Source organism: Sebastes fasciatus, chromosome 8 (assembly GCF_043250625.1).
Source record: "Sebastes fasciatus isolate fSebFas1 chromosome 8, fSebFas1.pri, whole genome shotgun sequence".
In the NCBI taxonomy this organism is placed as follows: Eukaryota; Metazoa; Chordata; class Actinopteri; order Perciformes; family Sebastidae; genus Sebastes; species Sebastes fasciatus.
The window spans coordinates 6100342-6388699 of NC_133802.1; the positions used below are offsets into that span (position 1 = coordinate 6100342).

The 288358-nt window shown below is 41.1% G+C and overlaps 8 protein-coding genes and 1 long non-coding RNA gene across 22 annotated transcripts; 4 read left to right on the forward strand and 5 right to left on the reverse strand.

The window, feature by feature from the left end:
* Positions 1–1229: 1229 nt before the first annotated feature.
* LOC141772209 (paired box protein Pax-7-like) lies at positions 1230–70622 on the reverse strand. Of its 11 annotated transcripts, none has more exons than XM_074642981.1 (10): positions 70086–70622; positions 69081–69316; positions 68634–68778; positions 68251–68379; positions 35868–36067; positions 28070–28235; positions 26127–26326; positions 6189–6456; positions 4182–4242; positions 1230–2361 (listed from the first exon to the last, which is right to left on the reverse strand). In XM_074642981.1, the coding sequence occupies exons 1-9, from the start codon at positions 70207–70209 to the stop codon at positions 4226–4228; spliced, it is 1485 nt and encodes a 494-aa protein (XP_074499082.1). In that variant the 5' UTR covers positions 70210–70622; the 3' UTR covers positions 1230–2361; positions 4182–4225. The 11 variants fall into 11 exon arrangements, with proteins under 11 accessions (XP_074499082.1, XP_074499081.1, XP_074499080.1 ...); XM_074642980.1 differs by lacking the exon at positions 4182–4242 and having other exon boundaries at positions 70125–70193; positions 70536–70606; XM_074642979.1 differs by lacking the exon at positions 4182–4242 and having other exon boundaries at positions 68649–68775; positions 70125–70622.
* A 26278-nt stretch (positions 70623–96900) lies between these two features.
* Positions 96901–115642, reverse strand: mfn2 (mitofusin 2). The gene is made up of 18 exons (XM_074642965.1): positions 115287–115642; positions 113155–113336; positions 111814–111949; positions 110769–110931; positions 110496–110620; positions 108867–108975; positions 108220–108327; positions 106281–106434; positions 105475–105542; positions 105153–105274; positions 104585–104711; positions 104234–104338; positions 103342–103444; positions 101630–101850; positions 101179–101334; positions 100566–100762; positions 100296–100430; positions 96901–99522 (listed from the first exon to the last, which is right to left on the reverse strand). Exons 2-18 carry the CDS (start codon positions 113330–113332, stop codon positions 99453–99455), a joined length of 2277 nt encoding a protein of 758 aa, XP_074499066.1. The 5' UTR covers positions 113333–113336; positions 115287–115642; the 3' UTR covers positions 96901–99452.
* A 2773-nt stretch (positions 115643–118415) lies between these two features.
* On the forward strand, positions 118416–127830 carry sars1 (seryl-tRNA synthetase 1). The gene is made up of 11 exons (XM_074642982.1): positions 118416–118614; positions 119878–119948; positions 120115–120195; positions 121060–121218; positions 121418–121561; positions 121719–121874; positions 122995–123216; positions 123397–123526; positions 124736–124893; positions 125064–125193; positions 126866–127830. Exons 1-11 carry the CDS (start codon positions 118479–118481, stop codon positions 127015–127017), a joined length of 1539 nt encoding a protein of 512 aa, XP_074499083.1. The 5' UTR covers positions 118416–118478; the 3' UTR covers positions 127018–127830.
* Positions 127831–128746: 916 nt separating this feature from the next.
* Positions 128747–133156, forward strand: LOC141772213 (PTB domain-containing engulfment adapter protein 1). The gene is made up of 7 exons (XM_074642985.1): positions 128747–128972; positions 129055–129135; positions 129396–129467; positions 130758–130856; positions 130975–131112; positions 131244–131348; positions 131512–133156. Exons 2-7 carry the CDS (start codon positions 129091–129093, stop codon positions 131578–131580), a joined length of 528 nt encoding a protein of 175 aa, XP_074499086.1. The 5' UTR covers positions 128747–128972; positions 129055–129090; the 3' UTR covers positions 131581–133156.
* Positions 133157–134355: 1199 nt separating this feature from the next.
* On the forward strand, positions 134356–144083 carry tmem106c (transmembrane protein 106C). The gene is made up of 8 exons (XM_074642983.1): positions 134356–134516; positions 134776–135072; positions 136561–136624; positions 136841–137000; positions 138720–138860; positions 140021–140070; positions 140213–140266; positions 142166–144083. Exons 2-8 carry the CDS (start codon positions 134856–134858, stop codon positions 142332–142334), a joined length of 855 nt encoding a protein of 284 aa, XP_074499084.1. The 5' UTR covers positions 134356–134516; positions 134776–134855; the 3' UTR covers positions 142335–144083.
* An 835-nt stretch (positions 144084–144918) lies between these two features.
* Positions 144919–213217, reverse strand: tns2a (tensin 2a). 3 transcript variants are annotated; one of them, XM_074642966.1, is made up of 28 exons: positions 212464–213217; positions 190703–190808; positions 190101–190138; positions 169855–169893; positions 169409–169447; positions 168219–168268; positions 167528–167711; positions 167315–167365; positions 167069–167191; positions 164998–165062; positions 164367–164450; positions 162566–162678; positions 161759–161819; positions 160578–160653; positions 160105–160234; positions 157693–157758; positions 156842–156958; positions 155058–156635; positions 154603–154768; positions 152318–153552; positions 152075–152206; positions 151823–151918; positions 150624–150701; positions 150218–150295; positions 149939–150107; positions 149040–149108; positions 148718–148747; positions 144919–147695 (listed from the first exon to the last, which is right to left on the reverse strand). In XM_074642966.1, exons 1-28 carry the CDS (start codon positions 212590–212592, stop codon positions 147557–147559), a joined length of 5241 nt encoding a protein of 1746 aa, XP_074499067.1. In that variant the 5' UTR covers positions 212593–213217; the 3' UTR covers positions 144919–147556. The 3 variants fall into 3 exon arrangements, with proteins under 3 accessions (XP_074499067.1, XP_074499069.1, XP_074499068.1); XM_074642968.1 differs by lacking the exon at positions 212464–213217 and adding an exon at positions 201080–201233; XM_074642967.1 differs by lacking the exon at positions 148718–148747.
* A 29503-nt stretch (positions 213218–242720) lies between these two features.
* On the reverse strand, positions 242721–249290 carry LOC141772215 (keratin, type I cytoskeletal 18-like). 2 transcript variants are annotated; one of them, XR_012594874.1, is made up of 9 exons: positions 248796–249290; positions 247600–247682; positions 247357–247513; positions 246993–247154; positions 245945–246070; positions 245564–245787; positions 245030–245144; positions 243977–244368; positions 242721–243364 (listed from the first exon to the last, which is right to left on the reverse strand). XR_012594874.1 is itself a non-coding variant. In XM_074642987.1 (7 exons), the coding sequence occupies exons 1-7, from the start codon at positions 249222–249224 to the stop codon at positions 245015–245017; spliced, it is 1311 nt and encodes a 436-aa protein (XP_074499088.1). In that variant the 5' UTR covers positions 249225–249289; the 3' UTR covers positions 244979–245014. The 2 variants fall into 2 exon arrangements, 1 of the variants encoding a protein (XP_074499088.1); XM_074642987.1 differs by lacking the exons at positions 242721–243364; positions 243977–244368 and having other exon boundaries at positions 244979–245144; positions 248796–249289.
* LOC141772217 (uncharacterized) lies at positions 242827–251564 on the forward strand. Its single transcript, XR_012594875.1, has 2 exons — positions 242827–242966; positions 248808–251564. It is a non-coding gene; the product is annotated as an uncharacterized LOC141772217 (long non-coding RNA).
* On the reverse strand, positions 251335–258660 carry krt18a.1 (keratin 18a, tandem duplicate 1). The gene is made up of 7 exons (XM_074642988.1): positions 258125–258660; positions 255977–256059; positions 255408–255564; positions 252727–252891; positions 252499–252624; positions 252076–252296; positions 251335–251949 (listed from the first exon to the last, which is right to left on the reverse strand). Exons 1-7 carry the CDS (start codon positions 258551–258553, stop codon positions 251835–251837), a joined length of 1296 nt encoding a protein of 431 aa, XP_074499089.1. The 5' UTR covers positions 258554–258660; the 3' UTR covers positions 251335–251834.
* Positions 258661–288358: the final 29698 nt, after the last annotated feature.

Here is a 288358-nt window from a genome sequence, read left to right on the forward strand (position 1 = left end):
CTCTCTTGATTTGCACACCTAGGTAACCCAATTACATGTATACGTATGTATGTATAACTATCGCTTAGTAAATGACAAACTGAACCGTATTGGTAGGAGGAGAGTTAGTTAGCTGTTAGCTGTTGCCAACCGCTGGGCGGTATTTTTTTGGGGGGGGGGGATTTTTGGGTGAATTTTGTCAATTAATTTTCCTAATTTAATGGTCTACCTCCGAAGAACAAGAGCCGTTCAGCTGCTGCTCAGTGAACAGAAAACGAGAAAGCGTGGAAAAACTGTGTAGAGCCAGCGTATTTTCAAATTCTAACTCTGTGTGTTCTACAACGAGTTAACAAGCAATTAAGCCCGTCTTAGAAGGTGTAAGGTTTTTTAAATGTTTTTGTTTAAAAGCTTTAAAGAGCTTGTTGGCCGTGTGTTTGGTTAATAGAGCTAACAGCGAATGGAACTAAACACACAGAACGACTGACAGTTTCTGTTCAGAGGAAGTGTTAAACAGTCAATGTGATGCGTTACACAGTTAACTGCAGTTTAGCTGCACAGAGCCGGTGCAGACAGCTGCATAGATTCAAATGAGAGCGCATCTGTTGAGAAGTGCGAGTGAAAAACGCGTCCGATACACTTGCGGTCTAGACGTGGGGGCAATTGTGGTTCAATTGAATCATCATTCATCACAGCAGCGGTCGTTGCAGACACACCTGGCGGAGATCTTGACTCTACTGAGTCTACTGACTCACCAAAAGCCATGTCTTATGTTAAGATTACGTCAGGACAGTTGATGTTGGTCATAGTACACCCCAGTGGTTGTTTTCATAGATAAATGCAAGAAGTAAACATTAAATGAACTAGAATAAAAAAGAAATGAAAATGAAGAAAAGAACTGTAATGTTTAGTACCAAGCTGCCTGGAGAAATGTCCGGCTGTACTACCAAGGGGAAATTGATAGTCACACTGAATGTCAGCTGCTCAGTCAGGAGCTTGTTTGACCTCCAACTATTGCCAAAGCTCTTCAGGAGGCCTTGTTGTTGATAAGAGGGACTGCATCTCTTCAGGAATAGCTGAATTAGTCCATATCAGTCTGCTACAGAGGTGTTTATCTCCCTCACATACTTACACACACATGCACACATGGGTTCCTGAAGGCTGACACGTTTCTTTTTTTCTTTTTAAGCTGCCAATATCTTGTGCTGTATCTATAAAGTTGACCAGTTCCACATAAAAAATATGATCTAGAGTTGCCCCGGCATTTTATTCAAGGTGAAAAAAAAAAATGTTTAAAACTCAGCCAGGACCAAATCGTCTATTTGGGTTGCAATATTTTAAAGACAGCAGCTCAAAATCTTTTTTTTTTTTTTTGCTGACCTTCAGTGGTTTAAATTCTCACCACCCATCTGTGACGCAGTGTGCGGTCAGAAGTACAACACACTTGAATTTGAGGTAGAATTCATGAGCCATAATCAAATCACATGTGCAGTTGTCTGACATCACAACCAGAAATATATGTCAATAAACGAAACTCAAAATTAGCGATCATGGCGGTGACTTAGCGGTGTAACCGGACTGTGCACCCCTTAAGGTGCGTTCAGACTGAATGCGAGGAGTTTTTTTGACGTGAACAATTGTATTTAATGTCAATTCAACGACACAATGGATGCAAATTGGATGTGAATTCACTCTGGGTGCCGTGGTGGATTGACACAAAAATGGGTGCTTGGCATTCAGTCTGAAAGCACCGTTACAGGATCACTATAATGCATCATTTTGTTGTTTACTGACCCAAAGAAAGAGCTGTTTTTTTGTGAAATATATTTTAAATAGCAGGTCACAGGTTACACCCAGTCTAAAATGACGGTTCACATAGTAATTGTTTATATCACTAGTTTATAGTTAGCCAGTAAAGTTAGATTCCACCAATGCTGTGTACAAAATGTAGTGCAATATAAACAACAAATAAAAAAAACAGTGAAAATCCTTTTTTTGTGGATTTGTTTGGTCCCATGGGGGTATGTTTAAAGCTTGGACAGCTGCATCATTCAATCGTTAAATCCTGGAGAAACACTAAAATGGAATAAAGTATAAAAAAGCTAAACATCAGCCCAATGTACTGTATAGTCAATGTATGACACACACACACACACACACACACACACACACACACATATGGTCTCTGGGAGATTTGTATTGGATGGCAGCAGGAGATGCGGGTTGTGCTGGTGACCAGGTGTCGTGTTGCATGCATGTCAGGTGAGTACTAGTAGGCCTGGCCAGTCTCAACCTGCAGCAGTCCCAGTACAGCTGAGTGGTCGGCCAGCTTCATCCTGCGCTGACTGGACAGGCTGACGTTCTTTGCCAGGTAATCCACAGCTGCTGGAGAAGATCGGAGACAGGAGACACAGTTAATGATGTGTGTATATATATATATATACCTGTGGATTTGTCTGTTGTTCTATCTCTTCATTGAAGCTATATGTTGTTTACACTGAGTGAAATATTTGTATTGATTCTTCTCCCGGTATCATTGCATAGGAAATGAAAATGAGGAAGAACATGGAACTGTAAGACAGTGGCATCTGAGTTATTACCTCTGCCAAGGCCGAAGGCCTGGGAAGGAGGTTATGTTTTCACCGGCGTTGGTTTGTTTGTTGGTTTGTCTGTTTGTTTGTCTGTTAGCAGGATTACTCCAAAATGTTTTGGAGGGGTGGGGTGTGGCACAATGAACAATTCATTCGATTTTGTAGGAGATCTGGATCATGATCCGGCTTCGGGAATTTTTTTTTAATAACTCTGCTCAGACTGTGCATTAACACCACAGGCTTTAGGACATGCGCAGTGTAACTGATGATGCGTTCATGACGCGTCACCTTGCCTCTTTCCTTCTGCCTACAGAGGGACAGACAGAGAGCCGGGGGTGGAGGCTGTAGATTCTGCGTTTTTTCCCATTAAGCTCGGTGAAATTACAGTTGAGTTCGACCAAAGCACACTTGGTGATTGTTGGAAAGACTAATGAGGATGGTTTAGGTGAGTTTTATTTTGTGTCTGTCCAGTTTGAATGAAGTCTTTTACGATGTTCCGCTGCTTACAGCTGACAACATAAACAAAATACACATGGATGATGGCGCAAGCTGCACGGAGAGGGGGGGCAATCGTACTCGGGCAGCTTGGCGCAGGTCTGCAATCTCTGAGGATAAATGAATAAATAAAGTAGCAGGTTTTAATGGTGGATTATAATTATTATTTACAAATGTTTCTTAACCTTTTTCTGTCTAAAATAAATAGAAATTCCATTTATAATGAAATTAAATTAAATTATGAAAGGCAAACTCTATGTAGAAACAAAGGGCTGGCAGCAGCAGCCCAGGAGCAGCAGAAACGCAGTTCAGCGAGGCAGCCGCCGAGCGCTGCTGACGTTCCCTGTGTGGCCCGAGCATAACTTGTTTTGTGTAGAGGATCACAATCGTTATTTTCAATCACTTAAGCCTCAGAAACTCTGTATCCTACATTTCCCATAATGCAACCAATAGCATCTTTTCATGGTAAACACCCACATCTTTAAAATTCCTCACCTCCAATTTGTAATGCAGGCTTTCAGTTATAAAGTCTCTGAGCCCCACTCAGATAACCCTGATGACATTACTATGGTGTCATCAGGATTATTTTCTCAGACTGGACGGAGCTCCTCCAGAGCCACAGGAGACATTATACAACTGTTTTCAGAGTATAGAGCTCATGATGGCTGGTGAACTGATCTTTATAATGTAAACTTAAAGTGCAATGTCCCTGAAATGATTTGAACCTTTGTTCAGCTAACTTGCAGTTTCCACTGATTTCCATCCACAGTTCTGATCTTCTGATCCTAGTCGTTGTAGAATGACGCTTGTATAGGGTCATCACCTACCAGTAATAGTCCCATTTATGGACGTCACAACTAGCTCCACTCACATGTATGCTGCCGTCAAATGGAGTGTGTTTTCAATACCATACTTGGCATTCAACTGGTTAAACTCCCAACTGACACAAAACAATGACTGGCCCTGCTAAAAAGATTAGAGGCTCTTGCATTTTTTAAATTTGTTCATGTATGACAGAATACACACAGGTATACAATAATATGTGATATTAAATGACTGAATCATCCTACAGACCAACAGACTAAGTGTTATAGATAAGACCGATGTGTTAGTCCTTACCAAAATACTTTCTGACATCCCTCTCCTGTCTGTAGCACCGGGTCTTAATGAAGAAATAAATCTTTGAAAAAGGGTCACAAATATATAGTAGTTGTTTTATATAAAGTCTCAGTAATTTCCAAAAACAGGAAAAAATTCACATTTCATGTGTGTGTGTGTGTGTGTATGTGGTCATGGTAATGAAGGAACATTGGTGTATTTTTTATATTTTTTGGACAACAATGGAGCTCTCTGGCACAGAGGAAGCAGATGTATCAGGCTTTGATACACACCAATACTTGTTGGTAGATATATTCATCGTTGGTTTGGCGCTGCACGAGATTTGTTGAAGGACAAATATTGAATACCACCATACTTGAACACGCATTGTACTGCTGCAGAATTGTTTGGTTTACGTCCAATCATATTGACTGACAAGATAACACCGTGTTTGACAGACAGACAAAAGGAGCCAACGGTTTGGCTCTGCAGACAGAAAGACAGAGAGGCAGGTAGACACAAGAAGAACTGTGTTTTCTTGCAAAGCTGGCATTAATGCTCAGCGTATTTTTCTGTCTGTGTGGTGGATGTTTTGCCCCACCCTGGTTCAGCTGTTGATAACTTCTCTTTTATAGGGCAGGAGAGAGGAGGGCTGACAGCAGATGTGATGTGACACGGTGTGTTTGGGTGTGCACGAGTGTGCGTCGTGGCTATCGGGGGGGAGATAAGTAAGGCATGTCAGTTAGGATGCTAGCGTGCACAGAAAGGAAGCTGTCACTCTGTGCTGAGGAATGAGAGAACCAAGAGCACCTATGGGTGGGCAGGTCTGTCTGCCAAGATGCCAGTCACCCAGACAGCAAGTGGGGGAGCGGTGTGTGTGTGTGTGTGTGTGTGTGCGTGTGTATGTGCGTGTGTTTCACAAGGGTTTAGTGAGGCCCTCTAAAGGAAGCTGTTTTTCCTGTCAACCAGCTTTATACCTTAAATCCCTGTTGAGCAGTCACACTGAGAGTCCTCTTGCCTCCAAGATTGAGCCTATCTGATAACACACACTAACACACATGCACAAACACAGGTGCGCACACACACACACACTCACATGCCTCAGCTATTTTGACAGTATGTACTTTAATCTGTCAGGAGCTCCCTGCATTAGAACAAGAGAAGAGTCAAATGTCTGAAGTAAACTGCTAAATCTGTCTGCAGGAGGGAGAGGTGGGAGTGGAGGGCCACAGCCCAACCACCAACGTCACATCACAGAGGATGAGAGAGAGAGAGAGACTTTCTGCTGCAACGTTAGCGATCATATTGGTTATATCTGATATATATATACATTTTATATACATTTATATATATACATTTTAAGAAAATGCTTCACCGCCAGAAAAATTGAAAGAAAGGAACACTGATCTCAGATCTGCTGTTTTCCTACAGTACGTTCATATTTTAACCAACGGATGTTGCTGAAACTTTCAAACCATTCTATCTAACCGAGCCACCACACTGTAACTATAGTTTAAAAAACATCTTAAAAATAACTCCCAAGACTCTGTCACAAATGTCGCAAAAACTCTGACTCCAGCTCGGGGCGTCTATTAAAATAAGATAAAATTAACAAATGTGTTTTTGGGCAGAATGTGTCACATCGGCACCTGAAAAACAGGCACAAAAGTTGGAGTAAATCTGGCCCCAGAGCTGTTTTTATTAACCAAGGTGCAGGGTGCAAAGCGGTGTGTCATTCCCAGTGCATCGAAGATCTGCTAGCACACTTGGTATTTGGTATTTTTCGTGCGACAGCGCATGCGGGATGCACTTGTTGATATAGGGTGGGATGAGGAACAAACCACTGTCCGTGAATAAATGTGGATTTTTTAAAAATAAATTTAGTTAAACTACATTTAACCAACTAATCATTTACTAATTGATATAATTGTGCTAGAGTTAGTGATAGAGAGTTTTAAAACACATGTTCTATATATGAAAATGTTGCTTTTGTTTGTTTAGTCTGAACTAGCAGGACTCAGGACTCACTCTGGCCGTACTGACTGTACTGGTAGCCGGCGGCAGCCACAGCCGGGTCCATGCTGTAGCTGGTGGTGCTGTATGTGGGAGGGCAGTAGGACTGGGATGATGAAAGGCTGTCCACCGTCTTAATGGAGGCCTCGGCCGAACGCTGGCTGCAGCTGGCTGAGATGGTGTTGGATGGAGAGGAGTCTAAGGCACTGTGGAGCGGTGAGATGGAGAAGTCGTGTTGTTGCTGCGAGGAAACGCCGCTGGGGTTACTTAGGATGCTCATCACCTGAAAAACACAGAAGAGAAGATTGCTGTCAGACAGGCTTCCTCTGTCTAACACTGGTACAGAGCAAGATATCCCAAAATCTGCTCTGAATAGTCATGACAATACATTTTTCATCATTTTTTAATGACCACCTGAGCTTTCCTTTACTCACAAAATGTTGATATTGCTCTGAGAATAGACATTGTCCCCAGAGGATGAACCCTTTTGAATGTATGATCACATGAATTTTTCTGTGTGCTACCCTCAGGGCAAACTTAACATTTTGCCACCCATCGGATCAAGCTTTAACAATAGTTAAATGGTCATTATGTTGTTAATACTGTGGGCTGTTGGGATAATATCAGCCAATTTCTAAGGTCAAGGGGTGGGGCAAGAAGCAGGGGCAGTCACATGATCATATAGGTTGGACACCAACCAACAGGTCAGACAAACGTATTTAGAATAGAAAATAAAGGTGAACAGTAAAATGATAATCCAAACTCTCAGTTGTCCGTAAAAGTGTCCGTTAACATCCACAACAGTTTTACAGTTTCCTGCTTGACCTACTGTGCTTAGTGCAGTCGTGTGCTCACAGTTTTCCTGTGAGTGCTTCTTTTTTGTGATATCATTGTGTTCCAAGATCTTAGCAGTTACTTTTTTTTATTTTTTATTTTTTTATTTTAACCTTTATTTAACCAGGTAGTACTCATTGACATTAAGAATCTCTTTTGCAAGAGGGACCTGGCCAAGACAGCAGCATTTAAACGTACATTAAAGTTTCAGACGCCACAAAATAAAACAAATGCAAAATAAATACATGGCATAATATCATACAAAACACATTCAAATCAAGTGTTTTTGAGTTTGTTGAGTACAATTTTACCATAACTGAAAAAATAATGACAAAACTACAACAATAAAAACCCAAGAATCATCAAACAAATGACTTAAAATGGTTTTGGAGTTGAGTTACAGGAGACTCGACGGGCTGCTATGAGAACCCGTTATCACTCCTAACTCGTCAAATACCACCGTTTGGTAAGCGGCCCCTCGGCATCGGAAACCGACGCACGGAGGTACCCTTTAGCAACAATATGTGACAAACAGGGCTTTCAACCAACTCCAATATAGACCCACCCACGGCGAAACAAACAAAAAAAAGTTTTTAAAAAAGTAAAGCTTTTTTTGAACATTAAAGCATATCAGCATGTTCTAGAAGAAACCCAAAACACAAGTATGCACCTGAAAATAAGGACAATAGGTCCTCCTAAATGATAAGTGATTCACTGTGCTCATGTTGAGTCTAATTTCTTTCCCCGCAAGTCATAAATAAGGAGCTTTTTTAGTTATGCATTGACAATAGGCTTGTGGGTACTGAATGAAGCGTATACATTGTATATATAAATATATATGTCGCACTTTCTCGGTGCGTTTACTGCTGCCGCAGATGTGTTTACATGACAGTATCATGACAGGGATTGCCTAACACCTTGCAGTTTGTTCTGCAGAACAAAGTCTGTGACTTTAATGGCCTTCAGAATGAAGGTTATGATAGTGTAACCCTAGTTCTACAAGCACAGGCGGAGCTCTCTACTGGACACTATGGGTAATACTCTCCTCCAATCACAAGCACGCATTCACCCACTGAATTTTGCATAAACATAGCCAGCCAATCAGGACGTGGCGATCCAAATGCGTGCTGACCCCCCGCTGTTAGACATCCCACACCCTCTTAAGCGAGCGGCGCAGGAGTGACAGCATCCCCTGGCTAAGGATGGGACACTGCAGCCTACCTACTTCTTTATAACCTAGGCCGCCACAGCGGAGAAGTAGAGGGCCGTAGCCACCTCAGATAGTTCGCAACTGATCTGGGTAAAGCCATGGTCTAACCCTGCAGGGGTCAAGACTGCACACCACATTGGGTCATCAAGGAGCATAAGAGCGTGCACAGACCCTGAAAAGGAGCCCGACATGTCCAAGAGATAGATCCGTATGAACAGGCAAAGCATCGACCATGGCGCTGCCGTACGTATGTCTACGACACCCCACAGAACAAGGCCTCTGCTGACGCAACGTTGCGTATAGAGTGTGCATGGACCACAGTGGGGAGGGTCTCTTCCCGCCTGTCTATAAGCTTAAGAGATGCACTCAAAAAAACATTTCACCAGACACTTTTGGAAAGGGCCACACAATCACCGAAGCACACAAACAGTATACCAAAGGGGGGGCCGTGCATTCAACATAACATGTCAACACACGAACAGAACAAAGCAGATGACAGTGGAAGCTATACTGAAAACTGCAAATTGGGGCAGACTACAAGCTAACCATGATCTGTTTTGCGTGTGTGGGTGGGTGGGCGGCACGGCGGTGCAGCGGTTAGCACTGTCCCAGGTCACAGCAAGAGGGTCGCAGGTTCCAATCCGGCTTGGGGCCCTTCTGTGTGGAGTTTGCATGTTCTCCCCGTGTTAGCGTGGGTTTTCTCCGGGTTCTCCGGTTTCCTCCCACAGTCCAAAGACATGCAGGTTAGGTTAACTGTTGACTCTAAATTGCCCCTAGGTGTGAATGTGAGCGTGAATGGTCATCTGTCTCTATGTGTCAGTCCTGCGATAGGCTGGCGACCTGTCCAGGGTGTACCCCGCCTTCGACCAATGTCAGCTGGGATCGGCTCCAGCTGTTTGCTGATATCCAGTACATGATTCATCTGGAAATGCTAATAGAGTGATTCATTCTTTCAACTTCTAAGAAGCAGCTAGGAGCAATAAATGAGAGAGTGTGAAGTGTAAATAAATACAATGTGCATCCTTTCAGATAAATCAATATTTCAGACAAAGAGTTTGCCTTTTATAGAATTTGAATGTCCTCAGCTGTTCTAATGAAGCCTTGTTTTGTTTGTGCCCGTGTCAGAGGAAACCCTCTTCTTTGTTGGTTTCTTAGCTCAGTCTGCTTCTGCGGCTGCAGCCTAATGATACAGTAGCAGCGCTACTTACAGATGCTATAGCCAGGAGCTAATGCTAGGGCTTCTTAAACATTCCCAGCAAGCATTTCACCGAGACAATATCCACAAGGTGCCCAGTGGTATCAAAATATTTGCACAGCAGCACACATTTTCTCACCTTGAATAAGTGCAGCGTGTCAGTGCAGAAATCCACATTGAGGTTTTACAACCTGGATAATATTTTATAGTTTTAGTCATCATACCTTTGGATATTATACTACATCGTAGCTGAAATCTGGGGACTCACAGTCACAGGTTTGAACAGTTTAAGCAGAATATTTTAAATCTACCATTATGATGTTAGTTTTTTTTGAGTTGATACCATTTGTTACAGATTTGATGCCAAATTTAACCATTTTTTACCACTCGATAATTGATAAAAAATGATCAATAATCCCTCCAAAATACCACATCAAGACACCAAGACCTCGAGGAACACCATAGAAAAAGCCATGCTGTGATTTGGTTTCAGAAACTTTTGACATTTGGAGATTTCTGCAAGAATTGCATTTTTCAGTGATTGGATGGCGAGCACTTCTGTTGTGTAAACTGCTCAGAAACCCCCTTATTGTAAAGCTAGCTAGGAAAGCCATCCATCCTCTGAATGCTCTAGGTCACTAGTTTGTGGCTGTAAAGTTTCATGAGGCTGTGATTATCCTAGAGGTCACCACAGGTCATTTTATAAAAAATGAAAAAAAAACTAGCTTGAAATCCACAAAACCAGCCTGAAGATGAAGAACATCTGAAACGATTGTGTTATTGTGTGACTTCCGTTCTGCGAGGTAAAATTACAGTTTTTCTCAATGGAGTCTGGTGGTTTTGGTGAGAGCATAGATGGATACAACAGATTCAGTTCCCTGTCAGAAAGGGCTGTCTGACGACAAGGTAAAGCGGTGAAAATATTCCAAATATAGCGTACACTTAAACTGATATTGATTTTTTTTAGGTGGGCCTTCCTTTTAGGTGGCTAAAATGTGTTCTGCTGCCGGCCCCGCTTACAGCAGAACATTGCTTTGGATCCGTGCGGTAACTCCCGTCTGCTTCTTCAAGCTGAGGGCGTGCCGTCTGTCATCTACTGTAGATAATACACCGACTATAGATAAGTACCTTATACAACCCCGCTTCAACATCGACACCTGAACTGTCCCTTTAAAACAGAACTTAAATTTTACACCTCCAGGTGACTTCAGGTGTGAGTCTCTCTTATTAACTGTGATAATATGCAGTACATTCCCGATTTAGGGCACATCTTATAATGTAATGGGGGTTATAACTGAGAGAAAATGTTGGTTAAATTGCAGGTTGTCAGATTGTTTGGTTTGCTTGCCCTCTTGCCAGATCTCGGCAATTAAACTGGTGAGTAAAGTACTGTTGGGTTGTAACTAATGATTGCCAAAGCTTAGAAAACAGACCCATCTTCATTGATGAGTATATATTTCAGCTGTGGTGCAGACCATCCTGTCAGTTGTTGTATATCTGCATCCACGTGCACCTGACCGACTGTACACCAACAGGTAATCACACAAAGATCTGAGCTTTTTTTAGATGCTGAATGAAATTGAGATATTCGGTCAAGACAGAATATAGATTTGCTGTATTATGAGTCAAGGTTACTCAAAGGTATGAACTCATAGGTAACAAACTCAGATACAGATGGTGGATAAGGTGATAAGCCTCCATCTCAAACAGTTCCGGGAGTCTTTGACAGATGAAGAGATGAGAGAACAGAGGTGTCCAGATGTGCTATAAGGTTATCTCTGTGCCACACAATACCATCTCCTGCATTCAGATCTTCAGTTCCTCAGCCTCTCGCTCCACTACTTTGAAACGCTATCCCCGACATCAGCTCATTCATTTATTCATTCAGCATTCGGCTGGGTGCTCGGTTCTGAGCTGAGTTTCAAAATACTGAGCTGAAAGGTAATTTAGGGATTTTGGGATGCTACAACAAAATCAGTATGTGGAAGGCTAAAGGTATGTGTGCTTCAAACGAAAGTGCTTATTGGATTATCAAACACTGTCTGAAACCCCCTCCCTTCACGCCTGTCCTGTTACAATTTTTGTAACTTTCCAAAACAGACAATCTTGCCCACTTTACGCAGATCGGTCAGGTGTGTGGCGGCGTTGGAAGCAGGCAACGTTTAAACTTTTCTCTCAAGATCCAATTTTTCATTCTCCACACATCTACTTCCGTGACTTTTTGTAGAAAACGAGTGCAACACCGTGAACGCCCCTCAAGGAAAGACTGAAAGTGCACTTTGTTCCCCCTCTCTTTGCCAGCAGGCTGTTTGCTGCGCCACCTTTGAGTATATGGCCATTCACAACAGTGAGTTCATACCAGTAGTTTGTGGGTGAAATCGTTTCAGGTATGTACAAATATATATATGCATTTATGTGAGCCGATAAGAAACAAGAAATATAAGTGCAGTGATGATGATGATGTTTAAGGTAATTTAGAAATGTGACATATTTACCAGAGAGCCGTGACAAGTTGATTTTTACACTGTAAACGTCCCACTCACTACATCTCATGGTCACTATTCTTTAATACAATTGAATTTGGTCCTTGTGACTGAAATGTTGTCTCTTTAAACAAACAATACAGAGGTGATAAGCGTCTACGGGAATTAACTTTTTTCTATGGAACACTAGCCTATTCTTTAATAACCAAATCTAAGGTCTGCAGTCCATGTTGTTGAACATAAATGACCATTAGCCCGGTTTCCATTCACATATTATTATACGCATTTTAAAATATTCCATTAGAAAAGCTGTATGGAAATGGCGAAATTTGATAAAACTTCTTTTGGTTTTGTCGAAAAAGAGTTGCTGCACTAAATGGGACACCGAAACGTCTAAATTAATTAAATAAATTCTGACGCAGCGAACATTTTACTCATATGACCGATCAGCTGTTTCTGCTGTTGGTGTCTTCCTGGATATTCCCGTAGCATCTTCTCCTCCAGACAACATGAAACATGGCCAAAGCTTGTTGGAGAACAATTAAAAAGTTGTCCAATTGAAGCAAATTTCTGAAGACCTCTCTCCATTTTTCTATCATACATGGGCCAAGGCGACTTGTTTTGTTTCCGTTTCTCATCCTCTTACTGGATTACAGCCATGCATGGCCTACAGTGAAACTATGCTGCAGCCTAAAATTTGCTTGACAATTGAATAACAGATAGTGAGACCAGATAGTGAGATGGTCAAGAGAGAAAGAACAGACAATCGAGGATAACCTCATTCTTAATGTTAACTTCCACTACACTACATAACTGTATAACATTTGAATTTCAAGCACATGTTGCTTTATAATGATTTACCTCACAGTGTCACAGGGTTGAGCTTCTGCAGTGGGTGGATACAGCGGCTGGGATTAAGGCTGATGTTGGCATGTCGCTGATGTCACACAGGATCTATCACTATCTATTCCACGGGATCATAAGTCAGAGAGTAATTGCACACTGAGCATGTCGATGTTGAATGCAGAATATCTGATGCAATCTGAGGTTATTATGAGATCTGCTTTTGCTATTTTACTATAAACAGATGTGTTTTTTGTCTGAAGCCGTAATCCTGAAAATCCCAACGCCATCAGTGATGAAAGAAGAAATCAAATTCAATGTCATGACGAAGAAATATATAAATAGGAGATGCAACAACAAACAAATGCATTCAGAACCTGATTGAACTAAAAGACAGATACCATATCTTGTACCTTATCTGAGGAAATAAGATAAACCCAGAGACAAATGAGAGTGACCTTGGTGTATGTCTGTGATGTTATCGCAAGTGGTAAATACTACCATGAAATATGGAATGTTTAGCCACGGTCTTTGAACATGTTATAGTACTCACTAATGCTGACATTTCAGCCTTGGGTACATTCGTAAAACTTGAAATTCACATCAAACATGAATTAGAACATTATTTCTGGAACAGCAAATCATTCAAGGAAATTGAAATGATGCAGTTGACTCAAATTCAAGGTCCACGTTATGGAGCTTTAGGACACATCAAACAGTCAAGTGTCACCGTCGTTCTCAACTTTTACACCCGTAGTCCCGATGGGGCTCAGAATAATGAAAAGTTGGATTTTGAGTTGAGATTTCTTCTTGTAAACAGGATAAATTTGTCAAATTCTAAATTGTCAAATAGTGGTCGGGGCTTTTATTTAGTCCAACTACGCAGAGAACCGGGCCTTCAGTTGAAATAGGCCTTTATACGTAGGTATATTTGATCATTTGTTAGTAACACTTCTTCCTGTTTTCTGTTCCTGCTCTTGTTTTGATTTGCTCTTGGTCCAAACTCCAAACTTCTCCATGTTTCCCTGATGTATTCAGTATAATGTACATTTTAACAGCACTAATTCCATCAGTACAACTACAGAGTCCTGTAATACCACTCTGCTACTCGTACTTTCTTTTATTTAACTAATTTTCATTCACTCATTTATTTCAATGCTTTATACTTTTTTTTTGTTGGTCAATTTTAAGCTACTGTCAATAAAATCAACATTTGCTGCCCAGATAATTCACATTAAAAGCAATGCAATAGCTCACAGGACATAATCCCTCCTTTTCCTGGTAGGCTTTTATGTGAAACATCAACGGGTAGTGTTAAGATCCACTGATGGTACTTTAACCTCTTTTACCCGACGGACCCAAATGGTTTCTAAAAGACGAGGCCTTAACGCTACTAAAACAACACTCCAAGTGTATTTTGTCGAAACAATGATTGTTTGGCAATGATTTCAATATTTTAGTTACAAAATCAAAGCACGAGAAATTGTATTTTTACTTTATAATATTTTGACCATTTTTATATTGAATGTACTTACTTGACTTTGGATTATTTTTTGTTATCTTATTTGTGTTGTTATTGATCTTATTTGTTATTATCTGAGTTTTACTTAATCATTTTTCATTATCATAATAAAACTACTCCATTTGGAGTCAAAATTATACAATTTAGTTGACTTTTTATTGATTTTATACTGTGCACAATGGTAGAATATGATGATGCACAGGATAAATGTCATGACCAAAGGCTCCACTGTGTGTACATAGCCTCCTGTAGTGGATATCAGTAGTATTTTATAGCCAGATTCCCTTTCAAGAGGTAGAAAACCTATTTGGCACACTTTGGGTATCCAAGTGGCCAAATGGGAGAGTCTGCCTGGTCCTATCCTTATTATAGCGTTATAGAGTCTATGTGCTTTGTGTTATTTATATCTGCTTTGGCACAGTTGTATTCAAGGAGTTGCTGAATGAATTCAGTGGCATCTCTGTGCATGGCATCATTATATAATTGCTATAATGGTGTTATTCACTGTCTAATCTAGAAAACACTTTAGGCGAGGATAAAAATGTACATTTTTCCTTTGGTTCATCACAATTTACTCAGGCATAGTAACAGTCATGATGTTACTGGCACTGGAGATGAATTCTCTGAGGTCTTACCTATCCATAGAGACTAAGATCATGCATATAGACCTGGTAGTTGTGGAGCTATTCTTGGTTTATTTTGGGTGTGTCTGTCTAGGCGAACTACACCTTCCAGCACCCTATAGGGCTTAAGAGGTTAATACTAATAGGAAAAACTTAGAAATGACTGGGGCTAATGAGGGAATGAGAACAGTAACTCTATTAAAAAGAGAAACTCACAGCAGGAGAGTGATGAATGTGACATGACTCTGTTGACATATGGAGTTATGAGTGTGTCACCACAGTAATTATAATGTTTTACCAAATTTGATCAGCTAACAAATTAATCAATTTAAAAGGCTATCTATCATAATATAACTAAATCCATTTGCGCTTCAGTGATGCATTTTAAAACTCAAAGTAAAAAAAAATAAATAAATAAAATAAGATTGACTAAAAAAGTATTCAATTTTAATGTGATTAATTTAATTAAATGAAGTTCAACTCACAGAGCATTAGAGGAGTTCTGATTGGCCAGGCTCAGGGCAATAACAAAAAGTTGGCCAATCAGAGCTCCTGCTTCTTCTCCTGGGTTGGACTTCTATCAATGTTTAGGCAGCTTACACATCTTTAAATTTAAGAAAGCTGTCTTTACATGAAGTGTTCATGAAATTGAAACAGTAAATGTTAAAGCAGGAAACAAATGAACTATGAAACGGCAGACACGTGTTGAATTAACCCCCTGTGACCCGTAGGATGGCGGTGATCCCAACTGGCTTTAATGTCTTTCAGAGGCTTTAGTAGGTTCAGCTTTAGGGCTAGGGTGAAGACCTAAACCTAAGGAATCCATTGGTACCAACCATGGTATGCTACCATGTCAAGAAGGGAGCTAAGTAACGCTCCAAAGTTGGGCTAAATTTTGGCGAGGAAAAACTGGCATGGCCATTTTCAAAGGGGTCCCTTGACCTCTGACCTCAAGATATGTGAATGAAAATTGGTTCTATGGGTACCCACGAGTCTCCCCTTCACAGACATGCCTACTTTTTGACAATGACATAGTTTTGGGCAAAAAACATGCAGTGTTTTTCATTCAGTATAAATGTGTTATTTTCGCCTATACTAAAATGGTGTGTTTGAATATTTCTACAGTCTTGGAATTACATAGATCGGGTATCACTGCAAAGCTGAGGCTCTTGTGGATCCAATGACACTGTATAAAATGACATGTGGTGACCTCTAGACCTCTAAATAATTAATGAATGAATTAATGTTTATTTCTGATTTATGACTAGAACAACTTGATACACAGTGCTGAGCAGCATCTTAATCCTCAGGTTCTCAGCTTTCAGATGATGTACACCACTTCTATGTGACATCTACTGTTGACCTGCTATCTCCCCCTAAAGACCCCCTGTATCCCCCTAATAATGACAAAAAACGGTCTACTGTGGGCCTCAGAAGGTTAAAACCATTTTTAAAATGTATTTTGCAATTCAATTTTTTAATTATTTGAGTTGTAAAATATGTTATTTAAATTGTAATAGCTTTCTTTTAATTGGTCAATTTATTGTCTGATTATAATTAAATATGGTAAGAGTTTATAATTATTCCAGTGGCAGCCTCCAGATTCCATATTGTTGTACTGATGGAATTAGTGCAGTGGAAATGTATCATTACATCTATTACATCTATTACATAGTGTAAGTGCCCCTCAGTCTTTTTGACCTTGGCTTTTATTAGACCTTTATTTGAATATTACAGTCAAATTAACTAAATAACAAAGGAAGTCTTTGTCTCGTTTTTGTGTTGTTGTTTTTTTGTTTTATTATTTTTTTTAATTGTTATTTTGCAGATATTGATATTCAGTTCTTAAAATGAACAGACTCAACCATTGTTGAAAAATGTTTCACTGAATGCCTCAAATTCAGTAACTGCTCATACACAATTTTCCAGGTTACCATTACATACACATGTGGGCTTTTTTCCTAATGTGGAGTGTGGAACAGTGTGCATCTAAACGCTCCCACTCTTGCAAGGCCTTGCACTGAGCCTATTTACACCGCCTCCCTCTCACCAACATCACCCACTGCATTTTCCTCCGGCACCACCTTTACCACTATCCCAAACTAACTGGTAACCTTTAATGATTGGGCTTGAGTCAGAAGGATGGAAGCAGACAGAAGCTGTTTGCTCAAACAGCGGGAAGCTGGCCTACTGAGGGATGTCAGGTCAAACGGAAGCTGACAGTGTTAATATCAGCTCCTCCTCACCCATAATGACATGTAAATAAACAGAGAGATGGCTCTCAGCTGGAGGCTGACAGGCAGAGTGCTGCCGCAAACGGCAGACAGCTGGGTCCTGAATGCATCGCGGAGAGACCTACAGTAACGTGCCTGCATCTGTTTGTTGGGGAGGGAATACTTGCTTTGCAATATCTTTACCTCGCAGAAGCAAGGTATAATATACAACAATATCATTAGAGCTGTAAAATGGGCATTATGGTCCTGCACCAGCGCAGGAAACAGAGCCTCGTGGTACCGGCTTTGTTCAGTTTGGTGCAGCTTACTTGGCAGGCTTATAAAAGGCTGTGAAGAGATGCCATTGGTTGGTTTGAGAGATGTGCTTATTGGTTGCCATTACTGCACATCACAGGACATTTGGGTGAGATATTGTCTGTTTATTTTTATCTCCAAAGAATGATTCCTAATGGTTTTGCTGTGGAGGAGAAATCCTGATGGTTTGGTTTGGCGTCCTTTCCTCTGATGCCTTAAAGCCCCCCTTCAGTCTATTTTGTCATTTCTATGATATTTCATATTTATTTGAGTCATTTCCAGACTAAGTTGATTAACCACACTGTTTTTCACACAATTCTTTTTTTGATAAATAACTTAATTTTGTGCTGAAAGTTTGAAAAAGAAGGTTGTTGGTAAACTGGAAATATGATGCATGACTATAGTAGAAGCTGCGGGTCAGACGTCATCCTCCAAGCTCATGCTTGTTTGAGTCTGAGCTGTTTATCCGTCTGTCAGTTTGTCATTCTAGTTAGTTAGCTAGTTAGCTGTAGTTACCTAGCCCAACTTGTTGCATTAGCTAACTGAGGGTTTCATTTTATTTTTTAGTTTCCTCCACCTTAGTTTATTGTGTTTATTTTCTCAATGGCATTTGTGTCCCACCGGCAGAATTAACACAACAAATGGACTGTCTCTCTCACTCGTTCTCTTCTGTACCGTCTCCTCCTGCTGGAGATAAATTAACGGAAAACAGCCGGTGCCGTTTTGGCGGTTTGCTGGCCTCGAAAAACCAGAGAAAAGTCACATTAGAGAAGTAAACGAATCTCAGTGCAGCCCAGTGCGGTGTCGGTGCTGGAGCTGAGGTGAGAGCAGCCGTTGCTGGTGGACGGTGCTCCTCCACAACGTCCCGAAACTGCATTTCAAACGGCGGACCTCTGCAACATGTCTATCCGTCCTTCGGTGCGCTGTTGCCGGCGTGCAACGGTGCAGCTCCTCGGTGCAGCAGCAGCCAGACGGCCGCCTCGCCAGAAGGAGACGGTGAAGAAGAGAGCGAGTGAGAGAGAGTCGGTGTGTTGCGCTAATTCTTGTCTCATTTGTGGTCTGATGAACAGTAAATTCATCGAAGCTGGTTTCATCTAAACTGGGTTGAAAAACGAGGCAATCTGAGAAAGTGGCTGCATGTCCGCGACACTACACGCAGCATCGTGGCTGCTAAGTTAATACCCCCGGACGGTGAACTGGAGACAGTGAACGCAGCACCGTGGCTGCTACAGTAGCTCTCCTGACAGTGAACTGGAAACAGTGAACGCAGCACCGTGGCTGCAACAGTAGCTCTCCTGACAGTGAACTGGGGACTCAGTTGTCTGTTGTGCTCCTACACTGCAGCTGGCGCACCGCTGCCTGCATGGCACAAATCTTGTCGGTTAACGGTTAATAATCGGTTAACGAGGGTCGGTTATTGGTTAAGATTTTTTTTTAAAAATTAGCATCCCTATAGTCTAAATCTATGAAGCCAATTGCAGCTCTTTACCATTTCAGCTGAATTTCTTCTTCATGTGAACGCATCAGTGGTTTTCAACGCAGGGCGGGACACTATGTCAGAGATGTGAAGGTATCTGAAAATAATGCACACCCTTGGGCCAATCAGAATCAAGTATTCACTGTGGTCATGGTACAAGTGTTTGTAAAAAGTGATCACATAAATAAAACAGTAGCTGTGAGTTTCAGGTTGCGGTGCGCTGCAGCCAGTCAACGCCTACATTTCATCCAAACCACAGGAACTAAAGGGGCTTAACACTTTTCTACCCACTCAGTCAGTCAGACAGCACCCTGGGCTCTGTTTAGTTTCCACCGAGGGAGGAGGAGAGGAGAGAGAACACTCTGAGTGATAAATAAAGAAAAAAATATATATCCTAAAAACATTCCATCAGTGGGTATGATTTAAATTCCTCTGCTTCTCTGGCAGCTTTCTTGAGTAGGTCTTGTCTCTTATTTATTTATTTGCTATAAAGCTCCTTGCCTTTGCTTCTTGCCAAACTGAAGCAGCATCTGTTTTTCAGGCGATTTCTAATTAACATCTACCACCCCCCCTCCCCCACTCCTTACCCCCCCCCCCCCCCCACTCTATTCCTCATTATGGGAATGATGTAAATATATGTGCTCATCCTTTTTGATTTGTTGATGGGAGCGTGCCAGTTGACAGCGTGCCCAGTCAAAGGGCTTAGTACTGCAAATTTTAATAGCAGCTGAGACTAATATTAGGCACCGCACTCATTGACATTCAGGTGCCGACAGCCGTGTCAACACACTGTGAACTGGGGGGCTGCAGGAGAGGACGGGCACAGGTATGGTGGGGGGGTGGGGGGGTGCTTAGATTTGTTTTCTTGGATATATACTTCAACGTATTTCCTCATTGACTTTTTTTTAAAATAGGTTCTTGTTAATGTTAATGGCAGTGTATGTGATAGTGGTGCAGTGTGCGGGGGGTAGTGGTGGTGGTGGTGGGGCGGGAGGAGGGGGGGGGGGGGGGGGGGTGGTGTATAAGAGGCCCCCCACATCCCCCCCACCCCACCTCCTTATCTCAGGCCGACAGTTGTCAGGAATCACGGGCAGAGGCCTGAGTTAGCGAGGCAGGCAGGCAGGCCTGGGGATATGGATCAAAGCTAGAGAACCAAAGCAGCTCTGATCCCCCAACACTGAAACCCACTCTGTTCTATCCTTACTCGCCCGCTCTCTCTCTCTCTCTCTCTCTCTCTCTCTCTCTCTCTCTCTCACACCCCGACATCAAATAGCGAGCCAGAGAACTCCACCATTCCAAAGCAGGCTAAATCTTCCTCTCACAACAAACGGGAGAGGAAATGAGAACTCAAGAGGAGAAATGTGTTCCTTCTTTACTCGTGTGATGTGTTGATGTGTTGGGGTCACTGTGGGAAGTAATAGTTTCATCTTCAGTGGCAAATCACTAAGTTGTCTGACCTGACAAAAACGGATTAGTGGTCCAGCGCCACTGACTGTCTGACTGAAGGAGAAAAAAAAAAAAGAAAAAAAAAACGGCTCACCACTTAGAGGGCTCTAAAGCAAAATAGATTTATGGGAATTTGTCAAAAAGTGTGTTTAAAAAAAAAAATCTTTATTTTTGCAGGCTTTCTTAGAGGAGAGGACGGGGTGGGGTGGGGTGGGGGGGTGGGGGGCTTGTAACAACTCCGATGGTTCTATTTGCACATGCGGTGCCATCACAGGGATGGAATTTCATACTGTCATTTTGTCTTTCTGTCAATAAGACTTGGAATTGGCTGCACACTCCATCTCCACATGAAAGTCGGCCTCTAATTCTTTCCCATTCAATTTGAGAGGAGGAGGCGCAGAAATGGCGCGTGTGAATTACATTCCAAATGCAATATGGCTGTTTCAAATTGAATTATTGCCTGTCAGACGTACGGCATACGGTCTTCCTGTAATTTTGAAGTGGGATCTTAGGAAATTCATCCTACATTGTTATCTCATGTAAATGCCTGGGAGCGTGATGAAAGGGTCAACGGCAGTGAACCCCATAATGGAAAAGCTTCAGCTGAGACTCGGAGCTGTTCAGAATAGACTGGAGAGGACAATAAACACAGAATGCATGCAGCATTGACTGCAGATGCATTTCATGTCAAGAATGAATACTATTTCAATCAAATGGATTTACTGGAGCTGTTTTTGATTTAAATTTGACGGGATTCCTTCCACAGTCAACTTACATGTCGGTGCTCTGTCCTAGCATACAACAGTGGACGGTAAAAGCAGTCTTGCCTTAAGCTCATAAATATACCCGAATGCCGTATAGTAGGATGGAGCCATTTAAAATTCAGATTTTACTATTTAAAACAAATCAAACAGTAGGAAATTAGAAAAAACATATGAAGAATTATAATGTGAAGATCGTATCTATTCATAAAAGGTAGCTCACAGCATCGGCTTCATTTAGAGCAGCTATACATTTTAATTCTCTTTTTGTCCCCTTTCCACACTGTGTGACAGCCTCATGTATAAATAAACTGGCATGTGCTTGTTCCGCTGCATCATTTCAGCTACTGTATATGATGATTGAACTGACTTATATATATTCATATTATAATACATAGAAATATTGCAACCCAAGACGACATATCATTAACCTCTTAAGCCCAATAGGGGTGCTGGAAGGTGTGGTTCACCTAGACAGACATGCCCAAAATAAATCAAGAATAGCTCCACAACTACCAGGTCTATATGCATGATCTTGCTCTCTATGGATAGGTAAGACCTCAGAGAATTCATCCACAGTGTAAGTAACATTGTGATTGTCACCATGCCTGAGTAAATTGTGATGAACCAAAGCAAAGATTTCCATTTTTATCCTCGCCTGAAATGTTTTCTAGATTAGACAGTGGATAACACCATTATAGCAATGATGCCATGCACAGAGATGCCACTGAATCATTCAGCAACTCCTTAACTGTGCCAAAGCAGATATAAATAACACAAAGCACATAGATTCTACAAAGGTTTTAGTAAGTATAGGACCAGGTGGACTCTTCATTTGGCCACTTGGATACCCAAAGTGTGCCAAATGGGTTTTCTACCTCTTGAAAGGGAATCTGGCTATAAAACACTACTGATTTCAACTACAGGAGGCTATGTGCACACAATGGAGCCTTTGGCCATGACATTTACCCTGTGCATCATCACATTCTACCATTATGCACACTATGAAATCAATAAAAAACAACTAAATTGTATAATTTTGACTCCAAGTGGAGTAGTTTTATTATAATGAAATATGATCAAGTGAAACTCAGGTAATAACAAATAAGATCAATAACAATGTAAATAAGATGACAAAAAAAGAATCCAAGGTCAAGTATGTACATTCAATATGTAAACGGTCAAAAATATTCTAAAACAAAAATGTAATTTCTTGTATGTTGATTTTGTAACTAAATTATTGAAATCATTGCAAAACAAACATTGTTAGGACAAAATACACTTGGAGAGTTGTTTTAGTAGCGTTAAAGCCTCGTCTTTTAGAAACTATTTGGAAAAAAGACCACCACAGAATGTATGCCATGACATCATGGCATGTTAGCCGAATTATGTTTGGGACCAATCAATAAGTTGACTACAACAACCTGTACAGCTGCCTCTATCTCATCCACATTAATCAACATTTTTCTCGGGGGCACTGGCACAGAATTCTGATTGGCCAGGGAGTGTGCATTTTTATATTAAATGAGTTTATTTTATTTATTTATATCAGTAATATGTATGTAATATATTGTATTATATGTAGGAGTGCTTGGGGTGTTTGTGACTAATTGCGTCTTCTTCAGCCAGTGATGTGTATTGATATGAGCCAGTCGTCTATTCTGCCACAGAGAACAATCCCCCCTGAGCACACAAAGTCTCATTTGGAATGGTTATTGTTCAAGAGACCAAGACAGGATAACACAGGGAATCCCTCCCTCCCTCCCTCCTCCCTCTAGTGTGGACACACAAACACATTGACACAGAATTTCTGCTGCCAACTCTTTGTGAATGAGACAAGCTGTGTTAACATCTAGCAATGGGTGATTTAAAGTGAAGATCCATGGCACTGCAGTCAGACATTATCATTTCAAGCAAAAAAAAGAACGCTGTCGGCAGACAAGGACATCAATATTGGATGATTCTATAAAAGCCCTGGATTATGCTCAATGACAATGTATTTTTTTCTACATCCAAAAGGATCACTTTCTAATATCTTTGCATGGCAACTACAGTTTGATTAAGGTTTCGGCAAAGATCACGGTTATAGTTAATAAAAAGACAAACATTAATTGGAGGTTTGTGACAGGACATTAATTCCAGTGTCCTGCATGGAAGTGAGATGTGCTACATGTCCATCTACCTCAATGAACCACCCTCATTTTGTACCATATAGGACATAAATCGTCCATCGATCCATCCATTATCTGTAACCGCTTATCCCATTCGGGGTCGCGGGGGGGCTGGAGCCGATCCCAGCTGACATTGGATGTAGGCGGGGTACACCCTGGACAGATCGCCAGACTTTCACAGGGCTGACACAATTAGAGTCAACAATGAACCTAACCTGCATGTCTTTGGACTGTGGGAGGAAGCCGGAGAACCCGGAGAAAACCCTTGTTAACACAGGGAGAACATGCAAACTCCACACAGAAGGGTCCCAAGCCGGACAGTGCTAACCGCTGCACCACTGTGCAACCCTGCGTAAATCGTGAGGTGCAGAATTGTCCGATAATTATTTCCACATACACTTTGAAAACAATGAAGGAAAACTAATCAAATGCACAACAGAATAGGAAAGTTTTCAGTCTGCTTTTTAAACAATGTTAAAACAGCAGTAGGCGAGATTGGAGCAAATATGATTAAAAAATGTACTGCCTAAAATCTGTAAATTGATCCATTGAATAGGCTACCGATGGAAATGGAATACCACGAATAACAGAAAGTCAATTGCCATCACTACAGTATGTTCGAAGGGCTCTATCACCCAGGTTTATGTGGTCCAGTGACAATCTAATTTGAGTCAAAGGATCTAGTTCCTCACACAGCATATACTGTACAGCCATTTGCACCAAACCAAATGACACGCGTGAACAGAAGGACGACAGGATATAGTACTTGGATATCAGCTACAATTCATTAGAGCGGCCTGCATTGACAGCAACATCTGTTAATTACAAAATGAAAGACGCTGTCTGAAATTAATGATCAGTCATTAGTCGGTGAGATTATTTCTTTTCTACTTTTTCCCCCTGAAGAGTGGAAAGGATTTTCTCTCCAAATGAACATCTTTGTGGTTGAAAGTTCAAGCCAGAATCCATTAGGAGCCATGGAGTTGAACAATGTAGTTAATAGCACAGACTCAGGAATGAAATAAATGAATTGTAAAATATTGTACTAATTCACCCGGAGGGGTTAAGCAGTCAGCAGTTACTAATTAAAATTCAGTTTGATCTTCTTAATGACTTGAAAACACAGTACCTTCAAATGCTATTAATAATACTATTATTGCGGTCATACATGTTCACACAAACATAGTACAAATACAGTAATCAACTGAGAGAGATCATCAACACAGGTGAGGTAGGTATATACTGTAGGTGATACCCAATACAGGTTGGAAAGGGATGATGGAGCAGGATAACAGCATTACATGTCGCACAAATACTGTACTACTATTGTGAATCTATGCGTCACACCAACTTTGTGCTCACCACCTCCGTTGTAGAAATTCGAAACGAGGACTCATCAAGTATTGTTCTCTGACATCATCTATAAGTACAGTGACATCATGTCTAACACAGAAATTGGTCGACAGGTTGTAAGGCTTGAGTAAATGGCCACACGGCCCTATGGTGCACTGAGGGGTTCTCGCGGGTACGTTGCTTTTCCTTTAAGGGGCGTTTTCACACCTGTAGTTGGTTTGCTCTGGTCTGAATCAGGGACCACATGCTACATCGTAGCAATTTTCACTCAAGGGAAACGATACAGTTGGAGAATGAGGCGACTGGAAAATAATGTATTGACGCACTGGAGTCGCCAAAGGCGCATATCAAGACGTATGGAGGACGGAGAAGGCGTGCATTAACCCTCATAAACTGTGACATGAAGATCGGCCGAAAATATCTCCGAAGATCCATCAGGTATGCCCATGGTCTTTAACACAGCCTGATGTTACACCTGTTTAATACTGATGTGAATAGCAAGGGCAAACGTAGGCTCTTTTGTAGTAACATTGTCTGGTGTCTGGTGGACATGCACAGCGCTGCTTGCTACCGGAGCTGGTTTAATCCAAAAAGTCGCAATGCTTTCTCCAGTTGGGTCGGATCGAGGTCGGATTATGTTCTCACCACAAACGAAGAGTACCGAACCGTACCGCAGTTCGTTTGGAAGCGAACCGAGACCACCCCTTCAAGGAGGTCTCGGTTCGCTTGTTTTGGTACTGCACCCGAGGGCGATTGCTGTGTTCACACCTGTCCAAACGAACCGCACCAAGAGGGTAAACGCTCCAGGGTTCGATTCAACTGAACTAAACAAGGAGGGTGTGAATACGCCCTAACTCTATGAATCTCCCAGGTCAGTAATTCCAGTCATGAGGCCCAACATCTTACAAATCTTACTAATTAATTAACAGTAGAAGTAACAACTTTTTTCATTACTTTCCGTAATGACGCCCAACGAATCTAATGTTAAATACATGTGTAGGAACATCATGATTTAACGAGCAACGATTCTTCACTTTGGAGCAATTAACTGGCCATAAATGGCAACCAGAAGTCCAGTCCTCAGCTACGCCACAAAATTCACACATCCTCAACACTTCAACACCTCAAAAAACAGGGGATTTGGGGAGGTACCAGTGTCTGGATACAACGTGTGAATAAGATAAGTTTGGAGTTACCAAAAAAGTGTATTCTTCCTCTTTTTGTGGAGGCTAGCCACCTCTCCCCACCTCCAGCCCATGTGCAAAAGCTAACACATCCCAGGCCACTGAACACACAGAGATGACGCTGATATGGATCGTCCCATCCAACTCCCATCAAGACAGCAAACAAGCCGACCCAGCAAAATGTCAGCGTAAGAGAGCATTACTTGGAATAGAGTAATGACAGCCCAACACTGGTGAGGTTGATGTTTAGTTCTGTCTATCTTCACTAAGCTAAAGTTACACATTCTCATGCATAAATGTTACCGTAGTCCGGCAGGTCTTACCTGTGGGGAGAGTCCGTTGCTGACAGGGTTGACATGGTTGCTCGGTGCTGCAGAGGTCATAAAGGAGTCGGAGTAGCTGGAGAAGCCGTGGCGGTTGGAGGCCAGACCGTAGGCGGAGCCGCTGTCAGTGCTGGACAGACCGCTCTGGTGCATGGTGGACGGAGGCAATGGCTGGGGACGGTGAAGTGTACCACCAACGTCTGAAGGGCAAAACACAACAGCACATAGCTGAGCACGTGAAGATACACCATCTAAAACCTTCCTTCCCCGGTTCTGCTGCTGTATGCAATCACACAGATCTATTTCTTCAAGTGCTCAAGCAATAGGACAGCAGTTTCCCCCTGCTACTAGTATATGTGCTACACAGGACTAAACACCTCCTGGATATGTCTAGCAGCAGCAGCAGGTGACAGCATAGCTTTCAGGTGAGCAGTGTGGCAGAGGACCGATGGCTTATGAGAAGAGTACAACATGTAAGTGTACACCAGACTTGATTCGACTGCCTGAACTAGATCACATGCTCTGCTTCATTTAGGGTGCTTTCCCACCTATTCTTTTTGGTTCAGGTAAACAAACCTGGGTGCGTTTTCCCTGCTAAGCTGGACATACGCTGTACGATTTTAGAAATGTTGTTGTGTAATTCCTACTCATACTGTACGATTAGATCGTTTGAGATGTAAAGCCAAAGCTCACGATTTATGTGCTCACACTGTACGGTCTGATTGTCAGCCACGACCTGAGTGCTCACACTGGACATGCAAAATAGAATAAAAAAACAGCCCGTCGGTCGCTGACAGACGTTCTGGTTGGCAGGAAGACGTGGACATTATGGCTTGTCCATTTTGCAGAGAGGATTGGAGGTAAGCTAGCTACGTTTTACTAGCTATATCAATTGTAGCCTACATTGTTATCTTGATAGCTACGCTCTGATAAGTGTAAAAAGAGTAAAAAAAAGACACTGGCGTTGGGGAGTCACTCCGCTTCAACTGTGCGAGAGCCTGCGGAAGGCCGACCAAAATTTCTAACATGTCAGAAATTCATCCAACTGTCCGACGGCTGGTCACAAGTCTCCTCTTTACAGACATGCCCACTTTATGATAATCACATGAAGTTTGGGGCAAGTCATCGTCGAGTCAGCACACTGACACACTGACAGCTGTTGTTGCCTGTTGGGCTGCAGTTTGCCATGTTATGATTTGAGCATATTGTCTATACTAAATGCAGTACCTGTGAGGGTTTCTGGACCATGTTTGTCATTTTATTGAGTTGTTAATTGATTTCCAATAATAGATATATACATACAATTGCATAAAGCAAGCATATTTGCCCACTCCATAAGAGTTTTAAATGCTTGACAAATCTCCCTTTAAGGTACATTTTTAACAGATAAAAAACGTTGATTAATTTGCGATTGATCGCGATTAACTATGGACGATCATGCGATTAATCGCGATTAAATATTGCAATCGATTGACAGCCCTAATTAAGAAAATTATTTTTTGTATTACAAGTCTGAAATTGTATGTTTAAATATGCAAATGAGGCATTATGTTAATGATAACTTTTGGTGAATTTAGGATAAATGTGTATTTTGGATGTTTTCTTTCCACTAGTCTGAAAGAAGACATGTTATGGAACCAAAATAGCCCAAAATCAAAAAATTGACCGGTGCATGAAAAACAATGTTTTTGCCTTGGGTGTCTCGTCTTAAACAGTGTTCACCACCACCATCATCATCAAATTACCAAATGAGGATTTTTTTCTTTTGGAATAATGCTGTTTATCCCCACAGTAGAGCTCCACACCCCCGGGAGAATCTATGACAAGCTGCACTGAGGCTGCTGTGGAGGCTGGTGTTGGAACAACACCTCACCAACACACTGCATCACCATCAAGTGTCACCCATCTGTATATGACCAGTGTGAAAGTGTTTCCTTCTCTACCTTGGGACAGAGTGTTGGTTTGGTAGCTGGACTCTGGCAGCTGGTACGTAGGAAGCGTTGGCATCCCTGTGGGATTAAATCCACCCGGCAACAGGTGGTTGAAAGCTGCTAGCTGATTGGCTCCCGCTTGTTTTCGCCACCTGGCCCTTCGATTGCTGAACCAAACCTGGGAGAGAAAACAGAGCAAAACCCCAAATGAATCACTTTCATTAGTCATTTATCTCAGAGTCAGAGCGGGCTTTCCTGTTTCATTTTAACTAACTACAAATGAACTAGCAGCTCAAGTTACGTCACATTGTCACAGTAGTCATTTAAGCTGCTTCTATGGGACGTATTTGTTTTGTAAGTAAGTATTGTGAAATTTTGACTGAAGGTTAGCGAACAGTTTAATGCACCTGGAAGTGTTCATCACACCTGTGGTGCTAAACGTACACCCAGCCCCACCGATGGCCGGATGTGGTTGAATATACTCAGTAGTGTGCTCTGTTGCACCCTACCACACCCAACAGTGGTGTCACGGTGTACTGACACACTCTGAAATATACATCACTGCAGTGAGGTGAGAGCTTAAAGTAATAATCTCAAAGATTTTCATTTAAATAAATATCAGTGAGCTTGACACTGACCACTGATTGTTCATCAAAAATATGTTTACAAAGCAAGACAACGGCCATTTTGGTCATTTTTTTGCCATTTTCAAATATTGCAGGGAGTAATGAACAGTCAGGAGCAGCAACAGTGAGCTGTTAGTTGAAGAGCTGCAGGCGACAGGCTGCACACTGAGGTAACCGACTACTTTCACTTTCGCTGTTCACAGACTCATGCCGAGTGCAGCATTAAAATCAGATCACCGTTACTCACAGAATGATGGATAAAGTCCATTTATTGCCAGACTTAAAACAACGCCAATAGTTTGTTTTGCTGCCCCCTATTCTGGGACTTGTGCTGTAGTATTAAACATTTGCTGTTGCCACCAGTAAATAGGTTGTCACCAAATCAGCCATGACTGAAATCTTAAGGATTGCCACTTTAAACCACTGGAGGTCAGCAAAAAATAGATTTTCAGCTGTGTTTAAGTTGCTTTAATCCTCATTATTACTTGTTTTAGTTTTACTACATCAGAAAAGCTCAAATAAGGAGTTATGAAATGCTAGCAAATTGTAAAAGCAAAGCAAAAGAGGTGATTGATCTTTGGCATGGAGGAGAAAGTAAATGTCTTTAGAGTTTGTGTGCACTGTGAGAGTGTGTGGTTAATCGTGCATTGTTCCTCATACTCCGTCAGACTCCAGACAATACCTCATTAGGATGGATAAAGGTCAAAAAGGAGGCGTCAACATCCCACAGCTACAGTAAACTGACTAATTGATCAAAGCAACTAACACATTTACAATATTATAGTTTTACTTTTGGTATAGAGGCTTTATAATCCCTTTTGTGAAAACACAAATCCAGTTTAGTATCTTCTTGATTTCATTTTACAAAAGACCAAAAGAAAATATAGCAGGTTTCGGTCGGCCAAATATAAGACCCCTTCAGAGCTTGATAAGATTTAAACCAGCAACTTCACTGCTGAGATTTTGCAGTTAAAGTAAGAATCCCATTCATATTGCTGGACTTTACAGCATACAATGCATGTCCAATACCAGCCTTTAGTAGTGTCTCCTTTATGTAGTGAGTCATAAGTGGATAAGGGTGTTGATGTGTAAGTGGTGTACGGTATGAGTGTAGTGTATCTGACTTTCAGGCAGGGACCAGCATTCAAGTCCCATTTAAGATGACCAATTTATGTTGGCTTATTTATGTATGGCATAATTAAAAAAAAAAGAAAACTTGAACATTGGGCAAAAAGTCCATAATAACCTCAGCATATATCAGCATATTGTAATTCAAGTGTTCAGAGAGAAAACTAGACTTCTGCACCTCCTCATGGCTCGATTTCAGGCTTTAAAAAATGTAGCCTGTGACGAAAGACTTTGGCCAATCACAGGTCATTTCAGAGACAGAGAGAGCGTTACTATTGGCTGTGCTCTGGCTGGTGGGCGGTGCTTGGTATTTCTTCGACAGATCTCAACATGGCTGCCGGGTCACAAACTTTCTCATTTTACAGCTAAACAGTACACTACAAGATGATTCTGAAAACATTTAATGTCAGAAATAGGCATTACAGTAACAGAATATTGTTTCATTTTTGATCAGCACTGCCTAGCTGGACCGTTTGGTCGGAGTTTGCGAGTGATTGACTCATGGCTCTCATAGACGGCAGCTGGACGGCAGCTTTAAGCATGGCTTCTGTTTGAGTTGTTACAGCGAGGGCAACCTAACTGAAGGTAAACCTACAGTAGGAGTGCAGGAGATGTAATACAGACTCAAGTGGAACCAGCAGTAGTTGAAGTAGTGCTGTATGGTTTTACAGTAGAGAGATGAGCAGAGAAGAGCTGACTACCTGGTCACCTGACCTTTGCGTCTAAAATCCCAGCTGACCACCAGTATGATGCACAAAAATCACAGACAGTCTCCAAACATTTGCTAGAGTGCAGGTCTCAAGCAATAACGGAAATAAACTAAATCATACTACAGCGGTGTAGTGTAATTTCTTAAGGGTTTAAAAAGAAAAGGAAGAATGTCAAACATGAGGACATGTCAAACGCACACACACACACACACACCAGTAAAGTGAGCCAAATCAGGCCGATTGTGAAATGACAAAGGGGTGTGTATTGCCACAAGCTATGCTGTCTTCTTTTTCAACTCAGCAGGGCACTAATTTCCAAGTTCTTAATTAAAGCCAACTAAAACACAGAAGCTCAGGGCAGGTATCAGCCTGTCGCTCTGCAGAAAAGACACTCACGGAGCCCGGATCTATCTCCTCCTCCCACACACTGTCCCACATTATAGGACACACAGCTAACTGAATTTTTATCATTTGCATCATTTGAATCAGACCATACGATATCACTCACATGAGTTAATACATGCACGCACACACACCTACACACACACCTACACACACACACACACACACACACATTGCTACACACACATGCAGAGCAGTAGCAGGAATCTATGTATTGCCTCCAGCTTTCCACCAGCCCATTTTCTCCAGGAATCCTCCTTTTTTCATTTGGAGCAAATGGAAACATGCCTTTCAAGTGGAGACGATCATTTGGACTCCTATTTCTGTAGAGGAGACTCAAATAATTAGAACAGGTGTTGTCGCCCTGAGGTACTATACTGCAAGAGAAGCAGAAGAAGTAGAGTCTGAGAGAGATCAACTCAACAGTCCAAAGACATGAGAGAATGAGAGAGAAACAGAATATCACCTCTCGTCCAGTCACCTCCTCCTGACCACAGCTACACAAAACTAAATAAAAAGTCTATGATGTTACAGTAAAATCCTCATTCATTCCTTTTTATCTTTGTTTTGTTTTTTTTACTTTTTGATAGAGCCTGTTTACAGTGTTCACAATTCTTTCCTAAGTAAAAGCGGCTCTCCATCCCTCTATTTACCAATTTTTACAAAACCATTATGTCTTCATTTCTCCGCCTCCCCATTGCTCCTTTTGTTAGGTATGTTGACAGGAGAACAGAATCCCTCAAATATCTGCCTCCTACAGAGGAGACAACTGCTTCACCTGGCACTAACATCAGCATCATACATCACAACAACTAGGGGTGGGAAAAAAATCGACTCACATACTGTATGTATAGCGGGGTTTTTTTGGCTTTTTTACAATTTTGAAATAAATTTTTTAATGCCAGAATCGATATATTGCTTCATTTGAGTCATTTGATATGTAGCACAATTAAAAATAAAGAATTTGCCAACTGAGTCTATCAAAAGTAAAAATGTAAATACTGTAATACAGACGGGGAACAAATGGAAAGAAAACACGTGAATAAATGAGTGTAGAAACGTACTGAATACAGATGCTTCCATACAGGTCCCGATGGCTCACTTGGTGGTTTGATGAGGATAACAATGAAACCAACCAGTCACAATATGAAATGAAATGGTGAAGAATACACTGGTGAGCTCGTTTAATGCTACTGACTACTAATGCACTTTGTTCCATGTTGTCCTTTTTTCCCCTGACCACCATCAGGTACACTCTCTCCTCCTCTTTCGAGGAGTTCTGATGCATAGAAGCACCTGCGGTGTGACCAAAGCTTGTTTATTGTTTGTTACACTTTAAAAACACGAGAGTGCTGCAGATGAATGACGCAAGATGATGACACGTCTTTGCTTGCATCAGTTTTTTTTTGTTTTATGTTTTTTTTTTTTTATATTAACATCAAAGAGCTACTTTCATCATCATCTGACATGCTTCCAAATTGAAATGGTGCAGTTTGACACTGACTTTATTAGAACTATCCCACACAGTGTGAGATTTTTGTTCATGCGTCCTTAAAGTGGCAGTAGGCAGTATATTTTTGGCATCATTGGGCAAAAATTCCATAATAATCTTTCAGTATATTGTAATTCTGAGAGAAAACTAGACTTCTGCACCTCCTCATGGCTCTGTTTTCAGGCTTTACAAAATTGTGATGGAAGACTTTGGCCAATCACAGGTCATTTCAGGGAGAGAGAGCGTTCCTATTGGCTGTGCTCTGGCTGGCGGGCGGTGCTTGGTATTTCCTCAACAGATCTCAACATGGCTGCTGGGTCACAAACTTTCTCATTTTACAGCTAAACAGTACACTACAAGATGATTCTGAAAATGCGAGAAATAGGCATTAACGTAACATAATATTGATTAATGTTTAATCAGCGCTGCGTAGTTTCACCGTTTGGTCGGAGTTAGCGAGTGATTGACAGCCGGCTCTCATAGACGGCAGCTGGACGGCACACTCAAGATCAGCTCTGATTGTTTGTTTTCCTCCGGTCTGTGAAATCCTGCAGATGCTGTTAGGAGCACCGGAGGACACAGAGGAACATGATTTTTTCAGATTACCTGTCTCATGTACTACTATCTGGATATAGTGACCATTTCTAAAAAATGACTCAAGGCTCAAGGTCCACTCTGGAGCTTCCCACCAAATTGGTCTTCGTCAGCAGATTGAGTTTGCTTAGTTGCCATGGAACTATAGATGTTTAAACTGTACGCTACCAAGCAATCAATGACAGTCCATCGTTGACAGTGGACAAGTCAACATCGATGAGGACCATGTGATACGGTCAAAAGCTCCACAACAATTGAGGAAGTGGATCTTGAGTTAAGGCTGGCCCACACTAAAAGATTTTTCAAATGTGAGAGATCCCACACATAACGACATGTTATGTTATATGTTATATATAAAAAAAAAAACGGAATTATCGCAAAATCTTTAGCGATCAAACGTGACTTTAGTGTAAACTAGAAGTGCAATCAGAGAGCGCAGACCTCCGCTAAGAAAGGTTTCATGTACGGATCGCCACCAAAATCGAATAGATTGTTCATTGTGCCACACCTCACCCCTCCAAAAGATTTCATTCAAATCCTTCATGGACTTTTGGAGTTATCCTCCAAACGGACAAACCAACAAACAAACCAACAAACCAACGCCGGTGAAAACATAACCTCCTTCCTAAGCCTTCGGCCTTGGCGGAGGTAACAAACATGGCGGACGACAGGCAGGAAGAATTGGCGATGTTAGTTTTTGCACTACATTTTACTGAAAATTCCCGAAGGATGGATGGATAAAATCATGGAGACACGTTAAATAAACACTCGCGTTGTTGCCACAAATCAACAAGTTGGTCCTCCATTTCTGAGGTCCATCTTACTACTACTTTATGCTTCGTGTTTTGCATTAGCTCGTGCGTTAGCCGCGGCTGCAATGACGGCGGTTGTTGTCCTTCTTTCTTCAATCAGCTTGGTTTTCAATTGGCTATCGTTCTTTCCTACGTGACTGTATCATCGGCTGTCCTCTGGGTTCCCCCACACACAAATGTTTACGATTTGAGATCGGTGCGGCCAGGATAGACTTCCGAGCCGATTGGGGATGCAAGAAAACACTCTGAACAAACCTCACACCACAGGAATATCTGGAAAGATAATCTTTAGAACCATTAAAAAAATCAGGGCTTTGTCAGGAGGGGGGGAATCGGGCCCAAATCAGGTTGATTCTCGTGTAGCGTTTGCCCCGCATTAAGATTGTTTTGTCAACTGTACATTAACTGTTCCTCTTTGAAAATCTGGTTGAAACCTGTGTCAGTGAATGTAGGATGACCAGTGTCTGCAAGTACAGTAGAGGTACGTAGATAGTTCTGAGGTCTGCAGGTATAAGAGCTAAGTGACAGAGTGTAGACTGGTCTCCATGTCCGTACTGGTTTCTCGCTCTCAGTTTTCCCGGGTCTTGATTGATCCATGTTGCTGTTGTGGCTTAAAGCTCCCGTGAGACAGCATAGACCCTTCAGTGAGCTGCTGTGAATTTTACATGAGTGGTGGGCTTGAAAGTGGTGGGAAATACAGATTCCAGCCAAGATGTCAGAGAGTGAGACATGGATGAGGAATGCAGCCCCCACCCCACTGCTGAACACCTAACAGCTGCTGTTAGAGCTCTACAGTATTTTCTCCAGCACTACTGGGACACTGGGGAGCTGTCAAAACCCAGACCAAAGACAGGTTTCTTAGCTGAGATGGGAACAGCTGGCAGAGTCTCCAGCATTATACTGTATGTATGGTGTGAGTAATGGTTGAACTCAGTGGGTAAATATGTAATTTGGTCTGTTAAATATCACGATAATGTGACATCTTGTACAACAATACAAATCAATCCAATAATACCGAAACAGCTTGTTTATCAGAGCAGAAAAGACAGCAGAGTAAAAGTAAAAATGAAAAGCAGTGCATCTCCTCACTGCTGAACACCTGGAAACAAAGATGAAGATGCTCAGCAGGATCTGTGGCCCCAACTGCGTGAATTTTAGAACTATATTTTTGTTTTGAGTAACACAAACTATCGAACTATCTCTTAACAAGACTGCATGGTTAGGTATGGATAGATGGATGGATGGATGGATGGATGCATTCAAACGGCCCCGATGGAGCTGACCATGGATGTATAAAGAGAACGGAGCTGACGTGAGAGCTAGAGAAGGACTTGGAGAAGTTAGCAGAAGTATACACGTGTGCCTACGTCCGGTTTTCAAAATACGTTTTCAACAAAGGGAACTGTATATACAAAATACATATATTATAGAAATAAAATTGATTGGATTATATTCACCAGAAGTATAAAACATAATATGTCCATTATAAATTAAATAGAAAATACCACTAATTTGTCAGGGAAACGTCTTTATACTTAGATTTTTGGGTTGCTGGGAAAAGAAATAATAAATAATTCCTGACAATGACTGATATATCTGACTTCAGGACATCTCTGACTACATACATGCTGAAAATCAAACACCTTCACTGTATTAATTTGGATATTTTCCAAAGTAAAAGTCCCTAGAAGTGTATGATTCAACTTTTCCCCATGGTCTAGCATTAAAAGAGTTAACAAAATAAATAAATATAAGTCATAATATCGAATCGCAATACTTAAAAATCGCAATACTTATCGAATTGGCACCCAGGTATCGTGATATTATAGAATCGGGAGATAGGTGTATCGCACCAGCCCTAATATTAACCCCACCACCATCTGCCAGCAAACTGGTTTATTGTAAATACTACCTGAAAATGTGAAGTAGTACATACTGTATACTGTATATACTGTATGTATATATATATATATACATATATATATATATATATGGATGGATGGTTGGATGGATGGATGGATGGACAGTTGGATGTTAGTGTATTACCTGGACCCTGGCCTCAGTGAGTTTGGTCCTCTGGGCCAGCTCCTCCCTGGTGTAGATATCCGGGTAGTGAGTTCTTTCGAAAGCCTTTTCCAGCTCATCCAGCTGCTCCGCCGTAAACGTGGTCCGACTCCTGCGCTGCTTCCTCTTCAGGGGGAGGTCAGGCTCCGACTCCACGTCTGACACTTCATCCATCCGACTGCCTGGAAGAAACACATGGAAGGGACACATTAGAAATCATTCACATCAGCATGTTTTAATAATGGAATGAAAGCAATGACTAAGATGTACAATCTAACTGTCCTAAATTAGCTCCATGGTTGGTATAGGAGATGGAATGCTAACTATGACCTCCTGTTTCAAAGTCAACATTTTGCACATTTGCAACAGTACAACAACATCACCCTACTTCCCATAAAGATACTCACAATTAGCTGAGTAAATCAAAAGACTCATCATTTTAAATAGTAAAGAGATGCTAATTGGCCTTTCCTATTGATTTCAGTAATACTAGATATTATTGATCAAACTGTTTGTCAAACCTTTGATATTAAATAACTTTTATTTTGGATTGTTAATGAACAAACAGAAACTAAATGAGCCATTATTCCAGCCCATTCTGTGTTTGGGACATGTACTGTATATGAGCTGCATTTTATTTATAAGATCTGTTCTTCTAAATGAGGCCATTGTAGGTACAGTATGTGTATTGCTATATGGCTCAAAACTGCTAGTGGCAAACATTTAAACGTTCAATTGAGACATGTCATGAGATGCGTGCATTCACATTTAGAATATAATAATATGCAGTATGTTTAATTATTCAACTTTGCACGTAAAATTTAGGCTAGCGGTGTCTGACGTCTGATTCATGCCGTCCGTTGGATTGTAAACTCGGAATAATCAAAAACAACAAATGAAGGCATTTGTCAAAACTGAAAGTAGGTCCAGAACAAACAAATCAACACAAACAAATAACTTGACAATATTATATTTGACCAGCATTTATTAAAAGCCAAAAGAGACACTTTGCCAAACATCTACAGTACGGAGCAACTACACTATATACAGTATGTGTGAGGTGAACTCAAGTGACGAGTATAAAGGATTACATGCTTTGGCATTTCTCTGTGTTATATTTAGATATATATTAGTGTTCACTCTGGAGGTTTTTCATTTGTTTTCCACAACTACAGTATTATTCATTTCTTATCATTCTGTTTTATGGTGGTTTGATAAAGTACTGAAAAAAGCAACATTGATTTGAAGCACGAGACGGGACTTGTTAACTTTTTCGATGAGCTTAACAGTTCCTTATTGACCTTGGAGAATCTCAACTCAAGATGCATTTGCTCCTTTGTTGTGTGGTTTTTAAACTATATGTTCAATCGAACATGGCAACAGAGCAAACTCAGTCTGGCTGAGTGAACGTGATCCCGGCAGCAGTTACAATGCCCCCAAAATATATCTGACGAAGTTAATAAGTAGTGTGAACACATTTTGTCGGGGACATCCCCTGCAAAGTCTACCAGCTCTTCAGATGGTAGTCCACCCATTGAAAAGCCAGTGATGACTGTGTGACCCAGATTAGATTTCTCACCATCACTAATGGGGCAACACAATGTCCATTCCCAGAGAGGTGCTCTCCAAATCCACACCTTACTCTAACCTGACCACCTCTTCTCCTGGATATCCAAGAATCTAAGCCAGGACACAATGAGTGTAGACGGCTGAATAGTCACTGACCAGGGACGATGTGAATTCTAAAGACCTATTTAATTACATCTCACAACATCTGTATCATTTCCGTAGGTGTCTAGTTGCCTTGTAGTTTTATTGTCTGGCGATAAAAAAAAAATAGTGGTTCACTGGTTCAGTGGCAGTAAAAGGCATGTTCACAACTTCCTACAAACACAGAGAGGCAGGCAGATGACAAATGGTGCTTCAAACAGCACGACCTCCACTGATTTCTCTGTGTGGTTATTTTTTATGACAATACAGTTTTCTTGTGCTTGGTAAGTACAATTCTAAATCAAAACCTGCATATCCCAGAATCCCCCAGGGCAAGGTGCTGAGGGTTAGAGTGGAATGGAGGGGTACTAATCTCTCCAGACCACCTTGGTGATGTGTGTAGCACCATTCTTCCACCGCGGGCCTCGGGGCAGCCCAGACAAACACACTGGCAGGCTGAAAATAGTGCCAGGATGTTTATTGTGCAGCTGATTTCACTCACACAAAATGTGTCCGTGCTGGCTGTTCAGAAGGAGCCATTGGAAGATTATCTGACACATGCAGATATCCATTTCAAATGAGGCGGCCTGCTGCTTACCAGGATTGGAGAGCAGATATAATGACATGTAATGCTCTACTGTATGTTAGAGGACTATGGCATGACATCACAGTTCAGGTGACAACAGATCACATGAGAGGTGGCTTTTTAAACGTCCACAATATATGAAAGAAAGCTGAAATCTGAACATAATGAACCTGTGACAAATAACACTGAGGAATCTTTACATGTTCTGACATGAAAGAGGAAAATGTTTGTATGAGAGAATATCACAAAACAGGTTTCTAAGCATATATTGTGTTATGTAATTCCTCTGCGTCTGTGTACTTGAAAGAGAGGAGGCAAACCCAATAACACTTGTGAATATGCAAAAATAAATACAACAATACGAGCATGTTGCTCAAAAGCAACTTTATTGGACTTCCGATGACGCCGTGATAGTGGTAGCTCGCTTAGAAACCCTCTTTAAACCAGCCATATTTTAAAAAAATGTTGAGGCATACACTACTATTCAAGTGTTAATGACTTGCTGAACATAATGAGCCGGTATAAAATAAATTAACACGCAGGAAAGGGAAAGAGCAACATTCAAAAGCAGACGGAGAAACCACCCCAACACCACCCTCTTGACGGCGGCAAGTCTGACGAGGAAGAATCGCTAATTCTCTCCGAGATTTACAAGTTGAGAAAAGAAACAAAAGAGGCCTCAGAAGATACTAAACAGATGCTAACAACGGTGGAGGATATCATGAAAGATTTAACTACTCAAATTGAAAAGCTGGAGGGGAAATTAAAGGAAATGGAGGACAGAGTATAAGCTCAACAGAAGACTCAAGAGGGCTATCAAGCACCTGCTACACAGAGAGGCTTGAAGCTAGCGGAGAAATGCTTGGACTTGGAAAATAAAGCAAGACGTGATAACCTGCAGATCTATGAGTTGTAGAGGGAAAAGGAAAAAAAATGGCATGCTAAAGTTTGTGACTGAACTCTTAAGGAAATTCCTAGAACTGCCAGAAGCACATAGATCATAGTGGACAAAACCGAGAGAGGAGCAAGCCCCACAAGATCCATCACAGTCAGATTCTTGGACTATTACATGAAAGATGTCGTGTTGCAACAGGCTCGGAAACAATGGCAGATAACATGCAAGGGTGACCAGGGTGTATTTTGACCAAAATTACTCTCCTAAAATCCAGAGAAAAGACAAGGAGGAACAACGTGTGATTAAACAATTGTGGGAGAAAAACATCCGAGCCAAGTCTCCATTCCCGGTCGCAGATCAGGATTTTTCTGGACTCCAGGCTTTTAAGACACTGACCGAGGCAGCGCCTATACACTAAGGAAGATAGGTATCTCCATCAGAACGGATTCCAGAGAGAAGCTGAACAGAGAACTGCTACAGGATCACTGGTCAGTGGTCAACAGTGGTGACAGGGGGCAGAGAGGGATGTTAACTCTGTCAGAATCGTTGTGCTTTCCTTGGCACCGCAGGAGAAGGACTATAGACAGGTTTGAAACGAATACAGAAAAGAGGGTCTAATGGAAAATGATAACAAACAGCTATTGTCATTATTGGGCAGATAAGGAAAAAATAATATTTAGATTTTTGTTGTTTTGAAAAAATGCCATGTTTAACAACATATCGGGGATGGTTTCATATTTTATTTTTCAAAGTATTTTTGCAAAATTCTAGTGTTCACTCATTTGTTTGTTCTGCAATGTTCACAGCAACGCAGTGATACAAATCCCATGCAAGAAACAAAAATGGTACATATGGAAAATCTTAGACTACACAATGTCCGCTAATAACTGATTTAAAGATAGTAAGCTATAATGTTCATGGGCTACATTACCCAATAAAGAGGAGAACAATTCTTAGCCAACTCAAAAAGTTTGGATATAGAGTGGCATCGATGCAGGAAACTCCTTAAACCACAGATAACGACAGAGAGATAATACCATTTTTTTCTAGGTTAAATCTACCCTTCCTTTCCCAAGAAGAAGTGGTAAATATGACATGTATAAAACAGCAGCAAATATAGGAGGTTAACAAAAAAATTAAAAAACAATAAGTCCCCGGGGTTTCAGGTTTCTCCTGATGGGTTTCCGGGAGAATTATACTATATTATATACTGTAAGTGCTATAGGGAGGAGCTCTCCCCGATTCTGGCCAAGGGATATAATTATGCCCTACCAGAAGGACACCCACCAAAATCATGGGCAGAGGACATAATCTCTGTCATTCATAAGGAAGGGAAAGACCCCACTAAATGTGAAGGAAATAGGCCGATAACTCTTCTATGTCATGACCAAAAGGTACTTAGTGCTATACTAACAAAGATAATCCAAAAGGTTGTAACACAGTTCATACACCCTGATCAAACAGGGTTCATAACAGATAGACAGGGAGCCAATGACATCAGGCGTGTCTTTAACATTATGCTAAGTGCTAAAAAAAACATCAGACATCTATGATACTTAGTCTAGATGCGCAAAAGGCTTTCAACAGAGTAAACTGAGCCTATCTCCAACATACATTAAATAAAATGGGATTTCACCCAGAATTCATAGATTGGGTTAAAGTGTTTTATTCAAACCCATGATCAATAGTGAGGGTGAATGGATGTTCTCAGTTTTTCAGGTTAAAACAGGGAGTTAGGCAGGGGGACAGTCCCTTGCTCTTCGACATTATGCTTAGAGCCACTTAATGAAACCATCAGGCAACAGATTCATATAAAGAACATAAAAGACGGTAAAGGGGTGGAACATAAGATGTCCTTATTTGCAGATGACGTCATGCTGTATGTGAGCGAGCAAATTCAAAATCAGAAGCAATGATCCTGGCACAACTAGATAATCAGGCCAGGTTTCATTGGTCCAGGGAGAACTTCAGATACCTAGGTGTTGTCATCACTCCCTCCACCTCAAAACTCTATGAAGCCAACTATAGAAATTTACTGAAGGAGAGAAAGGGAAATATGCTCAGAAGGGAGATTCTCCCCTTCACTAATTGGTAGAACTGAAATGTAAATGGCCTTGCGTTTATACAGCGCTTTTCTAGTCTTCCGACCACTCAAGGCTGCCATGCAAGGTGCCAATCTGCCCATCAGGATGTAATCTAAATACTCATTCACACACACCCGGAGCAATTTGGGGTTAAGTCTCTTGCTCAAGGACACTTCAACATGTGACCGGAAGAGCCGGGGATCGCATTGCCGACCCTCCAAATGGTGGACAACCTGCCACTACCGCCCAAACTGTCTGAATGAATGCTTTGCCCAGACTGCTTTTTCTATTTCAATCTCCCATAGGAGTCCCTATGGTAGCATTTAAAGCTCTTGACAAATTTATATCAATATTTCTATGGCAAAATAAAAAAAACTAGAATTAGACCCAAAATTGTGCTACTACCAAAGCAAAAAGGCAGCCTTGATTTGCCCAACATCAAATATTTAGTAGGGTCCAAAACGTCACTTCCGTGACCACCATAATTTTTTTTTATAAAAGGTCCATAAAAGTCAAATCAATCATCAAAACATCTTAGCCAGAGAATGGTCATGGAATTGAGGTTTTATACCCTACTGACTCTGGTAGAGCGGGTGCCCCATGTACCAAGGCTGAGTCCTAACCACAGCGGCCCGAGGTTCGAATTCGACCTGTGGCCCCTTTGCTGCATGTCATCCCCCCTCTCCCTCCCCCTTTCAGTACTATCGATAAAGACGTAAAAAAAAAAGCTAAAAAATAAATAAATAAATAATCTAAAAAAAGGAAAAAGTGTATAAAGGTCCCCACCTGTGATTTTGGGCTACGCCTAAAATCCCACAATGCCACCCATGTCTAACAATTCAATCAAAATATTACCGCGAATTATCCAGAATACACCAATGCAACACTGCAAGCACTATTTTTTAGTAAAACAAAAAGAAAAATATGGTGGTAAAATGAAAAAGCATGTAAATGACAGCTCTATGGCTTCTTGATTTGATGCATTTTAAAATGTGAGAGTCTGCATACTGTTTTTTTTGTAATTTGCACTGTAAGTGTATAATTCACCGGGCGTCATCTCACAATCTGACAGACTGAGACCAAGATTTGTACATGCATCTCACACAGTGTGACATACAATGAACTTGCAAGATTCCCTCTTATCGAGCACAGAGGCTTTAGCTTCTGATGAATCAGGTGTGTAACATCAGTTTGGACGGTAAAGAGGTCGTCAGTAGAGCAGCAGTTTGCAAAAATGTGCAGGTCTATATTTGACGTAAACGTATTTGACGTGGATATTTTTCCACAGTTTGTTTGTTTGTATGAGTGCGTTCATTGTGTGCAGAAGTTGGTCATGTGCTGGTGAAGAACGAAAGAAAAGGCCCATCAAACTGGCTTAGACAACTACAGGGTTGGCTCTGTAGTTAATTAAACAAGGAATTATGGGATTAGTGCGAGGCTCCCATTACAGGCCACTGGAAGAGTCTCAGGGAGAATATCTTTTTGTATTCCCCCCTAGCTGCCCCCCTTGAAAGCTCCCGCTAGAGAATTCTCAACGGATTACATGTGGCCGCAGGACATGCTGCTGCATTAATTAAATCAATTCTTTCACCATTTACTCCCTGCAAAGATTTGTTTTCTTAAAAAACCAAGGTAAAAACATATACATGCACATCTTTAACGAAAGCCTCCATATACAGTATATGTCTTGTTTGTTGCTGGTGGAGGGATGTGTGTGTGTCTGTTGGGGTGGGGGGGGGGCTGCAAAGCAATTTGGCACTAACTCAGCGTGACAACACTTGAGGCCGCTGCAGTGGGCTGGGATCACTTTCCAAAAGGCACCTCGGAGTCCTCGGGGTGCTGCTGCGACAGAATGGACTCTATTTGTTTTCCCTCCACAAGCTGCTGGATTTAGGGGAGGAGAGGAGCAGAGGTGGGTGAGAGGGAGGGATGGGAGTGAAAATGAGGCTTCCTCGTCTCACAGTATTTCTGTCTCTGAGTCTTCCTCTCTGTCTTCGTCGGCCCACACTGTGTGGATTTGGCATCCGAGCCAGAAAAACGTCCGTAAGGCTCGTTAGGGTGTTTCTTGTTTACCTATTTCTTTCTTCTATATGCACTCACACTTACTTAATAATACAGTTGTATTTACTTTTGGTTCTTTTTTGCATTCAGGACTTTGAGTTGTGCATTTGTCCTACTTTAGTATTGTTTGAGTCAATATATTTTTGAATTCTAAATAAAATCCGTTTTTAAAAAAAATAAATCACAGCAGCCTTCTATTGGATGATCTCATGATACAAAACGTATCAAAATGATCATTTGTTTTGAAAATGATTTACCACCGGCTATTTTGTGGCGTGAGGCTTTGGAGGACGTCATGAAAATGTCATGTGAAATGGGAGAGCTGTGTTAAATGAAGAGTTTGAGAGCATTAAAACTGAGCTTTTCTAACAGGTACTATGGCAACTTACCACGCACATACATATTGAGATACAATGAGATATAGATTGTGGCGCTCACAGCGCTAAAAATGAGGAAATTCAACAGAAATATGTCTTTCCAGAGACAATATCTACAATAGTTACTCTGAATAATCCAAAGACCTCACTGTGAAATTTTTTTTTATCAGAACTATTTCCTATGCAAAATAATCTATTATTATTATTATAATAATAAAGTGTTTAAATTGTATATGGAGGCACCTCAAAAACACAGTCAGCTGTTTTACCACTATCAATAATTAGGTAACATCTGATCATAGAATAAGCAGATGAGAATGAACACATGCCTGTGTTTTGGCAATAAAATTTAATTTGCACTTGAATAATATGCATTTTGCCTTTTCAAGTTTGTCTTGACAGAGAAGAGACTTTATTAAAACTGGGTCACCTGAGAGCAGACTTGAAAAGCAGAGCTGAGAACGAAGCTCACAATAATTGGACATGCAAATGGCACGGTGTCGCCGGCAGTGTCGGGGCAGCCGCGCTGACAACCTGAACAGCATTGGTGGGTTTGGTAATGCATGCTTGCAGCAGCTCCACGCTCATTTTTGATGGCAGCACAATAAGGATCCCCAGGATGGAGGAGAATAAAGTTTGACAGGCCGGTGGATCAGGAGGGTCAGCTCCTCTCTCCAGCTGATAATGGAAAGCAGAGATTATGGTAATGAGACAGAAGCCTAGAGCCGATAGAGGGACTAAACCTGGACTTCATCTTTGTCTCCGCCAGATCCCTCGATTGGCATGCTGTCTTATCGGGAGAATGGGAGCACGGTGCAGCTCCTCACACGTGCACACACATACACACAAACATACACAAACACACTCGCAGGGTTTGCGATTGTGCGGCGGTATAAATAACAGCCTGGTTTTGTTACAGAGAGAATACGATTAGTATAGAAACACATCCATGCTTTTATTTTTTTATCAGATCACTGGCATCATATGCAGCAACTACACACACACACACACACACACACACACACACACACACACACACACACACACACACACACACACACACACACACACACTCTCTCTCTCTCTCTCTCTCTCTCTCTCTCTCTCTCTCTCTCTCTCTCTCTCTCTCTCTCTCTCTCTCTCTCCCTCTAAAAAACAAATCTAATTAAACAATTATGGTCCAATACCATCCAAAGCCAGTTATTCATTGTTGCGGAAAATGGGACATTCTGATTACTTAATAATGATAGCTGTAATTCCACAGTTCTGTTCTAGGGAGAGTGATTTATCACCACATTAATACCCAATTATGTTTTTTCAGAATATGTAAAAAGATAAAGATAACATAAGTGTGTGCCGTGTCCCCCTGAGTCTATGGCTTTCACATTTTGCTTTTTATGTGGCTTTTCCTGTCCTGAAGAATCAATCTAAAATGTAATCATCTTGAAACAAAGTGTTTTTCTTTGGTTGTGATCACATAAGTCTGTTATTACTGAATGCAACATCTCCCAATGGGACCGTTCTGACACCAGGAAGCGAACGCAGGAAACTGGTTAGCATTGGTGGTAATGGTTGAAGTTTCTCAAGCCATAAGTACACTGTGTAAATTAATGACCTAGAAACCTATAGGTGCAAATTGTATTATTATTATACCCTTCGGATGGGGAAATATTTTGTAGATTTGTTTATTGTGTTATGGCTTGGAAACAGGGCTGTAGCCAGGATTCTGAAACTGAGTTCAGTGTAAGATCCCGCAATTTTGAACACACATCAGAAATGAAGGCTCTAATTTAGTTTTTTTTATTCTATTTATTTATTTAATTATTGACTAACTGCATTTATTTCCTGTGTATTTTATTTCCCATCGAGGTTTAAATTATGTTTCAACGCCATCTCTACACTGCCTGGAATTCAAATTCTAACTTCTGATGATCCAATAGTATAACGACATTGGTATCACGTGGTATCTTTGTGATCAAGTTGCTAATTAGTGTGAAAAAAATGGATAAAAGCCTGAGTTTGACACTGGTGTCTCCATCAGGCTACAGAATATGTGAATATTTACCGTGGCAACTTAGTGACAACTGACATTAGCACATATTAGCTATCTTAGCATCCGAACAACAATAACTCATAAAATTAAAATTTGGCATATTTAACCTTTTAAACCTGAGGGCGCTGGAAGGTGTGGTTCGCCTAGACAGACAAACCAAAGATAAATCAAGAGTAGCTCCACAACTACCAGGTCTATATGCATGATCTTGGTCTGTATGGATAGGTAAGACCTCAGAGAATTCATCCCCAGTGTCAGTAACATTGTGACTGTTACTATGCCTGAGTGAATTGTGATGTACCAAAGAAAAAATATTCATTTCTATTCTTGCCTTAAATGTTTTCTAGATTAGACAGTGGATAACATCATTATAGCAATGATGCCATGCACAGAGATGCCACTGAATTCATTCAGCAACTCCTTAACTACAATTGTGCCAGGACAGGGAACTTCATCAAGCTGCTCAATAGACAGATAGATGACACAAGTTCTGTGCTGACTGACAATACTGGAGAATACCGACAATACTGTTCCCCACTTTGACGCAGACATGGGGACAAAGACTGACAGAGCTCTGGAGAGCTGCATGCAACTAATTATGGGTCATTTTGAAAGTCATATTAGTTCCAGTATAATTACACTCAGGATTTGCTTTCAGTTGAGCTCCATAGGCTCTGTCCACCAGTCCAGCAGACTACATGGGCTCAACAACTGATGAAGTTATTAGTGCAAAACCATTTCTTTCAAAATGGTGTGTCGATGCTTCACTTTTGTCCACAGCTGTTATGTTTGTGTATGTGAGATGAAAGAAGGAGAAAGTGGCAGTAAAAGTCTTTTCTAGTGTACTGTCTCTGATAACGATCTCCTGCTCTGCTATCTGCTCAGCCTTAGGGCAGGATTTAACCCACCTGCCTGCTCTCCTCACTGCCGACACTGTACGTCTTCACACCGTGACTATAGCTACAACACACCTCCCTTCAACATGACAGACTGTCAAGTGAAATCACTTTTATTTATATTGCCCAGAATCACAGACTAGAAACTCACCAATGTGATACACAAGATTTTTTAGAATAAAAACGTCGGTATAACATTTCAAGTTATTATAATCTTCAAACTAAAAACTGTTGAACTGATTCTGTGTAGTACAGCATTCTCCAACAGAGGAACAGAACAAAACATTTATGTAGGAAATGTAATTGTTGCTTGGATTTTGTTCACTGCCATAATTTTTTTCCAGTCCAGGAAGTTTTACACTCTTGCAGCACACAGAAGTGGAAGGAGATGGGCATATACGGGCATACAAAAAGTGAGACCGTAGATGGGTTTTTGCACCGTGTGCGGTTAGCTTGAGTCAAGAGATTTTACTCATTACGTTTTGTTAAGTCAACGACAGTCAGCGTCCTGTTGCTTTGCGCTCGAGCTCGTGCTCGCAATACCGACACACACACAAGACTGAACGTGATTGACAGGCATCATGTTGATTAACGTTAGTTAAAACCACAATATCGTTATACTGTATATTTAACACGCTTGACAGTAATGTAACCAAATGAAGGTCCCTCCATGAATCGTAGGCCCGGCCGATGTTGATCTTGCTTCCTGCTTCGGCCTCTCAACCGTGGTTAGAAGGCGCAGGGGAGACACCGTAGATTTTGGTCTCCTGGGCCGGAGTCGATAACGTTACTCGCTCCAGAGCCCCATCACTTCACTGAACGGCAGGGAAACAAGACACATTTCTGCACAAACCACAACTTCCACTGTACATCCGTTTCTAACTGAATGAGCACGAATGACTTCACATCCATTGGACTTTCCCGGAAAAATAGGCCCGGGTTCTAAAAGCAGTCTACCGGCTGATAGAGGAAACCCGGAGAGTCACGGAAGGTCTCATCTTTTAGGTTAGGTTACAACCTGTTCACACATTGGCAATAAAAAAATTATTTATGTGTAAAAAGTTACATAAAGTCCCTTTAATTAACAAGCTAGCTGTTTCCTTCCAACATGTTTGCCATCCTTTCCAAAGACCACATCTAGGGGTACACTCTCCCAGCAGCGCTAACATCACAATGTCCACTTCTGGGCTCTTGCCTGTTCTCAGCAGCTGAGGGGCTTTGGGCTTGAGGCATGTGAATAGATGGAGACAGACTGAAGTGGAGAGGTACCGGCTGTGGCTCTTTTAGCCGTCTTGTCTTGGCTGTGAAGGCTCTTTGGACACCTCATTCTGGTCAGCTGCCTCAGTGACAAAGTGGGCTCACCTTAAACAACAGAGGCCCGGGAGCCTCCCAGCGCCTTTCAGGGCCAATAGAGGCAGCACCTCAGGGGGCTGCTGGCCATGAAAGACCACGAGCAGCCCGCCGCGCTCTGCAGGACCTCGGTAAACACTTCCAGACTGAGTCACTAAAGCTGAGCAGCCAAGCAAAGTGCCGCCTGCATATTTAAGAGTTAAAGAGGTCAAATGGTGCCGAGGCATGACATGGAACAGATAGATGGGGGGAGGTTGTTGGAACACGAGCCTGACATTTTTTTATTTAGTTACTGCTGCATTTTAACATATTATTCACATTCCTGACCACATTGCCACCACAGCATTTATCAGCAAGTCTAAATGAAGCTCAGGATGACAGTCATCATCTTTTAGTGTAATTGCACCTGCCATGGCCGTACATTTCTCCAAACCTTTATGTGTTTTTTAGCATAAATTCACTATGCAAATCATCCATTTAAGAACATTTACGTCACCTATTGAAAGGGGAATTTAACTCAAATGTTCTACAAAACTCATTTCTATGGATCAACTGAACTCGGTTGCTCCTGAAGGGTTTTTATTCAATGAATATGTATCCTGTAACACAGCTTACTGTAATATCAGCGACAGGTTTATTTCATTTTTGCTGCGATGGCATATTTTCATTTGACTTGGGTGGATTTGTATGCCTTTACCAACAATACAGGGCCTTGAATTAAAGGCCTGAACATTTGGCTAATTGAGGCCAAAGCCAAAGTTTTAAAAATGTATTCAAAGAACACAAAAGAAAGTAAAATAAAATCTGCCAGTTGGCACCGGGAGCCGCTCCGTCAACAAAGGCCTCGAATTCGAGCCCAAGTGAGCAAAACTGAGCTGAAGCCGAGACCAGCGCTGCAACGCTAACGCTGCCGCTGCCTCTGCCTCTGCCTCTGCACACGCTCCCATTCACACAGTTCAGCATTGTTCCTGCCTTTGTTCCAATACATCTCCAACACAATGGTATTTAGTCACAACAAATGCAGCAAAAGTGTATAGTAAGCAGCAGGAGTGGAGTGTGTGCAACGTAGGCAGTTTCACAATGATGAGTAAAATATTTGCCAAAAGATTTAGGAAGTCTGCACACTCTCTGTGCTGAAAAAAAAACTGAATGGAAAAATCCCAACTTTTGTTGTTCACTATGAAAAAATACTTGACTGCAGCCACAAACATATGGTCTCACAGAAAGCTATAGGATCTGTCACAGGCGAGCTGTGTGCTCTTAGTGAACGCTACATAGAACTGGCACTGAACTCAATCCAGCCCACACAAAGATGCTGGCTTTATCAGGGCATTATGTCTTAGCAAACTGCTATTAATGCAAAGTCTTTATCTCCTTTCCTCCCCAGGCACTGGCATGCATGTGTCTTTATTTAGTAGATAAAAAAAAATAGCCATAAACAAAAATTGCCGACTGTCAATTTAAACACTGATAAAGATTAGAGCTGGGAGCAAATATAATAATAAGAGGCACTCTTAAGATATATTCGACACAGCAAAGCCCTCAGTGGACAGCTGCAGGCTTAAAGAAAGCAATTGCAGAAAGTTTTAAAGAGCAATAGAATAATCTTATTATGGAAGAAAGTAGATTAACAATCAGAGCAGCGCAAAGAAAATGAAGTGATTTGTAGCTTGTTGACTCTCTTCACAGATTCTGGTTCAAAAGCTTTGAAATGCACTCTGGTGCGTTTGTAAGAGATGGAGGGATAGGTGAGCTTTTCACCTGAGGCTCGTCACTCCAGAGGGGAAAAAACTGATGTCACTTTTCATGCCAGAGGCTGACCCTCTTATACAGTATGTGTAATACACTGTGCATTATGTGGTCATAAATCAGTCTATGTAAAAACATAAGAGGAAACTGTAAATTCCAGGTGCTATTTCAAATGATTCTAATTGACAGTGAAAGCTATACCATACATTCAGACATTACAGGAGCTGAAACACATTGCAAAGTAGGAAATATCACTGACGTTTAGAATTAGAAGCATTTTGTTTAATATACGGTTGTGATTGATCAACAGTATAAGACGCAGCTCTATTTCTTTGAGCCACAAGCAGTAATGCTAGGTTATATTTTACCAACATCTGTCACAGATATGCAATACTTCTGGCGGGGCAATCCTTTGTTTGGGTGACTTGAGGCTCAGTGCTATCATGTTTTGTTTTTATTTGTTTGTGTTTTGATGTAATTTAATGTGAGCCTTTCATACGTATACTGTATGTTTTATTCATATTGTTTGTGAACCCCTAACCAAAGACAATTTTATATCATTATGTGATAGACAAGAAAGTCTTGAATGTCACCTCATGATTTTCTTTTATACTTTATGGACAATTAAAGCATAAGATAAGATACGATATTCCTTTATTAGTCCCACAGTGGGGAAATTTGCAATATCTAGAACAAAACCATTATGTGGTAATAGATTTGTCTATATCGCCAACCCTTACAGCGCACCAATCCAGAAAAATTTGAATATGGTTGTCAATAAAGGAGAACGTTATAAAGGATAAGCTGACTTCTCTACTCAGTCTGTGGTTCTCACCTCTACATGTAAGCCCATTGGGTTTCTACTGAAGATGTAAATCTTTAAAACACCTCACAAATATATAGTTTCACTTCTAACAAAAACAAAAGGGGGGGATCAAGATCATTTCCTAAAACAGCTGGTCGCTGCAGTTTTTAGCAAACGTTACTCAAACAATAGGAAATTGTGCATTTGTTGGGAACTATTCTCAGCGGTGGATGAATCCACATTTGGTTCTCTAGTGAGTATTTGGAGCAGCAGGATGATGAATGTGGGATTGAGTCAAAATAAACTAAAGTGTGTGTTTTCATGGTAATTAAGAACATGTCACCAAGTGCAACAGTGTGGCTCATTGATGTGTTTTAATAGTTTTTGGACAACAATGGAGCACAGAGCAGGAAAATATATCAGGCATCATTCAATCATTCGTTGCATATGATTTTTTTCATGTTGACAATAAGAATAATATAGAATATCACCAGACGTGTCCTTTAAGTTGTGATTTGTTGATAGTTTCAGCCACAAATGTCTGCAGGTTGGTATTTCATGTTAGAAGTGAGTCTTTCAGACTGAATGGTGGATTGAAGTGTGGAGAAAAATAAGTAAATGGAGTTACGCTGGGGTGAAAGGGTTTAAACGGAATATCAGCGCACTGTAACTTGAGGTCAACAATCATCCAACACACTGAGACCTTGGACCTGTTGATCCAACTGCAGAAAATTTCATAGATATTCACTGTCAGCCATTTTTGCTGTCAACAACTCAGTTATCTCTGCCTACCAAGGGATGTGGAGATCACTCAATTGCTCTGGAATGGTAAATGGTAACTGGTGGTGACTGTATTTATATAGCGCCTTTCTGGTCTTACGACCACTCAAAGCGCTTTATACTACATGTCAATATTCACCCATTCACACATGCATTCATACACTGATGGCGAGGCTGCCATGGAAGGCGTCACCTGCTCATCAGGATCCAAACTAATCATTCACAAACACACACACCAATGGCACAGCCTTCAGGAACAGTTAGGGGTTCAGTATCTTGCCCGAGAATGGAGGAGGATCAAACCGCCGATCTTCCGATTAGTGGACGACCTGCTCTACCTATTGAGGCATAGCCGGTGTTCTGATGACTCCCCTGACCTTTATAGCATAAGCAACGAGCAAACATGTCTAACTGTACAGAAGAAATGCCAAAATCTAATGAGCAGATAGTCATGACTGAGCACATTCATGCTTCCAGGAGGATGAAGCCTAACTCTGTTTCCAAAATGCCACCAACAAGCCAAAATGTCCCTGTGCATATGTTTTTGATATCTGACGAGATGCAAAAGTTCAATCGAATTTACTTAATCTTAATCTTAAAAAGCCCACTCTTGTTCAAGAGGTTTTAGTCAAGTTATCGTACTTGTACACCTCCAAAACACATTATCTAATGATATAGTTACTGTAGATGGCATTGCCCTGGCCTCTAGCGCCACCGTAAAGAATCTCAGTTATCTTTGATCAGGATATGTCCTTTAACTCCCACATAAAACAAACTTGAAGGACTGCCTTTTTTTCCACATATGTAACATTCCAAAAATCAGGCACATCCTGTCTGAAAACGATGCAGAAAAACCAGTCCATGCATTTGTTACTTCTAGGCTGGATTATTGCAATTCCTTATTATCAGGCTGCTCCAATAAGTCTCTTAAGACTCTCCAGTTGATCCAGAATGCTGCAGCACGTGTACTGACAAGAACTAGGAAAAGAGATCATATTTCTCCCATATTAGCTTCTCTGCACTGGCTCCCTGTAAAATCCTTCTCCTCTACAAAGCCCTTAATGGTCAGGCACCATCATATGTCAAAGAGCTCATAGTACCATATTACCCCACTAGAGCACTGCGCTCCCAGAATGCAGGGTTACTTGTGGTTCCTTGAGTCTCTAAATGTAGAATGGGAGCCAGAGCCTTCAACTATCAAGCTAGTCTCCTGTGGAACCAGCTCCCAGTTTGGGTTCGGGAGGCAGACACATAAATTGACTTGACTTGACTTGACTGGGCAAATTCATTGTCCGCCAGAGAATACGTTTTGCCTTAAGTTTTGAATGACCCCATGACCTTCCCTGTTGTGTCACTTTTGGATGGAGATGTTGATTCCCAAGTTTCAAGTAGCAATTTTGTCAATCACATCTCATGAACAGAATATCAAGAAAATGTATGCCCTTAGTCTTAATTTATTTTTAAGCAAGCATCAAATATAACCACAGCAACTTCCCTCTGGCATACTGACCATAATAAGCTTCAAATGGCTAGTAATTACTGCAGGGTTATTGCAATGCATTGCATTAGACTGTACAGATGTTGATGATATTGTGTCCACCACTCGCTGCCTTTGGGACTGCGGAAGTATTCTGTGTTGATTCATTCTTGACCTTGGAAACAGTAGTTTGACAAAGTCCACTTACTAGGGAGATGTGGTTGAAAATGCTAAATGCTGTAGTACAAGATGGTGCTGCTGTTGCCGGCTGCTGCCCTGCCATGTCCGGTTAAACTGTGCTCATATCTGGTTTTCTTTGCACTACTCACTGACTTTTTTACCGCCATAATCACCAGACTACAAGTCACCGTAAATCCGATCAGACTTGACTAAGAGAGATCCTGATGAGTATTGAGGGCCAAAACAAAGGAAGCAGCAACCCCGCGGAGTGAAAGAGACATTGAGGAAGCCCCTCTGGGCTTTAGAACAGACTGAGGACCTGGGCACATCGTACACCTCTGTCAAGTCCTTGGAAAGTAAGCTGGATGACATCAGGGCCAAGATCAAGTTCCAGAGGGACATCAGAGACTGTTACCTTCTCTGTCTCATCAAGACATGGCTAACTCCCTCGGTACCGGATCATGCAGATCAGGGGCAGCACGGAGGAGTCCAGTAAATTGAGTAGAGGTTGTGTTTGCTTCATGGTCAACAGCAGATGGTTTATGGCCCTTCTCTACCACAGGAATTCACCTCGGTCATCATCACAGCTGCTTGGCACCACTGCAAGCGGACAACAACTCTGCACAGTCCAAACTGCAGGAGGTTTTAAGGTGGTGCCAGACTGCTCATCCGGACATAGCCTTCATTGTGGCTGGGGATTTTAATAAGGCGAACCTCAAAAAGGTAATGTCTAGCTTTTACCAACATATTACTTGTACTACTAGAGGGGATATAACTCTGGACCACCGTTACTTCCCGTTTAAGGATGGCTACAGGGCTATTTCCCATCCCCCATTTGGGGAATTTTGGGCCATTTTCCTCATTCTAAAATATAAACAGAGACTCAACCAGGAAGCCCCGGTGACGCTAGAGGTCAAATGCTGGTCTCGACCAATCAGAAGCCACGCTGCAGGACACACTGAGTGATATGGAGTGGGACATGCTTCGGGGCCAGCGTCAACATGTTTACGGAATTTGTCCAGGGGTTCTTCGGCAAACTGGTGGACAACTCTGTGCCTATAGTTGCGGTTAAAACCTTACCCAATAAGGGTGAGAGAGAGTGATCACAGTCTCAGAGCCCAATGTGAGGAGGCCTTTCCAGACAGTTAACATCAGGAAGGCAACAGGACCAGGCGCCATCCCCGGAAGCGTATTCAAGGCCTGCGCTGACCAGCTAGCACCGGTGTTAACGACCATCCTCAACCTCTCCCTGGCACAATCTGTTATCACCATGTCATGAAGTGCTTCAAGCGGCTGGTAAAGAACCACATCTGCTCCTCACTACCCAGAACACTAGACCGTCTTCAGTTTGCCTACCGGTCCAACAGATGAACTGATGATGCCATAACCTCTATCCTGCACACAGCCCTTACCCATCTGGACAACAGGAAGGGGGCACTATGTATTACTGTTTATTGATTACAGCTCAGCATTCAACACCATAGTCCCCACCAGGAGGAGGAGGAGGTGGAGAATCTGACTCTGTGGTGTCTGGACAATTGCCTCTCACTAATGTCAGAAAAACCAAGTAGCTGATTGTGGATGTTGGGAAGAAGCAGGAGAGGAACTACACCCCCTCAAGATCGACGAGACCACAGTGGAGAAGGTGAATCACTTCAAGTACCTCGGAGTCCACATCACCGAGGACCTGACATGGTCTGTCCCCATTAACTTCCTGGTCAAAAAGGTACAGTAGCGTCTTTATCACGTCCGACGGCTGCGGACATTCAGGATATCTCCACAGACACTTTAGACATTCTACACCCGCTGTGGCTCAGAGGTAGAGCAGGTCATCCACCAATCGGAAGGTCAGTGGTTTGATCCTCGCCTCCTCCGGTCACACGTCGAAGTGTCCTTGAGCAAGATACTTATCCCCAAATTATCCCCAAAAAGAGAGTATGCTGTGTGGGGACATCACCACCTGGTATGGCAGCAGCAAGGCCCCCCCTGCAGAGAGTGGTACGGTCGGCCAAATGTAACACGAGGGGTGCTCTCCCCAGCCTACAGGACATTAACACCAGCAGTGCAGGACAACGTGAAGACACGAGCGCCAACAGGTCCAACTGATACTCATTTGAGTTCAAACAGTTCAAGAAAGAGCAACAGCTATACTTTAAACTGACACTTAACTCCTCACAGCACTCTCATCTAATTTCAGTGCTTCATCTTCAGGTATGGCTTAATTTCCTTCAGCATATTTCTGTACAAACACCTTTCAAAAGCTCCAAAGACTCAACATGTTGAAACAGTTTAAAATGTTTTTTCAACTGCAAATTTTCAGCTGCAAGTAAGTGTACATTTCCAAGAGTTCTTCTGTTTTCCCATTGACTGACATTCTTTTTTCATCATATGAATTGAAACCATTTCAACATTAAGGAATGCTACACTCAGTTCGGAAAAGAGCAACAACTACAGACATAATAGTATGTTGTCTTTAGTTGTCTTTTCTGTCAGCTTATTTCTCTAATAGTATGAAGACACCTGCTGCTTGGAGTGACTGTAGGAGGCACACGGTTTTACTTCCACCCAAACAGCAGTAAAAATGTGTCCACAGCAAAACCCTCCCAGCAGATGTACATTCATTCAAAGCAGGAGCATTAGAAATGCCGATCAGCTCGGCAGCGCAGAGCTTTTCTTTCAGCGTTTTGCTGTTGTCTAGCTCAATCGTGTCACTTTGAGGGAGTCTATTCAGAGGTATTCATGCATCTGCCTTCAGGCCACAATGGCCGCCACTTTATAAACTGTCAGCCAGCTTGCCACAAGCCTTTGGTTCATATTGTTTCCTTTTCTTTAATAAACTTGGAGGAGTTCATCAACTCCTTCAATGGCAAATGCAGGCACAAAATAACAGACGGGCCTCCTAGTCCAGTTTACGGGGGGTTTTTTCTCTTTTTTTTTTTTCTTGTTAGCAACTGCTTGTGTATCTGCAGACCACGCATGAAAGCAGACATACAGGTTGTTTTGTGTCCCCGTGCTCGACATCTTTGGCAGCTTAAACAGGGCTAAGAATGCTGACTTTAAGGCCAGCATTAGTGAAAAGGGTAAATTCTTCATACCAAGTCTTATTTTCAGTTTTCAAACGTGAATCTCTCATTGATTCCTGCTAAAATCAGGCTTTATGATCACATCGTCATCCCTGAGGACGGTAATGCCTTTCTTCCAGAGATGCATCTTTTTGATATGATAACCAAGATACTTTTATCTCTCACTGACAATATTACACAAAATGTACTCACCTGTACATTTTGGGGGTAATCACAAATTATTATGTTTTGATCAAATTAAATTAATTTGAAGGTGTTTTAAAAATGAAGAATGATTTGAAAATCTACACAGTATTTGTACACAGATCGTGATGTTTCGAAGCAATACTTTAGAAAAGTTAATTTTATTTGGAAATGTATTGTGTACATGATGCTCAAGGATGTTGTCGTACACAGCTCCATTTCACTGCAATTTGTTTTGTACTAAGCATTCATTTGTGTAACTAGGTTTATATCACAGAGACACAGATGCAATATGGATTGTTTGGTTCATTAAAGTGGAAATGGCTTCACACATAAAAGGCCGATTGGTAAAAGGATGGAAAATCAAAGTTGCTCCCCTTCTGCACAACCAGCAATGATTTATTTTCTCTACCCATTCCTAACCTAAAATTAATAAATGCAATAGTCTCACATTCAATCAAAATTTGGTCCCAGATAAGGAGACATTTTGACTGGCAGAAATGCTCAGTGCTAACTCCACTGACAGACAATCAGACATTCACTCAATCACTTGACATTTCATCAACGGTACCTCAAAGGCATACATTCAATACAAGACTTATTTATCGACAAGATTCCATCAACTTCAAGAAAGATGTAATATACCTCACACTATTTCTTTTCCACATATCTGCAAGTTGTTAGTTTTGTAAAAAGAAAATGTCCATCTTTTTCCAATGGCCACCTGATTCCGCAATGGATACATTGTTCTTGTCCAATCTTTCAACTAAAGAAGCTAAAATTCATGATGCTTGCACAAATAGACTGTACAGCCACATTGGGCCATGTGATAGAGGCCTGGCAGGAAGATCTGGGAGTGAAAATCCCGGAAGAACAGTGACAAAAAGCCTAAGAACACGTCCATTCCTCTTCTGTATGCACCTGATATTACACAGACTGCACCATTAGAAACTGAAACTCTCCAAGATGTTTCATACAGTAAATCCATCCTGTGATATACATGTGGACAAGCACCGGCTTCATTAGCACACATTTTGGAACTGCCCAAGGATTGTTAATTATTGGACTCAAATATTCCAAACTCTGTCCGAGGTTTTACAGAAACGACTCGAACCAGACCCAGATCTAGCGGTGTTTAGGGTGGGGGCAGATAGAGCTGTCAAATAACCAATATAATATGATTTGTTTTGTGACATTGTTAGTACGAAGACTGATTTTGTTAAATTGGAAACAGAAAAAAACCCAACAGCCCACTTAACTCTGCTTAAAAATGTAATGAAACACTGAAAAAAAATCATTTTCACTCAGAGTAATAGACTATTCAATAAGATAAATCAGTGACTGGTAATTGATAACACTGTGTTATCTATAATGATTTCTGTGCATGTTATTCCCCTTTTTATTCTTGTTTTTTTTGTTTGTTTGTTTCTCTCCCTTACCCTAATACATGCACATAATATATGTTCACAAGATATATAATTGTAGTTTTAAAAAATAAATAAATAAACAGAGGTAGTGGCCAAAAGAAAAGAAAAAAAGGCTGACAAAAAAAAAAAAATTTCAGAAAACAAAAGAGGTATTTAAAAGAGGTTATAAAAAGACTTTCAATAAAAATATACTTTCAGAAGCGAGAGATACTGATTGTGCAAGTCTGAGTTGTTGGACAGGTAGTTCCAGTAGTTTGAGGGGTCCTGACAGCAAAAGCTCGGCCTCCTTTAGGCGTACACCTAGACGTGGGAACCGCTAACAGGTTCCTGCCTGATGACCTCATTACTGCGTGCACAGTAATTCAGAGCCTGACACCTTGCCGTGCTTTAAAAGTAATGAGTGTCAGCGTTATCACATGTACTGTAGTTTCCATACCTCACATACAGTAGGTGAAGGACATGATCGAGGTCCAATAAAAATCATTCAATATAACCATCTGAATGTAAAAACAGCTTCTAATTAAACCAGCTGTCTGTAGCACTCTCACTACATTATATCCTTGAAATAAAAAAAATACATTTAGCTATTTTATTCCTATTCAAACCCTCTGAATTTGATTAAATGCTTCTAACCTTTAAAGCTGCAGTGGGTAGAAATGGAGCAAATATCATTAAAAAAAGTTATTTTTATAAAACGGTCACTATATCCTGACAGTAGTACATGAGACAGGTAATCTGAAAAAAAATCATGTGCCTCTGTGTCCTCCGGTGCTCCTAATGACATCTGTAAGATTTCACAGACCGGAGGAAAACAACCAATCAGAGCTGATCTGGAGTCTGACGTCCAGCTGCCGTCTATGAGAGCCGGCGAACTCCAATCAAACGGTCAAACTAGGCAGCGCTGATCAAATATGAATCAATATTCTGTTACTGTAATGCCTATTTATCACATCAAATGTTTACAGAATCATCTTGTAGTGTACTGTTTAGCTGTAAAATGAGAAAGTTGGGTAGCCATGTTGAGATCTGTTGAAGAAACACCAAGCACCGCCCACCAGCGCTCTCTCTTTGAAGTGACCTGTGATTGGCCAAAGTCTCCCGTCACGGGCTACATTTTTTTAAAGCCTGAAAACAGAGCCATGAGGAGGTGCAGAAGTCTAGTTATCTCTCCGAGCACTTGAATTACAATATTCTGAAAGGTTATTATGGAACTTTTGCCCAATGATGCCAAAAATATACTGCCTACTGCCACTTTAAGGATCAAAATATAGAGCTTGGAGGTCAATCAAAATAATACTGATACTGTCATGTGAGACTAATTATATCATCTGCTTTGATTTTGGTTATCACAGTATATGGCAACTTGAGTTTGTGTTTTCCTGCTCTTAAAGACACCAGACACCAGACCTCAACCCAACTGAACAGCTAGATTTTGGAGTGACATGTTAGACAATGCTCTCCACCATCATCAAAACACCAAACGAGGGAAAATGTTTTGTTCCACACACTTGAAGGACAAGCAGCAAGCTGTTCTGGAGGCCTGTGGTGGAACATCACCTCACACACACTGCATGTTGGAGTTAAATATTATTTGTCACCCAGGTACAGCAATTGCTCAAAATGTATTCATATTCAGTTCAATACTGTCAAGGTCTAATTAAACATGTATTCTCATAATTCCAAACAATTACTTAAAATGCAATATAATACAATACAATCATTTATTTTGTCATCAGATGTGAGGGTTAGGGTTAGGGCCAGAACATTCTGTAAGATCAGCTCACTAAGCCAAGGTTGTACGCAGTAGTACACCGTACACTGATCTGTTTCCACAAGGATGCGGTGTGAACAATGCTCAGTTCCCATCATGAGAGTGTGTTAAATATGTGGCTCAAATCATTTTATTGCAGTGACGGAGAAACGGCCATTAATCCACTTTCATACCTTTCAGCAGCGTGAACATTTACTCTACCCCCCAAAATTGCCGGGCCTTTATGCCCCAGTAATCTCTGTATATTTAAGGTCATTTTCTAGCCAATTACACTGGATGGTTGCATTTGGTGAATGTGATTTCCTCCATGGATTGATGGAGAAATCCATGAATAAGCCATCTAATAGATCCAAGCACACAGGCCTCTGTATGGAAATTTCAAACAGGATTTTAAGGATGCATTTAGTCACTCGCTAAAATAATTCCCTTAACCATTTCCCCGATATTAGGATCTCTACATTCACTGATAATATGAATATACACAATTCAGTTTGATGTCCTTGTCTGTCTCTATATGGCCATATTTGGCCAATTCTTCTTAAATTCTTCTAATGAAAGGATTAAAAAAATACATATCTTTTTCAAAATTAAAATAATATGATAATGTATACTACTGTTATAATATTTTGGCTGCTTGTACATTATTTATTTTCTTACTTAATGTTATCTATATTTATCAGCTCCATAACTATGGGACACTGAGGTCATGTCCTCTGTATTTTTTTTCTAGAAATGTGGGGGTATATTTATTCACATTTTTTATCCAAATCATGAAGACTTTTTTTTTATTTTGAATTTCATTATTTTCTATTTTTTGGAAGGATCAAAGGCCATATTGTCTTGTCTTATTGAAAAGCATGTCCACGCAAATCAACATGCACTCTACTGTAGACATATAGATGATGTTATCCAGTATTTAATTTAAGCGACAGATACTTTTTGTTTCTTGTGTATAATGAAAGATTAAACCTAAAAGCGGCGCCGTATTTTTGGACCGAATCATTTTGTCATGGAGCTGTGTCTTTAAAGCCATGCGGTGTTTGATCCTGCAGCTAGCTGTGAGCGAGAACCCTCTCTGAATGGTGTGGGCTCTCGGGCCATGTTTTGCTGGACAGCCAAATGAGTTGGATTAAAGCAGATGTCTCCCTGCCAAATCCTGACATACTGGCAGCTAACAAACCAATCAAGCACAACACATCATGTTAACCTCTTAAACTCCTCATTCTTTTTCCCCTTAAAACTTTACTTGCATTTTTTTTTTTATATACAAAATGTGTGAAATCATCTCCAGAATGTGTTTTATGACTGCTCCATTCCATCAAATGGAAATATTCATAATTATGTAAACATTTCCTGTGTTTGAACAAATCCTACATGGGTTTGTTTAAAACGTATCTATATTTAATGTCTCTTGTCTATATATATATATATATATATGATGTTTATGTAACTGTAGAATAACAGCATGAGTGATACACACTGAACATCAAACCGGAGCTGCACGGCGGCTCTACATGAGCTCTCTGGAGGGGGGTTCTCTACAAGACTCGCCGAGGGCTCAGTTAAAGACCGACCAAAGTGTTGACATTTTATTAATTTGTTGTTACCATATTGTTTGTGCTATGTTTTGTGATTTCTCTGTTTGCCATTGTCTTGTGTGTATCCTTTGCAAATGGGCTGTTAATGGGATGCCCGAGGCCTCTGACTGCCCTCAACCCCGTTTTGCCTGTTTGCTCTTTGTGCACCGCTCCTCTTTTGTTGGCTGATCAGCTTCCCATTGGGTCGCCAGACAAGATTCTTGGCATTTGTCGGCGAAATGAAAGGAGGATTAAGGGATGGCTACTGAACACTCCATGGCAAAGAAGTGGGCTGCTATTGTCCTATTCAAAGCCCCCTCCCAGTTCAGCAGCTCCCCTTTATATATATTGGTTTTCTCAAAGACATCACTGAGAAGTCCAAAGTGCTACTGGAAATAAAGGAAAATCAACAAGTAGGTCAGCCCCGACAAAAATGCTAATGGCTGTTGAAAAAGAGAAAGATACGCACAATTAGCTGCATTCTAGGTTCTAATAACATGTAAAGCTTTAAAACAATGCTTGATTCATTTGATTCATTTATCAATTACCTAACGGATTGACCTCTAAAATGTCCAAAAATAGTGACAAATTTCATTCATGTGATGTTGTTGAATTAATTAGTTTGTCTGTTTAATTAATAGCAAGAGTAAATGGAGAAAAGTAGCCAATACTCATATCAGAGCAAATGTTTGGTGTTTTTAATGCATAAACTTAATAATATTATTAATAATAATGTATTATTATTATTATTATTATTGTCATTATTGCCATTATTATTAATACTGTTAATATAATATGAATATTATCACGTGTGCTAATAGAGCTCAGCATCAGTTCAGTATCATCATTAATCAGCTTTCAGCAGAATTCTATATGATCTTAGCATGTTATGTGTTTAATGTGTTTCTGTTTATTGATTCAATTCATGATTCAGAAAACAAAATTAATTACAGAAGTTTTTGTTTTACTGCATATGTAGTTTGGTCTCATGTTATATATAACATTAGCTTGGTTATTTGACAAATGATTTTGCCAAATTGTGATACATTTCCATATTGGAAAATATCCTTATTAAAAATGATGATACATATATTTTAAAATGTATGTATATTTAACAAATATATTTCACACGCAATATCCGAAAAAACACGTGTGGGGAAACACCAATTCACGATGTTTCCCGCTTGATATTACAAATTAAATTCAGTTTTTTAAGTGTAAAATATCTAAAAATTTGACATTTTGATGTCATAAATGTGTGGAATGTGTTGCTCACGTGCATTTTTGGAATGGATTATTTTACATATTAACAAAGCTAAAAACCAACCTAAAATGTTCCCCACATACTTTTGTACATTAATTGACTTATTTATTGAATACCTTATTAATTGTGTCATTATTCGATTGTTTATGTTTTTTTCTGCTGAAGTAATGCTAAAATTTAGATTATTACACATTCTACCAAGTAAAGCATTCTACCTCACATGTAAGGTTGCTACTATTATTATTTTTCTTATTTTGTCTATATGTCTTCTATTACTTTGTTTCATCCTGTTCCTCTGTGCTGCCACAGTGACCCAGTTTCCCCACGGGGATCACAGTGTGATCTTCTAATGTCGTCCCTGCCACCCCCCTTCATTTTACATAAGGAGAGGGAGACCTTATAACAGAGAAGGTTTGGCCTAAAGTGATGAAATATTCAAAACTATCATCAATTGCAACTGGGAGCATTCCAGCTGCATTCTATTCAACGTGTCTGTGGCTGAAGGGGAGCAGGAGTTCACAATATGGATAAAGCAACGTCACCATGATATTATAGGCATGTGAACATTTGAACTCATTAGTTGTTTAAAGCGCTGTCCGAGTGAAAAAAATGATTTCCCTCCGATATTCCAGGAAGAGAATCTGTCCCTCTGAACAGAAACACAGCGGTGGTGTTGGGTGTGGTGGGGGTGGGGAGGGGGGACACAGAGGCCCAGACAGGCCCTGTCTCACGCGGCAAATGGGCTTTAATTAATAGACAGGCGAGCCTGAAAGCAGCGCTGGCACCAGCTAATATGATGAACTCTCATTGTGGAAGTGTCACGGCGAATGTTTCTGATAAGCAAAAGCAGCAGAGGATCAAAGCCTCTAAGCTGCTCACTTTGCTCCGCTCTAAAAGTCTGAAACACGGCGCATGAATCCTGTCCTCAGGTCTGCCTCAGGTCAGCGTGCCACCACAGCTGCTGCTGCTGCAGGAATATTAGAGCCTCTGCTTTCATCACGCTCAGTGCTCCCATACGCCGATGACAACATATTTCCGTACATGAACCACCCTGTGTGCATTTCATGTCATATGTCGCTGCTGTTATATTTACACAACATTCCCAGGGGAGTCAAATTTCACAGTCATTCCACAAAAAAATCCCATTTTACCAAACCCTAAACCTCTGAATCTACATCTGGTCATATACCATCAAAACAACCAAAACCTTGCTGATGTGTATGCACATGTCCGTCTGATGACTTATTGGTGACAAATGCTTAAAGTAACTGGACGTTATATACATTATTGGGATACAGAATTAAGTGAGTAGAAGTTGAGAAGGCATTCGTTTCGGGGGTGGTGTGACATTTTTTTGATGAAAGAACTGACTCCAAATTATTATTTTTTCCTCCTGAAAAACGAGTTGTAAGAAAATGATCAATGATCACTAGGGATGCACCGATACCACTTTTTCAGTCCCGATAGAGATACCTGGGCTTTGGGTATCGGTCGATACCGAGTACCGAATCGATACCAGTGTTTAATTAATAAGCTGTTCGCCTCACTGTGTGGAAGTGGCTGGAATTATTCTTTTATGTGTAAGGCAACATCAGGCTCGACTTAAACATTGCTTTCATAACTTTGTAAAACAAAATGTAACAAATAAATAGATATAAATATAGTGAATTGTTATTTATTATTAAAATAATAAATTGCACACCAATCTTCAAAATTAACAGGAAATTACAATTCAGGTGTAACCCTTTTAAAATGCAGCATTACATTGGTCAAAACTTAAACAGGAATTAAAATTTCAGCCTATAATATAATGTATATAAACATAGAAATGAATTTAATAGATCGGCCCCATTGTCACTGATATCCGATCCAGCTATTTGAGTCATTATCGGCCATCCGGTATCGGTGTCGGTGCCTCCCTAATGATAACTAGATGACTATATGATGTTTTACCATGAGTTGATATGAATTTGTCTACTGTCACTGATTTCTCTATACCATTTATACCAAGGTATATATCCCTTTATTAATTACGGTTTGAGAAATGTTGCAAATGATCAATGCTAGATTTGGCATCAGTGTGATGAAGCACCTTAACTTGTCAGGTGTGTTGTTACAGGATTAGGCATTTTTTTCCAAGAATTGTTCTATAGTTTAATACATTACTTTGGTATTATAATATAAAATAACATAATATGTGAGTATTTTATCCAAATCCAATCCGAATTTTATCCAAACTCCAGTTGTTTCATACTGTTTCCTAATTAATGTGTCAATGCTATGGTATGGATTATATGACATACTGTATTTGTGTTGATTTCTTAAATACATATTTCTAAAGATTAGGGGCTGCAGTTAAAAAGTATAATAAATAGAGCTTCATCGTGTGTGTTTTAATTATTTGTTTAGTCATTATAATTTCAAAGACAAACATCCATCTTCAGTTTTGTGTGTGACAACTTCAAACTGCCCATTTTTATCTGGTTTTATTTTCCATCTTAATGTATTTAATATGTTTTTATGTTCATTTTCATGTGAAACATGAAGGAGTCAGTGCATGTAATGTCTTTATTGTTAAGCACTTTGATTTCTTGTATGAAAGGTGCTATAATAACTAAAGTTTGTTTTCATTATTATTATTATTAGACTGTCCCAAAGCTGTTCAGTTTAAACAAAGAAAAGCAGCAGGTGCTCAGATTGGAGGAAATGGAATCAGGAAACATTTGTGGATTTTTACCAGATGAATGACTGAAATGATCAATCAGTTATCTTAGGAGATGAGTGCATTTCATCACAATGATCATCGTGATGACAATGACATCATAACTGCTGTTGATACCATTCCTCTATGTTGCACATTGGCTTCCAGCCTCCTCGTCTTTTTTCTTTTTTTTTTTTCAATATGTCTCTTAAAAATGTGAATTTTCGGTGCGAGGCAGCGGGGGAGAAAGGGGAGGTTAATCCCAGTTTAATACACTGATGCACAGCCCAGGACCGAGGCTGTGATGATTGTGTTATCTCCAGCCAACATTTGGGTCTCCCTCAATTTCAACCCGGCAAAATAGCTGGGAGAAAGTGCAGATGGAGTGGAGTAAGTGCGGATGCCCGGGGAAAAGTGTTATTAATAGCTGCAATAGAACTTCCCACAGCCTGTGCTCTAAAGCTGCCTCTCGTCACTTCCACTGGATTTGTTTGAAGTGCTCTCTCCATCCTCACTGTCAACCTTTTTTTTCTTTCAACCAGGCTTATTCTGGACTCCAAAATTGACACTGTTTTGTTTTTTTCCCCCTGCAGGTTATGCATATCTTTGGGAAACAGCATATTGACTAAATGCTGCCTTACACTGCAGATGAAAAGAGTGTGCATCAGTCATTGTTACTGTTGGAAGCTCATCACAGATTGTATAAGGTTCGACCAAAAGCAGACAGCTGTCTAACTGAGGCCACCGAGGTTACCCTTCCTATCCATTACACCTGCCACCTATAAATTAAATGCATTTTCCTACTATATTAACAAACATTTAGTAACATGTTTGCAGTATATTCTGGAAACTATCATACATATTTGCACTACAGTAATCTACTGAATTCAAAATCATTATTTTGCAGTTTTTCATACTTTCCAAACATCATAAATGAATATAATAAAAATAAGATCTACAGTCATATTTTGTCATCTTGTTGCAGAGATATGATGATATACAGAATAAGCATGACTTTACAGAAATTGTCAAATATGCATGTATGTGTATGCAAATGTCAGTTCTGTAAGAAAATGCAGATTGAAGAGTGGAAAAGCATTCTATATTCACTAATTATGAATTGGTTAATATAAATCTCATAATGCATTGTTTTTTAAGTGTGTTTGTAAAACATATTGTGACTGGCTTTAACAGCTGTACAGAAATAAAGCATGTAGTTTACTTCCTACTGTATATCATGTGGAAAACCAGTAGAGTATCTGATGAAAAGATGCATATAGGAGGCCTATACTCATCCATGTGTCTGTCTCAGTCACAGCAGCCCACAGTCACACCTCTTTCATTCAGCCTCTCACACTGCTGCTAAAATACACTCTGCGTGGCTCTCCCTTCCTTGAGATTCTGCCAACATGCCACCAAAAACAATCCCATAAAAGCAAATGAAATGAATATTTAAAAATACAATCTAAACAACACGAGAGGAAACCTTAAAATCTCATGAATTTGCGCCACGGGCACCACACCACGAAGTGAAGCTGCTGAAAGATGAAAGTGAAAAGAAATAAAAGGCTCAATTTAATCTGCTTTAAAGCCCTTCAACAGAATGCATGTGCCTGGAACTGTGAGAGTGAGGGCTGATAGGGGATAAATATATTTCTTACCATGCCTTCGAGCTATTACACCGCTCTCCAACACAGACGCCTATTCAACAGACACCGGTTTCATTACCAGCTGTAATAGGCTAAGTCTTCAAATTATTAAATGCCAGGCCCGGATGACAGAAAGACACTATAGCTAGGCTGATCTTTTGAAGAACATGAAAAGGAGGACAGTTGATGGCGTTTGAAAAAAAAAAATTTAAATGACACCAGTAGAACCAGTGGTCAGGAAACACTGGGAGCTACAGGCCTTAAATCGAATTAATGGACAACTGATGTTGCTCCAATCAAAACAGGCCTACAAGACAAACAACAGTACAGATGTTCTTCTACAGCTGCTGTTCTTTGAATGAATGCTCAACTCAGTGATGAAAAATGACCCAGCACGTACACTTTGTCCCCAGCAATCTTTGAAACACAAAATATAAACAGTTGTATGCAACTTCTAGGAAAAAGGAAGGATATAAAATTGTCTATGTATCTCATAATATATAAAAGCTGCTAAATGCTAAATATGTGCCTCAATTTTAGAAAATAAATCTGAGAGAAATGTAACATCTTAATCATTAATGCTTAAAAATATGTATCCCTTCGGCCCTTTTACGGATCAATTTTGTTACTCAAGTTTATATAAATTAAATAATTAAAAAAATATATTTAAAAATATAAATCAAAAATATATTAATATTTAAATAAAGTTTTGCTAAAATTATTTATTATGTGCACATTTCATTAAAATCTTGCTATAAAATTAAATGAAAGAATTAAAAATAGATTTAAAATAATATAAATTAAAAAAGATATATATAATAATTAAATACAATTTTGCTAAAATTATTTATTATGTGCACATTTCATTAAAAGCTTGCTATAAAATGAAATGAAATAATTAAAAATATATTTTAAAAAATAAAAATGTGAACATATATATAATAATTAAATAAAGTTTTGCTAAAATTATTTAAAATGTGCACATTTCATTAAAATCTTGCTATAAAATTAAATGAAATAATTAAAAATATATTTTAAAATATATAAATTTAAACATATATGTAATAATTAAATAAAGTATTATTATGTGCACATTTCATTAAAATCTTGCTATAAAACATTTAAGATTTATTTTAAGATAAATCCAATTGTGGATCTTTTTTCTCCTGGTGGCATTTCATTTTATGAACTGAATATTCTACATGTTTATAATATCAGGTTATCGCATTTCTGTTTTTTATTATTTTAAATGTTTGGTTCCCATAGCCTCCACCGCAAATCACAGCTTGTTGTTGTTGGTGAACTTGCCGGCCATAGAGCCACTAGCAGGCCGCTGAGAGGTCGCTGGCCCCCGGCCTCCTGCCTGTGAGAGGTGTCGCTGTCAGGCCGCCTGTAATTGATATTGACTGGCACATCGGTCATCTGTCAGCGTCGCTTTCAAGGGAGCGATTACTCCGCGCCACGGGAGACCGATCCACTCCAGAGCTCACCATCATTAATAATGAAGCAGCTCCTGCAGTCTACTGGGAGAACAGCTTAAAGGAGGAAACCCGGAGCGACAAAGCGCTCATTTAACACCAATTTGTAGACAACTCATCGCGTAGTAGAAGACAGTATAAAGTCCAACCTGCAGCTGTCCACACAGGCTCTTTAACTGACCAGACAGACAGACAGACAGGCTGGATGTGTGTTTCTCCTCTGGCCTACCTTTGTCGCCGAGGATGCCGTCGATGCTGTGTTTGGTTTTCTTTTCTCCGTCTTCATCCTTTTTGTCACACTCGTCCTCATCGTCCTTTTTTCCAAATCGAGCTCGAAGCACGCGGCTGATCGAACTCACTGCGAACACAGAAACAGCTTCAGGATATAGGCTAATAGCATAATAATAATAATAATAATAATAATAATAATAATAATAATAATAATAATAATTAAAATAATGATAAAATAAAATAAAAATAAATAAAATATAAAATAATGATAAAATAATAATAATAATAATAATAATAATAATAATAATAATAATAATAATAATAATAATAATTTGAATCGGAAAAAGCGGAGAATGAAAGATTTAATTAAATGCCGCTTACCAGAGGAGGCCTCACCTGAAGGGACTGTGCTTCTGTCACACACCCCGTCCTTCAGCAGTTTATCCCGGATCTCCCAGCTGAACATGCCCGGGTTGTCCCGCTTGTACTCCTCGATCCGCTTCTCCACGTCCGGCGTGGCTACCTGCTGCAGGTGGACCAGCAGGACCGAGAGACAGAGACACAGGACACAATGTGATGAGTATATATAGACCACAGGCTGCTGAAATGTCGTAAACGTGTTAAAAAAAATAATACTTAAAAAACAGTCAAACTGCATTAGGTCTAAATATCAAATAAATACATTAAACAATAATAATAATAATAAAATAAAACAAATAACAATTCTTATTTCATTTATTATTATTTAATTATTATTATTATTTTATCATTCATTTATTATTATTATTATTATTATTATTATTATTATTATGATCCGGTTCCTCTCACCCTGGGCTTGCTGCCTCCTATGGCTCCTGGCCGGATGGATCCGGTCTCCTGGTACCTGCAGAGGATCTTGGAGACGCAACCGTGAGAGACGCGCAGCTGTCTGGAGATGACGCAGGGTCTGATCCCGTGGTGGGCCATCTCCACTATCTTGTGTCGGATGTGGTTGGGCAGCGGCCGGCCGTTGATGAAGACTCCTCCGAGCTGGTTCACCCGACCTTGGCCCAGAGGAGTGGACACTGTAGGGGGGGGGGGACAACAAGGTCACACTCAGCATGGAGCTGCATTCAATACATTTAATCATCATGACACAGTTAAAAGAAAAAATAGTCCCATTTAAATGTTGTGTTTCCCCTTAAAACATATTTTCGTATAGGGCCTATAATAATTATTCTCAGTTATTCAACTCGACATGTTTGTTAACAGATTGCATTAAGCATTAAGGGATGGTACTTCACAGCTCCATCCTGAAGAGGAGGTGAAGAGCCCCTTCTGTCCGGCTTCATTATTCACTATCACGCTTTCCAAATATTGGTGTAATCCTCCGCTTCTCTTTCTCCTTTTTTTCTATTTCATTGATTTGATTTCCAGGCGCATCAGGGCACTTGAAGAAATCCATAATTTTTGGTTACACAGACTGTCTCCTTCATGGGATGTAGACTCATTTCAAATGTTGTTGACAAAATGGTCACTGCATGATTAATATAGGCCTAAGTGAAAAGCAGCTGATATTTAGACTATAAACTAATATTATAACATCTTTTTTTTTTTTTTACAATTTTAGTAAGATAAAAAAATATATATTTTCAATGTGTGAAAAGAAGTTGTTTTGATGTGAGTCATTCATGGCAAAATAAAATAAAAATGAAAAATAAAGTAGCCAAGACTATACTGGATCCTGGAGCTAAAGTCTCATGTTTAGCCTAGCATATTTTAATTTTCAAATTGAGCGCTCAAGTTTCACATATTCTCCTCAGTGTGAGTCTAAAAGAGAGGCCTCCTGCTCACTCATCATCAGCTGCTGCTGCTCCGCTGGATACAGCCTACCTTCCAGAGGGAATCCGGTGCGCGGGTAGTTCTGACCGGGAGCCGGGCGCATCATCCGCGGGACCGTTCCTGGCAAAGACGACATGGTACCATTAAAACAAAAAAAAATAAAACAAAAAATACAAAAGAAAAATAAAAGCAAAAAAAAAAGAGGGACACGTTTTTAGATGTCCAGTTCAAGTGCAGACTTGTTGGTCACAAGAGATTTTTTAAAGGTGGAAATATTCTGACGGATCCAGTGTTGTTGGCGGAGAAAAAGAGAAAAAAGCAGATGAAATAGCCTGGGCCCTCTCTACCTCTCTACCAGAGAGACAGACCCCAGATCAGCCTCGTGGAGCAGGTCTGGAGGAGTGCGCAGCGCTGTGTGTGTGAGTGTGTGTGTGTGTGTGTGGAGCGGCAGGGAGTCCTCACACTGTTAATGAGCTCACTATATACCAGTGCTGTGTCTCTGACATGAGCTTATTTAACCGGTGTGTGAAGGCTGGACTACTTTAGACTGTCTCCGTCCCGGACAAGTCTGGACCAGGCGGGTGTGAGATGGGGGGGGTGGGGTGGTGGGGGACGGGTCGGGAGCACCGATAGGTTCCTGGAGATTTCTCTTTTTCTCCAGAGAAAAGCTCCAACAAGTTTCAGCAGCCAATGGGAACGAAGGGATCAAGATGCGCGCACACACACACGCACGCACGCACGCACACACACGCACACACACACACACACACACACACACACACACACACGTCGCCAGAAACACCATATTACGCGCACACACTCACACTGAAACGCTTCACAGAGGGGACACAACAACTTCTCACCTGTCAAATACAAATTCAATGCAATAATTGTAATAAAAAGAAGCCACGGTGGTTGTCAGTGGTTGTCAGTGTTTCTACAACTGGAGACAATCAAAAACAGCCTTGTTAATATAATGCAATATTATTATAGGCTAGTTCTTATAAACAAGCTCTATTTTGATGATTTTTTTTAATGCACTCTGCATGGTGCCTTATTTCTGCTACATTCACTGAAATAAAGTTCCTTCAATTTACTTGATTTTAAAGCTGCAGTGGGTAGAAATTGAGCTGATTAAAACAAGTAATTTTTATAAAACGGTCACTATATCCTGACAGTGTAGTGCATGAGACAGGTAATCTAACCTGCCCTGAAAACGTTTAATGAAAAGGTGAAACATTGTCTGAAACTAAACCAAACCTGTGATTATTGATTGGGAACTTACAATTGATTGAAATGTACAATGTTGTTAAATGTGATTGTATGTATTTTGTGGTATTATGTATAGGCATATTTTTACCTTTTTCTTAAAAGCCTAACCAGGGACAAAGTTCTGCAAATTAGCTACGACTAGAAGACCTATACATTGCATCGGTTGCACTTTAATTAAGTGTAACAATAGCCTACATGTATTGTCCCTATCAAATTAATAAATTAATCAGTTAATTTGAAAAAAAATCACGTGCCTCTGTGTCCTCTGGTGCTCCTAATGGCATCTGCGAGATTTCACAGACCGGAGGGAAAACAAGCAGTCAGAGCTGATCTGGAGTCTGCCGTCCAGCTGCCGTCTATGAGAGCCGGCTGTCAATCACTCGCAAACTCTGACCAAACGGTCAAACTAGGCAGCGCTGATCAAATATCAATCATGATTCTGTTACTGTAATGCCTATTTCTCACATAAAATGTTTTCAGAAACATCTTTTAGTGTACTGTTTAGCTGTAAAATTGGAAGGTTTGTGACCCGGCAGCCTTGTTGAGATCTGTTGAAGAAACACCGCCCACCAGCCAGAGCACAGCCAATAGGAATGCTCTCTCTCTGAAATGGCCTGTGATTGGTCAAAGTCTCCCGTCACGGGGTAGATTTTTTAAAGCCTGAAAACAGAGCCATGAGGAGGTGCAGAAGTCTAGTTTTCTCTCAGAATACTTGAATTACAATATGCTGAAAGGTTATTATGGAATTTTTGCCCAATGATGCCAAAAACATTCTGCCTACTGCTGGTTTAATGTGTACATCGGTCCCACATGATCAGAATGACACAATTTCCCTATTTTTCTCAATTATTTATTGCTTGTCAAACCACAATATTCCATTCATATTAGACTGTTTAAAAGACTCATGTTGATTCAACATTTTATTTTTCAGTTACGAAAAATTCCAATTTATTGTGTAATGTTAAAGTAATGTCATCATCTCAAGGGGACCTGATTTCTGTAACTCCAACTTGACTTCTTAATGCTGATATTATTTAAATGTATAATGTAACTGTAAAGCAATATGTCCCTGGTACCCAAGTTAGGTCTGTAAATCTAACTTGATTTGTTAAAATTAACTCCATCCAAATGTATTGTAGATGTTAGTTGCATGTTTAAGTGTGTGCAAATACAAAATCCACTGACAATAAAAAGGCAAAGAGTTCAGCGTAAAAGCTTGCAATATTGAGCTTTCATATACACAAACTTAAACTTGAACATACTAGAACCTTATAAAACACGCTGTATACTCTAAACATCTATGACAAATACCAATATTTTCCAATCAGTATAATGACAGATTAATTCAGTGTAAATACAGGCCTACATGTCTTAATCATTGAAAAATTAAACCTTTATTTCCAGATTAATTATGAATAATGATGTTGAAAATATTAGTAGTTGTTAGTAATTAGTATAGTATTGAGTAGAAACAGAATACTTCACAACTGCTGTCATTAAACATTTATGACTAGAGCTGGAAAACAGTTAAATGTATTGATGTTGACACACACACACACACACACACACACACACACCTGCATTTATTTTGACAGGCTGTTATGTTAGGAAGACTATCGCAAATTCACACACATTAAGCTTTTTCTCGAGCTTCACCCTTAAATATTCAGGGGTTACAAAGAGAAAATGACCTGGCGACGCCGATGCCTGTAACCATAGTAACACACTACTGCCTGATGGCACTCGAGAGAGAGAGATGAGGAGAGGGAGAGACGCTGTCCATTTAAGCCAATATTACAGTAAATAAATACATTCATAAATAAACATTGCTATGAATTAAATCCTAAAATAAATAAATGAGGCAATAAATATAGAAATAAATGTAAATATAAATATATAAACGAATCAATATTGTTCAGTAAATAAATCTGTTTGTTTTTTTTAAAAAAGGACATTTTTTAATGGACTAGGCCTAGAATTATTTATTTCAGGGGACCTTTATTTTTTTTAAAAAAGGCCACATTTGTTTCACAGCTCTTTTTATTTTCATCTGTTATATATTCAAATGAATGGGGCCTGGTTATCTCACAGATTCAGTCCAACGCAACAGCACACTGTGCAAAACTGTAACTGCGTTGATCATACCAGTTTCCAGTTTGTACCACTAATAAATGTCAACGACGTGGACAGAATTGCACTTTCACCTGCACCCACCAGCAAACAGGGGAAAGATTTCAAGCTGTACATATCAAGTTACGTCCACAATTACAAGGGTGAGTACCTGATTTCAACCTGGACCCCCATGTTTTCGTGTCTAAGTGACTAATGGGGACCACACTTTTTGAAATTGGTCCAGTATTGAGGGAGAACGCTGTAACCAGCAGGAACAAGCTGCGAGGGCAAGTGAGCAGCGTCAACGTAACGTTACCGTCCACAAAAAGTGCTTGTTTTTGCCACTGACGACTCAGATTGTTATTAGTGGCTGACAACATTACTTAAAGGACCCTACAGAGAAATAAAACAGTTTTCTTTCTGTTTGTTATTGTGTCCAAGTCCCGCTCAAGGAGAAGTCTCATGAAATCTGAATACCGTATACTCTGAAATCTGAAATCCGTATACTCTGGCTCAAATGAATACGGGCAGCCATCGAATTCAAAGACCTCATCCACATTGTCGAAATCATCTAAATATTCAGCCATGACACTGAAAATCTTTTAGACAACACTAAGCTACGCTTTCTGTACTCCAACACAACAAACTCTGCCAGGTTGGCACTCGCGTTTCAACCATGGAGGTATTCCATTATTCCACCCTTGTCTTCCAGCAACACGTCAACTTGCAAGATTTCACAACAAGACTTCTCTTTGAGCGAGACTCCTTCCATAATGTCAGACACTTCTAATAACGATCAGCCCGTCATTGCAAAAAACAAGCACTTTTAGTGGATGTAATTGACAGTTTCAGGTTGCCCCGATAGGATTACATTGTAGCCCAGTAGCAGCTGCCGTCTACAGCGCTCTCCCTCAATACTGGACCATTTTCAGAAATTGTTGTCCCTATTAGTCAGTTAGACACAAAAACCTGGGAAATGGGTCATGGTTGAAAAATACCGAAGTTACCCTTTAAGCCTATCCTAGCCTAGCCTGTAGCCTAGCTTGTTGTCGGTAACGCTAATTTATTTTTCTACATGGAGTTTGGCTAGATTGAAAGACAGACGACGGACAGTATGTGCATTTTTGAATTAACTGACTTTGTGTTTTTTCTCAGTATCCAAGAAAGATCGAGACACATTTGAGTTTGCATCATGAACCTCAGAATTTTTGGAACTATGTGCCCACTGTATGCGCTGCACTTTTCATTTCAACATGGACGCCTTCGACTGGCCGAGCAGGTTCGCCTGTACAGACATCTCTACGGCTGCTCATTGAGAGACCACAGGGACAGTCACATGACATTAAATCCTTGGAAAGAAATAGCCAACACACTGGGGAAAGAGGAGGCATTTCGCTGCAGGCTGTGGAAAAGAGATCGCGATTTCCGGTAACGCTCTTCCGGTAACATTTGTTGACTTCTTGTTTATCCACAGACTATTTTGTTTCTACGCCACCTGGCGTTTCGGAATATATTGTAACGAACAACACGCTACACATAAACGCCTCTGTGCATGCTCGTAGCGCACGCGCCATCTACGGAGGCCCACGCCACGGTGTCGCCCGCGAGTATAAACAAACCTTAAGGGCGGGAGGTAGGGGAGGTGGGGAACTTCAGCAAGTCTGCGAATAATGTAATTGTAATTCAAATATTACATCTAAACACACATCATGTTAAATACGCACCTCATCATTTGAACCCAGGCCCGGTAGAGAAAATGGCTGCGATGTCCGTAAAACCAAAGCAGAGAACAATGGCAGAGAGAGAGTAAGCCTTAGTTTAGTAGTAGATCAGTAATTATGTGAAAGTAAAATATGCACACAGAATAGCTTATGTGTTGATGTCTATGAAAATTCCTTTAAATAGGAGCATGCACTGTGACAGCCCGGTCAATATGATTCTTCTCAGTAGGCCACTTGTAGTTTTCAGACCACGCTGTGATTTATTTATATTTGTTTGCAAATATATGTGGAAATGTGTCTGGCATTGGATTCTATCCTTTATTATTTTTATGTCCACCTTGTTAAATACTTTGTAATGAGCACTCGTTTTGATAAGTGTTATATATAGATAACCTTCATTATTATAGTAATTATTATTATCAACCACACAAGATGTGTTTGTTAACAGATGAAACCTTCATTGCACAACATGAGACTAACACAATCTAGCGTTAAATATTACAATTACACAGAAAGTTGTGACCTTCTACTACACGTGGTGTTTGCTGTCAAAACTAAGAGCCAATCAGCTCTTTGATCAGGCGCGAGCCAGGCGTTTCCCATAATGCCCTGGGTGTTGCAGTCAGTAGAGAGCAACTGCAGCGCCTGACTCTAAAAACTGCGGCCGCCTCGATCTCGTGAGGTTATCGATGCCCACGTGTGCATGACGTCAGAGCAAGTCGGCATCAAGTCGGACACAAATCTAACCGGCATGCATTACGCGGCGATCGCCAGTGGTTAATTCTGCGCAGGCCTGGCTCATCTCGAACGAGCCTATAAACTGGATATTTCCAAGATGGCTTCTATCCCACCTGCTTCCTGGAAGGCCGGTGCCTTCTAGGCACCCAACTTGGTTTGTTTGGTTTGGTTCTATTTAGTTATCCTTCATGTTACAGGTACGTTAACACTACAGTTCACATTGCACCTAAATCCCACACCTCACTACTGACTACTGACTTTATACCCTTACTGACTTTATTTTTGCTTCAGTTGAATTATCTATAATAAATTGGCTTGCTTATTTAAACTGTTGTTGTGTAGACTTCCCTTCTTTGTGATGCTCCTGAACGAGCAGGGCATAACAAGCACACTATCCAAGTCATTGGTGGAGAGTTGCTGGACCTGTCTGTCCTCAAAGTGCCAGAGATATACAAGGACTTCACCCCTGTTTCTGTACCATGGGTCACCTGCGAGGTGCCGTCAGTGAACTTGGTAAAGTTCAAGTCGGCAGTCCCTTGACATATTAGCAACCCGTGAAGGCTAGAAGGCCATCGGCATTCGATACCGCCGTACAAGGCACCCTTTAATGGCGGTATGAGACGCACCAAGCTTTCCATTAACTACGATGTACTCAGAGAAAGAGTGCTGTGGTGACGTATTTCAAAAGCGCAAGAGGCCCACAGAGTGGGCAGGAGTGGAAGTGGATGGGCCCAATAAATACAAGGCTTTCATGCAGGAGGTCGCCGTGTCCCGTGCGTCTCGCTTCACTTCGCAATCAGCTGTTCGTTTGTGTCCCGTGTTCACAACGTCAAGTCACATTTTTACTGTAAATTTTTTTTTAATTTGAAGCCCAACCATGTTGTTTTTTTCCCCTATACCTAACTCGTGGTTTTGTTGCCCAGACCTAAGCAAATGTTTTTGTTTAATTCACAACATTACCAAGCAAACATTTCAGAGTCGATCAGATATCTAATCTGCATTTCATTTCATCGGTGTCCAGTATGGTCCGCAGAAGCCTGCTGCCGATGTCTTTCGCTGGGTCTTTTCCGCTTGTGACAGCGTGTTGGACTACAGCGTGTTGGACTACAGCGTGTTGGACTACAGCGTGTTGGAGGACAGCGTGTTGGAGTACAGCGTGTTGGACTACAGCGTGTTGGACTACAGAGTGTTGGACTACAGCGTGTTGGACTACAGCGTGTTGGACTACAGCGTGTTGGACTACAGCGTGTTGGACTACAGCGTGTTGGACTACAGAGTGTTGGACTACAGCGTGTTGGAGTACGGCGTGTTGGAGTACGGCGTGTTGGACTACGGCGTGTTGGACTACGTCGCGTTGGACTACGGCGCGTTGGACTACAGAGTGTTGGACTACAGCGTGTTGGACTACAGCGTGTTGGACTACGGCGCGTTGGACTACAGAGTGTTGGACTACAGCGTGTTGGACTACAGCGTGTTGGAGTACAGCGTGTTGGACTACAGAGTGTTGGACTACAGCGTGTTGGAGTACAGCGCATTGGACTACAGAGTGTTGGACTACAGCGTGTTGGACTACAGCGTGTTGGAGTACAGCGTGTTGGACTACAGAGTGTTCGACTACAGCGTGTTAGACTACAGCGTGTTGGAGTACAGAGTGTTAGACTACAGCGTGTTGGAGTACAGCGTGTTGGACTACAGAGTGTTCGACTACAGCGTGTTAGACTACAGCGTGTTGGAGTACAGAGTGTTAGACTACAGCGTGTTGGACTACAGCGTGTTGGACTACAGAGTGTTGGACTACAGAGTGTTGGACTACAGCGTGTTGGACTACAGTGTGTTGGACTACAGCGTGTTGGACTACAGCTGTCCCCCCTCTCCCACCTAGGTAAGTGAGCTGTGTTCACCATGGTTTTACAGCCCGGCTCATCCAACTCAGGCGGCTGTCTTTCGCCCCCTCTACCAGACATCTGGCAGTATGTAGCGCCATCCTACTATCAGCCACTGAAAATGAGAGCCCGGTTTTCAGGTGGATTCTCTCAGGCAGCAGGGTCCCACGGAGGCATGTTACCCCGGCGTGCCCTCCCTCGGCGACGGCCTACGCCTGCTTCCACTGGCATCCAGCTGGTCAGAGAGCGGGCCTTCTCTGCTGCTACATGACAGGGAAATGCTGGAATATTTTGACAAACTATTTCGACTGGGAGCGCAGCTGGCTGCAGCTGCTAATAACTGTTGGGCGTCTTCCCAGCCGGACGCCCCCTGCCTCGCTGCCTCAGATTAACATATTGGACCAGAGCTTCAGCCAAATTAATTATCTGATTCAAGGTGTTGCAAAAGCCACGGGCCGTGTGATGTCTCTAGCCCGTCATATGTATCTGGGACTCACGGCTCCTCCGGGGAAGAGTGGAGGGTGTCCCCTGCAGGGTTAGGCCATGGCTTTACCTAGATCAGTTGCGAACTATCTGAGTTGGCTAGGGCCCCCTATTTCTCCGCTGTGGTGGCCTAGGTTACAAAGATGTAGGCAGGCTGTGGTTTCTAATCCTTAGCCGATCTGGATCAGTGTGGTTAGGTCCATGTGGTGGCGCGGCAGGGCTCCACCCACTGTACCCATAAAGTCCAGTAGAGGGCGGAGCCTGTTCAAATTAGAATGAAGGTTATTATATTGTAACCCTAGTTCTATAAGCACAGGCAGAGCCCTCTACCAAGGGGGCCCTGCCGCTCCTGTTCCGTTCGCTGAAGAGGGCGTGGGTTACCAGGCAGCGCTGGACGCCGCCTCATATACTGTGGTAACGCACATATTCGGTAGGCACGTCCTGATTTGCCGGCTACGTGTATGAAAATGTCAGTGGGCGAATGCGTGTGTGTGATTGGAGGAGAGTAGTACCCATTAGGGCTGGGACGACACACCTATCTCCCGATTCGATACTATCAAGATACTTGGATGACGATTCGATATGTATTGCGATTTTTAGGTATTGCGATTCGATATTATGATTCATTGCGATTTTTGTTAACACTAGACCATGCGAAAAAGTTGAATAACACACTTCTAGGGACTTTTACCCTGGAAAATATCTAAATCAATACAGTAAAAATTTCGGCAAGTATGAAGTCAGGGATATCAGATCTACGCCGACCCTCTGCCAGTTTCTGCTAGCTACGGCCGGCCGGCTACTGTTTGTTTTGAGTGACGGATACTGAACGGAAATGACATCACGTTACTCTGACTACAACAATAAAAGCGGTAACTTCCTTCTACCTCCGCATATATTTAAATGAAGCAATTATATCGATTCTGGTATTAAAAAATCAATATCAAAATCGGAAAACAAAAAAAATCGCGATACATAGGTGAATCTTCTTTTTTCCCACCCCCATTATCCATTGAGTCCAGTAGAGGGCTCTGCCTGTGCTTATAGATCTAGGGTAACAATATTGTAACCTTCATTACTGAGGCTGAACAAAAGGTTTTACTATCATCCCCGGTCTCCCCTATATGAAATTTACTTCTTAAATTAATTTTTTACTAAATCAATTAGATCAAGTGTGCTTTATTGCTGTAATCCATGCAGCTCAGGGACAGGGACAGGGACAGGGGCAGGGGCAGGGGCAGGGGCAGGGGCAGGGGCTTTAATGTGTTATATCCTGCCCTGTCAGTTTGTGTATATTGTTTTTGTTGTATTATAAATGTGGTAAATAAAATATTGGAAGAAATTCTTTTTTTACTAAATACACACACAAGCAAAAAAGATCAAACGTTACTTTGTAGTTTGTCCCAATTTGCAGTTTTCAGTAGAGCTTCCACTGCCGCCTACATAAAATTGGACATTGTCACACCCACAGAACTTATAGCCAGCACAGCTCTTGTGCTGCATGTAGATAAATAAGTATTCCTCAATCTGTTGAAAACTTGTTTTACAGTTACAGAATAAACACACCTTTGATAAAATGTTATGCAATTCAGAAATTCCTACTGCTTTTCATTCACACTGTAAAATAGGATGTGACTCAAATGCTAAACACCAAATTTAGAGATCATTTGGTTTATAAACTGTGAAAAAAAAAGTTCGTAAACTTGTGTTTGGTCAATTATTTCTCTGTTGTTACAAAATAACGAATGATAAGAAGAATGGGTCCTAAAATGAACCAAAAGTTCACAGGACTAATGCACAGGAAAACTGCTTTGCCAGCCAACTATGCCCGTGTTTCATTTTCAAAAATGCACAGCTAGCGTGCTAGCTTCCTCAAATACAAAAAATACATTCGCATTTTAAATTTCAGTGTCTTCTCCGAACTCACCTCAACTTGCATGCCCCCCCTGACGAATTCAATGTGAAATTGATATCATCTGTTGCGCATGCATTGGAGGCCAAAGGAATTAGTGTCGGTGTGCAAGGAAAAATTGTCCTGAATGGAACTCGAGGAGATGCTGGAAAAATCATACATATTGGCCATATACATGATAGCATAATCTGTCTAGAATAATAACACTTTTCAATAACAAAATTAATTCGTAAACACCACACACGCTCATGTTACAACGTTATATCGTTGTTATTACCTCCGCCAAGACCAAAGGCCTAGGAGGAGGTTTTGTTTTAATCGGCGTTGGTCTGTTTGTTGGTTTGTTGGTTTATCCGTTTGGAGGATTACTCCAAAAGTCCGCAATGGATTTAAATGTCATTTTTTGGAGTGGTGGGGTGTGACACAATGAACAATCCATTAGATTTTTTGTGGCGACCCGGATCATGATCCGGCTTCTGGAATTTTTTTTAATAACTCCGCTACGCCTGTGCATTAACACCACAGGCTTTAAGACATGCGCAGTGTAACTGATGACGCGTTCATGATGCGTCACCCTGCCTCTTTCCTTCTGCCTGCAGAGAGAGAGACAGAAAGAGAGAGGGGGGACGACGACTGTAGATTCGCCGTTTTTTTCACATTAAACTCGGTGAAATTACAGTTGACTTCGACCAACGCACACTTGGTGATTGTTGGAAAGAGTAACGACGACGGTTTAGATGAGTTTTATTTTGTTTCTGTCCAGTTTGAATGAAGTGTTTTACGATGCTCTGCTACGTAAAGCTGATCCCAACATAAATAACGTGGATGATGGCGCAAGCTGAACAGAGAGGGGAGCGGAGGTCTGCGCTCTCCGAGTGCCACTCTAGTTTTAAACTGTGTTTATTCAGTTTTAAATAGTGTTTATTCAGTTACACCATTGTGTAAGTTTTCCTTGAAATCAACATTCCCCTAAGATTATGTTTTCATGTCAGCAAAGGGTCGAAAAGTGATGCCGAGGGTTCTGACAAAGCGTCAGTATGTGACGTGTTCGCCCACCAGGATGCGCCACTGGCTGGCTACAGACTAAAATCATCTGCATGTATTTTTGTTTGTGAACAGCTGCACCTAAAGTCTCTTGGTCACCTGGGACATTGCTCACAAAATGCAACTAGGGGGCAAAGTTCTTCTGCAGATTGGCATTGACTAAGGAGACCTAGACTTACCTCCTCACACTGAGCCTTGCTAAACAGAGCTCTGTAGAACGGCTGGCTGACAGGATTTTCCCAGGGATCAATCAGACAGCAGCAATGAAAAGTAGCCTTGAAATGGAAGCAGATGCCGTTCATGAGTACGACCAGATCAAGAGGGTCAACTGCTGTCCTTGCAGGCTGGTAATCCACCCTGAAGCTCCATGGCTTGGCTCATCTCCAGATGGGGTTGTTTTCGACCCATCGGAGAATCCCCAATTTGGCCTTGTTGAAATTAAATGTCTTAACGTGAAGAGCTATGTTGATTATTCACACCTTAAAATGCAAAAAGGAGTTGAAGCAACAGTATTCATCTCATTACAGGGACGCAGTGGTGTAACTTTGTGGTGTGTAATTTAAAGTGAATAAGTCATGCTGGCTTGTGTCACTTAAAGTGGCAGTAGGCAGAATATTTTTGGCATCATCGGGCAAAAATTCCATGATAACCTTTCAGCATATTGTAATTCAAGTGCTCTGAGAGATAACTAGACTTCTGCATCTCATCATGGCTCTGTTTTCAGGCTTTAAAAAATCTAGCCCCTGACGGGAGACTTTGGCCAATCACAGGACATTTCATTGAGAGAGAGCGTTCCTATTGGCTTTGCTCCGGCTGGTGGACGGTGCTTGGTATTTCCTCGACTGATCTCAACATGGCTGCCGGGTCACAAACTTTCTCATTTTACAGCTAAACAGTACACTACAAGATGATTCTGAAAACATTTTATAAAAGAAATAGGCATTAGCGTAACATAATATTGATTCACATTTCATCAGTACTGCCTAGTTTTTTTTTTTAAAGTTATTTTTTTTGGGGGCATTTTTCCATTTTTATGACAGGACAGTGGATAGAGTCTTGAAAGGGGGGAGAGAGAGAGTGGATGCGGAAAGGGCCACAGGCCGGATTCGAACCCGGGCTGCCGCGGTCAGGACCAAGCCTTAATACATGGACGCCCGCTCTACCAACTGAGCTAACCCAGGCGCCCTGTACTGCCTAGTTTGACCATTTGGTCGGAGTTCGCGAGTGATTGACGGCAGACTCCAGATCAGCTCTTAATGCTTGTTTTTCTCCGGTCTGTGAAATCTTGGAGATGCCATTAGGAGCACCAGAGGACAACGGAGGACAATAGAGGACACCGGAGGTCACAGAGGAACATGATTTCTTTCAGATTACCTGTCTCATCATCACTACTGTCAGGATATAGTGAGTTTTATAAAAATAACCTTTCTTAATCAAGGTTGCTCCATTTCTACCAACTGCTGCTTTAACAATAGATTGGCATTCTTAAAAAGGTTGGATCATTCATTATCGTTATGTTTTACATAAAGACTTAAAGGCAACTGATTTAACAGTTTACAACAGTTAACAAAAATAATATTTAGACGTGGTGAACAAGATCCCTGAACAGGTGGTAAGATCAACCTGAGGGTTCACGAGACAACATTTAATGCACAAAATGATGTTCCTCTAATCTTTGCTTTGTTTTATATTTATTGACTTATTTTTATCTTTTCCCTTTTTAACTACTGGATAAGGTGATCTCTTTAGACCTCTAGAAATGAATAATAATCAATTTTCGGTTGACTTCAAATGGCCTCAGGTAGTCCAACAAACTAGTAGAGCAGAATGGAAGCTGAAACGTTGAGGCACCGATGAGTTTGTGCCGACAGTAGTCCGAGCATGTCCTCCGCTGACATGTACTGTGCTGTAGCCTCCATATCATGTGATAGGCTGGTTGCTTGTTTTTCTATTAATCAGTTACATCAGACGTGCCTTCACAAATGCCAAAAAGAAAAGAATCTGTGTGAGCCACATGAAAGTAGCAGCCCCCATTTACCACGCAGGGTGTCAATTGGTTTCACTTAATCGATCTTGTTGACCAAGCCATGAAGTGATGCATCTGATGCCCCACAATGCCCCAGTTCACCAAACAGGAAAAGTCAGGCCCGCCTGCTCCAGACTACATGATTTTCACCCTCTTTGAAAAAACACATTTCTAAAGCAATAACAATAAATACTCTTGAAATATAGCAGTTTTTTTTCTGTTAAATCCATTTTGGGATTTGATTCTGTGCATGTTCTTTAAAAACATGCTGCTATATATTTATATTCACACAACATCAGGGTCAGGAGAAATAAATAAGATTTCTATTTGCACTGGAAAAGGCCAGTCCAGTAACAAAGGTTACCATCATGGCTGTATGAGATACTGGGCCTCCATTAACGCTGCATTCCTCCCCTCTCTGTGCAGTGTGTACGGTATTCTTACGCTGGAATACTACATGGTCCCAGATCTGCTGTGTGGTCATTTGACTAAAAGTTTGTATTTAGGAATATGCGTGTAAAACTGAAATAATGATGATTTGATTAGATTTGACTGTGGCACAGGGACCCTCCCCGAGTCAAGGCCTCAAGAGTAAAGATCCACTTTAGTGCTGCATATTCCCAAACACATTTTCAATGAAATGTGGTTGGAACACTGTAAAACTGAGGCCTCAACCTCTTTTCTCTCTTCTTCTTTTCCTTCTCTTTCTTGTATCCATTCATCCCAATGACAGACAGGCTGTTACTCAGACAGCACTATGCTACTAAATTGTCTGTTGTCCTTTTGCCTCTGCATCAGTAAAGCATGGAGGTCTCGCTAAACAAGTGAAACCCAAACGTTAGCTTAAACGCTAATCCAATTTCAAATGAAGGGAATTATTTCCATACAATTTCAACATCCTTTTTCAAGGGGCACTGACTGTTTTGGCCACCATAGCCAAACCTCAGTAATCAAGATTATGACTGGGCATTTGATACAGAGACATGGTGCATAAACTGTCGGTTTTGCAGTGGGCTTTGGGTTTCGGAGTTCCACAGCAGTGTGCCAAACCGAGCCTGATGCGTGGCTGACATCTTAAGTTCAAACTTCAATTGATCCGAGTTCACACGTAGTGCTTCCACGTGAGTCGGGAATCACACTTCGGCCCCGCAGATAACATCCCATCAGGCCCCGAAGGCCTTCAGCGACACGAATAGGCTACACACAGATGACAGCACCGGATCATTCTCCTGGTAAACACTGAGGTTCTGAGGAATGAAGGAGACCGGAGGTGAATAGTAAATATGCTCCAAGCTGTCTATACTCAAATCAGCAATTAAAGTGGATAGACCTCATTTCATCGTCCCTTTTGTGAGGCCACTAACTATATTTAACATTACTAAAGAGAAAAGACACAAATGAGTCATACTGTGCCCAGTGAGAGATACAAAAATAAAGTCAAAGATTCCCAAAAGTTAAAGCCGGCACTGGAAACATAGCTAATTTCTTATGGTCGGGTATTTTTTACTGTTTACTGGCGTGTTACGGCTCTGTCGAAAGCATCGCTAACTTGTTTTTTCACAGGCGATTACAGCGAGAACAAGACGGGCTCACAGGCCAGCAGAGCATGGGACCTTCATGAGGCTGAGAGCCACCTCCGGGATCAATGTTGCCATTTTGTTGATCAAGCAGCACAGATCCACCATGCAAGATGCATTTTGTTTGCTAAATAGCTGTCTGAAGTGCCTATTCATTGAGCAATTCTTCACAGGAGTAAAAGTGGATAGCATGATGATGCTAAGCGGTTGAATAACATCTCCACTCTGCACGAGATCCATTTGGTACATTTAGTACAATGTTTGTATTATATAAATTAATGACTTGAGCTCGAAGGTTTTTTTACTTTCATTGTGACCAAGTTGGTCTGCACCACTGATGGAGCTGGGATACGGAAAGGGAACATTAGTAACAACAATAATCATAATAATACAAATCATTTATAAATCACTTTTCACAGGGTTACAAAGCGCTGTTTTTAAAGTTGAAACAATAATGAAAGGCTAACAGCTAACACAGAAAGGTCAGGAACAAAACATTCAACACAATAACTGCTAGCTATGGGGCCTTGGGCCTTGTTCTGCATATGTGACTAAATGAGTTAGCTTCATTTGAATGTTGAGTTGACACAAGCCTGAAATTGTTAGTTTTTTAAATCACCTTAAAATGAATCTATAACTGTCATCAGAGTAAAATGTCCCGTTTATTCACAGTTACGTGAATCATGAACACGATAAACCCAAACATGAATGTTTTTTTTCAGATGAGAACATGGAAATTACGGAGAAATCTCCTAACTAGGTTGGCTTTAATGTTATATTTTCACAATAAAAATGTTTTTACATGACAAAAAAAGGCTATAAGCCCACAATAAAATTAGATCTCTACATTAAAAAAGTGTCAATCCTGAATATAGTTTGAGATACTATAAAGAAAAGAAATATATACAACTAAATGTGGTAATAATGACGTTTGGGGATTTCTCTTTACAACGCTAAAATGTGCAAATTCTGGCATCATAAACATAAATTGTATACAGTTGGATTAATTACTCAACTAATTTTGCTGGATATTTGTCATACAGTTTAATATCTAAAGTTGAATCTGCTAATGTTATAGTAGTATGTTAATATGTTTAAGCCTTAAATGACCTCCCAATAGAATAGTTTTGTCTGTAACCACAGGGCCATGCCGTCCAAACCAACACGCTCTCATCCCAACTCATCCCATTCTGGCGCTTCGCCACATCCCCTTGGCGTCACTTTAGGTTTAGGCAACAAAATCACTAAATTAGGTTTAGAAGAAAAAAAATCACGGTTGGGCTTAAAGTTACTATGTTTGTAGAGTGAAAATGAAACTGAACGTTGTGAACACGAACAAACAGGTGATTGTAACGTGAAAGTGAAATTTAACGCACAGAACACGAACAGGATTAATTTTGGGAGCAATTTCTGGTTTAGTATCTTGTTCAAGGACACTTCGACATGTGACTGGGGGAGCCAGGGATCGAACCGCCGACCTTCCAATTGGTGCACGACCTGCTCTATCTCTGAGCCACAGCCGCCCCAACAGCACTCAGTCAATCACATGACTGCTAATCATGGTTTAGACTCTCTACTTGTGTTATCTTTATCTCAAAATAAAAGCACACTGTTATTCAAGATAACTTCATCTGAGACGAACAAATCAAACATGCGTTCAAAGGACCAAGTTAGCTGGATGAGGATTAACGGGATCATATATTTGTGTTAAATCTGGCAAAGCATCTACTGCATTAAAGCATTAAAGCATTAAATCATATCAAAATCTGATATATCAACAAGTGTACGTCCTGAAGAAGAATTACATGAATTACATTATACTTAAACTGTGTGAGTGCCGTGAAAAAGCTTGTAATGTAATGGATCCAAGTCATCACTGTGTATTCTCATCCCCAAATCTTCCTGTGTGTGTGTGAATGGGGTTCTTTGTAATGATATGAATGGAAAGAGGGGAGTTTGGGGACCGATTAAAGCCCACTTTTTGAGGACATTTCGTCTTGTCTTATCTTGTCACTGTAACTCAGATTGAACACTAGTCTTTTTGATAACAGAACATATCATAACAGGGTTTACAACACATACCAGACTGTGCGTGAAGAAATCAAACCTATGTGGTGGACACTGGCTGACTTTGACTGTCAGCCTGCTGCAAGTTCATCATTAAAGACTCATTAACACTACAAAACCAATCATCTTAACAAGCAACAAGGTAAAGTGGCATGTCTTTCTCTTGTTTCGCCTTGCAGGCTGAATGGGACAGACCGGCACTCTCACTCTGACCGGTTTTAACCCTCTGAGACCCGCAATAGACCCATTTTTGTCTTTTTTAGGGGTGTACAGGGGGTCTTTAGGGGGAGATAGCAGGTCAACAGTAGATGTCACATAGAAGTGGTGTACATCATCTGAAAGCTGGGAACCTGAAGATTAATTTGAGATGCAGCTCAACACTGTGTGTCAAGTTGTTCAAGTCCTTCATCAGAAATAAACATGAATTAATTAATTAATTAATTATTTAAAATAAATTGTAAAAGTGTATAATGGTTAAGAACATTATGACTGAAGTATATGATAGCCGTTCCCATGCTCATTTATATCTCAAGCGTTGTTGCAGCAATTTTTGGGTTGATACCATTTGTTACACAGATTTGGTGCTCAATTTAACCTTTTTTTTAATCTATCGACAATTGATAAAAATGACCAATAATCCCTCCAAAAATACCACATTGAGACACCAAGACCTTGTGGAACACTATAGAAAAAGCCATGCTGTAATTTGGTATCAAAAACTTTTAACATTTGATTTCTGCAAGGATTGAATTTTTCAGCGATTGGATGGCGAGCGCTTCTGTTGTGTAAACTGCTCAGAAACCCCCTTATTGTCAGTATACCTAGGAAAGCCATCCATCCTCTGAATGCTCTATAGGTCTCTAGTTTGTGGCTGTACATTGCTGTGATTATCCTAGAGGTCACCAAAGGGTTTTTAATACAGTGATGTCAAAAAATTAAAAAAAATGGTCTCACTACAATGAAATGGCTACTATGGGGACTAACATCATCACACATGAATACAGTTGGACTCACTGGATCCACAAGAATCTTAGCTTTACAGTGATTCACAATTTATGTAATTCAAGACTGTTTAGGGACCCCAGGATGCAGAAATATTCAAGTACACCATTTTAGAATAGGCAAAAATAAGACATTTATACTGCATGCATAAAACTGCATAGTTTTTGCCCCAAACTGCATGTGATTATCATAAAGTGGACATGTCTGTAAAGAAGAGACTCGTGGGTACCCATAGAAACCATTTTCATTCACATATCTTGAGGTCAGAGGTCAAGGAACCCCTTTGAAAATGGCCATGCCAGTTTTTCCTCGCTAAAATTTAGCCCGACTTTGGAGCATTATTCAGCCTCCTTCCTGAAAAGGTGGTATGAAATGGTTGGTACCAATAGATTCCTTAAGTTTAGTTTCATATGATATCTGTAGCTTCACTCTAGCTCCAAAACTGAACCTGCTGGAGTCTCTGAAAGACAGTACAGTCAGTCAGGATCGCCCGTGACGCCGCGGGTCTCAGGTAAAGCCACTCAGAGTCGGTTTTATGTGCGTCAGAATTCTATCAGATCTATATAATCTTGCCCTTATACTTCCTTACATCTAACCAGTGCCATAGTGTCAAACGTCTGCACCACCACCGCTGCCTTTTCTTACTCTGAAAAAGAAATGAAGATGAACGTAACGCTGAACGATAATAACTCTATTATTCCAACTGCTTTCAATAACTATTTTATCGACTCAGTTTTAGAATAGGGTCATCAGTTCACCTCTGTGGCCACGCCCATTACTCCTAGCAATGAAAGCCACCATGCTCGTAGGCTAACAGTACTGATGAAGAGAAGGTGCATAAAATGATCAACTCATTCTCTAACTCATAGGCAAAAGATATATACACGGGTATGATAATCATTCATTATCATTCAGTCATCATAGCAGCTGTTTTTAAAGCTGGAAACCCACATGAAATAAATAACTACAGACCAATAAGTATATCAGCGGCCTTTTCTAAAGTTGCTAACTGCACATCTAGATAGTGGTAATTTCACCCGTCCTCATCCAATGCGGCTTGGCTTCCGAGCAAATCACTCAACAGAGACGGCTTGCTGCTACTTCTTAGACACCATCAAGTCCAAGTCTAGACAAAGGAGGTACAGTGGGCTTGTTCACCAAGCATCTGACACTGTCAGCCATAATATTTCAAAACTTTCTGACTTTAACTTTTCTTCAAATGCCATTAAAGCTGCAGTGTTGAACTGGAGCAAGTTTGATTAAAAGAAGTTATTTTTATTAAATGGTCACTATATCCTGACAGTAGTGCATGAGACAGGTAATCCAAAAAAAATCATGTGTCCTCCGGTGCTCCTAATGGCATCTCCAAGATTTCACAGACCAGAGGAAAACAACCAATCAGAGCCGAGCTGGAGCCTTGCCGTTTCTGAGCCAGCTGTCAATCACTCGCAAACTCCGATCAAACGGTTAAACTAGGCAGCGCTGATCAAATATGAATCAATATTCTGTTACTGTAATGCCTATTTCTCACCTCAAATGTTTTCAGAAACATCTTGTAGTGTACTGTTTAGCTGTAAAAAGAGAAAAGTTGTGACCCGGCAGCCATGTTGAGATTAGTTGAGGAAACACCAAGCATCGCCCACCAGCCGGATCAAAACTTTCTAATTTTACAGCTAAACAGTACCTGCCAGTACTTGCCTCACCCTATACTTGGAAAAACTGCCATTTTTTTCCCCATCAGACATAATATTCAATCCTATGCTGATGTTTCACAGCAAAAAAAATAATGGAACTGTCTTCTCCATCTGGAAAGAAATCTCTAAATATTCTAGACAAGAAACCACAACACTACCACCACTGTAATATACCTAACAAATTCAATCTGTTGAGCCTCGCAAATTTCACATTTTTCTCTGATATATGGTTAATTTATAATTAGGGCTGTCAATCGATTAAAATATTTAATCGCAATGAATCGCATGATTGTCCATAGTTAATCGTGATTAATCGCACATTTCTGTTCAAAATGTACCTTTAAGGGAGATTTGTGTAAGTATTTAATACTCTTATCAACATGGGAGTGGCAAATATGCTTGCTCTATGCAAATGCATGTATATATTTATTATTGGAAATCAATTAACAACACAAAAAAATGACATTTATTGTCCAGAAACCCTCACAGGTACTGCATTTAGCATAAAAAATATGCTCAAATCATAACATGGTAAACTGCAGCCCAACAGACAACAACAGCTGTCAGTGTGTCAGTGTGCTGACTTGACTATGACTTGTCCTAAACTGCATTTGATTATCATAAAGTGGGCATGTCTGTAAAGGGGAGACTCGTGGGTACCCATAGAACCCATTTTCATTCACATATCTTGAGGTCAGAGGTCAAGAAACCCCTTTGAAAATGGCTATGCCAGTTTCTCCTCACCAAAATGTAGCGCAAGTTTGTAGCGTTATTTATCCTTTGTCGCGACAAGCTAGTATGACATGGTTCAATGGATTCCTTATGTTTTCAAGTTTCATATGATACCAGTATCTTCACTCTAGCTTTACAATTGAGCCCGCTACAACCTAAAAAGCGCAAGTTGCATTAAGGTGTTAAAGAAATTAGTGGCGTTAAAACAAATTTGCGTTTTTATTCTGTTGTTATTTTTCATGGTATATATTAATGTTCTGTAATAAGCGTTAGTTAATAGGTAATAAAGCATAATAATAATAATAGCATTAGAGAAACTAAGAAACTTTAAGTTTATAGACTGCTTCAGAATGTTAAAAGCCTTTTGAGTTTCTTATAAATGTCTATATCTAAAGTGAGAACAATGCTTATTAATTTTAATAAGTCCTTTATTTTGCACTTATTAACAGTTAATTATGTTTTTTTTGCAGGTACCATATCTAAAGTGAGATCAGTGCTTATTAAGGTAAATAAATCCTTTATTTTGCACTAATTAACAGTTTCTTTTAAGATTTTTTTATAGGCATTTTTTGGGATTTGAACCCTGGCCACTAAAGCTGCAGTCTTAACAGTTAAGCATGCTTTTGGCAGCTCCCCCATCTGGAACGAGCACTACATGTTGTAAAGGTTGATCAAATGTGAATTAAGTATATATACATATGAATACTATGAATATATGAATATTTAGCGGTGAAGCACAAAACACACTTTCAGACAGCTTTTTTTTTTTTTAACTTTCCATCATTTTCACGTAAATGGCAAGCCACATAGCCTTCAACAGACCTTTCAAAAGAATAGTATAATTATTAGTGCAATTACAGTATCTTTCAACATGAGGTAAATTGTATATTTCAAGAGAAATAAATGTGGAATTACAAAATAAAAGTTTTTTTTTGAGTTTTGTTAGTGTATTGTTGCATTAAAGGTATAATATGCAAGAATTTTCTAAAAAACAATGTATAGGCTGATACAAAAATAATCCCTCTCAATCATCACTAGAAGTGTGTGGCGATGTCAGTATCTAGACCAGGGGTCAGCAACCTGCAGCCCGGAGCCACATGCGACTCTTTAGCTCCTCTCCAGTGGCTCCCTGTGGATTTTTAAAAATGGAAATGAATAACTGTTTTTTGTTTACATTTTCATTTTTATTTATCATTGTTGTAGGTCTGTGGTACGACGGTATGACAGAGTATATGGGGACCACATTGAGGGAAAAAAAATAAATCCGAGATTTCGAGAATAAAGTCACAAGTTTAAGAGAAAAAAAGTCATAGTAATATGAGAATAAAGTCAATATTATAAAGTATTAATTTTACGTGTTATTTTCATTTTTTCTCGTAAAGTTATGACTTTATTCTCGTAATATTACGACTTTTTTCTCGTAAAGTTATGACTTTATTCTCATAATATTTTGACTTTTTTCTTGTAATATTATGACTTTATTCTGGAAATCTCCGATTTTTTTTCCCTCAATGTGGCCCTAATACTCCGTAGTACATTTGCACTTTGGTCCTCACTGCATTAGACTTATATACTATAGACTTAGACTATAAACTGTGTTACCTTCATCACAATGCTCAAATGTTTTTTCGCCTAAAACGGCTCTTTTGATAGTAAAGGTTGCTGACCCCTGATGTAGACAGAGACCCTGCCCTCTGCCTGTATTTTCTCTTTTTTCTTCTTATTTTGCTGTTTAGCTGTCTCATTTTACAGCTAAACAGTACACTACAAGATGATTCTGAAAACATTTGAGGAGAGAAATAGGCATTACAGTGACAGAATATTGATTCATATTTGATCAGCGCTGCCTAGTTTGACAGTTTGGTCGGAGTTCGCGAGTGATTGACAGCCGTCTCTCATAGATGTCAGCTGAACGGCAGACTCCAGATCAGCTCTGACTGCTTGTTTCCCTCCGGTCTGTGTAATCTTGCAGATGCCATTAGGAGCACCGGAGGACATCGGAGGACGCTGAGGCACATGATATTTTTCAGATTACATGTCTCATGTACTACTGTCAGGATATAGATTTATATATTTTATAAAAATAACTTGTTTTAATCATAAATATATTTGCTCCATTTCCTCTGCAGTTTTAACAGTGCAAAAGCCCCGATCTTAAAAGGTTATAACTGATTCCTAAAAAACTTATTTTCTTAAAACAAGTGTACAAATCTGTGTATTTCAACCCGAAACCAAAGAAACAGAGGCACGTCGCTGCACAAGAATGAGAAAATAAAAAAACGTCTTGAGAAAATAAGGGGGATGGGACTCAATTATAGACTGAAACTACTTGATAGGAAGGAACTTTTAGCAGGGAACAAATGAATCATAAATTAAAGAGTGATCATGCATTTTGTAGAAAAATCTTAATTAGTACGGTAAGAAGTAGCTACATCTGTACAATACATTCATTGAACAGTTACTTGTTACTTTGCTAATATAATATAATAAGATTGAACTGGAGGAGAAAAAGTATATTTCCCTCAGAAATATACTGGAGTAGACGTATAAAGTTTGATGGAATGGAAATACTTAAGTTAAGTACAAGGAGCTCAAAATTGTACGCAAGTACAATTGTTGATTAAATGTGCTGAGTTCCACCACAGCACAACAGCTCACACAACAGACACTAACAGACAGTTTATCCTCCTGTGTGGTTCTAAACAATACATTTCTTACTCACAATACATTTCTTAGTCCCATTATACATGAACATTTAAAAACATGTCACCAAATAGATGTGTCCATTTCCAGTGAATTATTTTAGGAATGAACAGCTTGAACTGAAGATGCCACTTCCATTTCTATCATTAAATCCATGTTTTTTTCTTAGAAACTCAAATCAGTGATGAGTAACTTCCTTCAGAAGTTCCCAAATAAACCCTTTCTAGGAACTTTTGAGAAAAGGGACCATGAAATGTTGTCAGCTTGTGTCCGTTTTAGTTTGTGTTTTGTGGTAGTTTAGTTTGCCATAAACTGGCTAGTGGATTTGAATGAAGGTAATGTGATCAGAGATGTGATACTGCCATCTGCTGGCTAAAATACACCAAACCTTTTAGGAAATGCTGCATGCTGTGGTAATAACATGTGCTTGGAAGGACATAGATGCATTTTCTGTCACAGGACGAATGTGTGGATGTTTAAGTTTCCATTTATTTCTGTAAGAACATTCAAATCTGAACAACAAATATTTCATCAACCTGTAACGATTTAACGGATACCGAAGATGTGAATGTGATTTTTTTCATCATTTCATTAAGTGTAGTCTAAAAAAAAAATTGTAAAAAAAGTGCAGTAAAAACAATTTTTTTTTTTATTATTCCGATTTTTGGTAAGAAAAACACAATGATCTATATCAATTACACCAACAAGAGTTTGTTGTGACTGATGTTACCCATCCACACACACACAGACAGAGAGAGAGACAGTGAGACAGTAGGCCAGTGTTTCCCAGTCTTTGTTGTCCCCCAACAGCTCTATCACATGAGCTCAAGTAGCTCATCATCAACACCATTATATTAAAGGAGCAGTGTGTAAGATCTGGCGGTATCTAGCGGCGAGGAGCTGAGGAGCTGAGGAGCTGAGGAGCTGAGAGTAGTCATTTGGAGCAGAGTGCTTAGTGAGTATGTGTATGTGGGAAGTGAGTGGTGAAGCAAGAGAGAGAGAGCAGCGCTGATGGGAGCGAATATTATTATCGACTTGGTTCCAAGCAGGAAAAGTTAACAGTGTTTGGTTTGTCCGTTCTGGGCTACTGTAGAAACATGGCAGTGCGACATGGGGGACTCCGTGAAGAAGACCCGCTCTCTATGTAGATATAATATTGTTGCAATAATGTTTTCACACAAAAGTGATCCTGGAACTGTCCATGTTTAGTCTCTTTTTATTCAGTAGGTTTGGCCAAGTTTGTATTCTGTTCTATGTTTATAGATGTTTCAACCATTTTTCTGTTACTTTTATCTATTTTGGCTTCTTTGCTCTCTCGCTGACTAGTTGACCTTTTATGTACAGTTTTTCTCATTCGCTTTGGCACAATTCTCAAATGAGAATGATTTTTTTTCAAAACAATGACCTCAAATCTCTGAACAATTAGTTTGTTTTTCACTCGTGATGGGAATTCCACATCTTTTTAGTGAGCCAGATCATTTGGCTCAGCTCACCAAGAAGAGCCGGCTCTTTCGGCTCCCAAACGGCTCTTCGTTTTACCACTTCTGCCTTTTATAATTCAGCCCAATTTAGCGCTGTTTTGACCTATGATTAGTATGTGTGTTTTGATTGTAAAGCCTCCTGAGGCAAATTTGTGATTTGGGGCTATACAAATAAAACTGACTTGACTTGATTCAAGTTTAACTTCTGTATTTTTCAACATGGACCCAATTTACCCATATTTTGTGACTAATGGGGGACTACAATTTTTGAAATTGGGTCCAGTATCGAGCGAGTACTCTGCAGACAGCAGCCGCTAAACAGGCTGTAATGTAATCGATCTGTGCTACTCCTCACCGTCAATTTACATCCACTGAAAGTGCTTCTTTTTGCCACTGACGGGCTCAGATTGTCACTGCAAGTGTCTGACAACATTATGGAAAGGACCCTACAGAGAAATAAAACCTTTTTTATTTACATTTCGCTTGATTGGGTCTGTTTGTTGTTCTGTCTAACCAAGTCTCGCTCTGAGAAGTCTCGCATCCACATTGTTGAAATCATGACAGGTTTTCCTCAATCGCTTTGGCTCATTTTTTTAAACGGTCTTTAACATTCTCTAAACTGTAAGTGCAATCGTCACAACAGTTTGATGGGACATCACAACTCTATAACGTGTGCAAAAGGTAGTAACTCACCCAAAACACTTCATTCATGCTTCTAAACCTAGTTATTGTGTCAGTAAGTTGGCCACCGTCACCAAAATGAAAAGTTATTTTTGTCATCTTGTACTGGTCAAAATGTTAACATGTTTTCTCAGAGTCAACCCTGGAAATGTTTCTTATATGCAAACTTGTTTGTTGACACTGGCTGCTCACTGTACGATACAAGAATGTCAGTTCTGTCTACCTGAATGCTGTTGTGTATCGCACTGAGCTGTTTAGATTCCCATTTCAACAGCAAGTAAAAGTTTACTGGGAAAAGTCAATACTGTAATACACAGGAACAGGATATGCATGTGTGTTTACAGTACATGAATTTGTGTAGCAATACATGTACTGTAAACACAAAATTCACCTTTGAGCTTTGAACAGAAAATTTGCCACAAAATTGCATCCATGCCAATAAAAAAATATATATGTAAAAACCCAACAAGAATGAAAAAAGCCGTGGTAGTTAGGGTTAGAGTGCATCACTGGGGACGAACATCTGCACACTCTGGCTTCACAGCACATTAGAACGTTTGGTCTCGAGTCAGAAACTGACAGGTTTCTTTTTTTGCATGGGGTCACCTTTATTTTTTTACATACATATGTTTGAACATTTTAACCAGACAACAAACTACAACAGCCACAGCATGCAGGGACTTTCACCTTTCTGAAGTCAAAAGCTACTTTGTGGAGCGTAGAGTGGACAAACTTTATGGAAGGAAAAAAAAAACTCAAAAAGCAGCAAATTCATAAAGTGCATATCTTCACTCTGAAGGAAGCGTTGTGTTGCAGCCTTCCCGCTCACTTGGCAACACACAGTTGTATAGCTTTTAATTTACAGCATGGCCCAATCAAACCAAGACTTTTACATACTGGACAAACTCAGGCAAATCCACTCTGGTGTGGTTTCGTCTCCTTCAGCACTTTCCCCATTATTTCCAAATGAAAGGCAAATTATTAAATTACATCATATACACATTTTAGAAACCAAGAATACAATTCAATTTAAAAAAAATGGTGTTACTTTGGCCACTCTTAAATACGTCATCATATGTTGTTCAGATTCCTTCCACTTCCTTTTGAAGTGAAATGTGATATTTGACAGAGGCAGACAGAGGCAGGTATAGACACCTCTGCAGTAACAGGGCCTTGGCCCACATACAGTGTGCATTCAGTGCAAGACAAAAAAACGTTACTACGCACAAAGAAAAGGTCTGAGTAGTGATGATACACAAGAGGCAGCCGTCGTCAGCGGTACCATCTCACATTGAAAACACTGTCCTCTAACATTTGGTTTGGGGAAAGAGAGGTTTATTAGATGTGTGGAGACAATTAGGTCCGCATGAAAGACGCTCTGGTGCCTGAGGTCATTTATAAGTAGTCATTGTAAATAGTGAGAAAAGTTGAATTAGAGAAAAGCTGAAAATTAAGTTGCACGCCCTCATTTGTTTCAGTGTACCAAGTTCCCTCTGAACTCCACACTGATGTTTTGAAAATCAAAACATGTTGCTGTTGAGGACATCGAATGTAAGGTGTCAGAGCAGAGACTGACCGATAGTGGGTTATAAAGGCTCATAATGATATCGAAATCTGATAGTCAGAGCCATTGTTTTACATAAATACATAACATTAAAGCAGCAATGGGAAGAAATGGGGCAAATATGATTTTAAAAAAAAGAAGTTATTTTTATAAAACGGTCACTATATCCTGACAGTAGTGCATGAGACAGGTAATCTGAAATAAAATATGTGCCTCTGGTGTCTCTCCACACTTGAATTACTACTGAAGCTTTAACATCTCTGATGAGAATCCCTTCAATTTGGTTACTGGAGAATAGTGACCAGTCGATCTGCTGAGTGGGACGTGTTACAGTGTAAACATAAACTCCAGTGCTTTCTGGGGGTTTCTAAATGACCTCGGACATATCTTTGGCATGTCTGTACTGACATTTGTTACTTAAGAGAAGGCGTATGCTGCTACACCTCACAGGCTCTTTAGATTTAAAGATGCTATGAGCACTATTACAAAAATTTAGAGGGCGTCTTTAAAAAGGCATAATATGCAAGAATGATCTAAAACCCCACTAGAAGTGTGTGGTGTTGTCTGTTTCTGCAGAGACCCTGCAGCCCTCTGCCTGGATTTTCTCTTTTTCTTCTTATTTCGCTTTACTCTGGACGCTTCTGGGCGTCTGCAAACAGCCTTTGGGCTCCACGTGGGGGTGCAACCCCCCAGCCAATAACAGCACGCAGGGTGTGCAGCCCGCTCAGGTGGTCAAATGCCGCCACTCTGTCACGCCCCTCGGCTTCTGTTACCGACTCCCAAGTCCCCCTTTACTCTGTTAGATGCAAAGCAGCCGTATTTCACGGATGGGAACGGGTTGAGTTATGTACATGTGTTCCAGTGACCCCCCCGGCTCCTCTCTGTGCTGAGAGTGCAGCTATGATCGGTGTGTGTCTGTAGTTTGACGAGAGCAGCGCTGAGCCACAGCCAGCGGACTGGAAGACTGCATTCATTCAAAATTCGGCAACTTCCCGCAGAGTTAGTTGTGCGTTTAAGAATGTAAAAACAATCGGAAAATAACGTTTTATTTCTCAGATTTGCTGCTTTGTTCTCACTAACGCCGCTCCCTCTCTTCAGTCACTCTATAGCTCGCTCTACCATCGCTGCTGTCTCTCTCTCTCTCTCTCTCCCTCCCTCTCTGCTCGTTGAGCTGTGGAGGTGTGCCCGACAGGAACCGACAACAGTTACATATTATACCTTTAAAGTTAGAATCCCAAGAAAAAGTCAAATTTCTGATATTGAAGTCAGGTACTAGTCTTCTGTAGCTATGCTATATCATCACTCATAACAGAGGTCCAGTTAAAGAATCAGTAAATATTTTTTCAATATTATCTGTAGAGCCAAACCAACACTAAACGTATTGCGTTTGTAGTATATGTGATGCATCTTATTCCTCTGCGCCATACAGAAAATAGTCCCCAACAAATGCCCCCTTAAGTTACCCTTACCCTTTAAGTTAACATACAGGAATCTTATATTTTCACCTTCATTGTTTAACATGCTAAAATATATTCAACTTCTTCACAGCCCAAACAATTTATACTCGCAAAAATGAAGATGTAGGTTTACTCTCAGAGGGAACAATAAAGGAAATACACTCAACAAATGTCTACATATAGGATGAGGGGTTTATATCTAGATAAGATGTGTTTGAATAATCCCCCATCAGTGTGTGAAGTCTCTACTCTGAGACCATGAACAGCCGTGACAAGCTCAACAAAAACATTCGGATGTGTGTGTGTACATGTAAGATCAGTTCTACTTAGTGCTCATAAAACTAAGCTTTAAAAGTGAAAAGTAGTACTCGCTTTGATTCAAAAATATGAGCATGTCAATACAAGTTCTTTGCCAGAGGCAACCTCCAACTCCACCGAGATCATTTCTAAACGGCTTCTTCTAAATATACTACAACTGGAGGAATAAATTATGTTGCATTATCCTACTAACATAAGACACTTTCTTCCATTCCCTCATGTGGACTGCCTTTGACTTCAGCATGGCACTTGTCCAGTGTTCAAAATGTATATACAGAATCAAATCTACACAAGTTCAATATGGCAGAGTTAACTGGAATCCGATTTAAAAAGGACAGTGTGGAGGGTTCTGACAGAAGCTGGTACAAGTCACTCAACAGCGCTAATAAGGATGCAAGGAGAGCTCAGGCTGTACTTTCGGTTCTGGAGTCAGATCCATCAGCCATCTGGAGACCCTCAGGTTCATGCTCATTTGCATAATTGCCACAACTGAACATGGAAGCGCCCAAAAGGTTAAGAATGAGCAACAGGAAATACACTGAGGGGATGTTGTTCAGTTCTGGAGTCTGTGGTTAAAACATTTTTAATTCATGTTGTGGCTTATATTCAATATCTTATATATTTTTTAACTTTATATTTTAGTGTGACAAGTCACCAGCTGACCACGGGACTCCCACCTTTGAGCTCAAGTCCATGTATCCATATCACAACCACCCGGTAACTCCTTCACTCATATCAGATATCCAAACTATCCCTTTTATTTCTCCTCCTCTGTTCGGGACATTGTGGAGTATTTCCTCTCATTAACTTCAAACTACAGAAGTGTGTGTCAACCAGAGGGGAAGATTCAGCAGGTATACCGAATGTTCCCTCTGGTGTTGCTTAGTCTCTCAGGTGGATGCTCTGTGTGGTTTACTTGCTGTGGTGGAGGTACTGCTGGGTGAACATGTTGAGCTCGCTGTCCAGCCAGCCCGCCTTGTTCCTACACACAACAAAACAAACACACACCCATTAAACGTCACATATTATGATCATTTTCAGGTTCATATATGTACTTTAATTCTCTACTAGAACATGTTTATAATGTTAAAAAAAAAAGTTATTTTTATAAAGGTTTACATTATGGTGCGTTCAAACTCTGCTCAGTAGAAATGAGCAATAGGCAAAGTTTTTGGAGAGAAACTTGAATAAATCCAGTTGTTTGAACGAGATGTTTTCACAGCAATATAAAATCGATAGAGAGGGAATTATGACTTGTTTAACTTCCTAACAGTAGCTCTAAGCATAATTATAATACATAATTAAAACTACTGATGTCAAGCTTCTGTATAATGCAACCAGAGTTGGTGATTGTTGAAACAGTCGAAAGTGTGACCAAGACAGTTTTGAGGAGTTTTATTTTGTTTCTGTTGAGTTTGAATGAAGTGTGTTTTACAATGATCAGCAAGGTAAAATTACTGTTTCTGTCAATGGAGTCTGGTGGCTTTGAGGATAGAAATATTGTATGTTTTGTACCTTAATACATTATAATAATTGTTTAAATCCCTCTTGAGCTTATTTATTAGAGTTTATTATTTTAGAAAAACAACTTTTCTTCAAGAATTCAAGGTAACGCGGGGGTGAATGATAAACAAATGGTCATTTTGTGGGTGAAGTATTCCTTTAACGTCATTCATGATTAGCCCCACCACCACTCCACCCATGAATCTGTCTGGCTGTTTGTATATGCATGCCGAGTGTGGCGAAGGTTCTTACCGCAGCAGCTTAGCCTTGCTCTGTAGGCTGTCCAGCAGCTCGATCTTGCTGTTCATTTCAGAGATCTCATCCTCGAGGTTCTGACGGGTGACGTCTACTTGCTGGCAGAGCTGAGCGAACACACTAGCCAACTCCCTGATAAATACAGACAGAAGGGACGCAAACAGGGTAAGACAACGTTATAATAACAAAGAGGTTCTTCTTTCAAATCAAAATAAAAAACTAGACATCATAACTGCTCTGAGTGTCAAACTGTTTTAACATGCTCACTGCTGGACTTGGTGGCTGCAGTTGGATCCGGTGTAGCTGACAATGAGCTGCAGCTTCTCGCTTGCGTAGTCCACAAACTGTCTCTTGAAGGCTCTCTCCTTGGCCTTGGTGGTCCAGGTGAGCCGCTCGTAGATGTAGAGGAGCCCGTACAGACCTACTGACAGGGCGATCAGACGCCAGCCCACTGCCTTCCAGATCTGCACACACACACCAACAAAGCTTTAGGTCTGGCTGAATGGTACCCTCCTCCCTCTGATAGCTAACCACACACTGAAGCAGAATTTGACTGCAGAAATATGAGCTACTATGACATTAGACAAAAGCTACTTTTTACACATATTACAATTTAATTTAGCTGCATTGTTAACATCAAAATCAAAACAAAAATGCAAATTATATATATTAAAAAATCGTTAAATGACTTGAAAATAAAAAAAGGTTTTGGATAAATCATAAATATATAAACCACTTTTGATGTTCGATTTATGTTAAAGGTCACTTTGAATGATTAACTAATGATAATAGTTAGCTTGGGTTGTATTTCGGGACGGTTCTGGGAGGATGGTGAAAAAAGTCAGTTTAGAGCCCTGATTACTACTCTATTAATACTCACCACGCCGCCGACCACAAGGACACCCATGGAAGTACGAGATGTAAGGGAGGCAAGACCAGTCACCATGGAGACCATCAGCTCCTCCTGGGTCATGGAGCTTTGTGGGAATGGAGGCATGCTGGTGCTGACTGGAGTCAGGGCCATGGGCCGAGGGACCTGCAGGGAGAACACAGCTGAGAACAGCACAGAGCACTTGTTCATATCACTAACTCATCTGCTGCCAGCTCTACTAATGAAAGCTGTGAAACATGGCTGAAACCAAATGTTTTCTTTGTTAGACCTCAAGAACAGACACAATGTGTTGTGATACACACAATGTTGCCATAAATCAACCAATCAATGTAAAACTTGGATTGTTTTGCAACTAGTAAAATAGGTCAAATTAGCCCTGGTTGTGCATATTTTCAGGATTGTCTTAGGGACGAGCGTCATCTGACCAAGGTGGTGTTACCTGGTCGTTGTAGCCCATGAGGGCCCGCCGGGTGTTCTTGGCCCCTAGGAAGCGGTTGACCAGCATGGTCCAGCCCAGAGAGAAGTGGAAGCTGATGTCCTCCTGAAAGTCACTGCAGAGCTTGTCACAGGCCAGGTCATAACTGAGGCTGAAGCACTGACGAGGAACCAGCTTGTCTACCTGCTCTCTGACCGGGTTGGGCAGCAGAGGCTTCAGACCCTCTGCACACACAGACACACACACACACACACACACACACACACACACACACACACAGCAAAGAATCAATACAACATATTCAGTCATAATTTAGCACTAATGTCAGTGACACACAGGCTGTTTTCGAAACCGCATACTATACTAGTAGTACGTACTGATTTGGCCAAAATGTAGTATGTAGTATGCAGTATGCGAACAAAAGCAAAATCTCCAGTATGCCAGAAATACCCGGATGACGTACTGATTTGGAAAAATTCTCCAGTATGCATCGGACCTGTCTATCTCGCCTACTGTATCCCACAATGCAAAGCGCCGGAACAGCACAGGCTACGGGTATAAAAACAGCAGCCAGAAGCTGCTCTTTTTTTACGTTTTCTGTAGCCATTTCAACACTAAATTCACTTCTGAAAGTTTTTGAGGCGAGAAATCAACTGTGTAGATTATTAATATCGGCAGTTTTACGAAGTTAGATGGCGAATCGAACATTTGTTCCACCGTTGTCGGAGTTTAGAAGCTCCACAGAATACCGTGACAGCCAGCGAGCGCCTGCCCGGGTCGCTGCCAGCAAGCCGGGTAGTCACGCTCTGAGACCGCTATGAGCTGCTGGAGCTCTCTAGAGACCGGTCTGTAGACGAGAGGCTTTGATTTCCTTGTTGACGGATAGTTTGTTTAAATATCACAACACAGATGTCCATTATAAATTAACAGGAACCTGTGTTTATTTGCCTTTTTTCGAGTTAAAAAGCTCCACAATCACCCGCGGGCGTAGCTCGCTGGAGAGCCGGCCAGTGACGCTCACAGAGCGGCTGCAGAGCAGCAGAGTGGCAGAGTGGCGAGAGAAGATGAGAGGAGAGGAAGAGGAGAGAGAAGAGGAGAGGAGAGAGAAGAGGAGAGGGAAAGAGCAGCTTCTGACGGGGCAGAGAGGTTCCTGATGAGACAACATGACACTTTTTTAACATTTCTCTAATATCTGGAGGGAGATCAGTCCTGTTGCTGTAACTGAAAAAGCAGTTTGAGTAAAGTAAACGTTGTGGATGAATGTTTTATATTTCCCGTCTCTCCTCGTTGATGATCCTGTTTGTCGGACTTCTTTATGAGCTGTCAGAATAAATAGTTTAAACCTGCAGTATCTTATAAAGTAAACAAGCACAACATAAACAACAAAATCAAAGTTGTATTTTTTGATAATATTGTAATAGTGGTACAAGTTAGTTTTTTTGTCCTGTGCTTTAAGAGCTGGTTTGAAGGCTTAAGCCTCGTCTAGCATACTGCTAAATACATCACTTTAACTGTCACATACTGCATACTACTGAGGAACGCAGTATACAGTATCTACTGTATACTGTATACTGCGCTCCTCAGTAGTATGCAGTATGCGGTTTCGAAAACAGCCACAGAGTGGCTACATACATGTTTCCACATAAGGATACTACAGTCATAGTAAACAATTTAACATACATGCATGTCTCAGGTATAAATAGGAGGAGTGTTACCGATCATGTCAGTGTGCGTGGCCTGCAGGGAACTGGTGATGGAGGTGGAGCACCTCTCCGACATGTTCTTGCCCAGACCGTCCTCTATGTGTCGGTGGAGCTCCTAGAAGAAAAAAACAAACAAACAACCACAACAAAGAAACGGTCAAAAAATCAACTGCTGAGTCGGGAGTGCCTGACCACTGAGCCAGAATACTGATACCAACATACGACGTCCATCACAGACCAGATAAAATCTACATCTCTGTTTCACTGATGACTAACATCAAACCTGACAGCCGTTCTTCTATCGTATGAGTCAAGGGTAAACTAACCTATGACAAATTTGCATTACATCTGATGAGAAATTGGTGCGCTAACTAAAGCTGTCCCTAAAGCTGAACTAGAGCAATGTGCGGACCGTCGCGGAGTAAATGCGCCCGGTGAGGACCAGTCAGTCCTACCGCTGAGAAGTGTAAAAGTATGTGCGATTCATTATGAAACTGTAAAAACTGCACACATGTAAAGAGGCGGATAGAGCGGCTTTCACAAACGCAGACTGCTGCTTGCAATTTTTAAGACCTGCCAAAATTGTATTTAAGACATTTCATGACATTTTAAGGGCTTAAATTCAGGGTATTTAAGTAATTTTAAGACTTTTAAGACCCCACGGGAACCCCGTGTATACTGCGCAACACTACTGGCATCTGTCCACAGGTCAACTTGCCAAAAAGTACAGTATGGAAAGTGGACAGTATGGCAGCTGCGTAGACTCATTAAAACAAAACACATCTGAATGTGCAGGAAAAAAAAGTGGTTGTTATAGACAGAGGGCTTGGGCTCCATGTCAGCTTGCCCTGTGAAGCTCACATTAAGGACAAAGAATTCTGTTGAATATCTGTGTTATACTCACATTCTTGTAGACCTTGAGCACCACTGGTGATGGGTGGAAGTCCATGTGGTAGTCGTCCACCAGCACGTTGAGCTTCCTGATCTCCTCTGACATAGCATTAGACACCTGAACATGAGCAGACAACGTTCCCCGTTAAAACCAGCAGAACCAGGACACTTCATCTGTGACACATGTTGAACTTGAAATTTAATTGTTTTTCTTTTGACTTTTATTTGATGAGTGAGGAAATAGATCCCACAAGTCCATCACTTCACAAATCACCATTGAGATTAAATAAAGAACTTAAAGCCCAGCTGTTCCACTGCAGCTGCTGAGAAGGCAGGTATGTTATGATGTCGTGTTGGGGTTCACCTGTCTCTCCACCTCCTCAGTAATCTTCTTGATCTTGGCTTTGCAGTCCATGGTCAACAAGTCCAACTGCTTGTCTATAAACTCCAATCGGTCCTGACGGTCCTCTTTGGTCTCAAGGCAGTAGATCCTACCAAGACACACACACACGCACAGTCGATCGTTATTTGATAACACTATAAATTGTAGGGGTGGGAAAAATAAATAGATTCACCTACGTATCACGATTTTTTTTATTTCTTTATTATTATTAATACAATTCATATCGAATCGGCACCCAAGTATCGTGATAGTATCGAATCGGGAGGTAGGTGAATCGTCCCAGCCCTAGTAAATTGTAGATGGTATCTTTGTTACAATGAAAACCATATATGTGAATTATTTCTCCGATCATTCCATCTCTGGATGAAGAGTGTTTACAGTCTGAACTAACCGACACTCCTGCAGTCTAGACGATATGTAACAGTGTAAAGGTATCTGAGGGCAGATGATCAAATGTGTTTCCAGACTTTGGTTCACATACCGTCTCCATCTATGCATTGAACAATCTGCTTTATAATACCTGACTCACCTCTGTTCTTGTGCAGCAATGTGTACGGAATCCATAATGCGACGCAGGGCTTCGGAGATCTGTTTGGCCCTCACTGTGTGCTGCTCGAACTTGGTCTTCACCGCCGACTGTGAGATACATTCCTACACACAGCAACAGACAGCCCGACAATCCAGACATCAACTCAAGAACAATGGATAGGTTACATGATTCAGTGGATACCTCACTACTCTAAGTCCGGCTGAAATAACTGAAATAACTTTACTTATAAATTAATCTGAGTATTCAAATCTGTGACCCATTAAAACCGTATTCCCAGCTGTAACACGTACGAGGATTTTACCTCAAATCGCCTCTCGAAGTTCTGGAACTCAAACATTCTGGCTTGAAATCCCTCTGCAAGAGCTCCACCTGAAACAAGACAACAAAATGTAATACTGTAGAAAACTGTAGAATATTTTTCCAAACAGTCCACATTTAATGTGGTCTTTTCAAAGCTAGACCTGCACCCTCACATTTTAAATCCAAAGTGGTAAACACTACACATCCAGTAAAGTATGCACATTGCAGGAAAAGCAGAGCTAGACATCACGGCTAAAGCTGCATGCTAACTCTGGCACGGACAGGAAACGTTATCCTATCGTAACGTGCAATCAAGCCAGCCGTCAATCGCATCTCCGTGGTCAAATCGGCTGACGCTATAGAGCACCCATATACTGACATTTATGTTAAATGCATTCAAACGACCCCGATGGAGCTGACCATGGATGTATAAAGAGAACGGAGCTGACAGGAGAGAACTAGAGACGGACTTGGCGAAGTTAGCGGAAGTATACACGTGTGACTACGTCCGGTTTTCAAAATAAGGTGTTAACAAAGGGAAAACATTACATGTCCCTTATAAATTGAAAAATCCCACTAAGTTGTGAGGGAAATGTCTTTATCCTTTGATTTTTGGGTTGCTGGAAAAAATGTAATAAATAATTCCTGACAATGACTGATATATTTGACTTTGCAGTATCGAATCGCAATTCTTGTAGAATCACAATACTTATCGAATCGGCACCCAAGTATCGTGATAGTATAGAATCGAAAGATAGGTGTTTCGTCCCAGCCCTATCGCGATGACTGACTGACAAGCATCCCCACCTCCTTCCGGCATTCCTTGAGCCCTCTGCACACGAGCCTGAAGTACTTCTTTGGCAGAGACGAAGAAGATGCGGTCACTGGCCTGGGCTCGGTCCACCACACCCAGCTCATCCACCAGGAAATTGGTGCAGCGGTCCATATGCTGCCTACGGACCTGACACAACAACAACAACAATGCACTTTGTTTATTATTGTAGAGCAACGATGGTAACCGCTGAACCACCAAGCTGCTGCCATATATTTTTTGTTTGAGGGAAAAATGTTAAGAAAGATTAAACAATCTGGCAGTAAACTGTTGTCGTATATGTCTGTTGCTTTCAGCCTATTCATTCAACAACCTGTGAATGAACCAAAAACAAATGTCTCAACTGCAGATATTTTCAAATCTGGGCAAATAAAACCTGTTAACTGTATTATCAACAAGGTTAGATAACACCGGGGGTCACTGAGAAGGATTTAAAATTGGATACAGGATATTAGTCAGGGAGTGCAGAGGCCTGTGAAGCAGGAGGTGATCCTCAGGTCACTTCCAGCAGACCAGATGGAGTGTAGAGAAAATGAATACCATCTAAGCTGTTCACCTAATCTAAGGCTACTGCTGAGTCAGCAACAGGTTAATAGTGTTCCATGTTGTACCGATACTTTCCTCTTATCAACAATTTGGACTGTATAGTAATGACCTCACTTTTTAGTCTGTGTCACAGGCTTTGCTCTCTCTGGGTACCAATGAACACTTTAATAAGGTCCATCATCTTTAAAAAGGCACTAATTCGATATTCAGAGCATATCTGTTGCCTCCACACTCTCAGTGTTGCTCATGCTGCTCTCAACATGGCAACAGCTGAGCCGGTGGCTCGCAGCTAACGGTGCTAACAGTGCAAACAACGGCAACAGTGCTGACAGAGCTATCAGTGTCTACCTTGGGGGGGGGGGGAACCGGAGGGTTAACACTACGCTTACGTAACGACATTGAACGTTATCAGCTGTAACCACCATATGAGAGCAGTGCAGAGCGGTGGCCATGAGCAAGTCCGTGGGGCACACTCACATGCGCTAAAAGGCACACGCTGCAGGCTCAGTTATGTCAACAAAGCACAGAGAAGCTCGGACTACAGCACACACAGAGGGAGAACGACTTAGTTCTCTGTTCAGGTAGACGTCCCTCCTCTATATCTTTACATAGCAAATAGGTGTTTGCCGCTATATTAATTCTCTGGATATCATATAGAGAACCTTTAAAGACTATAAAGTACTACTCACGGGTGCCAGGAGGAAGCTCTAGGTGCGAGGATACCCGTGAATTAGGGATGTTAGTTTTTGTTAGTTTTACTTTCGATAGCCCGACACCCATTAACCGGATACTAAGTGGTTCATTTTTAAGAAACGAAAAACAAAAACGTAAAATGGCGTGAAATACAAGAGGTGCTTTCCAGCGCTCTATTGAGTCAATGAGCTTTGGTGCTGCATTTCAAACCGCTATCCATTTAGAGGTGCTGAAATTGTAATGGTTTGTGTTGTCCTGCCTTTTATTTTAATTTCTGTTGGATTTATTGCCGCATTTTGATCAGGACATTGTTAAGGGAGTCCAATCGATCGGCCACCAATTTCAACACGGATTTGTTGTTCATAATGTAGCATTATTAGGGAAAAAAGAGGTTGAGTCCCCTGGATGTATCAATAGTGAGTTTACTGCGCCCCAAACACATTTTCTATTGTCCTCGCCTCCCCAGGATGACGGGACGCCATTATTCTTGAGCCCCCCGCGGTACTGTAGAAATACGAGTACCGTCACGTTTTCAGAATTTTGGCATCACCTTGAAGTGAGTCTGTTCTCGTGACATCCCTACACTATACAAAATGTTAAATATGGTGGCACATTTTAAATTTCTGTGTGTGTGTTCCCAGGTGTAGACGCTTTGCCAGAGTGAAGCTGACTGACCTCCTCCATGTATTCAGGTTCTGAGGCTGAGGCGTCCCAGCGGTTGTTGAGGATGAAAATGTTGGGACTGGAGAGCCGCTCATTGACCTTGTGAAAGAAGGACTTCTCCTGTAGGAAGACATCATTTACAACCGTTTTAAAAGACATCATACATTTAAAACATTAGCATTAGCAAATTTAGGGGCCATGTCCACCAAAGCTTTTTTCCTGATGTCAGCGTATTTTTTTAATGCTTTGCAATGGGAGCGCCGCGTATTTACACTAATGGTAAAAACGGCAGCAGCGTGACAAGGCCCTGAGCGTCTATTCTGTGCCGAACTGCTGCATGTATGTTTTTTTTCCTGGTATCCAAGAGTAGAAACATTTTCAACTTTGGGTAAAACGTTACACTCGTCACTGTCACTTTTTACTCAGACGTCCAATCACAGTGGAGGTGGGGCGGGACAATTAGCCTACCACAAAACACATGGTGGACATGGCCCCTGCAGTCCTGCAGATTATTCCACTATCTCATCATACAGCAGTTCACTTAGTTCTGGAGCCGACTGACAGAATCTGTCTCAAACTACAGATTCTACAGAGACCAATCGCTCTTTTTAAACATACTGGCTCCGTCTAGAATGACACACGCAGCTGTCATGTCTCACCGTCTGCATTAGTGTGGACTCAGAGTTTGCCACCAGAACAAATACATCAGCATCCAGGCAGAACTTGTCGATCCAGCTGTCCAGTTCCGTGGTAACATCGATACCTGGGCTGGAGGGGGGAAACAGAAAGTAAAATAAGCAAACAGCAGTCCCTCTGCTCATCGTCCCAGGGACGACAGAAAATGTGTTTGGGATACAGTAAACTCACTATCTACGCTTCCAGGGGACGCACCTGATTTATTTCCCCCTCATGATGTTACATTGTGAACAACAAATCCGGGTCGAAATCGGCAGGACGAGAGCTAGTTAACGTTAGCGGTTTGCTCCGTGCAGATCTGTGCTGCTTACCGGCTGCTAACGGCTAACGTTGACTAGCTCTCGTTCTGATGATTTCAACACAGGAGGTGCCATTGATTTATATCATGATGCATTCAATAATAATTTGTATTGGGCAAAGGTAAATTCTAACATTATCATGATGTGTTCAAATGTAATCTTGTAAAATGTAGTTTTTTGCAAGAAACTTGAATAAATCCAGTTGTTTGAAGGAGATGTTTTCACAGCAATATAAAATAGATATTAGAGAGGGAATTATGACCTGTTTAACTTACTAACAAAAACCAGTATGCAAACTGTAATAAAGGAGTGGATGTTGGCGTACATGGGATTAATTGCTTTATTTTTGTTTTTAACAGTGGTATCAAATTGATATCGAATTGTGATATTTCACTGGTATTGGTATCGACTACTAAATGTCTGGTATTGTGACATCACCAATTACTATTACTACTACCAATTTTAACTCTTGATTAATTTTCAAATATTAGGGCTGTCAATCGATTAAAATATTTAGTCTCGATAAATCACATGATTGTCCATAGTTAATCAGGATTAATCACAAATTAATCGCACATTTTTTATCTGTTCAAAATGTACCTTAAAGGGAGATTTGTCAAGTATTTAATACTCTTATCAACATGGGAGTAGGCAAATATGTTTGCTTTATGCAAACGTATATATTTATTTTGGGAAACCAATTAACAAAAAACAATGACAAATATTGTCCAGAAACCCTCACAGGTACTGCATTTAGCATAAAGAAATATGCTCAAATCATAACATGGCAAACTGCAGCCCAACAGGCAACAACAGCTGTCAGTGTGTCAGTGTGCTGACTTGGCTATGACTTGCCCCAAAACTGTGTGTGATTATCATAAAGTGGGCATGTCTGTTAAGGGGAGACTCGTGGGTACCCAGAGAACCCATTTTCATTCACATATCTTGAGGTCAGAGGTCAAGGGACCCCTTTGAAAATGGCAATGCCAGATGTTCCTCGCCCTATCAAATACACTATAATTATGTTTGGTAGGGCCTAGACTGCTCTATATGAAAAGCGTCTCGAGATAACTTCTGTTATGATTTCACGCTATATAAAAATAAATTGAATTGATTAGTATTGCTATTTTTATTCCACCATTATTGCATGAGCATAATAAGCGTGTAATAATAGCATGCACATGCCAGCTTAGTAAGAGTCATTTGTTTGCCTTTTGCCACAAAAAAAAGCTCATGTGACAAACAGGTGATGGAGATGATTTGTTGATTAAATAGTGTTGACTTGTGTCTGACCTGTCCACCAACACCAGATCATCCCTGAGCAGAGCACACTTGGCTTTAGGCCACATGACACAGACCAAGCTGCCGGCATCCAGGTCCTCATCCTGGTGGAGAGCGTGGGCCAGCTGGTTCACCGTCTGTAAACGGACACAACATCAGCATCAGATGGGTTCACATACACAGCGAAGACCAACGTTCCACTTCTACAGACTGGAGTTGTGGAGGTATGGAGGTATGGAATGGAGACAATTTGACCAATTTGCATAATCAGTGAGCTCTGCTGACCTTTATGCTCTTCTTCTCCTCAGAGCCTTCAGTGAGGAGGAAGGCCTCATTGCCATCTGTGCCCTCCACCCTCAGGAAGCAGTTGGTGGTGTGTCCTATTCCAGACGGCAGCACTTTGTCACACAGCATGGCATTGATCACTGAGCTCTTTCCATTACTGGTCCTGTAGAACAAATGACAGGCCTGTCAGCAATGCCCTAGCTTTACTTTGAGTTGATGTTTAATCCTCCAGTTTCAGGTCAAATTTAACATTTGTAATTTTTTTTTTTTTTTTAAAGCTACACAGAATTGGATTAGTTTAAAGGTCACATATTATGCTGATTTTCACATTCATACGTGTATTTGAGGTTTCTACTAGAACATGTTTACATGCTGTATTGTTCAAAAAACACTATTCTTTGCATATTGTCTACCTGAATATGCCTGTATTTTGTCTGAAAAGCGAGGTTCAGTGCCCGTCTCTTTAAGACCCCCTCCCAAAAAAGCCCAGTCTGCTCTGATTGGTCAGCGTTTCAATCAATTGTCGTCAACACAGCGTCACTGCAGCCGGGGATTCACTGTGTGTGAGCTACACTTAGTTTGGCGGCGCTTCAACCGCGAATAATAACCGGAGTAAAACATTTTCTAAACCAAAAACTTCACACAGCACACATTCCAGCAGGAATCCGATCCGAAATCCGAGAGAAATTAACAACATCCTCAGCCAAGATTACAGGTTTCCCTGACAATTTTGCTCCGGTAAATAATACTTAAATAGAATTCTGACCCGCTCGTTCTTACACAGGTTTTCTGATAGATGTAGAAGGAGAAAAAGAGAGAGGATGTTTTTTTCTGACACTTTGGGGGTCTGCAGACACACCGGGGACATATATTTATGTTTAAAAGCCATAAAAAAAAAAGTGCATTTTGCATAATATGTGACCTTCAATAAAGAAAAAAATTAAGAAACAAAATGTGGCTGTAATAAAACCAAGTAATTTTGATTCAATATAGATAAAGTAAGTTCTACAATTAGAGAGAGAGGCTAAGAAACAGATATACATACCTCCCAAAGAAGACCACCTTCATATGCCTGCGGGCGAGCACTTCTCCAATCCCTGCCACCTTGGCGAGGTAACCCCGGACCTCCTGGACCTGCTCCTCTGTGGTGACCGGGTCCAGCTCTTCATTTTTGTAGGTATCTAACATGCAGAGGTCATTGAACAGAGGTCAATCATTCCAGTTATACAGTATGTGGAGTTTCCATAGATAAGCCTCTGTAGTCTGGCAGTATCATACAAAACTATATATCAGATTTGGCATGTTTTCAGACTGATATCATAATGTTTAATGCCAGATTCAAGCAGGTCCCAGAGGAAACAGAAATTATTTTGCAAGCAACGGTGAGCGAGTTTCAATTCATGTTAACGTTAAATTAACAACTACTTGTTACCTTTATCCTGATATAGCCTACACGTTACCATTATTTTTGTTTGAGACAGCTGGCATTATTTTGTAGCCAAGTATGTTCCATACAACGCTTGCAATGGCAAAACGCTGAAGGCTACCGTGTTTTGGCTAACGTAATGTAACCATAGCTCGTAGTAGTAGGCTATCATCCTAACCGGTCTGTGTCATCCGTCATCAAAATATAACATTAGCATTTTAAATAAATATTTAATGGCCTAATGGTCTGTCACCATGTCAGTGAATTTGAACTACTGCTTGCAATCTGAGGATATATATAGAGAGAGTGCGTGTACAGCCTCGGCTGTTTTCTTACAGTCATTGAGCTATACCTGAGGAATAAAGTCTCATCATTTTCCTCTTTTTTTTTTACCGTGGTATCGAATTGGGTATCGAGAATCGTGGAAATTCACTGGTATTGGTATCGACTACTAGATTTCTGGTATCGTGACATCCCCATTGCATTAAATTCTGACTTGTTGTGCTGTGTTGAAAGCGATACGGAAATATGTCCAACCTAGTAATATTGCAGCTGTGCCTGCCAAATCATTATCATTATCAAATCCTAAAAAGTTTTCCCCCACTGCAATAAGAACTCTGAACACTTCTCACTAACAATGACAGAAGCACTGCACTTAAAACCTTTGTAAATAGAGTCTGTGAATTTCATCTTGTGGTAAAATGTTAATAATGTCTGTTGTGTTAGTCGTGTGTCTAATGTGATGTCTAAGTGTTTTGATGTTATCGACACTGCTGTATTGTGAAAAGCAAATTCCACCAACCTCAGTCGTGTGGTCATTAATAAATGATAAATGATTGATTGTTACAAGTCATCCGGGTACTTATTCAGATATGAGACCAACATGTTAAATTGCCTTCAGATTATCATAATGCAATAGTGCATGTGTGAAAGGAGAGCAAATGCAGGCGGGAGGGTTACCATCTAGAAAGGAAGCGCTCTCCTTAATGTAGGCCCCCAACTGTTCAAAGATCCCGTTGATCTTCTTCTTTGCTGTGACAAAATGCTTGAGTGGCGATGCATTCACTTCCGCCATCAGTCTCTTATCCTTCTTGCCGTGGACTGCGTTGCTGTTGGGTCTTGGGAAAACCAGAGACATGGCACTGGACAGGGGACATCAAAAACACCCTTAGAAGCATGTCTGGCAAAAGAGTCAAAACTGAAATCTGAAATACACTTGTAGTGAAAGAAAATGAGACACAAACATTTAGTAGTGCAAATGTGTATTTTAAATACCTTCACCATCTCACTGTAGACTGGATTGACAAACTGCTTAAAGTAGCGTTGTCCAAACTACAATTTTACACACCCAACAATAATATACATCAGTGCTGGAGGTAACCAGTCCATCACCAACTTTCAGCATTCAAAACACTACCTGGTTGTAGCTGAAAGATGTATCTGTAATTTAATGGCTTAGCCAGGAATTTAATTTCAGTTTAGGTGTCTATTTTAGGTATCTCTTTTTTATGCTTACCCATTCTACTTCAGAGGAATTGTACATGATAATACAAAAGATAAGATACTGCCAGTTTTAACCTTCTGATATTCAATAACTTGTTTTGGTTTCCAATTCAAATATCAAATATATTTGTATTGTTGTATAATTTTTTTCATGTTAGCTTCTTCCTCAGGAATCTGCATGATCCGCTTCCTGCACATTCTTTAGTACTTCATGCATCGAAACATATACTGAGTGGACAAGAGCGGCTGTGGCTTAGAGGCAGAGCAGGTCGTCCACCAATCGGAAGAGTTCGATCCCCAGCTCATCTACATGTCGAAGTGTCCTTAAGCAAGATACTTGAACCCCAATTGCTCCCGAAGGCTGTGCCATCGGTGTGTGAATCAGTATTTAAAATTAGATCCTGATGGGCAGGTTGGCACCTTGCATGGCAGCCTCTGCCATCAGTGTATGAATGTGTGTATGTGAATGCTGACATGTAGTGTAAAGCGGGTTTGAGTGGTCAGAAGACAAGAACGGTACCATTTACAACTCCAAAGACTTGGTAAAGTTGCTAGCTTGAATATTGAAATAATCAATGCTGACTTGAAGCACAAGATGGGACATGTTGACCTTTATTCCTAATCTTAAAGGGCTACTCCACTCACTGATTTAGTATTGCCCATTCATAAAGTTGGGGCACTCATAAACAAGTTTAAAGTCAAAGCAGCAGAGGATGAGACGCCCTAGTATGAGTCAAGCTCCAAAAATGCTGGATACAGCCTCTGCTATCCCTGTATGATTGTGTGAGTGAATGCTGACATGTAGTGTAAAGCGCTTTGAGTGGACGGAAGACTAGAAAGGTGCTATACTGTATAAGTGCAAGTCCATTTACCAAAACAAAAGGAACGCCTAAACAGTATAGTCCAACACAAACTGAGGCCTCAGACACTACCATAGACTGACAGCTCTCTGACATTGTCAGCTTAAACTTAAAGAAAAACAATAACGTTTTAACTACCTGTTTTATTGGACTGCGAAAGATTTTAGCATTACCTGAATTCGTGACGGTGTCCACCTCTGTGGTGAGACCTCTGTGGTGGGACCTCTGTGGTGAGACCTCTGTGGGGAGGCTGACCGCCCGGAGGCCATTACTCTGATGTGACCTTTCACACAGTTTGAAGGTAACACTATAGGTATGGTCTGAAGGTCTTCTTTTACTCGTTTAAACATCGGGTAACTTACTAAATGTAACACCAACACACATTGAAAAGCGACACAGACACATCCAGCTGAAATCTATGACGTTAAGCTAGCGTTAAATAACATAGCTAGTGTTTGAGGAGCATGTCATCAGGCTGTCTAACGTTATAACTTAAACCTCTAACGTTATAATAGCTCATCTACCGTATCTTACGTCACTCACATGTCCTTCTCCTTGTGTTAACGTTAACGGGCTGTAACTAGACTGGTCCTGATTGGCATGACAACGCATTGACTGGGGACGAATCCATGAATGCTAAAGCTAACTACAAGCTAACTAACTTAGCCTTCCAGTGAAGTGAACTCAGACTGGATGCTAACGTTAGCTAGCATCCGGTGTGTGACTTACCGTGGATGGGGATCGTTCCTCACAAATAATCCTCTTGCATCCTGGCCCCCTCAGCTGTTGAAATGTCTACCAGATACCTAGCTACTAACGTTACTGAGGACTGGGTGTTAGCAACCGTAGCTATGGTTAGCTCGCTGTGCTAGTGAGTGAAGGGGGCGTCGCTGAGTGTTTAGAGCGAGCGCAGGTTTGATAGCCAGCTCTTTTGTAGCACTGTCACTAATTCCGATAATAAATACACTAATATATGTATTCCAAACTGGGTGTTTCCCCAAACAGCCGGTCTTTCAGCGAATTGATTAGGCTACCAGAGATGAGTTGAGCTGGAAGCAGCAGACGGTTCGATCGACCCGGTGCACAAGTATCGCGAGAAGAGGTTTCGATGCTTCACTCGCTTCACGAGACTACCGGTTTTACATTTAGGGCTGTGGGACAGGGGATGTTCAGGGGGAGATAGCAGGTCAGCAGTAGATGCCACATAGAAGTGGTGTACATCATCTGAAAGCTGGGAACCTGAAGATTAATTTGAGATCCAGTTTAGCACTGTGTGTCAAGTGATTTTAATCATTAATAAGAAATAAAAAATAATTAATTAATTAATTAAAATAAATTGTGAAAGTGTATCAGGGCTTAGAACATGATGATATAAGTTTGTGATGGACATTCACATGCTCTATTATATTGTGGGTTGATAACATTTGTTACACAGATTTGGTGCTAAATTTAACCTTTTTGTTTACCACTCAAAAATTGATAAAAATGATCAATAATCCCTCCAAAATTCCACATTAAGACACCAAGACCTTGAGGAACACCATAGAAAAAGCCATGCTGTGAATTGGTATCAACAACTTTTGACATTTGGAGATTTCTGCAAGAATTGCATTTTTTGGTGATTGGATGACAAGCACTTCTGTTCTGGAAACTGCTCAGAAAACCCCCTTATTGTCAATATACCTAGGGAAGCCATCCATCCTCTGAATGCCCTAGTCATTGTTAAAGTATAGAGACCAATCACCAAAAAATGTCTTGTACCAAAGACAGGTTCAAATCTGGCTTGGAGCCCTTCTGCATGTTCTCCCCGTGTTACCATGGGTTTTCTCCGGGTTCTCCGGTTTCCTTCCACAGTCCAAAGACATGCAGGTTAGGTTCATTGTGTACTAACTAAATTGCCCGTAGGTGTGAATGTGAGCATGAATGGTTGTCTGTCTCTATGTGTCGGCTTTGTGATATTCTAGCGACCTGTCCAGGATGTGTCCTGCCTTCGCTCGCGACCCTGAACAGGATAAGCAGTTAAAGATAATGGATGGATAGATTTCACCCTCAGATGTCACCAGAGTAACTAGTGCAGCCAGCATTTCAAACTAACTCATGTAATGGGGCCCTATTGGTGTAAATGTGTGAAGAGAAGGACACAAACCATAGATTAAGCCAAAGAAGATACAATATTTCTTCTTGCCATTTAGTTGGGCTGCCGAGGCCAGGACCGGTTCTTCAGATGATTGTGACAAACTTGAGGATCTTATTTACATTGGTATTGGTCTTATTTGTTATTAGCTGAGTTTTACTTGATCATATTTCATGATTATCATATATCAAATATATAATTTTGTGTTTTTTTATTGATTTATTGATTTACTGTGCACAATGGCAGAATGTGATGATGCACAGGGTAAATGTCATGGCCAAAGGCTCCATGGTGTGCACATAGCCTCCTGTAGTGGATATCAGTAGTATTTTGTAGCCAGATTCCCTTTCAAGAGGTAGAAAACCCATTTGACACACTTTGAGTATCCAAGTGAACAAATGGAGAGTCCACCTGGTCCTATCCTTATTATAGCGTTATAGAGTCTATGTGCTTTGTGTTATTTATATCTGCTTTGGCACAGTTGTAGGCAAAGAGTTGCTGAATGAATTCAGTTGCATCTCTGTGCATGGCATCATTGATATAATGGTGTTATCCACTGTCTAATCTAGAAAACATTTTAGGCGAGGATAAAAATGAAAATTTTTCCTTTGGTTCATCACAATTTACTCAGGCATAGTAACAGTCACTTTTTGGGTACAGTAGGTCTGTCTAGGCAAACCACACCTTCCTGGTACAACTTTAAACTTTCACAAATATACCAATTTAAAGCGTATTAGTAATTCTGCATCTGGACCTACATTTGAAACAATTAGCTGGTGAAATATAGTGTGTGAGAAGTGGAAGAAAAAAAATTAAATTGGATTTCTAGCAATATCACATCAAACCTGGTTGGCTCACATTGCGGCTGTTGCTCAGTGGGTTGAGGGGGTTGTCCTTTATCCAGAGGGTTGGTGGGTCAATACCTAGCTCCTACTGTCTAGTGTCCTTGAGCGAGACACTGAACCCTGAGTTCATCCCCGGGTGCTAGCCCACTATGCCTAAATGCAGAGGTCAATGTGTATGATGATTCTAATAAAAAATAAAGTTTTTTTAATAGTACATAAATGATTGTGCCTCCCACATAAAGAAGAAATGTTGAATTTATTGAAAGGATGTAGCATCTCATTTTCGAGGGGGTCCTAAAGGCACAAATACAAAAACACATACAGACAAAACAGTATTACATAACAAACATACACTGCAAATACACAGATACAGAGAGCTTGCTCACCATCTCCCACCCAGACCCCCATCAGCCCTCAGCTGTTATACAAGAACAATTTGATACAATGACCAGATTTAAAGAACAATTGCAACAGTTTGTCTTCAGTTTATATGTAGCACAAATAAACTGAAGATCATAAGTATACACAAATTAAAAACATGAACAGGTTGTTTTAAGATGAGAAAATAAAAAAGAAGGCTTTGAGATACTGTAAATGTAAAAATCTATGTATGATTCTGTTGATGAGTGAATGAGATTTGCAGGTATTGCTGATGCTGTAGGTTGCCAGGCTGGTGGAAAAACTCTTTACTTTTGTACTAAAAATAGTATCCAAAAAGTGATCAACCTCATCTGAATAAAATCGATTAGATTGCAATTTTAAGCGTAGGAAAGGTTTCTTAGTAATAAACCTTCCATTAATGTATGATTAATAAATCAAAATTGTGATTCCGGTTTAGTGAACCAGACCTGGCAACCCGGTTGGACGAGTCATCGCTGTGTGTGAGCTCAGTCAGACCAGTCAGACCGCAGAGTCGCTCTCTCTGACAGACAACGTGGAAAGATGGTGCTCGACTTGGACCAGTTTCGGACCGACAAAGGTGGCGACCCAGAACTCATCCGTGAGACCCAGAGGAAGAGGTTTAAGGATGTAACACTCGTTGACAAGCTTGTCGCTGCAGACACAGAGTGGAGGAAATGTAAGCACCCTTTCTTTTCCTGTTTGTTTCAGTCATAGTGGTTAGCGCGGTGGCTAATGATGCTAGCGTAGCGTCAGTGTATTCTCCTCCAGAGAGGAGCTCACGCCAAACTCCATTAAGAAATCTGTCATTTTAGTGTTAGTATGCCAATAGAGCTATCCGTTACATCCCAAACTGGTACAAAAGACCCTTTAGGACCAAGTCTTCTATTCGGCACCTTTAAATGCATAAAATAAATCGAAATAATCTATTTTTATAATGAATTGTTAACTCCATGCTCAGCCACCGCAGTAACGTTAACGTTGGGGGTGAACGTTTGATAGATGCGTTACATTGCAGTGGACTGCGAAAAGGAAAGTTAACTACTGACAAAGTTAACGTGTTGCTTGGTGCATTATATGTATGCCGTATTAACCAGTGGATATTATATTAACAGGGTGTAAAATAATTTACTTTGTACAAGGCGTACGCGCTTGTCAGTACATTTGGCAACAAAATATAGCCAGATTTTGAACGAAGTCTGGTGTGATGTTTTCACAGAGGAAGAGAAGGGCACGCAACGGGGCTAATGTTAGCACAGCTAGCACCATTTGAGAACACAAATGAGCCATATGGTTATTCTCCACGGAGTGAATGGTAGTTACTTAATATCAGTTTTTAATAGATAGATACTGAGCTCTAGTTAATCACGCATTCCCATCATTTTATTAACCAGATATGATAGAGAAGTTTGGCTAATGCTGGGTTAGCTTAGCGATGCCGGGTGGTAACGTGCAATCTGATGCAATCCCAGCCAGCAACATGACAAGCAACCTCGCCCTGCAGTGGAGCTACACACACTCACTCCGATCCAGCATGATAACAAGACTGATTGTTTTTTTTTTTAGTAATGTGACATTGTTGCTACAATAAAAATGTAAATAAACTACCTTTGTCACTTAAACAGTCTTTTTTGATTGCATGAGAGTGAGATGCTTCTTTTTTTTTAAACAATATAACCATGGACAACACCAATAAGAGAAGTACCAGTATGTAAAAAGGTTACAAAGTCACCCCAGCATTTATCAAAGAGCCATGGTTTCTTTTTGAGATTAAACTCACTCTTTTCTTAAAGTAAATATGATGAGAGCTCTTTAAGAGAGGCTTCTGACAGGAGCACCTGTCACCAGGTTACTAGTCCTGCTACTGCAGCAGTTCACACTCACACACATACTCATAAGCACAGTCCCATGCACTGACTGACTGTGATTTACCCCCTGACAGGCCGCTTCACTGCAGACAACCTGAACAAAGCTAAGAACCTCTGCAGCAAGAGCATTGGGGAGAAAATGAAGGTACGGAACCATCATCAGGATACTAAATGACTGAACACGTTAATTTAGAGTGAGACAGAAAGAGAAATATTACTGTCAGTAAGTGTCCACTAACCAGACATTAGAGAAGGAATTTTATTTTTGTATGTTTGCCTTCTTTTAACACCTTTCTGTGTTGTGAATGCAGAGGAAGGAACCTGTTGGGGACGATGAGTCTTTACCTGAAGAAGCCCAGAACGTGGAGTCTCTAACAGCTGACACACTATCGGTATGACTGTCTGTGCACTAAGTCGCTTATCCCCACCTGTATGGCAGTGTTTTTGCATGTTGTTACTAGGGCTGGGAGGATTCACCTATCTCCCGATTCGATACTGTCACGACACTTGGGTGGCGATTCGATATGTATTGTGATTCTACAAATATTGCGATTCGATATTGCGATTTATTGCGACATTGCGATTTATAAACTTTTTAACACTGGACCATGGGAAAAAGTTGAATCATACACTTCAAGGGACTTTTATTTTGGATAATATCAAAATTGACACGTTAAAAATGTTTGATATTCAGCATGTATGTAGTCAGAGATGTCCTGAAGTCAAATATATCAGTCATTGTCGGGCATTATTTATAAAAAAAAATCCAGCAACCCAAAAATCAAAGAAAAAAGACATTTTCCTTACAAATTAGTGGTATTTTTTTTAATTTATAAGGGAATTGTAATGTTTTATACTTCTGGTTAACATAATATGGGTGCTCTACAGTTGTAGCGTCGGCTGATTTGATCTGCACATTACCGCAGTACGATAAGGTTTCCTGTCCATGACAGAGTTAGCATGCAGCTTTAGTCGTGCTGTCTAGTTCTGCGTTTCCTGGCAATGTGTGAAACCCAAAGTGTTTCCATACTTCACTGTATCTGTAGTGTTTACCACTTTGCATTTAACATGTGAGGGTGCAGGTCAATTCAGGTCATTTCAAAGTTGTAAAAAATAAAATTGTGATGAATCTGGATGATTTTTTTCCCACCCCTAGTTGTTACAAATATTTGAAAGGACAGATAGAACACATACATTTCTTAATACCTCTTTGCTTCTTCTTACTTGTTTTTTATGTTTTAATTTGTCTGTGTCAGCCCCTGACGGTAACCCAGATCAAGAAGGTGCGTTTGTTAGTGGACGAGGCGGTGGAGAAAGGTGACGGTGAGAGGATAAAGCTGGAGGCAGAGCGCTTCGAGTACCTGAGGGAGATCGGCAACCTTCTGCACCCATCTGTACCCATCAGCAACGATGAGGTGAGTGGTTGGATACTGGCTGGTTAAAGTAGGAGCCGATTACATTACTTGGATTTAAGAATACACATGAAGTAGCTGTAAATCCTTCCATATTGTCAAATTGATTGACATGATCTTCACCAATGAAATGGATTAGATAACACATGATCTCAGTAAACTAATGATCTTAATATAATACTTTCTTGTTTCCTTCTGACAGGATGCAGACAACAAGGTGGAGCGTACCTGGGGCGACTGCAGCGTCCAGAAGAAGTACTCCCACGTCGACCTGGTGGTCATGATCGATGGCTTCGATGGAGAGAGGGGAGCTGTTGTGGCTGGGAGCAGAGGTTACTTTCTGAAGGTGAGTGCAAATATAATAGCCAACGCATGCAGGCCATACACAAGTAAAATAAGACATTTATTTTGCATCCAAAGAAGAACTGCAACTGCCCTTTTTTGCTTCCTGCAAATTAAGAAACCAGCCGTTAAGTGGGTTTCCTCTCGTCCGTTGTGTTCAGGGCCCGCTGGTGTTCCTGGAGCAGGCTCTGATCAACTACGCCTTAAGACTCCTCCACAGCAAGAATTACACCCCGCTCTACACGCCGTTCTTCATGAGGAAAGAGGTCATGCAGGAAGTAGCCCAGCTCAGCCAGTTTGACGATGAGCTTTACAAGGTACTGAAGCTTTTACTGTTTTCCTCAACTTTTTCTGTTAACTTGTATTTAACTTGACAAGGTGTTGTCATGGATCTGACTGGAGTTATTAAACCTCAGCTGTGAAGAGGGCTATTCTGTCCTGCACAGTCCTGCCTATTGCAACATTGAGCAGGATAAAAATTAGATGAAATCATTTCATGTAGTTTGAAAATCAAACACCAACCGTATTAAAACCATTGTTTTGGATGTTAAAGTGTCCACATACTTTTAAACGCGGGCAATGATTCTGCTCTGTGTTTATTCCACTTGTAAACAAGAGCTTCCACTAGGGCTGCTTGATTATGGCAAAAATCATAATCACGATTTATTTTTGTTCAATATTGAGATCACAATTATTTTTACTCATTGACTTTGGAAACATCATGCATTCAGAAAGAACATTTTGTAGCCTACATTTTAAAGTTAAATGCATCAATCTGGTGCACTTTGAAAGCAAAATTAAGAGGCTAGATCGATGAAGAACTTTGTGCTCTTGTAAACACTGTTCTGTGCTAGTAAACAATTTAATAATAAACACACCGGTTGTATAGATATGAATGGTGATGCGGCAAAAAAAAAAAGTGACACCCACAAAGCATCGCAAACAAGACGGGTCCGTGTTTTTAGACATTAGACGGGTGTTGCCGACTTCGCCGCACCGAGAACAGTCGCGCCGTGATCCGTCCCTTCCTGCAGGGAGAGAGCGGGCACAGCGACCACTAAGCAAGTCCATTTACCATTTGACTCCTGCTGTATTTTGCTGTGTTGAATGGCATAGGGTTGACATCACTGAGAGCTACTTTCCACAGTATTCCACAGCGCACTCTGCTGTACAAACTATGTCATGACACCATTTCTGAATTCCACAAGGATCTTTTCCTGCATTATATTCTCGTAAAAAAAAAGTTTTCATATCAGTGCAAATCGGACAACATGTACGCCGATACCTATATATCTGTGATAGGCCAAGATATGCCAATATGGAAAAATGTAATTTTAAATTCAATGACCTTTCAAGGTTTTTCATGACCGTGCAAACCCTGGAAATTGATTCCTGTCCAGCTTTCCCCCTCTCAACCACCGTACGCCTTTACTCCAGGTCATCGGAAAGAGCAGCGAGAAGTCAGACGACAGCGCCACAGATGAGAAGTACCTCATCGCCACCTCCGAGCAGCCCATCGCAGCCTTCCTGAGGGACGAGTGGCTCAAACCCGAGGACCTGCCCGTCCGCTACGCCGGCTTCTCCACCTGCTTCAGACAGGAAGTGGGCTCCCACGGCCGGGACACTCGCGGGATCTTCAGGGTGCACCAGTTCGAGAAGGTCAGTTGTGGGACGAAAGCAGCAGTGGTTTATACTTGTCAGTGAAATACAACATTCAAATAAATAAATGGACACTTTTTGTTATAACTTATCTAATTATCCGATTAATGAAGTTGTTCAATATTGGGTTAGGTTTAGGGTTTTGGGGTACATAATTGATTTACCTTTTTTGTTTTGTAGATTGAGCAGTTCGTCTATGCCTCCCCACATGACGGCAAGTCATGGGAGATGATGGATGAGATGATCGGGACGGCAGAAGAGTTCTACCAGTCACTAGGAATTCCTTATCGCATCGTCAACATCGTCTCAGGTAGGTCGGACACACGCTAATGCCGGGTACACACTACACAAGCCCATTTTGGACTCAAATTGACTCGAACACGCAAAGCATAAAATAGCAGTAAGATGGAGCTCAGAAATGGAGGACCAACTTGTTGATTTGTGGCAACAACGCAAGTGTTTATTTAACATGTCCCCATGACTTCATCCTTCGTGAATTTTTAGTACAAAGTTGTGCAACGCGGCTAATTCTTCCTGCCCGTCGTCCGCCATGTTTGTTTACACTAAAGTCACGTTTGATCGCGAGAGATTTTGCGAGATTTCCGTTTTATTTTAGTCTGGACTCTTGTTGTTCGTGAATGAATCTGTTAGTGTGGTGTGCTGTTTTGGCCAAATCGTTGCTCTCCACACACTACAGGAACAAAACTGTTAAATTTAACATAACATGTATTTTTTTCATCATTATTATTATTAATATTATATGATAGTAAATGGAATCTCTCTTAGTTTTGGACCGTCGGTTGGACAAAATGAGAAAATGTAAGACGTCACCTTGGGCTTTAGAGAAGCATGATCGGCATTATTCACAATTTTCTGACATTTTAGAAACCTGAATTAGAAAGTGATTAATCAATTAATGGAGAAAATAAACTGCGGTTAAATCAATAATGCAATAACTTCTAATGGCTCTATATTAGGGATGTGCATTTCAAGCAAAATTACTATTCAATAATCACTGGGAACTAGTCGATCGCTTTTCGAAAAACGCATATAGCGACTATTCCATTTTCTATAATTGAATGACTAATTGAAAAATGAAAAGTCATGAACCATCCCTTCTCTATATAGAGCTGGGTCTCTGGTTTTTCCGGTCCGGTCCGGTCCAGTGTACAAGCTTAGACCGGTTTGTTTTTTATGCAAGCCGGTTGAACCGGCATTTGTCATTATGATGCGTCCTGGGAAATAAAAAAGTAGCCTACATCAGCAACCTGTGCCGACAGCGTCACGGCACTAAATCCAAATTGTATTGCATTAGTAATGTAAACGGCTCTTCGTAGGTCTGCCTAACTAGGATTTATAAAAAAAGAATAAATGCACACAGAGCATCCAGTTGAACATCAGCCAAAGCGGTTTATTATGTTTTTTTTTAATAAGTGGCTTAATGGAGCCACTAGTATCTGACATGTCATGCCACAGTGCGTAATTTACCTACTTGCTACTGTACTGTATGTCGTCATAGGTGCCCTAAATCATGCAGCCAGTAAGAAGCTGGATCTGGAGGCCTGGTTTCCTGGCTCTAGTGCCTTCAGAGAGCTGGTCTCCTGCTCAAACTGCACCGACTACCAGGCCAGGCGCCTCCGTATCCGCTTCGGACAGACCAAGAAGATGATGGACAAGGTGAGCGCTCCGTTCCAAAGCTGCCGCGCAGCCCCGTCGCAGATCTATTCCATGATGCCATCTGTGGCTGTTATCGGGCAGCTAATTTAATTCCAGAATACGCTAGAGGTTTTAATCTCTTCTGTGGCTGCATACTCTAAACACACTTCCTCTCTCTGTATGTTACGCAGGCCGAGTTTGTGCACATGTTGAACGCAACCATGTGCGCCACCACTCGTGTGATGTGCGCCATCCTGGAGAGTTACCAAACCGAAGAAGGCATCATTATTCCAGATGTGCTCAAGCAGTTCATGCCTCCTGGTAAGCTGCGCTGAATGGTTACATCATCTGGTGTGTGTTCATTCAATACAATAAATAAATGCTAATGAAGAAATACAGGCCAAAGTGAATAATTAGGAGGAAGTTGTTTTACAAAGTACATAATTCTGGTGGAATTTTAGACCTAAAGGCGAGTACATGTAAATATTTGACTCTGAAATAAACTCGGCAGAGTTGCTGAATTGATTTCAGACGTGTAAACTGTGGTTGAGACGAACAAATGTCTTGACCTAATAGTGAGAAGTGATGTAATCATGTGGGAGAAAAAAATCATTTGATTACAAAAGAGGTATTTTTGATAAATGCTGAATCAATCATCATTGTAACCTTTGTCACCTTCGGGTTTACGCCGATTGTTTGTTGATTGCAAATACACCATCTTTAGCAGTGTGGCGCAACTCTCTTCAGCAGAGGAATGTCTCTACTTTGAAATAGATAAAATACCTTTAATGCTGTTTGTACAGAAATAAATACGCTTGGTATTCAACCTCCTTAAAGTAGCAGTGACATCGGGTTGTTCGTCTGTCCGTACCATTTTTGTGAACGCAATATCTGTCAAAGAGAGGGTCACTGTGACCTCACAAAACACGTTTTTGGCCATAACTCAAGATTTCACATGCTAATTATGACAATTTCACACAAATGTTTAATAGGAAAAATGATGAAGTGACGACATTTTGAATAGACATGGACGTAAACTGCAACATACTCTACCGCGAGGCGGTAATTCTAGCTGGAAATGCGCCTGTTTGCTTTCTTGCCAAGAAATAGATGAGAAGATGAATACCAATCTCTCATGTCTGTACGCTAACTATGATGCTACTGCCACCCAGCTTAGCTTAGCATAAAACAAACAGCTAGCCTGGCTCCGTCCAAAGTTTAAAAAAAAAAATCCACCCACCAGCACCTCTTAATTTGACTAATCAACAAGTTATATACTGAACACCTTTGTTTATTCCACACGCTAATAGAAATGAGAAGCAGACGTTTTTGTGCTAAGCTAAGCTAACCGGCTGCTGGCTGTAGCTTCATACTCAGTGAGGTGTTGAGTTGTACCCATCTTCTCATCTAAACTAAAGAAAGCAAATTGTATTTCCAAAATGTTGAACTATATCCTTTAAGCACTGTCACAGTTAAATAATTTAGCGGTGTTTCCTTTGCTTTGCCTTTTGTTTGTTTTATTCTAGGGGTGTAAGAAAATATCGGAAAAAAATCGAATATCACAATATTATGTTTTGTGATCGATATTTAATTAATAGGTTACAGTTAAGTCAATACTTTATTTCATTGGCAAAGAGATGTGCCCTCTCAGTGGATGTGCCCTCTGAAATGAATGCTATGATGTTGGATGTTACAGGGGCTCTAATAAATACAAATGCAGATCCCACTGTTCTGATTGCATAAAAAAGTCAACTTTATTACTCAGATTTTTTGCATATGGCAGTGTGTTCTTTATACTATGACAGTTTTGCTAAAATTTTATTTAAAAAATCTCAATTTATCGCCTTAACTTACAGTATCGCGATATCTAGAATCGTAACCCCTGTATCGTGATACGTATCGTATCGCCAGATTCTTGCCAATACACACCCCTGTTTTATTTATTTATGTATTTGTGTGAGAGCTTAAATGTATTATTTTTTTTCACCTCCAGGTCTGACAGAGATCATTAAGTTCGTTAAGCCCGCTCCTATTGATCAGGAGATGTCCAAGAAAGCAAAGAAACAGGACGGAGGGAAGAAGAAGACGCAGGGAGGCCAGAACCTGCCCACCGCCATGGAGACCATGTCCGTCAACGACTCGTAGACTCCGCTACACGACGACCGTGTCGCTTCACCGACCACGCAGATAGACACTGATGGAATAGAGCCTTGTGTGTTTTGCTTTTGGAAAATGGGGGGAAAAAATGGCCTCTCAGAGTCGGCACTTAATGTTATCCTTATCATGAAGACCAGCTCTATGTCATGTGTGTCTATCTGAATGGATGGTATCGTTCATCTCAGCACAAAGCACGCTGAAAAAGGGATCTCTCTCTGCGCTCTTACCTACATCTGCAGCTCACTTCAGAGTCCTCTGACCGCCCGTCTGTCCGTCCCTTTTCACACATCTGCAGCAACATTGAGCCTAAAACAAACAGATGTGGGCATGATTATGTATTCAGAATCAGCAGCTAAATTTCTGGCTTTATTTTCATGGCAGTAAGTTTCGGTGACTGGTGTGTGTAGTGAAGATTTGGGATGTGTAATTGGCATTGAAAGGTGTGGGGGGGTATTTTTGTACAACTGATCAGCAACTGAAATCTTCATTCATCTGCTTTGTTGAGAACAAAACCTGCATTTCCTGTAAAACATGGTTGATTACTTTATGTCTGAGGTGTGTGTGTAAAGTTGATCTAACTTCTAGAATTCAGAAATCAATCTCAATCTCAGTCTGTTTTAGGCTACCCTTCATCAATCATCATCTTCGACCATCATTGCGTGACGACCATTATGCTTTTCACTGGCTTATAATTGACACATTGACATATGAACTCGCAAATGCAAAGATATATATACAGTATATGATTGCGCATTGATGAAGTGGCATTCACTTTAAACATTAAATACAGTTGATACGGAAGTTATTTGTTGTGTTGTTTTTCCCCGGTTAGTCCACAGTACATGTCTTAAAGTTTTAAAATTGTGTAGTATGTTTAAATTCAATTCAATTACTTGAATCTGTACACAAGAAAGAACACTAAAATCCATGAGTCCAGTCACAGTATCAGAGGGAACTCACCAATAACCTCATCTTGTGAATTCATACAATTTTAACATCTGTTTCTCAAAGCATCTTGTGGCAAGAAATAACAGTTTAGCATAGTATGATTGGCAAAATAGCCTTATTTTGACAACATTAACAAATGCTGCCTCCAGTCAAAGACCATGGTATCAGCGGGAACTCACCAAAACAAACTGTTATCCTTTAAATCCTCATGCCATCCTGAACTAATGTAATGTAGAAATTTGTTTTTTCGTACCATCTAGTGAGAAATGACAGCTTAGCCTTAAACCTGCAGTAGGCAGAATATTTTTTGGCATCATTGGGCAAAAATTCCATAATAACCTTTAAGCATATTGTAATTCAAGTGTTCTGAGAGAAAACTAGACTTCTGCACCTCCTCATGGCTCTGTTTTCAGGCTTTAAAAATCTGGGAGACTTTGACCATCACAGGTCATTTCAGAGAGAAAGAGAGAGCGTTCCTATTGCCTGTTCATTCAACAGAGGAAGCTGTCAATCACTCGCAAACTCCAATCAAACGGTCAAACTAGGCAGCGCTGATCAAATATGAATCAATATTCTGTTACTGTCATGACAATTCCTCTCCTCAAATGTTTTCAGAAACGTGTTTAGCTGTAAAATTAGAAAGTTTGCTCTTGGTATTTCCTCAACTGATCTCAACATGGCAGCGGGGTCACAAACGTTCTCATTTTACAGCTAAACAGTACACTACAAGATGATTCTGAAAACATTTAATGCAAAAAAAATAGCCATTAAAGTAACAGAATATTGATTCATATTTGATCAGCGCCGCCTACGTTGATTTTACATTTTCACATCCTTGTGCGATCAGACGTATCAGTGACATATCTAGGCACCCTTGATATCTGATAAAGAGCAATAAGGAAGACACGACGGTTACTCATTAACTCCAATAGACTTTACACCCATCCGTTAGTAAAGCCATGAGATAGCCGATTCGCTCTGGATAAAGTACACAGGTAAGATCAATTTACAGTATTTCTTTAATGATTCAAATGTATGTTCCCCTGATATCTGTCTAATTTTTCCTCTTTACGTCAGTCTGTAGGATTTAGTTTGGCACCAGATAGTGTTAAAATGAGTGACATTGAGGACGACAATGAGATCTGCTTTTCAGTAAAGGTAAAAACAGATTTTTGACAACTTAAAAAATCTCATTCTGAATGTGGAAAATAAAGTTCAAGGTGAGATACTTGTGATTAATAATGGTAGTTGAACAATGGCGTGTGCTTGGTTTCATTTGTCTCTGTTTGTCATGTCATGGACTTGACTTCTGATATATACTGTATGTACGGCAGTAAAGAACAGCAGCGGATATTCAGTCTTGTTTAAAACACCATTTCCCACTTTGTTTCATGTGTATTGCTTTCTCTAAACTATAGTTTCTGGGCCGAGTTGAGGTGGTCCGTCCTGATGGACTACAGATCCTGTCTGAAGCAGCTGAGAGCCTAAAGGTCAGCAACTATCACCCACATCACATTTTAATTGCTGTTATTCGCATAGACATATAGACGGCGCATTGACTCCTGGATCGTACGCCAACGTGGGCGCCATATTGGACAGGGCAAGACTGGCCCGTAAACGCATACAAGTGAACGGGGAGGCTGCTGTTTTTCTGGATAAAAAGCATTATAACGTTTACATTTCTCAACTGATTTCACTGAGTCGTTTTATATTCAAACGTTTATGATCTACGAGGAGTAACGTTAAGTTAACATTACGATTTTATCTTATTTTCCCAAAGATTTTGGTGAAAAACAGTTAAATACATTAACGTAACTGCTTCCGGTTAGTGAATCACCGGTCTGTCCTTAATGGTGGGATTCAATCAATTATTAGGTAATTATTAAAAACTAGTACTATCATATCACATTTTCCTTTACACATTTTTCATATTATCAACTGTTCAAGCTAACGTTACATGTTTACAAAACGTTTGCTTTCGTAATATCAGATAAGAGCTAGCTAACGTTCATTATTGTTAGCTAATCGTTATAAGTTAATGTTAGCTTATTGATGTACATGAAATGTACGATACGTATTAAAAAATTATATGTGTCTAATATTGCAAACATTATATTATATTATATTATATTATTTTATATTATATTATATTATATTATATTATATTATATTATATTATATTATTTTACATTATATTATATTATATTATTTTACATTATATTATATTATATTATATTATCCCAGGACCTCTCTAAAAGTATTAACCTATATGAACAAGGAAAATAAGCCAAAGCCATACTTGACAAATGTGAGTTTTAACAATTCCTTATGATAAATGAATTATTTTCTATCGCGTAAGTATTTCAGACACACTCCTCTCCTGAGCATTTAGCAGCTATTATAGCTTAACTATTGAGATTCTAAGTAACTGGAGACAAAACTTTATTTTTCTACACCAGCTAATAAATGCTTGAATATAATAATGACTCATTGAAATCTGTTGAGAAATGTAGACATTAGGCTATAGTGCTTTTTATCCAGAAAAACGGCAACTCCCCCGTTCACTAATATAGGGTGAGCAGTCTTTCCATTTATATCATTTTCATGTTGATGTTCATTACACTTTCTGACTTGGATGCACATCAGTAAACTTGTATTCTAGTGGGAGACCAAGTTTATAACCACTATATGAGTTCTATATGAACTTGTTAACTAAATACGTTGGCTTTAATGATGCAGTAACAAACATGACATGTAAATTGATCCTCTCTCATCCCTAGACTCCAGATAAATACTCCTCAGAAAAGGTAGCGAAGAAGAGCAAAGTCGATGTCTTCCTGTCGCTGAGTGGGATAGACATCTTGGAAAACAAAACCAAGGTCTGTGACGAAAGTGTCCTAGTTACCACCTGTCCAAGGATACAAAATATGTGATTACTTGCTTTCTTTGTCCTTGAATTATTACTTTTAACCTTCTTGTTGTCTTTCCTACACTCAGTTTTTGTTGTACTCGTGCCCTCTGTCCACCATTTCCTTCTGTGCCGTCCTGCCATCTTCACCCAAAGTCTTTGGATTTGTGGCTAGACACCCTGCAGCAGACACGAACCACTGTTATCTGTTCCAGAGCAAGAAGTTTGTGAGTATTCCCAGTACAACGCAACAGCTATGCATTCCCTACAGGAACAATTCGGTGGCTTATTGTTGTTGTTTCAGCAGGAGATCACTCATATTAATATTGAAAATTTGCATTTCCTAAACACTTTTCAGTCTCACGTGCTGGTCTCAGTTATCGGGGATGCCTTCCGAGCTTCAAAAAAGGAGGAGAGCGTCAGGGGAGGAAGAGACCTGATAGTGGAGGCCCTCAGACACAAGGTTAGTTCTACTTTGTATTTTACATTACTGTCAGAGCTGGCGTCAGAGTTTATTTTAATTCCTTGGTTCTCAGTTTACCTTAATGGTAAATCTCCTACAAAATGTTTTCTTCAGTAGTGCATGTTTTAACAGTCGCCACGTCTCATTTCTTTCTTTCTTTCAGAATAAAATGCTGCAAAGAGAGAATGCTGAGCTGAAGAGGGGGCTTGCAGGACAGACTAACCGACTCTAATGCCACTAATATATGCTGTTGCACTTATACACACATGCACACCGCAACACTCAAGGAAGGATGTCAATGAATGCTGGAGTTGAAAAACCACACTTTATTTAACACATCATTATTAATAGTAGTATTAATAGCAATAATGATAATAATAATAAGAAGAATAAACTTCCCGATGATGTGTTATTACTCTTTGCATATTTAATTAATTCATAGTTTTCAGTCACGTGACTGCCGCAGAGCCTTGTGGGCAAAACGCTGTTCCAACATGGTGGCTAACACTGAAAAACTCCACAGAGCTACAGAAAATCTTTATTTTTTACAACCCACAAGTGTTTGGAACGCCTCTCAATTGAGGAAAAACAAAGATATATATATATATAGACGGCTTTCATGTATACAAACATTACAGGGTGCGTGTGCATTCAGGGGGCAAAACCGCTTTGGCAGCCGTTGTAATCAACTTGTACATTCTTGTTAACTATACTCGATCCCTGCAGAGTCCGACCACCAGATACCATTATCATATGACATTTGTTTATTATTATCACCTGTTATCAAATGGGTAGTGTTAGATCAGACATAAGTGTTGTTTGACTTGGGGGACTAGAGTCTGTTTGGTTGACACTCCGGTTTGAGTTCAAGTTACGTGAGCCCCTCTTGATTGGCCGTCGCCAGACACTTTTTCCTTAGCCATTCCTCAACAGGTAAAATGTTAATATAAAACTGACTTTGACTTCGGTCTTGTTATTAGTACCAGTCACACAGCAGCTCTTTGTATGTCAGGCAGTTAGTACAGCGCAACAAGTACCAGAGCTCTGCAAGGACATTTAAGAAAATTCAAATTTAACGTTAGTTAAATATCTGTTAAAAAAAAAAAAAAAGCGGGATTTGCTGAATTGAAGGCAAATTACTTTTCAAAAGAAGAATCTTGCTGAACAAAAAGTGTAAGTATCATAAACATTTGTTTGACACAGAACTTATTTTATGCAATAATCCAAAACTCAATGGAACTATCCCATTGGCTTTTTGTCGAGAGAACCCAGGGCGATGCTAACTTCCTGGTTGACCTACAAAAATACGTCATCCCTGGAGCACTCCACTCCTGCTGCACAAATCCACAATTCTGCCCACTGTTTTTTTGTTCTGAGATGGGACTGTAGAAACACAGCCCAGGCTTGTCTTCTCTTCGGTTTGTGCATCCAATTGAACAAACAACTATCTAACATTTTGGCTTAAGGGCAGCTTTGTTTTGCCCTCCATGTGGGCGTTCCCCCAAGGACAGTGACATCACCAGTAGAGGGCAGCAGTAAGCAACCAAGAACTAGGCTGTGCTTTCAAATGCTGCCTTCACAGTGTCGGGAATATTGAATGTAATCCTTGTGCCTTCATGGTCCTAAGAAAGTTGTCTAGGCCTACCAGGGGCCTACCACAGAGAAGAGGTGATATGACGGACCACTTTTGCTGTGTGATTTATACTGACTCGTAAGAACTGAGGATGTATTTAATGTCAGTGACAAATGGTAGAATAATTATTTGATTCTGTACAATAACTGGATAATAAATCAAATGTGCATGACTAGCTGACTGTATTGTATTGCTTGACTTCTACAATATGATAACATTCCTGAAGCTATCTCGACCAGACATGTCTGGCCTGGATTTTAAGAACAGTTGTGTAAATTTGAAACTGCTGAATATTAAACACAGTAACAAAACCACAGATTTAATTTGTGAATATTCATAAGTTGTGAACAAGTACGTGAACTAAAAAGTAATAATAAGCAGATAGAGATACAGCAACATGAATAGTTTATTTTAAATATAGGAGAACATCCAACAGGTCATTGCGATCAGTGTTATGAAAAAGAGACAGATGAGCATTAATTCTAGTTAAAGTTACATGCAGAACATAATACAGACGAAGTGATGAGTAGAGGCCGCAGAAAATGCTTATTTGGTTTTATGAGAGCAAGTGGACTAATTACAGGACTTTAAAAGAAACGCACATTGAGGAAGAGTAAATCCTTGTGGGCACTTGGATGGGTGGAGGAAGTCCGACCAGGGAAGGTCATCATATGCTCAGATTCTGCGGCAGCACTAACGGCACTGAAGGGAGGGAAAAGTGGGGCCAGGCCGGATCTAGTTTTGACGATGTTAAATCAAGTCTCTAAATTGGGGAACACTGTGGTGTTTTTATGGGTCCCAGCTCATGGAGGAGTACAGAATAGGGAATGAGGAGGCTGACAAGGCAGCAAAAAGAGCAGTCAACAGAAGGACAGTAGATGTGGAAGTTCTGTGTGGAAGGGCAGAGTGTAAGAGTTTATTACAGCAAGGAATAGCTAAACTATGGCAAAAGGAATGGAGAGAGGGAAACAAAGGTAGGTTTTACTTCTCAATACAGCCAACACTGAGGAGCAAGAATGGGCAGAAGGGATAGCACAGTAATAACCAGGTTGAGGCTGGGTCACTATGGACTAAATCATGGGCTGGCACTGGTTGGTAATCACCCAGATGGAAAGTGCATCTGTGGAGAGGCAGAGACTGTGAGTCATGTTCTGATGCACTGTACCAGATATCCTGCAGAAAGAAGCCTCATGCAGGCAGAGCTGTCAGAAACTGGCGTCACAGACCACTCGTTAAAATCAATACTCAGCACGGAGAACAGCTGTAATCGACTATCTTCGTCGCACAGGACTCTACATGAGGATTTAATCCAACCAATGACGATCTACAAATGACCTGTGGAGGGCAGCAATACGCCTCTGATGCGTCTAGTCTGCCGCAAATTACAAAAGAAGAAGAAGGAGGAGGCGGAGGAGGTACGCAGGACTTAAAGGCAACACAATATGAAACTTTGGTGTGACAGAAGGCAGAGCGAGAGCGTGCGCTGGTGTAAAGCTGACTTTGGGATGGAAACGCTGAGTTGTTCGGTCTAAACGGTAAGTTCAGTGTGTAATTAGGCTAACTACTGTTATAGATGGCTTCAGTCACTGGAAGCTATCAGCTAACCTGTAGAGCACCTCTGTTATATAACGAGCTAGCTTAGCGACGCCGCTAACCTTACATTGTGACTGTCAGCAGATTTAATAGAGATTATTACCGGCGGACACACAACAGGGACATTCTCTGTAAATCACAGCTGACCTGTCGCTTCTGAGTCAGTTCAGTGGCTGAATGGCTCCTTGTATCCACCTGCAGACCCGGCCGGGCGGTAGTCGGTAGTCGGTGTGAAACTCTGGCTTTAGACCGTCATTAGTTGAGCTGAGCCCTGAGCCGCCATGGGGACATGGTGGTCCCGTACCGGCAGCAGTCTGTCGTTCCTCCCGGAGGGACAGAGCTCTGGACAGCGGGGGACAGAGGACAGGGACTCTGATAACGACTCTCTGGACGGGCTCGTCCGACGGGAGGACATCGCTCAGTTCCCCTACGTGGAGTTCACCGGCAGGGACAGCATAACGTGTCCGACCTGCCAAGGCACTGGACGGATCCCCTCAGGTGAGGAGAGACAACGTGCAGACATATACAAGTTACACAACAGCGTGAATACATAACCTCACTGAAGATCACTCAGACTCTTGCCTGGGAAAACAAGTTTGGTAAATACACTTTAGACCAAGGCCTAAAATGTGTGTGACTGTTAACGTTATCACAGTTACCTTTAAATATACAAAATATGTAGTTTTTACAGTCCATGCAGTTATTGTGCAAACGGCTCACAGAGCAGCTCAGGTCTACAGTCCTCTGCATGTTCTGTTCATGTTTCCTGTAACGTTAAAGCTGCAGTAGGCAGAATATTTTTGGCATAATTGGACAAAAATTCCATAAAAACCTTTCAGCATATTGTAATTTAAGTGCTCTGTGAGATAACTAGACTTCTGCTCCTCCTCATGGCTCTGTTTTCAGGCTTTATAAAATCTAGCCCATGACGGGAGACTTTGGCCAATCACAGGTCATTTCAGAGAGAGAGAGAGCGTTCCTATTGGCTGGTGGGCGGTGCTTGGTATATCTTCAACAGATCTCAGCTGGACGACAGACTCCAGATCAGCTCTGACTGCTTGTTTTCCTCCGGTCTGTGAAATCTTGCAGATGCTGTAAGGAGCAACGGAGTACACAGAGGCACTGCAGCTTTAGTGCTCTTTCATTCAAACTGGTTTTAAAGAGCCTTAAGCAAATGTAACTTGATCCAACAGACACTTTGATAAGCAGGCGAGAACTTTTCTAATAACATGGCATTGCATGTGTTGTGTTTCTAATTGAATGCAATTCAACATACTTTTTATAAAACGGTCACTATATCCTGACAGTAGTGCATGAGACAAGTAAAAAACCATGTGCCTCTGTGTCCTCCGGTGCTCCTAACGGCATCTGCAAGATTTCACAGACCAGAGGAAAACAACCAATCAGAGCTGATCTGGAGTCTTGCCGTCTCTGAGCAGCTGTCAATCACTCGCAATGTAGGCAGCAACTGTTTAGCTGTAAAATGAGAAACTTTGTTACCTGGCTGCCATGTTGAGATCAGTTGAGGAAATACCAAGCACCGCCCACCAGCCGCAGCAAACTTTCTCATTTTACAGTTAAACAGTACACTACAAGATGTTTCTGAAAACATTTTACGCGAGAAATAGGCATTACAGTATCAGAATATTGATTCATATTTGATCAGAGCTGCCTAGTTTGACCGTTTGATCGGAGTTCTCGAGTGATTGCCTCCGTTGTATGAACAGCCAATAGGAACGCTCTCTCTTTCTCTGAAATGACCTGTGATTGGTCAAAGTCTCCCGTCACGGGGTAGATTTTTTAAAGCCTGAAAACAGAGCCATGAGGAGGTGCAGAAGTCTAGTTTTCTCTCAGAAAACTTGAATTACAATATGCTGAAAGGTTATGGAATTTTTGCCCAATGATGCCAAAAACAGTGTGCCTACCCCCGCTTTAAGGGGAGACTCTAATCATATGTTGCATGACCTGTTTTCTCTCGCCTGATAGAACAAGTGAATGAACTGGTTGCATTGATCCCGTACAGCGACCAAAGGCTGCGGCCCCAAAGAACGTAAGTAACCAAAACTCACTTATGTGTTACCTGGCTTTCTTGGTGCTGAATAAGATTTTATTATTCCTGTGCCCACTGTACATTTATTTCTGTAGTGCTCAAAGTCAAATGGTATTTATGTCATTCAAAAATATTGATCCAGGTGTGTAAAAGCTTTGATCTATTTGTATGGTGCACGAGTTAGAGAGAGAACCTACAATTTCTTTCGTGTCGTAGGAAGCTGTATGTGGTCCTGTCGGTCGTGTTGTGCCTCCTGGCTTCTTCGCTCGTGGCCTACTTCCTCTTCCCTCGATCCGTGGTCGTGGTGGATGATGGGATACACTCAGTGGCTGTGCACTTTGACCACACCAACATGAAGGTCATAATGAACATGACGGTAGGTTTTCTCTCATACTTGCAGCATATCAGAACTTCAGTTGCCAGTTTATTAGGTACGCAATAGCTACAACTAATGCAGTCTTAGTTCAACAGGCCTGCAATAAATTCTACATTCATGAAAGTTGTAATGTTTATGTTGGAAGAGTTAGAGGTGTTGATTCAACTGTTGAACTATATTGCATAGAGAGGTGCTTTTTTAGCCTTCCCTCATTGATATAAATGCATTGGACATAATTTTAGAAACACCTGTCAGCTAGGTGTACCTAATAAACTGGCAACTAAGTTGATCTATATCCTGAAACACTCACTGAAATTTAGATTTCTGTGGTATGTATAATAAATGTTATTTGATTGCATCCTCACTTTTGACAGACGTGGCAAGTAAGTCATCCAGTTTAACGGGGTTCTCGTTTTATTTTATGCATCCAAATTAGACCTGGCGTGACAACTCGATGAATTGTTTGATTAGACGATTGGCAGAAAATTAATCAACAATTATATTGATAAGCGATGACAGTCGTTTTTCAAGCTAAAATGCTAAACGTGTGCAAATGGGTTCTCTTTCAACGTGCAGATTGGATACTTTTCTTTGTCATAGTGACAGTAAACTGAATATCTTTGGGATGCCATTTTCACAATTTATTTGACAGAACAATAAACCCATTAATCTAGAAAATACTTAAACCTGCAGTAGGCAAAATGCTTTTGGCATCATTGGCACAAATTCCATAATAACCTTTCAGCATATTGTAATTCAAGTACTTCTGCTCCTCCTCATGGCTCTGTTTTCAGGCTTTAATAAATCTAGCCCGTGAAAGGAGACTTTGACCAATCACAGGTCATTTCAGAGAGCGTTTCTATTGAGCGTTCCTATTGGCTGTGCTCCGGCTGGTGGGCGGTGCTTAGCATTTCCTCAGCAGATCTCAACATGGCTGCCGGGTCACAAACGTTCTCATTTTACAGCTAAACAGTACACTACAAGATGTTTCTGAAAACATTTGAGGCGAGAAGTAGGCATCACAGTAACAGAATATTGATTCATATTTGATCAGCGCTGCCTAGTTTGACGTTTCACAGGAGTTCGCGAGTGATTGACAGCTGCTCAGAGATGGCAGCTGGACGGCAGACTCCAGATCAGCTCTTACTGCTTGTTTTCCTCCGGTCTGGGAAATCTTGCAGATGCCATTAGGAGCACCGGAGGGCACAGAGGCACATGTTTTTTTTTCTTCAGATTACCTGTCTCATGCACTACTGTCTGATTTTATAAAAATAACTTTTTAAAATCATATTTGCTCCATTTCTACCCACTGCAGCTTTAATAGTGGTGAAAATGATTGTTAGTTGCAGCTGTAATGCAGAGAAAATCTTCCTGTTATTATTAATTATTATTTTCATTGTCTTATATTTTCTGCACTGTCACCACTTTGCTCCGTGTTGATGATGTGCAAATCAAGTCTTTCAGCAAGGGCTACTACTTAATACATGATTGAGACTGAAAAATTTATGTTTCGGAGATGCAGAACAATCTCAAAGTGTGAACCTGAAGTGTCTCATTGGAGCTGTTCTCTGTGCCTCTGTTATTGTACATTAGTCTAATTTTTAACCTGTAATCCAATACAGTATCGCTGCAAGACATGTCTCCTTTCGTGAAGCTACTCTGTTTTATTTAGCTGTGTATTTTTGTTTAAAACACTTATTTCTTTATTTTTTATCTCAGAGCACTCTGAACCTCAGCAACCCAAACTTCTTCTCGGTGCTGGTGCAGAGTCTGAGCAGCCAGGTCCTTTACATGAAGACGGTGATCGGAACTCGGCAGCTAGACAATGTCACCACCATCCTGCCGCTCAGTCAGAGTCAGGTAAAGTAGACATTCAAAATGTCATTTATATAACAGGTTTTGTTACATATTTTAAAATAAGACATTTATTACATTTCTTAGTAAATATTGTTATTTGTACATAATAAACATCGTCACTGGTTGGTTCAGACATGCCTTCCCAGTACAAAGTTCATCGCTGTAGGTGTGCCTGCTACAGGATGCAGTCTCTGTTCGATAGACTGTTTTTGAACACAAGCTCCTGTAACTCCGCCGGGCCTACCGTGCTCGTGATGTCACAGGCTAGAGTACTGCAACGTGGTGGCGCTCTTGCCACGAAAGCTGCAGGAAAGATGGAACAAAGCTGCTTTTTTTCTCTTTTAAATGCTTACATTTGTCATGTTTGTTATATAATCATTCATTAGAGTGAAAATCCATTTAGTAAACCAGCTTAGAACTTGGTTGAACGCTTCACTTCCACTTTAAAATAAGACATTTATTACATTTCTTGTGTTCATAATAAACATCATCACGGGGTTGGTTCAGACACAACTTCTCAGTGCAAAGTACAGTATGCAAACAAACCTGTCATCATCACTGTAAAGCGTGCTGTAGGCGTGCCTGCTACAGGATGTGGTCTCTCTCTGTTTTGAACAAAAGCTCCATGCTCCACTGCTCAAACTCTTCTGCTAAAGGGTTAAATGCTTGAAGACATTAATGCAAGAACAACACACACTGTCACTGACTTTAAACTGAAGGAATAAGGCTGATGTTATTCTACATTACTCTCACGGTCAACAACACCAACACTGAATTTGATCCTACTAACAAGTATTTTCTGTGTAGCCAAAGTCTGATATATACAGTATATCTTGTTCCTCCACACTGTTGACTACCATAAAGATGGGCACTGTAGTTTATTTTTAATTGATCCAACAGACACCATCCTGCTGCCACAAATACTCACTAGTATTAGTATAAGTTTCCCCCAGCTGCTCCATACTTTGCACTTCAGCAGTGTTACTTTGGGTACATTACCGTGCAAGCTCAATTAAATATCTTGAGGTTGAGCAAAGAGTTAGCTTCCCCATTGTCTCACTGCTGATATCTGTACATCTGCCATTAAGTTATGTCCTCATAAGCTCTAGATAACAACACATTGGGCTTTATGTTGTTGTGTAACGTGTTTGTCTTCTGCGCAGGTGAACTACACCGTCAGGGTGGAGATTGGTAGCAGTGCACCCTACGTCTAGTAAGTGTCTCTGCTTAAAGGTCCCATAATATTTGAGGTTTATTTTTTTCTCCTTCAGAGCCACAGAGGACGTAACAACAAACAGTTTTCCAGTTTAACAGTTTAACAATCTAAAGCTTTTGTGTTTTGTTTCTTTTTTCAGTACCTTCTGCACCATGCCCAGCATTAAGGTCCACAACATTGTCGTATATATGCAGTGAGTATCTCTTTACCTTCATCACCATCACCTTCACCTCATCATCACTGACCCAATCGAAAAAAAACCCAGCCCAGTGTTTTGCCGACTCTTTTCCAATGAAAGTAGCTAGCAGCACTAGCTGCTCCTAGCCTCCCTCCAAAGCCACCCCCCCAAAATTATCATTATGAACGTAAACATATATCATAATGAACATCAACAACGAACATGGCTATTGTTAGTACTCACAGCTGTCAAGCTAGCGGCTTGTGGAAAACTCCGGTGACGCACAATGAGTGCATTGGCAGACTGCACACAGGCAGGTAGGTAGCACGTCCAATCATTTCATTCTTATTACAATCCTGTGACAGCCACAAGTTTTCTTTGTCAGCACATTTGATTATTGATTGCAGTCAGAATCTAATGAGAATTTCAACAAATATTACAAAGCATGTTTTTGAAGAAGACTACCAACTCTAGCTCTAAGTAAAAGTGCTGATACAACTGTGTAAAAATCCTAACACTTACAAATAAAAGTCATGTCTTCAAATTGTTAGTCGCGTAAAAGTACAGAAGTAAGAACACAGTACTTGTTGCATGTATAATATGCAGGAATTGTCTAAAAACGATGTATAAACTGATACAAAAATAGTCCCTCTCAATCATCACTTATGACCCACTAGAAGTGTGAGGTGGTGTCTGTCTCTACAGAGACACAAGGGGCCCTCTGCTTTTATTTCCTCTTTTCTTCTTATTTTGCTGTGTTTCTGGTCTTCAGCAGTAATGTTTTATTTCTCCGATTTCACTGCTTTGTTCTCACTAACGCCGCTCCCTCTCTTCATTCACTCTATATCTCACTTGACCATCGCTGCTCTCTCTCTCTCTCTCTCTTCCTCGCTCGTTGAGCTGAGGAGGAGGGCCCAACTTAAACCTGTTTTTAATTTAAATCAACTTATTTAAAAATGTTCTAGACAAGAGTATTTATCTTTAAACTTGAAACCTGAAAGGACGTGGCAGGTTGCAGCACCAGAATGATGGTCTGATGAAAAGTTGTCTTTTAGACAATTATTGAAACAAGTTGATTTTCTATCAACTAAACTTTTTTTTAACTTTTTATAAGAAAATAAAACTCGAAGGACTCAATTCCAGACTAAAATATATATATATATTTTTTATAATTATTAAAGAACTAATTTGCAAAACCTGCAAAGTAACTAGCTGTTAGATAAATGTAGTGGAGTAAAAAGTACAATATTTCCCTCTGAGATGAAGTGGAGTAGAAGTATAAAGAAGCATACAATAGAAATACTCAAGTAAAGTACAAGTACTTCAAAACTGTGTTTAAGTACAATACTTGAGTATTGTAACTTTCCACTGCGGCACCATCATAACCTGGGCTTATCAGCATACAGTCAAGATGGCTGTGCACTTGTTGGTGTCATCTTAAGTAACACTAAGAGACAATGTTACTATATGAGACACTTCCTCAAATTTATTGCTTGTATGAAGTTGTGGTGCACCATTACTCGCTCTATAATTGTTGCTTTGTAGTTTAGACAACCGGAAATGACTGGAACCATTCTTTCTGCAGGTGCAATTTGTCCTTACTAGTTGTTATTAAATATCATAGCTAGGGCTGTCATTCAATTAAAATATTAAATGGCATGATTGTCCATAGTTAATCGCAATTAATCACACATTTTTTTATCTGTTCAAAATGTACCTTAAAGGGAGATTCATCAAGCATTTATTTGTGTTAACGTTGACATCACTAATTCTAGCATATAGAGGGGCTGTGAGAAAGCGTCCCTTGAGGTCATTTCTGTGTTCACATCATGTATTTTGTCTGTAGTTAATCTATTGTGTCACATATAAATATATATTGGTCTTGATCTCTGTTATCGTCTTGCTTGTTTTAAGAACCTCGGTGAAAACCTCATACATGGTGCGAACATCCCAGAACAGCCTGGAGGCCTATCGCTACATAGACTGTGGTTCCAACACCACACGCTACCTGACGACCAAGCAGCACAGGCACCTCTCCTCTGACCGCTCACCATCCACATCCTTCAGCCCCCCTCTGCTGTGAGCTGATCAGTCCTGGAAACAGACTGATCCAGTCCCATGTCAGCCAGCGCACACTCCAGGATGGATTTTGCAGACATAAAACCACCACCACCACCACCAGCAAAATACCAAAGGCCAAACTCACTCAGAAATGGGTAACATTAAGCAGCTGCTAACTTGTGCCATTGAATGATGAGGCTGGATAACAGGGCTGTGGCAAGTGAATGTTGTAAAAGGCTATTTTTTTTTTTATTATCGGTTTTCATTGGACAGCCCAGAAGGCGACAGGATTAGTTGCAGTTGTTGTTAGGCATGGATATTTCTTATATTTTCCTAGTAGCCCCTTTTGGTTTTAACTTATTAGTGGAGCTTGATAATTGCCTGAACTCATCATGTCTAAAAATACAGGTTGAAAATGGCAGTTTTGCTATTTCAACAGACCGGATGAGTCACATGTTCTACTGGTGGAAAGGAGTCATCGCCAACGAGTGCTCTGTGTCTCTGTTTTGGAAGCAGGGCAAACGGCACAGAAAGCTCTTTTTTTAAGTGGAATGGCCTGACATTCCGAGCCGACAATGACGTGCCAGTGGATGGCATTGTTTGCTATTAGCTTTAATTAACGCTGCAGAGCTCTGTCTGTGTCTGCTGCTGTCAGGAGGAGGAGAGCATTCTTCAGCGTAGCTTGAATGACGTTTTGGTATCGTAACACTGTGTTGGACTGAAGGCTTGTGACTTTTCTTTTTTTTTTTTTTTTTTTTAAAAGGGAGAAGTGAAGGAGCTGGCCTGCTGTTTTCTAGTTTTGATTTGATGCGACCACGGGAGGGATAATTTAATGACTGTTTTTTTTGCACCTTGAAACTGGGACGTGTTGTTGAACATAATTGCTTTTGCTGTGTTATTTAACTGTTTCTGAAGCTGAAGATGACGGCATTTACACATTTAACATATCACAGATGTTTTTAAATGAATTGATAAGTTATTTTTTTGGGACCTCATCACAGCAAGTCTAAGCACACTGATTTTTTTTTTTAGATTCAGGGTGTCCATATAAATGTCACAGAGAGGAATACTGCACTCAAGACTAGATTTTCTTTAAGGGGAGCAGTGAAGCTCGTGTTTATATTAATTAGGGTGAATTACAGGGTCAGCGAGGTCTTAAGTTCTTTATCTTTTACACTCCTGGCTAAGCTACTGAAAGAGGAATATAATATGTGCTGTTGAACATCTGTATAAAGTATCTTCTCCACTGTGGCCTTAAAAATCCAGATGTGCAACAGCAAAACAGCATTTAAACATCATGGCCGAAAGTGTGTTTGTATAATTAAGTATACTAACAGTGGGTTGTTCCCTGCCTTATCCTTCATCAGTGTGTTTTAATCACCTCCTCTGTGTTTTGTATCTTATCTCTCATCTCTGCGGAGCATTTCAAACCAGAAAGTACATTTATCGCAGTTTGACACGGAGGTTGACTGAAACTTCATCAACTACAAACTACACCTACAGCTAGTGTCATCAAACTACATCACACAATATTTTCAAATGACTTCTGCTACAGTATAGTAGCTCTAGACGCGTCTGTCATAAAGTCAACTTCACTATGGAAACAAAGTGACTGAAGGCAATTGTAATAGGACTTTTTTTTTTTTTTTTTTAAAGGGACCGTTGTTTGTAAATTTGTGAAAAGATTTTACCAGGGTTTTTTAAAAAATAGTCATGCTAAAAAAGCTATTAAAGGGACGTGTGAATAAAGAAAACTAATAATGAACCCCAATACTTTCTTGTTTCAGAATCATTTTTTCTTTGCCGACCATTTAGCAGTAAGCAACAATTCGTTGATTAATCGATGCACAGGAAATTAATCGGCAACTATATAGTAGATAATGGATGAATCGTTTTGAGTCTTTTTTTTTTTCAAGCAAAAATGCCAAACCTGTCCTGCATCCAGCTTCTGAATTGTGAGCATTTGCTGCTTTTCTAAAGAGAAAACAATTGCCTTGTGGGAAAATTAGCCACCTTTTAATGTGGATGTCCGATCAGTGTTGATGGTAAATGAGGTCAACTGAAGCAATAAATTCCTCCGTGCATATTGCTGTATTGACTGAGAAAGCGGAGTTCTCCTGCTCATGGAGTCGGGACAGCAGGCCTGCTTGTACCAAGCTTCTGATGTCCTCTTGCACGGCTGATGCAGCCTCGGCCTCTCTCTGCTAGGGCTGTGTAAAGCGAATGCAATACCGCACCCCGCTGCTCCGATTATCCGGCCATTCTCACGTTCCATCGTCCCCTAATTCGCGAAACAAGACCCCGAGGTACTTGAACTGCTTCATTTGGGGTAAGGACTCATTCCCTACACACCTCCACAGAAAAGGTGTCAAATGTTTTTGGAGTGCCTTGGTAGCCAAATGGTTAGTCATATAACAGCAATGTGCCGGTTCGATCCCAGCCTTGGGACCTGTGTTGGATGTTATACCCTTTTCTCTCTCACCCCCACCCCCCCATTTCTATACTGTCCTCTGTCAAATGAAGGCAAAAAAAAAAAAAAAAAGTCTTTAAAAAAAAAAGTGGCAAATATTCCCTTTAACCCCAAATAACCACAGACTCAAAAGCACTTCAGGTACCACATCATTTCAGTTTAATTCTATTCTTCATTTTTTTTTTTTTTTTGCATACAAATAGCATAATGTCCTTTTCAAAACAAACACATTTCCTTTTTTTTATGTCTCATAAGCTGTCCTATAGCTGCATGTGAAAATATATTACTACATAATATAGAGATCAATAAGAAAACAGACCACAATATATTATCGCTGTAATACAAGAAGTGTTTTTCTAGGTTTTTTTTACCAAACAAGGCAACATAGTAAATAAATGCATAGTAGAAAAACACAAGAAGCAATAAGTACAAAAATATAGCTGGATAAAAAGCTTATTAATACAAGAGTGCTTCGTCTTTGGTTAAGTACGTCTGTCTTTAGGCCGCTGCCTTGCTCGTGTGTGTGTTTATCTGCCTTCTCTTTGTTAACTTCATATATGTGTGTTTTATAATGAATTTGGTCATGTGAAGCAGTGAATGATCACCAAACATTTCACGGCAAAAGGTGTGGTTGAACACTGCGTGTCTTTCCCCGTCTAGCTTTGTCCCCATTTCACATACATCTCTTTAAAAATGGACGTTAACAACAACCTTACCCGACGCATTTACCGAAAATACCCTCGACGATACCGAAAAACCCTCAACACACACACATACACACACGCCACTAGAAAAAAAGTTAAAAACCTCACATTCATGTTTACTTTCATCAGAGAGTTATGCCTCTCGCTCGCTCCGATTATTAAGTGTACGTGAGTGAAAAAACAACAGCATGATTGTCGATTATGATTAAATGTGTCACACATATAAAGGTGCTGTCGTAGGGTTGAAGGCAAGTAAATATGCTGAATACCTAAAACACCTCTAGATACAGGAACTAAATTACAACCTCAGGGCTTTGGCCACTTCTTTAAACAAAGAAAAATAAGGGATTTTTTTGTAACAAAATATAAACACCTAAAGGCAGTTATGTCGAAGTGTTGAACATTATAGGGCTTTGTTGCCCCCAAAACAGTGCAAGGAAAAGTCCTCTTTGTAACCGCTCCACACTGTCTGCTTTGTGTGTCCTTATAAGCTGCTTTTAACACTTCTATCGTTGTTACACTGAACACCAGTCGTCTGACTCAGATGATAAAAGACGTATTTAACCAGGGGCCTGTCTCACCACTTAGTCTGGCACTCTAGATAACCGGCATCATGAAGCTGTAACATCATCAGAACCATGAGTGGAGTACTCAAAGCCCACGGGAACTTGGCTTCAATTCACGAGTATTTTCTGTGTAACATTAAAGATGCGTCTTTAGTAGCGGCAAATTTTTCTTTTAACGCCGCTAATTTCATTCATAACGCAACTTGTGATTTTAAGGCTGTAGCGGGCTCAGTTTTTAAGCTAGAGTGAAGATAATGGTATCATATGAACCTAGAAAAATCCAAGGAATCCATTGGTACCAACCACCACCATACTAGCTTAATAATGCTCCTAACTTATGCTAGATTTTGGCGAGGAAAAACTAGAATGGACATTTTCAAAGGTGTCCCTTGGCCTCTGACCTCACGATATTTAATGAAAATGGGTTCTATAGGTACCAACGAGTCTCCCCTTTACAGACATGCCCACTTTATGATAATCACATGCAGTTTGGTGGCAAGTCACTCTCACTTCTAACAAGGCTTGTGAGCCAATAGTAAAACAACGTTGGTATCACGTGGTATCTCTGGGTCGTCAGTCAGTGTGGAAAAAACTGAGAAACGGCTGAGACTGACGGTAAGTGTCTGGCAACAACTTGTGAAGTGAATGCAATGGAACAGGGGGAGGGAGGATGCGACATCTAGTGGCTGAATATTACCAATTGCACCTTTAAAGCTACAGTCTTACCTACTGCTGTTTTAATGTCGTGTGCAACAGTGTGCAGAATTAATAACATATCCATAACTGTAATTTATTAGTCTGTTAATGTGGTAAAGTCCCGTTTTAATCCCAGAGTGGACACCAAAATATTTCTTCCAACTCTAACTTAATTATCATGGTAGGCAAAGTGACTGTGCTGATCTATAAAAATTATTTATCACATGCCTACTTTATTGTAAACTCAGTACTTTTTGTCCATGCTAGGATCCCGTGGGAATGATGACTCCATGGTTTGATCTGATTCTGGTTCAGTTCCATTCAGTTAAAGTGAGCCAGCTTCATGACCCCAGTGAGTTATGCCCAAAGATGGCTGGATAGCCCTCTAATCTTCCGTCGTGGTACAGTACAGGCCCCTGGTAGATGTTGGTGGATTGTGGAAGTTTCACTCTGAAGCCTCCCTGTCCTCGGAGGGGTTGTAACACTATACATCATGGCTTTGCTTGAACACTGTTTTGTTTTCTTTTATCCAACAATACTTTACAATATTAGAAAAAATTAAATATAGTGTTTGAGTGGGAAATGACCAAATGAAAACCATCATTAGGGATCATGGACTAAGATTTTCAATTGCCTTCATAATGTCTTTACACTAACTGATGGACAAAGATAGCATTAGTGTCACGGCCCAAACTCAGAAAACACAAGCGCTGGCACTCATTACTGTACAATATAAGCCTTGTCAGTTCTATATGCTGCATGCCACTGTTTGTCTGCTCTGAGTTTGGTCTCCTCTCTTTGTCTCCCTCTATCGGCGCTGTGACAACATGACCTTGTTGATAAAGTTGACGATGGCAGAGGCCGGTTGTTCGGGGTCCAACTCGGCAAACAGGTGGCAAACGTTCTCCGCCAAGCTGCCCGGCTTCTTTGCCACGAAACCAAACACCCTGAGAGGGGAAAGGGTTGAGGAGAAGAAAGAGGATTTGAGGAAACAAGTTACTGAGTATGAGAGGAGGCGAGACAGGACGGTAATTACACAGATATTTAGAGTTCGTCTAGTAAGTCTCTTTGCAGCCTACAGGGTTATACGGAAGCCCTGAGAAGCAAGTGAAAAAAAAAAAAATCTGGTGATCCAGTTTCTACGTCTGATCTAAATTGTTTTCTCTCGTGTGTATGACTTAAAGCCCCCCTCCAGCCAGTTTTACTTCCTGTTTTTTGGTTCTTTCTCAAACAGAGAATGGGGGTGTGGTTAATAGTCAAACGTAATTCATTACCATGGCATATTAAACATGTTCAATATTTACGATTTGAGATCGGTGCGGCAGCGATGGACTTCCGAGCCGATCGGGGGATGTAAAAACCACTCTTAACATACCTCACACCAACAGGAATATCTGCAAAGATCATCTTTAGAACCATCAAACAATCTGGACATTGCTGATGATTGTCGGGAGGGGGGAATCGGGCCCAAAATCGGCTTGATTCTTGTGTAGTGTGTGAGAAAAATGATCTTGGCAAAACCTTTTCTTTCACTTTAAAAAACTTTTTTCCCACCTGTTTCACAGATGAAAAAAAAAAATGAAGGAACTTGGAAAGATTATCCGCACAAAACCTTTTTTTCCACCTGTTCTTAAGTCATAAACGCAGGAGTGAAAACTATTTAGATCAGACTTAGAAAAATGGATCACCAGATTATTTTTTCTCACTTACCTCTCAAGGCCTCCGTAGGGTTAACTACAATGAAATAATTAGTATTATGTAATATGGGGTCACGTGAGACTTGATTTTCATTGTTAAATCATGTTTGCTGGAATGATTTTGCAGAGGCTCACGTGCAATCTGATGCCATGCAGAGGCTCTAATATCGCTGACTTCTCAGCCACATGGGTGAACCTACACACCCTTTTTAAAAATACCCACAACACACTCTCACTTTCTCTCCGTCATCAGACACAAACAGAGCACTTACTTAACAACGGCGTTGTCTGAGTTAGTCCACCTAAAGCCAAGAGAGAAGAGAGAAACCAGGCTCAGACATACGCAGACAGGCGGAGCTGCCAGACAAGCCGATGCAGCTGCAGCCTGAGCCGCAGCCGGCATGCTCGCAAACATACAACGGCTCCGCTCTCATGCACACTAAAAAATGCACTCACTAAACAGACTTACAGATCCATGCAAGGGCTCACAGCAACAAATGCAGTGAATGATCATGGGTGATTTTAGGTTAGTTATGGTTCAAACTACAGCTTCAAGAATCAAATGAAGATCCTTATTGTCTTTTAATTGCCTACCTCCTGTCCTTCGGGTCGATGCTGCTGAAGGTCACGCTGTTCACTGGGTAATGTCTCCTGAAGAAAACCCTGGAAGAAGAAAGATACAAATAGAGCGAGACAGGAGAGAAGAGTTTAAGTTGCATCACTAAAATACAATGAAAGCACAGCGCATTAGCCCTAGAGTTACAGCTACAGTGTTGTCCATCATTGTTTATTAGGTAATAATGACTAGTGTATGAGGAGTGGAAGTAACACAAATTAATTCATAAAAATGGAGGTGATGAAAATGCGCATGGATTGATAATGGTAGTGATGAAAATGTATGTGAAAAAAATAGAGTTCGATAATTCGATAAACTTGATTGACATTTTATTTGGAACAGCGTTGCTCTGATAATCAACTGTGGACCGTTCATCATCACAACACCCAACTGACATTTATCGTTTATAGCAAGCAATTTTTGTCAACTTCCACCCTATCAAAAAAATAAATTAAAAAAGAACACGTCAACCCAGTGTACCGCTCTACTCTCGACTTTTTCTGTCAGTGGGCGTGTTTTTTGACCGACATTTTGGGCAGAAGCAATCAAAATTGCGTGCTATAAACGATAAATATCAGTTGGGTGTTGTGAATGATGAATTGTCAGGCTATAGTGACCGTTTCATAACGATCACTTTTTTTAATCATATTTGCTCCAATTCGATTTACTTCAGCTTTAAGTGTCTGAGTGTCTGTATTTTGGGTACACAGTTTATTATGGACTCATTTTAGGAGTTGAGGTTGTAATTCGAGAAAAAAAAAAATGTATGCCATATGCATTAACACAGCAAATATGATAAAAAATGTCAAATTAAAATGCCAAAAATGTCCCTAGTGATAGATAAGGGTTAAGTATTAATCCACGGGGAATCTCTTACCTGCGCTGGCTGTCGGTCAGTGTGATGCCCTGCGATGTCACCTTGAACTGGACCACAGTGGCAGCGGGACGAGGGTTACGACCCATGGAAGCATCTGTTGCCTTGGCGATGGCCTGGGGGCCGGTTAGAGACTCTGTTTCCACGGAGTTCAGGTAAAGGACGTTGCAGGCTGTGGGGGGAGAAGGACAGACACAGAGAGAGAGAGAGAGAGAGGTGAGCATAACGACCACACCTCAGAGGTTTCTCTGTGTTTTAGGGAAGAGAGGATGGAGACGTCACCTGCTCCTTGTTTCAGCAGGTCAGCAGCCGTGCTGATGTTATTCTCTGGTTGAACCTCCGGCACCTCTCCTATCAGATCTGAGATCAATAAAATCGGAATCAGATATATCAGACAAAAGTGCATTCCCTGTAAAATACTTCAAAGTTCATCTCATAACACGTATAGCTAATCACTGAGAGGTTTAAAGGAGCATTCCTTGCCTTGTTCGATCTGTTGAAAATGGATTAATCTCAAACAAATAGTAGATAAACAGAAAAAGAATCACCTACTATTTTGACATTCCACTAATTGTTTTTTAAGCAAAAACATATATACTTATAGACAAAACGATTTGAGAAAATAATCGATAATGAAAATGTGAATGTGTTGCGACCCCTAAGCCCCTAAAAACTAAAGAGTACCAACCTTTTTCGGGGATCTTAAGAGCGCAGGGCAAAGAGATGGGCGTGATGGAGTGTTGGTAGACCAATGCAGACAGACTCCCTGTTGATAACAGATTACAGTCAAAAATCTAACAAGATGTATATACAATTAATGATCTTCCCTTAAGGTGCCCCATTCGTTGTACTAAAAATATGTTCTTGGAACACAGTAGGGGTAGAACAAAAATTGCGTTTTACCTAGGTATCGCGATTTTTCAAAAAACGATTTTGAAATCCATTTTTTAATGCCAGAATCGATATATTTGCTTCATTTGAGTCTATGCGGAGGTAAAAGGAAGTTACTGCTTTTATTGTTGTAGCCTGAGTAACGTGATGTCATATCCGCTCCGTATCCTTCAACCAAAACAAACCGTAGCCGGCCACCGCGAGCCGAAACCAAAAAGTAGAAATCGGCGGAGGATCCACATGGATACGACCTGCACCCCAACATGTTAAATCCAACACTACACATACAGTAAAGTATGGAAATACTTTTGGTTTCACACATTGCAGGAAAAGCAGAGCTAGACATCACGGCTAAAGCTGCATGCTAACTCTGTCATGGACAGGAAACGTTATTGTACGTTATTGTAAAGTGCGGTCAAGCCATACGCCATTCTCATCTCCATGGTCAAATGGGCCGACGCTACAACTGTAGAGCACCCATATACTGACATTTATGTTAAATGCATTCAAACGGCCCCCGATGGAGTTGACCATGGATGTATACCAGAAGTATAAAACATTACATGTCCCTTATAAATTCAAAATAAAATACCAAAAATTTGTGAGGGAAATGTCTTTATTCTTTGATTTTTGGGTTGCTGGGAAAATGTTTTTAATAAATAATGCCTGACAATGACTCATATATTTGACTTTGATTTGACATCTCTGACTAAGTACATGCTACAAATAAAATATTCTTATTGTATTAATTTAGATATTTTCCAAAGTAAAAGTCCCCAGAAGTTTATGATTCAACTTTTTCCCATGTGTTAAAAAAGTTAACAAAAATTGCAATAAATCGCAACACTTGTAGAATCGCAATACTTAAAAATTTCAATACATATGGATTCGGCACCCAAGTATCATGATAGTATCGAATCGGTAGATAGGTGAATCGTCCCAGCACTAGAACACATGACATGAAAAGCATCCAAAAGCTGGAGAAGGAACATTTACCAAAGTAGGGCTCATTCTGACATCCTTTAATCTTGACTCCTCGAGGGCCTGTTTCTATTAGGAAGTGTCTGACCAGCTGTTCCAGAGGGTCGCTCACTGTAAAAGCAGAGATTTACTTTTCATTATTAGATTTTAAACAAGCATCATCGGCTACCAAGGACAAAGCAAACTGCTGAATACGTCAAATGTTACATAAAATAGTCTGAATGGATAGATTGTGCTGCTGGAACAACAATCTAAAATGGTCTTTACCCTTGCTGCTGTGGTTGCTGACATTGGGAGGAGGTGTAGCCACCTTCAGGGCCAGGCCGTAGGCCCCCTGGAAAGAGTTACTGTCCCTGAACAGGAAGGTTCCTGGCTCTCTCTCCTTCAGAGCTGCGATTGCTACGGCCAAACACAACCAACATGTTAGGAATTGTATTTATTGAAATGTGTTTGGTCATAGACAACAAGATTTTTCGTAAAAATTAGGAAAAAGAACATCAGTGGATTTACCTTGCTCTCTGGAGATGCCGGGCTTGTACCAGAACCTTGAACTGTCCTGGACAAACTTCACACTGACCCGATTATCAATCTCCACAGAGGCCACTCCATCGTTTTTGCCTGCAGGGGGCGCAATCTCCCCCACGGTGGGAGAGAACGTGACATGGAGCTGATGCTGGGCAGTGCCGGCGGTGGAGGGAGGCACGTGGCCCGCGGTCGGCCTCAGAGTTCCCATCCCGTCGTTGGGTGAACCTGACTGGACGGGCAGGTGGCGCTTCTCTGGCAGAGGCGGCTGGGGGTGAGGAAGGGGGATGGAGATGGTGGAATAGTTGGAGTAGGAGGATGGATAGAGCTGAGGAGTGTGAGCGGAGTAACAGGGCCTCTTGTTAGTGTCCAGAGCAGAGGCGTGCCCGGCGGCGCTGTGCTCCATGCCTGGGTAGTGGTGGTGTGGGGGTCCGTGATGCTGGATGTGGCTCGGATGGTGGGGGTCAGACCCGCTCAACATCAACCTCCTACCCAAAGTGGCAAAGCCGGGAACTGGGGTGTCCGACACCGGGGAGCCCTCCATACTACTGGAGGCCGGCTGGGGGGGTAATGATGACGCTGTGGTGGGAGATGCAGGGGCAGATGTGGCGGTGGGGGTGATCATGGGTTTTGCAGTTTCTGGGTGAGGTTCCCTGTTTGGAGAAGATCCACTGACCTGTGCCGGGTTTGGTCTCATCATTCCGGCGGCTTGGGTTTGGGTTTGGGTCTGGCTCTGAGGCTGGGGCTCTGCCTGTGCCACAGTGGAAGGCAGAGCAGCGGCCTCTGAGGGATGGGGGGTCTGGAGGGTGAGAGAGCCAGGTTGGGAGTGTGTATCTGGTGCGGACAAAGCACGGGTAGGGGATGAAGGAGACTGGACCAGGAGTCCCTGGTTTGATGTGGTTGGTGTTGCAGGATCAAAAGGAGGAGCGCTCTGCGTTGTCGAAGCCGACGGTGTATTTGGGCAACAGTGCTGCTGTTGGGGAGCAGCAGGGGACGGGTCTGTCGGTGCAGTGCAGTGGTTGTGGGGTTCTGTTTGTAGGTGTGGTGTGACCGTGTGTGCCTGGGGCAGGGATGGCGGCTCCGTGCCGCTTCTTTGGCTTTCCAGGGATTCCTGGGCGATAATATCAGCACGATAGTGTTCGTCCTGGGGCAGGGAAGCCTCGTAGTCACTGCTGAGGATGTCCGTGGTCCGGATCTCATACTCTCTCCCTCCTGGACAGGGGCTTGAATGGACAGAGAGGAGTATTACTTTCACAGACCTGCTTGTGATCTAGTGAAATGTTTCTAAATGTTCTACTCTGACCTCCTTATTGAATCTCTATTATCACCAATACCCCATTTTCACCTCGCTGTAACATGCAAGCTGTTTCTGGATCTGGATAAGGAACATGCGATGATGCAAGGTGTAAATGCAGAATGCCATGTGACTGGATTGCGATCACATCTGGAAGCCTTTGTGGTGAAAATGTGGCCCAAGTCACCACAAATTCTATGCTATTCTATGTTGTCGACATAGAAATCTATGTTGTCAACATTGAATAGCTAACTCTATTAAATAACTAGCGCTGTGTATTGGCAAGAATCTGGCGGAGTTGGAGATATATTGCAATTAAATTAAATTTAAATCTAAGTTTAGGAAAACTGTCACAGTATAAAGAACACCAGAAATACACCATTTTAGAATAGGCAAAAATAACACATGTATACTGAATGCAAAATGTTTTTTGCTGCATGTGATTATCATAAAGTGGGCATGTGTCTGTAAAGGGGAGACTCGTGGGTACCCATAGAACCCATTTACATTCAAATATCTGGAGGTCAGAGGTCAAAGGTCAAGGGACCCCTTTGAAAATGGCCATGTCAGTTTTTCCTCGACACAATTTAGCGCAAGTTTGGAGCGTTATTTAGCCTCCTGCAGGACAAGCTAGTATGACATGGTTGGTACCGATGGATTCCTCAGGTTTACTAGTTTCATATGATGCCAGTTACTAACTTTAAAATGGATCCCACTACAACCTCCGAAATACAGAACAGCAGCCGGGACCGCCGGCGGGGTCGTCTTTAAGAGGTTAATTAAAAACTGATACAGTATTTTTGAGAATCGATACAGTATCACAAGACATAATATCGTGATACTCATGTGTATCACTATTTTCTTACACCCCTATAAATAACCGTAATTTATGTTGGCTTCAGCTGGAATGTTAAGTTTCACATTATTTCATGTTTCTTTCCGCAACACTCCTGTCCTTCTTAGTGAAAGCGTGGAATACCTTTCCTGTGTGCGTAGTGGGCTGCTGGTGTGGACAGGAGTCGGCGGTCCAGACATGTCCGATGGCGTGGAGCATGCAGCGTGGACGTCTCTGTGGACCCTCTTAAAGGAACCGTGGGTAATGTGATCCCTCCAGCCCACACTTTCACCAGAGCTCCGAAGGCCATCTGGAAAGGAAGTGGAACAATGGTTTACATTTACCAAAACGTTCAGCTCAGTCGAGACATCATCAGCTGGGGTTTTATTATTTTGTTGCCAATGTTTATTTAAAATTCGATGCTTTTTGGGTGTTATGTCATGTAAACATCAAGAAAAGGTGGCGAGACAATTTGTGAGTAATGTGTAAGACGTCTGTCTAGTTAAGCATAAATGATTCGGTGCATGCTGTTTTTGATTATGGATAAGTTATACGCGTTGTTAGGGGAAAACACATGTCTCTGTTTTAACGTGACTCACCAGTGTGTGAGTCAGAGCTGTATGACTGCTGTGAGTCTGGATGGTGATGGTTATGGTTATGCTCTGCCTGCCCGTTGCTATGGCTGCAGGGCCCCGTCATGGAGGAAGGCGGGGGCAGCGGGGACGTGGACTCGGACTGGTAGCCCGAGGCGTAGCCCCTGCTTTCAGACGGCGAGGGCTGGTAAGGCGAGCAGGGGCAAACCTGGCGGGGCGTTTGGTAACCGCTGCTGCTGCTGCTGTACTTCAGGTCCATGTGGGAATGAGCGTGGGACCTCGACGCCTCTGGATAAGCCGGGTGACCCGACGGCAAGGGGTCAAACGTGAAGGCCGGGAGATTGTGACCCTGTGGGCCGTAGGAGGCTACGGTGGCCCTCCTGTGCCAATATTCAGCCTCTCTGTCCCTCTCCCACTGCAGCTCGACCTCCCTGTCTCTCTCCCACTGGAGGGACAACTCTCGGCCTCGTCTCAGCCCGGGATCCCTCTCCCAGTGCAGCTCTGACCCTCTGGGTATCTCTGCCTCCCTGGCTCTCCTGAGCCCCACCTCCCTCTGCTGGAGCTCCGCCTCTCTGTCCCAGTGGAAGCCGTCTCCTTGGTCCAGCCTCAGGCTGTGATAGGCCGCCGAGTCTTCTCTCCTGATGCTGCAGTCTCTGCAGGGGCAGCCGGGGGGTGGAAGACCATCCATTAGTATTACATCATGGTAGGTAGGGCTGGTGGAGGGTTTGGGGTGGTGTGGGTGGGTATGGTGGTGGCTGTGAGGAGGAGGAGGAGGGTGGTGATAGGGACTGTAGTCATCTTCTCGACAGCAGAGGCGACCCGGGGCAGACAGAGGGTGGTGAAGCGGGTGGTTGTGGGAGTGAGGGGTGAGGTCTGGCGACGGGTACGGGCAGATGTGTCGAGATGAGGGAGCCTCCGAGCAGGAACGGTGCAGGTAGTGCGGCGGGCCACTCTGGCGGTCCCACACTAGATCCGGAGGTGGGAGGGACTGGTGGGAGTGGGGGCTGTAGTGCTGGCACAGATCCATGTGTGACGGAGGAGCAGCTGGGTTGGGGCTGGCAGAAGGGGTCGCCCCGTGGTGCCCGTTGGTGCCGGGAGCCCGGTCGAGACAGTAACCGTTAGGCATGAGGAGCGTGCGGTCGCAGCCGGGCTCGGCACAGCGCTGGGACCGGTAGCCGTCCCGGCAGGAACAGGACCGACTGAGCCTCAGCGTCCCGGTTCTCTCAGAGGGCAACGAATCTCCATCGTCCAAGATGGCGGTCTCTCGCTCTCCATCCCGGTTTCCCTCTATGCCTCCGAGAAGACGGTCGAGCTCCTCTCTCTCCTGTCTGGTCGGAGGCAGCGGGCGAACGGACTCCTCCTGGCACTCGGGATGGACAGACGATTGGTTCAGATGGACGGAATGTGCTGAGAGGGCGGAGTCAGAACCGTGAGCGATGAGATGGTCCGGCCTATCTTCTGCGAGGCCTGCCACCGGGCTGCTGCCATTGGTTGAGGTGAGAGAACCAGAGCCAGGACCTCGGCGCTTCTTTATCTGAGCGTAGAGACTGCCGTCTACGGGACCTCTGGTGTGGGCTATATCTACTACAGGAGGAAAAAGACAAGTACGATCAGCTCTCAAACCGACAGCACTCATTGGGTATGCATATAGATGAGCCCGTCTCAACTTTAATCAACAGCTGTTGTGTTTTGAAATCTAGTTGCTGTTTTTACTAACTTTTGGTAATTATCGCTCAGTAATTACTTAAAATCACTCTGAGACTGGATTCAAAGAGAACAGTTAGTGTTACCCTCAAGGCTGTCCTGGTATCGCTGGTTAAAGTTCTCATAGGAATCCCAGCGAACCACCGGGTCAGCAGTGTTGTAGTCGACGGTGACAGCCGGGTCGTTCTTCTGGTACTCACGGCCTGAGGACAGACACATCCAATTTACATACATTTGCATTTGTTTGAGTATCTTTGATATTTGAACAAGCCTTATTAACCCTAAAACTACCATAGACTCATTTTTTGCTTTTGCCAAATTTAACAAATCTTAACTCGAGAATTGATAAAAATTATCAATAATCCCTCCAAAATACCACATCAAGACACCAAGACCTTGAAGAACACTGTAGAAAAAGCCATGCTGTGATTTGTTATCAAAACTTTTGACATTTAGAGATTTCAGCAAGAATTGCATTTTCCAGTGATCGGATGGCGAGCACTTCTGTTCTGGAAACTTTTCAAAACCCCCTTATTGCTAATATACCTAGGACAGCTATCCATCCTCTGAATGCTCTAGGTCTCTAGATTGTGGCTGTAAAGTTTCATGAGGCTGTGATTATCCTAGAGGTCACCACAGGTCATTTTATACAGTGAGGTCACGTTTCAAAATATGGTCTCACTATGTGAAATGGCTACTTTGGGGACTAACATCATCACACGTGAATACAGTTGGGCTCATTGGATCCACAAGAGCTTTTTATTTAAGCAAGGCTGTTTAGGGACCCCAGTATGCAGAAATATTCAAACACAGAGCTATCCCACGGGTCTCAGGGGGTTAGTCCAGTTGAGCATTTACATCCATTTATCTTTTACCCATTTGACAAATACGAACTAAACTTTTGAAGTAGAACAGATCCAAAGAAGAGTGAACCAACCTTTGATTTTCTCAGGCCCAGAGGAGAAGACAAACTCCACTGTGGCATCAGACGGAAAGCGCTCATCTGGGGAGAAGAAAAAACAAAACATAGTTGAAACAAGGCAAACATAACCCCGCTCACTGCTCTACCCCTACTAAAGTAGGACCAAAGGTTTTGCCCTTTAGGAACTGAAGGAACGAGTTTGGAACAAAATTGAAGTCGAAAAAAATCAAAGTTTTTGGCCGAAAATTTCAAGAATTTTGGGCACCCTGGACTTCTAGCCCCCAAAAGGCACAACTAGACCATACTGTCAACCATCATACCAAATTTGAAGTTCCTAAGTGAAATAGTTTCCGAGTTCTGCTCTGGAAACAAAATTGAAGTCGAAAAAGTCTACGTTTTTGGCCAAAATTTCAACATTTTTGGGCACCCTGGACTTCTAGCCCCCAAAAGGCACAACTAAACCACACTGTCAACCATCATTCCAAATTTGAAGTTGTCAAGGGGGTATAATAATATGTTAGAATTCTCATCAAATCATGGGAAATAGCTATTTTTCGAACATATAAATATACTTTTAAAATTCTCTCTACATCACAGTCTTCTCTCCTCATGAGACTGAGATTTATGAGAGCATGCCAGTGCTTCACTGATGATGTGGGGAACCCCCCTGAAAGGACTCAAACAGTGTTTCTGCTCCAATATATCAAATACACTAATACCTTCCACAGATGTGTTCTGAGCTGCATGAACCCACAGTGGTGTTTATTTACAATTACAAATGAATAGTGTGATGGATTGAGGGCCACATACACAACAGACATGTTTTTCAGCTACACATATTCTTTCATTTCCAGAAAGTGAAACCGAGGAGGAAATGAGGTAATGAGCATATTCAAACAGACCAGTGCTCACTAAGCCTCCTTTACTCTCTCTGAGGGATAGCTGGAGACACTCCCTCCCTACAGTACAACTCATTCTCCGTATATACTCACCTCCAGGGAGCTGTTATTATGTCCAGGATGGGGGATTAAGCTGCTACTATTAAAGGATTTATTCAACCACAGTATTATGAGGACATTCTAGGTAGCAAACCACTGTGGACACATTCCCACAATAGTAATTTCCAAATATTATGTCAATTAGTTGTATGTGATGATTACCCTTGTCATTCAGGATGCAAAATCAGGCAAAATCCACTCTGACACTATATTCTGGTACATTTGAAGAGAGACTGCGTAACATTTGAAAGAAGATATAACACAATCTTAATTGTATAAATCAAAAGTTGAACTCATAAGCAACTAGAATTACCGCCGTGCCGTTGTATGCCTCCGCCAACCAGTGAAGTTTAGTTTACATCCATGTCTGTCCAAATTATCATCTCTTCATCATTTTTATCCTGTTAGACATTTTGTGTAAAATTGTAATATGTAGCATATGAGTTCTTTGAGTTATGTGCCAAAACTGTGTTTTGTGAGGTCACATTGACCTTGGCCTTTTGACCACCAAAATCGAATCTGTTCATGGACGTTTTATGCCAAAGTTGAAGAAATTCGCTCAAGGCGTTCCTGCGATATCTCTTTCACAACAATGGGACGGACGTAAGGTCTTGACCTTTGACCACCAAAATCTAATCAGCTCATCCTTGAGTCCACATTAACGTTTGTGCTAAATTTGAAATAATTTGCTCAAGACGTTTCTGAGATATCACGAGAATGGAGTATGGGAGAGAAGTAAGGTCACAATGACCTTGACCTTTGACCACCAAAATCTAATCAGTTCATCCTTGAGTCCAAGGCTGTATTCGAAACAGTTAAAGTGATGTATTTTGCAATATGCTGACCAGGCTTTAGCCTTTAAACCAGCTCTTAAAGCACTGGACAAAAAAACAAACTCAAACCACTATTTCAATATTATCAAAAAATACAACTTAATTTTTTTGTTTATGTTCTGTTTGTTTACTTTATAAGATACTGCAGGTTTAAACTATTTATTCTAACAGCTCATAGTGAAATAAGACAAACAGGATCATCAACGAGGGGAGACGGGAAATATAAAAAATTGCTCAACAAAATTTACTTAAACTGCTTTTTCAGTTACAGCAACTAAACGGTGGACTGATCTCCCTACAAAGAGTAATGTTAAAATGGTCATGTTGTCTCAGCAGGTATCTCCCTTGACCCGTCAGAGGCAGCTCTTTCCCTCTTCTCTATAGTGACCGTTTTATAAAATAACTTTTTTCTACCCACTGCTGCTTTAAGGGGATGCTGATACTAATGTAGCCATTGTACATGTCCCATACTACCCAGGATATCTGTACACCTTGACTGCCCATAAAAGGAAATGTTAATCAAATACTGCAGTACCAATGTGGAATAGCTACAGGATTAAAAAAAGAAATGCTCTATACAACCTAAATAAATTTACCAGTACAAGCTTCGTCCAACTCCCCTTTGCCAAACCAGAGCTGGGATCCGTGGATGGTGCAGGTGTGGAACTGCAACCTGAACACAGTGTCTCTGTCAGCGCTCTGGGCTCGCCTGTGGTAGCATTTGACCTGCAGAGGGCGGCAGAGAGGGCAGAAGAGACGCAGCTCAAAATGAATGTGTGATAATGACGGGGTTTGAGCAGTAAATTTAAGGCTTTGTATTCCAAACCGAGTGACAGCTACACTTTCGAAATGACTGACTGCACAAAACGGACAAATTGTGATTCCTTGTTAACAAAGTGACAAAACCTTCTTCCAGACCAAAGTGTATATTTCAGAGACGAGATATGGCAATTGTCAGCATATGTACTGTTTGTTTGTAAAGTATTTCTTCTTTTTAAGTCAGGATGATTACGACCTCACCCATATCAAGTGTCTTCTGTTTGTCATTTAACTTCCAATGTGAACTCACCATGATGTCACCTTTCAGCAGCAGTGCCGGTTCGATGGTGACACACAGCCTCCTGCCTCCGGTGCCCTGAAGGTCACTGTAGACAACACAGCACACACAAACAAGCCTATTAAATAACTACAAGGAATGCAAGTAGATACAGTATGTGACCAAACATGGACAATGTGACACACTGTGAAAGATTGATTGGATGTTTAGATCATGTCCCAGACTATTATTTAAATGATTGATTTTAGCACCATTTTGATCATGTTGTCATTAGACAATGACTATATTCACATTTATTAACCTGGAAAGGCCTTGAGGTGTAAACAATAAAGTTACAAGATATGAGTTAAAGGACCAGTGTGTAACAATTAGGGGTCTCATTCCCATGAACGGAGGAAGAGATATAACCCTGGATTCAAGCTATTAGTGCCTATTACAACTTTTCAGGATCTAACGATATTCTATATTGATATAGTGTTCATACTGGGAAGTTGATTTGCCTCAAAAGAAATTGTCTGCTGATTTACAGACGTCTCTTTCCCAATGTAAGTCTATGGGAAAAAGTATTTTAGGTTCCAATGACATCACGTATAGGACACGGACGTTGTAGTACTGCTGTTTGGGCACTATGAAAATTTGCTTCAAAGCCCGGCGCTCATCCTGGGGCTTTGGCGGATCCCCTCTCCACGAAGTCCGCCATGTCGCATCGCCATGTTTCAACAGTAGCCCAGAACGAACAATCCTAACACTGTTATCTTCCCTGCTTGGACCAGTCTAGAACGTTACTCGCTCCCGTAGCCGCCGCTCTCTCTCTCTCTTGCTTCACCACTCAGTTCCCACGTATACACACTCTAAGCACTCTTCTCTTACAACAACTGGCTCTAGAGAGGGTCATTCGCGTTCTCGCGGCGGCGGCCACCGCAGCAGTCCTACACGCTTGGCACATGGGAGAAGTTGTAATCTGCAACCTCACCGCTAGATACCGCCAGATCCTACACACTGTTCCTTTAAAAGCTGGATTGAGAAGAAAGATGCCCTGGCTTTGAGTAATTTCCCTCACTCCTATCTCTTTAATTACTCTGTGACGGTTTTGAAACCGATCAGCTCACGAGCGAAAACACCCCAGAGCCAACAAATATGCCCCAGTTTATCTGTGCTACCAAGTCGGCCATATGACAGCAAGAGAGACTCACTATATGCCTGAAGTGTAGACCAACTGCATGGACTGGTAGATCTTCAAGAAGGGGTAGTAACCTAGGAGGAGAAGGAGGAGGAGGAGGAGGAAGAAAAGTCAGACATAGCGAGCATTATCAGCATGAAGATAGAGGAATGTGTTGTCTGCCACCCTCTCCTTCTGGACTTGATCAGCAGATTAAAGATAAACAGAGTAGTTTGTGTGGGTGGAGGGTGAATGTGACCACTTATGAGAGCGCTGCAGTCTGCAACATTGCTGTGATTCAGTAGGGAAAGCTTGTCAGCTGCCAGAGCTGCCAGCACCACGCCAAAACAAACATCCCATCACATATAGGCTATAGGCTATGCATTTTATCTGCTAGTCGGATCAGACAGGAGAACAGAGATAGAGGGTACATCTCAGTTCACTTAATTGTATTCATGTTTCCCACCATCATATCTTATTCCTTTTCACCGAGAGAGAGAGAGAGAGAGAGATGTGGGAAAAGATGCAAAGAAAAAGGAATAGATGGAACACAAGACGTCTTTCCTGCTTGGGTGTCATCTGTCGGTGGCACAGCTGGATCAGCTGCCAGTCAGCTTCAGTAGCTCTGTGTTTCCATGCCTTAGAGTTTGTATTTGCAGATAATGTGATGTAATGTCCAAATAATAACGCTCTGCCCACAAAATACGTCATCATGTTTGCTAACAGAAAAGGGATCTATAAGGGAATAGAGATGCTCCCATAACGACACATATACATTAGGAACTGGTAGATGTCTGTTCTGTGCTTTGATGATTTGGCTAAAAAGACTAAATAAACACACCTCCATCACCCTGGAAGTTGGGGAGTGACGGGATGAGAACTTGGTGGAGGAAGAGAGGGCTGCTATTCATCTTGATCGCCCCGGACAGAAGGCCCCCAAAGTAATAGATATACCTGAAAGAGAGAGGGAGTGAGAGAAATCGTTGTGATATAGGCTAAGTGAGATAAAGATGGAGAATAACAATAACAGATGGAGACTTGAGATAAAATGAACAAGTATCTTTAAAAGAGAGAAGAAAAAATGCAAACAGCCCCGGAGCAGACGATGCTGTTGACAGATAGCCAGCCAACAGTGGTTTCTTCAAAGGAGAAAGTGAGGCAGGTCAAAAGACAAGAAAACACATCCTCTAAGCCTAAATATTTCACATTTCCTAAAACAATTTGCCCATTGGTTGAGAAAATATTTCTTGTGTCTGTCACAGCTGAACTTGAGTCAATCACTTGTCCTTTTCTTGACACAAGTTTTATGCCTTTAATATGAGTATGCAGACCAGTCATCAGGAAAAAATTTTGGCATTGTACATTTCTGCAAACCACGGACAGAGAACAAGTGACGTAATGGGGCGGACGTTTTTAAGTGGTGTAATAACGAGAATAAAGAAAGTCCACAGAGGGCGGTGGATGGGTCAAAGAAACACAGGACTTTCACCCAGGAGACTGCTGTTTGTGTCCCATGTGAAACCAAAAGTAAACGTTGTGTTTACGCTTATTACGTAACGTTATTACGCTTGATACGCAGCGTTACGTAAGAAAGTCTGCTATGGGCAGATGTTATTTATTTACGCTAGTTACGTTGTCACGCTACGTTGTCACGCTACGTTGTCACGCTACGTTGTCACGCTACGTTGTCACGCTACGTTGTCACGCTACGTTGTCACGCTACGTTGTCACGCTACGTTGTCACGCTACGTTGTCACGCTACGTTGTCACGCTACGTCACGTTGTTACGTCGCGTTGTAACGTTGCGTTGTTACGTCGCGTTGTTACGTCGCGTTGATACATCACGTTGTTACGTCACGTTGTTACGTCACGTTGTTACGTCACGTTGTTACGTCACGTTGTTACGTTTTATTTTAACACAAACTATGATAATTTTCTAAACTTAACCAATTTTTTTGCAACGTTAATCACGTGGCATTGTGGGTCGCTGCAAGCGTGATACAAGGCTGATACGAAGCGTATTTGTGAAAGATATATTTGGTTCAGGAATGTCAACATTCAACGTATCCCGTGGTTTACAGAAACGTACGATGCCAACATTTTTTCTGGCGACTGGGTTGGAGTATATGAGATTACTGTAAATGTATGAGTGTGTCTGAAATGTCAGACAGCTAGAGCCAGGCTGGCTGTTTCCTTCTGCTTCCTGTATAAGCATATTCCCCAAAAGGTCAAATCTATTCCCTTAACTATAAACTGTGAGGATGTAAATGTACTGTCGTGATTCATTCTCCCTAGTCTACGTCAACTTGACATTTTTTAAAGTCAATGAAACAATGATGGGAAAGCAGAAAGGAGCAGCCAGTGAGCTGTGACAGTGACAGTGAGGCAGCTTCAGCCATCTTATTATTTACACCTACATGTCAAAAATGTCTGATGTGAAAAAGGCCTAAACCTGAGGTTCAAGATGAATCAAATCCAGCAGTACACATGAAAAGCTTGAGGCTAAAAGCTGTTTTAAATAGGATGCTAAAAGAGGATGCATATAAGCTCTGCTGTGATGTGGGATACCCTCAACCACCGCCCCCCCCAACCTTCATCACCCCATTGCCAATTTCCCCCTCATTCCATCCCGTGGCCTCTACCTGTTTTGGGACGGCTGGAGGGAAGAGGACACCTTATCTTCACAGAACTTCCTCATGGCGAGAGTACTGAGAGCCTGGTCCGCCCTGCACAGAAATGCACGCAAACAGACACAGACACAGACACAGACACACACACACAGACACAGACACACACACACACACACACACACACACACACACACACACACACACACACACACACACACACACACACACACATGCTTTAGCCAATCATTTCCATCATGGGACTTGCACCAGACCCTCTAGATGCCAGAAAGTACATGGAGAGGATACAGCTGGCAGTAGCTACAGGATAAACCAGTTTCCACTGATTCCTGCACAAAAATCCGCTGGGCTTAATTTATCAAATGACTTATCAACAGAGTCTGAATGGAAATCATTGTGCTGCGTACACTTGAATTAGAAGACACTAGATATACTGTTGCGATACATTTTTAAACATATTTGGCATGCACATGTGAACAGTTGAATTTAAATCCAATATGTTTTTTGCACGTCAGTACAAAGATCGTTAATATGTTCCATGTGTGGATATTCTGATGAACAAGAAAATGTCAAAATGTGGTTTTGGATGTCTCCAACACACACACACACACACACACACACTCACCCTGCGGAGATCTTGCTGTAGTGCATGTAGGCTGCAATAATCACACCTGTTTTACCTTTGTTGCCCTGTAGGAAGAGAGAGGGGCAAAGTCATGATAAGTACAGACAGCTGATCTTCACAGCTTGTAATGTGTGACATTTGTTTTTTACTGCAGGGTTGATTTTTGATAGACACAGTTAGGCAGAGAGAAGGGACGACATGGACAAGCAAGGGACATAGAAAAATGTGGACAAGCAGTTTGAATTCAAATTAAAAAGTTCCCTGCTGTGTTTTTTTTTTTTTACACCGGGTGCCCCGTACTTCCTGACACATTCCAAAGACATTCCAGCCTCAAATTCCTAATGCGACCCCTCCAGATACCAATAAGAAGGCTGCACCTCCACACTGAGCACAAATTAAAGCTTGTTTTGCTTCCTTGAGCCTCTCACTGGAGGAGTCTTCATTGACAAAAACGCTGTTTATTCCCGTCCCCCTGGCGTGATCTGCAGCTGGGAAAGAGTTGCCTATAAGCTGGAATGTTCTGGAAAAGTCAGCAGACCACAGAAGTAGTCTGGTTTTAGTATTTAAATTCTCCTAACCAAAACCAATAAAGAAAACATCCAGACAAGCCGTGGGAGCTCGGTCGCCCTCTGTGTTAGCTGGTCGCTGTTTGGTAACGGTGGAAAAGTTCAAGTCACCACTACTTTCATGAAATGAGGACATAAAACGAATCGCCGAATGATGTGGAGGTCGAGTTTGACAGAGTCTGATGCAGATTGTAGGGTTAATTTTCTGGCTCACTGAATTATAAGGTGCACTCTGCAATTTTGGTTTTAGTCAAGTTATATTTTAACTGCAATATCGAACTTAATTTATTGCACTTTACATCAGAAGCAGTGAATGAAGAGATTAAGGCTGATTAGAAGTACAAGCAAGTGAAAGAAATTGTAACTGTCGTACATGTTCATATCCATGATGGCAGTTGCAGCGTGTAATCATAAAGAAGCATTCCGGTGGTTAGTTGTTTATTTCTGTAACATTCCTCCATACTATGTTACTAACCTTTCCAGGTGGTGGAATGCAGCTTTACATTTAGTGTATTTAAATATAATTATATTAATATTTAATTATAATTAATAATAATAAAAGTATTTCCATTTTATGCTACTTTATACTTCTAGCCCACTCCATTTCAAAGGGAAATGTTATATTCCATTACATTCATCTGGCAGTTATTTAGTTGCTAGTCACTTTACAGATTAAGATTTTACATGCATGACATAATTTATCTATAAACATGATGCATTGTTCGTAGGGCTGTCAAAGTTATCGCGATAATAATAACGCATTAACGCAAATTAGTTTTAATGCCAGTAATTTCTTTTACTTATTAACGCAATCGATCTTTCATAGGTTGTAGCGGGCTCAGTTTTAAAGCTAGAGTGAAGATACTGGCATCTTATGAAACTAGAAAAACATAAGGAATCCGTTGGTACCAACCATGTCATACTAGCTTGTTGTGAAGGAGGCTAAATAATGCTAACGCAAACTTGCGCAAAAGTTTGGGAAGGAAAAACTGGCATGGCCATTTTCAAAGGGGTCCCTTGACCTCTGACCTCAAGTTATGCGAATGAAAATGGGTTCTATGGGTACCCACGAGTCTCCCCTTTACAGACATGCCAACTTAATGGTAATAACACTCAGTTTGGGGCAAGTTATAGTCAAGTCAGCATACTGACACACTGACAGCTGTTGTTGCCTGTTGGGCTGCAGTTTGCCATGTTATGATTTCAGCATATTTCTTTATGCTAAATGCAGTACCTGTGAGGGTTTCTGGACAATATTTGTCGTTGTTTTGTGTTGGTAATTGATTTCTATAAATAAATATATACATACATTAGCATAAAGCAGCATATTTGCCCCCTATCGCCAGTAAAAACTAGCGAATCATCACTATTTACAATTCAATATATGTTGCTACAAAACTTTACTCATTACTGCATGTCGATACATCTGCCCATTTCAGAGCCCCGGGAAACAGCTGGACGTCCGTCTAGAAAAAAAAAACACGGCGGCCCCCCTGAACTCTGACCTTGCAGTGCAGGACCACCACGTGCTGGGGGTCAGAGGTCAGCCACGTCTCCATGGCCTTACATATGGCACAGATCTTATCCAGCGGTGGGGCGTGGAGGTCGGGCCAGCCGAAGTCTTGGACCTGGTGGTTGAGATGGAGAGAGAGAGAGAGAGGGAGATCGTGTGGTTGGAGGTAATTAAACTAAAGGTTGTGAACTGAATTCTCAACATAGAGTTACGAGAAATACAAGAATAAAATCTCCACCTTTGTATTTAGTCGGGTGATATCGTGGCGCCTCTCGGAGAGGTTCAGGAGCTGAAACAGAAGAGATGTTTGTAGCCAGTTATCATTTTATCATGGTTGTGGCAGACAAAAAAAACAATAGACTGCCAATTTGCGGGTTGCTCGGTGTATTTTGCAGCTTCCTGTGGCTATGTGTCAAAACATATTGTCTCTATTGTGCAACAAGTCCCTCACCAGAAACTTGTCCTGATGTTTGGACTTGAGCATGGCAGCCACCTCCTTCAGGTTAACACGGTATCTCTGCTCCTCCAGCTTCGGGGGGAAGAACACGGAGATGATCCTCTCGGTGATGTAGGTCAGGTCGAAGTCGTAGTGGCGCTCCATCACTCTCTCCATCACGCGGTCCACGCTGAAGCTCCTGGAGGAACAGAGAAGGAAAAAATGGAGGGGGAAAGGAAAGAGGAGGAGAGAGAGAGAGAGCATGGAGTCGGGTTAAGAGAGACACAGAGAGAAAGGTGGACATGGGTCAAAAAATTTGAGCGTTACAACAGGTTGTCTGTGGCGGCTCAACACGAATGTGCTCCATCACACACAGTTTGACGAAACTCGTGGCTGAATGAATGGAGAGAAAGAGAAAATAGGGGATTTTTGTGACATGTAGGTCAGATCAAGAGCCAACTTGTTTCACCACATGATTGACGCTAAATCTTCCTGAAAGAATGATGAAGATGTGGCCATTAGTCTGAGGAGCAAGTGAAGGACAGCGGAAACAAAAAGGACACTGATTAGAGCAAAGTGGTGCAGATGTGGAAACCCATAGTCATGGTATGCATTGAATGGTTTCTGTAGAAAATCCCTCTTTGGAGGCAGAGCAACAGGCACTTCAACAGCATGTATTATACGAAATGCATGAGATGACCTTTACCTTGGCAGGGTGTTTCTCTGCTTGGTATAGGTCAGAGACTTGGTGGAACCCTGTGGAAAAAAACACAAAGATACGGTTGGTTAATGAGGCCATCCCACAACCCACATACATGGTTCAGTCAAGCTCAGATGCCTGGTTGGTTTTATTCTTATCAGACTCATCAAGAAGAATTTTTTTAATTTATTTTTTTATTTTAAACCTGCAGTAGGCAGAAATAATAACCTTTCAGCATGTTATAATTCAAGTGTTCTGAGAGAGAACTAGACTTGTGCACCTCCTCATGGCTCTGTTTTCAGGCTTTAGAAAATCTAGCCTGTGAAGGGAGGCTTTGGCCAATCACAGGTCATTTCAGAGAGAGAGCGTTCCTATTGGCTGTTCATTTAACATAGGCAGCTGTCAATCACTCGTGAACTCCAATCAAGTGTTTTCAGAAAAATCTTTTAGTGTACTGTTTAGCTGTAAAATGAGAAAGTTTGTGACCCGGCAGCCATGTTCATGAGATCAGTTGAGGAAATACTAAGCACCGCCCACCAGCTGGAGAAAACATTCTAATTTTACAGCTAAACAGTACACTACAAGATGTTTCTGAAAACATTTGAGGAGAGAAATAGGCATCACAGTAACAGAATATTGATTCGTATTTTATCAGCGCTGCCTAGTTTGACCATTTGATCGGAGTTTGCAATTGATTGACGGCTGCCTCCGTTGAATGACCAGCCAATAGGAACGCTCTCTCTCTGAAATGACCTGTGATTGGCCAAAGTATCCTGTCACGGGCTAGATTATCTAAAGCCGGAAAACAGAGCCATGAGGAGGTGCAGAAGTCTAGTTTTCTCTCAGAACACTTGAATTACAATATGCTGGAAGATTATTATGGATTTTCTGCCCAATGATGCCAAAAATATTCTGCCTACTGCTGCTTTAAACAATGATGTCAATATTCATGTCCCCAGGGAGTGAATTCTAACACAATTCTCACACAAAACATCAGATCTGATAGGCTGATTGATTGCTATGAAATTCACTGAACCCGTTCATGCTCCCTTAATGATGCAACATTTCCTTTTGGCTAAGAGATCAGCTTTGAGATGTCTCATCATCTAGTAGGCAAACGTGTTTTCCTTGACAAAAAGGTATGAGGGTATGAGGAGGACAAGGGGATGGAGGACGGGAGGTTAAAGTGCGCTCACCAGGTGCTGGATGTGTCGAGAAGGAGCGGTCCCTCTTCGCTGAAAGGAGAAGAGAGGAGAAGGATGGTGAGAAGGAAGTAGGGCAAAGGGAGGAGGTCGGAAGGAGGTGAGAGAGAGGAAGAAAGAGGGGAGGAGGTAGAGAGGAGGAGGGGGGACACAGAGGAAATAGGAGAGAGTTAATTAAACAAACAGACTCTCTAATGGATAAACATTACTACTTCCTGTAGCAACATCGACTACTTTTTTCTTGCAGACTGGAATCCTGCAGTGCTCCAGGAATGAACCGGTTTCAAACTGGGTTGAGGGCTCGGCTTCCCAAAAGGAATTCAGCAGGAGGAAACCATACAGTGGTTTTGGGAAACCATACCTTGTAACTAAGGCCAGACAAAGAGGGAAAACTCTTCTAGACAGAACGTTATTGAGGAAAAGAAATGAAGGGGACTTACCAAATCATTGGTGGGAGCTGGGATGCATGCCGAGGTCACCTGGAACATACAAAGAGAGACACATGTGAATACAACGTTCACACATAGCCTATGGGACAAAGACTGTGTATTGTCTCTTAAATGTGCTGCAGTAGCAGTTTTTTCCACTTATATCTTAATGATTGATTGAAAGACAACTCATAATGAAGCAAATAAAGTAATAGTAAATGGTATAACATTTATTCAGTATATATTATACATGTTATACATGGTGAAGAGGTATTAGCATGACACACAGTACAAGGTTGAAAGTATTTCAAAGCTGAATCTCAACAGTCAACCAAGTTAAGCTGGTTGACTAAATGGATTTCCACTTCATTATACAACAAACAAGACAAATTAAAGTATTTAAAAGAAAAAAAGAAACTTCGTTTCATGTTGCCGCCATGTTGCTAATTCAGACCGTTCAAAGACAGGGTCAAAACATCGAAAGCACTACTTTATTCTGAATCCCACGTTACAGCGTTTGTTAACTTGCTGGTAGCTTCTGCTAGCTAGCTACTGGCTCAACATTAGCATACCAAAATGTAAAACTTATCACCAAAGCAAACACGAAAGACATTATCTGCCTAACCTGTGTTCTCCTTTAACTAACTAACTAGGCTGATAAAGTCTCTAGTGTTTGCTTTGGAGATTAGTTTTATTTGTGATGGTAGCTTTGGTATGCTAATGTTGAGCCGGTAGCTAGCTAGCAGAAGCTACCAGCAAGTTGTGTAAACAAACGCTACAACGTGGGCTTCAGAATAACGTAGTGCTTTCGCCGTTTATTTTCTTAGCGACCCTGTCTTTGAACGGTCAGAGGAGGAAAGACAGGGGATCAAAGAGGAGAGAGGACGGGAGATGGTGAGACAGCCAGCTGGCCTCAGTGCCAGTCGGAGGGCTCTTTCAGTGCCACAAGCCAACGTTGCAGTAACGTTACTGATCTCCGTAGTGGCAGTTTATGAAATGGACTGTGTTGTCCTTGGTTTTAACATTGTAAAACTCAAATTTACCTCCAGGAAAAATACAATAGTGTCTCCTATTTTTTTCTTTTTCTATCCTGTGTCTCCTCAGTCTCCGTCTTTCACGGTCTCTACCGTTGTATCTGTGTAACTCAGCCGAGCCAACCAACCTCGTGATGTCACAGGCTAGAGTATACTGCAACATGGCAGCGCTCTTGCCACAAAAGATTTTTTTTAAATGCTGACATTTGACATGTTTGGTATAGGCCTATAATTGTTCATTAGAATGGAAATCCATTTAGTAAACCAGCTTAATTTGGTTAAGACTCTTTCACTTCAACTTTAAGAGCTACAGTACATGATGATGAATAGAGCACAAACACTGTCTGTGAAACTACTTAGATGCACTCATGTGCCACGTAAATACAAGTACAGCTGATGTTTGAGAGCATGTTTAGAAGATGTAAAGTATGTGCAAATGTGAAGCCAAGAACACAGCTGGAGGAGCACTGGGACAGAAACACACACACATACAGAGTAACACATCCAACTCCCATGTTTGTTATGGGCCTACAGGTCAATGAACTGTGACCAAAGGAAGCCAGAGCAGAACAGCAGTCCTAATGAAGGGGGGGGGCTGAGAGCCACAGTCATGCTTACGTAACACACGCAACACATGGACACACACACATGCACACACACACATGTGCACATACACACACATAAAGCAGTGTTCCCGCTACACAGCCCTTTTTTGACTGTTTATTTGGATACAGGAAAAGGGCAAGGGCTGTGTATTTCTCATTGTGCACAAAAGGGAAGTTACACAGGCCTTGAACCTGTGGGTGTGTCACCACTGTGTGAGTGTGTGCGTGTTGTACAGTTTGTGTTAATCTTCCTTTCTCCCCTTCTTTCTTAAGCATCAAGCTCAGTCTCTTGCTGTTGCTTAACTACGGACATCAACAGGAAGCCAGAGGGACAGATAATGAGCTAAATTGAGACTGGATAGAAGTCGCAGGAAACAGGTTTATTTCGGCTATCAAATGACAAACTGGACAATGTTCCTGTGTGACTCACTCTGAGAATTAATGTTTTTTTTCTCTATCTCCGCAGGGAAATGAATCTCAAATCTTATCCTGTGTTGTGGTTCTTTTTTTATATCTTTTTTTTATACCCAGCCTGAACCCAATTCATGACTAGATAGGTTTGAGCTTGGTCGGGGGCTCTAATTTCTCTCAGTTCCTTCTGGCTGACACAGATCCGTTTCATTCTATTTTTCTGTTTTCAGTTTTTTTTTTTCTTAAATCAGAGCATGACAGCGTGAAACAATGCATTGTATTTAGACATAACATCTAAAAGTCCCTGTTTAAAGACAGCCAGTTTGACTCTGCAGCAACATATGAAACTCATCTGTCATGATTCAGATGTGGCTTTCAATCAGCTCCATCCTCTTTACATATTGCAGGGCTGGGCTTGATTTTTTGGGCCCTTTACATGCTCTACCATCATTCTTCTAAACTCAATTTCAACTACCATGGCAAGCAAGCAATTACCTTCTTCCTGTCCCGGTCAAATATCTCTTTCCCTCTATTTACTCGTTGACTCTTATTAAAAGGAAAGACGCCTCTCTCTCTCTCCTCTACTGTCCAAATCTTGTGGGCAGAGCAGCTTGCAATAGTGAGCAGATAGGTGTTTAGTGTCTTAGTGAAGGACCCTGTTATTTTACATAATGTTGCACATCTACTGTACAGCGCCTTCTCCAACCTCAATGATGCTTTCATGCAACTGTGACACATGAAGTCTGACCTTAAAATGCAGATATTTCCGTGATAAACCTGGATCAACTTTTCAGCTGCAGCTTCCTGTTATTTTTAGTACAGCTGTGTGGCAAAATATATTTTTAGATGAAGTGAAGGAAGTGGAATGCATGTCTGGATTTATCAGCCTACATTTCTCTGTCTCTCAGAACTTTACTTTCACTTTATCCATCAGAATGGGTAAAGCTGCATGTGTACTTTCAACACGTTCTCCCAACTCCTAGCTCGTCTAATATGGCCGCTTGGTCAGAGGCCCTACGCTTCAGCTTTTGGACCCAACCATCTGCCCCGACCTCCTCTATACGTGAACTTTATCGTCTTCCATGGCCACGTAGAGCCATAGTCATACTGTAGTTTGATGCATACACACCCACTGACCAAGCTGTCGTATTTGACGAGTTGGAAATGACTCCCGGGACTGACTAGGCACGTTAGCAGCGCATGGTGGCTGCCTCGCTGAACTATCGCGTACGGTGTCCACATTGACAGCGTTTCTGCTGCCAGCCTTTTCTTTCTACATTGAGTTTGCCTTTCATAATGGCCATTTCATTTCATTATAAATGTGATCTATATTTATTTTAGACAGAAAAAGGTTAAGAAGCGTGTGCTCATTTGTAAATAATAATAATAATCATCTACAATTAAAACCCTGTACTTTATTCATTCATGGAGCCCTGCAAGTCACTGCATTTTCTACAACACTGTCTTGTAAATATTTCAGAATAAAAGCCTCTTGTTAAGAAATTAAGGAATACTGTCCACAGAAAAAAAATGCCTGGGGGCTTTTATTTTGAAATGGAAGCAGGAAGTGTTGATTTAAAAATAAATATCTACTTTTTTTCATGTCTGTGACATATTCTACAGATGTCTAGACATTGAAACTGTAGTAATGTTGCTGGTATGATGTCAATATACGGTCAAAAGAACATTTTCACTGCTTGTTTTTACGGACGCCTGAGCTGCGCTGCTCACACGGGCAGTGTGGCTGCTCTAACCTGTTAACATGGGTGCCGAAATAAAAAAAACAACAGCTGCTGATGTTCCCTGTGTGGCCCGGCCGTGAGAACGAGCTGGTACCTTGGGGCATTATGAAACTGATGATGGTGAAATATATTTTGAGAGAATCATCTATCCCAGGAGGATACCAAGAGAGAACAAAGTCAATTGGGAAAACTGGGAGGTTTGGCAAGTACTGTATGTCACCGGTTCTCCTCATTCTTGCTTTGTGGGGCTTGATGTGCCGAACATTCAGTGACAGCCATGCCACAAAACTTGTAATGAAATCTGGTGGAAAATTCAAGCAATTCAACTAACCGCTGACAAGACAAAAGAAAACCTTCAAGAAGCATCCACTGGTTCCAGTTACTCCTTAACCCTGGAAGTAGTCCATATTGTTTCAAATTTCCAGTTGTTATGACTTTACAGTTACCCAGTTTTTATTTTTTTATTTATGAATGCATCGTGAATCAGGCTTTACCTGGGCTGACACTTTCACACTGCTCATTGAGCCATTCCTTCTTCTTCTTCTTTCTAATCGTTCCCTCTTCTCCTCCATTTATTCCTCTACATCCCTCTCTCCCAGTGCCCAGTGAAGGGGCCTGCTCAGGGTGGCCGCTAAGCCAGAACAAACACACCACACCAGATTCCATCTCCCCAGGCCAACACTTACGCACAAACTTCCTGCTAATGGACCTCCACCCATCTCCTCTCCCTCCAATTTTTCATCCCTGTCCACATCCCTCTTTACTTTTACTTTTGCTATTTTGTGTTTCTGCTACTTTTCTCTTCAGTTATGTCATATTTCTTCCAAATGTTTTACTTTGATTTTGTGTCTCTTCCTCTATGCTTTTTCTGCCGTTTTTTTTTTTTTTTTTTTACCTCTTTCTTTTCTTATCATCTCTTTTTTTCTTGCTCAAGTCTCTCACTCCAGTTTCTCCTCTCTCTTCCTTTGTTTATCCTCTCCCCCTCCTCTTCTCTCGACCTCAATACTTCCGTCCTCTTTCTTCCCTTTCTTTTCTTTTCTAATCGATTTCTAACAAACACCTTCCTGTTTGTCTTCGTCTCACCTTTCGACTTCCTACCTAGATTTCTTGAAATCTTTTCATTCACTGCACCTTCCTTTAGAGCCTCCACTGTTGTTCTTGTGTCTTTATAGTCCCCGGTCTTGAAGCGTTTTAAAACTAGAAGGTCACAGCATGTTTGATCCCCAGTAACCAAATATCCTTGAAAAAGACAAAGACCCAAGTCTAGCTTGTTCGAACTAGCTCCGGATTCAAGTGCCGGTTACATGCCTGAAATGTTTCTTAGTAAATTGAAAAGTAAACACTGAAGTAGCTCAAGAAAGAGTAACGTGACTTGCAGACATGACATGACATGCATATTACTAGGGATGCACCGATACCGATACCGGATCAGATATCAGGCCGATACTGACTCAGGACTTTTTACCAAGTTGCTGGTGTGAAATGTATTATTTTAATAATGAATCAAAATTCTGTTAATTTTGAAATTTGTTTTACCAAGTTGCTGGTGTACAATTTATTGTTTTAATAATAAATAAAAATTCTGTAAATTTCAAATATTTTTACCAAGTTGCTGGTGTACGATTTATTATTTTAATAATAAAGTTAAATTCAGTTAATTTTGAATATTTTTTTTACCAAGTTATTGGTATACAATTTATTATTTAAATAATAAATAAAAACTAAATTTGTATAAATAAAATAAAAAATTGAGTTTATTTGTTCCATTTTGTTTTACAAAGTTACTAAAGCAACGTTTAAGTCAAGCCTGTATCGGTTTCGGGACTTAAAAAGTTGGATCGGTGCACCTCTAAATATTACTTACTTTATTATTGCTATAGTATTATCATCTTTCTGTAAGTATAAGACTGCTCTCAGCTGCCTCCTCTCAGGTGGGTCCAGCTGGCGAGGCTCAGAGAGCCCTGACCCCCATAACCCCCCCTCCCCCTTCCTCCATCCCTTTCCCTGCCCTCTTCACTCCATCTCCATCTGCCAGCCCTCTTTCTCTCTTTCTCTCTGTCCGTTTTGTTTTGCAGCAGTGGCCCTGGCTCTTCCAGCTCTTTACATGCTCTTTGATCCATCAAAGCCAGAAGAAGCATAGCTAATGGATAATGCACAGCTTTCTACTCTCAACGCATGGCTTAAGAGCTGTGGCTCCAAGAGGGATAACTAGGGGGTGAGGTAGCAGCCTTGGTATGTTATTAGTGTGAGAAAAAAGGGTGTGTTTGTGAGAGCCTGCGACAGTGAGATTCATAGTGATTCAGTGTGTGTGTGTGTGTGTGTGTGAATACAGTATATGATAAAAAAAATAACATAAATTTATTATGTTATTTATGATATATTTATTGTAGAAGTTGCAGTTTGAATATATTCACTCCCCTGATTAGAACATGTCCAGCGACTAGAGCTGTCACTACCATACAAAGAAATGTTCAATCTGTTACGATTTCGAAATTCACATAGCGCAAGCAGGTCGTGCCTTGTGCTCCAGCATGGAGTGTTCCTAAAATACACTGTCCACATGACCCGTTGCATCTTTAAAGTCCGGGTAAAGCAAAAATAAATATACGTTTGTCACACCACAGACTCAGCCAAATTTGAATGATAAAAAAATCGCTATGTATACAAAAAAATAAGCAGTATTGTCTGCTCTGAAACGCTGGGGGCGTGTCCGCGTATACTGTACATCAGAGTGGCAATATGTCATCCAGAGCAGGCTCGCATGACCACGCCCCCTTTTGGGGGAAAACAATCCTGTGTCCCTCATAGACGGTAACAGAGTAAAGAGAGGAAGTTGAAACATGTCTCCAAACTTTAAACAAACCGGTAATAGTAATAACGCTATGCCCAAGAGTTGCTGTGTAGTTGGTTGCACCAACAATAATTTCAAAAATGCTGATCTCCGATTTGTTCCCCTGCCGTGTCCTAAAAACGATATAATAGAGTGGTTTTATGGCTCCGAATCACAGTGTAACATAAGGAGTGCTGTGGTTATCAATGGGGCTAACCCACTGCATGCCTGTTGCCATGGCCACTTGCCAAAACATCAGTAATGTGAGATTCGACATCATGGATGTAAAAATCAGGAATAAAGGTAATAAGGCTAATTGCTGACTTTAAAACACAACTGCCTTATAGGAATATTTGTTTATCACTAAGAGAGGCACCATGAATGGACAAAACATGAATTCCTAAATGTATTTTAGGATTCAGCTAGTGTGTGTTTTTTTAAAGTGGCAGCTACACGTATCTTGGCTACTTCTTCTGTGGTTCTGTCAAATGAAGCATGTCATATAATCCATAGTGGCCAGTGTGTATTGGAGCAGTATGTGTGAGTTAGTACAAAGCAGTGGGTCCCTTTTTACCTACTTAACAAAGAGGTTGTGCAATGAGCAAAATGGGGGGAAAAAACAGCATAAACTATTGCACAATCAAACACAGGCCAGCCTCTACGCAGCAAGAATTCATAGCTCACCGAGCAGTAAGATGTGACAGTCACTACATCTGTGACCAACTGTTGCAACCATCGAGATCCTGATCAAACCATATCTGCTCCTTAGTTACATGTGAATGCAGAACTCATGCAGCATTTCCTTTGATGGTTGGCCTTAGGCTTAATAGTGTCCCATTCCTTAAGCTCTCTTGGGAGAGCCAATCAGAGAGCACTGATGAAAGCCTCAACGAATCAGCGGTGAAATACGATGCTGGTCGCGACCTTGTGTGCTTTCGTCGTCACCATCATCAGTGAGCGAGCTAAAGAATACAGGGTATGGAAGTAATGTTGATGCAACAGGTATGTCAGCACGTTCCAAATCCAAAACACCAAAACAGAGTCCTGTACTACCTTCAAGGCAATAGAGTGCTGCAGAAATGAGTCCTAGAACACAGAAATGAGTTAGCATTTTAGCACTTCTGGTTCCCTGATCTGGAAGTCGATTAGATGCCTGAAATAAGGTCTGTGGTTAACATACCCTCTGTCGTAGAAAAAAATACATCAATAAATACCCCACTCGTGAATTAATACTCGTTTTTTACTTCTGCCGATTGCATTCACGCTTCAAAAATCATTTTGGTGTTCATTTGTGAAGATTATCTTGCTGAACAAAACGTGTAGGTATCATAAACGTTTGTTTGCCACAAAGCTTATTCTATACAATAATCCAAATCCCAATGGAAAAATCCCTTTGGCGATGCTAACTTCCTGGTTTGCCTACCAAAATACGTCGTCCTGGAGCACTCTATTGTATATTACTCAAGCTTGTCAAGAGTTTGAGTGATATGGTATACCTATATGTCTTACACCTGTTTTCTGTCATAGTTCAAATTCCAAACAGATGAAAAGAATGCATGTTCGTGTCCCGTGTGAAACCAGAAGTCAACTTTGATTTATTTGTCACGTAATTTACGTACTTAAGTGAAGCCACTTGCGGTGTTATTTTAAGCCTTTCCTAAACCTAAGGAAGTTGTTTCCTTTGAAGACGGACATTTATTTTGAAAAGACCGGATGCATGTAACAAGCGGAAATTGACACGTGTTGCTGGACATTTGTTGGAAAATGAACGAAAAACAAGGAATAACTTTTTCGTAAGATATCATACAAACTGTTGTATGAGAATATGTTTGTGTGTGTGTGTGTGTGTGTTGTGACTGGGCTGGGGGTTGGCAATTACATGCTCTATTTTTGGACAATTTCACATGTATCCACCTATTAACTAAAGCCTTATGGTTAACGTGGGTGGAAAATATTACCTTTGCTCTTGCTCTGTATAACAATCTGTGTTGCAAAGCTTTGAGGGGTTAGGGAAGCAATTTGGTTCTCATAAGATGATAGAAATCACACTTACACACTGACTTACTGCAGTTGTACTGGGATGGCACCCAAAGGGAAATGGTTTGGAAAGTTGTTTGTCACGTGGGTTACATGCAGGCTTGGGGAAGACTGCACATGGTCTCTGTTCTGCACAAACCTGCAGGAGTCATTTTATGGCAGGGTTGAGAGTTACCTGGCTTAGCTTTATGACGATCCTTCAAACGCACCCCACATGTCTAATGCCTCTTAATCATGACAAGGTGGACTTCACGAGAAAAGCAGAAAGCACCCGGCCTAACACGGAGGGGACTTCAAGGCCACGGCTAAGCAAAAACAACACCTATAGGTGAAACACTTCTATCCTCCGGACTCAAGTGTCCCGTATCACACTTTTAGTGCTTTTTCTGTATGTGAGGCCAGCTAACAAAGCGTTTATCTGTGTTTTCTTTCTTTCTTTTTTTTTAATTTTTCTCCCTGTTCAGCATGTTTTCCCTCTCTCACTCTTTGTCTCTTGTTCCCACACTTTCTTTTTGACCCCAAAAGGGAAAGAAAGGGGTCTCTGTCTCTATGCTGTAGCTGTTTCATTTTCGCTCCGAGCAGCTGAGAGGAAGGCCGAAGATATCGCAGGTCACATGGGTCCCTGTGGTGGAGCTTTAATGACCAAGTGGGATGCAATTCCCTGGTATGGAGCTGGGGGGTCAACACTTTGGACTAACACGGACTGAGCACACGTGCACAGATATACTCATAAAGCTACGCAGATGGAAAGCAAAAACAGGAGAACGCACATGTTGCTTGTACGGAGAGTTTTTAGGTACATTTAGAAGGCCAAAGCATATACATACCACAGCTGTGTTTTGTGGAGATTATGTGACGTAACAAAACGTGTAAGTATCATAAACATTTGTTCGCCACGGAGCTTATTTTTTTCAATAATCCAAACCCCAATGGAAAAATCTCGTTGGCTTTTGTTGAGGGAACCCGTCCAATTCTACCTTCCGGGTTGGAAAAACACGTCTTTTTTATCAAAATCACTATTTTAAAATCACAAGAGCGACAAAATAACTTAGAATTTACATAAATAACAGAGTTGTAAAGCGAGGTTAGATGAAAGATTTTGCCATCATTGGGCAAAAATTTCATAATAACATTTCAACATATTGTTGAGAAACTTAGACTTCCTAAGCACATACACACCACAGCGGTGTTCTCATCCACCCATCTTTAACCTCCTCCCCGGCCAAACATGGGCTGAAAGCTCTCAGCTGGACAAAAATAAACACGGGTAAATAAACAACGTGGGAAGACATTGGTCGGGATGAGACTGGGAGAGGTCAACAATTGAAAAATGAAAATCAACTTCATCCCTGTCATTCATCCTGTTGATACGTAGGCACAGATACAATTCCCCCCAAAAAGCAACAACTTCACCTCCTCTTCAGCCTCGACAGTGTTTACTATCTGCACAAAAACGCATTCTCATCATTCAGACAGAAATCGTGTATTGTCAACAGTTGCTTCCGGGGTCATCACCCTCTGCAGAGCACCACCACAGCTCACAAACAAGACCTCTCTGTGGTGAAAGTCTCAGGGTGTTTTCACACTTTGTCCCTCCGAACGAACTCAGAGCGATTAGTCAGCATTTTTTGCGTACATGGGAACTGTACTCAGATCTCCTCAGGAGGTGGTCTGAGTATGGTTCGATTCAAGTCCCCGTTAATCTGTGTATTGTGGACACAAAGCGCTCCAGGTTCGCTTTGCCTTTTGCCATTGTATTTTAGCCCTCTAGAGTTGCCGCCGTAGACCGAGGACCAAGGAGCGAGGAGGGATCTATGAGGAGCGACGAACGAGGATACACGAGAGAAGACTTCACAGAAGTCTTTTACCGACCGACACTCCTTTTTATTGTTACTGATTGGACGCTGCTGCCGACCGGACTGATCTGATAACGCTATGTGTCAACATCACTGGAGATTCATACCAGAGTAAAGACATATCACAGATTTAAAGGACTCAGTCCACAGTATAAATACAGACTGCAGCTGTTATTCATGTGCAGGTATTTGTCAGGTCTGCCAGTGATAACTGTCTGTCTTTATTAGTATTATTAGTACAGTTCAGACACAAAAGTCAAAAGTCTTGAGCTGTTAAAATCGACTGACAGCTGATCCAGCGGTGATCAGCTGCTGCTGTCATCAGAAACGAACGTCACTTCACGTGACGCTTCAGAGGAAAGGACATTTCATGTTTCCTTGGAAAAAATGCAAGTGAGGGAAACGTGGATGCAATTAAGAGACTTGGGATGTACCCACGGAGCCATGGCAGCTAGTGGACGAGGAGTAGTTTGGACCGTAGAAGAAACTACTGCACTTCTCCAGATGTGGAACGAAGAACAAATCCAACGGCACCTGTCTATAACGCACAGAAACGCTGAGGTTTTCCTCCAGTTTTCCATTCATATGAAAACGAGGGGCTTCATTAGGACCACACTGCAGTGCTGTGTCAAAGTAAAAAACTACGTCAAAAGTACTTTACCGCCCGCGATAAAATGAGAAAAAGCGGGAAATCCGCTGACTTTAAAAGACACATGCCCATTTTACGACGAACTGGACAGTATTCTGTCCCTAAAAATGTCATTGAAGGGGGAAAGCATTGACCAGCAGTGATGAAGGAAGGAACTATAGTGTGAACAGAGAGAAGACTGAGGCCCCATCAGAGCTGAAGTGGACCAGAAACAAAACTGAGTCCCTTTTCTGTTGGTTCACTTTTTGGTCCACTTTAAGAGGACTGAGTTTGGTTCGTTTGAAAAGGACTAGATGTGAAAACACCCTTATTATGTCCCTCTGATTTTTTTTTTCTCTTTCATCATCTGAGGAGGTGAATTTAGACAGTACGGGACACGAGGCAGTTGACAGGAATTAAAAGCCGGTACAAATCATTACAGTGGATATCACTAACATCTGTGACTCATGTCCTGCACCAGTGTGGGTGTCAATATTTAAGATCCCTGGTAACAGAGATATCCAAACGGTCTCTTCCTGTTAGATTCAAGACTGGCCAAACCCACTGGCCAATTAGTGCGGCTTACGCCCCTGCTGGTACACACACACACACGCACACGCGCACGCGCACACGCACACGCACACACACACGCACACACACACACACACACACACACACACACACACACACACACACACACACACACACTGTGGACTGGCGGGGTCCCAACTTGGCTAACTTAGCTGTCATGCTTATGGTTTTAACTCTCATCAACATCGCTCCCTCACTTGTTCATTCCCTTGCCCCCCAACACACACACACACACACACACACACACACACACACACAGCTTTAACTCAAAACACGCCAGCCTATCTCGGCAATTACCAGAGCTGTCTGTGATAAAGCGGTGACTCCTTTAGTCCTGGGAGACAGTCCCCGTCTCTGTAATGTTAAAGTGTTGGATCGTGTTATCCTGAATGACTCACACTGATGAGTATTTGGTGAAGTGCAGAGCCTGCAGGAGGGGATCCAGAGGTCCGGGCTCAAGGCCACAAAACTATAACCACAGATTACTCACTTATTGATGTTACTCAGATTCCCCCCGAACTACAATTCTGTGATTAGTTCCAGCACCTATTGAAATGATTCAGAAGGCTGTTTACAGTAAACTGTTTGAATGAATATTTCAATGTTGTTGTTTTTTGCCTTGTTGTAAATATTTCAGCCATGGCCCACAAAATCGTTAAACACTATATGCTGTGGCTGACATGTTTTAACAGCAATGAGTGACATCTTCCTATAGTAACATCACTGCAACAACCGGGAAGAGGTTTGACCATTTGACAGGAAGTCTGTAGGGTGAGGGGGATGTTGGGTCAGCTGTGATGTGTGAGCTGCATGTTGGGAAAACATGGACTATACGGTGCACTTTTTCTAACCATTATTCCATCATTCCATCTCCTCATCACTTCCTTTGTTCCGTGTCTGTTAGCCAGACAGAAATATAAGTGACATGGACCACGGAGGGAAATAGTTCCAGCAAAGAGAGAACAGGGCTTAAAGCGGCAGTAGGCAGAATATCTTTTGGCATCATCTGGCAAAAAATCCATAATAACTTTTCAGCATGTTGCAATTTAAGTGTTCTGAGAGATACTTCTGCACCTCCTCGTGGCTCTGTTTTCAGGCTTTAGAAAATCTAGCCTGTGACGGGAGACTTTGACCAATCAAAGGTCATTTCAGAGAGAGAGAGTGTTCCTATTGGCTGTGCTCCGGCTGGTGGGCGGTGCTTGGTATTTCTTCGACAGAACTCAACATGGCTGCTAAACAGTACAAGATTATTCTAAAAACATTTGAAAAATAGGCGTTATAGTAACAGAATATTGATTCATATTTGATCAGCGCTGCCTAGTTTGACCGTTTGCTCAAAGTTCACAAGTGATTGATTCGTGGCTCTCATAGACGGCAGCTGGATGGCAGACTCCAGATCAGCTCTGACTGCTTGTTTTCCTCCGGTCTGTGAAACCTTGCAGATGCCGTTAGGAGCACCGGAGGACACAGAGACACGTGATTTTTTTTGCAGATTAGTCAGGATATAGGGACTTTTTTTGAACTTTCTTAAATCATATTTGCTCCATTTCTACCCACTGCAGCTTTAAACAGGATCACAGACAGAAAAAAGTAGTTTGCAGACTGTTTCCTCTGCTGTCGCCCTTTCATCTAGAATGCATTTTCTTTACTCAAAATAAAGAGGGGCTGGGGAGTGGGACTCCAACCACAACTGTCCTGATGAAAGGCTTTTAGGTCTGAGAAACATCAGGAGGGTTTTGTTGCTCTTTCTCTCGTCCCTGCATCCTCCCCCCCACTTCCACTCCATCTATCTGTACTTTGATTGTACATCCTCTTCTTGTAAAGAGGAGCAGGCATTGCAAACAGTTCACAGCTTGGTCTTGTGTAAAACGTATTTTGACATGTGCGGCGGATAAGGACGAGAGACGAGGGCAAACCCTGATACACAGAGGGGAAGCAGGGATTGTAATTACTGTGATACACAGCTCTGCTCTGCCAACATACACCATCTGTAGGATGGCTTATCACTCAACCTTTTTTCCAGTCAGGACTATTAGAGTTTATGTTATAGTGTGCTCCTCAGACAAACAGACAGTGAGGAAATGATAAATTCAAGCAAATGGTAAGCCAACAAAAAGAAGGAACATAGTTAGAACATAGTTGGGCGGCTGTGGCTCAGAGGGTAGAGCAGGTTGTCCACCAATCGGAAGGTCGGTGGTTCGATCCTCGGCTGCTCCGGGTCACATGTCGATGTGTCCTTGAGCAAGACACTTAACCCCAAATTGCTCCCGAAGGCATAGCCATCGGTGTGTGAATGAGTATTTAGATTAGATCCTGATGGACAAAGTTGGCACCTTAGCAGCCTCTGCCATCAGTGTATGAATGTGTGTGTGAATGGGTGACTGCTGACATGTAGTGTAAAGTGCTTTGAGTGGTCGGAAGACTAGAAAAGAGCTATATAAATGCAAGTCCATTTACCAAGTCCATTTAGTTAGAAAAGTTGAAACCACAATGCAAAGGTCACTGGAAACTGTGTCTAAACGTTTCTAGCTTGGTAACATTGGTAACCAAGGTAACCTATCACCTCCAAATAGTTGTAATTTGTTTATGGATTTGGGCCCTGTACAGTAGAGATATTAGTGTGGTGCAGGAATGAGCCCTAAAACCTTAAATTGTTGTTTTTTTTAATGGGATTTTGGTTGAAATAAGGTCTGTCTAAGATAATAAGATTAAGAGATTATAACGTTTTGTTCTACATTATAAAATACGTCAGTACATAACCCATTTGTGAATTTTGAAGCCTTTAAGTGTTTTAAAAAAGGCGGTTGCTAACAAGTGGATAAATAAGACTACTAAACGTCATTGCGTCGACTCGTCTGCCTTTACAGCCTCGTTGTGTAAACTCGTGTTCATGCGTCTGCAGTGTAGTTTGTTTACAGCCTAACATTAGCTCTTAAGCTACATTAGCTAATGGCATTGCCAATTACGTTTCGAGGGAGCGCATTGTCTCCCGGATTACGTTTGTTTTTGACGTATTACACGCGTAAGTCTGCCTAGAGAAGGTCAGGGTGGATGGATGAAACCAAAAGTAACATACTTATTTGAACCCAAACCACGCTCTTTTACTAAACCTAAACAAGTAGTTTTTTTTGCCTAAACCTAAACAAAATTGAGAAAACGGCAAAAGCGCCACTATAACGGTGATATACGCGTATGTAGAAATGTTGATATGAAATGTATTTTTCAGTTCAGGAACGTTGAGATTCAACATATCCGTGGATTGCAGAAAAGTACAATGTCAACATTTTAACCTGGCGACTGGGTTGCACACTTGGTCTGGTGGTAACAGTCAGCCAATCACCACATAACATTGAGTCAGTCCACTCCATGTCCATCTCTAGTCTAATCTACTTGTCAGCCAGACAATAATAGTCAAAGGGTTTCAGCCATACAGTCATTGAGTGAACCATTTCTCCTGTATCAGTCATGGAGTGTTTTTCCCTGACCAGCGGAAATGCCTCTTCTTGCCTAATTAGACAGACGGGCCAGTCAACTCGTCACAGGCTGTATTTCACTAATTTTAATCCTTCCTCCTCCCACTGTTCCCCTCCTCCCTCCCCTCCCCATCTCTGTGTCTTTCCCCAACCTTCCCTCCATCTCTTTGCCCCCGGGCCCCAGTCTCTCTCTCTCTCTCTCTCTCTCCCCACAATTCCCTGTGGACTACATTTTCCACTTGGGATCAAAGATAAGGAACTGTTCTCTGAGAGAACATGCTGAAATAAACTTGTTTATGGCCAACACATTCTCACGGCAGTTCGTGAAATAGTCACGAAATTTAATCTATTTGATTTGTGTACATATACGACTTTCAACAACACGTGACGCACGTTTCAATTACCGCTCCAGTATTTTCAAAATAAAACTACGTAGTTAGGTTTAGGAATAGATTGACTCGGATAGGCTTAGGCAACAAACTACTTAATTAGGTTTAGGAAAATAACGTGGTTGGAGGTTTAAATCACTCTGGAAGTGCTGTAACTTAAATACGGAAGTTACGCAACAAATAAATCAACTTTGACTTCTGGTTTCACACGGGACACAAACACCGGTCTCCTGGGTGAAAATTCTGTGTTTTTTGACCCACCCATCCACCACGACCTCCTCCTTACGTGGCGTTCACCACTCTTTATACTTCCCGGTTCACAAATACATGGATTACATACAAATTGATTTCGTGCTGACCATCACAATTTTTTTTTTAAATTTGTGTCTATGTAGAGAAATCAATATATTCGATTTCGTGACTATTTCAACAACTGCTATGCGACTGGGCTGTTATGGCCTTCTGTTTGTGCGTGTGTGTTTGTGTCTCAGTGTGTTTTTAATAGAATAGAGATGGGTCAGCTGGAGGCTGTTGACCTTGTGGGCAAAGAGTAGAGAACAGGAAAACATACTGTACTTTACAAGACTACTTATCATCACCAATCATTCTCTCTTTAGGAGGGGAGTTTGAGAACGAGGGGTTTTCCAGAGAACCGGAGCAGAAGCACTGATGGGATACTGGACGGTGTGGTAATGAGTTGATTTGTCACAGAGCTTACGGCAACACTAGACGGCTGGAGATGCAAATAGAAGCCTGGGGAGAACAGGATGGCTTACAGATGACAGAGGGCAGATCTCCAGATGTGTGAGTGCACATAAACACAGTAAATATGCTCACAGAGGAGGTTGAAGGTGGTCGATTCATGCACAAGGTTCTAGGTAATAACTGCCAAATGTGAATGAGGTGCAAGTGAGGAAACACCTTGAACTAATACGACTTGTAACACCAGTAAGAACAGCTGTTTAGTACAAGTCACTCCCTATAAGGCTAAAGCTCATCAGCTATAGGCGGGCAGACAGCTGGGATCTGCTATTTAGATCTTTACGTCTCCATCGTCACAAAATAATTATTACAGATTGATGCCATCCCAGCTCCATCCCGACTTAGATTTCCCCCTACATACATGGTTAGATAACAGCTGAGATGAACACAGCAGCCAGTTCATCCCCTCCCACCCCTTATCTGACCTCTCCCTTCCTGGGCAACAGCGATGGATATCGCTCTCAAACAACCAGTCAACAACCACACATCAGGCAGTCACAGTAAGGCTAATAAACAACATCCTGCTTCTTTCTGTAATCAATCCTAACAATTAAGTTTACCCAGAATTTATGTAGAACAAAAATAAATAAATGTTTTTGCAATGATTTGCTGTTTTATCTGCTCTATTGCAACATTTCTAGATTTACTTTCCAAAAGGAGATAACAGTATGAAAAATGAGATATTCTAATATCATGATTGCAGCCTTTTAGTGACCCAACATTGCTCGTGCCATTTAAAATAAATAACAGGGATAGAGTTTCTCTTCAGCCCCCTTTTTCTCCTCCAGAAATAGTTAGGGAAACAGCTAGCCTGACTCTGTCCAAAGCAAAGGTGTAGTAATGTCAACTTGTGAATTGAGTAACATGCAAGAAACCATTTCACCTTAAAATTTGCCGGAGGCTGCCGGCAGCCTTTGAGCGGCAGTGCCGCATAATATTCTCAACATGATGAAACTATTCATAAAGTCTGCCTAACATTTGATCGTGTTGTCAGTTATAGTTGACTGATGTATGTAAACTTGCCACTAAGGCTGTCAAAGTTAATGGGATAATGACGCAGCAAAGCAAATATGTTTTAACGCCAATAATTTCCTTAAGGCAATTCTTCGGAAGTTGTAACGGACGCAGTTTTAAAGCTAGAGTGAAGATACTGGTATCATATGAAAAAAAAATGTAAGGAATACATTGGTACCAACCATGTCATACTAGCTTGTTGTGAAGGAGGTTAAATAACGCTCCAAATGTGCGCTAAATTTTGGCAAAGAAAAAGTGTCATGGTCAAGGGATCCCTTGACCTCTGACCTCAAGATATTTGAATGAAAATGGGTTCTATGGGTACCCACGAGTCTCCCCTTTACAGACATGCCCACTTTATGATAATCACATGCAGTTTATGGCAAGTCATAGTCAAGTCAGCACACTGACACACTGACAGCTGTTGTTGCCTGTTGGGCTGCTACACCTTCTACGTTGTAAAAGTGAAAGTGAAACTTAAAAGCAACACATTCTAACATGTTGTAAAACTGAATGAAACGTCACGTTTTGAACACAAACAAAAAGGGTTCTTTAGGCAACGAAACTACAACTTCTTTAGGTTTAGGCAACAAAACTACAACTTCTTTAGGTTTAGACAACAAAACTACAACTTCTTTAGGTTTAGGCAACAAAACTACAACTTCTTTAGGTTTAGACAACAAAACTACAACTTCTTATTTCTTTAGGTTTAGGCAACAAAACTACAACTTCTTTAGAAAAAACAAACATTGTGTTTTGGGTTAAATAACTCCAAACAAGGAAGGCAAACTCCAGTCTCCTTGGTGAAAACCCTGTGTTCTGACTTCCACTTCTGCTCCTGTCTTAATTACTACAGTCGCTGTCGTGTTCTTTTATACCTTCTATCGGTGATCTACCATGTGAATAGATGATAAAACCTACTAGTGGGTGTAGTAGGCCCCTATTGACCCACATGTATGGGGCTTATAGTGATTGATAACGCCTATTTAACAGCCTGACAACAGTCTAATCGATTGTTATATCAAACACAAGATTAACATACCCAGAGGCAAACCAACTTGTAAACTCCAAGCAAAGATCAAAGCCTACATCACAAGTTGTAGTGAAAAGTCAGATTTTTTTTTTTTTATTGCATGTGCTGTTTCAAAGCCATCCTTTCATCTCTGGTCTCATCCTCAGGGCTCTCCTCTCCTCAGATAAAAGACAAGAGGAAGGGGCGACGCTGGAGGAATGAGGCTCGTCTTTGCCACATGCCTTCGCCCTTGGCTTTCTCTCTTTTGCCTGCTGCTGCCTGCCAAGGCTCCCTGCTTCAGCCTCTACCCCCTCTTCATCACTTTGGCCATGGCTTGCATTCTCCCCCTCTGCATCCCTCTGTCTATTCATTGCACCATCCCCTCCATCAATGATCCTTTCACAGAGGCAGCAGTGTGGGGTTTGAGCAAGGTTTGCAGCTCTTTCTGAGGAATGCAACTGAGCTGCCTTCATATTAGCAGAGATCTTGAGACTTCTGCCCGGATAGAGCCGCTGTCATGTGTCTTTTCACACCTCACTGGCATTACAATCTATTAAACAGCTCAGATAAGCATTGACATGTTGTTCCTACAGTTCAGTGCAGTCACATGAATCTCTACGAACAAGGATGGCTATCTCCCAGAGGCCCATTAAGATTAGTGGGTCAGCATCTGGGCTTAACCTTGAATTAGTGGGGTCATGGTGATGGCTGGCGATGACTGCACAACAACAAAAAGATATTAATAAGATAAGACAACAATGCTTTAAACAATGCAACAAAGCATTATCTTTCACTGTTATATTTTTCTCATATTCATCCAGTTCCTCTGAAGATAAAACCATGAACATCTCCTGCCCATATTTACCACAGTCTACTTAATATGTTGCATATTTGGCATCATTAACAGTTTCCTTTATTACATTTATTTGTTTATTGAATGTTTTGACCTGTCATGAGACCTCAGGTCATTGACTTGATGAGTCCATGTGACTGCAATTCATTTGTTGGAGCTTGACAGTAGTTTCCGTCCAAATGTTGCGCAATTTGAACCAAATTTACAGAAAGAAGGCAAAAGAAAATGTGAAAGTTTCCGGTTTTAATTGCACATTTTGTTTATAAACTTTTTTCACTTCAACTAAGCCTAAAAACTATTTTGCAATATTTCAACGAGAAGAAGTGGATGTAGTCACTGTGATGTCACCCATTGATTTGTCGACTACGGTTCTGAAGCCTTGAGTTTGTAATTTTGGCCGCCGCCATCTTGTTTTTTTGCAACCAGAAGTGGTTGCACTACTTTTGTTCCCTACCTGTTCCTGGCACTGTACAGTGTGCCATAAGCTCTACTGTTTCCACCCGGTCGGCAATATACTGTAGTTACACCAAATGTCCGGTGGAGGAGAGCTGCTCGCAGCACCGTGGCTCAGTTTAAGATGCGCTCGTCGCACATCTCAGCATCACAGCAAAGCCATCGTGCTGTGGCGCAAGCCATTGGAAGTAACGCGTTTCAGAGCGCAGCGGTGCCGTTGTCGCATTGTATCTGAAAGGGCCTTCAGTGAGTGAGAGAAGGAGAGAGAAATGGAGAGTACTACAAAAAAGAAATACTCAAGCAGGGGCAAAAATGACTGAATGAAGGAAAAATTATGAATATTAGCCTAAGTTCACCCCTGAGGGGCAAATTATTCACTTTACTTTCCTGAGAATTAATTTAATTAAAAGTAGGCCTATTTGACAAAAACATTTTGTTGCAGTGTCTTTATTATTTTGTTATTTTCATTCTTTAAAAGTCACTAAAATAAAGCAAACAAAGTCTCTCAAACTCCCTCAGTTGCAAGGTTAGCAAGTATGAGTGGGGGGTGTGTGAAGTGGATTCTTACCTTGGCCTCACACTTCCTGTGGGTGGCTGTCTTGCATACTATGAAGAATGACAGAAGGGAACGAGAGAGGACAGAAAAAAAACACAACAAAAATGAGTATATGAGTTTAGCAATGTGTTCAACCTGCTCTCTATCGGTCTACGCAACTCTAATTCCCATTTGATTTGATTTCATGTCAATCAGTAAAAATCTTGATATCATCCTGCTATATTACTGTACAAGTGATCTCTGCATCCTATGACTTATAACCTGAAGGGAAACACACACCAAGGTTATGACACATGTCAAAACACCAGTACCTCCTTTTGCACAATCAGAATATGCAACTGTGCTACTTTGCGTCGACATTTGATAAGACTCTAGAAAAGCAGTTATTTTGTCACATTCGTTCCCCAGATTTGTCAGAACGCCGCGTCCGGTGTGCGCTACAGAGATCAAATGCTACGTGACACAACTGGCGTGTGCTGCCTTTGATTCATTCATATGTGACACATCCTACATGACATTCCTTAGCATGTTCTTGTTGGTCCTTTAGAGTTACTTAGTCGTGAGTGACCAAAACTGTGACACCAACAACGACAACACGTAACGGAAACGTTTACCTCTGCAGAAGGAGCCGACGGCGTCGACGTTCTGACGGCACACGCTGCACTGCCGCTTCTTCTTAAAGGTCTTTTCCTTGAAGACGTGGGGCTCTCCTTTCCCCCCCTGCAGACACACAAACACACACACAAGGGAAAATGAGATTCACACTTTAGAAACCCGATACAGGACCAGACGTGGCAACACAGCAGTCTGCGAGGGCAGCCTACTCTCAGAAACAATGCGAGAATCCTCGTTTGACCTTCGTCCAAGAAGTTTAATCCTCCGTCCGCTTCCATCTGACAGGATGAAAACAAGACGCACAAAGAAATTGGACTTCCCCAACTCTTTTCATGAAAGGAAAGAAAGAAGAAAACAAAGTAATGGCTTGTGAGTTTGTGGACTTTAGTAATGAAAGGAGTTCAGAACTGTCAGCTTTAACCTTTGTGTATGACAGAGCAGGGAGCATATATATGTATGTATGTGCACAACTACAACTCCATTCTCTACTCCCTTTGCCTCTTGAACTTCTGTTCTGGTTGTGTAACTGTCTTCCAGTAATAATCCTTGTGGTTCCCGCCCATACCACACTATAATCCTTAGTGTGTGTGTGTGCATTTGTGAGTGTGTGAGAAGGTTTGGGAAAGAGGAAAAGACGAGCAAATGTGTTAGTTTAATTCTTAAAAAAGAGAGTGATGAAAAGCGAAAGTAAAATAAATCAACCCCTTTTTCTTTCTCATGTTCACATTTGTCACACCATGTGTTAACGTCTGTGTTAGGGTGTGTACATCAGTGTGTGTGTGTGTGTGTGTGTGTGTGTGTGTGTGTGTGTGTGTGGTAGGGAACCAATCCCGCCCAGTGCCTCTTTGTTGCCCAACATGGGATCACATCCACAGATGACTGGGCCTGACGTGACTCTGTGGAGGCTTTGAACATGAGAACACTAACAACCCAGGGCTAAGTATGGGGATTGCTTAGCATGTTTTCTTCCATGGATACATAACGGGAGGAGGGAAATGAGTGTGGGGGTGGGGGTGGGCATGTGAAAAAACAGTTTGTGCAATGTCATGCTGAACGGCAGCACACGTAGTCTGGAAACTAGCAGGTATCCAGTCAAAAGTGTGTAGGATTTGTCGACAAATAGTGTTTCTACTCTGTCCATCAACATCATCACCACGAGAAAACAGCGATGTAAGAAGGCTACTCGGTATCCATGTTTCCATAGCTTTGGATAATTAACCTGATACAACACATAAAGGCTTTTTTGTTTCCTCTGTGTGTGCTTTTCCTCCTTGGTAACAAAGAAAGGGTGCTGTTTACACACTTTTTTCCATCATCCTGCCGCTCTGACTCTTTCTTTCTAGGGACCGGACAGTGTTTGGACAGCTGCCTGCCTGGCATCACCCTCTGCCAGCCGTGTTAAGCGGCCGCTGGCCTGCTCCAGTTGCAAGTGTACTATGACCGCAGCACCCTGGATTGGTGGAGGTGGACCGACCGGGTGGGTGGCTCAGCGGCTGCTGGCGGTGGTGGTGGTGGTGGGCTGTTATGTAACATGGTGCGGTCAGAGGATTGACGTCCCTCTTTAAAAGTCATGAATTTTGGAAATTTCTTCTGTTTTCGTTAATCTCCAGTTGACTCAGCATGACTTGGCCCGTTCTCGTTTGCGCTTTTCTCGCAGTAACAAACCAAAGTCCACACAGACTTCATTAAAGTTTCATGTTTTTTCATCTTATCTTGATCCTGTTTTGATGAATCTTTGATTTGGCTCTCCTCCTTTACTACTCCAAGTCCAGCCTTGCCTGAACCCCGAACATAATACATGCCGCTTCGCCTCATGACCAAGTTAACAACCTCATGTATGCCTTGCTCATTAGCTCTGCCTTGACATTTATGCCTAATGACCACATATGTTAGATATATACTGTACTTTGACACACACAGTCACAAAAGAACACCAAACTTCTTCTCGTGTTTTTGTAGATTATAGTAGTATGCCCTCATTCTCTTCTGTGCAATAATCTTGTGAAGTATGTATGTGTGTGTATGTGTAGGCATGCACGAGTATACACATGGGGCCCATGGTGAGTTTAAAAAAGCAGCCAGTTACTGTCAGCTAGAACCGCAGCGGTGATGTGGGCTGAGAGATAAACACATAGATGAGAGGTTGGCAGCATTCTTCCTGTTTCAGACACAATCAAGACCACTATATAGTCCAACCACATGGCAATCATGGTCAGATGGTGATACACCACTCTGCTACTGAATGCTGTATAAGGTCTTAGATGGATTGACAGCAATAATATAAGCTGCTATACTCTGGTTCACGTGAGAGGACAGGATGGTGAGTCTTCACTGATGAAAACCACGTTATATTTCATGCAACCGACATGCAACAGTTGCCTATAGGGGTTAAGGCCCTGACAGGGAACGTTCCCGGTTGGCGTCCGGCTGGGGATCTTTGGCCTTGCTCAGACCTGGCATTAACATGCGTCCTGAGTGATCCTAACACAAGTGGACAGCTTTAAGTACGTCTGTTCACATCTGGCATTAGAATTCCGTCTCCACATGCGTCTCCAGTGACCACTTGTGATCCGACGCCACTTCCCAGCTGTATATGTGAATAAACACGTAGTAAACACATGGCTGATACAGCAGATGTTGTGATGTAATATTACATGAATGTTGGTAGTAATATCCTACATATTTGTGAATTTGGGTACATTTTATTAACATGAACTATGTAGTCTATAGATAAGATATATTTTAATATAATACAGTTGTACTGACAGAATACAGTAGAGCACAGAAGCTGTTTCCATGCTGCTAGGCAGACTAGCCTATGTCGTAACCTTTGTTTTGTTTGTTGAAAAATAGTTAAATTTTAACATTCACATTAGCTAGAGCACAATTGAGTATTTAAAGGTGCTCAATACGGAATTCAGAGCATATCTATTGCCTCCAAACGGCTCTTAACATGGAAACGGCTGAAACGGTGGCTAGCAGCTAGCGGTGCTAACAACGGCAACAGCGCTGACCAGTGCTACAGCGCTACACTTCAACTACAAGCCATGGGTTGGGACAGCGTTATCAGCTGTAACCGCCGTATGAGCGCAGTGCAAAGCGGCGGCCATAAGCTAGCCAGAGGCACAACAGATAGACTCACATACACCAAATGGCATGCGCAGCCGGCCCGGCTACGTAAGCAAAGCACAGAGAAGCTTGGATCATAACACACACAGGGAGAGCGACTTCATTCTCTGCTCAGGTAGCCATTAGTCCACTATATCTTTACATTACAAATAGTTGCTTGCTCCTATATTCATGCTTTGAATTTCGAATTTAGCACCTTTAACATTAACATATGTAATTATCGTAAGAAAGAAAAAGGGATCAAATATTATGATATCAATATTATGTTACGTTAATGCCTATTTCTCTCCTCAAATATTTTCAGAATCATCTTGTAGTGTACTGTTTAGCTGTAAAATGAGAACGTTTGTGACACGGCAGCCATTGTGAAATCTCCGGGAAATCTCTTGAAGGAACGCCAAGTTCCGGTCAGATGACCGGAGCATAGCCAATAGGAACGCTCTCTCTCTGAAATGACCTGTGATTGGTCAAAGTCTCCCGTCACGGGCTAGATTTTTTTAAAGCCTTAAAACAGAGCCATGATGAGGTGAAGAAGTCTCTCAGAACACTTGAATTACAATATGCTGAAAGGTTATTATGGAATTTTTGCCCAATGATGCCAAAAATATACTGCCTACTGCCACTCTAATTAAGGAAAGCAAACTTGGTTAACTACCAAAATCTATCGAAATAACTCTGTTCAGCTTGGGAGTCCAGCAAAAGGAAACCTCAGTGAAGGAGGTTTACAACTTTGAGAGGAGGATTAGAACAGAGGAAGCAGAAAACAGCTGGAAGAGCCTGAGTGTATATAAGCACTAAAAACAACCTGTGATGCTGAGCCCGGTCCCCAGGATAGTAATTACCGTCACCACTGTAATGGATAAAAAACATCGTCCCTTGGTAAAACATGTGTTATTCGGTATTTAGTGAGCTAATAAAGATACCGGTTAGATCATCTCTGTTGCCTGAGAGAAAAGCAGAAGGAAAACATTCAAAATAAGAAAACAAATCGATATATTCACTCATACTGTAAAAAACAACAACATCTGGATCCATCTGCCATCTCTGACAAACCCTCACAAGCACACAGTACATGTGACCATCTGAGCTACAAAGCGTCCACCAGCTGGGACCTGCCTACATTTCCACAGAAGTGACACAAATTGTAAACAGCTACCTTAGACTTCAGGAAGAAAAACCTCTACACACACAAACACTGACTCACGTACAGACGTGTGTCCCTGCAGACCGTCGGTGGAAACAGACAGCCTTACCCTTTCCTCTTCCCGTCCCCGTCCCCGTGTCCACCCCACCCCACCCTTATGCAAGGACAGACCCCACCTCCCCCCTACAACATCAGCTACGCACAATAAGGTCTTTTTCTAATATTTTTAGCTTTCTGGCAGAAAAATGAACCAGGGGTTTCTGGAGTCAAAGAAACGCTTTCTAACCCGAAACCCCTCACCTTCCTCGCCGCACGTCTGCCAGCTGTCACTGAACAGTAGCTGGATTGAACGAGGGAGGGATACAAGAGATGCACACACACAGGCAGAGATTTATGCATACAAATGTCAAAACAAATACACACACACACACACACACACATCACTGGAAACTCTCTTGCTCCTTCCCTCTTCTTTCTCTCTCCAAAAATAGTCTTGATATTTAGACAAAGATGGGCATTGTGTGGGAGTGGTACATTACTGACTACAGGCCTGGATACCGTGACCTCAGCTTCAGCTGCAGATGGTCAGCGAGGGCACACGTCGAAAGAAGCCTTGAGGGGGAAACTCTCGTACTGATTTTGTCCGTAGAAGAACTCTGTGATTGTCACTCATAATGGAACTTCTTTTTCTTTTTCTTTTTTTTTTCAGGCCAAGCACTTTGCACTTTGCTTTGAGTCAGTTCTGCACAGCCAAACGTCTGATCATTTGATCATGCTGACCTATTTCCTATGTGATTCATCTTCTATTGCTTGAATTTGTCTCTGATAACCACCAAGCTAAACTGCATGAAATGAAAACATTTTACATTTTTTTTCTCAAGTCACTGACATGGCTTGCTCTCTCACTGATAAATAGGGCTGTGTATTGGCGAGAATCTGGCGATACGATACGTATCATGATACAGGGGTTACGATTCAATATGTTGTGATATATTGAGATTTTTTAATCTAATTTTAGGAATACTGTCATAGTATAAAGAACACACCACCATATGCATAAAATATGAGTAAAAAAAGTTTACTTTTTTATTTAGATATTTTCCTAAAAGTCCCCAGAAGTGTATGATTCAACTTTTTCCCATGGTCTAGTGTTAAAAAAGTTGCAATAAATAGCAATATCGAATTACAATACTCGTAGAATCGCAATACTTAAAAATCGCAATTCATATCGAATCAGCACCCAAGTATCGTGATAGTATCGAATAGGGATATACAGTAGGTGTATCGTCCCATCCCTGATATGCAGTTGTACTCTGCAACACCTGTAAACAGACTTCAATTTGTAAAAATCAGTTGAGTTCCCCTTTAATCATTTGGTCAACAAATACAGAAAATAGTGGAAAACTCCCATCATAATTTACTCCATAATTTTACAGTACTATAAATATGTTGTTCTAGAGGCTTGGTGATGTAGGGACAACCGGGAACATGCTAGCACTAGTCAGCCACAAAAGCTCTCTAGGTTTCTTTCTCTTTTCGCTGTACTGGGCCGTTTATTCCCTCCCTGGTATTTGTTCTCAGGCCATCATTTCATTCATCAAAGAGTTATTGAATGACAAAAAGTTCTCCTTCTCCTCACTGATATTTAGCAAGCTTGTTAGCTCAGTTTCTAATGGGACAATGATTTCATACAGTTTATTCAAAAGATGTGTTTGTAACAGTCCAAAACCTAAAGATATCTAGTTTACATGAATCCCCTGACCAAAATATATTATATTTAGCAAAGCAGCTTTTCTCATTGACAATCACATACTTAGTCTCCTGCAATAACAGGAAACATTCTTCGGTCCTTGACTCTCAGTTTCAATGGAAATGCCCCGAGTCTCCTTTTTGTGACAGGAATGTTTAATATCAATCAGAAATGGACAACAAGCCAACAGTTTGCAATGTCTGATTACTCCCCTGTGTTTTATGCACTACAACACACACACAGTGGTGTGTTTGAGACTTCTTGTGTACTTAAATCCCACCCTCCGCCCTCCATTGAGAGTGTCTCACAAGGGTCTGGGTATCCGGGTTCCTGCATCATTTGTTGGCATCACATTCAGCGTGTGTGTTAATACATGAGTCAATTCATTTGTATATGTGTGTGTGTTCGAAGGGTGGGACAAGCAGTGGAAGGAACAGGGACGGCCTGTTCCCGAGGTGAGGTCAGAGTGCCGCCATGATACACTTCCGTTCCGTAGGACTCCTGCTGCTAACACACACACACACACACATAGAGAATGGTCTCATTGCTCCAGCAGCACCACCAACACCCCCTGCTGCAGTTGTTGATATTTACTGGCAAAATGCACCTCACATCTGTTTTGCCTCAAAATGTAACCCCTGTACTGTGAAGTGGCCTCAGAAATTGGATGACATCATCAAGGGATGATGTTTAAGTGATGGTGAAGTGTTAGTTTGGACCAGATCTGATCTGATTGCAGCCTCAGACTATAGACTGTACTGTATGTAAGAAGTGGACGTAGCGGACTTGAGTCTCAGCATTTTGGCCATCGCCATCTTGGTTTTTGCCCGTCGCCATCTTGGTTTTTGCAACCAGAAGTGACACGAGAGGGTGGAGCTACGTACAACTGAACGCTGAATAAGACATTTACAGGCGACCAAAATGTCACACTTAACTTTCAGGAACTGTAAACACACTGTGAAAGGGTTAAAGACTTTACGTCACAAAAAACATCCAAACCAGACAACGCTGTGGTAGCGACCTGTCAATCACAAGGTAGCCCCGCCCCAAAGCATGCTTTATCAGACGATAAAATAGGCATTTTACTTTAAATGGGAACATAATTTACTAAATGAACATCATGCTGTATCTAGGAAGACTTGAAACTAGTGATTGAGACCATAAACTCATGTTTACAGTGTTTACTGAGGTAATAAATCAAGTGAGAAGTAGGCTCATTTTCTCATAGACTTCTATTCAATCAGACTTCTTTTTGCAACCAGAGGAGTCGCCCCCTGCTGGCTATTGGAAAGAACGCAGGTTTGAGGCACTTCTGCATTGGCTTCACTTTTCAGACCCGTGAGGTTGCCCCTTGACTCACAGAAGAAATTCCGTTCCAAGGAAACTTGTCGCTGCTCTTGCTGGACTATAATGCAAATCATTTACATCCATTCTGTTTTATTGCTGCAGGGTTTTCCAGGTGAGAGTGAATGGCTGCTACTGTAGATTTGAACTCAGTGTAACTGCATCTGGCACAAGGGAATGTGAACCAGACTCTGTTTCAGCCTCTCGGCCTGGCGGCGAACAGGGAGCATCCCAAGTAAACACATCAAACTCAGTTACACCCAATACTTTCAAATATAGAATACCTTCTGTACACTGAGTATAACAACATCTGATCAAAATCTACATTACTTATGGTTCACATAAGGGGACATATTGCTAACGACCACACTGTTATCAGGAGAGGAAAGGTTGGAGAGGTTGGACAATGTTATCTTGTTGTTAATGCGTAGCTGTTTTCCTCGTGTCGCAAAGCAGGATAGGAGTTCTGACAAGGGATCATGATACGGAGCCAACACTAATTGTCGGATGTACGAGCCACACAACAGCCATTAATCAGTGTAGGCATGCATACTTACAGTATGGTTACTACACCGAGTTTGATCATGCACACATTATGACAGATTTTTGTTGACAGCATTCTTTTAGTCAACTCGTTCTCATGATGTGCCCTTGGGAAAACTGTACATTGCACACGCTCAACCATAGCTTGTCATCACAATCTGACAAGGCTGGAAGCAACAAATCAATTGTGTAAGTCAAGCCTACTTTTCTTTAACAAGCACGCACAGTTTTTGACCAAATTGCAACTCAACTATTTGGGAACATTTTTGTCAGGGCTGTCGAAGTTAACGCGATAACGCATTAACAAATTTGTTTTATCTAGAGTGAAGATACTGGTATCATATGAAACAAGAAAACCTAAAGAATCCATTGGTACCAACCATGTCATACTAGCTTGTCATGAAGGAGGTTTAATAACGCTCCAAACTTACACAAATTTTTGGCGAGGAAAATCTGGCATGGTCATTTTGTAAGGGGTCTCTTGACCTCTGATCTCAAGATATGTGAATGAAAATGGGTTCTATGGGTACCCACGAGTCTCCACTTTGCAGACATGCCCACTTTATGATAATCACATGCAGTTTGGGGCAAGTCATAGCCAAGTCAGCACACTGACACACTGACAGCTGTTGTTGCCTGTTGGGCTGCAGTTTGCCATGTTATGATTTGACCATATTTTTTATGCTACATGCAGTACCTGTGAGGATTTCTGGACAATATCTGTCATTGTTTTGTGTTATTAATTTGATTTCCAATAATAAATATATACATACATTTGCATAAAGCATATTCGCCCACTCCCGTGTTGATAAGAGTATTAAATACTTGAAAAGTCTATTAAAAAACATAAAAATATTTTTATTATTATTATTATTAATATTTTTTTTAAATTTATTTTATTTTTCATTATTTTATTTTATTTTATTTTATGCTTGTTTTTTTGTATCTGGGGTTGATATGTTTCAGTCTGTCGGTAGATGTTACCTTTTTATTTGTGATGAAAATTTTAAAAAGTAACTAAAAAAACAGTCAAGGCTAAATGTGCAATCCCCTGTTAAGTCATTTTACCATTTACAATGTTATTGTTGTTACAAAACCTGGGATTATATGTGTGGATTTTACATTATAAACCAAACAACATCAAACAAACAGACAAAAAGACCATAAATAAATAAATAATAATGAATATATTAGTTTTGAAGCATGTAGGCATATTAGAAAGACATTAAATATCAATATAAAGAGCTACACCCACTGGGGCTTATAGGTGTCCCACTTTAAGGCAACACACCCTAAAATTATTCCAAATACTTTAAGATTGGCTTTTAAAGCTGAAGTAGACGAGATTGGAGCAAATATGATTAAGAAAAGTTATTTTAATAAAATATGTCCTCCGGTGCTCCTAACGACATCTGCAAGATTTCACAGACCGGGGTAAAACAAGCAGTAAGAGCTGATCTGAGGTCTGCTGTCCAGCTGCCGTCTGAGAGCCGGCTGTCAATCGCTCGCGAACTCCGAGCAACCGGTCAAACTAGGCAGCGCTGATCAAATATGAATCAATATTATGTTAGTTAATGCCTATTTTTATTTTATCTAGCTGTAAAATGAGAAAGTTTGTGATGCGGCAGTCATTGTAAAATCTGTTGAAGAAACGCCAAGTTCCGTTCACATGACCGGAGCACAGCCAATAGGAACGCCTTCTCTCTCTTAAATGACCTGTGATTGGTCAAAGTCTCCAGTCAGAGTCCGATTTTTTAAAGCCTGAAAACAGAGCCATGAGGAGGTGCAGAAGTCTAGTTATCTCTCAGAACACTTGAATTACAATATGCTGAAAGGTTATTATGGGATTTTTGCCCAATTATGCCAAAAGCATATTCTGCCTACTGACGCTTTAATGAAACTATTGATATTATTATGTGAAAGACATCAGAGAAACATATGACTCCATAAAAGAATACATCATGCCCATAAATAAAAAAATGTTGGTTTTATTCTGATGTTTATTCTGATGCACATGCGCTCATGAGAAACACACTAACATGACTTTGCGACATTAACAATAACTGACTGGCGCTGACGCAGTAAGGGGGGGGCTTATTAATGCATCATATGACTCTATTCAGAACACTTTATGTCACTTTAATGAAGTGTGACGCATCGAGCAAATTCTCTGAGAACCAGTTTAGTCTCCATGTTTGTGATAATAGTGAAATAACAACAACATGTAATCTGTGTATAACTGTGAATAAGCAGACAGCTCATACAACATGATTTCTCTCCAGAAGACAGATTGACTCAGTGCGCAACTGCACAGCCAACACATGAAAACTCAGCATCACACATCCAACATCCAAAACTCCTTCAAAATCTCTGTTAGTTAACTTTCAATGACCGATCACTGAAATCTTAGACAAACACTACCAGACACCAACTTTCTCTCCAGGTTTATAGACGTTATGAACTTACCTTGTTCATTTTCCCGCTAATCATATTCCCTGGTTTAAGAGCTGCCCCTCATTCTGAGAGCAGACCATCAGTAACATGGCCTGCCTCTGAGATCACTTGTTTTCTTTACTCTGGTCCACCCTCCTCACAGAGACTAGCTGGGTGGAGCTACACGCAGCTAAAGAGCATGGTGGAGTACTATTACTGGAATCTCACCCTGTGATTGGTCGTTTTCTGGAGGGGAGCGTAGGGATACTCGATCAGGATTGGCTGAATTAAACACTAGAATATTCCTTAGAAAAACCTCTGGTGTGATGGAGGTGATTCATCCCTCTTCAAAGGCTCTAGTATTAGTTTCATCACATAGATCACATGACTTTACAGTATCCCTAAATACATTAAATGATGTTGCTGTTCAATATTATGGTCATAAGTAATTTAAAAATAAAAAATGTAAATCACTGTAATTAAATAACCACAGAATCAGCCCTTTCCTTCATAACAAGGTCAAAATGATGGTGGATCTGGGTGTGACTTGGTCCAAAAAAATCAAAGAGGCATTAAACCTTGGCATGTAAACAAACAAACGTGGCTAACACCCACATACTGAGGCATTTTAATTATGGGCCTCATGTGCACGAGGTGGCTCTAGGCCTCCTCCTCTCCTCCTACAGTATACACCACCATTATTACATGTGTAACAGACATGTTTATGTCAACAAATAGCACATGAACTTAATGCAGTCTGAACAAAATGTATGTTAGGCCTATATATTAGGGCTGTCAAATATTTAATCACGATTAATCACAAACTAAGAACACATTTTTTTATTCGTTCAAAATGTACCTTAAAGGGAGATTTGTCAAGTATTTAATACTCTTATCAACATGGGAGTGGGTAAATATGCTTGCTTTATGCAAATGTATGTAGAATTTTACCAACTGTAGTGTTTGTGCTGTTGCACTGCTACCATTTGGAGGGACAGAGTGTTTCAGACATGTATCCATTATTTTCGCTTCTCTGATCACTTGCTGACAGAACCAGAAGGTTACTGAATCAGCATCTCACCAATTTCAAGTGATACTTATTTTACCCCTTAAAGCTGAAGCAGGTGAGATTAAAGCAAATACGATTAAAAAAAAAAAACAGTCACTATGTCATGACAGTAGTACATCAAACAGGTAACCTGAAAAAAATCATGTTCCTCTGGCATCTGCAAGATTTCACAGACCGGAGGAAAACAAGCAATCAGAGCTGTTCTGAGGTCTGCTGTCCACCTGCTGTCTATGAGAGCCGGCTGACAGTCACTCGCGAACTCCAACTAAACGTTCAAACTAAGCAGCGCTGATCAAATATGAATCAATATTCTGTTACTGTAATGCCTATTTCTCGCCTCAAATGTTTTCAGAATCATCTTGTAGTGCACGGTTTAGCTGTAAAATGAGAAAGTTTGTGACACGTCCGCCATGTTGAGATGTGTGGAAGGAACACCAAGCTCCAGTCACAGCCAATAGGGACGCTCTGATGACATGTGATTGGCCAAAGTCTCCCGTCAAAGGCTTTAAAGCCTGAAAACAGAGCCATGAGGAGGTGCAGAAGTCTAGTTTTCTCTCAGAACACTTGAATTACAATATGCTGAAAGGTTATTATGGCATTTTTGCCCAATGATACCAAAAATATACTGCCTACTGAAGCTTTAACACAAATATATAGATTTTATGATAAGTTTTATGTTCATTTTTTTTTTTTAAATAAACCTGACCTGATCTACCCCACGATCTGTCCACGTACCCTCCGGTAACTGGTGGTGGGAATCACTGTTCAAAAGGCCCCCTCCTCATTTTGGGCTCTGTGCAGTCAGCACCCGTAATCTCTCACAATATACCCTCCCAACACACACAAACAGATGTGCCTTGATGAACATCTGCACTGAGACAGCTGTGGAGTAGTGAGCTAGTGAGTTAGTAGCAGCATCTAGTGGTGAAATAAGAGAATTGCACCAGGTGAGGTATCTCTTGATGTGAATCCCCTTTGTAATGTTTCTTTAAACATAACTTCTGTAGCTGATGAGTCTCAGGAAAAATGTTCATACCCTTCCTCACCTAACAAACATTATCATCAGTAATACATAGAGCACCTACTGTAGCTCTGTGATACTGTGAATGGAGATGCGGTGTTTGAAATTAGACTGAAAACATGAATAAGACAAAACCAGTCTAAGCTGGTTAACTATAATCCAAACAAGCAAAACATTCTTGCATCAAACATGGTGATATACATCTTTGATTCCTTGCCAAACTCTCTGTATATGCTTATGGTTGCAATTATACTCTATATGTGCCCATGTGTGCATCATTCTTTTTGATTCGCCTGTCTTAAATTGTTAGCCCATAATATTCCACAGCCTCAGACTCCTGATGCACAGAGCATTATTTCTCCCTGCTGCCTCTTCAGTCTCTTAGTCACTTCCATATGTGTTAGATTGATTTACAGGTACAGCATATCCCCACCAATCAATCAATCGATCAATCAATCAATCAAACTTTATTAATATAGCACCTTTCAAACAAGTCAAATGCAGTTCAAAGTGCTGGACAGACAATTGTGTTAAAAATGGATTTAGAGACTAATGCACACCAAAAAACCAATATAAAAGTTAATTGAATAAGAAAACAGTAACAGATGGGTATCTAAGATAATAAAAGCGAAATAAAATACAAGGAAATAAAAATAACAATAAAAATAAATGATGAAACTACACAAAATAAGCAGATTGAATTAAAATAATGACATTTTTAATAAAATAAAATAGAATAAAAGAGATAATAATGATCAGCAATAAAATGATGATTCAACAAAATAGAGTAAAATAAACACTTTAATGATGATGATAAATAAAATAAGTATAAACAATAAAAAAACATAAAATTATAAAACACTACATAAAAGCCAGACTAAATGGATTGGTTTTTAGTTTACGTTTAAAAATATCAATATTTTCAGCTCCTCTCAGTCCCTCTGGGAGGTCGTTCCAGCGGCTGAAAGCAGCATCACCACATGTTTTTGTTCTGCTTTGTGGAACAACTAAAAGAGAAGAACCGGAGGATCCGAGAGGGGCTTCCTGCATGTTTCATAAACCAAAAGCATTTCTGCAAGGTAGTCTGGTGCAAGGCCATTTAGTGTAAACTAATAAAATAATTTTAAAATCTACCAGGTAACCAGTGTAAAGACTTTAAAATCAAGCGTAATGTGTGCTCTCCTTTTGGTTTTAGTCAGCACTTGTGCAGCAGAATCTTGAATTAATTGTAGCTGATTTATTGTATTCTTTGGTAGAACAGAAAGGAGAGCGTTACAATAGTCAAGCCTGCTAGTTCTAAAATCGTGCATCAGTCTCTCTGTGTTGCTCAGAGAGAGAAAATCTGTGAATCAGTGAATCAATCAGTGAGAACGTGACTGTGAGTCAGAACGTATATAAATGCAATGCCCCCCAATACAACACGTGCAGTAATGCAGTCCACTCCTTACGCTCATAGCCCAAGAATTTCCGGTTCATGACAGAAAAAAAGGAGGACTGATAGATTTGGGGGGGTTTAATTGTTGGTGGAATTTTCAGCTCCCTTTCTTTTGGATCATGGCAGGGTGAGGGGAGGGAAAGAGGTGATGAAGAGGGGGGGAGAGATGGATTAAGAGAAGCAGAGAACAAAGGTGAAAAAGGTAATAGGGAGGTAAGGTGGGGTGTATGGGGAGGCCACATGCAACACAAAAAAAATACAGAGGGACCATGTGAGACAGGAAGCTGGTGCTTCGGATTGGAATGAGGGGGTGAGTCAGTGAGTAAAGTGGGGGAGGGTCGTGTTAGGAGAAAGATGGGGATGAGGAAAGAGGGGGACGCTTTTGCAGAAACATTGAATATAATCCAGATTCAAGCTTTCTCTGCACTAAATGACCACAGTGGACAACATAATGCAAGGTGTTTTTTTTCTAGTCCATCTATTTAGACTTTAGAGTGTTGAGGAAGTGGAAGGACTTGGATCACGCTTGTAGGTAAATGAGAAAGAGGGGAACGAAACACGGGCCAAGAGGAAACGAGGGGAGGAGGAGGCTAGAAAAGGGGGCCGTGTAGCTTTGACGGAGGATTGTGTAGGACAGCACTAAGCCAAAGACTGATAAGGTGCAGCTGTTGAAGGAGCGAAAGCGCGAGAAAGCAGTGGGTGAGATGCTGATGACACAGTCGAGCACATGTTCACATTTATTGTGCCAATGAGTTCAATAAAATCCTTTCAGTCAGCTCGGGTGCTCGGTCCCAACGACATTTTTTCGAAACTTGGGGAAACATAAAGTTGGACATTTCTGACTAGAAAAAGAAAATATACCGTACATAGTTCACTGTGAGGTGTTTCTTTTAAGGGTGGTGCTGGGACTGCACATGCAGGAAATGGTTTATGTCTTTCCCTTTTCCCCTCGATCGGCTTTCATGTTGCGTGCCCGCTACACGCAACAACAAGCATTCCTCAAATCCTGCTCGGAGTTTGGGACAGATCATTGTTTTCAAGCCGCAGGAATCTAGTGAGCCACCCCCCGAGTCTGGGGTTTAAGTAGGAATTCATCTTTTTTCTGACGTGCAGGAGTGTGAGAATCACTTCTGTTTCTATTCTATTCTACTCTGTTTTATTCTGGACGTTGTGGGGGGGGGAGGGGTCTATATTTAACCCTAACCGGTCAGTGTTCCTTCCTGTGTTGGGTGTGTGTTTGTAGTGAATGCCTGTGGCTCAAGGCCTCTGTATCGGTCATGGCCAATCTAAACTTTGTTGCTCATAAGAAATTACAGGGACGCTAGACAAATACATATAAACCCGCTGTCACAGTGCCAGGTCTCTTTGTATTTCTAGAGTCAACAACACTCACAAAAAAGAGCAGAACTAGTGGGTTTACAAATTTGACTTTGTATCCTCAGTGGTGACGAACAGCGGCTTCAAAGAGTAGAATGAACTTCAATTTTATCGATCACTAGCATTATAAACAGCTACCAGTGAGCTTGGCAAGCTTAGAAGCCAGAACACTTCCTGTAGAGTTAGGGACAAAGCACTACTACCAAATAACGTATATTGCTAAGAAGTGAATGTCAATTGTTTGTTCCATTGCAACGTCTGCGCCCAGCAGCAGAGCTACGCCTCCGCCATTTTGGACTGAAAGCGCCATGTAAACGTCCGCCTGTAAAGTACCGTACAAAAGTATAACAAAATTATTTCTATTCTATTGTCATCATTTTAATGTCTCTACCAAAATGGCCTTTGTTGCACACTAAAAATATTATATATATGCATACTATTATAACTATTTACTTACTTACTTATTTATTTATTAAACTTTTTGCCCGCTAGCTTCCCAGAGGAGCATAAAGTGAGCGATGAACATAAATAAAAGTTAGAAAAATCCAGCACACAGATTTTGAGAGCAATCTCAAAACCTTTCATGTCAAGGATCCAAAGTGGACGTCCAATAGACCACTGACCATGGATGTATAAGAGGTTGTGTCCTGTGCTTTTGCCCTGTGTGTTAGTAAATAACCTACAACTCCATTAAATTCTGTTGACGATACAATTTTGATTAATTGTGCAGCCCTACACCAAAGTCATTAAGATTAATTGTCTGGGCACCATGGATATTATGTACTGAATCTTATGGCAATCGATATCGATATATGTAGTCGATATTTCAGTCTGGACCAAAATGGTGAACCGACTGACAATACTATTTCTAGAGCCTTGCTGCTAAAAAGATCCTGTCATTCCACGGCAAGGAAGGCTGTGTGAGAGTATGGTCTGTTTGGGATCATAACACACAATAGAACAGATCAGAAAAATCATTTTAGTGGCAGTTTCATAACCTCTGTCCGAGGCTTGTTTAATTGGTCCCTCATGAATTCTGCATCATTCACCAGGGCTCTGTGCTTTATTTTTTAAAGAGAACCATATGAACTATTGTGTCTCTCTGCCAGAAACAGTTTATCTCGAGGATCCATTTTTAGAAGGTTGTTTATTGATGTTCAGCTACTCTCCATCATCAAGAACCATTGGACAGTGAAGCATTGAGGCGTATTCTGAGAGCACAAAATGAGAATATGAAATGATAAAAAGCTGTGGGTAATCCAATAATTAGCTACAAGTGAATAATGAAAGATCCATCATTTGTGATATGACACCAATATTTGCACAAAGCATTAATGACACTGAAGGATGTGTTTCGGTCTGCAAATGGCAAACCTGTACAGCTCTTCAGTAGCCTATAGGGTGATCCCAACAAACCAAATGTGGGACAAAGAGTATGTTTGTGTGGGACAATGTGGGTTCAATGTGGGACACGTTACCAAGGCTGAGAGGTAGTCTACAATTTTGATATAATGTCTATCTAACTTAAAGATAGGGTCGACGATGTTGGAAAGCTAGCATCATTTGAAAGTAGCATCGCCTCAGGAGCTCCGTCTAAACCGCTACCTCATGACGAGTAACCACGGCAGTGCTACTTTTTGCTGAGTTTTCTCTTCCATTCTCCAGTAAACGTGCGGCGGTGACGTGCTTTGAGTTCAGGCTGGTGCACGCCAAGGGTAGAGTACAAGCAGGGAGGCAGAGAGGCATCTGATTGGTTCTTTCCAAGCGGACCGCGAGGCAGTGATTGGTAGACGTTTTTACAGGATTACAGCAGCTACAGATGACGGCTCTTTTCCGGTCCTTTTTCAGAGGTCATAAGAAATGGATCGCTGTCGGAGTGTAAAGACCATTTCCACCAATATAACAAATAGTGTATACTAGATAACATCGCCGACCCTGCCTTTAAATAATAAATATTTCTATTCTGCCCCTTATCTTGTAACATCTCTACGCTTTGCCGGAATGCATCCTCAGATTGGCACATCTCTTTCTGAGTCGCGCGTTTCTTGTAAGACTCGCTTCATGTCGTATTCCCCCCTGTGTGTGAAACTGAAAAATAACTGGCAAATTTCACAAACAAATCTGAGAATCGCCTTCTACTAGCTTATAAATACTTAATAAATAGTTTCACAGTCTTTAGTTTCCATCATATTCCGCCTAAATCTACATAGCTTGTGACTTTGCGGTGATAGCATATGGCATAGCGTAGCAAAGACGGTGGAAATGTTAACCTGCACTTGACCCACGTGTGCGCAGTTTGACAGCAAACACAGTGCCGTGATGACAACCTTCCCTGTTTTCTTCACAGCCATTGGATAAAAGCCAGATTTTTAAAAAAAAAAGCGTCTGTCCTGCAGCGGTTTGACTTTCGAAAACTAGAGCCGATAAAAATGTGGGACATCGTCTCAATATGTGGGACGTGGGACAAGGGATAAAAATGCTGTGCAGTCCCTCGTAAAGTGGGACACCTGGTCACCCTACTTCAGCGCAGTAGTTGAAGAAACAGTTAATATACTGCATGATATTTTTGAAAAAAATGTCTCAGAATGATACAATCTCTCATAAGTGAATGAAAAAAGTCAAACGTGGTCCTGACATTACAGCAGCAAATTATGTAATCACACTGAGAGCAGCATGTGGAACATCATTTTTCTGTTTCCAGGAAGTACTTGGCATGAGTCTGATGTTTGTGTATATATATGTAATTAAAGCCAAGTCACAGTCTGGTCAGGATCGCACTAACAGTTGCATCGTCTCACACTTGCGACTGTCAACAGATCCGTGGAAAACAACCATGAAATGATTAAAAAAAGACACGCACAGTTCATGAAAACAATGACCATAAATAGATGAGACAACATCTCCTCCTGTAGGATGATCAGTGGGATCTAACTGGTTCCCACACCCCTGTAGTGGGGTCAGTCACTGCAGGATGACGTCGTCCAGAGGGCTCCACATTCCCACGATGCTCAACATGTGATATGGAGCCACTGGGACTGTGGTGCAACCAAGCATGCACGCACACACAGAAAACAAGCCCAGATGGAAGACATGCACATTTAGAAAAGGCAAACACACTTCGATAATTCACACATCTGTATACGAAAGCCACAGAGACTCAAGTCTGTATGTAATTCCATGTGATGTAAACTTGTGGACAGAGGTCAGGGTTCTCAATGTTCTCTTGATATTAAGACGGCCAGCTAGCCTGCCTCTGTTTACATGATGGTAATTTCCCAGCAGTGCTGAGGGCCTTCACAACAGTGCCATTGTATCTGCACAGATGTGACCTCAGCTCGGAGATGCCATCGTCATCCACATTATCTTGTCAAATAAGACAAACACACACACACACACACACACACACACACACACACACACACACACACACACACACACACACACACACACACACACACACACGCACACACGCACACACACACTCCTTGTAAAAATATAAACAATCACTTCTTCAAACTTCAGATCTCCTGCACACGTCCACGAGACCGTGAGACATAACACTAATATCACATTGAAATTTGCTCAAATTAAAGAAGAATGGGAGGTATAGTTATTTCCTGGCACTTTTCTATCCCCAATGGATCTGATAGTGATTGACTACATGTTCTTTAGCTGACCTTTGACCTCCCTTCAGAGCAGGGCAGCGGAGAAGAGAAGTTCCCATCCGGTATCAAAAGTGTAACATGACTAACTGACTTCATTACTGACTCCTAATTAATGTTGGTCTCGTGAAAATGCATGGCATCCTTTTGTTTCAAGCAAATATAAAGACAATTCAGAACACTCAACCATATATATGATTACTGTCTGCCACTACTTGTATTCCTGCCTCAGTCAGAAGCAACTTTCACGGCTACAACTGATTCAGAACTCTGCTGCCAGGCTTGTCTAATGGGCATTAATAAAAGGGAGCACATTACACCAGTCCTAGCATCATCGCACTGGCTTCCCCTACAATTTAGAATCAATTTTAAAATTTTAATATACCCCGCGATAACGTAGTTGGTATATAACGTCTATAGTGCTCCGTGTGTCCGTCCGTTAGAAGTCCAGGGTGCCCAAATCTTTTGAAATGTACTTCTATTTCGTTTCCGGAGCAGAACTCGGAAACGATTTAACTTAGGAACTTCAAATTTGGTATGATGCTTGACTGTCTGGTCTAGTTGTGCCTTTTGGGGGTTAGAAGTCCAGGGTGCCCAACATTTGAAAAATGTTGGGCACCCTGGACTTGATGAAGGTGAGCTAACAACAAGCTACATTGTGCTCAATAGACTAATTCCATTAGTTCCAAAAGGGCAAAACCTTTGGCCCTACTTTAGTAGGAGGCAAGCAGTGAGCGGGGGTATGTGAGTCATGCTCACTTTGGCCTTGTTTCTAAATTTTTAAAGCACAACTTGGACTGGCTTCAGAGTGCATAATGGATCTTAACACCCCATGCGCATCTGATCAGCTACATCTTGCTGTTCCCAGGTCCAATTTTGTGACTAGAAGGGGGATCAGGCTTTTGCTGTCAGGGCTCCCAAACTCTGGAATGCACTGTAGAGATTCAATCACCTAATTCTGTATCCACTTTTAAAAAACTTTTGAAAACACATTTTTTTAGGATAGCATTCTTATAAGGTCCCATGTTATATGTCTGTATATGCATTTACATTTTATGTGCTTGTGTATGGTGAAGCATGTATACAGAACATGTGTGTATGGGTATGTATGTAGACACACACCTGTTTGCGTATGCATTATACACCTTTATGTATATTTATTTATCACCTTGTTCTACCATTTTACTACTTTATTACTATTGATATGTTCTGTGATGTACTGTCTTAACAGTTACCATATTTTTTTTTACTTAATCTGCTTTTATTGTCTTGTGAAGCGGTTTGTAACATCTGTTTTGAAAAGTGCTATATAAATAAATGTATTATTCTTCTTCTTCTTATTGTTCTTCTTCTTCTTCTTCTTCTTCTTCTTCTTATTATTATTATTATTATATGCCTGCTCATCTGTTTACAAAGTGTACGCTGTCCACTACATGGTGCTGCTGAAGCATCATTACTACACCTTCTGTTGGAACGCAACAAAATTAAAGATCTATAGCTGGGAAATATACATAATTGGAATTATTCCAATACACCAACTTGCAAAATTGGTGAAAAAGAGCACCGATTCAGCATTGCACTTCTATAACATTGTCGGACTCACAATAGACAGTAATCGATGTAGAGACGTGGTCTTTTTTTATTCCACGTATTCTTTTTCCTTTTCAAAACCTGCCGCCTATATTACCCACAATTCACCTGCCGACAGTTCGGTTCAAATTCAGGTGTGTTATGCTAGTAGTGGCTAATGTAGCCACGAGCCTCTAGCCTCAAGGCGACCTCACATCTACTTTCTTTCTTTCTTTTTTTTGTCTTATTCAGTGTTCAGTGTTCAGTGTTAGCTCCACCCACTCGTGTCACTTCTGGTTGCAAAAAAAACAAGATAGCGACGGACAAAAACCAGGATGCCCATGGCCAAAATACCAACCTCCTATAGGCTTCAAAATCGTAGTCCACAAACCAATGGGTGACGTTGCTGTGACAACGTCCACTTCTTATATACAGCCTATACTTCAGACCCAGCCAACACTGACTCGAGTGACAACACTCGAGGCAATTCATCAGATTTCACACAGATACCTCTTTGAGCCACAAAGAGCTTTAAACAACTTTATGCAGCACCCCCCAACACCAAACTCCGACCAAACGGTCAAACTAGGCAGCGCTGATGAAATATAAATCAATATTCTGATACTGTTATGCCTATTTCTCACCTCAGATGTTTTCAGAAACATCTTGTAGTGTACTGTTTACCTGTAAAATGAGAAAGTTTGTGACCCGACAGCCATGTTGAGATCTGTTGAGGAAATACCAAGCACCGCCCACCAGCCGAAGCACAGCCAATAGGAACACTCTCTCTCTGAAATGACCTGTGTTTGGCCAAAGTCTCCTAGATTTTTAAAAGCCTGAAAACAGAGCCATGAGGAGGTGCAGAAGTTTCTCTCAGAACACTTGAATTACAATATGCTGAAAGGTTATTATGGAATGTTTGCCCAATGACGCCAAAAACATTCTGCCTATACTGAAGCTTCAATGAAACTATTGATATTATCATGTGAAAGACATCAGAGAAACATATGACTCCATAAAAGAATACATCATGCCCATAAAAAAAAAAAAAAAAATGTATTCTGATGTTATAGTCATTATACATTACTGTGGACAAAATAATCCTACATTTATTTCCCCTATAATGTATCTTTGATCAGTAAATAACTCACTCAGCCTAGAAATTGAATCATGTGACAAGTGACTTCCACTACCCAGACTACAAACACTCCTCATGCATGCCCAATTATAGCGAATATCCAAAATGTCATCACACAATCACGTGAACGCTGCATGCACACTGACCTTTGTCAGCCTCATCCTGCCGCTCTCGCTCCTCTCCAGACTCCTTCTCTTCATAGACGAGCTTCTGACCACTGGCACCGGTTGCACCTCTTGCTCCCCACACCAGTCCGAACTCAGGACGCAACCCATATAGAAGGACGGGGTCCTGCACCTTTTCCTCCCCCTCTCTTCTCTCCTTCTGTCCTCTGTCTCCCTCTCTGTCCTCTAAACACTGGCTCCAGCCCGGGCTCCTGGGCAGCTGTTTTTGTCAGCTGGAGAGAGGACAGGGAGGCCCTTCCCCTTTTCCTGGCTCTCGTTCAGCCCTGCTGCAGGGACAGAAGGGAAGGATACACTCCGCACGCTCTCGCTGCCCCCCCACCCCCTTCTTTCTACACACACTTTAAAAACACCTCTCTCTCCAACTCAGTCCTGCTGCAGTCACATGTGGACTCCCCATTTTTCTGCCTCCAACCCCCCTCTCACTATACTCTCCTTTGTTTCACACACACTGTTATAAACTTTCTTAGGCACACTTAAGCTCCCTACTTTACTTTTTCTCTCTCGATCACACTCACTACATACCCGTTCCCTGGACTCACACACATGACCCCCCGACTCAAAAGTTCAACGCTCAAGGATCCTGTGAAGCTCTCCTTTATTTCTTCACCCTTCTTTTCTCTCCTCTTGTTGCTCCTCATCATCTCTTTCCCAGTGTTCCCATCCCCAAGAGCATGTCTCTATCCCTTCCTCCTCTCTCCCCTTTCCTCCTGCGTCTACCTCTCTACCAGGGTTGCCTCACTCTTACATATACAATTACCACTCTGTTCTCACCCCCACCCACCCACCTCTCTCCTCCGCAGCGGTTTCCTGCTCCCAGATACAGGCAGTCTCTCCTTAGCTCAGGCAACACATTGTTTGTATTGTTGTCTTAAAAAAAACAGCCAAGAAAACCAAACAGTGAGGGCAGCTGTTGGGATGCTGGGGCAAACCAGTGATTCAGAGTGGACCGAGCCTTCGCCGGACTGAGCCTCCCCTTGTTTACCATGCAATAGCCTGTTTGTTGCAACCGTGAAACAAGGTCTCTTTCACCACACAATCCATAACATATAACAAAGGATCTGAGAAGTTGTATAAAGGAATGTCAGATGCATACTTGTGATTGTTTTGATGATTTTTTCCTGGATAATGAGAGCTTAACGAGGCCCATTTTTTGATATTGCTAAATAGTGAGAAACATAGCATTGCTCATGTTTCTGTTCCTCAGGGTCTCTTTACTCTTGTTTATTTCCTCTCCCTTGAGTGTTTTGGCTGCTACGCAAGAGCTCTCCAGGCTTGGAAGAGTGAGACTGTACCCCTTAAAAGGCAAATTCTTGATGCGCCTCCAAAAGCCCCACCCCCCCTTCTTTATATTTACTGTCTACATTCCCCCTTTCTTCTCATGGGTTTTCTTCTTCTTTCTCACTGTGTCTCCCTCGTCTTTCTTTTCTGTCTTCAGACAGAAAGCAGCGGTGAGGCACTCTAGTTGTTGCAGGCATTTCGACCCAGACAAGCCTTCCAGGTGTCCTTCCTTACTCCCTATACTCTACCATCCATCCATCCATCCATCCATCCATCCATCCATCCATCCATCCATCCATCCCTCCTCCCACTCACCCTCTCCCCCAGTTGACCCCCAGTCCCTCCTTTTCCTTTGCCTCTCCCCTTCTATGTTTATGTCTTTCAGGCAAGGTCTCTCAGACATGAGCTCAGGCTGCAGACGGCGTTTACAACAAGCCCCCCCCCCTCCTCCCTACTGGTTTTACATGCCATGAAATTAACTCCTTCTAATCAACTCAGGTCCTGCCAAAAATCCTCCTTTTGCAGCAGGAAAATATGGAGAATGACAGGAGGTAGTTTGCAGACTGAGCACTGAGACTGAACTTATTTCAAAGCCAAAAGAAAAATCCAAATTTAATCTGATTAGAAAATATGGAGGCTGCACGGTGCTCAGGAGAATCGCAGGTTCAAACCCAGCCTGATGCCCTTTTGTGTAGAGTTTGCATGTTCTCCCTGTGTTAGTGTGGGTTTTCTCCAGGTTCTCCGGCTTCCTCCCGCAGTCCAAAGACATGCAGGTTAGGTTAACTGTTGACTATAAATTGCCCGTAGGTGTGAATGTGAGCCTGGATGGTTGTCTGTCTCTATGTGTCAGCCCTGTGATACTCTGGAGACCTGTCCAGGGTGTACCACGCCTTCACCCAATGTCAGCTGGGATCGGCTACAGCCCCCCCTGCGACCTTGAATATGATAAGCGGTTACAGATATTGGATAGATTGATGGATAGAAAATACGGCACTAATATCTGGTACTAAGATATGGCTACCTTCCGTTGCAGCATACTTGGCACATGTGAGGAGAGATGGCAGAAATCAGTTTCAGTCTGGATCAGTGAAGATTACCGACATATTTCTACAAATTTCCGAGAAGGAGGAGAAGAGGGAGAGAGATGATAATATCTTAGAGAAGAGTTTAAAGAGACAATATAAAGCAAGTCCAAATATGGAGAACCAGAGAGAAAGAGAAGGGATTGTAATCCGAAGGAACAAAAGCTGAAGAAACAAAAGGAGTACAGAAATAGACACAGTTGTGGTGATGTCAAGGGGTGACGCTGACATGAGCCTTCATCCGTATCAGAGCATCTTTGACTAAAGATTTATTTTCACATCTTGAGTTGATGACTTCATTCGTCATCTCCAATGGCACTTTCCCGAAGTCATAAAAAACAACCCTCTCTCACCCTCTATTTGGCTCCTTTGTTGTGTCCAGTCATTTGTTTTTGTGGGTCAGTCTTGAACTACACCATAACTTAAACTTTTGTGTTAAATGAGCACAATAACAACATAGTTGTTAGGCCACAGACCAAGGACCTCCATGCCAAGGGTGTGTGCGCTGGTTAAGCTCACATCTCCCACAGGATCAACACGACAGGACGACTGTTGCAATGTCATACAGACACTTGTTATACTGATAATACTCTGTGATTTTCTGGGTGTGTTTTGGAGTTTGTCTTCCCCCTAGTGGGCAAAAATAACAAATGCAGATTTAACATGTAAAAGATAAGGTTGGTGATATTCGTCTTATTGACAACAAATCCCACGAAAAGACCAAAACCAAAGCCAACAAAGCCTGATATATCTTATTCTGCTGTTCCATAGAGCTCTACTGTTGTCCAAAAATGATTTAAAACACATCAATGAGCCACCCTGTTGCACACACTGTGGTTTACTTTGAGTCAATCCCACATACACCGTCCTGTCAGTCATTCTGATAGCACCAGGTCGATGAACGAATCCCAGCCCTGGACCATCCCCCAGCTCTGGTGGGCACTGTACCAGGAGGCGAGGGTAATAATTTCCAGGCTTGGCTCCAGAGACGGACAGACTGAGAAGGGCTGGACTGTCTGTACAGGTTGTGCAGACTATCCAGGTGGCAAGAGCAAAATCCACCACTGCCTGATACAAGGCAAAGTGGTTAGGGTTCTAACGCTGGTGCAAGGACAGGAAACTAGCTCCCCTATTCTCTCCTTTTTTACAGTGTTTGATGGATAGAGGGCTGTCTCGTGCCACAGTTAAAGTGTATGCAGCAGCCATTTCTTCCTGCCATGAGGGTTTTGGCGACAGACCGGTCATTCGTTTCTTTCGTTCCAGAGCGTTCCTCTTTAAAGGTGTTGCATTGACCTCAGCTAAGAGAGAATGTGAACTTCGTGGTGACCTCAGCAGGGCTACTCTCAGACCAAACCCCTCCTTTGTTCCTAATAACTTAAGGAGGTCATTCAGGTCGAGGGTCTTTCAACTGGATGCTTTTTGTCCTCCACCTCATGCTAGAGACAGGTAGGCAAAGTCGCATCTGATATGTCACAAACTCTATGCACACTCTACACGCAGCGTTGCGGTGTCGTTGTCCTTGTCCGGTAAGGTGAGTGTTGTTAGACCATGGCTTTACCCTGCAGTAGCCTAGGTCACAAACATTAGGTGGGCTGCTGTGTCTAATCCTTAGCCAGTCTGGATCAGTGTGGTTAGGTCGATGTGGTGGCGTACATCCATCGGGCTCCACCCACTGTACCAAAAGCATTCAGGAGAGGGCGGAGCCTGAGTTAGAACGAAGGTTACGATATTGTAACCCTAGTTCTATAAGCTCAGGCAGAGCCCTCTACCAAGGAGGCCCTGCCGCTCCTGTGCCACTCGTGGAACAGGGCGTAGGATACCAGGTAGTGCTGGACGCCGCCTTATATACTGTGGTAACGCACGTATTCGATAGGTCACGTCCTTATTGGCGAGGAGAGTATTACACAAAGAGTCCAGTCAAGGGCTACGCCTGTGCTTATAGAACAAGGGTTACAATATTGTAACCTTCATTTTTTCTGTGGCATCCTGATGTGAAATAGGCAGTTAGTCCCAGGGTATTAGCCACAACATGGGAAACAGAGAAGAGAGGCTGGGAAAATGTATGTGCAGGCAGTCGGTCTATAAATAAACAAGGGCTTTCTCCCATCCCGCTTTCAATCATTCAAACAAGGATTTGATAATCTGCTGTCACACAACATGCCTGTATGAACTAAAAAGGACACTATGCTACAGTCGACTGAGGTTCAACTGATTTTTGATGGGTAACATTCAACAGGCTGTAGAGCAAGAATATATGAAATATGTGGTAGACCCTGTTGCAGATTTAAAAAAAAAAAAATTCTGCCTACCCCAACTTCAATGGTCAGTATTAACAGCAGGAAGGATTACAGCAATAACTGTTTCAATATACGTCTGGGCATGTGAGTATTGAATTAAGACAAAAAAGTGAACTTATCCTTTAATGTAATGCTTTTAATGCTGTTTTCCCTCATGCTAATTGCACATCAGATGCAGATTTGTAAGTCAAATGTTTGCCTTCAGTCTTTCTTTGTAGGAAGTGTGTAACTGATTTTAGACAGTGGATGATGGTAAAGAAGGTGATGCGCTGTATTCAATAAATAACAAGTCACATTTATTAACTTTTTGTTTTGCATTTGCATTCTGCTGATGCTGCATAATGCATAAAATTCATATTTGAAAGTCCAAGTAAAGTAACCAGTAAACACATGCTTATATTCCTGACTATAGAACTATTTTGTATGGAAAGAGCACCACCTTGTGGTATAAAGTTTTCTACACAGCTGTTTTCTCTACACTTGACACAGTTTTTCTCTACACTTACACAGCGTAATGAATAGAAGAGACACCAGGCTATATGGCGGAGTTTGGTTGCAGTACTAAATGTACATTAACTCAGTTTATCTTGTTAGCTTTGAGAGACAATTGTAAAAAAAATACTCTGGAGATGGAAACACGCTTTCTTGTGTAACAGGCTATACCAACATAAATGACCAAGTAGCTTGTTACCTAGACTAAACAGCTAGTAATCCGCCTGATGACATACGGTCATGCAAAGCTGTTGTGCAAACATACAACAAATGTTTTTGTGCACATTTTAATTGGTGACGACAGTTTGTCTGTCCTCTGAGACAAATCGTTAATTTCATAACAAATGAAAACACTACAGTGAAATGCATCTTGGGTTTCTAGAGTCATACAAAGGTCATGTTGACCATTTAATCCCAATGATTTTTCCAGTTTTTGTAATCTATCCACGCCATCCCTATTTTAAAGCAGCAGTAGATAGGATCGGAGCAAATATTATTAAAAAAGGTTATTTTTTATAAAATGGTCACTATATCCTGATAGTATAGTACATGAGACAGGTAATCTGAAAAAAAAAAGATGTGCCTCTGTGTCCTCCGGATCGCGAACTCTGATCAAGCTAGGCAGCTCTGCTCAAATATGAATCAATATTCTGTTACTGTAATGCCTATTTCTTGAATACAATGTTTTCATAAACATCTTGTAGTGTACTGTTTAGCTGTAAAAAGTTGAGAAAGTTTGTGATACCCTGCTGAGATCAGTTGAGGAAATACCAAGCACCGCCCACCAGCCAGGGCAAACTTTTTCATTTTACAGCCAAACAGTACACTACAAGATGTTTCTGAAGACATTTTACGCGAGAAATAGGCATTACAGTGACAAAATATTCAATCATATTTGATCAGCGCTGCCTAGTTTGACCGTTTGATCGGAGTTTGCGAGTGATTGACAGCTGGCTCAGTTAAATGAACAGCGAATAGGAACGCTCTTTCTCTCAAATGACCTGTGATTGGCCAAAACAGAGCCATGAGGAGGTGCAGAAGTCTAGTTTTCTTTCAGACACACCTGAATTACAATATGCTGAAAGATTATTATGGAATTTTTGCTCAGTGATGCCAAAAACATTCTGCCTAATGCCACTTTAAGGAAATATGTCTATAATGTAGTGATTGCCCAAGGATACCGTGAATAGAAATCTGTTATTTGCTGTACTTACCATGCTCCACTAAATAAATTGCACTTAATTTCTACACGGCTGATTATTAAACCTCTTCTAAGTTTATTTTTATTCTATTGTATTTTCCTTTTAAAACAACATTTTCCAGTGGACAATGTGCCTTTGTTTCTACCTTAGTCACATTTATAATTTGATAAGATAAACATCTGATACAGTATACTTTATATTTAAAGTATTGACATTGATTTAATGTTTTTTTTGTCCATTTAGCAGCCGTTCTGTAGCTTTTGATCATATCACGTGATCATCCTCATCAGATGGAGTTTGCCTGGTTGCCATGAAATTGTTCAAATGTTCCAATTTAGTTTGGAGCACTTTCCCGTCGATGTTGGCTTAAAAATTGAGATTGAAGGTTTATTCTTTACCCTGGAAACAATCTCCATTTACAGTTTCAATTAGAGCTGTTAAAGATAAGTTGATTTATTGATTCGTTGACTGACAGAAAATTAACTGGCTACTATTTTGATAATCATTATTAAAAGACATTTATAAAGCAAAAGCTCTAGATGTTCCAGCTTGTCATATGTGAGGATTTGCTGATTTTTGTAAATTCTTTATCTCTAGGTTTTGGATTGTTTGTCGGAACAAATCGTCGCCTTGTGTTATGGTACACTATGATGGCTATTTTACATTGTTTTCTGGTACTTTATAGACTCAATAATTAATAGAGAAAGTAAGTAAATGGACCTTGTTGTGGGATTGTTTTGTCAGCTGTTGTTTTCAAGATTCAAGATGAATTTTAGTGAATCTTATTTAATTTAACGCACGACCGAACTACAGGTCAGGACATTTTGTTCTTACCTACCTACATTATGTTATATACAGTATGCTGAGACCATACGAGCATGTGTGTAACAGTGGCATCTTGTGGTTGAACTCAACAAAACATCCCTCCACAGTCTGTGATGTCAAACATGTTTTACTCAGACATCACTAGGGAGCAGTACAAGCAAAGAAATCAGAAGAGTTACTCTTCTCCTGCTTCCAATTCAGTTAGATTTCTATATCTGAATCCACTAATTATTATTGTCCAGGGATTTTTGCATCTAAAATGTATCTGAACAATCCAATGTGCTTGTTTTTTTTAAGTTACCTTGACCTATTACATTTAAGGGGCACAAACCACAAATATATTCTATTATAATAATTCATTGTCTATCATATTATGCTCTGATTCTTATTTCTATTGTTACAGGAAATAATGAAATTAGGAAGTTTTGTGGCTCTAATGAACCGTGTGACTGACGTGATGCTGGACTGATCAGCTGCTGAGTTAATGTGTCACAGGGTTGTCAGGTCATTTACGGCCACATGATGGTTATGTTTCATGTCAGCAGGCATGCATGTGCATTAATAAATCCATCACACCACTATTTCATGTGCCACTGACACACATTCATTGCCACATCCCACTGATTCCTGCTCTGTTTTGCCCCAAAGCCTAACCATCATGTCTTTGGCAACAGCTAAATGGTTCCAACAAATGTCCTGCATCAGTGCGCCTGCACAAGCTCCTTATAGTGTTTAGGAAACAAAACTAGTTGGTATTGGATTGGAGATTGTAGCAAACATGATTAAAAAAGTTATTTTAAAAAAAGGTCACTATATCCTGAGAGTAGTGCATGAGACAGGTAATCTGAAAAGAAATGTGCCTCTGTGTCCTCTGGTGCTCCTAATGGCATCTGCAAGATTTCCCAGACCGAGGAAAACAACCAATCAGAGCTGATCTGGAGCCTTGCCGTCTCTGAGCAGCTGTCAATCACTCATGAACACCGACCAAACGGTCAAACTAGGCAGCGCTGATCGAATATGAATCAATATTCTGTTACTGTAATGCCTATTTCTCTCCTCAAATGTTTTCAGAATCATCTTGTAGTGTACTGCTTACATGTAAAATGAAAAGTTTGTGACCCAGCAGCCATGTTGAGATCTGCTGAGGAAATACCAAGCACCGCCCAGCAGCCAGAGCACAGCTAATAGGAACGCTCTATAGGAACGCTTTCTCTGAAATTACCTGTGATTGGTCAAAGTCTTCTGTCCCGCGCTAGATTTTTTGAAGTCTGAAAGTATACAGAAAGGTCTAAGTATATCTGGCTTATGCTTACTTTTTGATAGAGTAGCCTATTAGAGGGTGTGATAGACATGTGACGTATATGTTTTGATATAAATTTTCTTTAAATCTTCAAGATTCACAAGTTAATCACGATTAATCGCATGACTGTCCATAGTTAATTGTAATTAATTGCAAATTAATCACACATTATTTATGTAATGCCTGGGGGGGGGCCCACAGTTTGTGAACCACTGTGTTAATTTTGGAGGATGATGCCAAAAATATACTGCCTACTGCCGCATTAAGTACAGAAGATACGTGACAAATAAGACAACATTTGGGTTAAAACAACTACGGAAGTGGTGTCACTTAAGTTATGAAGTTATATAACAAATGAGTCAATGAGGACTTTTGTCAGACAGGACATGACCAGTAATTTCCTGGCTGAAAGTCTGGTGTTTTTTGACCCACCCATCCACTCCGACCCTCCTCCCTACACGGACTTTGTCACTCTTTATATCCTACGTCAGCTGTGCTGTCCGCGATTACTTGGACTGTATACAAATTGATTATACGTGGGTTACATACGAATTATAGTTACTTTTTTTAGGAATAGCTACAGTGTATGAGAACAGCTGTTTATAGGGGTCAGAATCAGTGTGAACATGAGGGTAAACCTGAGAGAGGAGGCCCAGGGAGAGAAGAAAAGAACACCAACTCAAGACGATTTTCTTATCCCGCACAGATTATTTTCTGCTGATCATCCTGAAACCGAAGCCTGAAAGTCTTAGTAACTCCCAAACAGTTCAATCATTGTTTTGACAACAGTGACTCCCCCACACATTCCAGCAGTAGCTACTGGACCTGTGTACTGTACTGACAGTTTAATATGGTTTTCATTAATGTACCACCAAGGAAACATTTTTTTTTTTTTGACATGACCTAACTTTGTTTAGGGTTCACTCCTGACAGTTTCTGTCTGGCTAATCATACACTGGGCACCGGCAGTGAAAAAAGGGGAAGTTTCATTACATATAAAAAAAAAAAATGCTAGTGTACTGAAAAAGAAATCCATTATTCACCCTGTTAGCCAACTGACGTGCTTTAGCAACAGTAGTCAGGACAGTCACATGGACAGTACTTCCCATTCATTTTTCATTGTCATGACAACGCGTGAAAGCATAAATGAAGAATCTGAGTAACTCGTCTATCTGCGCCAGACAGGAAATAAACTCTTTATTAGCTGTGTGAATGAGACATACAGGGAGAGAGAGAGAGAGAGAGAGAGAGATAGCGGTAGCGTTGACACTAATACAGATGAATGTGTATTACTAGATCAAAACAATCTCATTACTTAGCCTGACAATGTTGTGATTTATACTGCACAGAAGGTAACTTCGGGACTGAGTGCTCTTTAAACACCCGACTTTGGTCCGATTTCTATACTGGATCACTGTGTGTAAAGCTATAATAAAAAAACACTTTCTCCAATGCTGTGATGACTAAGAAGGCAGTCAGCCATTGGCATTTGTTACTCTGTACACTGTTCTGTTTGTGAAAGTGAGCCATACATACATACATACATACATAGATACATAACTGTGCTGATGTGGGTGGTATGGTTGATTCTGAATCTGGCCAATCTCAATCTCAAGTTTTTAATTAATTACAGGGATAATCCTTTTGGTGTCTCATCTGCCAGTAAGATGTCTAACCAAAGAAATACAGCTTGGAAAGACATAAATGAATGTACTATGAATAGACCGTGTGTGTGTGTGTGTGTGTATGGAGGCGATGTGTCTACTTTTTTTGTGGAAAATTTCCCAGAGTGGTTTTGACTCTGTAATTTTTTCCTCTTTGCTCTTTTTCCAGAATTGAACTTCAGCAGATGCCTGTCATGTAGTAAGCTTTATCCAGATGAACCCAGACTAAACTAAATACTAAAGGCTTCTGTAAGGGAGCAGGCTAATACTCTACTCTTTACAGTCACTGTATTGTCAGGGTTAATGAACAAAAGGAATCAGTTTTTAAAACTCTATACTACATACATGCAACAGACATAGTGTGTATGGTATCACTGTAAACGCTGGCCAATCAAAACATAAGGGTAGACATCACCTTTTCTGTGCTCAAGTCAAGTCAATTTTATTTGTATAGCCCAAAATCACAAATCACAAATTTCCCTCGGGGGGCTTTACAATCTGTACAGGATACGACCCCCTCTGACCTTTACAGTACGACCCTCTCATCGGATAAGGAAAAACTTAACAAAAAAAAAACTTTTAATAGGGAAAAAAATTGAAGAAACCTCAGGAAGCGCAACAGAGGAGGGATCCCCCTTCCAGGATTGGACAGACGTGCAATAGATGTCATGTGTACAGAGTAACAACATAGACAATCCATATGACAAAAGCTAATACATATAATGTGAACATATGTGAGAAGGTGGATCCAGGAGGATGTCAAGCAGCTTCCCGGCGTCGCCAAACAGATAGAGCCTGAGCAACACAACCTCCTCTCCATGCCAAACAGATAGAGCCAGAGCAACACAACCTCCTCTCCACGCCAAACCGGTAGAGCCAGAGCAACACGACATCCTCTCCATGCCAAACCAGTACAGCCAGAGCAACACAAGCTCCTCTCCACGCCAACCAGATAGAGCCAGAGCAACAAGACCTCCTCTCCACGCAAGATAGATAGAGCCCTAGCAACACGACCTCCTCTCCACACCAGTTAGATAGAGCCCGAGCAACACGACCTCCTCTCCACGCCGAATAGATAGAGCCAGAGCCCGAGCAACATGGCCTCCTCTCCACCATGAACCTAGAGAGAGGACCATATTTTAGTTTTTAATTTCCCGTTGCTTAGTAATGTAAACGTATGTTACTCATGCCAATAAGCCTCCTTGGACTGAGGTAGGTTGTTAGAGCTATCATGTTTGATTCAGGAAATATGATGCAAAATACATAATTTGGTTTTGATGGAAAATAAAATGGCCGCCAAGAGGCGTTTTTGCGATGGCTCCATATCTGAAGATGTTCAGGGCCCCAAACTGTACAAGTGTTCCAAGTTTAATGCCTTCATGAAAAAGTGAACATCATTTTCAAATATCACCTGGAATATAAACCATTACTACTGAATAGGGGCCTCATCAGTTGTAACATGTTTACATTGACAATGGGGTTAGAGTGGGAAAATATGAAATATTGGATAAACCTGGTAGAGAATTACTTTCTTAGGAAAGTTTTTTGAGTTTATGTATTATTTTGTGTTTCTGCTGCTAAGAAAGCCATTTACAACTGCCCCAATAACAGAATCCAATGCAAAGTTCTGAACATTCTATCAGATACAAACTACACAAAGTTACGTTTATTCTGATAAGAAATGTTGTTATTGTCGTTATTCATGTAATGTATAATGTTAAAGCTCATTTTGTGCCCTTTATGTTGGAACTATCCACGGGCACATCAGATCAATATGAAGTTAGTTATAAGGGCATTTGCTGTGGCATTCAGAATTTGCCCCATTGCAGCATTAGAGGTCAAAGGTCGAAATCTCTTGACATCAGTGTCAAGACAATGTGACCGATGGATAGATTATAGTTTAAGCTTTAAAATGACATGACTTCATGATATTATGCATTGGTCACCCTCTTTTATACTGGATCTATGTGTAAAATGGATGAAAAATAGGACATAGAAATAGAAAGCAACACATAAAGCTACCATTGCTGCGATGCTATCATGCATTTTCCAACACTAGGGACAAAGACCTTTATAACAAGCACCATGAGACATGATCCCTCCAACGTGGAACAACCAACCCCCTGGCTCATGGACTATAATAGAGATTTAAAAATGCAGCCATGCTGTGTTAGTGGCAAGCTTCAGTCATCGCCTCCTAATTCAATTTTAATCTGACACTTTCAACAACAGCTCATAATCAGGCTCATATCAAACCACATCTGCTCGTCTGTATTTAGACCTTCACACAAAAGCTACACAATAACTGACAGTGTATTAAAGCCGGTGTGATGATGATGATGGGAATGGAAAAATAATGACGTGCTGAGGTGTGTTAGAAGTTACAGTGGCAGAAGGTTCAACAACTGTCCTCCCACAATGTCAGCTCTAGTCTATGTACTCCTAGTAAACACGCTTTTTAATAATTTTTTTTAAAGCTGCACTTATCATTTTTATTGGATCAAATTATTATATTTAACGTGAGAAGATTCGCTCCTAGTGCAACTTCACTCTCATCAACCTTGTTTCCAGATGCAGCAGGCAGCTGTTTTACTACCATGCTACCTGAAAACAGTTACACAGTGTATATGTGTAGGGCTTTTATTGTGAAAGGTAAGAATGGAAGGAGCGGATCTGGTATACGCTGCCTTTGTCAAGGTTGAAAGGAGTGATAAAGTTTGCCGAACTACGGAGCCTCCGTGTTGTTGTACACACACACTTTGAATATGTTCGTTCCGCACAGCGTGATTGGTTGATGCCTTTATTCACGGTGCGAAAGTTCAGAAAAATCGACCTTGTTTCAAAAAACAATTGCATTGCTTTTTCAACGCGTAATACTCACGTTCTGACAAACATGGTGATATTGACCAAAGTTTACGTACAATGACAATTTTCTTTTGCGTCCAAATGCCAACATGTTTACGGTATAAATAAGGTTAGAAAGAAATGAGGCAATGGCAAATAAACTATGGTTAATGTATGGTTACGGGCAGGCAACTAAAATACTTGGTTACGGGTAAGGAAAAATTGTGGTTAATAAAACAACGAACTTTAAGTGCAGGTTTGTAACGGGACACGAACTACAGTAACCTGCACACTCAGCCCGTTCTCACTCCCAACTCGTCAAATACCGCCGTTTGGTCAGTGCCCCTTGGGATTGGAAGCCGACAGACCGAGGCACCCTTTAGCCACAGTATGTGACGAACAATGACTAACTAACTAATAAACTAACTCCAATGTAAACCCACTCGGGGCGTTATTCGTCAGTCGGAGCAAGTGAGGTGGTTTTCCGTTCAGGGTGGTGATGGATGTGTCAAACAAACACAAGACTTTCAACCAGGAAACCGCTGTTCGTGTCCCGTTTGAAACTAAAAGTAACTTTAACTTGTTTTGTCACGCCAGTCTTTAGTCACGTGACTCGTCAGTGTTGGCAGTCACGTGAGTTGCTAGTCAGTGAAGTTTCCTAACCCTACCTAAGTGGTTGTGTTGCCTAAACCTAACTTCCTGTGAAAATGGAAGTTTATTTTGAAAGGACACTATGCATGTAACGAGCGTATATTGACACGCCGTCCCTGGTCCGTCCAAAAGTAAAGCAAGGGGGGTACCCCGTGCGTCGGTCTCCGATGCCGAGGGGCACTGACCAAGCGGCTGTATTTGATGAGTTGGGAGTGAGAATGTGTTGGCACACTAAGGACACACTACTTCCTGCATTGGCACAGAATGCCGGCATCCAGTACAGACTGCAGATGCCAGTGTGATTATCCCTCTGGAGCGAAACATGCTTGATTTGAGTAAGATCTCTGTGTGGTTCCTGGCAGAATCATCTCTTAGATTCCTCAGCGTGAAGACGCTCAGAAAGACTATTTGCTGAACTTGAACTGAAGGGCTTTCAGAAATTCAGATTCACCCAACCACATTACCCCCCTTTGGGCAAACCAGGCTGCGCTCTGGCCAAGCAGTGAAAGAACTACATTGTCAAGAGAAGACAAGAACAAATGAATCAGCTAAATTGTTCTAAAGGTTTTAGTGAATGTCTTGGTATTAGAGTTTGGTTATAAGAATACAGTATGGTCTTTGTATTATTCGATTTATGGAGTCAACCACTATTAATTTTTCCCCCTGGCTCTTAATGTCATGCTTGTAATCAAGCTAACTATGTGTGAATGTGGGAATTCATGTGTGTGTAAGACTTTTAAACCTGCAGGTGTCCTACGTTGCTCACAGATGAGGTTACTTGCAGTAGCATCAACATATGAAACCTCACAGGAGGCAGCATTACATGAGTCAAGCAGTACGGAGCATGTATTTTATTTTTTGGTAATTTCTTTTTTTCATCACAAACAAAAAGGGAACATCTACAGACAGACTCAAACATACCAACCCCACATACAAAAACAAGCATAAAATAATAATAATAATAATAATAATAATAATAATAATAATAACAATAATAATAATAATAATAATAATAATAATAATAATACAAATAAAATAATATATATCAAATAAAAAAATAATAAAAATAATGAAAAATAAAAATAAAATAAATAAAAAATAAAAAATAAAAATAATAATAAAAAAGACAGACACCACAACAAATCCAGACTAGACAGATAAAGATATAATCACATTTCTGCCTATGTCATATCGGGGGAAAAAACAGAAAATAATAGCCAAACTGGATGTCACACAGTAGGGACTTCAACGAACAGTCTATGGTGCTAGGTGTCTATGGTGCTAGGTGTCTAGCATGTTTGAGAAAAGATTTGTCCTCTTGCACAGAACTAGGCAAGCAAACCCAGCTGATTTAGCACCACATAAAAATGACAGAAAGAAGCACTCAGTAGTGTTGCAGTCATAAAACAGTCAGCCTGTAAATGCAAGGATATGAGTTACTGCAAGTTCTGACAGGATCACAGACAAAGTGGGAGGGAGATGATCCCGTATTTGACCTGTAACACGCTGTAACATTGGGTTAAATAAGGACACAATGCCGAGGACAGCTGCTTGAAATAATGTCATTGTGCTTATTTCTTGTTAAAAGGAATAGTTTGACTTTTGGGGATGCTTTCTTGTCGAGAGTTAGATGAGAAGATTTATACCACTGTCCAGTCTGTTGTGTAACTATGGAGCTGGATGGATGGCTAAAAATGAGCATTATGTTCTCATCCTAACTCTTCGTCTACTCACGTTTTGTCACACCCCTTGGCGTAACTTTTCGGTCGCAGTAAACACAGTCTTAACGTTGTCAGTTAAACAAAAACAGAAGGAGGAGACCAGGAGGACCTGGATGTTGGTGTCGCATGTGAAACCAAAAGTCACTATTGACTTATTTCCATTTTACGTACATAACTTAAATAACGTAGCTTATTTTAAGCCAAACCATGATGTTTTACTAAACATTACCAAGTAGTTTTGTTGCCTAAACATAACCTAATAGTTTTGTTGCATTGTTGTTTTTTTTCAATTTACATCATTAACGACATGTTTAAAACTGCGACTGTAAGCTGGGAGGAAATACGTTTCCCTCGAAATGTGAATGTGGAACTGATCTCAGCTGACATTGGGCGAAGGCGGGGTATACCCTGGACAGGTCACCAGACTATCACAGGACTGACACACAGAGACAGACAACCATTCACGCTCACATTCACACCTACGGGCAATTTAGAGTCCACAATGAACCTAACCTGCATGTCTTTGGACTGTGGGAGGAAACAGGAGCACCCGGAGAAAACCCACGCCAACACGGGGAGAACATGCAAATTCCACAGAGAGGGGCCCCAAGCCGGATTCAAACCTGCGACCCTCTTGCTGTGAGACGATAGTGCTAAACACTGCACCGCCGTGCCACCCCCATACGTTTGCAGAGCGCACCACGCGCTACTCTCACTGGCTGTAAGGCCAGTCCACTTTGCAAAGGGGAAAATAACATGCCCTACATGCCCTGATGATGTCATTCTTTATATAGCCTTCCTAACAATTGTTTTTAAGCTCCATAAACACAGATAATATTTGACTGGAATTTCTGCCATTTTCCGGGACATTGAAATCTTCCAGGACACGCGACCACACAGCGATGGGAACGGCATTTTTTTGGGGTTGAACAGACAGATATGAGAGTGGTCTCGACCTTGTCATCTAACTCTCAGCAAAAAAGAAAAACTAGCATATTCACAAGTATGTGAACGTCCACATGCTCTGACAACATTGCCGTATTGCTGATTGGCTTTGCGGTGATTCCCCGCAGAGATACAACTTGTTTGCCTGTTCATTATGCATCATCTGAAGCGGTTCAAGTGAAAGGCTTACCATGGCACTAAGTCATTTTAATTAACCGCTACCATAATTATATGTTCCCTTGTCTCAACACTTTCTCAAACTCTCTCCCCTCGTCCTTCCCACTTCTGTCTTCACTCTCAACCTCTTTCTCTGCTTTTTATTTTTTTTCCTAAACTTGGCAAGCGAACCGGTCTCATGAGGTTTTCCAGAGGTCTGGCTGCACGGAAATGTCAGTTTGGTTCATATTCTGCTTGAAGTGAAGAAAGACATGAATCAGAGAAAGGAGGAATTAAATGTCCCATTTATAGCCTTGCATTTATTTATCCCCGATTTGGGTCTAACGCTGACTGTTGAACCCTGGCCATAACAAATTACAAATTCCTAAACCAGATAACACATTGTATTATCCCCAGCATGTTCAAGTTAAAAGTAGGAAGTTTAAATATTTTTACAGCTGATGAGATCATTGCCGTGTTTATGGGTTACATCACCTGTGTACATAGACGTACCATGTGAACTCCTCCAGTCAAGGAAAGCCTGTGGGATTATAGTATCACACAGTGATGTCATCGGGAGGAAGGTGCTGGGTTAAACAAACTGACTTCATCATTTTGGAAGGATTTCCCAAACACTCTTGTTATTGTTTCATTAAATCGGCAATACCCCGTATATTTTTGGTATCATTGGGCAAAAATTCCATAATAACCTTTCAACATGTTGTAATTCAAGTGTTCTGAGAGATAAGTAGACTTCTGCACCTCATTGTGGCTCTGTTTTCAGGCTTTAGAAAATCTAGCCCGTGACGAGAGACTTTGACCAATCACAGGTCATTTCAGAGAGAGAGCGTTCCTATTGGCTGTGCACAAGGTCCAGGTCACAAACTTTCTTATTTTACAGCTAAACCGTGCACTACAAGATATTTATGAAAACATTTGAGGCGAGAAATAGGCATTTCAATTTGGTGCACTTTGAGAGCAAAATTAAGAGATTAGGAGCCCTATTTAAACAATATATAGTGAATGGTCTAAAGTGCATGACGCAAGTGCATTTAGAGCGTGTCCAACTCCACTTTTGCTCGTTAAATGGTGCATAATCTGGGCGCAAAGTAAGGTCCAAGGGGCAAAGGGGTTGTATTTAGTCTCTTAATTAATCATAGGTGTGTTTTGGGTGTAACAGGAATTAAACCAATCAGAGTGTCATCCTCCGCAGCTGCATTACGCATGGGTTTGCAGCCGGGCACTGCTGGAGAGGCAGTGCGAGACATCTACACTCGCACACACAGAGGGATGAGGAAAAGAGGCGCTACAGAGGCGTGTGTGCACCGTGACTCTGGTCACGGTGGTCACGGAACAGAATGCCTGAGAGCCTCAATATTCCATTATATTTTGAATTGTCACCTGCCTGAGTTACCTGTGTGTTTTCCTCAACATGCTGATGTAAAGACGGTAATTTTTACCATGGTCACCATCTTAGTTTAGCATGTTAGCATGCTAACATTTGCCAATTAGCACTAAACACAATTCATGTAGCTGTTGAGATACTGCATTTCACTTCAAACAAAAAAATGTTAACCTCATGGTGGCACTGGATAAAAACTCAGGGGATCAACAACATAATCAGGATTCATTCTCTGGGGACCAGGATTGTCCCCAGAGAATTTCAAATTTCAAATTTCAAGTCAATAGTTATTGAGATATTTCAGTCTGAAAAGTGTTAGACCAACAGACTGAGCAAAAACAGAGACATCATTACTATAATGTGTGGCTAGGTGTCTTATTTGTCTGCTTTTCATCACACATCTGGCTCTGTTTTTAGGACATGATCGTCTGCTGCTGTGCATCGAAGCAGAAAGTTCAAAAGTCAATGCTGTCCCATCTAAATCACAGCTGGAGTCACATGTTGCGTCAGTAGCTAACCAAATACGAGGTTATACCTTTCACACTCTCCCAGTGGGAAGCACCACCGAGCTAGACTCTCCTCTCTGCTCTTATAAGGAAGACTTTTTGTCAACTTAGGCATCCGGAAACTGAGCACGGAGGAGGATATGATGATCTGTGGGTATGCAGAGGATGAGCCAAATCTCCAGAGGATCACCAGATTAGGTGAAGTCAGGATAGAACATTAAAGGGTCAATTTAATGAGCTCATATGACAAAAAAAAAGAAGAAGAGAAAAGATGCCTTTAAAATGAGATCACTGCAGGAATCCCCCTTACACAGAAGCACAGAAGTTCAGAAGCACCAAGTTGGTGGCCTCTGAAATCCTCTTTAAGAGACTGTTATCAAGCCGTCTACTGCAATTTCAATTAATTTCCTCTCACTCTGTCTCAGTCTCTCACACTCTTTTGAAGTTGTTCCTCATTATTTTAAGGACTTGTTTGCACTGTGTGATTAGAGAGGGCATTGACCTGGTTTTGGTGTGACATCAGTAAAGCCCATAACTGTCACGGTTACTCTGCAGTACAGCTGTCATCAAGGTAATCTCCAGGGCTGTAAATGTTTGCCAGGACAGATAAAATAAGTTGTTCTACTTGTTCTACAGTGTTTTTTTTGTGTTCCTGCATACCTGCCCTGTATCGGCTGGATTAGTCAATAATTATCCAACCTGTGTTTAAAGGGACCATCGCTTACCTACCTGCTTTCAAAGGTCACATGCTCACATGTACGTGCACTTATATGCCACCGCCGTTACCTTCCGTCCCACCCATCCCGTTTCCCCTCATTTGTCAGGGTACTTTCCAAAGCTGCCGTGTTGACCTTCAGCAGCATTTTGCAACAGTCCAGCTCTATGCGAGTGAGAGATAAAGGCCGGATTCCCGGTAGCAGCGAGCAGTGAAAGGCCTTTTTTGGTCATATCACAGCAATCTGAGGCCAAATAAGCCAGCTGCTGCTGGGAAGAACTCTGTAGACTCAGCACTGAGCTGCATTATTACTGCTCGACCTGCCACTGGCAAAATTCATCGGCATGCACTGGCTGACTGCGAAGGGGCTGTTTTGGAGATTTGGATCAAGGAAATACTTTAGATTCTGATGGTGAAATTAAGATTTTTAAAACAGTGGATTTGTTCCCACAGGGCATGACGTCTTAAGAATTTTATTTGCTTTCTTGTGTCTTGTGTAATGCTGTCCAAATACTGTGAAATAGATATGACAGGACTTTTGTGGTTCTCCACAGACACAAGGGGGAGTGAAGTGCTAATATTTGCAAATGATAAAGAACTGTGTAAACTGTTTTTTGGCTACATGGACATATTAACTGTCCATCATCTGTCTCAGAAATGAAAGTCATGTCAGAGAAGAGTGTGTCGCCCTGTAGCACTTGTTGAAATCCAGCAGCACATCCTGTATAGCACTTAGAAAAGAAAGGAACAGACTTCCTGTCTGTTAGTCATTGCTAAAAGTGGCTCCCTTGGGGACAGCAACTTCCACTGGGGAGGATAGTGCTAAAGAATATAAGGGAAAAGGCTGGACAGTTACCGCAAGATGTTGATAGATATTTATATTTGACCCAGCTGAGGTAGTCCCACGCGAATCACACAAACCTAAAGTACAATCCCACATCAAGCTTTCACATAATAACTAGATGCTCTAGATAAACTGGGACCTGATAACAGGAGTTAAAGGGCAGAATCCATCGGTGTTTTTGTCTACTTCAAGAGTTAAGAAGCTCTCCTGCATGACTGGTCTGCAGAGGACTGTGACGGTTCTGTCATGCCCATGCACTTTGTGAGGTTATGGGTAGGGGTCGGTTTGATGACAGACACTGGCTGGCCGCTGTTAACACTGTGAATGGAGCGTCATGCGCAATTGGATTACAAATGTAGACACAAAAAGACAAGATAGGACACACACATGCACTTCATTCGATTCAGTGACATGTCCATCTATCAAGGATGCATTTGGAGGAGACATATGACAACAATATTGCATAATTCTAAAAGCATCATTGTCCACTATTCACTTCTCCATATGCTGTCCAGCTGGTAGGCACATGATTTTTCTTCTCTTTGCAAACCCCCAAAAGTCATCTGCTGCAGCATACAATCCGACAGTGTTCTCTCGTCACTGTGTTACCGTGGCAACCGTGTAAACACAGTTCAACAGGATCCCTGAATGAACTTAACCTTTGACCAGCAACTGTACAACCAGCAGCCAGTCAGATTAATTGCTGGGTTTCTCTCTGTGTCTTTGAGCTTGTTCCCACTCAGTGGACACCCAAATACCCCCCAAAACACCCTGGGTAAACAATGATGTAAGGCCTTTTCTTATCTGAGAATATATGAGCAAGTAAAAGGTTTGAAAGAGGTACCTCTTCGTGAGAGGAATGTGAAGGAGACAGAGGACTTTTACAAAGAACAACAAAGTGTTTTAATGCTGAGGATAAGACGCCAAACCTACTCTCTAATATCTCTCGAGCACCAACTTCTCATAATGTTGCTCAGGCCTACTGTGTGCTTTGTCATGCTGACATGGGAACTGACTTATTTTTCTGTTGGTATCACTACTTATATTTATTAAATGGCTTTGTTGAATAGTAGGATCAATCACGGCATTCTACGGTCTGTTATTTCTTTATAGCAGACCTCTGCTAGGCATAGCAGACCGTTTTTGTGTCAAATTGTTGATTTCTTAAGTAAGTAGCTGTGTAATAAGCGGGATAATGTACAGCGAGCCGGTCAGTGTTGTGAAAGAGACCCCGACAGGGCCGCAACCCGTTGGTGGACTTGATCTTACACCGCCCTGACAGCAGGGTTTAGGTGGAGGGTGCTGTATAAGCTCCCTCTTCCTAAGAGGTCATGGTGTTACATGTAGCCCTGGCAACAAATCTGTTTTTGTCAAAGATAGATCTTAATGCAGGGGGAGGGCTGTGTGTTCTGTAACATGCCATGAGTCTGTACATCATGTGTTCGTTGAATGTCATTGTGTGTTACCTGTGTTGTCTTTACTCTCTGCTGTCTGTGGGAAGATGGGAGTGGTCTTCTCTGAGGGGCTCCATATACTGGGGCCCAGGTACTCTGGGTGGACAAAGGATAAAAGTGTTTTGATGAATGTTTTGTTTGGTCAGGCTAAGCTGGCTATGTGGCTCACAAGGCGTAACGCCGTGCAGGTTGCAGGGCTGGTGGACCCTGAGTTATTGTTTAGGGGGCTGGTCTCTGTACGTCTTAGGGCTGAGTATGAATACTATGGTTTTGTAACCAACCTTGATCCTTGATATGTTTCAGACGATGTGGTGTGTATAGGAGGCTGTAGCTTGCGGGGAAATGGTTATTGGGCTATGACACGGTTTGTTCATGTAATGTTTTTTGTAATTTTTGTATTTTCTTTCTGTAATGCTTGTGTGTGTGTGAGAGGTTATAAATAGTATAAAACGTATAATGTGTTGATTCCACCCTGTTCTCTTTCCCATGGCGGGGAATACCAAGGCTTTGTCACGGCCATCGGCATTCGATACCGCCGCACAAGGCACCCTTTAGCGCCGGTATGAAACACACCGAGCGTTCCATTAACTACCATGTAAACCCATCCAAGAAAGTGCGCCCAGGAGTGTGGCGACGTAGTTTAAAGGGCAAAAAGACACACGCTGGGCGGGCGGGAGGTGAGGTGGATGGGTCCAACCAACACAAGGCTTTCATCCATAAGACCTCTGTTCGTGTCTTATGCGTCACGTTACAATCACCTGTTCGTTCATTTGTTTGTTTGTCCGGTGTTCACATTGTTCAGTGTCATTTTCACTGTACAAACAAAGTAATTCGAGCGAAAATACGTTTCCCTTGAAATGTCATTGACAATGCAGTTTCGTTGTATGGGAACGTAATTTTTTGGAGACCAGGCTGAACACAAACATATTCCTATCCAGCCTGTGGGAATGTAACAAACTAACAAAATAAATATTATTATGTGGGAAACCACTAGATTCCCCTCATTCCCCTCTTAAATCCTCCTGGTTTTACTACTAACCATTAGAGAGAAGCCTCAGTCAGTGGTTTAGTTCACACCCCTTGTGTTCCTCATTCTCACTCTAGATTCAAGATTCAAGTTTCAATAATTTATTGCCATATTAACTGCAGTTGATTAGTATTTTCTTGTTTTGGGGCGCTCAACAACAAAACATATAATCACATAACAAACTAAACGAAACACACTGCCACAATTATAATACAGTAACCATACAATAAATACAAAAGTGCAACCACATGGTTCATGCCCTTAAAGTGACAAGTTAAAGTGCATGTGCTCTATTATACAGCCGGTGAAGCATTTAGGATGCTTCAGGATAAGTGCTATTGTGGAAGCGAGATCTTCTAGTCTTAATACTGTGTAATCTTTTACCCGAAGGTAGAAGACTGAATAGAGTGTTTGCAGGGTGTGAGAAGTCCTTAAAAATGTTCAACCCTTTCCGCTAGATGCAGATGTGGTACACAGCACCAATTTCATAATATATCTTAAAAAGAATAGTCTTTGGTGAGCTTTCTTCTGGATGATGGTGGAGTTGTTTTCCCATTTCAGGGGGGAGGAGATTGTAGTGCCCAGGTAACACCAGGAATTTGAAATGGTGCACTCTCTCTAACACCTGGTTGTTGATGACCAGTGGTAGCCCTCCCTGGTTTTTACAGAAGTCAACCACGAGTTCCTTAGTTTTGTTGATGTTCAGTTCCAGATAGTTATTGCTGCACCAGTCGATCCTGTTCCTGTAAGCTGTCTCATCATTACAGGAAATCAGTCCCACCAGAGTTGTATCATCAGCAAACTTGGTCATCTTTACAGTGTCAGAGTGTGAAATACAGTCATTGGAGTATAATGAGTAGAGCGGTGGTGACAGGACACACCCCCGAGGAGCGCCTGTGCTGATGGTCAATGAGTTTGAAAATGTATTGTTGATTTTGACAACCTGTGTTCTACCCAGTTAGAAGTCAAAGACTCAGAGACATACAGACTGGTGGAAACTCAGCTGTAAAATGTGTTGTAATGAACAGTACACGAGTGAAGGTGGCAGGTGCCTCTAGATGCTGCAAGATGGAGTGGTGACAGAGAGATACAGCATCATCCACTGATATTGACCCTGTACGTAAACTGATGGAATCTAGCACAGCACTGGAGAGAGGTTTACAGACTATACGCTCAAACACTTTCATTACAACAGATGTTAAGGCAACAGACGTGTAGTCATTTAAACAGATAACAGAAAAATTCCATAATAACCTTTCAGCATATTGTAATTCAAGTGTTTCGAGAGAAAACTAGACTTCTGCACCTCCTCTCGGCTCTGTTTTCAGGCTTTAAAAAATCTAGGCGTTCCTTCAACAGATTTTACAATGGGGGCCGCGTCACAATCGTTCTCATTTTACAGCTAAACCGTGCACTACAAGATGATTGTAGTTTGACTGTTTGGTCGGAGTTCGCAAATGATTGACAGCCGGCTCTCATAGACAGTAGCTTGACGGCAGACTCCAGATCAGCTCTTACTGCTTGTTTTCTTCTGGACTGTGAAATCTTGCAGATACCCTTAGGAGCGCCGGAGGACACCGGAGGACACAGAGGCACATGATTTTTCTCAGGTTACCTGTTTCATGCACTACTGTCAAGATATAGCGACCGTTTTATAAAAATAACTTTTTTAAATGATATTTGCTCGAATCTCGCCTACTTCAGCTTTAAAGATACCAGTCAAGACAGAAGCTTTGTCAAGATTATGTTACATAGGCCTTTTGTATCCTAGCAAAGGACAAGAAAATGAAGCCTGCAGGCGTGCCTGTGTAGGTGTCTTTGAACTGTGTATATGTGTGTGTATTTGCATTTATGTTTCATCTCTCATAGGCGTGCCGGTTTGACAGAGGGTCATTCCAACCTTCAGCTCTTTAAATGCGGCCTCTCCCTTCCTGCGATGGAATTCCTCCCATCAAAAAATTCTCCAAAACAATCTCTATAATTGGAGCTCCCTCTCGAACAGCATCCTCCAGTAAGTGGATTAACTGGGGTTAGATAAAGGGAATTAATAAGGAAACAAAGAGGTCTCTGTACAAAGTGCCATGGTTGTCATGAAAAAAAAGAAAAAAAGATTGATAGCTGTTTTAATTTATTTTCTTCAACTGAACTTTCATGTCCTGAGTTGGCATCGGGAGGATATTAAAAACCACAGTACGACTTCCTATCACATTAAAAAAATATTTTTTTAAATGATCATTTATGTCATTTGGTACCGATTTATTCTCAAACTTAGGAACCTTAGAAACAGCTGTAAAACCTGATTTATATTTAGACTGCTTTTCTCCCATCGACCTCCACAAATTGACGTCAATGATCTCTTCATCTAAACCATCTACCTGTCTCTTATACCCCACCTTTCCCACTTTCTACATAACAACAACTTATTTGAGGATTGTCAGTCAGGATTTAGAGTGCATCATAGCACAGAGACAGCACTAGTGAATATTACAAATGACCTTCTAATTGCATCAGACAAAGGATCTGTCTCTGTACTCGTCCTGTTAGATCTCAGTGCTGAATTCAACACCACTGACCATCACTTCCTATTACAGAGACTGAGACATTTAATTGACTTTAAAGGAACCGTATGGCTGGTTTAAGTCCTATTTATCAGATCGATCCCAGTTTTCACATGTTAACGATGAATCCTCTATGCACGCCAAAGTTAGTCACGGAGTTCCACAAGGTTCTGTGCTTGGACCAGTTTCATTCACCTTATGCTTCCTTGTGCTGGCAATGTCATTAGAGAACACTCCATAAACGTTCACTGTTATGCAGATGATACCCAATTATATCTATAGATCAAGCCAGATGAAACCAACAAGTTAGCTAAACTTTAATTATGCCTTAAGGACATGAAAGCCTGGATGATCTGCAATTTCCTGATATTATACTCAGACAAAACTTAAGTTATTGTACTTGGCCCCGAACACCCCCAAAACAAATGATCTAATGATATAGTTACTCTAGATGGCATCGCCCTGGCCTCCAGCTCCACTGCAAAGAATCTCTTAGTTAATCATATGTCCTTTAACATCAATGATTCCTCGAGATTTAAATTAAGGTTGAATGAATGAATGAGTGAATTATACTGTATCCTCTCTACTTTATCATTCACCTCCAAACAGAGCAGCACAGTCCTACTTTCAGTTTTAATCATTTACCCTTTGCTCTGGAATGTGAGTTGGTTACTCATTGAAAAAATGTCAAAGTTAATGAAACTGCTTCGGATAACGCAAATCAAAAAGGCCACTTGTTTGAAAGGGAAGGAAGAACCAACTTTCATGGATATAAAGTATTTTAACTCGTTGAACTCAGCTTTGGAAAAAAAAGTTTTTTTCCTGCAAGAGTTGTTTCAGGCCGGATTCATCCACACCAGAGAGCTGCACCGCTGTATTTTTAGCAGAGCATAGGCGGTAATCATCTTACTCCTTTGGGTGTACGGCTTGCGACTTTCTGGTCACCAAGTTCTTTGTGGTTAGTTTCCACGGAAACCAGACGAATGAGTCATTCAACAAGTTCAGCCAATTCGGCTCTTCAGTTTGGGAATGGATTTCCATCTCTCTCTCTCTCTTTCCCCACGCTACAGGACTGGAAAATGGAAATAGACAGAGAAAACGGTGGCTGGATGGTGGCACACTGCCCAGTTCTGTTCTTACTAAATCTGCCCTCTGTTCCTCCTCCTTCTCTGCCACCTACACATCTCCATTCTCCCACACTCCTGTTTTCCCTCTTTTCATCTATCACTCTTTCAATTTCTTCCATTCTCCCTCACATTCACTTTTTTTCACCACATTTTTTGTTCTGTCACCTCTCCGCTGCCCTCGACCTCCGCAGCTCTAAGCTCATTGGCAGCTCACACCAGTGGCAAGACTTCCAGTAACTTATTAAAAAAAAAAGAGATTTTCTGTTCCCAGAAGTCATTTAAGGTGACATTAGTTTGTTTACTAGTCCTTCATGTTCTGTGATGTTGTGAGAGGCCAAAGATCTTGTTTTTGGTGACTCAAGACGTCAGTCAGCAGAGCATTTACTCGCCACTGTTTGGATTTTGATTGCAGCCTTTGATTGTGAACACTTCCTGTGGGCAGCCTGTTATGTGCATCTAGGGTAGAATGTTTATTCTGACAATTACAGTGAATCTACTGCAGCTTTAATCAGTTATTTGTTTTTCCACCAGCGTACTTCATTTCTCCTGTCACGGCTTCCATTTCTCTCCGTTTACTTTACCGTTACTTTATCCCGCCCTTCACTTGCTGTCCTTATGTCTCCCAACTTGTCCTGCACACAGACACACACCACACCCTTCTCCTTCCACCACTGGTCCCTCACTTCTCCCCTCCTTTCGCTCCCACTGGGAGGAGGCCCAGCAAGTTGGGAGCACTGGACTGACTCACACCCGGCACACCCACCAGATGTGTGGGGCAGAGGGAAACATCAAGAATGTTTGTTTATGTGTGACAGAGAGCGTGAGAGATGATTCATGGTCTATCTATGTTGAGCCTGTTAAATGTTTTACTGGGGAAAGGGAGAAAGAGATGAAACAGTGGCTTTCTGGCCTGACTCAGTTCTGAATAAACTCCTACGCTCCAGCGCAAACTGTTTATCTTAACTCATGATAGCTGCTGATGATAACCCTTTACAGGCCTTGAATAAAAGGATCTGAGTTTCTGTCAAACGAAAAAGGAGGCGGTTCACGGATTTCTAAACTCCGGGTGATGCAATGTCCCTGCAACATCTGGTATCAGGAGTTCAAGTTTAACACGTCAAATGCAGTCACATTTTTCTGGGATTGCAACATTTCTCTGAGATTTGGCTGCAGACGCTCAGGGATGACCACATGGGCGGCACATTAAGAATCACATGTCACCGCCCTGACAGATCATATGGTTACAACTCCTTCTCATCCCAACTCGTCACACTATGCCGCTTTGTCACACCCCTTGGCGTCACTTTATTTTCGCCATTAAAACCACTATAGTTACACTTGGCATCACTTTAGGATTAGGCAACAAAACAACTATAGCTAGGTTTAGGGAAGAAATACATGGTTGGACTTAAAGCCCCCCACCAGCCAGGTTTACTTCCTGTTTTTTTGGTTAACGTTCTTTTTCAAACAGAGAATGGGGGTGTGGTTAATAGTCAGACGTAATTCATTACCATGGCAACCAGATTGCATCGTTTTTCATCCCAGTTCAGATGAAACAAGTTTAGATGAAACAGGAGAGACTTCGGAGAGCAGGTCCAAAGCACACTGGAGCACACGGATTTAAGGCAGTAAACTTTATTAAACATTAACGTTTCGATGCCAACTGCGTCTTCATCAGAAACACACCGACTCTCTCTCACTCGCTCTCTTCTTCACTGCCTCCTCCGCACGCCGGCCACATCACACCGGAGGACGGATAGACATGTTGCAAAGGTCCGCTGTTTGAAATGCAGTTTTGGGACGTTTTGGAGGTGCACCGCGAACCAGCACCGGCTGCTCTGGCCTCAGCTCCCAGCATTCCAATTATTATTAAACTTACAGAAACATTAGCCGACCTTCCACATTCTCTTTCCTCCTCTCTCTCAAACACATACAGAGCGAAGCAACGCAGCGCGTCCGTTTCTGTAACTGCCTGTCCTCAGTCCAAAAGCCAAACTTTATTGAAAAAAGAGAAATTGTTTTATTTCCAAAAATTCACTTCATGTTTTTATCTAACGAAATATTCTGTTTTAGTCCATTTTTTCATCGTGCAGCCACTCAAAAACAACAGTTTCACCGCAATTAAAAACTGTTTTCTCTCCTGCACACACCTGTATTAAAGCTTCAGTAGGCAACAATTTTTTGGCAGCATTGGGCAAAAGTTCCATAATAACCTTTCAGCATATTATAATTCAAGTGTTCTGAGAGATAACTAGACCCCTGCACCTCCTCATGGCTCTGTTTTCAGGCTTTAGAAAATCTAGCCTGTGATGGGAGACTTTGGCCAATCGCAGGTCATTTCAGAGAGAGAGCGTTCCTATTTGCTGGTGGGTGGTGCTTGGTATTTCTTCAGCTGCTCTCAACATGGCTGTCGGGTCACAAACTTTCTCATTTTACAGTTGGAGTTCGCGAGTGATTGACAGCTGGCTCTCATAGATGGCATCTGGACGGCAGACTCCAGATCAGCTCTGACTGGTTGCTTTCCTCTGATCTGTGAAATCTTGCAGATGCCATTAGGAGCACCGGAGGACACCAGAGGACACCGGAGGACACCGGAGGACACCGGAGGACACAGAGGCACATCATTTTTTTTCAGATTACCTGTCTCATGCACTACTGTCAGGATATATTGAATTTAAAAAGTTATAAAAACAACTTTTTTTAATCATATTAGCTCCATTTCTACCTACTGCTGTTTAAACGGGATGGTCTAGCAGCAATCCAACAGCACCATAAATCACATTTATATAAATATAAATAATAATGAAAGAGGCGAGAGATGAGGAGAGACCAGGGTGTGTTTCTTTTGTCTGAAAACTCTGGTAGCTGACACTATGATACCCGACAAATTAAGAAGACATTTAGAAACATTGAAACATATAAGGGGGAGAAAGACAGAAAAAGTTTGTGAACCGCTCATTTAACGAGTTAGGAGTGAGAATTTGTAGGAGTACGGTATCTTTCCTAGCTGTGTTGCGTCCAGTTTTACTCAGGTTGCTTAGATTCTTTGGTGATTAATGACTAAGCAAAGTGAATCCTCAGAGAGCCCCCTCTCTCTCTGTGCTGAAAGAAAGGTATGAGGGCCTGAGGAATTACAGGCATGCAGCACAGACATGCACTTGTGTCCCTTTCCCCCACCCCTATCTGATTCTATTCCCCATCTATCTCCTACTGTAGGTCTATCAGTCCCACCATCCTTTCTTTTTCTACTCTTTCTATGGAATACCCTGTCTCTCTGGTCTGTCTGCCCAGCTTCTGTCAGCGAGGCCAGAATACGAAGTGTGGGGAGTGATAGAGCCCAGCTACCACAAAGGCTCAGAGTGTTAGGAAAGACAGCTTTACGACCTCACCCACAACAAAAGATAGCGAGACTGGGAGGAGACGCTCACAGCAGACATGCACACTTTACACAACAACAGCCGTGGGGCATTCCAAATTGCACTGGAAACTGGCACAAATAAGGAAACCATTGCTGGTTGTAAGATGCAGTTGTGAAACCAGTCTTGATTTGAATCTGGCAGAATGGTTAATGATGGTGTCTGACATTATGATGATGAATGGTGGATTGATTGGTAAAGGTTGAGTTCACGCTGTATAATCATCCCCAACTGTCCAAAAATGTCCCAGCCAATTATCGAAATCTGTCGCTTCCCGCATCTCTAGAACGTATCAAAAGCCTATTAACATAAAGTCATGCGGTGATTCAACTGAGACCAAAAGAGGTCAATTTGTGTCAAACAGCATGCTGGAACTAGACGAACTAATGTGAAAGTAAATAAACAGGAAGCAGCAGACTGCTTGGACGTGGCATGGGAATAGAGGCCTGCTGCTTATTATGGGATAAGGCTAAAGAACGGCAGGTCAGAATGTGAATTTCTCGGAAGCCAGAAGAATTTCCCGCACACACAGCAGACTTGGGGGGATGATGGCAGGAGGCCAGACAGCCATCAGTGTCTCTGTGCATAACAGGGAAGAAGACGAATGATATATGATAATTTCATCATTGTTTTTATTCTGTGTATTGTTCCGACCGGTAACACCCACAGAACAAAAAACAGGACTCAACAGCACGACTCAGAGCAAGGCAGGTGCAATCAAACAGTCTTTACTTGCCAAACAGGTTTGGTACACAGGTGAGCAGTCAGATAGGGGCAACCAGCTCCGACAAGGATAAGGTGAAAAACATGGTCCGGTAAAAACAGACTGAGTTCAGAAAAACCAAGAACACTGGGAAATCGCCGGAACGCTTGACTCGGGGACAAAGACGAACTGGCACAGAGACAGGGGAGACTAAATACACTGGGGAGGTGAGGCCAATTAGGAGCAAGATGAGAGGTAAGTAACATCAAATAATGTTTAATATTTATAATTTGAGATCGGTGCGGCAAGGATGGACTTCCGAGCTGATCGGGGGGATGTAAAAAACACTCCTGACATACCTCAGACCACGGGAATATCTGGAAAGATCATCTTTAGAACCATCAAAAAATCTGGGCTTTGCTGACGGTCGTCGGGAGGGGGAGGGGGGAATTGGGCCCAAAATCGGCTTGATTCTCGTGTAGTGTGTGTCCGGCATTATACTGAAGTATACAGAGAGGTCTAAGTATATTTGGCGGCTTATGCTTACTTTTTGATAGAGTAGCCTATTAGAGGGTGTGATAGTTATTTGGCGTATGTTTTGATATTAATTTACTTTAAATCTTCAAGATTCGCAAGTTAATCGTTATTAATCGCTATGCTGTCCTCACTCAAAGTTGTTGCAGGCAACGTGTTTTTCAGCTATACAGCCAGCTCAACAATATATTCTCCAGCATTGCATTCTCCAAGGAACAGACGAGTTGTTGTATTTGGCAGGATTTAATGGAGGAAAATATGTAATTTTGTAAAACTGAAAAAGAGCACAAAATACAAACATCAGATAAATGTGCTTGTAAGTACTAAATAATATATCAATAGAGAAAAGATCACTAGCATAACTAACAGGTGCATAAAAGTATATTTACACAAGAACCAATGCTTTAAACATCAATAAATCTCTATGTAGTTGAAAACAAACTAACTATCAAAATACTGTACTCAACCTAAGAAATGGTGACATAAACATGTTCACATAACTGTGATTAGTGAATAACTTACAGATGAAGCCGGTTTTGTGGATTTATAGCACAGGATTAAGAAGATTGTACACAGATGATTCCCTGAGCAAAAAGGAGCTTCTTGAACACCACTTCCTGTTATTCTTTGTTTACAATGACCTCACTTCCTCTTCAGTACAGCTATTTGCAGACGCCACTAGGGGGTGCCAAAGGACATACAAAGGGAACACTTTACACTGGTTCCAATACAATCGCATTGTCCATAGTTAATCGCGATTAATCGCAAATTAATCCCACATTTTTTATCCTTTTAAAATGTAACTCAAAGGGAGATTTGTCAAGTATTTAATACTCTTATCAACATGGGAGTGTGTAAATATGCTGCTTTATGCAAATGTATGTACATATTTATTATTGGAAATCAATTAAGAACACAAAACAATGACAAATGTTGTCCAGAAACCCTCACAGGTAGTGCATTTAAAATTAAAATATGCTCAAATCATGACATGTCAGTGTGTCAGTGTGCTGACTTAACTATGACTTGCCCCAAAACTGCATGTGATTATCATAAAGTGGACATGTCTGTAAAGGGGAGACTCGTGGGTACCCATAGAACCCATTTTGAGGTCAAGGGACCCCTTTCAAAATGGCCATGCCAGTTTTTCCTCACCAAAGGTTTGTGTAATTTGGAGCATTATTTACCCTCCTTCCGACAAGCTAGCATAACATGGTTGGTACCAATGGATTCCTTAGGTTTTTTAGTCTCATATGATGCCTGTATCTTCACTTTAACTTTAAAACTGAGCCACCTACAACCTAAAAACCACAAGTTGTGTTAAAGAAATTAGTGGCGTTAAAACAAATTTGCATTATTATCGCATTAACGTTGACAGCCCTAGATATAATGTTATGTAATATGTTAATTATTGAGCTTAGGCAGGCAGGTAGGCAGGTTTTGTTCCCTTTGGACACAGCTAAGCTAGCCGTTCCCCCCGTTTCCAGTCTTTATGCTAAGCTAAGCTAACTGCTGGCTGTAGCTTCATATGTAATGTAAGGACACAAGAGCTATATCAATATTATCATATAACTCTCGACAAGGAAGCGAATAAGCCTATTTCCAAAAGCGTCTATATATTTCTTTAATGGATTTATGAATTATGAATATGAAATAATATATGTCCAATAATCAATTTTTCAAAAAAAAAAAAAAAAAAGTCACAGGCATAATGTTACACTTTTGTTGTTAATTTTATTTTTGTTACAAAGGTTTTTTCCTCCAGTGTTTTAATAAGCAGCAGCCTCTTCAATGGATTTGATGTCCTTGCTCTCTGACACCACTTTGCCATCCACCAGAGTCTGAGTGACTGTCACCACTTTGGTCTGGACCATCTTCGGATCAATTGCATCGCAGAGACTGGGAAAATTAACAAAAGAGTAAAATCAATACAGAGTTGTTCTTTGTAAGGAGTAAAACAAAATGTATTCCTAATTCATACACTTGAATTAGATCCTTTGTGTCACTATATTTGGCATCAAATATAAAGTTATGTGGTATCCACATGCTGAAATGAAGCAGTTGGAATGAAAGTCATGGGAGGAGTATTGTACTGAAGCAGATTAACTACTTTTACTTTTCATATCAACGTTGATTCGTGTTTGCATGAAGCTAATTTGAATCAAATTTGCAAAAGCTCCCCAGAGACGAACAAAGCTGCACTATCAGTCAGCTCACAATGCAGAGCGACGAATGTTTGGCTTTCAGCAAAGGTACGATCGAGCAGTTGTTTTTTTACCGTTTCACCCAAACTTTCTGCCTCCTCTCCTCATACTCACTCGAAGTCTGCCTCGCCGTCCAGCAGCCTCCTGTACTCGGCGATCTCGACCTCCAGTTTCACCTTGATGTTGAGCAGGTGCTCGTACTCTCTCGTGCTGTGCTGGATGTCGTTGCGGATCTGAGTGAGCTCCTCCTGCAACCTCAGGATGATCGCGTTGTACTTCTCCACCTCCATGTTGTAACGCATCTCGATGTCGCGCAGGGTGGCCTCCAGGGACGCTTTCTGTCAAGAGGCGAAGAAAAAAGCTTGATTACGCAGTCGATCGATGAAGTAGGGAGACCAAATGTTTTTTCTGGGCTTTCTTGCCGAGTGTTAGGTAACAAGTTTGATGCCAGTCATGTCTGTAGGATAATTATGCACTAATCACTAACGCTCTTACCATACTAAGTGTAGACTGCAGTTCAATGTCCAGTGCCTGACACCTCCTCCTCGTATCAGACATCACAGTCGTGGCTTCCTTCAGAGCTGTTGTGCTCTCAGTCACTTGGCCATGCACCTCTGTGATCTGGATACATGATACAAATACATATAGTACACATGAAAAGGTTCTTAACAAACACAGCTATGCCCTTACAAAAAAAAACTTTAAATAAGGGAGTATGCCCTCAGTTTACGTTTTATGTACTTATCTGAGATAAACTTAACAAAGCTATACTTAAATATACTTGGCTTATACTGACAAGTATACAGAAAAGTCTAAATGTACTTGGCAAGTATACAGAAGAGTCCGCGTAAACTTGTCTTATACTGAAAAGTATACAGAAAAGTATATATATAAGTATATTTGGTTAAGTACTATAAGTTAACTTAAAGAAAATGTACAAGTGTACTTCAAAAACTAGTAGTTTACTGAGTGTACTTTAAAACCAAAAAGTGGACTACAAGTATATAATTAGCAGTATACCTATAAGTTCACTTGTAGTATAGTTCATAGTTGCAGTACAAAATACAACTTGGATGTAAACTAGTTGTGTACTCAAAGTTTACTACTCTTACATTTAATATATTTATAGTACTTTTGCTTTCAATACTTAAGCAAATTGAATATCGGAAAATGAATGATGATTGATACTTAGGTACAGAAAATATCAGATGCTTTAAAACTTTAACTCAGGTAATATTCTAATAGGTGACTTTAACTGGTTAGATATCTGTACTTTTACTCAAGTGTGGCTTTCAGGTACTTCATCCACCAAAAGTATACTTAAAAGTATACTTTTATAAACTAAAAAGTGGGCCAATTTAGTCCCAAAAAGTATTGAAGTAGTACACTTACAAATAAACTACTAGTACATTGATATTTACTTATTACATACAGTATACTTGGGAATATATTTTAACTATACTTATGGTTACTTTGTAACTTCTTTTTTGTAAGGGTATTCAACCCAAAATGTATTTGACGAATATTGGCATTGACGAATTACCTGAGCTTCATGCCAGTTTTTGAGGTCCTCCTGGTTCTTCAGTGTTATCTTCTCATACTTAGCCCTCATCTCCTCCATGATCCTGGCCAGGTTGTGTCCTTTAGCAGCGTCGACATCTACGTGAACGTCTTGGGTGATCTGGGCACGCAATTCCTTAACATCCTGTTGAGTGGGGAAATAGTCAGGGAGTGATTTCCTGAACAAGGTTAGAGGGGTTATCCTGTTCAAAGAGGTCCTATATTTACAATAGTATTGGGAATATTGAATATGTTTTTTTCTCTTCATATCGCTCTCCCGTCGTTTAGTTGGATTAGGCCAAATGCAGCTGTTTTCATACAAATAATTTCTGATCAGTGCCCCTCACCGCCATGTGGTTCCTCCTCAGAGTGATCAACTCTTCCTTCAGAGACTCAATATCGCTCTCCAGGTGCAGGCGAACAACGTTGGTGTCATCCAGAAGCTTCCTCAGTCCGGCCACATCAGCCTCCACCGTCATACGCATGGACATCTCGTACTCCATCCTAACGATACATACTGTATATCAGATATATGTTGGATGTTGGATGGAGAGCCTGTTTCATTTTTCTACGCGAACCTGAACACTCACTTGACTCTGAAGTCGTCTGAAGCCAGGCTTGCGTTGTCAACAGCGATAGCAAGATGCGAGTTGTCCTTCATCATGTCAAATATCTGAAAGAAGTGAAATCATTTTGTATATATTTCAGTGTGTGAAAGACAAAGAAACTGCAGTCACACTATTCTCCCACAGTCAATTTGATGGACTGCAAACTGTAATTTTCAGTTTGATATGTTGTAAAGATGAAGAACTGACTTTGATAACAAGCTGTCATAAAAGTCATAAAAGAACAAAGAAGTTTATCTCTCATAGCTCGACATGGAGGTAAAGATAAGAGTGAGACTACAAGTAATAAATGTTGTGAAATCAGTCAGTTGGAGAGATCCATGAACACGTTGGAGAGAAGGATGTATGATAATATAAAAAAAAGTGCTTCAGCCTGGAATGATTTTTTCCCCCGACATTACAGTATGTGACATTTTCAAGGGAAGGAAAGTGGACAGAGGATTAAGATCTCGGTCAATAAAAAGTTCTGCATAGAGAGTTCTTTAGAAAAACTACAATTTAACAGACATTTCTGAACATTAGTTTGCTAAAGCTACCTCTCATTATGTAACACATATAGTTACCCTTGGCTCGCTCGTTAAACTGTCACCACTCTTCCAGCGCACTTTCTATGTGCATTTACTGTTGTCGTGGATGGGTCACCTAAGGAGACCAAGATTTGTCCCTGGCATTATGTTATTAAATATATGATATAAAGAAATCTTTTCTTTCTGTCTTTTTACTTTTTTTTTCTATTAAGTGACTAAATAAGACACATCAAGTCTCATTAAAGGTATACTATTTAGGAATTTTCAAAAAAAACATGTATAGACTGATAAAAAAATAATAAAATCTCTCTCAATCATCACTTATGACCCACTAGAAGTGTGTGGTGGTGTCTGTATCTGTGTATGTAGCTTGTATTTCCTCTTTTCTTCTTATTTTGCTGTGTTCAGGACGTTTCTGTGCTTCAACAATAATGTTTTATTTCCATGACTCACTGCTTTGCTCTCACTAACGCCGCTCCCTCTCTTCATTCACTCTATAGCTCGCTCGATCATTGCAGCTCTCTCTCCCCATAGAGGAGGGGGCCAACTTTGAATGCGGTGTGTTAACAAACAGCAACCAACAACTGTTACATATTATACCTTTAAGATTTCCTGATTGTTTCATTTACTCACCTTGGCCCTCAGATCCATGATGGTGGTGTTGTACTTGCCGAAGTCCTTCTCATCCAAGGGGCCTCTCTTCTCGATGGTCTCTCTGATCTTGATCTCCAGAATGCCGTTGGCTTTCTCCAGATTCCTCACCGTCTCCAGGTAGCTAGCCAGGCGGTCGTTCAGGTGCTGCATGGTTAACTTCTCGTTGGTGATGGCCAGGGTTCCAGAAGTGGACCCAGACGACGAGGATTGGTAGTCATACCCACCCCCAAAGCCGCTGCCGACCCGTGTGCCGTAGGCCGTGGAGATCCTTATCCCCCGGCCACCTGCCCCTCCGCTGACACTGTGGGCATAGGCCCTGTCCATCGGTAGAGGTCTATGAATGGCCCCCGCATTGGTCGAACGGCCACCAAGAATTTGAGAACTCTGGCGTCTAATCAGGGGCTCCATTGCTGATCAATTAGAGGAAGAAGCGATGTGTCCGGGTACAGAGGAGATTGGCAGGTGAGAGTGGAGGACCGAGGCGAGTCTTCTTGTCTTATATACCACTCTGACAGGCAATATTCCTTCCTGCCACTCCTCTCCTATCTATATTACATTTTTACCTTTAGCCTTCTTGCTTAGACTTTGTCCCCAGAACACCCACTGTCAAAGGCAAAAAGGTATGCTGACATTTTCATATTGATAATGTGCAGTCAATGAGCTGTATCTATGGTAACCATGATATAAACAGCAGCTTAAAGCATAAAGCTGGCCGTGTTCAATATCATGTCAACAAATTCCATGAAAAGACTAAGAATAAGAATAAGTAATAATATCCAATGCCTGATACCTTATTCCTCTGTGCCATAGAGTCCCATTATTGTCCAAAAACTACAAAAAACGCACCAGTGAGCCACACTGGGGGACATGTTCCGTCAATATACTGAACATGACCATTTTCTTTCAATTTTGAATCGATTCATACACCGTTTTGATGCTGTAAATACTCACCAGATTACTAAATGTGAATTCATCCACAGCTGAAAGTAGTCCACAACAAATGCACTATTTGTTTGAATCATGTTTATTAAAAACTGCAGTGGCCAGTTATTCATTATTTCCCTTCTTTTTTTTTTTTTAAAACAAAGTGCCCCATTTCTTAAGATTTATGTCTTTATGTTATGTTTTTTGTTTTTTTTCTTTCATGGAATTTGTTGACAATAAGAGAAACATAGATTTACACCAGCCTGATCATTTAGCTGGGTATTCAGACCAAGGGGTTAACAAAGGTAAGGCCATGTTGCTTCAGGTGCCCGTGAGACGATGAAAAACGATCCAGGAAGAGTAACACGAGTAATAAATACGGCTTATCAGATGCTAAAATAGATGCACGGCGGTTTATAATAGTAAGAGGGAGGGATTTTACAACTCTGGAATGTTATCGCGGTCGGCAACAATCATTTTATTCCTCATCTCTACGATCGCAGTAAGCAATAGAATTACCCCGTCCAGGTCACAAAATAATCTACCAGGAATGTGCACTTGCATGGTAACGGTTGGTCCGCTCTACATAGCGAGCCTGCATTGGCGCAACCACTCTACCAAATGTTTTTTCACAGGTTGTTAATGTTGGTCTGAACTCTGCAGTAAGATACCCTTTATGATGTTTTTGACTCTGTACAGTGATTGTAAAGGTACATGTAGCAGTGCACCTTTAAAAATGGAGAGGAGGAAAACTGCAAGCTAAAATTACCAATGGATTAAGAATGAAGGATCTAATGCTCATCATATATAGAGTGCTACAGGAATGAGTCCTTAAACCTGGCAATGAGTTAGCACTTTAGCACTTCCGGTTCCCCTCGTCTGGAAGTCAATGTTGTTTTTGAATGGGTTTTTAGTTTGAAGCCTGAAAAAAGGTCTGTGGTTAACACAAGAGATTTTAATGTTTTGTTCTACGATATAAAATACGTCAGTAAATATCCCACTCGTGAATTTTGAATCTTTTACGTGTCTTAAAAAAGTGGCTAAATGAGACTACTAAACGTCATAACGACTTGTCCGCCTTTACAGCCTTGTTGCGTTCATGTGACCGTAGTTTAGTTTGTTTATAGCCTTACGTTAGCTTCACCTTCACCTTGATGATATGATATGATATGATATGATAATGTGTAAGTATCATAGAGGTGTATTTGTCACAAAGCTTATTTTCGGCAATAATCCAAAACCCAATGGAAAAAATCCCATTGGCTTTTTGTCAAGGGATCCCAGGGCGATGCCAACTTCCTGGTTGGCCTACAAAAACAGGACATCCCTGGAGCACTCCATTACGTGTTTCCTACATATTTATAGTTTAGACACCAGACTGGAGTTCAGTGTGTCATACATTTCATTCCTCTCAAGAATTCATATATTGCTATCGAGAATGAATGAATGGTAAATATTCCTGTCACTGTCTGCTACCGTAATATGCTTGATTTATTCATTTTATGCCCCCTCTGTCATGTTAAGATAATATAATCTGATATATCTGATGTAAATTATTTTCAGTATCAAACCAAACAACATGTTGACACCATGATAAATTTCTTAAAATGGACTTTATTGAAATGTCTGAACATCACAGCGCAACAGGCCGACTTAACTGGACAGAAAGAAAACCAAAGATGATGACATAAAAACATAAAAAAAATGTTTTGCATTTATTTGGACTCTTATTACTTTGAAATATGGGATGTCTTTAATTAGTTTGTCTCTGAAAAAAAAAAGCTCTCCAATTCTGAACTTTGTAAACATCTGCAGGTCAACACACAAACATAAATAAATCATGATGAAATAAATATTTGATGATTTAGTTTTCCTCTGATCCAGTTTTTTTCATTTCATCAACCTGTGGAACAGCTGATTATCCAGGAAGTCAAACTAATTGCAGCGTCAGCTGAGATTACGGTTAGTGCTGTGTGACTAAGAAAAAAGGAGAAAATGTTGTGGGAAAAAAATATAAATTTTGGCCAATCATATGTTAGTGTTATGATGCAGTGACAGTGATTGTTGGGAGTGTCAGGTGGTTGCCTCTGCTATTCAAAGATCTTTGGTATTTGTGCTGGAGGAAACCACCTTGCCATCCACCAGGGTCTGTGTGACAGTCATCACTTTGGTCTTCACTGTTCTCTGGTCTTCCAGAGCGTCCTGGAGCCTGAATGGAAATATGAAGAACAAATTAATTGTCAGCTAGGTTCTATTGACAGATTTAATGGTTCATTTTGCCTCCGCGGGTTTTATTTGGACAACTCTGTCATTATAGAATCATTAATCCACTCACGTGAAGTCCTCCCCGTCCAGCAGCCGTCTGTATGTGGCGATCTCAGCCTCCAGCTTCATCTTCATGTTGAGCAGGGTCTCGTACTCCTGCGTCTGCATCTGGATGTTGTTACGCAGCTGCGTGAGATCGGCCTCCAGACCCAGGAGGATGGTGTTCAGAGACTCGATCTCCATGTTGTAACGCATCTCCGTGTCCCTCAGTGTGCCCTCCAGAGAGCCTTTCTGTGAGAATGTGAAAGAAAAGAATGGGTTAAATTTTTTTACAGTGAACCCAACTCGCCGATGACAGCTCCATAGCGAGTCACCGGAGTGTAAAGCTTGTGTCAACAAAGTCGACGTGAGAGCCTTGAAGTGAAAGTGCTGAGTTAGCCTCTGCAGCGTGTGTTGAGATAAATGAAGTGTGTGCTGACTGAGTGCTTCTCACCAGGCTCCTCTGTGACTCCAGCTCGATCTCCAGGGTTTGCATCTGTCTGCGCAGGTCGTTCACCTCTGTATGTGCACCCTTCAGGGCCTCTGTGTTCTGGGTGACCTGACTTTGCACTTCTGTTATCTGATGGAAGGATTTAGATCAACAAGATAAGCAAAACTCAACTTAAGACTCACTCATTTCAACAGGGACTTTGCAGGTGATAGTTTCTTGTTAATCGTTTACCTGAGATTCGTGCCATGTTTTGAGCTCATCCTGGTTCTTCTTTGCCATATTCTCGTACTTGGCCCTTATTTCTGCCATGATCTGAGACAGGTCCTGTCCTTTAGGAGCGTCAACATCCACACGGACTCCTGACTGGGCGATCTGGTTACGAAGCTCCATAACTTCCTAAAGAAATAAAAATGGATAGAGGGGTTAATAGACATAATAACAAATCTAGAGCACTTCAATCAGTTCAAGTGGATAGAGCAGTACTTGGAAAGAGGCCGGGGTAGATGGATTGGTCAAACAAAGACAGGACTTTCACCCCGGAGACCACTGTTTGTGTCCTGTGTGAAACCAAGTCAACGTTGACCTATTTTAAGTACGTAACATTACTATACCGCATACGTAATGTAGCCTACTTAACTATGTAGCAATCATACTTATTTTCACCCAAACCATGATCAAACAAACACAGGACTTTCACCCCAGAGACTGCTGTTCATATCCTGTGTGAAACCAAGTCAACGTTGACTTATTATAAGTACGTAACGCTACTACGTCATGTACGTAGTGTAGCCTACTTAACTACGTAACAAACATACTTATCCTTAACCCAAACCATGATCTTTTTTTAAACCTAACCAAGTAGTGTTGTTGATTGTATGTATGTAACGATCAGAAATATACATGTGCAAAACTAACGCTAGAGGGATTCCTAGAATGTCATAGTTTGAAGCGTTGGGTCACTGACCAAGCTGCCGTATTTGACGATTTGGGATAGAGCGGAGCTTAGATCCTACGGAAGACTTGTTTTATTGAGCTGTGACCCAGCTGTGACTCCTAGCCTCTTTCAACCATAATCGCATTATGGTCAGGTAAATATACAGAGGGTGCATCTAAACCACTATCTGGGGCCATAAAGACTTAATTCTTTCAGTAAACAAATGCTTGCGTGTTGGCTTGTGCACTTAAATGATAGTCATTTGAATTCTTTGGTGTTTTCTCTATTGCCAAATATGGATGGGGACCATTTTTTACGATGAGGCTTCCCACAAAATTCACATACAGATATTTCAGATTTCTTAACACACCGCCCTTTTTCCACTGACGTTTTCTCAAGCTTGTTTTCAACAACGCCCTGCAGCCTGTCAGGATGTGTCGGCTGCATGCAGTCGTGGCGTAGTGTGCAACATAGTATACTGTACGGCACCCATGGGGATGATGTTAGAGGGGATTATGGAGAGATAAGCAAATATTTATTCAGGCTTTCTGTGTGGCTGTTTGCTGAAATGATGTCCAGAGGTCTTTTAAACGTGGCTTTTGTTTGGAATTTATTAGACTTTGTTGAAAGCAGCACTAAAAAAAGTCAACACTGGCGCAGCATAAATACGACCTTTGACACTCGCAGACAAAATGTACAAAACCAGAGCTTAAGTTTATGTTAAAGGCCCTGGAAACCTATTTTGTAAATCAGGTTGCTAATGTTCTTTTCTTTGGTTATTTCAGAGATTTCTACCTTTCTGTTTTTGTCCTTGCTTTTTTCACTGGTTTGAAGTCGGAAGCTGGAAAAATGCGATGTTAACATGCACTGATTAAAGCTTGGGTAGGTAACGTATTTTAGAAACCTTTTTTGTTATAATTCTTGAATTCTACATCCCAACAGCAATAAATACATGAAAAGCTCTGCCAAAAAAAAAAAAATAGAATCTGCTATCTGTGGCTGTTGCTTTCATTGGCAACACTGGACTGGGTTTTTCCGTTGGATAACTTTTAAAATCTGGCTTATTCTTGCTGGTTGCTCCATTGTTACCTACCCACGCTTTAAGATGAAACTCAACTTTCAAGTTGAAGTTTGGATTTGAATGCCCCCCCTTCCCAAATAGAAGTTTATTCAAGTGTGTTATTAGTATACTTATTTTAAACTTAAAGTAAGGGAGTATACTTTCAGGTGACTTTGTATGTACTGTACTTATCAGAGATATACTTAACAAAAGTATACTTAAGTATGCTTAGTTTATACAGACAAGTATACAGAAAAGTCTAAGTATACTTGGCCTATACTTGTACTTAATCTTTTGATCGAGGTATACTTAAGAAAAGTATAATTAAGTATTCTTGTCTTATAGGCCTACGGAAAGGTGTACTTGGCTTGTAGTTGTGGTTACTGTTTGATAGAGTAGCCTATTAAAGTGTGTGAGAGTTTGTCAACGAATGTTTTGATATTAATTTACTTCAATTCATCAAAAATTTGCTACGTTTTTTGGATTCTTTGTTCACCGTGCAGGCATGTGAGAAAAATTTATTATTTTTTTATCATCACTCATTGGCTAAGTACTATAAGTTAAAGTATACAAAGTGTACTTTCATAAACTAAAAAGTGGGCTACAAGTATATAACTATTAAACTAGCAGTATACCTATTCTTTTGTAGTATAGTTCATAGTATAGTTGACAACAAAAGACAACTTAGATGTAAAGTTGTGTACTCAAAATTTACTGTTCTTACACTTAAAGTGCACTTAAGTGTGGGCCAATTTAGTCCCAAGAATTAGTACACTTACAAGTATACTAGTTCATTGATAGTAGTTTACTTACTACATAGAGTATACATCGGGGAAATATACTTGAACTTTACTTGAAGTATAGTTCCTAAAATAAACTTGAAGTATACTACTTTTTCGTAAGGGCCATCATACTCACATTTTCATGGTTCTTCTTGAGGTGGATGAGCTCCTCCTTCAGGGATTCAATCTCGCTCTCCAGGTTCATGCGGCTCATGTTGGTGTCGTCGATGAGCTTCCTCAGGCCGATGATGTCGGCTTCCACAGACTGGCGGATGGCCAGCTCAGACTCAAATCTACACAGCACAGGGCAGGGCAGTAAGGTACTGTACCTTCAAAGCCTGGCACAGCTGCTCACATTCACTTTGTAAATCTACTCATCAGGTCTTAACTGAATAACTCAATGACTAAAGTTACTGAATGGACCTATACTATTTTTTAATTATCTTTTTTAAGCTATCTTTCCTTCAAGGTTAAATATACATGGTCAGCATACAATATTCTATTTGCCAGCTGTGTTTGCTATGACATTTAATTGATGATACAAGTGAAACGCCTCCGCCGGCTATGATGCAAAGGTGATGATTTATGACTACAAGACAGACACCCTGTATTCATCCCACAACCCATTCAGCAGTAAAACGGGTGTGCCCGCAGCTGTCTGGCTTAGTGTTTTACAACCTCTGCGGCACGGCGGGTGGAACTTACTTCACTCTGAAGTCATCGGCCGCCAGGCGAGCGTTGTCGATGTTGAGAATCAGGCGGGCATTGTCAGTGGTGGAATCGAACACCTACAACAGGTCGACAAAAGAAAGAGGTGGTAAGAGGGCCAGCACAGACAACCAACAGAGATGGCAAAACAATGATGAACTATTCATTTAATGAGAGTCCACTAGCTTCTTTAAAATATTGTGAGAATTCTACATAAGAAAGAAATTATATTGAATCTGTTAAAACTGGTTTGAAGAACATTTTAAAATTCAGATTTGATCAAATGACATTGGGTGTTTATTCCAGTGAGATAAGTAGTAATGTTTTTTTTTTTGGAGAAAGTGTCAATGTCTGTGTGTAAATGAGGACAGTGCCAGCGGGCCGCTTCAAACAAAAAAACAGACAGTTGCAGTATTTTTTAGCAGTCACGGTACGGTAGCTAAGGGCTGGGATGGGTGGCAGGGGAGGCATCCAGGTGACAAAGTCCACCAGCCAATAAACAGCTGCCAGGCAACGGCTGTGCTGTCGCTGCTTAGGAACAGGATCTATCCTGTCAGCAGGAACAAGGCAGGTGATTTGCATGAGGAAGGTGGTGATGTCGGTTGCGGTGGTGCTTGTGTGTGTGTGCGTGCGTGGTCATGTGAGTGCGCATGCATGTGTGTGTGTTTGCACGGGAAGTTGACTGTGCGTGCTTTACCGGACAGGGCTGGTTTAACATTGGCGGGGGAGTCTGTGTTGTTTCAGATGGGGGTGCTGAGGGTGGAGGGCACCATTATAGAGTGATTGTTGCCTCATGCCAAAAGGAAAATTAATCTATTTTGACACTGCGCTGTTTGGATGAACCTCTCAGCTGTTAGTAAAGTTGAGAAGATTTTGCGAAATAGATGTTAAACTCCTTCTTCTTCTCCTCTCGTTGCCTCCCCCTTTTGTCCAATTTGTTTGTGGCATCATTTCAAATGAGGGTTTGCTGACGTCGATGCTGCTATCTGTGTGACTCCCACAAGGACAAAGTTTCGAAAAAGAAATGCTCTTTGTGGGCACACTTTCCCCATAATGGGAACATGGAAAAGTAACAGTTTTCCCATGCTGAACTGCCACAGTAGACACTCTGTATTTAGGTGTTTATCCAGTTGCTCCATTGGGACCAACTGGAATGTTCCATTTGGAAACTGCACATAATTTGCAAAGGAAAATGTAGCTTTGAATGAAGAGTGGCAGCAGGATGAGGAGGGTTACACAGTCCAGTCCTCTTTCAGTTTTTTCTTTCTTTGGCATTCAGTGGTACAAACCCTGGAATAAATAATTTACTAATTTTCCTGGTTGTGGACACTTTCTTTCTAAAATTCTAGTTCTAAAATCTCTCTGCACCAGTTAGCTGTGCCGGATGTATCTGTATGGGGCGTACAAGGGATGTCTGAAATGAATTGTGTTATCAGATTAATTACTTCTAAAATGCAGAACATAAAGAAACAATAAGCTCCACCTTGAACGTTCTTATTCACATTAAGTGAGTTGACTTTCCTCCTTCCGTCCCTTATCAGCTTCTATTTTATGTATACACAGTAGAAATGACTGTACTGCGTGTTCAGTCCTATTGTCCGACTAACAACACACTGTTTGTGTTACGCTAAACAAAGAGGAAATAGGTAGTTAAAGTCATGATGTATGGGCCTGCAAGTTGACCCTTTACAGCCTGTGAAGTCCCTTGATTCTTGTTTTTTATTGTTTCTCTCTGCTTTCCTGTCTCTCTGACCCGTGATGCTCCAACATTCCTCTGCCATACTGTTTCCGGTGCAGCCCTTTGCGCCCGGCACCCGGAGAGACGGCCGGCACTGTGCCAAGCAGTAACCCTGGGTACTGATGGAGTTTCGTTTAGGTCAAGGGGCACAGAATATATTTGAATATATTTAAATACGTTTGCAGTGTAAATACCCTCAAGATATATTGTGCCTTAGACTTTTTTACAACTTTCTTGCCCAATCACACTTACACCACATCTTCTCACAACATTTATCACCTCATAACTCACCCTGGGTTTCATCCATCCACATTACCTCCCTCCCTCCCTCCATTCATTCAACCTCTCTTTTGCTCAACACCTAATAAATCAACACATGCACATCTTCTCCCCAACCTCCTCCTCACCTTCCTCCTCAGGTCATCCAGGATGGCCTGGTACTTGCTGTAGTCTCTGAAGTCAGGTCCGCTCTTCTCCAGGGCCTCCTTGATCTTAATCTCCAGCTTGTGGTTGGCCTGCTCCAGGTTCCTCACCGTCTCCAGGTAGTTGGCCAGACGGTCGTTCAGGCCCTGCATGGCGAACTTCTCATTGCCCATGATGTCGGCGCTGTTCCCGCTCACCTGGACGCTGCTGGAGAAGCCCCCTCCTCCGGAGCCCATTCCCATGCCGGCTCCCAGCCCACTGCGGGAGGAGATGCTGATGCGGGCCCCACCGGCCCCACCATGGATAGTGGGGGCCCTGTAGACGGGACCAGAGGTACGGCTGAGTGATGCACCAGGAGGCCTGCTGCTAGTGGAGGAGCGCATAGAGTATGTAGTTTGCTTGGAGGTTTTCATTGTGGCTGAGACTCAGTGAGAGAGAGAGAGTGAGTAAGAGAGAGCAGGCACGGGCTTGGTACGCAGGAATAGGAGCTCACAGACACAACGCAGGAGGAGAGGGAAAGCTGTTAAACTATATAAACCTTGTGGGCCCTCAGGTCCGCCCCTAAAACCACTCCCCCTCACCCTGAGTCACCTCCCTCTTTTCCACAGGCCTAAACCGCAGGACTGCTCACAGCATGCCTTTGTCCTTCACAGCCCTCATAAGTTGGTCAATTCTGAAGACTCAATGGAATTCAATAACTTGGAGATTTGCAGTATTTTATGAAAATAAAACATCTTTTATCCGACATTAATGATACTAAATATTACTTTGACTTTATAAAGTCCAAGAACATCATTTTATATTTTTATTTCAATAATTCCCCTGAAGTCAAGATATTAAAAAAAAAAAACATTTCTTTTTCCATATGTTTTTCATAGTTTTTGGACAACTATGGAGTTGTGTGGCATATTATATCAGCTACACAAACAGTAATTGTTGGTAGGATAAATTCATTGTCAGTTTTAATCTCTTCGGGGGGAATTGTTTTATAATAAAAAGATAAAATAAGAGCAACCATAATCTTTCAAGATCGTCTGTTACCTGGAAATGGAGCTATACTGTGAGAATATATGTTTTTTTTACAGATGTGCGAGGTATCCAACGATCCCAATGACGTCCAACAGTATTAAGTTGAACAAACAAATATTTCAAATTTTGTCACCCACATTAGACTCATCAAAACACGTTATCGGTTGTGTCACATTCCCCACCCTGAAAACAGCAACATATCATCACCTTTCGAGAATGTCTCGGAATCGGTTCAGTCTAGTTTACTGGAATGATGTCATCATTGTCTTAAGTCACCGTGGGCAGGTGATATCAGGCCATGTCACACCTGGACTGTAGTCACTTGATGAAAGAAACAAAACAGATGTTCTCACACATCATAACACAGCATTCAAAAGACATGTTCACTGTCTCTGCCTCTTTTTTTAAACTGAAAACACAGACGACATCCTGTCAAACAAAACAAAGGGGAGTATAACAGACCTAAGTCCACAAACACAGACATCTCTCCCCTGAAATTAACCCAGGCTTGACGCAGCCAGTAAAGACAAAAAAAATAAATAAAGGGTCCTTTGAGCAGTTCAAAGTATCCGCATACAACGGTTTGTGTGATATCTTACAAAAAGTTATTCCTCATTTTTCATGCATTTTCCTACGAATGTCCAGTATCAATTTCCAGTCTCAAAATAAACTTCCGTGTTCACAGGAAACAACTTGGTTAGGTTTAGGCAAGAAAACTACTTAGTTAGATTCAGGAAAGGTTTGTGGTTTGGGTTAAAATAACTCCGGAAGTGCTGTAACTTAAGTACGGAAGTTACGTGACAAATAAAACAACTTTGACTTCTGGTTTCACACAGGACGCAAACACTGGATGTGTACCTCTTCTGGCGTGGAGAGGAGGTTGTGTTGCTCTGGTTCTATCTATTTGGCGTGGAGAGGAGGACGTGTTGCTCTGGCTCTACCTGTTTGGCGTGGAGAGGAGGTTGTGTTGCTCTGGCTCTACCTGTTTGGCGTGGAGAGGAGGTTGTGTTGCTCGGGCTCTATCTGTTTGGTGACGCCGGGAAGCTGCTTGACATCCTCCTGGATCCACCTTCTCACATATGTTCACATTATATGTATTATTTTTTGTCATATGGATTGTCCATGTTGTATTTTCATTATGTTGTTACTCGTACATATGACATCTATTGCACGTCTGTCCATCCTGGAAGGGGGATCCCTCTTCTGTTGCTCTTTCTGAGGTTTCTTCCATTTCTTTCCCTGTTAAAAGTTTTTTTTTTGGTTAAGTTTTTCCTTATTCGATGAGAGGGTCGTACTGTAAAGGACAGAGGATGTTGTATCCTGTACAGATTATAAAGCCCCCTGAGGCAAATTTGTGATTTGTGATTTTGGGCTATAATAATTAAAATTGACTTAACTTGACTTGACCTCTTCTGAAGGAGACGAAGGCGTTCCATCTTCTGCCATGATTTTGAGCTGTAGTCAACTGAAGGGATGTCATAGAGGAAGTAGGGCCAAACCAATTTGTTCCATCTGCGGTGCTATGATTGACTAGTTGGCTGTCTTATCTCTCGCTGTCGGACAATCGCTGTCGTGCACGTGAGCTCAGCTGGATATACTATATATATATATATATATATATATATATATATACATGATTTATAGCTAAATGTATCAGTAAAGTGTGTAGCCTAATGTAACGGAGTAGAAGTACATATATTTTTATCACAATTGTACTTGAGTAAGAGTAAAAAGTATTCTGCAAAACAACTACTCTTAGAAGTACAATTTATTTAAAAAAACAAACCACTCAAGTACATGTAAGGGAGTAAATGTAAGGTGTTACTACCCACCACTAGTTGTTATGTGTATCATCATCTCCATGTGACCATCTCCTAATCTCTATACAAACATTGCAGATTATATTAAAACCAGTTGTGATGACAAGTTTTATCATTGATGCCACTATCACACTGAAAACAGTACAGCACTAGAAAGCATGTAAAGTACATGATTTGTAGTAAAAAAAAAAAAAATAGTATGGTCCTTTAAAGCCTCGATGGTTAATAAACCTGGAGTTAAATCAGATAAAGGTTTGTAAGGTGTCAGGTAGCTCCAGATCTCCAGACCTATGTGCAGTACAGTATGTTATCTATCGTACAGAGCCGGGTGTGTGTCTGATTGTCCCCCTCCCATAAAGGATATGGTCAGACAAAGGAACAGTTACACAATCTCCTTAGTAGACACATAGGAACAATGACTTTTCTAAAACACTAAACATATTCCAGAAGCCCCCCTGCAGGTTTTTAACACAAGCACATTCCACACAGGGTATAACTCTAAAGCAACTTGTTATTGGCTTGTGGTTTCTTTGTAGTTTCATGTGTGCTTTTGTTGGTCATTTAACAAAAACCATGGAAGCTTATCTGTTACCGATCCTTAAAGTTCTTAAGCAACAACAATCAAGTCTTATTTGGAAATCCACGGTATCAGCATCAACTTGTTCTCAGACATAATTCCTGCTTAATGGTTTTTCTGTTTGTCTGTAGTCATGTTCAGTCTCATTCTTGCTCAGAACTTCTCTGTTTGTTTTTCAGGAAGGAACACGCAGCAGGATATTAAAGGATAAAGGGCTCCTGATGCAAAAACAACTCCTGTACTGTCATTGAGCAGACAAACAAAAGGGATTCCTTCTAATCATAGCAATAAAGTGGCTTCATAAGAGGTTGCCTCAAAACATGTATTATAATAATAATGATACAAATGCCAACTATTAAATCCAAGCCAATTTGTAAGCTCTTTTTATACCTCTAAACAAAGAGAAAGCAATAGGGAAAGTAGGAGACAGAGAAGCAGAGATAGAAATCAAGGGGGGAATGACAGACAAAGCAGTACAGTCACTTTTGGCGTGGCATTTGCACGCCATGTAGTCTGTATTGACTGCAAAGTAAATCCGCGTAAATATGCTACACTCAGAGCTAGTGACATAGAATAAAAAGTTAGAAAGACTGCTTATGGTGGGCAGGAGGGGAGGTGGATAGGTCCAACAAGCACAGGACTTTCAAACAGGAGACCGGTGTTCGTGTCCCAAAGTGTTGTTGAGTTATTTTGACGTCACGATACTGACGTTTGTGACGGTGATGTGTGTTTTTTAGTGACGTTTGTGACGTATTTTCCATACTTATGTTACGTTGTTTTTTTGCCCAACCATGATGTTTTCCTTAAACCTAACTAAGTGGTTTTGTTGCCTAAGCCTAACTGCGGATGTTACTGTAGTTTTGATGCGTGGGGTACAAATAACATGCGAAAAGCGGCGCACAAATGACACGAAAAGCATAAAATGCATCCTCATGACACACCGAATGTCCTTATAATGTCGTGCTGCTGTTTATACGCCTTCCCGTGAGATGGGGTTGGACAAAAGATAGATAAACATCAGACACCCTGAGACCAGAAGTGAGTAATCCCAAATACAGACAAAACCAGCACCGGTTACACAGGGTCTCTTTATGGTTGTAGAGTTTCAGAGTTTTTGTTTGTTTAGCAGTGGCTGTAATGACTGCAGTGTTTTGTCTGGTCCTGATGGCTGCCACGCCCGGCAGAAAACACAAAGATTAAGCTACAGAGATGAGCAGATAAAAGGTATTGAGTTTCAAACTCAGGTGTAAGATAAACGATGGAGATTACTACAGGCTTCAGTCTTGGTGCTTTCCCAACAACAAAGACATCAGCCGTTAGTTTTTAATGCTTTTATTATTTTATGTTTTTATTATTTTATGATTATTCAATGGAAGTGTTTATTTTGAATGAATAGTTCTACATTTTGTGAAAACATTAAGAGAATAACACTGATACCTCCAGAGAGTTCATGTCTGTGGAAGGTATAGAGGTGGAGCTCCAGACAGTTTTTTTTTTTTTTTTTTTGATAGTAAAGGTTGCTGACCCCTGCCCTAGACAAACAGAAATGTAAAAACTATGTCATCTCAGTGAGGTTGCCAGGTATGGTGTCATCGTGTCTGTACACAGTCCTATATACTTAAATGTGTGCTCACCAAATCCTTTTGGAAACCAGCTGTTTCGATTAGTGGGCTTGAAGGACTTTACACACTGGGGCGTTTTTTTTGTGCGATTAATTCGCAGGTCAATATATTTTTTCAAACTGTTGTTTGGCAGCGCTGCCAAATGCCATTTTTCTCCCGGAACGAGGTTGATTTTCTGAGCTTTCGCACTGCGAATGAATGCATCGACCAATCAAGTTGTGCGGAACGAAAGAATGAAAGCAACAACACAGAGGCTCGGTAGTACCAACCAGGATGGCAAACTTTATTACTCCTTTCAACCTTGATGAAGGCAGCGCAGACCAGATTCACTCCTTCCGTTCTTACCTTTCACAATAAAAACCATAGACATATAATATTTGCAGGCCAATATTTTGTGTGTCGTTTATTTGTCACATGTCCGTTGTATAAACACCTTTAGCCATGTTGGTAGGCGTAATATTTGAACTTTGGATAAAGTCAGGCTAGCTGTTTCACCCTGCTTCCTGTCATTTATGCTAATTGCTAAGCTAATCATATTCCCACTCCAGCTCATCTTAACGCACAGATATGAGATTCTTTTATCGTCTCACTCTTGGAAAAATAGAGAAAAAGAGCATTTCCCAAAATTTGTTTAAGGACCTGACCTTTATCATTCCACTAGGTCTAATAACATCATGCACATGTTTCATCAAGGTGTGTGAAATACAGTAATGTTTGTCCTCTTTTTATTTCATCTTGGCAGGACTTACATGTTTTCCACATAAAATCAATGGTCACAGTGTTGGGAAAACCGCAGATGTTATGACAGGTACGGTGTAAGATGTACGCTGTATTTCATAACCTTTTTACTTGAATTTCCGTACAAAATGGTACCATTATATACGAATGGCTGCAACTAACTACCATCACCTCGCAACTGACAGAGATCTTTTAATTTCTTTAACTGACTCTTGATGGGCTTCCTATTAGTTTAAACTTTATATATTCTGTAAAGATCTTTAAATTTGAAAGCGATAAATATCAGTTTTTGCAGACATCCTACTAAAATGTTTGATGTACAATCTTTTGTCACAAGTTTTGGCAGGCAGCAACGCCTCCTAGGACTTACCTCAAAGATTCTGGCCCAATATCAAGAATTTGTGTCTGTCATTACCGTGATAGTCATCACCCACCATGAGGGTACCCCTCCCAGCTACACTCTAATCTCTGATCCTTCAAAGGGAAGAACACAGTTTGTTCCCGTACGTATTAACAAACTATGGATGGCTTCAAATCCCGTCACAGTGTTTTAAAGCTGTTATCGTTGTGTGATTCATTTTTAATGTGAATAAAATGAGTAAAAGATTTGATTATAAACATACTATACTCTACCCATTTATTGTCTTTTTCTTTTAAAGCCTACTTTGAAGGATTGTTGGGAATAATCAGTAGTCCATTTTCATTTTCTCTTTCATTTACTGGGACAAACATTGTCTCAGCTGTCTTCACTACATGAGCACTTCATTTTCTGTAAACTATGAAGAACAGCAGGAAACACAACTTGCAGAAGAAAAACAAAACACTTTAGTCCTTGAGCCAGGACCCAAAATTTGGGCCACCACTACCATCTTGGGGTAATAATTCTCTAAGTGATTTTTGGCAAGGTATACACCCCTAGTGCTAGAAAATATGTGATAGCATTGCAGCGGACCAGATCTCGGCAGAATAAGACCAGAATGGGGTAAAATTAGACCAGATCTGGGTAGAATAATACCAGATCTGGGTCGAATAAGACCAGATCTGGGTAGAATAAGACAAGATCTGGGTAGACAAATACCAGATCTGGGTCGAATAAGACCATATCTGGGTAGAATAAGACCAGAATGGTGTAGAATAAGACAAGATCTGGGTAGACTAATGCCATATCTGGGTAGAATAATACCAGATCTGGGTAGAATAGGACCAGATCTGGGTCAAATAAGACCAGAATTGGGTTGAATAAGACCAGATGTGGGTTGAATAAGACCAGATCTGGGTAGAAAAGGACCAGATCTAAGTAGAATAAGACCATATCTGGGTAGAATAGGACCATATCTGGGTAGAATAATACCAGATCTGGGTAGAATAGGACCAGATCAAATCAATCGCAAATTTTTGGAGTAATCCTGCTAACAGACAGACAGACAGACAGACAGACGAACCAACAAACCAACAAACCAACAAACCAACGGCAGTGAAAAAAAAAATTGAGGGCTTGATATGAAAAATGAATGTTTAATTTAATATCTGTTTTGTACATACAAGGATTTCCATATGGAAGTGCACCTTTAAGACAAATAAAAACCTCCATATGCACGCCAGGCTGTGTGTGTGTAGTGCTGGGCATGGGAGGGGTAATGCTAAGCCTCTGTTTACTCTACGCCACCACCCCTTATCAGCCTTGTGTAATAATGCCATCGACCGTGATGGACGCTGAGTCTGGGAAGTCACAAGACAGTCACACCGGCAGCACGTCAAATGTTCTGCCAGGCAATACTCTCACTTTTGCTCGATATGTGGGCGGGTAAAAAAGGTCAGATGTGTACATCTATATATGGTATTTATGCCGTCAGTGTGAAAACCACCTGGGAAGTCCTCGTTTTTTTCTGTTTGGACAGTGCTCTGTTTGGTTACAAGGGTTGTGTTTGTTGTTAATGTGTGAGTTTCATGAGTTTGTCTTTTGATGATCGTCCGATTATGTGTCGAAACTGTTTTTTACTTGAATAAAGGACCGATCTTTGGCCGGCTCGAGCTGTTCATCGAGACTGTAGAGTTCTTGTTCAGCCGGTCCATCCTTGCTCTGTTCTGACCTCGGGGGTCAGAACACCCACTGAAAGTGCTAAATCAGAGCCACCGTGACAGAAGCAGAGACTGAACGCTGAGAAGACTCATTTACGGGCCTGGCCGAGGGATCGTCCAGCAACTGACCTCGAGGTCACATATTGACCGAGCCCTTGGCTATTTATCACTCATTCAGTAGGAGGACAAACCACCATAGATGATTCCATTGGAACTCCCATTAAAACTCCTACTGACACAAGGGCCTTCAGTCACAACTTACTCAGTGTAAAGATATCATCCGACAGCATTGTATCTATGTGACACTTCTGGCTCAATGTGAGAATATGCAGCGCTGTCCGTGCAACTCGTGATGCCATTGTGAGATCACGAAGGAGCTCATAATGACTCACTGGGGTCACACAGATGGGAAACACTTGTGTGCAGACAATTTACAGGTGTGTGGAACATTCCTACCAGGTGCAGTGGCCCACTGCAGACACTGACGCTGAATCACTCGTCTGATATGAGACAATCTGGTATCGGGAAATGTTCGTGTTCCTGAGTGTGTGTGAGAAAATGAAAAGCAGCAGATGTAATGTCAGAGGGTGTTTTTTTCTTCTGGACCTGTAAAACCAAAACAATGTGTACTGATTAAGGGAATTGCCTGCTGCTCCAGGATTCCAGGAAGCCAGACATGTAATTGTTCAGGTCTGCAGGGGGGGCGGATGATGCAGCAGGTGGCCAAGATGAGGCAGAAGAACTTTAAAGAGGGGTTTAATCAAAGGTTTCTGTTTGAATAGGCTGCAAATGGAAAGAGATGTTTTTGTGAAGTGAAATATGAGTAAAAGTATGACAGTAAACCCACATTAGCACATTGGTGACACAGGTAGGGGCGGAGCCAGAGGGGAAGTCAGGGGTAGCATGGCCCCCTCCCACCCCCCTCCCCGCTACCAGAAACAGAAGGTGGTAGTTGGCATGTTATATCATGGATGGATTACTGAACAGGCCAACCCGGTGCAGGCCCACGGCTCTGTATGATGTGACTGTTAACATTTCATGTTGGAAAGTCAATCAAACGATCACAAAGTATACTAAAAAGGCACGCAAAGCGACTACTAAGGTATACAAAACAACCACAAAGAAACATAAAACAACTACAAAGAGATGCAAAACAATGATAACGACATGCAAAACCACCTCAAAGAGATAAAAAACCTGCACAACAATGCAAAAGAACCTCAAAGAGACACAAAACAACCACAAAGAGATGCAAAACAACATCAAAGAGACACAAAACAACCACAAAGAGATGCAAAACAACATCAAAGAGACACAAAACAACCACAAAGAGATGCAAAACAACATCAAAGAGACACAAAACAACCACAAAGAGATGCAAAACAACCATAAAGACACACAAAGCAAACACAAAGAGATGCAAAATAACCTCAAAGAGGTGCAAAAGAACCTCAAAGAGACACAAAACAACCACAAAGAGATGCAAAACAACATCAAAGAGACACAAAACAACCACAAAGAGATGCAAAAGAACCTCAAAGAGACACAAAACAACTACAAAGAGATGCAAAACAACATCAAAGAGACACAAAACAACCACAAAGAGATGGAAAACAACCATAAAGACACACAAAACAAACACAAAGAAATGCAAAACAACCTCAGAGACACAAAACAACCACAAAGAGATGCAAAACAACCATAAAGACACACAAAACAAACACAAAGAGATGCAAAACAACCATAAAGACACACAAAACAAACACAAAGAGATGCAAAACAACCTCAGAGACACAAAACATCCTCAAAGAGATGCAAAACAACCATAATGACACACAAAACAACCACAGAGAGATGCAAAACAACATCAAAGAGACACAAAACAACCACAGAGAGATGCAAAACAACCATAATGACACACAAAACAAACACAAAGAGATACAAAACATCCTCACAGAAATACAAAACAACCAAATGACCAATCACAGGTCATTTCAGAGAGAGAGCGTTCCTATTGGCTGTGGTCTGGCTGGTGGGCGGTGCTTGGTTTTTCCTCCACAGATCTCAACATGGCTGCCAGGGCACAAACTTTCTCATTTTACAGCTAAACAGTACACTACAAGATGTTTCTGAAAACACATCTAATAAATCCAGGTGGAGAATCGGGGCTTGTGCAGCGTGTTTGAAGGTTCGATGAGTTCAGGGCCGATACCGGGTGGAGTGGAGTGATTAAGATCTCAAGGATTGGAGTGTGTTGAGCTGGGAAGTTATTCTTCAGAGGGAGACTGATTCATGTGGAGGACACTGGGTGGGGAGGTTAATTTATGTAACTGTAAAGGGAGGAAGAGTTGTGAATAGGAGCTTTATGTTTTCCTTGGAGACGGACTTGTAAGGATGATGCAGGAAAGGCTCGGGGAGGGTGTGTCAACTCTCAGAAAGCGTTAGAGGGTGGAGGTTAGTTCAGTAGGCTATAGATGATCATTATATGATCATTCAGGGAGTAACATTTTCAAAACAGGGCATAGCCAGGATGTGATACATAAGACTTCATTTTAATTTTCTGAAATGAAACTCAGGAGGCTGGCAGTAAGCTAGCAAATGTAATCTCTTGCTTTCTTTCTTTCATGCACATACACAGTAGTGAATAGCCACACTGTCTAAATCATTTTCTTTTTCACTCTCAGTTTCTTTCTTTCACACACTCAGACATTCTTAGCCACCGTGTCTCCTCCTCTTCTCCATCGCAACCCACATTCCCGCTCAGTAATTGCTCCCAGAATCCCTCCCCTCTGACGCAGAGAGCTACGATGGGAAAGAAAGTTCCAAACTGGGTTCTTAACCACGTTACCACGGCGACGAGAAACAAAATTCACCGAGTTCATTTTGGGAAATTGCTACGCTCAGCTAAAAACAGTTATTTTTACGACCGCGCCGGGCACGCACGGTGGGCCTGCATAGACGCTTCTTGGCAAATCCCCCCCCAGTGGAGTCGACACACCACATTTCACAAACGTGTGCAAGAACACACTGCAGTAGCCAGGGTCCAGGTTTTCAGAGCTGTTCCCTGCTCCCCTCGGTGTCTGAGCTTGCTGTGCTGGATGCTTTCAGACACAATGGGCTCATTTGAGTGGACAGGCACAGTGTGAAAAATGTTCTGCAAAGTGGTCTCAGTCCTAGTCAAGGATAAAAAGAATGAAAAGAAGGGGGCGTGAAAGAATGAACACTGTCTGGTCTCGAAGAATGTTCAAACGGGCCAAGTTTGACTCTCAGAAGAATCAGCCATTGATTGAGATGTGTGTGAGAATCAAGTGTTCCTGTTTACCGTGCAGGCTTGAAGCCAATTACATGGTTTTGCTGGACAATTCTATCCTATGTAAATGATGTGTTTAAAGTCTAAGACTATGTAACTTTTGCAAAAAGAAATAACACATTCATCCTCTTACAAATGCAAAGTTGAATTTATAAGCAATAAAACGCACAATAGTGAATCATGTTACTATTCTAACTCAGTGTACCCCAAAATAACTTTCAAAGGGCCCTCAAAGCTCTTAAAAAAATATACAGCTCAACTCTATAGGCCTATTATTTACTGTGTTCTTCTACGTCAGAGGGAAATATTGTTGTAGACTACTACATTCAGATAAATGTTACTGGTTATGTTGCAGATTCAGATTTGACTCACAAAATATAACAGTTAACAAATATGATGCATTATTATTCATTAAACTGTCCAGCATCATATTAGAAATGAAAGTCCCTCCTTGAACAGACATTAAAGGTCCCATATCGTGCTCATTTTCAGGTTCATAGTTGAATTTTGTGTTTATACTAAACATGTTTACATGCTGTAATGTTAAAAAAAGAACTTTATTTTCCTCATACTGTCGGTCTGAATATATCTGTATTTACCCTCTGTCTGAAACGCTCTGTTTTAGTGCATTACAACGGAATTGCATTGCCAGGCAACGGTTTGGGTCCATGCTTACTTCCTGTCAGCTGATGTCCTTCACATACACTGCAATAGGAAATAAACTGGGACACATTTAGAATGTTTATGTTTAAAACAAACCGTGTAATGGTCTAAATATTGTATATTTGTGACAAAGGGACAGAAATCCTAACGGCTTGTTTCAAACGGCCAATTTCTGAATACGAGCTGTGTGTATTTCTCCGTATATTGAGCGTTTTGATAGTTTATCAGTATTTATATAACACTTAAACCTGCTTTATAATATAAAATACATGAAAAAAAAAAGTTTGGGACTGTTTTCCCGCTGTGTCTTTGTTCTACTCCCACCCACACATGCACATATTCTGTCCATAAATCTGTCAATATCGCATAGGGATATTTGTGTTTTGGTAAAACAGCGTTTTATACTGATGCTGGTGCATCAGTATCAGTTCAGGCGGAGAGCGGCACTGCAGCACGGGAGACAGCGAGAGGCTTCCAGAACAAAAACCTGCAAAATGATGATAAATTCAGATCAAGTTCTGTGAGTATCTGATGAGGGAAAAGCTACTATAATTAGAAAAACACCACAGTAACTGTAGAAACTGCGTGTTGTGTCAACGTGGTGTTTGTGAACAAAACGTCACTCTCTGCTTTTCCGTTTTGTCCTCTTCACGTTACTGAAAAAAAAACAATACTTTGACGCGTGATCTTTGGTGGATTATGTATTTGACGAATTACAGGAGATGCTTGGACAGATTCAGAAAAGATGGTGAATCTAATTTCGTCGGTGCATTTGGTCAGTAATTAGAGCTGCAATGTTATCTTCCTTGTTTTTTTAACAGAGTTCTGCTGATACGGACACCAGCTCAGAGCGGGACTGTGCTGGACTGTCTGCAGAGCCCTGAAGAGGTAGAATGTGCTATATATTCTGCAAAAGTTACAAAACGTTAGCCTTTCTTTGTTTAGAAATTAATTGAAATATTACTGCTCGAAGTTAATATCAGTCATTACTACCAGTGAAGCTAATCTGTTACATACTTTGAGATAAACAGGTTTAGCCTTCCCTTACGAAAAGTAGTATACTTCAAGATTATTTTATGAAGTATACTTAAGTAAAGTTAAAGTATATTTCCCCATAGTATACTTTATGTAGTAAGTACTACTATGAACTATACTACAAGTGATACTGTTAGTTTAATAGTTATACACATGTAGCCCACTTTTTAGTTTAAAGAAGTACACTTTAAAGTACTCTCAGTTTAATAGTTTTTATACTGCAAGTATACTCGTATATACTTGAAAATTCTTGATGAATTGAAGTAAATTAATATAAAAACATTCGTTGACAAACTCTCACACACTTTAACAGGCCTACTCTATCAAAAGGTAACCACAACTACAAGCCAAGTATACCTTTCTGTAGGCCTATAAGGCAAGAATACTTAATTATACTTTTCTTAAGTATATCTCGATGAAAAGATGAAGTATAAGCCCAGTATACTTAGACTTTACTGTATACTTGTCAGTATAAGCCAAGTATACTTAGCTTTTGCAGACAGGTATACATACAAGTCTAAGTATACTTAAGTATATCTCTGATAAGTACATAAAAAGTAAACTGAAAGTATACTCTCTTATTTTAAATTTAAAATAAGTATACTAACTGCACACTTGAATAAACTTCTATTTGGTAAGGGTTGTTTACCCTTGTTTTTATCAGCTCTCAGAGCCTATAGATATATCTGTCCCATCTGTTCACAGCTTTTTGCAATCTGTGTGTATTTTAAGTTCAGCGGCTGACTCATTCCCCCCACGTAATAACCTCCTCGCTGACCAGGCGCCGCCTCGTTGATTGTACAGTAAATGGAAGTTGCAGTGACGGAGGCCACTTCGGGGAAATCCCTCTAAAAAGGGGGTGTCGCTGTACCAAGGAAACCCTCTACGTCCCCTCCTCCTCCTCCTCCTCCTCCTCCTCTTCAGATGGCCATATGAAACCCTCCTCCTACAGCTTTCCACTCCTCGTCTGTCAGTCTTTCCATCCTTTTTTTCCCCATGCCACGCAGATGTGGCCACACATCGTTTTAATTCATTCCAAATGGCGGGAAAAGTATTGCTCTCTTCTCCTTCACAATTACTCTTCCTGTGGCCTTCTGTCACTTCACGTGCACGTAGACATGCACACTTACACACACAGATAGATGTGGAAAGGAAAAGGGAGAGCAGTGGAAAGAAACCAAGCTAGAGTGAGAGAGCGGAAGAGCCAATTGGGGGGTTGATAAATATTGCATATGTTCACTAGTTGCAGCATGCGAGTATGAAAATGCAAAATGACAATCTGCAGCCTCCTCAGCGGCCCTCGGGTGGGTGGGGCTGATGTCTGGACATAGAGGAATTTGTGTGTCTGGCGGCCATATGTTGGCATGTCGGAAAGTCAGCCAGTGGGCAATTCACTGACCTTTTGAGTGTGGAAACGCTTTGTGGCTCAATAAAATATGATCACGTCATTGAATCCTGAATATTTAGTGTGAAATGATGGAAAGGGGGATGCTTTAATCATCATCATTTTCTTTAAAGTTGAACTGAAATTTGAATTTCCCTCACTTTTTTTGTGTAAGGAAATATAACCCATAATGATACTGCAGCTGCAGGGGGGGAAGGGGTGTTTCCATGGTGACAGACATTTAAGAGCCGGCGTTGTGCTACTGACTGGAGAAAGTCATAACCCCGTAGCCTGTAAGTTGATAGAAAACGTTTTTCCCACAGTGTTGGTTCCGTTTTTGAATTAAAGACATCTGTTCCTTTATAACATTAAACGTTTGGAAAGTCCCATGCCCCTTAAAGCAGCAGAAGGCGAGATTGGAGCAAATATGATTAAAAACATTTTTTTTTTTAAACGGTCGATATATCCTGATAGTAGAGTGCATGAGACGGGTACTCTGCTCTTAAAGGCATCTGCAAGATTTCCCAGACCGGAGGAAAACAAGTCAGTCAGAGCTGATCTGGAGTCTGCCGTCCAGCTGCCATCTATGAAAGCCAGCTGTCAATCACTCGCGGTTAAACTAGGCAGCGCTGATTAAATATGAATCAATTTTCTGTTACTGTAATGCCTATTTCTTGCAAAATGTTTTCAGAAACATCTTGTTAGCTGTTAAATGAAAAAGTTTGTGACCCAGCAGCCATGTTGAGAAAGAAATACCAAGCACCGCCCACAAGCCGGAGCACAGCCAATAGGAACGCTCTCTCTCTGAAATGATCTGTGATTGGTCAAAGTCTCTAGATTTTCTTAAGCCTGTAAACAGAGCCATGAGGAGGTGCAGAAGTCTAGTTTTCTCTCAGAACACTTGAATTACAATATGCTGAAAGGTTATTATGGAACTTTTGCCCGATGATGCCAAAAAATGTCAGCCTACTGAAGCTTTTACATGACGTAACAGAAAGAGTCCGATGTTATTAGGCTGTAAATAAATAAAAAGACCACAAATCTATCTTCTTATCTTGCTGGTTTCTTATTCTGTCACTAAGGAGACAGAACAAGGTTGATATTATTCATCATTACAATACATTATTAGTTCTGTGGTATTAGCCTATAAAAAATATAGATGCATTTCTGGGGGGTTCAGTGAGCCCTCTCAACTAATGCAAACCGCGCCTGCGGCCGAAATAACTAGGACTGCCCCCTAAGTCGATTAGTCGACCTATTCGGTTGTTTTGGTCTTAGTTGACTAAGATTTCTGTAGTCAATAAGTATTTTTTTTTATGATTTTTCATGCTGAATGACTTATTTCCAAGAAACTTATGTGCACATCTCTGGTAAACACACGATTTAAAGTAACGTTCCTGTGTGGTACTTTGTAGAGAAACTGTGGAGTGCAGTTTTACAGATCTGTGAATGATCTGTGTCTGGGTCCTGTGTGCCTTGAGCTCACATGCTCTTGACAGTCTCTTGTTCATTGTGTTGAGTACATTCAGTGCTATGTGAGTTTTTGTGTGCGTACCTGTGTGTATATGCATACAGTATATACTGTATGCATATACAGTACATATATGTATTTAAGTGTCTCTAATTGGCTGGGTGCTTGTGAGTGTCCCAGTTTGTGCTCATATGTGCTTGGCGTGTCATCATGCATATACAAACATGTTATTGTGCATGCACCGCTTGTGTTAACATTTTTGGCGTGCATGTGCACTTGTGTGTCTTATTTCTAATTGCATGTGTAACTTCTGGGTGTGGAGCTATTGTCATCTTGTCTCTTTCCTCTTGACCTTTGACCTGGGAGTGGCAGATGATGACCAGAGTCTGAGTGGGAGAATGCAGAAGTTAAACAGATTTGGACCTCCCTCTTCCCTCCTCCATTTCCCTCCTGAAACTGTCTCACTTCCTCCCATGCTTGAAACTCTCGCTTTTTTTTTTAGGATCTCTTTTTTTTCTCGTCAGTTGTTGTATATTTAACTGTACCAACCCCGTCTTCTTATGTGTGTCCTGTGTGTTTCGTCTGCTAGTTATAATTCTGACCTCTTATCCGTCCTTGGTCTCATTTGCCTCTGACCTACTATCTGCTGTCTGCTAAGATGTTCTCCTTCTCTCCCATCAAGCTATAACTACACATTAAATTCTGCTGTTGTATTCTGTCTCTGCTCCCTTTTTTTCTTCCCATGGCCGTCTGTTACTCCCTCTCTCCCTCCCCCGTCATCCCAACCAGATCTTGTGTGCAGTATTGTGAGTCCTATAATCATTTCCTGGCTCTTTTTGTTTTCTTTTTCTCTCTTTCCCTCCCCCCTCTCCTTCCATCTCCTCTTGACCTTCCAGCTGCAGAGCTGTGCTCGCGATCCTTCTCAGCACGCCCGTCTCCCCCCACAGGAATGTGCTATTTGTACATAAACAGTACTGATAAGAACGTGTCTGCACAAGGACAGCTTTTCTGTCCAGTAACACAATACTATCAGGGGAGCTGTGGAGGAAGGAAGACAAGATTAGTCATTTAATTCTAGGTTTGAGTTCAGTAGGGGGGAATTCCTGATTGTCAATGGGTCAGTGATGCACTCAGTGTGAAGGCCCCAAACATTCTGTAGGGGTTTACAATGATCATCATGTGGTTACTATTTTAAGAAGAACTGCTTAATGAAAGTTAATGAAGCATCTGACTGGTATTAGTTCAAAGCATTTTTTACAATTCATTTTGGCACAAGATATATAAACAGTTAAATCACTCGGTCAAAGTAACACAATACTGGATTAATATAACCAAGTACCAAGCTGGAAGTTGGAACCTATACTGAGGAGTAATCTATGTTGTACCATTATACATATATTAGGGCTGTCAATCAATTAAAATATTTAATCACGATTAATCTCAAATGAATGACACATTTTTTTATCTGTTCAAAATGTACCTTAAAGGGAGATTTGTCAAGTATTTAATACTCTTATCAACATGGTTGCAAATGTATGCATATATTTATTATTGGAAATCATTTAACAATGACAAATATTGTTAAATATTGAAACCCTCACAGGTACTGCATTTAGCATAAAAAATATGCTCAAATCTTACATGGCAAACTGCAGCCCAATAGGCGACCACAGCTGTCAGTGTGTCAGTGTGCTGACTTGACTATGACTTGCTCCAAACTGAATGTGTTTATCATAAAGTGGGCATGTCTGTAAAGGGTAGAACCCATTTTCATTCACATATCTTGAGGTCAGAGGTCAAGAGACCCCTTTGAAAATGGCCATGACAGTTTTTTATCACCAAAATTTAGCACAAATTCACTGTGACTTACATGAAACGCGTAACTGAAATGTCCTATTAAGAGATGAAAAGAAGAAAGAAGAAATAGCGGCAGATGAAAACATGAGGAGACTTTAATGTTTACCAAATGAATACATGAAACAAACATAAATGCTATATTTCTATCAAATGTTCTACATTGCTAGTTGTACAAAATCCAGTTATTATTAACAATCAGTAACAAGTAACAATATATAGCTAGAGTGTAACAGTTCACAACCATATCAAATTTATTTTGGGTAAATCAGCAAAGAGTAATACAAAAAAATAACACCAACACTGCGTCAGAACAACTCCTTGTCATGTACTGTATCCATGGGTACCGGGTAAATTTAACGCAGTATTGCTAAACTGACCCTATTTGGGTCAAAATAGCAAATTGGGTCAATGTTAACCCAGTGATTTTTGGTGTGTAGCAATTTTGTTCTTGCATAATTATTGCAACAGTGACATACAAACTTAAAGCAGGTTTCCAAGAAATGATGTCAGTCATATGACGGACAGTCAGTTGTTTGCTTTGTCGGCACTCTGTAGAGACAACACATAACCCTCACCCGTCAATTATTGACCAATGGTTTACTCGAAAATGATAAGAGACAGAGTCAGAGTGAGCGGCAGCTGGATGTAACTACTTAGTCATGGATGCCTGCGTAAATCATCCATGAAACGACAGGTGGGGACGCACCGGTCTCCATGGAAACAGGACGTAGCTGCTGACTCATTGACCAAAATGGATAAACCTTCAACTTCCCTTCAAAATAGGAAATGTCGCCCATTACCACAAACATCCCGCCTATTCTCTTAACATCCCCAGGATCTCGTTCCTCCGAGGCACAAATCTCCAAAGTAAGTCATTACATAAGGGTGTCGGATTACATGCAAACATGCAGCCAGGCTGCACAATGGCTGCATTTTCTTTTTGCCACTGTGCTGAACAGACAGCTGGCCATGGCCATACTAGGAAATAATGAATGAACAGCAGTTATGACTGAAATCTGCAACATTTGCAAGTGTGCTATTAGTTTAAAGTTAAAATAAGGGAGTCTGCTTTCCGTTTACTTTTTATGTACTTATCAGAGATACACTTCTACTACACAAAATTATACTTAAGTATACTATATACAACAAGTATATAGAAGAGTCTATGTGTACTTGGCAAGTATACAGAAAGGTCTAAGTATATTTGGCTTATATTGAAAAGTTTACAGAAAAAAAAGTAAATTTGGCTAAGTACTATACGTTCACTTAAAGAAAACTTACAAGTATACTTGCAGTAAAAAATATTAAACTGGTAGTGTATGGAGAGTATACTTTAAAATGTACTTTCATAAACTAAAAAGTGGGCTACAAGTAAACTATAAGTTCACTTGTAGTATAGTTCATATTATAATTGCAGTACAAAATACAACTTGGATGTAAACTAGTAGTGTACTAAAAGTTTACTACATTTACAATTAAGTATACCTAAGTATACTCGAATACTTCTTGCGACTAAATTGGCCCACTTCTTAGTTGATATACTTTTATCAACTAAAAAGTGGGCCAATTTAGTCCCAAGAAGTATTCAAGTAGTACACATACAAGTATACTACTAGTGCACTGATATTGGTATACTTATTACATAAAATATACTAAGGAATATACTTGAATTATACTAAAGTATAAGTATATTTGGCTAAGTACTATACGTTCACTTAAAGAAAACTTACAAGTATACTTGCAGTAAAAACTATTAAACTAGTAGTTTATGGAGAGTATACTTTAAAGTATACTTTCATAAACTAAAAAGTGGGCTACAAGTATATAACTAGTAAACTAACAGTATACCTATAAGTTCACTTGTAGTATAGTTCATATTATAATTGCAGTGCAAAATACAACTTGGATGCAAACTAGTTGTGTACTCAAAGTTTACTACACTTACATTTAAAGAATACTTAAAAGTATACTTTTATCAACTAAAAAGTGGGCCAATTTAGTCCCAAGAAGTATTCAAGTAGTACACTTACAAGTATACTACTAGTACATTGATATTGGTATATTTATTACATAAAGTATATTTGGGATTATACTTGAACTATACTTAAATTTACTTCATTAAATAAACTTGAAGTATACTTCTTTTCTTGTAAGGCACAGCAGAGGGGGGCAGTATAGAGCAGGTGTTAAGGGTAAAGGCAGGCAAAGGCAGGTAAAGGCAGCAGGGTTAGTGTCAGGTGAGGCACTATCACTACTATCCAGACCTTTGCACTCCCCCCCTCAGTGTAGGTTTGACCAGTTGCTGTCCTTTGTTGTGTAATGTTGCCTTTCTGATGTGGGTTAGTTTTGGGTGATTGAATCTGTGTGTGTGTGTGTGTAAGGGAGAGAGAGAGAGAGAGAGAGAGAGACATCCAGTGGAGGACGGAAAGTAGGTTTGTGGGAATTTGAAAGCATGGGCGTGGGTGTATATGCGGGTGTATGTGTTCTCGGAATCAGTTCTCTTATCGGCAGCAGGGGAGCCAGAAACATTAAAGGTGTTGTGACTGCTTTCCTAAACAATGCCTTATAGAGAAAATAAACCGTGCATTCCCACATGCTGGTAAAAAAAAGTGTCCAACTGTTATCTCCACTCAGCACACTGACTGGGTAGGAAATAACAGGTCTGCACGCTGCACCCCTCCCTGCTCCGCTGTTACCTTCCCCTCACTTTGCTATTTCATTTTACCTCTTTACATCTCTTTGTCTCGCTCTCCTTCTCCCCCCTTTGACTTCATTTGTCTTTCCTTTGTTCAGAGAACTAGTGCAGGTGTTGAGGTAGTAACAGCTCTCCCTTTGTGCGTACCTATCAGCGGGACCTTTCCTCCCCCCTCTGAGGCTACAACCCCTGTGGTTAAACCTGTCTACCTGGTTTACCTTTTCTTCCAACATGCTTGTGCAGTGGATTGAAACGGCGCTTGGCTGCTGCTGGCACGTGGCTGTGATCATTTCATTTTTGTAGTAGTTTTTGTGACACGAGGCGCAAGCGCAATCCTGGAACAGGATGAATATACTGTCAGACAGAGACGGCAACAGTAGGTGGAGTCGACGGAGGTGGAGTTAGTATTAACAGATGACATTGGCTCCTCTCGTCGTCTTTAAAAGCTGCAGAAAGTTAAACGGACCGTGAAGCGAGTTGAGGCCGACTTCTCTGCGGGGAAAACTGGAGGAAGTCACGACACAAAAAAACGCTATATGATAAATATTAAAGTATTACATGCCAAATATCTGTTTAAGGACTAAATTGTCAAAACTGAGTTAAATTTTAATTTTAGAGGACTCAAAATTTTACATATATAATCATTTCCAATATATGTAAATATACATAAACAGCATTATCCACTAAAAGAATCACAACATCTTTGTATAATATTTCTTATTATCCATGTCAATGGGCTGTCAATCAAGTCAAATATTTAATCTCGATTAATCACATGATTGTCCATGATTAATTGCGATTAATCACAAATTAATTGCAAATTTTGTATCTGTTAAAAATGTACCTTAAAGCTGCAGTAGGCAGTATATTTTTGGCATCGTTGGGCAAAAACTCCATAATAACCTTTCAGCATGTTGTAATTCAAGTGTTCTGAGAGAAATCTAGACTTCTGCACCTCCTCATGGCACTGTTTTTCAGGCTTTAAAAAATCTAGCCCGTGACGGGAGACTTTGACGAATCACAGGTCATTTCATTGAGAAAGCATTCCTATTGGCTGTGCTCCGGTCATGTGACCGGAACTTGACGTTCCTTGGCGACGTCACAAACTTTCTCATTTTACAGCTAAACAGTGCAGTACAAGATGATTCTGAAAACATTTTGAGGTAAGAAATAGGCTTAACGTAACGTAACGTAACGTAACGTAACGTAACACAATATTGATAAATAAACTTGAATTATACTACTTTTTCATATAAGGGTTGACAATGTAAACAATTATTTTTTCCAAACAACAACAACAGCAGCATCATCTGCAGAACACTGATGGAAGATAAAACACTGTTACACCTCCCAGCTCCTATAATCAGTGTGGGAACTTAGTCTTAACAAACCCTGATATTTTTTTAAGATAAGGTTGAAATGTAAAGTTGTGAAAAGCACCTTTCTGTGTTCATGGCTGGGTGTGACAGCGTGACCACACGGACCAGGTGTAGACCTGTATCAATAATTGACGCCGTCAGCAGATGGACCACAAAAGGTGTTGAAGTATCAGCAGCAGTCATGTGATAGTTTACACAGCACTCTCACACGGAAGGTTGCATGCGCACAGGCATGCAAAGACTCATTCAAACACCGGACAAACACAGTGTTCATCCATTTCATTAACCATCAATTCAATTCAATTTCATATGCTTTATTGGCATGAATGTGGACAATATTGCCAAAGCGTCAAGTAATAATGAGATTATAAAAGACAAAGAGCAAAGTACAATTCATAAAATCAAGAAAACATCAGAAATAGCATTAAAGGAACTCTATGTAAGAATCAGAAATTGCTTGTTAACAGCAACACCTGTGGCCGTTAAGTCAACGAAAGTCAGCGTCCTGTTGCTTGCGCTTGTGCTCGCTCTACATAGACATGAACGAGCATTGATCAACACACGTCAGCTAAAACCACAATATCACTGTCAGTAATGTCAGCTGACCAGACGAAGGTCTCTCCATGAATCAATGCTGATCCTAGTTTTGGCTCCCAACGGCGGTGAGAAGGAACAGGGGAGACACTGGAGTTTTGGTCGGAGACGATAACGTTACTCGCTGCGGAGCCCCGTCTATTCACTCAGCAGCAGGAAACGACACAGGAAACCTCTGTTGGTTCCTGCATGGGACACTGACCCGCGATGATTTATAAGAGTGTAAATGTAAGACGTTACAAACAGTACCTTTAATAATGAACCATTCCTCTGTGTGTGTGTGTGTGTGTGTGTGTGTGTGTGTTTAAGCTGTGTGTGTTAATTAAAATGAATGCACAGTTGTAATCAATCTTTAAAATGTAACTTTAAGAATATATTTTATATAATTAAAGCTTTTAATGCACTTTACATTTTGTTGCTAATACTGCAGTCCTTGATATTAGTGCATGCAGCCAAGTTACGTCTGATTTGCGGGTAATACATTATTTGTTCTCACTTAAAGTCCATCCATCCATCCATCCATCCATCCATCCATCCATCCATCCATCCATCTCAGTGATGCAAGTCCCCTCTTGGCAATTTCTTTAAAAACATGTAAAAAGCACATTTGCAGTACTATTCTGGGAAAAGACCTTAATATAAAAAAAAATGTGCAAATACCATGAATGAAATGAAATTAATGCAAATTGTAATGAAGGCAAATCGACTGCTCATGGGGATTCCCTTGATCTTTAGAATTTGAATGTGATGTCCCTTACTTGATGAAACAGGATATGAAGGCAAAATGGCAAGTTACATAATTTTGTTACACAATGAAATCCAGCCTCTTGAGCTGACTCATGAATCATGTTTGCCTTGCGTTGCTCCTCAAACCCTAACTGCATGTGGTGATGTTGACTCTAACAACCCCCCCAAACTAAATTCCACTCCCCTTCCATCGCGTAACTCAACAATTTAACCCAGCATCAACACATTTGAATCCTGTGGAGACAGCAAATGTGTATACGCTCATCTAGCCTTCTGTTATTATTCTAAGCACCGCTCGGTGGCAACAAGTCCCGTCAACTATGAGAATCTTTCTGAATCTCAACAGGAAAATGATCCTGGATGCTAAACGTTGGCCCTGCAGTTCAGACCTTGCATGAACACGTGTCCTGAGTGATCCGAAACACAAGTGGACAGCCTTAAGTACGTCTGTTCACACCTGGCATTAGAATGCGTCTCCACATGCGTCTTGAGTGGCCACTCTCACTTCACCGTTCTATATGCTAATAAACACGTAGTAAACACATGGCTAGTACAGCATCATATTACATGAATGTCAGTAATAATATAATACATATACGTGAATTTGGGCGCATTTTATTAACATCACATTAAAAGGTTATTGTACCGGCGGTCCCCGGTGACAACAGCGGTGTACAGAGCTTCAGAGAGCCGGGGATGAGAGCGAGCGAGCGGGCGGGTATCAGCTCCGTGCAAAGCACCGGAACAAAAACACAGACACATCTCCGACAGTATGATAAGAATGCACTTTGCGTGCCTAGTCTGTAGATTATGTAGCCTAAAAAATAATATGTATTTTAATAAATACAGTTGTAGCGACAGAATACAGTAGAGCACAGAGGCTGTTTCCTGGTGTGAGGCAGACAAGCACTCCCGTCTGCCTGCCTGTTGACATGAGGAGCGCAGACACCCCGCGGATCACACCAGTTGAGTAGGCAGTCCTTGATGTGGCCCAGGACACATTCACACTGCTAAAAGAATGCGGCCATATGTGGCCCAGACCACCTCTGAATGCAAGCTCTGAATGCATGCTCCCAATGCGTCCTCAATGCGTCTGGAGTGCGTTAACACCTGTACTCAGAGCTGTCCACTTGTGATCCGATCAATGAGGACGCATCTTAATACCAGGTCTGAACAGGGCCTTTTTACTTTTGACACACCCAAACTCACACATTTTAGTACATTGGACTAACAGGACTGAGAAGTTGAGTGATCAAATTTACTTATCTCGGTTGGACTACTTTGGTCAAGCGCTATTATTATGTGTGTTTGTGTCTGCATGCATGCATTCTTCAGAGTTTACATTTGTATGCACATGTGGTTTCAGGTGCCACAGAGGTTATAAGAATGGGACGACAGACTTCAAAGACGATTCCCCTCCTCGTTCAAACAATAGGTTAGATAATACCCATAGTTCAGCAAAGCGGGTTTCCCCTCCGCATGCCCCCCCCACCTATGTGTTCACACAGACGCACACATAACACACTGCGACCACTCCCTGAGGGGCCCTCTCCTTGTGGTTCAGGTCACTCCTAATTCACTCCAAATGTCTGGCTGAATTATTGAACCGGGTGTGGTAGTTCAATGGAAGTAAGCAGTTATGCAATAAATGATAAGATAAAGAAATACAATAGAATAGGACAGAAATTTGGTAGGTATTTGATTACCTTATATTTATATAAGGTATTTGACTGGTATCTGACTTTACTTAATATTACAAAAAGAAATGATTAGAGCTTCAGTGGGCAGATATTTTTTGGCATCATTGGGCAAAAATTCCATAATAACCTTTCAGCATATTGTAATTCAAGTGTTCTGAGAGAAAACTAGACTTCTGCACCTCCTCATGGCTCTGTTTACAGGCTTTAGAAAATCTAGCCCGTGACAGGAGACTATGGCCAATCGCAGATCATTTCAGAGAGAGAGCGTTTCTATTGGCTGTGCTCCGGCTGGTGGGCAGTGCTTGGTGTTTCCTCAACTGTTATCAACATGGCTGCTGTAATTTTTTTTTTCCGGATTACCTGTCTCATGCACTACTGTCAGGATATAGTGAACATTTTATAATGACTTTTTTTTTATCATATTTGCTCCATTTCTACCCACTGCAGCTTTAACAGTAAGAAAATAACCATAAGTTATTCATGACGTACACCTCATTATTCTAAATGTCTTAAAACAAGACCAAATTTCACAGGGCATCCCAGGACTAACTGTCAGTAACTGTACGTTTCATCCTGGGCCAACATGGATGTGAGGGCAGCACAGCAGCACACAGACCTTTACCAGCAAACACATGCATCCAAAAACGATTCAACATCCACCTTTTCAATTTTTCCTTTGCTTTATTTAAAGTCACCCGAGGCTTTGCGTCCAAAGCTTTGACCCTGAAGATGAAAGGTCAAACAGCAAACAAGTCTGCTAAGTTAAAATACCTCCTTTCCAGCCAGCTTCTGAGAGCAACATTATGGGTTGTGGATAGAAGACAAGTGTGGAATTGGACACCTCACATTCTTCCCCGAAGCCCATAAATCTGGCTCTGCCTCCACACTGAAGCTCTTGTTTGGCTCTGACTCTCTTTTTTTATTGCGCTTTCACTTCATTCCACTCCCACTGCTTATCCCATAATCCGTGCTTGTATTCCCAACCTTATTGTTTGCATGAGACAGTTTGTGAAGGCTCTCTCTCTCTTTCCGGTGCCTTGCAGTTTTCTTTCTCTTTATGGCGCTCTGTAGCACCCCCTATTGCCTTGCTAAAACCTCTTGTCTTTAAAGGAATAGGCTGATATTTTTGGGAAATATACATTCCTTTTTTTTGTGGAGGGTTGGATGAGAAAATCTATAAAACTCTCATATCTGTCCGATAAATGTGAAGCTACAGCCAGAGGACTGTTAGATTGGCTTAGCATAAAGACTGAAAGCAGCGGTTTAGGCAACAAAACTACAACCTTTTTAGGTTTAGGCAAAAAAACTGGTTTAGGCAATAAAACTCCAACTTCTTTAGGTTTAGGCAAAAAAAGCTAGGTTTTGGCAATACAAGTGCAACTTCTTTAGGTTTAGGAAAAAACCCCACTTAAGTTTAGGGACAAATATTGTGTTTTGGGTTAAACTAACGACAAACACAAAGACAACTACACATTGTTGGTTTCACACCGGATGCAAACTCTGGTCTCCTGGGTGAAAACCCTGTGTTTTCCCCGACCTCCACCCCTTCTGGAGTTTCACACGGTCTATACTACAGCACCTGACTTTCGCTTCTGCTCCTGTCATAATACATGCGGTCGCTAGAGGTCGTTGTTGTGTTCTTTTATACCTTCTTTCGGTGATCTACCACGTGAATAGATGATAAAACCTACTAGTGGCTGTATCAGGCCCCTACTGACCCACATCTTTGAGGCTTATAGCGACTGATAATGCCTATTTAATAGCCTGACAACAGTCTAATCGGCTGGGTACTGGCAAGCACAATTCTTTAGCTTCGGACAGAGCGAGGCTAGCGTCATCCGAAAAGGGCTGTTATGTTATTTATTTATGCTAGTTACATTGTTACGTTACTTTGTCACGTCATTATTTTAACACAAGCCTTGATAATTTTTCAACCTTGACCAAATAGCTAGATTTGTTGCCTGATCCTAACCATTTGTTTCACAACGTTAACCATGTGGCATTGTGCATTTCTGCACGCGTGATACGAGGCTGATATGACACATATTTCTGAAACTTATTTTTGGTTCAGAAATGTTGACATTAAACGTATCCTCCTTTAATTTTCTTTGCATTTCACAAAATGCATGTACAGTAAAGTGATGGGAAGATCACTGTTTTTGCTAAATTATTGTCATGTAACGTAACTTTTGCTTAACTTCTTTACTTCTTCAGCCCTCCTCCAAACTCACCTACACCGCCCATCCTGTTGCCATGCCACCCTCCTGCAACTCCCCCTTCCTTTCCCTATCTGCACGGCTCCACACTCCCACAGTCTCTCCCTTCCATCCCTAATGACTTTCTCTCCCTTTCCTTGTCTTCCTTTGCTCCGTTTGCCCATTTTAGCGCATTCCAATCCTTTGCCATCATACCTGCTTTTCACACAGTTTTCTTCTCTGCAGTAAACCAAGTTTTGGACAAAGACTCTTTGGTGTTACTCTGGACTCTTTGCCCGCTGTTCCCAGCTACTGAACAGAGTGAAAAAGCATAAAAAGTGGATGCAACTGCCAGTAAACTTGGTTTATTGGCGCATTTAGCAGATTTTGCGCATGCTCATTTATCCCATCATGCATATTCTATTGCCTGCGATTGTTTCGCTTGCGGGCACATTTTCGTGGCTTTGACCAGCGCCAAAGTCACACACAGTAGCCCTTTATGAGTCACTCGTGGTCAGAACAGGAAGCACGAATCCAGATTTGAGGGATAGATTTTGAGATGCTCAGATGATTTTTTTTGTACCACTTCTTTTTTTTTTTTTTCCTAACCGAGGAGTAGCCATGAGGGAGTGAGTCACGTCAGCTTTATTTCCCTTTTCGGGAGTGCCTGCACCATTATGTTCCTCTCTTTATTGTTCTCCTCTCACCGTGCCAGTCTACATCTTTGCTTACTTTGGAAGGTGTTAAAAGCCTAATTGCATAACCACATCTCCAGTTATGTTTTTGGGGATGAATGTAGCGTGTGAGATGCCAATATCCAAGCTTTTTATGCCTGAGAAATTGGTAATGTTTTGCAAATACTGGCTGAATTGTGATGTTTGAACAACCATGCCTTTAACCTAACAAGAACCAGAAGTGCTAATAGCACTTAAACACAGTGAACACCTCAAAGGCCAAATACCGGCTGTTTGATCCAGCTAGTGATCCAAAACCACAAAAAAATACAGGTTATCAGTGTTACTTATCTTACTGTACCGGAGCCACACCTAGTAGGAGTACAATGGCATTAGCCTTAGGATTAGCCTTTACCCCTCTGTTTATGTTAATTCTCTGATCTCTTTTGTTGCACCAGATGGCATATATAATGTATCACAGAGTGAAATTCAATCACCTGTATCCAAAGAATCACAGGGAATTCAGCTCTGATCATGATCTTCCAATTTTACAAGCCTTCACCATACATTAAAGGTCCCATATCATGCTCATTTTCAGGTTCATACTTGTATTTTGTGTTTCTAATAGAACATGTTTACATGCTGTAATGTTCAAAAGACCTTTATTTTCCTCATACTGTCTGCTTGAATATACCTGTATTTACCCTCTGTCTGAAATGCTCCGTTTTAGAGCATTTCAAAGGAATTGCAACGAAATTGCGTTGCTAGGCAACAGCTTGGGTCCATGTTTACTTCTTGTCATGTTACACTACAACAGGAAATAAACTGAGACACATTTAGAACGTTTATGTTTAAAACCATGTAATGTTCTGAAATTTTTTATATTTGTGACATCACAAATGGACAGAAATCCTAACGGCTTGTTTCAAACGCACAATTTCTGAATACGGACTGTGTGTATTTCTCCGCATATTAAGCGTGTTGATAGTTTAACAGTATTTATAAAGCACTTAAACCTGCTTTATAATAGAAAATACATGAAAATCGCACTTTTTACAATATGGGACCTTTAAGAAGTAGAGGCGCTGCTGGGTCTTTGTGGTAATCACATACAGGTGCTTTTTGGATGAACAGAAATATTTATGAAATATCACTTAAGGAACAATAGAAAATTGTATTGTAACATATTGAACTATTGAAGGATAAGGTCATTTTGTAGTCATTATGGGTTTGTAAGCATAGAACAAATGTGGATCAGGCTATAGTTATAGATTGAGGAATTCATCATGTGTAGACCTACATAAGAAAGTATTAGGTCTGCCTTGACTTAGTAGTCACATTATTTATCTTTGTTTTAATCACTTATGTTTACCTCTCATCTCCCCTTCCCTCCCCTTCTTTCCCTTTCTTTTCCCCATCCCCCTTTTTTCCTTTTTTTCTCCTCTCTATTGATGATGTGTCATTTCTTTGTTTTTCAACCAATAGGCTTGCACATTGATGGAGAGCCACCCTCCCACTCTACTGATAGTAGTGTAACACAATATAGGTGTGTAACCTACTGCTGTGTGCTGACAATGACCCTGATGAAGACCTATGTTGGTCCCAACGCGTAGGTCATTTTAAACAATTATTGCCATGTAAAATAAAGGCATTTTAATTTTGTTCAAACACTACAGTGTGCATTGGATTATTTTTGAGGGAGACTTGCATTTTGTACTTTCTGGAGACCATATTCCACCCATGCAATGAGCCCTCCACAAGTCACAAGATTGAATCTTCACCATGCATTAGTTTGCCACACAGCTGCGATGCATTCCTCACACTGCAGCAAACAAACAAAACCATCCTCAAAGTCATGTAACATGTTTGGATTGAAATAATTGGGTGCATGCTGCTGCTGACTTTGAAGCACATTTCCAAAATTAACTCTCTCTTGTTGTCTTGCGCCTCATTCCATTTCCAAAGTGGAGCTTTGTGCTTTTATGGTGAACAGACTGAGCGCTGTACTTGACCTTTCTGGCATTGTTCTCATAACTCTTGATATCCTCATCTCTCTCAGTGAGGAGGATTTGTAAGAAAGTATGCCTCTGCAACCCAGCACTGAACCTAGATTTAGGGGACTACGCACAGAGTCTTCATATCCTTATCATCACATCAGAACGTCTCACCAGTTTGTGTTCTCCATACTCCATACTTTTCTAAATCATTAGAAAACTTAAAATATGTTTGTGCTGTCACACATTCACTGGCATCGGAGTAGAGGTGTGGTTTACTCAAAAGGAAAAGAAAGTTTTAGTTGGCTTTGAAAACTGATAACATCATTTGGCCTATTTGCTTACCGCTCTCATGTCTGTCACAAAATATGAAGCAAATTAACATGTTCTATCTTGTTTAGAGTCTTGTCACCACCATGACGTTGCAACGCAACCAGCGGAGCCTCCAGGAAGTCACGGCACCAACCCATAAAACCCCAACTTGTTGTTTTAACACTGTGGTTTTTGTACTGATTAAACAATTAAGACATCATGTGTTAATTAATCAGCTTCAGAGATGCTGGTTGACAAACTTTTAAAACTGGACAGAGCTGATTCCTTTCCAGTCGTTGAGCAAAGCTAAGCTAGCTGTTCTTTTAAAAGCTCCAAAATAAGC

Coding starts and splice junctions, on each gene's coding strand:
- tmem106c (XM_074642983.1), top strand. CDS start 134,856: ATGGGGACATGGTGGTCCCGTACCGGCAGCAGTCTGTCGTTCCTCCCG. Junction 138,861..140,020: donor TGCCGCTCAGTCAGAGTCAG/GTAAAGTAGACA, acceptor TCTTCTGCGCAG/GTGAACTACACCGTCAGGGT. Junction 140,071..140,212: donor AGCAGTGCACCCTACGTCTA/GTAAGTGTCTCT, acceptor TTCTTTTTTCAG/TACCTTCTGCACCATGCCCA.
- LOC141772213 (XM_074642985.1), top strand. CDS start 129,091: ATGAGTGACATTGAGGACGACAATGAGATCTGCTTTTCAGTAAAG. Junction 129,136..129,395: donor AGATCTGCTTTTCAGTAAAG/GTAAAAACAGAT, acceptor TCTAAACTATAG/TTTCTGGGCCGAGTTGAGGT. Junction 130,857..130,974: donor TCTTGGAAAACAAAACCAAG/GTCTGTGACGAA, acceptor TCCTACACTCAG/TTTTTGTTGTACTCGTGCCC.
- LOC141772209 (XM_074642971.1), bottom strand. CDS start 70,209: ATGTCGTCTTTGCCAGGAACGGTCCCGCGGATGATGCGCCCGGCTCCC. Junction 68,779..69,080: donor TAGGAGGCAGCAAGCCCAGG/GTGAGAGGAACC, acceptor GTCCACCTGCAG/CAGGTAGCCACGCCGGACGT. Junction 2,362..6,188: donor GTACAGTCAGTACGGCCAGA/GTGAGTCCTGAG, acceptor GATCTTCTCCAG/CAGCTGTGGATTACCTGGCA.
- krt18a.1 (XM_074642988.1), bottom strand. CDS start 258,553: ATGAAAACCTCCAAGCAAACTACATACTCTATGCGCTCCTCCACTAGC. Junction 256,060..258,124: donor TGGATGACCTGAGGAGGAAG/GTGAGGAGGAGG, acceptor GACCTGTTGTAG/GTGTTCGATTCCACCACTGA. Junction 252,892..255,407: donor TCAAGAAGAACCATGAAAAT/GTGAGTATGATG, acceptor TTATTTCTTTAG/GAAGTTATGGAGCTTCGTAA.
- mfn2 (XM_074642965.1), bottom strand. CDS start 113,332: ATGTCTCTGGTTTTCCCAAGACCCAACAGCAACGCAGTCCACGGCAAG. Junction 101,335..101,629: donor TCATGGGCTACAACGACCAG/GTAACACCACCT, acceptor TTCTCCCTGCAG/GTCCCTCGGCCCATGGCCCT. Junction 100,431..100,565: donor TGCAGCCACCAAGTCCAGCA/GTGAGCATGTTA, acceptor TGTATTTATCAG/GGAGTTGGCTAGTGTGTTCG.
- sars1 (XM_074642982.1), top strand. CDS start 118,479: ATGGTGCTCGACTTGGACCAGTTTCGGACCGACAAAGGTGGCGACCCA. Junction 121,219..121,417: donor TACCCATCAGCAACGATGAG/GTGAGTGGTTGG, acceptor TCCTTCTGACAG/GATGCAGACAACAAGGTGGA. Junction 121,875..122,994: donor TTGACGATGAGCTTTACAAG/GTACTGAAGCTT, acceptor CCTTTACTCCAG/GTCATCGGAAAGAGCAGCGA.
- LOC141772215 (XM_074642987.1), bottom strand. CDS start 249,224: ATGGAGCCCCTGATTAGACGCCAGAGTTCTCAAATTCTTGGTGGCCGT. Junction 246,071..246,992: donor AAAACTGGCATGAAGCTCAG/GTAATTCGTCAA, acceptor TCATGTATCCAG/ATCACAGAGGTGCATGGCCA. Junction 245,788..245,944: donor TGCAGTCTACACTTAGTATG/GTAAGAGCGTTA, acceptor GCCTCTTGACAG/AAAGCGTCCCTGGAGGCCAC.
- tns2a (XM_074642966.1), bottom strand. CDS start 212,592: ATGGGTTGCGTCCTGAGTTCGGACTGGTGTGGGGAGCAAGAGGTGCAA. Junction 154,769..155,057: donor CAGCTCTGACTCACACACTG/GTGAGTCACGTT, acceptor CTTCCTTTCCAG/ATGGCCTTCGGAGCTCTGGT. Junction 150,296..150,623: donor TCTTAAGATCCCCGAAAAAG/GTTGGTACTCTT, acceptor TATTGATCTCAG/ATCTGATAGGAGAGGTGCCG.